General features: G+C 39.9%; 1 protein-coding gene and 1 long non-coding RNA gene across 51 annotated transcripts; both read right to left on the bottom strand.

Moving 5' to 3' along the window:
* Window positions 1-7,862: 7,862 nt before the first annotated feature.
* LOC141415062 (uncharacterized) lies at window positions 7,863-16,369 on the bottom strand. Its single transcript, XR_012440086.1, has 3 exons — window positions 15,844-16,369; window positions 15,213-15,746; window positions 7,863-10,277 (listed from the first exon to the last, which is right to left on the bottom strand). It is a non-coding gene; the product is annotated as an uncharacterized lncRNA (long non-coding RNA).
* Window positions 16,370-74,803: 58,434 nt separating this feature from the next.
* Window positions 74,804-253,868, bottom strand: Map4k4 (mitogen-activated protein kinase kinase kinase kinase 4). 50 transcript variants are annotated; one of them, XM_074050388.1, is made up of 32 exons: window positions 253,659-253,868; window positions 253,343-253,408; window positions 173,275-173,331; window positions 134,364-134,489; window positions 133,018-133,128; window positions 128,876-128,966; window positions 128,518-128,648; window positions 125,759-125,813; window positions 124,315-124,393; window positions 120,747-120,922; window positions 116,895-116,967; window positions 115,196-115,406; window positions 108,541-108,702; window positions 105,764-105,850; window positions 104,977-105,189; window positions 103,896-104,057; window positions 100,814-101,047; window positions 99,830-99,936; window positions 97,807-97,958; window positions 97,157-97,254; window positions 94,973-95,148; window positions 94,362-94,482; window positions 93,146-93,337; window positions 90,963-91,080; window positions 90,469-90,636; window positions 86,471-86,614; window positions 82,968-83,102; window positions 80,457-80,557; window positions 78,717-78,890; window positions 78,045-78,204; window positions 76,835-76,974; window positions 74,804-76,403 (listed from the first exon to the last, which is right to left on the bottom strand). In XM_074050388.1, exons 1-32 carry the CDS (start codon window positions 253,713-253,715, stop codon window positions 76,320-76,322), a joined length of 4,161 nt encoding a protein of 1,386 aa, XP_073906489.1. In that variant the 5' UTR covers window positions 253,716-253,868; the 3' UTR covers window positions 74,804-76,319. The 50 variants fall into 50 exon arrangements, with proteins under 50 accessions (XP_073906489.1, XP_073906487.1, XP_073906488.1 ...); XM_074050386.1 differs by having other exon boundaries at window positions 90,469-90,639; window positions 253,659-253,867; XM_074050387.1 differs by having other exon boundaries at window positions 90,469-90,639; window positions 97,807-97,955; window positions 253,659-253,867.
* Between the last annotated feature and the right edge of the window lie 33,133 nt (window positions 253,869-287,001).

The following is a 287,001-nucleotide window of genomic DNA, read 5'->3' as shown; positions in this document are numbered from 1 at the left end:
GGAGGATCCCAGGCAAATAGTTCACAAGACCCTATCTTAAAAAAAAAAAAAACCTTCAGGAGAAAGGGCTGGTGGAGTGACTCAAGGTGTAGGCCCTGAGTTCAAACCTCAGTACCACAAGAAAAAATAAGCAAACTGAGGTTCAGGCATTGAGGGGACCCCAAGTGGGTTGGCTGTGTTAATTTAATGGTATACATAGCTTCCTGAAGCATAGTGCTTTTAATGGAAGCTTTGAGTTTCCCAAAATGTAGCTTGTTGGGCAACGAGTCAATGTTACATTCATTCATGTTCATTCTTTTTCCAAGGACCATTGAGAGGGGAATATTTGTTTTTGTTCCATAATTTTGGCATGGTAAGTTTAAAGAGTGAGCTATTAATTTGGAGTCAATCAAAATAAGTTTCAAAGGTAGAAATTCATCCCAAATACCATTTCCCTAAATACCTTCATCCTCCCAGAATAAAGGATGTGGAAATTATCGAGTCTACTCTACTCTGTGAACTCAGTAATTCACAAATGCTTCACTCCCTGCTGACCCACCTTGTTTGGGAGCACATTCACTACATTACACAGGCAGCCCACAACTTCTTATAGCCCAAGAGGGGAAGCAAAATCTGCCGTTGGCCATGCTGAAGTGTAACTGTTGATCTTGTGATCTACAAAGAGGAATTTGCATACCCTCACTTTTTGTCTATGGGAAAACTTGATCACAGAGTTACAAGGATTGCTTGAACAGAATTAACACTCAAACCCAATAGTCACCCCAGAGTAAGTTCCCGTGCCTGCTGTAGGACCCATGGCTGCTTTTCCTGTGTCCCTCCATTCTCCATTCATGGCCTTACCATCCATCAACAGCATGTTTAGTTCAACTTCTCCCACAGCTGATGGGAAATTGACAAGGCACAGAATGTTCTACAGTATCTCGAAATTCTCTGAGGTTTGAGGTGAACGTCACCCAGGATGTTTATTGCAAGGATTGAAGCAATGATTCTTCATTTTTTAAACCTAAGGAGGCCTTTCTGAAGTTTATTCTAGCTCAGGTATGAGCGGCTCCCCTAAAAACCTGGAGCAAGACCCCACCCTCTCCCCTTTCTTGTGATGAGCAGGCCACAGAGAAGAGGAAAGTGAGAAGGAAGAGAGTGTTGTCACCACTACATCAGCAATTTGTCCCCAATTTTAGGATACAGCCTGAGTTCTAAATACTCTGACATAATGTCCTCAAAAATTCATTTATTCTTAGCAGATCAGAATTCCACAGTTTTAATGCAAAAAAAAATATGTGATCATGAAGTCCCTAGAATGAATTTCATAATAAGACCTCATAAAATTGAGAGTTCTAAGGCCTGCCCTGGACAATGACAGAGGGGGAAAACAACCTCTAGGTTTTATTCATAGAGAAACATAGAAAGCCACTCACAACCATTACCCACACACACACACACACACAAGTAATTTACAAATTAACAAACTGAAAATAAAGACATTGATTGCACTGGGCTACAGTCTCTCACCTGTGGAAACAGAAGGCAGAAGTAACCGAACTCTGGGCTGGTTTCCTGTTGTTGCATCAGTGTCTCACAGGTCGGAGGTCAGAGGCCTGATGTGGGTCTCCATGGCTAAAATCAAGTGGGCAGTTCTGGATTCCTGCTGCAGCCTCCAGGGAAGAGCCCCTTCCTTGCCTCTCCCAGCTCCTGGAGGTTTTTTCATACCTTGTCTGTGACCCCACATCTCACCAGCTTCTTCTACCTTCGACTTTCTTGTCTCCCTTTTATAAAGACCCTAATAATTACATCTGGGTTCTACCCAGATAATCTAGGATAATCTCCCCATCTGGAAATCCTTACTCACATCTGTGAAGTTCCTTATGCCAAATTAGGTAGCATGTGCCTGGTTTCCAGAGATTAGGATGTAGACATCTTTTGACTCCATTATTCTGCCTGCCACAAGCTCAAAAATTACACTTAACAATCCTAAACAGAGCCATTAAAAAGTGGTTCAGGCCAATGTGCTGGGGCACACCTATAATCCCAGCTACTAGGAGGCTGGGGTGAGAGGATTGCTTGAGCCCAGGAGTTTAGGTCAGCCTGGGCGTCATAACAATACCCCAACTCTTAAAAGCAATGGCTCCACGTGATTACTGATTGGAATGCCGGATTCCTTTCACACCCAAGGTCATGGTTGACTAGAAAATAGAGACAAAGTATGCACAGTTCTTGAGATTTACAGACTTTATTTTACTATTTAATTCAGGAAAAAATCCAGCATTCATTGAAGAAGGCGTTTTTGTTCCAGTCTTTGCTCTTGATTCCTTCTCTTTACCTTGAATTTCTGAGAGAGAGAGAAAGACGCTGGGGAAGGATAAGCATTCCAGCGAGACCAGACATAACACTAATGACCTCTGCCCCTGTCCCTCCAACCCTTCCTCCCACGGGACCCAGGGAAAGATGGCAGGGCATCTGGAACCTGGTCCCATCCAACGCCTACTGCCCTTCCCAAGGGCAGCCAGGTCTAATCCAGCACCCAAAAGCTGAGTGCTCTTGCATCTACTCAGCCAAGGCTTCCCTCCACACATGGCCCTCTGGAGGCTCCAAGGGGTCCCTACCGACGTGGTTCTGAGGCCCACAATTTTCTGCGCATGTGTCAAAAGCTAAATGATATACACAGAATATCCTCCCAAGCTAATGAATTTATTTGTGAATGGATATTACAACAGGAACACATTATAAATGATGTGCATATTCAAAGAAAGAGAGGCAAGGGAAAGTTTTCACAGGGAAAATGAGGAGGATTACATAAATTCTTTTGAACTAGTAATCCTTAACTATTCTAGAATACAGACAGGCCACTCACTGAGGTGGACCCACACTCCTTGCCCGGAGGAAAGATGAAAAATTTCCTTTTGCTTAGAACCAGAAATGGGGAAGATTTTCTTGTGATGGAAAGTTGATTTTCATTCTGTATGAGTGAGCAACACAATTATGGAACCTGCTATTATCTCTGCCACTGAGAACCAGTTCAAGTGCCGGTCCTACCCCCAACAAACTGATGGGCTTTTCTTGCTAATGGTCCCAGTGTCTTACTTTCTGATCTGGTCCAAACTGACAGAAATCCTGATGATCTTATAGATTCAATAGAGTCAGTCTTTCACTTAATGCCCTGTCAGGCACCTGTCGCTGAGAGAGAATGAAAGATGCCACATCTGTGAAAGCTGATAGTGTGCTGATTCCACCCCACATCAAAGCAAACTTTAGTCTGAGAGTCATAACTCCAGTGGGGTCTGCCATCCACAGGGCTCGACATTACAAAATCAGATATTCAATTTACTCCTACTGGGCTCAGCAGGAAGAGACGGTGAAAAAACCATTAGACAACTACTAGATCCCAACAAGTCCTTAATACCAGAACCAACACTTAGCTGCCCTCCTACCTTGCAGCAGTCACCCCAACTCATCCTCCATGTTACCCTTCTCTCCTTGCAGCACCCCCACTACCCATCAACCCCATCAGCTATTCTAATCAATACCCCATTGGCTCCTCTTGGCTTATGTTAGTAGTAAAAAATACTGATTAAATGAATTGACTTCAGACTCACACTGAAGTAGGTATAAAAAACTTTTAAATGGAGTCTCCACCCTAGAACCTCTAGATATTTGAAGGGAGTGCTTTTGTGTGCATGTATGTTGCATGTTTGGTTCTCTCTACATGAATTGTGACCCTTAAGAAGGGCTCCTACTTAACCAGTCATTACATCTTCCACCTACCCCTAGAAGGGACTCCAGCAGGTAAGAAGAAAGACTCCATCCATGCAATTTTGAAGCTCTCATTATATTAAAATTTTAAGACCCCTGACATAGCAGAGGAGAAGGCATCTGGCTCCATTTTTCTCTTTGTTTATGTGGGGTTTGGTTTTGATTGGTTTGGTTTGATTTGATTTGGTTAGGTTTGGTTTTGAGACAGGATCATCTGTCTCTATAACACGGACTGGATTGAAACTTCCTGTGTAGCCCAGGCTGGCCTCAAACTAGCAGTACTCCTGCCTCTACTTCCCAAGTGTTGAGATTACAGACATGCGCCACCACACCTAGCCAAGTTTCATTTTAAAAATCTACATTTAATAAGAGCTTTGGGACTCAATCGAACCTTATATGCAGAGATAAACCTCAAAGTCAGCATCCACAACCTTCTGTGACAGTAAGTCTTAAGTCACTGGTCATTCTGGTCACCCCTACTCACATCCCACATACCCCAACTACCCTCCTGATTAAACCCCCAGCTTAGGCTATATCAGCTTCCAGCTTCTAGGCCATTCTTTCAGAAATCATGAGACCTGCTCGGCTTCCTAGTCATCTTTCCACCACGCACAGCACACTTGGCTTTGTTCAGCTGGGGTCAGAGCTGCATGTGCCAGGAAAGCAGCTATGGAGCCTGCATCACTCTGGAAGGCCCAAGAGCTCCCAGTGTCTTCTCAACATGCATCATGTCATACAACCTTGCAGAAACCCAACCCATGCATTCCAACATACTGGCTGGCTGTGTCACCTGAAGGTTTTATGCAGGGCCCTGGTGTGGATTCCTCATCTTCAAAGCACTCATCTCCCTAAGGGCAGGCCGTCATGAGCAGGCTTGGTGCATTCACTCAGCAGGCTGTGGCAGCTGTAATTAAGTGGTCCACAAAGAGGAATTCAGGTTCCTCCAGCATCCTGGTTCACCATCTTTCACAGGAAATGACATTCAGTGACCACATCATCCCACTTCATACTATGCACCGATACTGCTGTATCTGCCCATGGATGCATGCTACTGCTGCTAGCCACACACTGTGACTCAGACTGCAGATAGTCAGTCCACAAACTGTGACAAAGGGACACTTCAGCGAGAAAAAGAAAGGTGATGGTATGGTTAGCTCCCCTCGTCCTGATATGAGAGAGCTCAGCTGAGCTTAGAGAAAAGGGGCAGTTACATGGATTTAAGAAGCATTCCAGTCTCCTTTGGGCTGAGGAAAGTAATTTTTAAAACTAACCAGGCACTGGTGGCTCATGCCTGAAATCTCAGCTACTTAGGAGGATCACGGTGCAAGGCAGCCCAGGCAAAAAGTACACAAGACCTCATCTCAGCAGAAATAAAAGCAGGGCATGGGGTGCACATCTGTCATTCCACCTACTGAGGGAAGCCTAAAATAGGAAGATCTCAGTCTAGGCTAGCCTGGGCAAAAAGTGAGATCTTATCTCCAAAATAACCTGAACAAAGATGGCCGAAGGCATGACTCAAGTGGTAGAACGCCTGTCTGGCACAAAGATCTGAGTTTAGAACCTCAATATCATGAAAACAAAACAAAACAAAACCTTTTTTCCACACCTGTCCTTAAAAACCCTGAGCTCAGCAAAGGGCAGACTAGACACTTTGTTAAGAGAAAGATTTAAAAATGGATCTGTAGGGTACACCCAGCTCAGAGCCCACAGTTCCCCATTTCTCTGAAGACTACCCTGTATTAACCATGTCTTTATGTTCTGTGTTCTGTTGCTTTGACATTGAGACCACAGAGCCTGGAGGGACTGCCCCTTCCAGGATTAGTGACTTCCTGTAGATAGAGTATAGATTGTTGAGAGATTGTTCAGTTCTCAAACCAACCAATCCAATGCCCATGTTCCCTCTTGGGCTGTCACACCCTGAGCGCTATCCACCTGCCCAAATCACCCCATAGCAGGTACCAGACAAGTAGGGACATCTGCTACACCCCAGAGCCCGCTGAAATTACCCTAATGGACAATCACAAGCCTGCCTACCCTGCCTTACCTAGTCATTCCAGAATAATCCACAATGCAGGCAGCTCCCACTCTCATTCTCCCTCTGCCTTGTGCCTAACCTCTGTGTGTCACCATATCGGTCCTCAAGGCATACCACTTCATGGTGGGAATAGTGACAACAGACTGTCTTTTCAGTGGCAGTCATGTCTGATCCCTTAGCCTTGCCACCTCTAAATATTCATAATACCTGTATTTATTACACCTTTCCCTGAGTCACTGGACTGTTTGTGCCCTGGAGGGCTGAACCTGAGATAGGCTTATATTCTTTTTCTTAGGGATTTGGAATTAGGCTTCAGAAAGAAGCAAATTAGCCTCTTTGGGAAGCTAGACATCTCATGTGCAAACTCAAGAGCCAAAGATCCACAAGTCCCACCAGTTCCTGGAGGAGCCATAAGGGTGACAATTCAGAGAGATAACTGCAAGGGAGACAGAGAGAGAAGTAGGGGTGAGCTCAACCTTTGTCCCACCAAGACTCACCGTGCTACAACCCTCCTCAGGTGGCAGCATTCCTGGCTCTGGTTCCCAGGTGTCCTCATTCCTTGGGACCACATTCTGTCATCTCTAAAGCCATATCTCAGGTCCAGACAGCCCGATACACTTCTACACTTTTAGTCTCCTATTTGGGCGGTCCATTTCCATGTCAGGTAGAATACCTTTTATACCATTTGCTCTGGTTTGAATGTGTACCCCAAGAGTTCCTATGTTGGAAACTTATTTGCCACAATCCCGTGTTGATGGTATTGGAATGTGATTAGGATTAGAGGAGACCATGACAGTTGGGTGGGGCCTCATGATGGTATTGGTATTTATAAAGAGAGGAAAAGACACTTGAGCTAGCACTCATGCTCAATCTACCCATGTGATACCCTCCACCATGCTATGATGCAGCACAAAGGCCCTTACCAGATCCCATTACCGTGCTCTTGACCTCCTCAGTCTCCAGAACCATGAACCAAATAAACCTCTATTCTTTATAAATTACCCAGTTTCAGGTGTTTTGTTATAACAACAGATAACAGACCAAGACAGCATTCTAATCACCTGTGAGCTGAGAAAAGTGTAGTTTTTTCTACACCCTGTCAAAATAGACCAGAGCTCAACAAAATGCAGAGCAGTGCAAAGAGAAAATCAGGTGCCCAAAGTAGAGAAAGGGAAGAACCAAGACAGTAAAGATAAGAAGCAGAAAGCACTCAGGTTAAGAAATTCTAGCGCCCCTATGGCATCAGTTCTCAAAGCATTGCCAAGACTGACACATATCTAAGGAACTGGCTGGAAATGCAGATTCTCAGGTACCACCCCAGGCGACTCAATCAGGAGCTGAGGATGAGATCCAGCACCTGTGGGTCAGAATCAGGCCATTCTGATGTTTGCAAGACTTCAAGAAGCTCTACTCCACCATTTCTAAACTCTGGCTGCATGGGAGGATCACACCAGGAAGCTCTTCTCAAATCCCAATTCCCCAACCCATCTGCACACCAAGGAAGGCATCAGGAGTAGGGCTGTACCAGTCAATGCTTTCCAGGTTCCCCAATGCTTCTAAAGTGTTGCCTCCCCTACTAAGAACACACTACTAACCTTCCCCTGTTTTGGCTTTGGCTCCTGAGGGAGAAAAAGCAAGCGAGGGAAAAAAACAAAAGAACAATAACAAAATTCCAGAGCTGAATCACATAGAACAGTTAGTAGGACAAAGGCAAAGCCAAAATTGCCAGGCTAGACCAGAACAGGCCTCAAAAAGCAGCTGTGCTTCTAATGTCTGGTCCTCAGTGTCTATCAGTGTAAAGGTGATGTCAGATTCCGATTCACACTAACCAAACTCACAGAAGGCCGAGGTCTGTGTTAGCATCCTCATTCATTCATTCATTTTACTAATATGGTCTTTTTGAGCACCCACTTCCAGCTCAGCATTGTTCTAGGCCCTATGCATTCACACTGAAGTGGAAGAAAACAACACAGTAAATGTCATTATAGCCAGTGAGAGGCATTCAGGAAGCCCTCTGCTCTGGAAAATTCCTTCCACAAGGTAGAGTCAATCAAATGTCAATTCTCACTGCATAGGTCAGTTGTCATTATCTGTTCTTACTTGCAGAGACTGCAGTACATCACCCTGGACTTTCCAAGCTTTGATCCGACTACACTAATCCAGTAAACAGAGGAGTGCTGATAATCTTGACATTTTTAGAATAGGACTACGTGATATTTATTCTGATTCCATCTATATGAAAAAGGGCTGCTAAACAAAATCTTAAACAAAATGATAGAAAGTACACATCACATACTAAAAAAAAAAGAGTCACATACCATGAAGTGATGACGCATTGATAACAAGTTATAACCATTTATTCCAGGTATCTCTAGTCAGAAAATTCTGTTGGCCTGGTTCCATTTCCAGAATTGCATGCTTTCCAATGCTTTTTTTAAAAACATGCCCATTCTGCACTGATTCAGGCTGATCTGCTTCTCAAAGCATGACTGAAAATCAAATAAGGCAGTGTCTTAGTTCCAGCTGCATGAAGCAAAGTACCTTAGACCAGGTGACTTGTAAACAACAGAAATTTAATACATATTTCTCAGTTTTGGAGGCCAGAAGTTGCCAGTATGGCCAGGTTTTGGTAGGGCCTTTGGTAGTGTGCACGTGGTCATCTTCTCACTGTGTCCTCTTGAGACAGAAAGAAGGTAAGAGGGTGTCTCTGACGTCCCTTTTAATTCTTTTAAATTGTTACTTTTGATTGGTACATAGTGATTGTGCTTACTTATGGGGTACAATGCACTGTTTCAACTCATGTTTATGCTGTACAATGATCAAAGTGGAGCAATTAAACTTTCGTTTTTCCTTATAGTGAGTCCATTCAAAATCCTCTTGTCTATTTTGAGATGTTCAGTGCATTATCGTTAAGCGTATTCATCCCACTGTGCAACAGAGCACCAAAACTTAATCCTCCTATCTAACTGTATATTGTATCGGGTCCCTTTTATTAGGACACTAATCTAATTAATCTCTTAATACCATCACATTGGAAGTTAGGAAGTCAATTTATGAATTGCTTTTCCAATGTATAAATTGGGGTGGGGTCAGGGCACAAGCATTCAGTCCATAACAGGCAGCTGAATCATAGGGAAGAGAGAGCCCCTACCTTAGTACTCCAAAGACCCACTCCCAACCCATTAGGGGGACCAATGACTAGACAGTCACCCTAGCCACTCTCCCAATAACCAAGGTCACAAAGAAGACAGGGTTAAGACTGCACATGAGAAGACATGTTCTCCTGACTTTCCCTCCTGGACCTAGCCCACAGAAGTCAGGAATTTCACTGTCAGTCTTTATTGCAGCCCTGGCTAAGAGGTGGAGAGGTAGTCTCTGGGCTCTCCAGGATTCATTTGGCTCCATCACTAATTCTCTGGGGAATCTGAGAACACATGGGGAGAGTCTGGGTCTCCCCCAGGCTCTTCTGTAGCTCCTCTGCACCCATAAAAGCAGAAGGAGCCAGCCAAGCCTACTCCAACAAGCCCTGAGGTGCTGCATGAGCACCTGATTCTGGTAAAACTAAGCAGAATAGAAGTTGGGGGTTGGAAGCACTTGGCCTGAGCAGTGTATGCTCTGTTATTGTACCTGTGGATTCATAGACCACACACTGCAGGAGGAAGGGCCTTTGGGCCACCCTGGGGCAAACACTCCATTTGAGGAAGGTGAGGAAGCTGACTGGTGGGATTTCACCCACGTGAAAGGTTAAGAGCTCAAGTCATCACTACTCCCCTGTGTATATTTGAGCTTGCTAACTTTGACAATTCTTTTAAAAAACAGATGGAAAAAGTCACTTTCCACACTAGACTCTCTGCCCTGTGAGTGCAGTTGGCTCTTCAGGGTCAGTTCATGGGGTCTGATGCTGAACTCAAAGCAGGCCTATGCCAGAGCTGTGTCTGGGTCCAGGCCAAATGAGGTTCCTAATCTATCTCTGAAACCTTTGTCGAGTGCCTTGATCAGCAACAGCCTGCTTTTCTGCAACTGGAATAAGAGGGTCATCGTAATAACTTAAGCTCTCAGTTACACAGGATTGACCAAGCGTGTGACTGTTGCAACCCCTTTATTCACACCTTAGCTTACTTAACCATCCCAACAACCCTGTGAGGTGAGTTTTATGCTGTCTTAGCAGCCCCATTCTGCAGGTAAAGAAACTGAGGCATGTAGCCATAAAGTAACTTGTTAAAGGTAGCACAGTGTTATGCGTCTTCCTGAGATAGAGATGTTGAAATCCTAACTCTCAATTCCTTGGAATATAATCTTATTTGGAAATAGAGTCTTTACAGTGATAATCAAGTGAAACCAAGGTCATCAGGGTGGGCTTCAGTCCACCATGATGAGTCCTTATGCAAAGGAGAAACACGAACACAAAAGACAGCCATGCAGAGGGAGGCGAACATGCAACTGAAGTCATGTAGCCACAAGCCAAGAACACCAAGGATGGCCAGGACACCAGGAGCTAGAAGAGACAAGGAGACAAGGAAGAGACAAGGCTAAGTTTCATCGTTGCTTATCCACATTCTCAAGAGATTAAAATAGAGAACAGGTGGCAAACGTCTCTAACAAGACTGAAGCCATCCCTGACTCCCCAGCATGTAACAACAGCATAGTTTGATCAAGAATGTCGCGTACCCTACAGAGATGGAATGGGCTGTGTAGCATGTTTATAAGCAATATTTCATGGGGTGGGGGGAGATTGACCCCAGTGAATTCCTCCAGGAAGTGAATGAGTTGACTACTCCTGCCAGGTGAAATGAGACTAGAGCCAAACGTTTTCCCAGGGGGCAGATAAGGGGACCTCCCTACGTTTGCTCCTCCAAGAGCCTGGGAAGAACTGAGGTCAGTCAGTCTCACCCCACCTTGGGGTGCTGAGGAGATGGATGCAAGTGTGCAGCCCCTCATCTTTCCCAGGAGGGGTATCTACATCGATCTTACACACTCACCCTGAAAACAGGCCTAGCAAGCACCAGTGGGTGCTAACAGCCCCACATAGGATGGGTTACCAACTCAGTCCAGCTTAAAAAATGTGAATTAAACACCAGCTTGGTTCATGGAGGCAAAGTGCAAAGGTGAATGTAACCCTGTGCTAGTGAGTGGCTGGGCACGTGGCTTAACCTCTCTGTGCCTCAGTTTTCTCTTCTGTGTAATGGAGACCATCACAGTATCTACCTAAGGTTATTTGAGGATTAAACTAGCATTTGAAAAGGCTAGGGACATGGGGCTGTGGCATAGCTCAGATGGCAGAGCACTTGCCTAGCTAGGAGGAAGCCCTGGGTTCAATCCCAGGAAAGAGAAAGGGAAGAAAAGAAGGAAGGAAGGAAGGAAGGAAGGAAAGAAGGAAGGAAGGAAGGAAGGAAGGAAGGGAGGAAGAGATGGAGGGAGGGAGGGAGGGAGGGAGGAAAGAAGGAAGGAAGGAAGGAAGAAAGGAAGGAAGGAAGGAAAGCCTGGGAACAAAGAAAAGCTTTCCGTACATGTCAGCAACTATTACAAAACCAACATGGACTAATTAGTGTGCAGAACATGAAGCCCTAGCCTGACCTATGGCTCTAAGGACCAAGAGACTACTAATGTGAGGAGAATTCTATCTAAACTCAGGCCCAGCCTTGTCCACATGAGTTTTTGGCCATCATCCATGTTCACAGACCCATCACTGGTTCTGGGGCCCAACCTACTTTAGGCATAGGGAACTTGGGGAGCCCCAGGGCACCTGGCTCAGGGTCATGTCAGCCTTGCCAGCTTCTGGCCTTGTTTCTTCCCAGCCTCACTCCCAAGTCAGTCCAGGGCCTGCACAAACAGCTCTCCTGGCTCTGCACAGACATCTCAGGCCAGGCACATAAAAGAAACCAGGGCAGAGGTCAGGACACACAGCCCCAGGTACTCTGATGGTAGTGATATCCATAGAGGGCAAGAGGTTTAATTGAGGTAGCAGTGGCAGGGAGAACCAGGGTGCAGCAGGAGCTGGTTAGGTGGATCCATTTCCCCTTCCAGAGATACCCCTGGTGGACTGGTCCTGTGCCTGGCTGGGCCTTGGAGGGAGCCCATGACTTCTTCCTCCTGCCCAGCTCTCCCAGTCACTGCGGTTCCCATGGAAGGGGAAGGCAGGGAACTGGTGTTCACCATGCTTGCTCTGTGCTTCACGCTCCTGGGGCTATGCACAACCTGTATCATTCTACAGGATGGCCCAGTCCTCCAGACAGTAAGTGACTGTCACTCACCTTGCCAAGGTGACTAGAAGTCCAAATCAGTCAGCATGGCTGTCAGCCACTGGTAAGGAACAAAGCAGGATTCCACCCTGCAGTGCCCTGGGGTCTCTCCTGCCAGCATCACCCTGTGGTGTCTGCTGCTTGACTCCTTGCTCTCCTCAGCCGGCCTGGCTTCTGCCTTCTGACACTCTCTAGGACCTTCCCCAATTGTCAGGGCTACAGGCCCATCTCTGAGTGACACTTCTTCCCTGCCTGTCCAGTTCTGTGGTCACCAGAGCCCCAATTCTCACAGCACTGAGTGGATGAAGCCAAGAGATCAGAGAGAGGAGTTCCTAAGAATTCCTGGGTTTCAGGGTGGCAGGTGGGAGACTGAGGGTGATCAGCATACCACACACATTTTCAAGACTGAGTCTCTGCTCTGTACGTGGTCAAGGGTTAAAAGCAGCCCCTTCTAAGCTGGTAATACTTTTTATCTTCCCAGATCTTGGCCATAAGAAGCCCCTGAATGTGACCAACTGCCTGGGCAGCATGAGCAGAATGAGACCAGAACTTGGTCCAGTCCAGCAGAGAGGAGTTCGTGGCGGGCTTCTGAGGCAACAAAATCAGGATTCTGCCTTGTGGGCTACAGGACACAGGCCTGGCCATCGGACAGCCACTCTCACCACCAGCCTGCTGGCTCTGGCCTTGCTGACCACCAACCACAGTCTCAGACCTTCACTGGAACCTCATTCATCCACAGATGTCCACTCCGCTCCCAGCTTCCATCCCCGTGCAGGCTTGTTCCTTTTGCTACCTGCCTGAGCAGCCCCTCCTGCCTTTTAGCCAAGGCCCCTCCAGGTGAACCGCTCTCAGCAGGCCTGCGCTCCCACCCATGTCACCTGGAGCACTGACCTTCGTCCCTGAAACATGAAGCCATAGACCTTTGGGCCAGAACTTTACAGGCAAACAGCCAGAACTTGAACTACAAGGCCTGATGTCCTTCTCTTCAGAGAAGAAGACGGATGTTATTGCATCTCCCCAAACCCTAGAACAGACAGAAAGTGCTATCTTAGTTGTCTTTTCCTGCAGAAAGCAGTAGGACGGGTTATATGGGACATTAGCTCCCTGCCTAGGGCCCTGAGGGGAGAACAGAGGGGTACCAGTGTCCTGAGTCAGCACAGCCCTACCTCAAGATAGTACCTCTGGGCAGGAAGAGGAGAAGGTATGCAACTGCACATGAGACAAAAGCTTACTCTTCAGAAGGGGGTATCCAGACATCCCTAAACATGGACCTGTCCCCTTGGCACCTTCTCCCCACAGTGGACAGGGAGCCACTATCGCAGCCTCTAAGGCAGGTGTGTGGGGACTGTGTTTGGCCACTACTGCAGGCTAAACAATCCCTGAATCTGCAATCAGGCCTTCTTTGTCAGAGCTGTCCTCCCTCCATTGTGTATGCCTGGACCCTTCCAAATTGCTGCCAGGAGAACCCCCAAAGGATGGGCAGAGCAGGCTGGTGGCATCCACACCACATCCAGCTCCTGGGGGACTGGCATCCACCCTTACAAGGACATTCAAGTCTCTTCCTGCCTGTTCTGTGGGTCCTCTCTCTGGGGTGGCAGGAGGGTGGCTCTCAGCTGTCACATCTCCTGTGGGAACAGGATTCCTCCTCCAGTGCCTCCAATGTGCCTATTCCTCACCTGGGGAGCTTTAAAAACTGCTGATGCCATGTGTGTCCCCTATGCCACTCCACCACCAACACCACAGTCCTTCTCATCCCCTAGCTCTGAAGTTGACCTGGCACTTAGATTTTTTTTCTGGCCACCCTGGAACTTGAACTCAGACCATCCTTGTGCTTGCCAGGCAGGTACTCTCCCATTTGAACCTTGCTTACAGCCCTTTCTTGCTCTTTAGTTATTTTTCAGGCAGGGTCTCATATTTTTGCAGGAGCTGGCCTCAGACTGCAAGCCTTGTACCTATAGCTTCCTGTGTAGCTGGGATGACAGATGCATGCCACCATGCCCAGCTTATTATTGAGATGGGGTCTTTGTAGCTTTTGCTGGTCTCAAACCACGATCCTCCTGAACTCTGTCTCCTGAGTAGCTAGGATTACAGTCATGCACTACTGCACCCGACCCTAGATTTTTTAAAAGATGCTTGAGGAAATCTAGCATTTAACTGAGTTAAAGAATCACATCTTTTTACCCTAGCAGGACTTAGCTTTTATTCAGATTGAGTATCCCTAATCCAAAAATCTGAAATCGAAATGCCCCAAAATCTGAAATTTTTGGGTGAGTGTTGACACAACACTACAAGTAGAAAACTCCACGCCATGAAACTTTGTTTCATACACAAAATTATTTAAAGTAGCAGTCTCTACTCCCATTTTCTACATGGAGGCACGAAAGGTTTCTCTCTTTATTTCTCATTTCTCCCCACTTTTAACCTGTTAATACTAAATTTCTTTCCTAATAAACTTTATTATTATTTTTACTACAAAAATTATTTAAAATATTACATAAATTGCTTTCAGGATATGTTGTTAGGTATATACAGAAAACAAATGAATTTCATGTTTAGACTTGCATCCACAAAATATTTCATTATGCAAATGCAAATATTCCAAAAACATTTTTAAAACTCCAAATCCAACACTCTTCTGGTCCCAAACATTCTGATAAGGGATATCCTCTTGTATTGCCGTCTATGGGCCCTATCTGTTAATGGAGAATGGCATAAGATATCCAACTTCCCTTGAACAGAGTATAATCAGGGCATAGTAGCAAATGCCTATAATTCCAGCTCCTCAGGAGACAAAGGCAAGATGATTGAAAGTTCAAGGCCAGCCTTGGCAAAGTTAGTGAGACCTTATCTCAAAATCAAAATAAAAGGAAGGAAGGAGGGAGGGAGAGAAAGAGGGAGGGAGGAAAGGAGGAAGGAAGGGAGGGAGAGAGATAGAGAAAGGAAGAAAGGAAAGAAAGAAAAAGGAAGAAAGAGAGAGAGAGAGAAAGAAAGAGGAAGAGAGAGAAAGAAAGAAATGGAGGAAGGAAGGAAGGAAGGACAGAAGAGGGGTACAGCTCAAGCGGTAGAGCACTTGCCTAGCAACCATGTTCAATCCCTGGCATCATGGAGGGAAAAGATTTCAGAGGAGGGCTCTTGAGATTTCTCAAATGTTCAGCAACGGTACTAAAGAGTTTTCCTCACCGCAAACTCACCAGATAGATAACATCAGCTCCCAAAAGCAGGCTGCAGGTGAGGCGGGCTGGCAACTTCCTGCTCGCCTGAGTCAGAACTCAGTTTGATGGTCAGATGGCTGCTGGTTGAACTGTAGATGACGGAAAGCTCCGGGCATGGGCCTCTTACTAGACCCCTCTAGTGGGCTTTCGTCACTGGGGAACTTGCAGCCCTTGGGGAGTAACTCGATGTCGGCACCACACAAGGTGTTCCGCGTAGATGCTGACATGACTTAAAGGAACTGTTACAGCGTGAACATGAGGTGTCCACCGAAAAGGCTCATGCGTTGCATGCTTGGTCTCCAGCTAGTGGCGCTTTTTTTGGAGGGCCTGGAAACTAGAAGGTGTGAACTCACTGGAGGAAGAAGGTCACTGGAGGCAGGCCCTGGGGGCATGTTTTCTTCTCCCTGTCTCCTTGCCTGCTGTCCACCCATGCGGGAACATCATCATGATACCTGCTTCTGCCGCCATGATGCTTTGCCTCATCACAGGCCCAGGATCAACAGAGCCAAATATCTGAAACCGTGAGCCAAAATAAATTCTTCCTTCCTTTACCTTGATTTGTCAGGTATTTTATCACAATGGTGAGAAAATAACTAATAGAGTCACTTACCTGACTCACTGAAAAGAGTTGAGCTGAGCCTCACCCTGTGGTGCTTGCCAAAGGTGCAAAGCTGGTCCAATTATGAGCAGATCAGACAGAAATGGAAGAACCTTCCAGAGAATACCCAAGCTCCTCTCTTCCAAAGTGTCCATATGAAAAAATGCAAAGAAAGGCTGTAAATGATGCCAGGTTAGAGGAGATCAAATGCACCGAGAGCTCTGGTATTCTCTTTTTCTATAAAGGGCATTATTGGGACAAAGAGGAAAATCTATAAAAGGTCAGTACATTAGATTATGTTATTGTACTCATTTCCTGGTTTGGACCATTGTGCTGTGATTACATGAGAATTTCTTGTATTCAGGAAATACACCTGAAAGTATTTAGGAGCAAAGGGGCAGGACTAGTCACATCTTGAAGTGACTCAGGGGAAAAAAAAATACAAATATATACCAAGAGTAGAAAAAAAGACACGGTAAATACAATAAGATGTTAACATTCAGGGAATCTGGGTGAATGATGCAGAAACTGCTCACTATTCTTGCAACTTTTCTCTAGTTCTATAATGATGTCTAAGTAAGTTTTAAGTTAAAAAAAAAAAAAAAGAAGTCCATCACCAGTCCCCTGTAGCTTTGAACACCTGGAAGTTTCTCCCATCTGCTCATGGTCTGGGTGCCCTCACAGTCCTGGCCCTTCTGCACATGACTAGGGCCATCAAGGGCCACACACAGGACTGCCTTCCAGGTCCCTGGATCCCTTGGGTCAGCATCCGGCTTCCAGAGTCCTCTTCCTTACAACTCCCTGGGAGTCTGAGCAGCACTCAGGACTGTGGCTCCTGTACAAATCCCTTCCTTCTCCTTGCCATCAGGGCCTAAGAAGGAGCCACTGAAATCCCCCCGAGCCTTATTGCCCCTTTTTGCCCTTTCTGCTCCCTCCTTCTCCTCCTCTCGACTCCAGGAGTTGAGGAGGCGTTTGGAGGAACACAGATTCACAGACTCCAAGCTGACCTGGCCCACTTAATTTTAGGGTTCTTCATGAAGAACCCTAAAATGCTTTAATGGAAATAAAATGAAGATGACCCAGAACCAACAAATGCTATTCAGAGCTTGCTGTAGGGGAGGACTCAGTAACTGTCATCTTCATTTTGACAGACACTCAAAGGCAGGCAGAGGGTGAGGAGCTTCATAGCAGGAACCAGAAGGCATCAGGTGAGCCCTGAATGGAGGTAGCTGGCATGGTAGCCGTGGTGGTTGACAACAAATGGACAGACTGTGTGATTGGCTACACCACGCTTGTTTTTCTTACCTTGGTTGTAAAGTGGAAGCTGGCGCAAAAATGAGAACAGCTGTCAATTGCCTTTAGAGGCCAACTGTTATTAGAGTTGTTGTTTGATTTCCTGTCTCGTTGCTAGAGAAGTCCTCTGGCCTTGACAAGACTGACATAGAGTGGGCTGGTCACAGTGGACAATGGGCGTGGTCCTGGGATGGCTGCTCACATCATGGCTCAGAGCTCTATTTTTATATGTTATGGCCATTGTCCAATATATATATTTAGCTTCTCACTTTCTAAGACCAAAGACCTTTAGCCAGTACCCAGAAACTCACATTCCAACCTTTAACCTGTGCCTGGGAGTTTCTAAGGAACTAGAACAACCTGTTCTCTTATACGTGCCCAAAGGTGTGTTTTAGCAGGTTTTAAGTCCCCAATCATCCAGCCAATCCTTGGAGGGTATATACCCTGTGAGCCTGTGGCATTTCATCAGTAATATCATTGCCCCAGCATCTCTGATGAGTCTTGCAGTCAAGGTTCTAGCCCTCCTCCTAAGAGTGACTTGTCATCCTCCTACTTTCACTATGTTTTGTGTCTTGCCTGAAATCTTCTCTCCCCAGATGCAAGAATCAAGAAAGCTGTGCTGACCCTTCTAGTAACATCCCCAAACTCCTTAAGTCTCTGGCTGTTTACTCTTTTCAGTTTTCTCTGGAGCCTGCATTCCCTGCCCATCAGGTTGACCTATGTGTGTCACAGAAGTTAGGAGCAGGATTGGGGCAAGGTCTTCCCACGTCCCCACTCTTAACATTACCCACTTTTTCCTGGAAGGATTTCTGGTTTGTAGAGATTGATTCAATTTTATTTTAGGAAGCTTTTGTGTTGCAATTGTTGCTGCTGTTTTTAGTTACTCTGAGTCAATAATAGGATCTTTAACAGTCACTATCCATGCTCTTCCCCTTCTAAGTAGTGTTTTGCACCCAAGCTCTCCAAAACCTGCCTTGCCTTCAAATCAACTGGAGTTGTGAGTCAGTAAAGACGCACATTACACAAATGGTCTCACAAGCACAGACCAGCCTCAAAAACCCAGCAGCCACACACAGCATTTGCTCTATAACTCTAAGGCAGGAAACATCACATTTCTTAATTTTTCTACATTAAATTAAATCTGGCCCTGAGCACTTACCAAACCCACAATCATAGACACATTTACCTTAGTCAGAGTTGGTGAGAAATTCAATCTCATTTTGCTCTTGGGAAGGCCTATCCTTCCCCAGGACCAAACAAGAATCCTTAATACTGTTTTGATTACTCTCTGCCCCAGAGCCATGTGGAAAACCCTCTTCTGACAAGCCCAGCCCCACAAGGCTTTCTAGGCCACCTGCTTTGTAGATGGTCTCCATGAGCACCCCTGCAGCCATCTGTCTTCCACTCCAGTGCTCCCTCCCACCCCCACAGAGACTCAGTGTTTTTGAAAAAAAATGACTTTCATACAAGACATGAAAATGAATATGCATCACAGATTTTACTTTCCTTATAATATAAGAGATGTTGTAACTGCATGAAAGAAGAAGTCAAAACGTCACAAATTACAATTTACATGGGTAAAGCAATGTTGGGATGAACTCCAAGTACAGACCAAACTGATTTTTCCAAGGAAGTGAAGAGAAGCCAATTAAATCACCCTGAGACAGGACACAATTTACTTATCTATCAATTGGCTATAACTAGCAGTTGCAGAATAGCTCCAAGATTATAAACAGGGCTGCACTCTGATAACCTAACCCAGAGGGCTACACAATGGTTGATATAGTTTTCCATGAAACACACTTTTTTTTTTCCTTCAGTGCAAATGTGGACAACATGCTTCCCTTCTTCATCTGGGTCATTCTATAATAGATACTCAGAAACTGCTTTTGCTAAAAAGCACTGACTCCTCACTTGGACCCACAAGTAACTAAAAGCAGATAAAAGCCTGGCCTCCTTTCCTTCACTTTGCATCTGTCTCCCTTACTTTGAGTCAGACTCTAGCTTAGCTCTGCACATAGGCATTGTTAATCAGTCCAGAAGTTTCTTTCTAAAACCAGTGATTCCTTGCCTATCTCATCCCCCTTTGAGTCTAAAGGCACAAGAAACAGTTTTCTGACCCTGTCAAGGTCTTCTATTCCAAGATTCCTATAGCACCCTCTACCAACAGAAAGTAGTTACTGAAGAAAATTATTTTCAACCTTTCAGGCCCACAGAAATGAAATGATGACTTGACAGAGGGCATGGGTCTCTGGCCACTCCACTTTGTCTTTCTCTGGCTCCATTTTTTCTCTTTAACATTTTCCTCCAGAGGTCTCTCTCTCTCTCTCTCTCTCTCTCTCTCTCTCTCTCTCTCTCTCTCTCTTTCTTCTGTCTCAACCTCACCAGGCCTGCCTTACTAATCCTGAGATAATGATCAATCAGACCATGCATGCTTCTTGCCCTTTCCCTCTATCACCTGGCAGTTCACGTCAGTACCCCAAAGACATACTTGGGGCCACTGAACCCTTTCTTCTGTTCTTCCTGATATGGCCATGACTGATTAAATTTAATTTCTCTGCCCTTCACCATTACTCAGCTCTTTAATTTGTGTATTGAAACAGGTGGCTGAGCCTAGTCTGTTGGGACTCTTGGAGCAGGGCCATTTACCCTAAAACTCTAGTAACAATTCCATACTAATTATCTACAATAAGCCCAAACCCCCAAGAGAGGAAAGGGGGTGAAACCCTGAATAAACAAAGATGTGGAAGCAATCAGCTCAGGGAATCAGAGAACTACCCCAAGAGGCCAAAATGGCCAGAGTGACAAGACAGCCTACAGAATGGGAGAAAATCTTTTCCTGCTCTTCATCCAACAGGGGATTAATATCCAGAATATATAAGGAACTCAAAACTTAAACACCAAAAGGAGGAAATAACTCAATTGATAAACAGGCAAATGAACTGAGCTGATACCTTTCAAATGAAACAGTTCAAATGGCCAAAAACTACACAAAAAAAGTTCAATCCCGTTAGCTATCAGGGAAATACAAATCAAAACTACATTGAGATTCCACCTTGCCCCAATCAGAACGGATGACTGAAGAAAACAAGCAACAACAAATGCTGGAGAGAATAGGGAGAGAAGGGAAGGAAGAATCTTTATGCACTGTTGGTGGGAATGTAAATTAGAGCAGCAGCTATGGAAATCAGTATGAAGTTTCCTTGAAAAACTGAAAATACACCTACCATGCGATCCTGTTATGCCAGTCTGGGGTAAATACCTGAAGGAATGTAAGTCTGCACACAATAGAAATACCTGTACACATGGTTAGCAGTGCTATTCACAACAGCCAAACTATGGAAACAACCTAGAATGAAATCATGTCATTTGCAGGAAAATGGGTAGAACTAGAGATCACCATATTGCATAAAATAAGCCAGACTCAGAACGACAAGTACTGCATGCTTTCTGTCATATAGAATCTAGGAGGAAAAAATCATGAAAGTAGAAGGGGGACTATTAGTAAAACTGGATTGTTGATCCTGAGTTTGTGTCCTGGTGAAGTCAATGATTGAAGATGATGGACCAGGAGTTACGAGTAAAGCAAGCACAGTTTATTGAAAGGATAACAAAGCTCCCTGATGGGAGGGACTTAGCGAAAAGAGCTAAGCTAAAGAATGGCTGAAGTCTAGGGGATATTATAGGGACTTTGTCTGACTTAGGTCCCTCCACCACCATTCTACCTTGAAACTACATTTGTGATTGGATTGCCATCTAGTTGACTTCTCACTGCAGCTGACCATTTGGTACCCCCATCCTTATCAAACTGGCCATTCCAGGAGGGTCTTAGTTCATCCTGGCCTCAGGCGTACCATTTACATTTTATACTTCTCACTCTCTTGATGAGCTCCACCACTTACATTTTATAACTACCTTTTGCTATCTTGGTGTGAAGTTTGCTGTGTTACTTTTCTTGAGGTGCTGTTTCTTATCTCTTTGGATGTTTGTTTTCAAATGCTTCCCTGTCTCCCTTATCTAGGAGAAAGACCTCTGCATTTCATTATCTTGGTACAGGCCAGCTCCTCACATGTTTGCTTTTAAGGATGCCTTCCTGTCTCCCTTATCTAAAACAAAGTTGCTTCTGCCATTTGCTCCCCTTACACCCCGCCACCCCACCATAGATAACCCTGACTTCTGTCAGGAAAAGGGGCTTCAGTCTCCTCTGACTGCTTCAAGCTGACAAGGGGTGATGTGGGGTCCCCAAACAGTTAGTCAGGGCTTCCTTTGAGGTGATGAGAGGGGCCATGGTACTAGGAGGGTGTCTCCAGTGTGTGTGGCTTTGCCTATTACCATCTGGATCTGGATTGGCTCCAACCTTGAAGAAACACACTTAAAAAGTAAATTAAGAATGCAAGGGCCGGAAATTAGTACGATAACTATTGCGACCAGGGGCCCAAGTAAAGGGAAGAACCAGGTTAGAGATGGCAGCCAAGACTTCGTTTCTCTCTCCACTTGTCCTGCACCCTGCATATTTATTGATTGTTCCTTTAACCATTTAGCCTTGTTGAGAACTATCTCTGTAGGAGTGTCTACTTATCCAGAAGTATTCTTGCACATACTGCAGGAGGTATTGGCTAGTGCACACAACCCTCTTTGTTGGACCAGTGTATAGTGCAGTCTATGGTCCAGGACCATTTGGACCAGAGAATTCAGGGGCCTTTGGAAGTCCTTAAAATTAAGGCCTGTTTCCTGGACAATTTCACCTGTCCAGGTGAAAATGGTGATGTTGGAGACCTGCAGTAAGCATCAATTACCCCATAAGCAAATCCAGAGAGTGCAGTTAGCAGAGCCACAACTTCTACCACAATTAAAATAACTGGTTCTCTTTTTTGTCTGGGTAATAGGTTTGTGCCAGAGGGGTTATGTGTGGAGTATACATTTTCTACCACTGTCTGGTTAAGAAAGAATATTCCCTTAAGGTTAGGAACTAGTTGTACTATTTCCCAGTATCCCTTAGTTTTTGAGGGATATAGCCAGTGAACACACCATGTTTGTTGGGTTTGGAGATTATGTCCTACAAAAAGCATTCCCTGGATAAGCATAGAAGTCACCTGTTACTCATGGTATGGTTAGGGTAAGGGTCAGAGGAGGTATTTAGGATGGTGAGAACATTATTGTTGATGGTCCTATCTTTAACGTTTAAAGTGTTCCTCAGGTGTTTGCTAGTAATCCCCTGTCATCTTTTATTGTATTGCCCTCACCTTGTTGGAACATCTTGGGTGCTTGCTTGCTGTTAAAAGTTGTGTAAGTGCTATTTTCAAAAATTGAGCTGCACCTCCATGAATTGAATTGAGAGCCTAGGATGTTTGTGTAACAAAAGATTCTGCCCATATCGACACACTTGGTCACCTGACCTTCTCAGGGGGAGTTATTTAGAGGAATCATGGGGTTGGAAAAGAACAAATTTTATCTAGTAACAGCGCAGATCCAATACAGAGCTGTACCCAGAACCACGTAGGTTCAGTGGCTGCTTCCAAAGAGTAGTAACACAACCAACAATTTGTGAGCGAACTGGCAGATGCCACTCATTAGACCAAAGCATTGTCTTATTCCATCTATTCTTTTCTCATGCTTCCTCTGATAAGAGGACTAACAAGAGCAGTAAAATCACAGCCATTCAATAAAAGATAGAGAATGCTCCCCAGGAAAGCTATGCAAATGGAAAGAAGTACTACAAGATCTTTTTTCCAATGCTCCAATTTGTTGGGGAGATAGCTTTCAAGGAGGCAGCAGTTCTCAAACCTACAACAAGAAATAAAATCAGTGTTTCTGTAACATTTTAAAAGTTGACTGGGATCATAAGAAATAGAAGCTAGTGAGAGGGAGGACAATACAGATGCAGAGAATGCTAATAGGACCTTTTCCCCGATGTCCCAATCCACCGAGGCCATGGCTGCCAAGCTCACACTGAGAAATACAGCAGGATTCCTAGAAGACTCTAGAATAAAGCTGAGGCCCCCAACATAACTTATTTGAAGGGTCTTTACTGAAAAGTAGCTTTAGATCTCCTACAGGCTTGCTGGAGTGTGTACACTTGGGAGAATCAGCCTCTGCAGGTGTTTTATACTCGGGAATCTATGGCTTGACTCAAGTGGTGGATCCAGGAGTACATGCTGTTGACTGTGACTGCAATGGGAGTGATGAGAGAACAGTGTTTGCCCACCCAACCCCCCCACCCCCACACACAAGGGTTCCATAGAGGGCCCTGTGGTAGGTAGGGCCTTAACAAGGATTAGATCATCTAGCTGAAAGATTGGGGCCCCTGAACCCCTGGGGTCTCCCCACACACACACTGGAAGGTGTTACAGGATCTGTTGGAACCTAGTCAGACTGGTGATTTCTTTTTATCAGTCCAGCCATTTGTTGGTCCATTATCAGATCATTGTTAAGAAAGGGCCGGCCATATAGTTTTTCAAATGGACTCAGTGCTAAGTTTCCAGAGGTATTTCTTATTCTTAGTAAAACAATGGGGAGAAGGGAAGTCCATGTGCCATGGATTTCTTGAATTAATTTCCTCAGGTGGCATTTAAGAATATCATTAGGCTTTCCACCTTCCCAGAGGACTGGGGTCTTCAGGCACAGTGTAAATGGTATTGGATGCCCAGGGCTCTAGGGACTCCCTGTCTTACTGCAGCCTTAAAAGACAGGTCCATTATCAGACTGGACAGTGCAGAACAGTTCAAACCTAGGTGTGAACCTAGGTGTGGTCCCATGAATTAAGGCCCCTACCACACCCTTGGCCTTTGCAGTCCTCATGGAATGGCTTTAATCCATCCTACATGTGTGTCAACCCATTCCAGGAGGTAGTGCAGTCCCGAACCTCAAGTGTGCAGGTGAAATCAATTTACCAATCCTCTCCAGGGTGAGTCCAGTGGTATTGGGCCCCAGGGGGTGCCAGCCTGTGGGGATTAGAATTGTTCCTCTGACATATTTCACAGCTCCTCAAAGTATGCTGTATGCATGTATGTAAAAATCATAACAAAGCTCATTACTTTGTAAAATTAATAAAATTACTTTGTAAAAACTAATTTAAGAAAAAAAAAGCATAATCTCTGGAACTGTCAGCCCAAACAGCCAGGGCTTGATGAATAACTTACAGCTGCTGTAATCATTGCTCTCACAACCCTCCTCACACCCGTGGGCTTCCAGTAACTCCAGAAGTTGAGTTTCCAACTTAGGACCAGTCAGAGAAATCCAAATACACACCCCAACCATCATATGGGAGGCCTCATTCTACCTAACCCCCTCTGACATCCCCATCCTACAGCCTCCAAACGGGAAGGCTTCTCTGTGCACACCATAAACTCTCCCTCTCCTCTGCCTGAGAGTGATGATGGCCAAAGCCATAGCAAGCTTTGAGTAAACAGCTTTTGCCTGTTTTCATTTGGGTGGTATAAGTGAATATGCCAGGAATTTGGTGTGGGCTGTGCACATCCTCTGAGCCCTGCCGGAGTTCCTGTAGCAGCTGTATTAGATGCTGACGCCCATTGCTGAACTTACGCTGTGATCAGACAGCCAGAGAGTTGGCAAGACAGGCTCTATTCTGAGAGATCTTCTTTCAAGGTGGTCCACACACACTGCATCTCAGACCTCAAAAGGGCCTTCGGTCCTTGTCCACATCAGGAGATCTCAAGAGAGTGAATTAATTACATTTTTACTTTTTTCACATGCATAAGTTACCATTTACTAAGGTACAGAGATGCTGTTTGCAGTCCACAAAATGAAGACAATTGGTGAATAAATTTTGGCTTTCTTTTGGAGAGGTGCTGGGGATTGAACCCAGAGGACTTGCTGAGCGCCCTCAGTGTCTCTGGATGATACTTGGGCTTCTCTGGAGCCATGATTCCATCCAGAAGTGTCTGAGGCCTGTCTGGACCTTGCTTTCTCTGAACAATGTGTATGTTTTTGGCAGCACTGGGGTTTGAACTCAGGGCCTCACATGTGCTAAGCAGGTACTCTTAACTGCTTGAGTCACTCCAGCAGCCCTGGATTTTCTTTATGCCTTAGAAGGCTTCATGCCTTCCTCTCTAACAGCGGTATCATAGATGATGGTCAACACAGCTCCAAAGTACACTCCCAACCTAAAATAGATTTCTAAAATGGAAATCTTTAAATCTTTCTGGTTCCTTCTAGTAAATTCCTCTCGAAATCATTCAGAAATTCTAATTCATAGAATTTAACATTTTATTCTCATTATAAATCACATCAGCCTAGGATTTTAGTGTGTTCACAGGTATTTTTATAGATTTGTGGAGAAATAATAAAAATAATGCTTCAATGAAAAATTAAAATGAAGTTACTGTTAAAGCACAGAATATGAATTTTTTTTTGTACATTGAGTTCCTCATTTGTACACCATTTGGAAACAGCTACAATTTAAACAAGAGAATTGAGGGATATACTTTTGCCTCTGATGATAAGTACATAAAAGCCCTGCCCTTGGCCTGGTGCCGTGGCTCACATCTATAATCCTAGTTACTCAGAAGGCAAACATCAGACCAGAGTGGCTAAATAGTTTGCCAGACCCTATCTCAAAAATACCCAGCACAAAAAAGGGCTGGTGGAGTGGTTCAAGTTGTAGAGTGCCTGCCTAACAAGTGTGAGGCGTTGAGTTCAAACCCTAGTACTGCCCCAAAAAACAAACAAACAAACAAAAACCTTGCCCTCTGTTGTAAATGAAAACAGTGTGAGAAGTTTCCAGAGAAATGGGAAGTGCCACCCAAAGCCTTAAGAAAGGGAAAATGAGCAGTGAGAGCAGGCTACTAATAATGACATCAGCCAACCAAATTCAGAGCCAGACCAAAGGGAAGAGCCAAGTTCCATTGTTGAGTGAATTTTAACCCTTTGGGAAAACTTCTCATTTGACATCAAGTCATATTTATGCAGACATTAAAATAAAGCTTAACTATCTGTGAATATAAAAATAAATAAATACAACCAAAGCCACATACATGTAGGACCTATTGCCTACAAAATGTCACCATCCTTCTTGCCAAAACAGTGGAGGGGCTTGGGAGTGAGGTCATAGCCACAGTAATGCATTTTGTAAGGAGCTGTTTATTAGTTGATGGGGTAAAAGACTCAGGGGAAGAAACTTGGATTGGAACTCAATCTCACCAGCTTCAGCTGTATGACTGTGAACATTGGATTTAGCTGCATGAAACACAGTTTCTGAATTAATCATCAATGGCATTTACATTATTAATGGTTGGGACGATTTAAGGAGATAATTCATAGATAATCCACTTAGCTTTAGTATCTGTTAGATTTTTGTGCTTGTGTGTTTTACCACCTAAAAAAAATACTCAAAACCCCATGACTGTAATCAAGTGGGAGCCTCAAGCTTTCTTGACTGATCTTTAGCTACTACTGGCTTCTGAACCTTTGCTAAGTAAGAGCTTAAAGTACTTTCTGTAAGGACATACAGTAAATTCTTAATAATGTATGGCGATGAGATGATGGGAGCAATGTAAATAATGTACAATATAAGTCTGATCAGAATTGTCACTGTGAATCACCCCCTGTATAATGAATATATCCTAATAACAAATTTATTTAAAAATAATAATGTATGGTGATGATGATGATTGAAAATCCATTTTTATCAGACCCTCACAGGATCACAGCTCAGAAAACTGGGTCACTAAAACCTCTTCAATTCAAATAGAATTTATGGAGTGTCAACATTGTGCCAAGCATTATATGGAAAAAAAAAAAAAAGAAGAGCCAACCCAGCTCGCTGCCCCCACACATCTGAAGTCCCTCCAGGACTTCAGCACATCTTTGAACACAGGTCCCGTGAGTGGTCTAGACATGTATTTTACTTCCACTTGTGATACAAACTGGCCCTTTGGACATTAAATGAGACCTCAGAGAAATGGGGACTGGAGAGTTGCCCTCAGGTCTAAGACCAGTTACCGCCCCTAGTGGACGGGGCAGTCACAGGGTTCCTCCAGGGGCTCTGTAGATGACGTCACTAGGCAGCACACAGATCAGAGCATGCGCAGAGCGCAGGCTCTCGCGCACTTTTGCTGAAGCTGGGTAGGTTGGTTGTGAAATTCCCTTGGGAATCTCCAGTGGCCTGTCTTTAAAAGCAAGATCAAGGGCTGGTGGGGGTGGCTCAAGTGATAGAGTGCTTGCTTAGCAAGTGTGAGGTCATGAGTTCAAACCCCAGTACCATAAAAAAAAAAAAAAGAAAAGCAAGATCAAGCAGTGGAACCACGGGGTTAGTTAAATGCTTTAGAGAGCTCAGGATTTTCCAAACAGGGTGCTGGAAGGCTCAAGAGATTCCAAAGTTCTGTACAATAGTACCATGCCACTTCTGTTGCTGCCCTGTGCAGTTTTAAGACTCTTCTTCTACAGCCCTCCCCAAGCCGTTGTGAGTGTTGTCTCCCTTGGGTGGTATAGCTGAGGTCGCTCACATTTAAGTGGCAGTCCTGCTGTTCTGATTCAGAGGGCAGTGCGCCCTCCAGAGACACTGGTACTGCACAGAGGAGGCTGGTGAGAAGGCAAAATCCTGCACCCACCCCACCCCAAAATCTTCCTGTCTAAAAACGCACAGGGCCCAAGAATCCGCATTGAAGACCTTCACACCCCATGTGAGGGAAAAATCTGTGACTGTGTCCTGGATCCCACAGAAAATCACTAGCTGGAGATGGCAACTATCTGCCTTGAAACTTGTACTGTACCTCAGTTACTGTTACTCATAAGGAGAAATACAAATGAAAAATAAAAGATCAGATTTTCCTTGTTGAAAATGAGAAAAGACTTCTTTCCCTTCTGTTTTCTTACAGCATTTCCTTTAGAAAACTTGTAAGATCTTTTCTCTGTCTCTTTGAAATGTATGTAAATACTTTTGGATTTAAATAAGCCTCCTGCCAGCCATATGGCCTTGGCTGTCTTTCTGAAGGAGCAATCTCTGGCATGGCTCAAGAAGTAGAATACGTAAGACTCTGATGTCAAACCCCAGTACTGACAAAAGAGGAAGAAAGGAAGGAAGGGACGGATGGAGGGAGGGAGGAAGGAAGGGAGGAAGATATAAGGAGATAATCCCCTAATCTCCCAATTTCTGTGGGGTGGAGGGGTGCTACCTGTTTAATAGCAGGTTCCTGTTTCCAAGTTGCAAAGCTACTTCCTATCATAAAGATAGGTGTTAGGTCCCAATAGTGTGGCCAGTGTGTGGGATGTGAAAGATTTCACAAACGCCAAAGCTAAAGCAGAGACAAAGTTCTTTCCAAGGAAGAAAAGGAGTCAAGACACTACAGGCAGTGTCAGCCCTGTGGAGTAATTAGTGTGAGGTCTTAAGGGCTTCTGTGCGGCAGGGTTGTAGGAACAGGGGTGGGGAGTGGAACGTGTGGTCATTGGTCTCTTTGACAGATGGTGGGGTGGGTATCCTGATTAGTACGGCCCACTGACCAGGGTGCAGTGTGGCCCAGAGGCATGTCTTTAGAGTCTCTGGCTACTTTGCTTTCTCAGACTAGAACAGAGAAGTTACTAGCTGGGTCTGCTCTGAAAAAGACAAGCAAGGGTAGGCAGGAGCCTGCACAAATGAAGTCTAGATACGAAATGGAGTCACTCAGCCTATTTGTTAACTTTACCATAGGAATTTATCTTCCTTCTGTATAAACTCAATTAACACAGATGGCGGCCCAATGGTCAGGTAAACTTGGGATGAACTGTCTAAAATATGGGGCTCTCCTGTCCTGGCATAAGTGGCTTGCTTATCTTGAGAACATGTATGTAATGGATTACATCTGCTTGGTCATATAAAAGGCTGAGATTTCTTTCTGTCTTTACAATCTCTTACAGGACTGTCTGTGATGTACATCTCATTCCGGTTTAGTGCTTATGAAATAATAAAATTGTTTTCTTTCTCATCTACTTTGGTGGAGAGATTTTCTAGGCTGAGAGAAGATTTTGTGTTTAATTTTATCTGTCCAGTAGGGTGAATCAGCCTCACCTCATCTTCTCTTAGAGGTGCGTGGTACTCCCAAACTCCACCCTGTGGAGCAAGTCTAGTTAGTTGCTATGGCTTGGATAAGTGTCCCTCAAAGCCCATGGCTTAAAGGTGGAACCTTTAGGAGGTGGGGCTTAGTGGAAGGATGATAGGTCATGAGGGTGTGTCCTTGAAGATGCTATGGGACACTGGCCCCTCCTTCCTTTTTCTTTCTGCTTTCTGAGTGCCATGAGGCACACAGACCTCCTCCACCTTGCACTCCTACCACAATGTACTATACCACCATAAGCCCAAAGTAACCTCTGAAACAATGAGCCAAAATAAACCTTTCCTCCTTTTAAGTTGATTTTCTCTGGTATTTTGTCACAGTGACAGAAAGCTGACTAACACACTAGCACTCCCTCACACCTTCATATCCTAGGAAGAGTTTGAAGTTGACAGCCTCAGGACCCCCGAGTTTCATTGCAGCCTTCCAACTTGATTGGCAGTCACCAGGCCTGAGGCCTGGGAGACTCAGGAGGACTAGCTTTGCTCTTACTCCCAGTGGTACTCAGCCCCATACATGCTGAATGCTTGGTCTCTAGGTCACATGTGAATCTACCCCAGGCCAATCAGCATGGGTCAGGGGACACCCAGAGAGCCAGGGCTGGGAGACTCACTGCCCACCTAGGGACAGTGCTGCATGGCCCCCGAGGGGCTTAGCAGTTTCCCTTCTGGGATCTTTCCTGTGTGATTCACCCAGAATCCTTTACTGCAGATTGAGATGTCCTAGCCCTTGAAGGGGACTCTCAGCTGCTTCATAACAGATCCCCAGGACTATGGCTCCTGCGTGTTGGGCCGCTCACTGCATCTGGAGAAACCCTGGGCAGAGGTGGGGCTGGGAGGGGAGGCGGCATGAAGCCACATGCTAAACACGCTTTGTCTTCCCAGAGCCAAAAGGATTGAACTGATCAATTAAAGTGTGATTTATAATTTTTTAAAAGTGGGAATTACACCGCGCAGGTGGAGACTTGGTCTCTCACTGACTTGTCCAGTAACACAGGAAAGGACAGACATGCTCATGCTAGGTACTTTGGGCTCTGTCCTGCCTTGTCCTCTCACTCACTCCCTGGTGGAAGCAGCTGAGCTGACAAGTCAGAGAAGTTCTGCTCATGTGCCAACAGAACCACCTGGAAGGCAGGCAGGGCAGGGTTGCCCTCCCAAGTTTTATAGATAAGTCACAGTGGCTGGAATTTTCCATCTCTCTCACACACACATGCACTTGTATGCATACTCAGGCACACACACGCACAGCACACTAACCAGGCAGGCTGACCCCTGTCTCTGCACTGCCTAGGCTCCCCCTTTAGCCATCAGGAGGCCCTTGAAGGAAGTTGGAAGGTGAGAGAGACAGGAGCGTGTTTCTCCACACAGGAAGCAGTCACAGATGTCCCCTCTTCCTTGCTCTGGTTCTCACTAGGCTCAAAAACACCCTGTGCTCTCCTTGCCTTCCCACAGGTGGAGTGGCTCCCACCTTTACTTCCCAAGGCCCCTGTGCTGTCCACCTTGGGAGGAGCCTCTCCTGCAGGAACACCTGGAAGACTCTGTTTCCTGCTCTGTTCCTGGCAGTCCCAGGGGTCTGACCAAGTCACATGCCTACCAATACACTTATCTCTGCTGTCCAGATCAGCTCTTGCACCTCACCCCCAGGCCTCTTACTAACTGCCCAGGCAAACACTGCATTCTAGATTGTTCACAGCTGGGTATGGGTATGCAGTGTGGAAAGTCCCACCTCCCAACATGGATCAACCTAGGCTGCCTCACAAGGGAGTCTGGTTTGTGTGATGGTCCCCAGGCCCCAGCCCAGCCCAGCACCTCCTGCCTCACCCTGCAGACGACCTTGGCTAATTCTGCTCTGCTATTGCTCAAGCCCCAGTGAGTTGCCCTCCTCAACCCCACAAGGGCCCCACAGGATGAGGAAACTGGAAACTCACTGGGTTGTTGTGAGGAAGTTGGAAAAAGAACAAGCTAACATGGAGTTTAGGTGCTTCACAAATATTATTTTAGCTTGTTGGCTAACATTTCTGACATGCATGCTTTGTGCCCCATTTGAAAGATGTGGAAACTGAGGCTTAGAGGGTGTAAGCTGATTTCAGCAAGGGCCCTGTCCCAGGAAGTGACATAGGCTGTCTGTTCTCTCCACACTGATGTTTCTCTGTACAAAATCAGGACGGTGTGCACTGACTAGATGCAGGCGGTGAGGCTCGGGGAGTCCTCTGGACAAAAGGTAGCACCCCCGGTTTGTGTTGGAAGCTGTGCTGTTTCAACACAGGGGTTGCCTAATAGTGATTTGCTTGTAAAGAAGAAGCCATGCCAGAACTTCTCCGCCTGGTTGAGAAACAGCAAGTGGTTGATTCTGTGCAAAACAGAAACACGTTGTGAAATGCAGCTAACCAGAGCCCAGGTGGCCACAATTAATTCCCAGCTCCAGGGGAGAGGTTGTGGCATTGCATGACAACTGGCCCAGAGGCCCCTAAATTCCTTAGACTCTGAGATAAGCCCCCAGGCCACCTGGATGCTAGACAGATCCTCTGGGTTCCAAAGAAAACACTGGCTCCTTTGGGGAGGCTGAGTGAGGAGGCTGAGGGAGAATCACATGACCAGGAAAAGAGGCAGCTGCTTCTTCCACTGTACGTCCACTCAGACTCTCTGGGTTCTCATGTCCTTGGCTACCAAAGGCCTACCCCCAAGAAACTAAAGCCCCAGGATCCTTAGGAGTGACCACGTGGGTCTGGGCAACCTCAATAACTCAAGGCACACGAAACCCCTGATCACAGCATCTGCCGTACACGTTGATTTTACAAAGAGTAAGTTTCTCTCCCTTATGTTTCAGCAACTAGAAGCGAGATGCTTTTCATCTTCGCATGGAGGGAGGAGGGCATGATGAGCCAGAAGCCCCGGATTTCTGTAGGCATAACTCATGGCCCCACATGCCTGTTTGTCCTGTCAAGTGAGAGGCATAATGAGATCACCTTCGAGATGACCTTGGGGTGGGGATGGGGACTCTGGTATCTGTTTAAGGCCTGGGTGGCTGCAGCTAGTCTGCTCACTTACCTGCCTTGCTCCGGCTCCATGCTTCCCCCTGGCCCTGCTCAGACTGACAGCAGAAAGCTCACTCTAAACAGCCTGGAGATCCTTCCCTGTCCTCTCCCCTGAGTCCCCTGGAGACCATCTCAGGACAGAACACCCCCTCCATGGGACCAGCCCTTCAAGCCCTTCTTGTCTTCAAGGTAGACAAGAGCGGAAAACCTCACCATGTAGCAAGGGGTCACAGGAGGAAGCCAACCCCAGCTCCCGCTTGGTTTGCCAAGACTCACCCTTCCCATTGATGCTTGGCCTTCCCAGGGAAGTTGAACAGTCAGGTGAGGGAAGGGGCTGCTCCAGGCAGCCTTGCATGTTGTTGGATGTTTGACATGAGCTTATTCATTCTCATGAACAAAGGCCCCAGGCTGCCTCCTGGTGCGTCCCCAGCATGTGCCGCCTTCCCACAGGCATGCCCAGAGTTGGTACCTGTGGTGGTTTGGAGATGGTTTGACTGTGTCCCCCAAAGGCTCAAGTGCTAAAAGCTTATTCCATACACTTGCAGTGCTGGTAGATGGCAGAAACTTTAAGAGGTGAGGTGCAGTGGAAGGTGTTCAGGTCATTTGGGGGTACCACCCTCAGGAGGAATTAATGTGTGTATCACAAGACCCCAGTTAGTTCCTGTGAGAGCAGGTTGTTATAAAAAGAGAGAATCTGGCCCCTAAATCTCTCTGGCTTCCTGTCTCACCATGTGAGCTCTCCCTTCCACTCCTGCCAGGATGCCATCCATCATGTTTTGATATGGCCAGAAGGCTCTCACTAAGAGCAGATGCCAGAACTAGGCTTTTCAATCTCCAGATCTGTGTGCTAAATAAAGTATCCAACCTTAGGTATGTTGTTATAGCAATAGAAAATTGACTAATACAGTACCCAGAACAGTTGATGCAAATTCTAGAGGCACCATCCTACTGTACCCAAGCAAAATTTCCAGAAAGGATGTTTTACTCTCTATGAACCCCAAAGGAAATTGACAGGGATAAGGTAGAAAGCTTTGGCACTCTGTTTAAGGATCAGACTAGATTAATTAATCATTAGTCCAGATGTTGTCACAAATCGTCACAAATATGTTTTATAAGATGTTTTATAAGATGAAGTGGGGATTGCAAAAAATACAGTTATATGAGGCCCAAGACTAATCACACTTTTTAAGATATGTGGGAGCTATGGTAAGTGGCATTTGCCCAGACCAGCCTTCCTGTAGTGTATCCAAAAACACTTGCTACTAGGACTCTAGATGCAAACCAGGTCACACTGATTCCATATATTTCCTCCTGCTTGGGAGAACAAAGAGCTTCTGCCATTGCCACTGGCAGGCATGCTTATCGGGATTCCAGGGACCTCTTGCCAGCTTTGTGGGTGTTGAGAGTTAATTACAGTGGGGATGATGGCAGCTTCCCAATTTCCAGATAAAGCAGCATAACAAGCCCATTACCTCAAGGGTTCCAGGGGTGGAACCACAGGACACGCCCCCCCGCCCCCCCCCGCCCCCGCCCCCCCCCGCCCCCGCCCCCCCCCCATGGACCAGGTATGAAGAATTTTCTTAGTCATTCCAGGAGGCCTTTCCTAGTGCCTGCTCCAGCTCTTCTAACAGCTTTGTCCATCAACACAAGGGGACTCATGTTCAAGAAGGGACACCCTAACCAACTGCCAAGCATCTCCATCTATGTCCAATTCAACAGTTCCCCACCATCCCTCAGGCCAATGGGTTCACATACATGGAGGGAGGGAGAGAGAGAGAGAAAAGAAGAAGAAGGAGAAGACAAAGAAGAAGAGGAGGAGGAGGAGGAGGGAGGGAGAAGAAGGAGGAGAAGAAGAAGGAGGAGGAGAAGAACTAGAACAAGAATAAGAACAAGGACAAGAACTTACAGACCCAGGAAGCAGACTGGGAGCCACATGACCCAGAAATTCAGGATCCAAGGTGTTCAGGGTATAGTCTGGAAGGAGCGACACAGGCTCCGTTGGTCTGGCAGACACACCTCCATCTGTGGGAAGGGAAGTACCCAGGAGAGGGCTTTAAGATGCATGGGCCTTGGTCAGGGTGCTCTCATGCCATAGCCCGAGGCTGGTTCCAGAGACTGTACAGGAGGTGTAGAAAGTGACCAGGCTGGAATCCCCAGGGGGAGGCCCTCAAAATAGCAAATGGATTATCTCACATAGTTATTTCACATGGTTTACTATCATTCATCTACAAATCAATAGACCTAAAATGGATCTTATACCAAAAGAAAGAAATATTAACAGTAAGCCCACAGAAATCTAAGCAAATGTATAACCATTATTAGCATCAGGAAAATCAAACATACACGAAATAAAACACCATAATGGTGAGATAATGTACTGTTTGGCTCACCATTGTTTCTGTTACATATTGCTGCGGCTTTGTGTGCTGGTAGAAACCATGGTGGTCTCCCACAATGTGCAGCCACGTTGGAGAGAAGAGAACAGGTTGGAAAGGAGGGACTCCTTGAGGAAGAGGAGAAAAACAAACATTCCATCACCCCAATAGGAAACCCATAGTCACTGGCCAGAGCTCCCCAGTCACCTCACACCCCAGGACTGGCAAGCACTAGTCTACTTGATCCTAAGACATTCTGGTTACAGAAATGAAGTGGAGGGAAGCAGACTGCACATTAAAGTAGGTTTTAAAAAATTACCTGCATATTAATGATGGCCTTTGAGAAGAGAAAGGGAGCAAACTATAGCAGCCAGACAGTAGGGAGGAAGGACGGTGATTCAGGAAGGAAAGAAGGCAACTGTGAAGGTAGCATGTAGCACCTGCTGCTCTGAAATCAGCCAGGCCACGTGGCTCAGCCAGAGCCCTTGGCCTGTGATAACAAACCAGGCTCAGCCATGTCAACCAGGCAGTGTGTCATTTAAATGCCCTCTGATAGAGCCTGCCAAGGCTCCCAAGATACCTAGCTAAGGTGGAGGTACAGTGATGGAAGCCATCACTAGGGTGATGTCTCCAGGGTGGCAGCCCTGCCAGCAGCTCACACCTCTCCTCCAGAAGAGTATCCCATGCCGGGGCCTGGGTCTTGCTACTGTCTGCTACTTCGGCCAGGTCTCTGAGAAGAAGCCTCCTGGCAACCACCATGGGAACCTATCTGGGCTCTGGCAGCTAGGAGAGCCTAGGGTGAGTTCTAGAACTGAATGTTAGTCCTTGTCATTGAGATGGAGTGGACCTTCCAAATCACCTAGTCACATATGCCTCCCCTCCCACCCTTAGGAGAAATAATGGCATGAGTGTCTAAGTGCTGGTGACTAAGGAGCCCCGACATAAACAGCTGATGTCACCCCTGGCATGAAAGCTGCCTGAGACTTGCAGTGTCACTGACACATGCGCTGAACGAGTGTGCAGGGCTCACAATACAGGGCCAGTATCAAGGCACTGCAGCAATGGTGCCAAATAGTTGAAGGGACAAAGAAGTTTTTTATTGGGGGGCAGGGTTCAGTACTAGGGTTTGAACTCACAACCTTGTACTTGCTAGGCAGTTGCTCTACCACTTGAGCCATGCTCCCAGGCCTTCTTAGTTTTATTTACTTTCCACTTTTTGCCCATGGCTGTCCTCAGATGGCAGTCTTCCTGTCTAAACCAACCATGTTGCTGGGATTACAGGAATATGCCACCCAGTTTGTTTGTTGAGATATGGCCTCACTTTTTTGCTGGGGCTGGCCTTGAGCCAAAATCCTCCTAATCTCTGCCTCCTGAGTAGCTAGGATTACAGGTGTGAATGACCACTCCTAGTTCAATGTCTATTTTTACAGTGAAAAATCATTATACATTATTCATTATTCTGAATGTTTCTGTGAGGATCTTCTTGGATATAAATGATATCCAAATCTGTAGAGCTGAGCAAAGCAACTCTATGAAGAGGTAGGCCTCATCCAGTTAGCTGAAGATCCAAGTAGAATAATACTGGCCTCCCCAAGCAGGAAAAAAATCCTCCGTCAGATTGCCTCAGACTTCCACTTCTGTGTCCCCACCAGTTGGCCCACATGGCAAATTTGGGCTCACCAGTCTCCATAACCACATGAACCTAGATTAAATCAAGGAGGAAGGCAAACATTCATCTACCAGTCCTTCATCACCACAGACCTCCTTAACTGGAAGAACCATACCCCTTCCTTCACAGAAAAGCCTCAGGCCCTGAAGGATCTAATGCAGTTAGATCCATTATCCAAACTCATAAACCCACCTGGACAGACGGCCAACAGCTTCTTCTGACCCTATTTAATACTGAGGAGCAACGCCAATAACCTTGACAGCTCTAAGGTGGCTGGAAGACCATACCCCTGTGGACACTCGAAATGCCCAAGCCTACACTCAAGGCCAGTTCCCCAAGGAAGACCCCCACTGGGACCCTAATGACACCAAGATTACCAACAGTTTGAGCAGTATCAGGCACCATTATTGGAGGCATGAAGAAGGGAGGAAAAAAAGGCCATGAAAGGTCAGACAACAGAAGTCCACCAAGGGCCAGATGAGAGCCCCAGTCAGTTTTACAAGCGACTATGTGAGGTCTTCCACCTGTTCACCCCTTTCGACCCAGAGGTGGCCAAAAACCAAAGGATGATTAATGCAGCCTTTGTCAGCCAGGCACATAAGGTGAAAGTTGCAAAAGCTGTATGAATGCCAGTCAGCTTCTGAAGGTGGCCACAAAAGTCTTTGTCAATTGAGATCAGGAGGCCAATAAAAAGATGAAAAGGAAGGCGGACCTCCTTGCTGCAGCTCTAGCCAGACAGATGGGTGGGCACCAGCGTGCAGGCCATGGCAGAGGTAGAGGCAATCCCCATGGATGGCGGTCACCACCCCCAGAATGGCCTCACCCTAGAGAGGAACTAAGGTGAGACCAGTGTGTCTACTGTCGTCTAGAAGGACATCGAAAAAATGAATGTCCCCAGTGGCCCAGGGACCCCCCCAGGAGACAACTCCCCTCAACCAGAGGCAGAGGCCAAGTTGTTGATGGAAAGTATTGGCCTGCTCAGGGGAGAAGCGGACCCTGGGAAGAAGACTTTGTTGGACTCACCACTTTTGAGGATTGTGAGGAGGACTAGAACAGATGAGGCTCCATTCTACTGGGTTCCCAGGAGCCTATGGACTGAATGAAGATAGGGGGCCATCCTGTTTGCCTAATGGTGGACATTGGCATGACCCATTTGGTTGTAACCCAACCCGTGGGCCCTCTCTCACAGAGACATGCAACCATTGTCAGGGCCAGAGGAGATCAGACTTGCTGCCCCTTCCTTGTATCCAGAAAATGCAATCTTTGAAAGCATGGAGTAAGGCAGGAGTTCCTTTACCTTCCTGATTGCCCTGTGGCCTTGATGGGCAGAGATTTGTTGTGCAAGCTAAGTGTACAGATAACCTCTGACTCTGATGGTATGGCAGCTTTAAAGCTGAGGGGACCTGAAGCCAAGATTCTGACCCTCATGGTTGCACAGGAGGAGGAATGCCTATTGTATGTGTCTAAAAAAAGAAATTCCTAAGATGCCTGAACTTCCCTTTAAGATTCCAGGAGTATGGACTGAGGATAACACCCCTGGACTGGCTCGGAACATACCTCTGGTGGGGGTGGAATTAAAGCTGGGAGCCATCCCTGCTAAACAGAGCCAATACTACATTCCTTGCAAGGCCCAGATTTGGATCCAGAAGTGTCTTGACAGACTCCCGAGTATGGACTCCTTTGGCCTTGTCAGTCTCTCTGGAACAGCCCCTACTGCCTGTCCAAAAACCAGGGACTGAAGACTTTAGGCCAGTTCATGACTCCATGCAGTCAATTCAGCAACTATTACCTTATACTCTGTAGTTCCAAACCACATTTTGTAGTCCCAGTACACATTTTGGGGCATTAGCCCAGCTGAGGCAAAAATTCTTTACCTGCCTGCCTGGATCTTAAGGATGCATTTTTCTGCATCCGCCTTGCCCCCCATTGCCTTCCAATGGGAGAATTCTAGCACTGGAGAAAAGGGAAAATTGACTTGGACTCAGTTGCCACAAGGCTTCAAAATTCTCCCACTATCTTTGGGACTTCCCTAGCATCCAACCTAAAGGCTTTCTCGGCTGACCAGCATGGCTGCACCCTCCTCCAGTATGTAGATGACCTTCTGTTGGCTAGACCAACTCAGGAGGATCGTTTGGAAGGAACTTGCCTCCTTCTCTCCCTTTTGTGGAAGGCAGGCTATAAGGTTTCCCTAAAGAAGGCTCAGATTTGCCAGGATACCATCAAATATCTCGGGTTTCACTTGTCACAAGGATAATGTAGACTGGGGCCTGAGGAAAAATAGACCATCTGCTCCATTCTGATGCCTAAGACCTTTCGACAGATTGGAGAATTTCTAGGGGCTGCAGGTTTCTGCCGGATCTGGATCCCCAATTACTCTCTCTTGGCAAACTCCCTTTATGAAATCACAAAGGGATGGTGGGGGGAGTGGGAACCCACAGTATGGGGAGAAGAGCAAGAAAATGCCTGTAAAGAAATTAAGAGGGCACCCACAAACACCCCTGCTCTGGGCTTGCCAGATGTGATGAAGCCCTTCTTCCCATGTACATGAGAGACTAGGGGCAGCTATGGTAGTCTTGACCCAGCGGGTAGGTTCCTGGCACTGCCCAGTGGCCTATTTATCAAAGCAACTTGATGCAGTTTCCCAAGGCTGGCCGCTCTACCTGTGCACCCTGGCAGCCACTGCTGTCTTAGTGGTTGAAACAGACAAACTTACTCTGGGACAAGAACTCACAGTATGAGTTCCCCACTCTGTTTTTGACTCTGTTTAGAATATAAAGGAAACGATTGGTTAACACACTCCCAAATGGTCAAATATCAAAGCCTGTTATGTGAAAACTCATGTGTCCGGCTAGAGGTTGTTAGGACTCTAAACACAGCCACCCTATTGCTGGCTGATTCAGACCTCCAGAGCATGACTGTTTAGAGGTTATGGATGAGGTGTTATCCAGCTGGCCAGACTTGGCTGACCAGCCCATTAGTCATCCGGACATTGAGTGCTTCACGGATGACAGCACTTTGTCCAGGACAGCACACGTTTTGCCGGATATCCAGTAGTGACTCTGGATGCTGTCACTGAAGCACATCCACTGCCAGTCAGGACCTCTGCACAAAAAGCTGAGTTTATTGCTCTCACATGGGTGTGCCAGCTCGCTGCAGGAGTGTGAGTAAATATCTGTACAGACTCTAAATATGCCTTCACTACTATTCATTCTATGGAGCCCTATATAAAGAAAGGGGGCTCATTAACTCAGGAGAAAAAAGTGTTAAATGTGAACAAGAAATTCTGGAATTACTAGAAGCTGTATGACCCCCTAAGTGAGTAGTTATCATGTACTGTGGAGGGCACCAGAAGGAGGAGACAACAGCTGTCCTGGGAAACCGAAAGGCTTCGGGGAAGCCAAGCAAGCAGCCCTCACAGGAGGACAAACCTCACCCCACTGACAGCTGCCCTGTTCCTGTGGCCCTTATCTGAATGGGACCCACGGTATACTTCACAAGAACAGGCTTGGTTTGAGACTGAAGGAGAAAATTTTCTACCAGACACATGGTGGAAGTTTACTGATGGCCGCATTGCCATACCTGAGTCACTGATTCCCACATATGTCAGGCAGTTCCATGAAGGAATTCACTCAGGGTGGACAGTTCTAAGACAACCTTGGCCCAGCATTTTTATGTCCCCCAGCTCTCCAACATAAGACAATATGTGAAATGTACCAGAAACAACCCCCGATATTTGCTGGTGTTTGTCTGCACCTTCTCAAGATGGACAAAAGCCTTCCCCAAGCAGACTGAAAAAGCCCAAGAAGTGGCCAGGTGCCTGTTAAAGAAAATCATCCCTCAATTCAGAATACCTGTGTCTTTTGGTTCAGACAATGAGCCCACCTTTATGGATGAGGTGGTACAGTTAGTGGCTAAGAGATTAAAAATAACTTAAAAACTACACACAGTCTACCACTGCAGAGTTCAGAAAAAAATAAAATGCATAAACAGGACTCTGAAATTACAATTAGAAAAACTATGCAAGGAGTACTGGGATTTTAACTCAGGGTCCCGCACTTCTAGGCAGGTGCTCTACTGCTTGAGCCATGCTCCCAGCCCTTTTTGCTATGGTTATTTTTGAGAGAGAGTCTCACTTTATGCCTGGGACAACCTGAATTGCAATCCTCCTATTTGTGCTTCCCTGTACAGCAGGGTTACAGGTGCACACCATTGCACCCAGCCATTGGTTGCGATGGGGCCTTGTGAACTTTTCCCCAGGCTGGTCTTAAACTGTGATCGTCCCCATCTCTGCTTCCTGAGTAGCTGGGATTACAGGCTTGAGTCACTGTGCCCAGCCTACTTTCTATAAGGAACATCAGTGGGATAATTTGATGTGCACTAAATACTACTACTATATCAGTGCCCATTTCCTGACTGCTGTTTATACAGTGATTATGTAGGAAAATGTCTTCATTTCTAAGAAAGGTATACAAAATACTTAGACAAAAAGAATCATGAAAAATCATCTCTCTTATTTGGGTCGAGGGATGCATGAAAAACAGCAAAATGTTAAGAAGTGGAGAATCCGAGTGAAGGGGAATATGGAAATTGTTTGCAGCACTTTTGTAACTTTCTACAAGTCTACAATTATTTCAAAATAAAACATTAGAAAGAAAACATCTCAGCAATCTTTCCTAGTCACTCTTTCGCATCTAACTTGCGCTCCCAATGGCCGTGCATGATTCCATTGCCTGGACAACTACTCGGTGTCCAGTTTTTGGCACAAAATTTATATGCCTAAATCCTTACTGCTTGGTCCTTTTATTTTCACAGGCTGAAGTGTCAGTAATAAGTTTGCTGAAATGAAAGGCTTGTTGTGTCAGAATTTTTAATTAATTAGTTGACAAATAAAGTTGCAAACATTAATCACATCCATGATGTGAAATGTTCACATCGTGGAATGGCTAAATTGAGCTGACATAGGCACTACTTCATCTTTTGTGATGAGGAAACATAATATGTACTCTCATCAGTTTTCAAGACTACAGTGCATGGTTGTTACTTATAGTCACCATTTACAAGAGATCTCTTGAACCTTTTTCTCTTAAGTGAATTTTATATCCTTCAACCAACATCTCTCCAAACCTATGCCCGGCCCACAGCCCCTGGTAGTCACCATTCTCTGCTTCTACAAGTTCACCTTCTTAGGTTGCACAGATTAGTGAGGTCATGTGGCACTTGTCTTCTGTAACTTCCTTATTTTGTTTAACAAAACATCCTCTGGGTTCATCCAGGTTGTCACGAATATATATAGACCACATTTGCTTTTCCATTCATCCACTGCTGGACACAGGTTGACCTTAGATCTTCACATTTTCTTTTTTAACACCCATTGCTGTATTGCTTTCCAAAAAGCCTGCACTATTCACTTTTCCAATAGCATATGAGACTTTCCTGGAATTCTTATCAATAATGGGTATCATAAATTTTATAAATTGCAATACTGTAACTGACATTTCCTTGGTTGCTAATGAAGTTCTACAACTTTTCATAACTTTCTCAGTCTTTTGAGTTGATTTCATGAATATGAAGTGCCTATTGATATAGTTTTCCCATTTCTCTTGTTTACTTGTTTTTCCTTAAATTTTAAAAGCTTTTTTTTTTTTTTGGAAATCTTTCAATATGCATTGAACCCATCTCTCTCCATTTTATTCTTATCCAGTTGACTTCTGCTATGGTTTATAAGAGCATCCAACAAAAGCCTGTGTGTTGAAGGCTTGGTCCCAGCCAGTGGAATTACTTGGAGGTAGTGGAAGCTTTAAGAGTTGGGGCCTAGTAGGAGGTCTTCCTGTCATGGAGGGTGGGCCCTTGAAGGGCTTATTGGGATACCATATCTATCCCCTTCCCCTTTCTTTCATTCTTGACCATGAGGTGAGCAGCTTCCTCTGCCACAGACTCCTGCTATGATGTTCTGACTCACCACAGGCCCACAAGCAATGGGGCCAACCAACAGTGGATGGAAACCTCCAAAAGTGTGATATAAAATAAATCTTTTTGCTTTTTAGGTTGATTATCTCAGAATTTTGTTGCATTAATGGAAGGCTGATTATATGACACACTTCCACTCATAGCATAGTTTGTTATTCAGACATTATGTATAATCAAATACATCTGTCTTTCCTAATATGCCTTCAAGATTTATTGGTGTGGCTTAAGAAGTCTCCCCTATTATAAAAGCAAAACATAAATGCTCAACTTTTATGACTTTTATTTAAATATTTTTACATTTAATTTATATGGATTTTCTTTTTGAATAAGGAGGAAGGAAGAAGTTGAACTTTTTTTCTTTTTGATGAATGGATAGTGGTGCTAGCAGCAAGTACTAGGTAAATCATAACCCAACATAAAGAGATGGAATGAATAGTGGTTAGAGGCCAAACTGCCTGATTTGGGATTCCAGCTGTGCCACTTGTGTGATCTTAGGTAAATCACTTAACTTCTCTGAAACTCACTTCTCTCGTTTGTAAAATGGGCTCATAATAGAATTGGTTCTCAAGGTTATGACAGCTAAGTGAGTCAACATAAGTACTCAGTACAGTTCCTAGACCATTGTTGGAGTGACATTTATTTATTATTGACTGTTTATTTATTTATGGATAGAATTGAGGACCTTCCACATGGTATGCAAGCACTCTACCACTGAGCTGCACCCCCAGTCCTGGGATGAGATTTAGTATTAGGACTTTTCAGCTGCAAAATCTCCTACTCGGCAGGTCTCAGTGACAGAGAAGTCCAGTCCTATGTAGCACTTAGGGACAAGGGAACTAATGGATCCTCCCCAGACTCTCGCTTAGTCATCACTCAAGGAGGCTCGGGACTCAGGAGCAAACTCTCTCCTTGCCCCAGGGCTCTTGGCATTGGTCCCCAGACTCTCTTGCCTGATGGAGCAAATTCCCTCAGGACCAAGGTCTGCTCCCCCCTCCTGTGCACCATAGAGCTCTGAATGGTTCTGGGAGGCTATTGTGAAGGGTTCGAGGTTAGGAATGAACTTACAAACATTGGTTTATTCATTAAAGTAAAACAGTAATGTTGGGTCAGGGTGATCACAGGTTCTTCTTTCTGACCTCTGATCTTATGTTCCCAAGTAGAGGATCTGGTCTACAAACAGCCCTACCACCACCCTTCCCCTCCACAGAGAAGAAGGGAGTAACTGAAGGGGGTGCCCATGGGTGCACAGCTCTTGAGAAAAGAGAACCAGAGAAATGCCTGCAATTGCTGGACCTCTAAGGTTTTATTTACCTTTTCACCCTTCAGTGCCTGAAGTTACCCTGGGTAACAGCACCCCTGAGTAATTAGGCCTGCAGATCCTCTAGATACCCAGAACAGAAGAGGAGCGCGGGATGGTGCGCTGAGCTGTGTGGACCGTACAGAGTTGGGAGGGGCAGGTAGATGAGCCACAAAAAGGAAGGCCTGTATATGTGTCCCTCCTCATCTGGTCCTCCCCCGACCCGGGAATCCTTGTGTTGATCACTGTCTGCTGACAACTAAGGATGGAGTTTCAATTGTTTGAAAGCTCTTTGTCCTGACTGACCCTGGAGTCTTCTCTTGTCCAGGGACACAAGAGAGAGATGGTAGAAAGGGTCACTTAGTCCCCAGCCAGTGCCTCGCAAGCTCAGAAGGAGCCTGGCTGTTCCTGACCCCGTCTGTTGGCACACTGGGTTCCACCTAATGGTGTTTCACACACAGGCAATGGCATTTGCATTAAAGCCTGGGAAGCCTGCTTTTCACAGCCCTGAGAAGTTTTGCAGAGGGTGGGCTTGCTGTTTGCTCTCCTCCAGGCACCGTTTCCCAGACACCAGAAGCTGCTTCCACACAGGGATCTCCCTCCAGGTGGGAGTGGCCCGCTGGTGGGGGAATTCTGAGAAACAGCAGAGTGCAGAATTTCTTGTCATAAAATGCCTCTTTGACTGTGATCTCATGTTTCTGAGAAGTTGCATGGTTAAGATTTGAGTTTCCCTTCCCGGGGTGAAAGTAGGAGACATATTTCACCCCATACTGTATTTCCTGGACACACAGAATACACGCTGCCCACTGGAGCATTGTTTTTAAGCTATTAGACTTCCTTTATGCAACGGTAGGGTTCCCTACTCCATGTCCACTTTGCTCCCTTGAAACCTTTCTCTGAAAGCTGCAAATGCAGCCTTGAGATAGACAGTGTCTTTGTGTCTAAGGGAGGCCCTGAGACGCCCCCATCACAGTATTACCTTGGGAATGATGGGATTTGATGTCACAGGTACCAAACCAGACACAGAGAGCAAAGCCAACATTAGTTAATGATGAAGGCACCATTTAATAAGATTGTACTTGTTTCCTGTTGCTGCTGTAACAAATGATCACAAACGCAACGGCATAAAATACAAATGTATTACCTGATAGTTTTGGAGGTCCAAATTTGAATTTTATTTTACCCGGTGGTGTTGGCAGGAGAGAGCTCCCTCCAGAGATTTGGTGAGAGTCATTTCCTGGCCTTTTCTGGCTTCTAGAGGTCACCCGTGCTCCTTGGTTCTGGTCTTCTCCTCCTTCAAAGCCATCAGCAAATCGTGTCCAAACCTTTTCCCTGCCTTCATCACCACATGGTCTTCTTCCTTTCTAGCCTTCCTGCCTCCCTCTAATGGGACCCTTGTCATTGCATTGGGTTACTCAGATAACTCAAGAGATTCTATCCATCTCAAGATCTTTGGTAACATCTGCATAGTCCCTTTCACTAGGTAGCAGTCCCACTTTCCAGGGATTAGGACAATAGGCATTTTTGGGGTACCATCATTCCACCCATCACAAAGATGACAGACTTTTATATGAACAAGCAGCCCTCCACACCTGATACTTTCCCACCTGCAACTTCACCCAACCTCAGATTGAAAATAACTTGAAACAGCAAGAATGGCTTAAGTGGTAGAGCACCTGCCTAGTCAGTGTGAGACCCTGAGTTCAAACCCCAGTACTACCAAAAAAATATACTTGAAAGAAATTGTATCCATTCTTTACTGGTAGGGACTTTTTTCTTGTTGCTATTCCCTAAACAATACAGCATAACAACTATTTACAAAGCATTGTCATTACATTAGATGTTGTAAGTATGAGAGCGAATTGAAAGTACACTGAAGAATGTGTGTGGGTTCTAGGCAAATACTATGCCAGCTGTTAGAAGGGACTTGAGCATCTGTGGTGTCACAGGGGGAGCCTAAGCCAATCCCCCTCCAGTACCAAGGAACAACTGCATATTCTTAACAACATGCTAGATAAATGTGTGAGGCAAAAAATATTAAAAGCATAGGACAGAAACAACCTAAATATCCATCAGCAACACAATGAAGAGAAATTCTATTGTACTCATGCCATGGATTGTTATACAGAAATAAGGATGAGCCAGGTCTAGACACCAGCCAGGAAGAATCTCACAGATAATTTTGAGCAAAAGAAAACAGGGAAATGATTATACATCATGTGATTACATTGGTGTGGAATTTGTGGCCAGGTTCCATGTGGCCATGGACTGCCATGTGCCCAGGGTCACTGACCTGAACCAAATCAGCCTAGTTTGGAAGAGGACAGGATAGGTGGCCAGAAACGACTCCTTAGAGCTATCAGACCATGGCCATTTTAATGGTTTTTCTATCTGTACTGTAAATTCTATGTATGTTGATAGAGAACAATGTGGAAAATATAGAAAAGCACCAAAAAGAAAACAAAAGTCTCACAACATAAAAAATAACTTCACAAATACTCTTGGTCTTATTTCTGCAGACTTTCTTCTATGAAATATATATATATGTATGTTTCATATGTATATATTTCACATATATATGCTTTATACATTTGTAATACTCTGTGCACACTGTTAGTAACTAGTGCACAAGGTTCCCCAAAATCTTAGTACCACTTTAAGCTTCAATAATTGCAGTAATGTAAATTCTACAAATGTACAAATTAGCATCTTTTGAAAAATGAATTATTTATACTTCTTTGGTATTTATTTGTTTTTAATTTGGAATAATTTTTTTGTTTCAATAATTCTAACTGGAGATGGCAAATATCTAAAAAAATCAAAAGACTAAAAACTTATTTTTGCAAATTCACAAGGACTTAAAACTACATTAAAACTATTGTTAAATATTTTTCTATAATTCATCCTTGGTTTTGTAGGGTTCTGCCTTCACCTACTTAACTATTATCATATTATCTGATTCTTAGGTTGGTTTTTCTTAACATGAAGTGTGATTTAATGTTGTCCTGGGGAAAGTGATTTAATTATAATTCAATAAAGCCTGTAAGGGAAAGGACTATGTATTTTTGTTACCAAGACTTCACCTGACTCCTCTCTTCCTCACTTTCCCCACCCCTATTAGTTGTGTCATAGTTACTTTAAAAAGGCCAACAGGAGACAAGCATGGTGGTGCACATCTGAAATCTCAGCTACTCAGGAGGCAATGGCAGAGGATTAATGAATTCCAGGAAAGTCCCAGAAAGGACAGTAAGACTCAATGTCAAAAACAAAATATAAAACAAAAGGACTGGCTGGGGTGTAGCTCCAGTGGTAGAGCACCTGCCTAGCATGCGTGCAGCTCTGGGTTCAATCCCCCGGAACAAAAATTAAAACAAATAAAACTACAAATAAAAGGTCAACTGGAGATATTTCCTACGAAATGCATGGAGTGTACATTGTGTGTGTGTGTGGTAACATGTTCAAAGGAAAGTCTGTGGAAACACCCAACCCCCACTATGCTGACAAATGTGTGTTTTGAGATAAAACATTTGAGATACAATCTCTCAGTTAAATGTAGACCCTATTCCCCATGAAATGAAAGAAAACTAAACATTCCCTGGAGGCCTAGGAGACTCTGATTCTGTTGCTGACTCTAAATGGTCATAGATGTGAACCATGGCAACATTAAATGTCATAGTTGGGCCAAGTTTCCTTAACCACATTTTCCTACTGAAACACTTAAACTGTGACGGCTCCTGAGATGTTTTTGAAATGGTTTACCAAAGAGTATAGTAGCAGAGGGTTAAATAAAATCAAAACAGCAAGAAATGGAAAGAGGAAGGAAGTCAATATGCTAATCACAGGGACTGATATCTTGCCTGTGATTATCCAGTTTGACTCAGAGTTTTCTTGAGCAAAAAGGGGAACGACTGGTTGCATGGCTGTCCTCTGCAGAAAGGGAAAAATCCCCTGGTTCTCAGCTAGCCTGCTGCACAAATTCTGAGACTCTCCTTGTGTGGAGTGTTTGGGACTTACCCTAAAAGATGATTTTTTTTTTCCCAACAGCATTGTGTAACAAATGGAGAAGTGTATTTCACACATGTGTGCTTCTGGTTTAAAAAAAAAAACAAACCCACACCTCAATAAAGATTCCAGAGTCAAACCCTGGGAGGAAGAGGCTGGTTTCAACCAGGTGGAAGAAGTTGGTTCCTCTAAGGCATTTCTTTGTGGACACTTAGATATGCAATTGTGCATTTGGATCTAGTATTACAGGACATCTTTCCCTGTGAGATCTATTGTCTTCTGACAGAAAGGGTGTTTCATAGAGCAGTAGTGAGAAAGATTGATTTACATTTCTTCTGTCGGGTTAGTTTTCCCACCTGGTCAAAGGTGCACTGCTGAGAGGCTGAGCTTGTTCTCTCTGAGGGAGGCCCAAAGTTCACTTATCCATGTGTCTGGTCCAAGGCAGAAGAGTTGACAGGAGAGCTGGTGATCTTCCCTGAAAACTCTAAAATGTAACCAGTCTTCTTGTCCGTAAGAGAATTGGGCTACAGAAGCACCAGGGAACAACAGCTGAGTTTTCCTTGAAGTAATCTTGAATCCACCTGACCACTGGGAAAAGTAGGTGGCTCTTCAGATTTCACACCCAACAATTCTTGGATACCACGATACCCAGTTGCAGTACCAAAAACATTTAAGATAACAAAAAAAAATTCTTCAGGTAATATCAACCTGGTTTTCTTGATAAAGGACATGAGAATTTTTATTCTCACCATGAGACTGGCCAAACTTCTCATAATCTCCTCACATCTCTATATAACCGTTTCTAAAGAAACTGTTATCAGCAATAAGAAAGCTGATAGGGCATGGCTATGGTTTGACTCTGGTTTGTCCCCACCAAAACTCATTGCTGGGGCTTAATTTCCCAATGCTACTGTGTTGAGAAGTGGTAATGAGGACATGGGGCTCTACCCCCATGAGGGATTATCTTAGTTTCATCAAGCGTAGATTGTTATTAAGCAAAGTTGCTTCTCTTCCATATACGCCCACTCAACTTCTGCTTTTCTACCATGAGGCCCTCACCAGAAACTGAGCAGATGGTGGCAACATGTTCTTGGGCCTCCATAACCATGAGCCAAAATGAACCTCTGTTCTTTATAAATTGTCCAGTCTCAACTATTCAGTTATAGCAACAGAACATGGACTAAGAAAGATTCTATAATTTTAGCAAATGCTAGGTCCATTTGTTGTGCAAAAGAAAGATAAGTTGAACGTTCCATTTGAAGAAGATAGACTAAAAACATCTGCTTTCTCTGCTTCTGAAACAAATGAATACAGGGAGTGGTCTTCATGGGTGCAAGATTTTAACATGCTTCTGGAGGGATAAATGGATGAGAATATGGTATAGAGAAGTTGGGGTGGGGGGAGGAAGTCAGAGATGATGCTACATGCAAGACAGGGCTACAGGAATGGGGAAGCAGGGATGAGGTCTCCCTGGAGAAACTCAGGGGCTACAGATTCAGATAGTGGGTTCTCAGAAGCTGGTAGTGCAGTGTTTATCACTAGGTAAGGAAACCGGAGAGCTAGCCTGTCAAGAAATGGGGCTTGTTTGGTGGGAGGTGTACTGGTAGTATGAGAATCTGGGCATTCCTGGCCAAAGGCCTTCCCTCTACCTATGTACCCTCATTTCCTCATTACTTTCCCTTTTTGAACTAATGAAGAAACAAGCCCACCTATACAACAGCAGAGGAAACCTACATTTATAACCCATCCAGTCCTGTGGAAACCTACAATCTTGAGACATAGGTAGGCACTAGGAATGTGAAAAAGTAAAGCAAAAAGTGAACCTGGAAAATCAAGAGACACATTAAAAGATTCTAATTATATCACCATATAGAAGATATTCCATACATAAAACAAGAAGACAATGCTATGAAAAAAGAATAAAACCCTAAAAGTTCAATAAAATAATATATAATGTTTTTGTTTTGTTTGTTTAAGAAATCCTTACCTGCCCCAAACTCAAAAGATATTATACTTTAGGCATGCTCTCACATGTAGAAAACACTGGTTTGGGGTAGCACGTGAGGTAGGGGTGAATATTTACACTCATATGCATGTACAAGTGACTCAGTTCTATTTACTTTTTCCTTACTGCCCTTGACCTTTGGCATCAAACCTACATGTCTGCATGTGTGTGACTTTACTTCTGAACTTTATTTTACTTCTTTGGTTTAATTGCCTATCCTTGCATCAATACCACACTTTCACTTTATAACAAATCTTGGTATTTCCAACTTTTCTTGTCATCATTATTTTAAAAATTCCCGTCATCTGCATCTCAACGTATACTTTAGAGTTAGCTTGTTACACCCCTCCTTTTCCCCACAAAATGCCTCCAGGAATTTTAATTGGGATTATATTAAACCTGATAGATCAATTTGGGGGTGAGTTGACATGTTTTAAAACCTTCCAGCAATAAACATAGAATATTCCTTTATTTTTTAGTTATTTTATAACAGGTACTTAGAAGTTGTTTTTGCTAAAAAGCACTGACCCTTTACTTGAATCCACAAATTAACTAAAAGCAGGAGAAAAGCTTGGTATCCCTGCCTCCATTTTCACCTGTCACCTTTACTCTGAGTCTCTCTCCTGCAATCACATTGGGTTCAGGGAGGACAGGACTGATCAATAACAGCTTTATGATGAGGGACTGAAACTAACCCCATGGAAAGGATCAGCAGAGCTTGTCGGGAAGCTACCCCTCAATTACCTGTGCCGATGAGGCTGCACCCTGGAACAGGAAAAATTATCTCATGGGAACCAGGCTGCTCCCCTCAAGAGACAGTGATCACAACTCCAGAACCACTGCAGAACCAGAATTGAGATAATGATCGACCAGGCCACACTGTGACTGGAGCTATTTAGCTAAGTGAACCTCTTACCTCCTGCTCCAATTCTTTCTCTATTTAAGCCTAAAGCTCTTGTCTGTACCTCCAAAATGGGCAGAGGTGCTTCCTGTGCCTTTTGCTGTGGCTGCCTGTGCCGTGTAATAAACCTCCTTTCTCTGCCCTTCACCACTACTTGTCTCTGTCATGTGGGCAAGTGGCCTGACCTGACACGTGGAACCCCTGAGTTTGGGCCTGTGTCCTAGAACTCCAGTTACAATTTTAATTCTTCAAGTTTTCTCTTGTAGAGGTTTTACACATTTTTCATTAGAATTATTATTAGGACTTTGATTTTTTAAAGCTACTAAAAATAATATAAACATTTTTAGTTTGGAATTTTTGAACAGAAACTCAATTTCTGCCAACTTTGTATTCTGGAATAACTTTAGAAATTACAATAGGGAACACTAACTCAAACTTACTAAATTATAAACAACATCAAAATTGGGAGACTGACATTGGTACAATCCATAGGATTCATTCAGATCTCATGGGTTTCTGTGCACTTTGTGTATGTGGGTGTGTGTCTGTTCTGTGAGTCTTATCCCATGTGTAGATTCATGCAACCACCATCACAGTCAGGAAACAAAAACTCTGCCACCACCATAAACACATCCCTTGAGTTCCTTTATGGAGGAACCCCCACATCGGTAAGCACCAGCAACCACTGCTCTTTTCCCCACCTCTAGAATTTTATTCTTCCAAAAATGTCACACACGTGCAAGCACAAGGTGAGCAGTCATTTGACGTTAGCTCCTTTTTCACTCTGTACAAAGCAGCGTTTCATGGGAGCCAGGCACCACAGTTCAACCGTACACCTGCTGAACCACATTTGGGTTGCTTCCTATTTCAGCTATCATAAATAAAGCTACTATGAGCATTTGTATACAAAGCTTGTTTTGTTTGTAGATATAAGTTTTGTGGGTATTTTTTATTTGTTTGTTTGTTTTGAGGCAGGGTCTCACTATGTACCCAAAGGTGACCATGAACTCTCAGTCCTTCTGCCTCAGCTTCCTGAGTGCTGGGATCATAAAGGTTTGCAACTACGCCCAACTTATAAATTTTTATTTCCCTGGAGCAAATGCCTATAAGTATAAGGTGTGGTTAAATGTATGTTTTGTTCTTTTTAAAAAAAAAGAACAAATCTATTTTCCAGAGAGGCTACAGTCTGTTACCATTCCCAGTAGTAACGCATGAGACCGAGTTTCTCTGCGTTCTCACTCTCCAGCATTTCGTATCATCATCACTTTGTGTGTTAGCTCTAATAAGAGTGTAGTGCTGTCTCATGGGGTCTTCGTTTGCTTCTACTAGGAGCTAAGGATGTTGAATATCATTTAATGGGTTTGCTATCTGTATACCTTCATGTCTTCTGCCTGCTGCTTTTACTATTGAATTGAAAGTCCTTTATGTATTCTAGACAATAATTATTTGCCAAATACATGATTTGCAATTATTATCTCCCACTTGTCTCATATTCACTTGTATATGAACTCAGAGCTTCATGCTTGCTAGGCAGGCGCTCTCCCACTTGAGCTGTGCCTCCAGCCCTTTTCTCATCTTCTTAAGAAAGTCCTCACAAAGAAAAGGTTTTCAATACTAGTAGAGTTAAATTTACCAATTATTTTCTCTTCTGGATCATAGTTTGCTGTTACTGTTCATTTAGCTCCAAGTGGCAAACATGTTCTCCTCTATTTTCTTCTAACAGTATTACTTTTTCTAAATGTTCACAATATATTTTGAACTAAATTTTATATGAGTGGTATAGCTGAATTTGTTTTCCTATGGATGTCCAATTTCCTCACAACCATTTGTTGAAAAGGCAGTTTTTTGTCTAGTATGTTCTTTTTTGCACATTTGTCAAAAATAAGTTGGGCTTCATTGTGAGTGGATTTCTAGATTGTCCATTCTGTAACACTGATTCACTCCTCTGTCTATTCACACTCTCGAGTACTTCATTACTGAGCTGCATAGACAGCCTTATACTCCAGTAGAGTGATTTTCTAGCTCCTTTGACAGAATATACACATTTTATAATAAGCTTATCTGTATCTACAAAAATATCTTCCTGGGATTTAATACAATTGCATTAAACCTATAAATCAAGTTGGGGAAGACCCACATCTTTCCTAAGTCATCATTCCTCCATGACATGAATATGGTACATCTGTCCATTTATTTAGATCTGAGTTTATATCTTAGCTTTGATTTCTTCCATCAGTACTTCATAGTGTCTGGCATATAAGTTGTCTAAAGGAATTGTTAGCTAAATATTCTGTTTTTGAGAGACTGTAGGTAGTGTTGTGTTTTTATTTTGGTTTCCACATGTTTATTGCTAGTCTTTAAAAATACATTTTATATTGGGCTGGTGGAGTGGCTCAAGTGGTAGAGTGTCTGTCTAGCAAGTGCAAGGCCCTGAGCTCACGGTACTACCAAAAAAACCCCCATTTTATTTCATTTTTGGGCATTAATCTTGTATCGTGTGACCTTACTGAACTTACTTATTTGTTCTAGGAATTTTAAAACTAAAAATCAAAATTTTAATCATTATCAGGCTATTTCCTATTGAGTGAGTTTTTAGTAATTTGTGCTGTACAAGCAATTGGTCCATTTTATGTAAAATGTTGATTTAATATGGTAGGGTTTTCTTCAGCATTTTTCTCTTGTTTTTACTGCTGGGTCTATAGTGATATTCCTTGCTGTTGTTGTTTTTCTGATATTGGCAGTTTGTGTTTTGTTTTCTTTTACCAGGCTTGAGATATATATATATATATATATATATATGTTATTGACCTTTTCAAAGAACTGGTTGTTTAACTTTTTTTCATTGATTTTCTCTATTGTTTTTGTCTTTAATTTCATTGTTTTTTGTCTTATTTCCTTTCTTCTGCATGCTTTGCATTTATTTTGCTCCTCTGTTTCTAGTTTTCTTTTTTCTTTGAGGTAGCAACTTTGATCATTGATTTGATTTTTTTAAGCATTTAGAGGTATAAATTTTCCTTCCAGAACTGCTTTAATAGTGTTCCACATGCTTTGATGCTTTGTATGTCATTTTTATTTTGTTCAATGACCCTGTCTTTGACCCCTGGGTTATTTAGAAGTATTTTAATTTACAAATGTTTTGAGATTTTCTTGTTATTTTGTTACTGATTTCTAATTTGATTTTTATCATGGTCAGAAAACAGACTGAATGATTTCAGTTCTTTTAAATTTGCTAAGGCTTGTCTTATGGTCCAGGTTATGACCTACTTTGGTGAATGCTGCCTGGGCATTTAATAAGATTGTGTATTCTGCTGTTATGGTTGAAGTGTTCTAGAAATAGTGATTAGATTTTATTCATTGATGCTTATTGTATATCCTTGATTTTCCACATATTAATCATATCAGCTCCTAAAGAGGGATGTTGAAATCTCCAATAATAACTGTAAGTATGTCTATTTTTCTGTTTTCTCATCTGTACCACTTTTGCTCCAAGTATTTTGAGGCTCTGCTTCTTTGGTGGATATACATTTAGGATGATTTGGTCTTACTGGTGGGTTGATGTCTAATCTTCATCCCTTTTAACTTTCTTTGTTCTGAAGCCTATTTTATCTGATAATAAGAAAGCCTCTTTGACTGCTTGCGTGTATATCTTTTCTTATTCTTTTACTCTCAACGTACCATTTTCACTGCATTTGAGTTTCTCGTTAACACCTATAGTTAAGTTATGGGTTTTAACTCTGCAAGTCCTTATACATTTATCTTCTCTTTCTGTGAGAAGAGTTTTTTGCACAGATTTTTAGAAAAGTGCTATCTTGACTTGTTTTGAGTGTACTGCTTGGATGTTTTTCTTAATTGTTGTTCTTGTTCATGGGGAAGTTTTTAAACCACAAATTCAATTTCTCCAGCAGATAATAGGATCAGTGATATTGTTATATATCTTCCTGAGCTTATAGCTTTTGCCTTTCAAAAAATTGACCCACTTCATCTAAGATGTCAAATTTATAGTCATGAAGTTTGCTACAGGACTTTTTATTATGTTTTGTTTTGTTGTGGTACTGGGGACCCAAAGCAGATCGTTACATGAGCTAGGCAAGTGCTCCCCCATCCAGCTACATCTCCAGCTGTGTTTTAAATTTTTATTTTGAGTCAGTGTCTTGCTAATTTTCCCAGCCTAGTCTTGAACTTGTGATCCTCCTGATCTCTGCCTCCCAAGCAACTCGAATTACAGGCATGTGTCACCATGCCCAGCCCCCTTCTTTTCTTAATACTAATCACTTGTTTCTCTTTTTCTCTTGGTCAGTGGGGCTAGAGGTCTATAAATTTTCTTTCTCAAGAAACTAGTTTTTTATTTCTATTATTTTTTCTATACTTTTTCATTTTACTGATTTCAGCTCCTATAACTTTCTGTTTGCTTGCTTTTGGTTTAATTTGCTCTAACACTTATAGTGTATCAGGGTGGAAAAACACTTAATTTTTTTCTAATATAAACATTAGTGCAATATATTTTTTCTCTAATCAGTGCTTTAGCAGTACTCATTCAAGATTTTTTAAAATTCTCTATAAGTTGGGAATAGAAGGAAATAAATTCAACTTGAAGAACATCCACAAAACAAACTACAGACAACATGATACTTAGTAGTGAAGGGATGAATGTTTTCCCTTAAGATTAGAGACAAGGCAAGGATTCCACTTACACCTCTGGCATTCAAAATAGCAGTACAATTCTAACCACTGCAATAAGGCTATAAAAAATAAATTAAAAGGATTTAAAGGGAAGACACAAAATGGTCCCCATTTGTAGATGACATAGTTGTCTAGGTATTTACACTAAAACTTCCCGGAAGGAGTGAGTTCAGAAAGGTTGCCAGCTACAACATAGGCACCCAAGCATCAAGAGCATTCCTATAACACAGAAGAACATATCCAATTAAAAACACAACATTATTAATGACAATGGGATGTATCAGAAAGGCAAAAACCCAAAACAATGACAAAATCAAATAGTGACGACGTGTGGAGCATCAGGGACCCTCACTTATCGTTGATGGGCACCCAAAGTGGTTCAGCCTCTGTGGGAGACAGTTTGCAGCTTTTTACAAAACTGACATATGCTTACTATACAATCTAGCAATCACATTCCTTGGTATTTATTACAGTGAGTTGAAAAACATTTCTACACAAAAACCTGCACACAAATGTCCATAGTAGGTTTATTCAGAATTGCCAAACATTGAAGTAACCCTAAATGTCCTTCAAGAGGTAAGTGATAAGCAAACTGTCCATTCATACAGTGGGATATTGTACATCAATGAAAAATGAGTTATCAAGCCACTCAAAGACATACAGGAACCTTAAATTGTTAAATGAATGAAGCCAGTCTGAAAAGGCTACACAATATATAATTCAACTCTGTGACATTCTGGAAAAGACAAAACCATAGCAAAACTAGTAAAAAAATAAGTGGGCACTGGTGCTGAGGGGATCAGGCAACTCAAACTTGTCACTGCTCTGTTCATGTCTGTGAATGATTGTGAAATACCACACATAAATTTTCAAGTTACAAATACATTTTAGCAAGAAGGCAGCTTCACAAACATAGAATCTGATAATAATGAGGGCTATAATTTATCTTTTTCTTTTGACTGCTTTTTGGATTTTTTAGTATCTGGTGTTCAACAATTTTATAATGTTGTGTCTTTGTGTATTTTTGTTCTCCTTCTTGCGTAAGAATAATAAAGGTTCTGAAACTTACCACTTACATCTTTCACCAACTAGAAAGTCATTGCCTGAAAGTTTAAGTACAGCTTTTACCCTATTTCCACTTTCCTCTTGTGGGATTCCAGTTTCCATAAATGTTGTGTATCCTACTCTCTTTTCTGAATTATCCTCTTTTTCTCTCTGTAACTCATTCTGGATATTTTCTATTGAACTCATCATCCTCTTCCAGCTCCCTCATCCTCTATTTTAATGTATCTGATCTTCGCTGTTAAATCCACTGGTGGCACTGGGCTTTTCATTTTTATTATGAATTAATTTTTAAGCGCACAAAACATAAAACTTACCATGTTAACCATTTTAACTATTCAATAGTGTTAAGTACACTCACATTGTTGTACAAAGTCCAGAATTCCTTTAGCACTGTGAACCTGAAAATGTGTTACTATTAAACAACTCCTTATTCTTTCTTCCTTCACTTTCTGGAAACCACCATTCTACTTTCTGCTTCTGTGAATGTAGTTTCCTTCTAAAAGTAAAATCATACAGCAATTGTCTTCTTGTGGCTGGCTTATTTAATTTGCCTAATGTCCTGGAAGATCAGGTGACAGAATTTCCTTCCCATTATTATATTTTGGTGGTACTGAACTCAGGACTCCATTCTTGCTAGGCAGGCACTCTAACACTTGAGCTACTCCACCAGCCTTTTGTGTGTGTGTGTGTGTGTTGGTTATTTTTCAGGATAGTGTTTTGCAAATTATTTGCCCGGGCTGGCTTTGAACCATGGTCCTCCTGATCTCTGCCTCCCAAATAGCTAGGATTACAGGTGTGAGCCAATGACATCCGATTCCTTCCTTTTTAAGACTGAATACAATTGCACTGTATGTACCTGCCACACTGTTCATCCACTCACCTGACAGTAGACACTTGGGTTGCTTCTACCTTTTGGCTGTTTTGAATGGTGTTGCTATGAATCTAAGTGTAAGGATATTTCTTTTTTGACTTGCTTCCAGGTCTCTGGGATATACACTCACAAAACTGCTGGATCATGTGGTGATTCTAAGTTTAGTACTTGGAACCAGCACATGCTTTCTATAGTGGTAAACTTCTTTACATTCCCACCAACAGTGCACAGGACCTCAGCTTCTGCCAGAATGCACTTTCTGCTTGTGTTTTCGTACTAGCCTAGCCACTTCCTAGTAAGATGTGGTGTCAGAAACATCTATTCGAGTCCTCTGCCCGTGTTTTAACAGGGTCGTTTTGTTGATTGTAAGCATTCTCCATATTAACCATCAGATACATGATTTGCAAATGTTTTCTCTCATTCTGTGGGTTGTCTTTTCATACCCAGAGAATTTTTAATAATAATTTCTGTTACAAGATTTCCATTTGACTCTATTTCATTGATCCTAATTCTCTTTTCTTTGCTCTTTTCTTCTTTCTTCTTTTTTTGTACTGCGGTTTTTGACCTCAGGACCTTGCTAGGTCCTAGCACTTGACCTCAAGACCAGCACTTGCTAGGCAAGTGCTCACACGTGAGCCACACCTTCAGCCCTCTTTTCATCTATTTTCTTGAACTTAATAATCAAATAACTCAAGGTAACTCCAGTATCTGTCTCACCTGCAGCTTTCTTTCTATAGTATCTTTTCTTTACTGTTTTTTTTTTTTTCTTTTGGGTACTGGGGCTTGAACTCAGGGCCTACACCTTGAGCCACTCCACCAGCCCTTTTTTTTGTGTGTTAGGTATTTTCAAGATAGGGTTTTGCAAACTATTTGTTCGGGCTGGCTTCGAACCGCAATCCTTCTGATCTCTGCCTCCTGAGTAGCTAAGATTACAGATGTGAGCCACCGGTGCCCATCTTTACTGGCTCATTTCAGCATGAGTTCCTCAGGGTGTCTGATTTTTTTAATGTATGCTAACATTAGGTATAGGAAATTTTCATACAAAATTTGAGATTTACTGAAGTTTATCTTCCTCCACATACTATCTTTTGCTTTCTGGCAAACAGCAGAGGGCAGGGCAGAGCAGACCACCCTGTCTGGTCTGGGTTGCGCTGATTTGAAGTCGTGTTAGTCTCTTTCAGGTTTGCCTCTAATCTTAGGTGCAGCCCTTCCATTGCAGTGGTATACCAGGCCCTCCTATTCAGGGGGCCACTAATTGAGAGGTTTGCCTCCCCAGAGTCCCACACCGCCAGAAGCTCAATTTCCCAGATTCTTAACTTCTTGAATTCATGCTGCTTGTCAATCAGCAGTTGTCTGAGGAGACAAGTGCAGCAAAATGTTGGTCCACCTCCATTTGCTTCTTCTCCTGGATCTTACATTTTCAAGACTTGGCTTCCTTGGTAGCCCTGACATTTTGTCTCCCCCATTACTACGAGACTGTCAAAAGCTTCTCTTAGCTCCCAGCCTATTCCCTTCTATTTTCTACTCTTGGCTCAAACACTCAAATGAGCAAACCTTCCAAGGGCAGAGGCACTAAAGCATGCTGGCTACACTGCCACCATATCCCTCCCTTCTCTCAGCATTGCGCCCCTAAGTATTGTCTTCACTAACAGCTTTCCAGTACTTTCAAACAGACTTATTCTCTAATTTTAAAGGACTTCTAATTGTTCTTGGCGGTCTGGAACATGCTATTCTGTTGTTACCTGATGCCTTTACCTGAGCTTAAAAAAAAAAAGTTTGACAAAATGCAAAAAAGGATCAGTAGACAGGTTAAAAATCAAAGTTAAGATTTTTTTTTCAGTACAGAAGAAAGACAGTGTCAAAACTCTACTCAAAAAGGCAGAGAACAATGAGATAGTCAATCACAAGGCAGAATATCCAACTAATATATCAGAGTTAGTGAAAGAAGAGGACAAAATAATAGACCATCAGATTTCAGATTGAAAGAGACTACTAATGTCAACTAGAATAATTAAAAATAAACCCAATCAATGAATCCAAAATGAAATGAAAGTATTCAAAACAAAGATAAAGTTCTAAATGCTTCCAGAGTATGAAATTTTCAAGTACTAAGGAATAAGAGTTAGACACAGTAACAATCAAGTGACTGAATACAATGGAACAATGTCTTCACAATTCTGAAGGAAATTTATGTATAGAATTTTATTCTTGAAACTATTCCAGGAATTGGAGATGCAAGGATAATGGACAATGATGGAGGAGGTGAATTCAACTGTGATATATTGTAAGAACTTTCGTAAATGTCACAATGTACCCCCAGTACAATAATTAAAAAAAAATATTCCCAGGAAAACTTACAATCGAGGGACTGAATGAATACAGATATTTGCAGAAAGATAGGCACTAAAGGTTTCCTCCCACACACCCTTTTTGAGGAAGTTACTCAAGGATGTGCTTCAAGAAAATAAGGAAGGAAAACCAAAAAAAGAGAAGGATGTGAAATCCAGAAAACATTTGAAATCTAACCCAGGTAAGGAGAGAGCAGTGCTCACAGAAGGGAAGTCTCAGAATTCAATCTGTCCAGCAGTCCTCGACAGCAACTGGTCCAGTCCCAAAAAGGATGTCATAGTGGTCTCCAACAGAAGGTGCTAAGAAGAATGGACTGTATTCTACAGGTGAAATCAGTGAAAGCCTGGGTGACTTGGAAGAGCAGAATATGATTATCTTTTTTAAAAAGGCTCTTCAGGATTTCAGGGGGAAAACATGCTATTTAGGAAAACCATGGTTAGAGCAACTGACAGAGTATAGGAAAAGATAAACCATCTCATCCAGATATTGGAAATAGTCCATTCAGTGGTAGAGATCACAGCATTAGACTGGATACTAGGCATTAGCATAGTATTTGGGGTTTGAATAATGTAATCACTATTTATCAACTGTCAACTTTCATATTCAACCTAGAAAAGGCATTTTCTGAAGGTGTTGAAGGTGTTCTAAAATTAGATTGTCATGAGGGTTGCATGGCTGTGTAAGTTACCAAAACTCATCAAATTGGACCTTTCAGATAAGAGTTTGTTGAGGGCTAATTAAGTTATACCTCAATAAAGCTGTTTTTTAAAAGGAATAGAAGAAGTATCTCCATATGTGGACATGGAGTGACCTCTGGGATATATTAGTAAAGCTGCCAAGTAAGGTGGGGATAAGTGAGGTTGGGAGAAGTGAATGCAAAAATACAAATGCATTTGTTTATGTTTTTTAAATGAAAAGATAAATCAAAAACTAACTTTAAAAGTTACTTACAAAGGTAAGGAGGACTCTAGTGGAAGAGGGATGGAAGATTGATTTTTGTTTTGTAGATTCAACTTTAGAGCAATATTTCATGCCATTATAAAACAAAGTTAAAATTTGATAGCAATCCCTAAAAATCTCAAGCAAAATGAAATACATACCAATCTGGTGGCATAACCACTCTAAGGACAAAAGTAAAAACTGAAACAAAGCTAAAGACCACTCCCTCACTCCCAAACAAGCTTTAAATCACTTTCACTAAGCAGATCACTGGTAATGGTTTTGATATTATTCTGAACCTGCTGTGTATGGTTTGTGACCAGTTACGTGAGGTTTGTATGGTAGTGTAGTTGGGAATTGGGGACCTTCTGGAAAGGAGAAAGTAGACATAGCCCATGAGTCCAGAGAAGTTAAAGAGGTATAATTCATTTATATTGAATTTCAGTATAAAGCCATGATGTAGTTGCTATCATTAAAAAAAAAACAAAAACTCTTTACACTGAAGAGTTAAAAAATGGCCAAATGTATAGCTGAGCAACACCAGCCTGGTTATAAAGTCCCATTTTCCCATGAAAAGAGTGGAGTTCTAGAGAAAAGGCTGGCTTCAGGGCCAGTGTTGGAAAGGAACAAAAAGAGCCTGGAACTTTTCATATCAAAAAGCAAGAAAATTAGGGCCAGTGTGGTGGCTCACACCTGTAATCCCAGCTTCTTGAAAGCTTCTTCTCAAGACTGTGACTTGAGGCCAGCCCAAGCAAAAAGTTAGCAAGATCTCCATCTCAAAAAATGAGCTAGGTGTGGTGGTTCATGCCTGCAATTCCAGCTATGTGAGAAGCGCAGGTAAAAGGATCAACGTTCAAGGTCGGCCCCATGCAAAACACAAGACCCTGTCTGAAAACCACCTCAAACAAAAAAGGGCTGGGGGCATGGCTCGAAACAAAAGCATAATGTCCTCAATGCCCAACAATTAACAGCAAGAGGCTCCCACGGGCCAAAGTTCGAGACCTTTTGAGCATCAATCCTGATTTCAAAAATAAAAAATAAAGAGTTATAATGTATCAACCAAATACAGTGTGCTTCATTTAATTAGATCTTGATTTAAACATAGTCTTTAAAAAAAAAAAACCTCATGAGTGAACCAAGGGCATTTGAATACTGAATTGATAAGGACATTTGGTTAGATTTTAGTGTGATAATGCTTAATGAGTTTGGAAATGGATACTGAAATCTTCATGGGTAAAATGGTCCATTGTCTGGGGACTGCTTCAAAATGCTGTAGAGGAAAGTGGGTGTGAGAGCAGACTTCAACAGATAGCCAGCCACAAGCTGGGGAAAACTGAAGCAGGGTGATGGAAACACAGGGGTCCATTCTTTTTACTCTTTTTTGCATATACTTAAAATTTTCCACAATAAAAGTTTTGAAAAGTGTTACGAGAGTAGCCTACTGCTTACATACTTTGTAGTAGATGTGAATTGGCTCACAGTCAGGTCAAGAAATGCACATTATCTAAGAAATCAGATCCAATCTCCCCAGCCTCCCCCAGTGGTTCAAAAATGGTGACGCACTGCACCTACATGGTGTTTGGGATATGGGTTCCTCTCTGCCCCTCTCTTGCACCTTTGGTACAATCACACTGAACTTAGGAGAGACGTCTGCAGTCTTTAGAACTCATTGCTCTCACGTGTGGGATTCTACCTTTTGTGGCTATTCATTTCCCATGATCCATCACCTCCTGTCACCTGGAGGGAGCGAGCCAAGTCTGCACTGGCAGATCCTCCTTCTAAACTCATCTTATTCACTAGCTTCAGGGTATACCACTGTTACTCTGCTCCGGCTGCTCTAGCCAAATACCACAGACTGGGTGGCTGAAACAATAGAAATTCATTATCTCACAGTTAAGCCTGGAGTCCAAGCTCAAGGTGTAGCTGCACTGATTTCAAGTCCTACTTCCCTTTCTGGAGTCTACCACCCACCTTCCTGCTGGGTCCTCCCTTGCTCTCCTCTGTGCATGACATCCCCGGTGTCTCTTCCTGTTCTTATAAGGACACCAACCCTATTGGATTATAGCCCATCCCATAGCCCCACTTAACCGTAGTTACTTCTTCAGAGATTTTAACTTGAAGTTCGGAGTTGGGGCTTCAATGAATGTTTAGAGGGGAGCACTTTCATTCCATAGCAGACCCCTATTCTGCCTCTCCCCACCAAACTTTCCAGAAGTCCTGTATTCTTAAGCAGAAGTCTTGACAGTGAAGTTGTATTCAGGTGCCTGCCAATTTGCTGTGGGTCTGAAATGAAAACCCATCAGTTTCCCTGAGAGAGGATGAGGGTGGCAGTGGTGCACTGCCTTGGGAGAGGAACCAGTTACAAGTCCTTCTAGAATCTCTCACAGCTTCAAAAGCAGAACACCTTATACCAGTAAATGCACATACACAAAATAAGTTCCAGGGTAGACAACAGATTTCGTGTCAGTCTTTGCTTCCTTCTAAGAAATTTTCTTGTGTGGCAAGGAAAATACAGACAAGTGACAGCAGTTTTTCCTGTCTGCCCTGAACTCGCTTTTCTAGGAGTTGTTTCAGTTTGATCTTGACCTTGCCTCACACTGTTGTGTTTATCTTCATGCATTGCCCAGTGCCTTCAACTTCCTGATTTTAAATAACAATTTCTATGAAACAGTGGTCTCCACGTGTTCTCCAGACAAGCAGCCTCAACACAGCCTGGAAACTTGTTAGAAAACGCAAATTCTCTGTCTGTACCTCAGATGTGGAGAACAAGATGCAGCTGGGGTGAAACCCAGCTGTTTTCACAAGCTTCTTGGGAATCCAATGCGTGCACATGGATGGAAGACCTATTTGTTGACACCAGAAAAGGCTTCTCACCTGTGCTCCCATGTGGCACCTTTCTGTGTTCCTCAGGAATCTCTCTCCACTGTCTTTTTCATTCCTTGATCTTCCTTTAACCTTAATTAGCACTTAAGATTCTTTGAAGTTCCTTTTAGAATCTGAACTAAAAGCTCATCGTCCTCTTTCCTCACTTTTTACAACAACCTCAGCATGTAGCACAATGGCTCATAAAAAGTATGATAGCTCAGAGGATTTATTGAATGACTAAAAAACTTAGCAGATAAAATCATGAAATACTTATTCTGATGCAGTTGCTTCATGTTCAGCTTTATGTCAGTGAGGAAAAAAAAAACCTTGATTAGTGCAGCTCGATTGTCTGAAGTTGGAAGAATGTTGTTTAAGATGAGGGTTTCATCCTACAAGATGAGAAGCCATCACTTCTGCAGATTCCAGGATGAGAGTCTCATGCGTTTCAGGATGATGACATCTACCCAGACCTCGGCAGAAACACCTGCCGCTAGCTCTCTAGAATGGTTTCAAAGTATTAAGAGTTAAGACAGAGGGGTTATGCTTCCACAGCAGCCAGGGAGACTCTGATCTGGACTCTTAGGAAATATTCTGAATTTTTAAAACAGAACACAGGGATTCACTCAGAATCTTATTAGTCAGTGTCTAGGTTATATATGAATGTGCCACAAGGGCACCAGGTTATCTAGTCACTACTACATTTTTCAATGTCTTCTACCATGGTCTTTATTCCATTCTTTCTTTTATGGACTACACAACAGCAGGAGCCAGTATCTGGATGGACACAGTTGGGGAAGAGGTTTTCCCCACAACTATAAGCAGTCTCAGAGAACTTCACTTCCGGACAGGATGGGCCCTCGCTCACTCGTTGATTCAGAGGCTCCTGATGAACCCCTTCCCCCACACAGGGCAAGTGTTCTAAAACATCACCTATGTGGAGAGAAAAGCAGTCACGTGGCTGCACAGATCCTACAACATGCGACTTATGGGGCACCTGAGTGGACACCCGCCTTTTGGAAATGAAGAATACCCCACACAGTGAGATGGTCCATAAAAAGGGGCCATGCGAGACTCACAGGGAAGAATGAGGTCTTCTTTCCTTTCACACACTGGCAAATTTGCCCCGTTGAGGTTTGCATGATATGTCTTCTGCCTACCTTTGGACTTTCTCACATTTCCATTTTCATAGAGGCAGAAAACAAAAGCTTCGTAGATAGGGGAGATCAGCTTTGTAAAACCCAAGTTTCTGGATAAATCTGAATGAATGAAATAGATCAGGATTCCACCCAATGCCTGGTCTGCATCTTAGGTAACATTTTAGTGGAGTCATGTCTCAGCTAGACACCAAGTCTGCAGGTCAAAAGTATAATCAAATACTGAGATATAGGATAACCAGCCTTTGGAGAGTGGCAGAACAAGTCCTAATTCCTGATCCTTCATTCATAAAATAAAAAATGATCCCTGGCAAGTTTTTTAACTTTGAGGAGCTCAGTAAGATGTAGGTAATAAATGCCACAAGACGAGGGGGAAATTAACCATGACAATGTCTACAAGAGACCTCTAACAAAGTGGTAGCCACTGGCCACAAGTGGCTATGGAGTACCTGGAATATGGCTACTGGAAACTGAAATGTGCTGTGTGACCAGCTGATATTGGTGTAGATCCTAGTATATCAAAGTGTTCCCTGCCCACATTGGGTTGTCATTTCTCACATAATTTCATATTAGCTTTTTTAGCAGCTCCATGCTATTGTAGCTTAAATGTGTAAGGTCTTGCAAATGCACTGTGACTAGAGACTCAGCTTTAACCTCTAGAATAGATTGTTCAAGTCACCTGCTAGTCCCCTCCTCTCTGTTTCCCCAGAGGAGCAATGTACCTTAAGACTGCTCAGCACACAGGGATTGCTCAACTTGTCTGACCAAAATGCCACCAAGTTCCCAGAAGTTTACTAGCTCCCACACTTACTCAATGATGTGCCTGCAAGGGAAGGCAGGGAACAATGAAGCCTTCAGGGGGAAATGCCAAGAAAACATCCTCTACCCCAGTAAAACACGCAAGGGACACAAGACAAGGCTCTGCTAAAACATGACTTTTATCTGCCTAGGATAAGAAAGGGATCATAGCCATCAAGCCAGAATTTTGTGTCCCTTCCTAGGCGTGAGCACACATATGTATGAGGGGACAATCTGAGTGTAATTTAAGCCTTGTACTCAAAGGAGAAAGCCCACGAGCCCGGCCTTGCTATGGCTAAAGTCTCCCACAGCCCAGGCCCAGGTTCGCAGACATGTTACTGGTGATTTCAGAGTGGCCCCCACTCCAAATCTTGACCCCTGGACTTTGCCTATGATGAGCCAAGGTGTTCAGTACCAAGATTATTTCAGAGAGAGTACCACTGCATTTTTAGGGACTCAAACTGATAATGTGCCTTAGAAAAATCTATTTCTGGGGTGGCTTTCAGGCTGTTTCCCCTGAGGGATAAAAGGCTAACTCTACAATTCATGCTTGAGAGTGAGGACTTCATGGGTTATGGGTGAGACATTCATCCCTAAAGCTGATGGCAGGAACCTGTAACATAGATGAAGAACCAAGGGTGCTAACAAAAAGAAATGAAATACCCACGCATACAACAACATGGACAAATAAAAAAACAGGCTTTGCCATGGTGACAGAAAGATGGGAGGTTGCCTAAAGTTTACACAGGTGGGGAGGCTGGGAGATAGAAGATAACGGCCAAAGGATGTGGGGCATCTTCCTTGAGTAATAAAAATGTTTAAAAATTGTGTTAATAATGGGTATACACCTCCAAAGATGACTGAACTCTATGCTTCAAGTGGATGATGAACTGTACTGTGTAGATTATTTATCAGTAAAGCTATTTTAAATTTTAAGGAAGTATTCAGCATCTATTGTAGGAAGTCATTTAATACTGGCTTCTGGAAGTTGTAGTTAGGTCCAACTTCTGTAAACTCAAGGAAGGGGCAGGATGACCTCGCTCTACATTCACCCACCTCCTTCCCGAGAGCCTCAGCTGGGCATCCTGCCAGGCTTTTCTATTTTAGAACAAAACAGAAATGAGGATCCCTTTTAAAAACAAGAACAAAAACCATGTCATGCTAGAACACAGAATTCAAATTCCTGAAACCATGCAAACTAGGAGACAGTGTTATCAGAGCAATACCACAGCCTGTGATGGACAGGTAGCCTACTGGTGCTCCACAGGCCTCCAGGTACCCGGCTAGAGCTGTGAACTTATGAGGCCCACACAGAAAAGATATGGTGGGGTTCACTGAGATTAACATCAGGGTTCCCCAAGATTAACATTAGTTTTTATTTCATACTCATTAAGAAAACTAGGGAATTAGAGTGCCTGCTTTTTGCAGCAAAACGTATGCAGTTCTCTGAGGAGAGGAGATTTCGAATTTAGTATATGGTTATTAAGTCTGAAAAACAACCTCAGATCACATGCATGCTCTGTATCCAGACAAGAACTAAATAGTGAACAAGGCAATACAGCATACAAAGACATCAGGGAATAGGGCAGGACATGCAGAGATGAGACACTAGGGCAGGCACAAAGATGGGAGGTTCAGGAAGATTTTGAAACACAGATAAAACATGACTAACCTTCAGATGAGGGGAGAAAAGACCAGGTATGAGAACCTAGTATTTGAGCACATGTTCCTTCTCCCTTAAGAAAATGTAGCAATGACTTTCCTCAACCTTCAATTACTTAACGTTTTCACCTTTTAAAGCATTTCATCCAAGTCTTTACTCCCATTTCCTGCTTGGGGAGCAGAAAATGCCCCCTCTCCCTTTTGTTTTCCATTTCTCCAAAGGCTACTTTTTTCTCTATACTAAATTCTTTTCCTAATAAACTTTACTATTACTTTTACTCTATTTTTGCATCTTGTTTGAATTCATCTCTTGCTGGACACATGAATCCAAGTACTTTTTCCAGTAACAAGGTGCCATGACTCAGATATCACACCTTGACTCAGATCCAGTATGTCAAATATGTCTGTTTCTCCAAAAGTAAGAACCCCCTCTCCGGGTTGAGGACCTGTTCTCTTGGGTAGGCCGCTTTTCTATTTGCATCCTGATTGCTTTCTCTTCCTTACCCAGTGTTATCTTAGGGCAGCTTAGGGTTTCTTCCAGGTGCTGCCTCTGCTATTCCTACCAGGTTACTAAGTGCCAGCTGCTTCCTTTTCCTACCAAGTGCTTACTTGAATTTCTAGCCTACTTTTAAGGAACTTCAGCCTTTATTTTCCCATTATGGATCCCATCCAATCTTTTGGACAGAGTAGGCTTCTCCCTTTTAGACCACCGCCTCAGAAAAAAGCTTATTCCAAGTAAGGTCTTCTACTGTTATTAAGGCATTTCCTTTGTTGAAGGTGCCTTCACCTGCTGGCTGAACTAGGTTTGAACATCATTCCCAGAATCCAGGAAGGCTGGCACAGGGTGGGCCAAGCACAGGTCAGTGAGGATACTTCTGCAGACGCGACCTTCCAAGGCATGGGTATAGAGTGGCTGCATACCCACCCATGGTTCACTCAGAGGCCAGGTGGCAGGAAAGGGACACCTTGTTTCTTCCTTGTCTATGTTCTGAAACCTGAATTGTCCTTAAAAAAAAAAAAAACAACAAAAAAACAACTGGGATTTGTTTGACCCCTAGACCTAAAAGCTGACTCTTCAGAGACACTCAACTTAACAATATACACAGACACTGGAAGGAAAAGAGGTGCCAATGGGAGGAAATTAAGAGGCACACTATACTAATTTCCTGGTTACTAGAAGGCCACTTCAAAAGTGACCACACAAGTTCACCTAGCACCTGGGCATACTCCTCCCACAACCCAGGCTCAAGGCTGACCGAAGGACAAGGCTGTTTTTCTAGGAGGGGATGTCCTGCCTATAGGATGACAATTGGCTCTCTTCCTTTCTTCCAGATGGAAAATGTCAGCTATTCCTACAGACTCACCTCTAGGTTGCATTCTTTGTAATGTGGCATGGCTGACTTACAGGCCACCAGATCAGTAAGTCTGGGCTCAAGACAACACCACTACTAGATCTTTTCTGCCATAATTCTTCTAAATGGTCCAAGATTCCCTATGTCGATAATCTTCAGATTCCTCTCAGGATCTGAACCTGCAGGAAGGAGGCCAGTTGTATCTGTCCTCTCCAAGACATTCTAGATGATCCCAGCACTCTGATGATACCTGATCCACTCTGCTGCCTACTTGACAGCCCCCTGGTCTTTCTCTCCCAACCCCTTCTAGCAATGTCCATGTGATGTGGTTTCTCCTGTCCACTGCTGCTGTACAGGACTAGTTTGACTGTTACTAGTCATAAAGTGGCTGTGATCTGTTTCTACGGAAATCACCTTCAGGTTTAAAGCTCGACAAAGGTCTAACAACTTTTCTCCTGACTGATACGCTGCCCAAGGAATTAAACCCCATTCCTTGACGTCTTGACTTTGCATTTGCTCTGTGTCAAGGAGAGATATTTGTTTCCTTTTTTTGTGCCCATTTGTTTGTTCTGTTTGATGTTCATTTCATATAGGTATGTTATTAAGTAACACGGTTTTATACTCCGCCTAAACATCCTTTAGGAAAACCCTGTGGTCGTGGAAAATGCCGCCATGATGGAGCCACAAGGCTCCTCCAGTGGCCCACCTCCAAAGAAGCCATCTTTGCCACAATGCTGGGATAGCAGACACGTGGCCTGCGCTATCTTGTTACCTCCAAGGGAGGATTATTATTAGCCTATGGATAAACTGTCCAAATGGATATAATTATATAAATGTGTACATTAGTCTTATCAAGCACTGGGGAGAAAGTTTTGCCTCTGGAATTCCAGAAAACAATTAATTAACTATGGCAGATTTTCAGGTTTCTTTTTTTTATGTGTGCATCAGTCTTGGAATGCTTAATTTACAACTTTGTGAGTGAGGGTATGTGCATGTGGTGTGTATGCATAGCCATCTATAGGATTAGTTCTTAAATTAATATTCTAAACCTAGTATGTAAAACCATTGCAACTCTAAATAAAATGACTCTCTTATCTCAATCAAGTTTAACTAAAGGACAATTAAGAATTAATTCAGGTTCAAACTAAAGATAAATATCATAAAAAGTTCATGTATGTGAATGATACAGCTATAATTTAAAGGATTAAAAGGCTATTTAAGGATTTTCCTAAAGTCAAAATATAATAAATTGTTGTAAAGCTAGCACCTAGTTCTCTGTCTTAAGAAATAGTCTGCTCTTAGTAATTGCTCAAAATTGGTTTATGAGAGAAATTTTGTTTTATCAAGGTAATTGCTTGTGTTCTAACTTTTTCAGCTTTTGATGATTTAGGAAACTGAGTCTTAACTAAATCAGTTTGAGTATGTCTTTTCAATGATTTTAATACATTTAACACTGTACTAAAAATGCATGGGCTATATGTCAAAACTTCATTTAAATACTATACAAATATTTATAGAGATTAAAATAATTTAGTACAGGTAAAATGATCAGCTGAAGTGATGCTCTCTTTTAAGATATATTGTATCTAAACCTTCTACATATAAAAATAGTCAATAGGACCTTTAGCATTTCTGATATTTAGGGTCACTGCCATCTAGATGGGAGACCTACCATTTGGGCAGCCTTGCTGTTTGGAACCTGAACCACATCTACTTGTCTTGGCTGGGTAAGCATTGCTTTATATGTACATATTATAATTAAATATTAAAAGGCAAGGGCTATTTGGGGTCATTGACAATGCTCCCCTAACTGGGGGAAATTTAGGATTCTGGTTTGGTTCATGCTATACTTCTATCTTCTCTAGCCAAAGATTCAAGGTTTTTCTCCAAGGGTAACAAATAAGTTAATATATGTGTATAATAGGCATAAAACTATGATGCTAATTGTTGCTGGCTCCTTTACATGTTAAATGTATTTATGTTCTCCAAGTAAGCCTTCTAAAATACAACATTAAAAAAATGCTATACCAAGCAGATGTCTCTCCAAGTTAAAATGGTTAATGATGGCAGACATTTACAGGTTTGTGTACAGGTGTTCCCAGTTGTAATAAGGAGACCTTAATGGTAATGGTGTAATGCTACCAATTATAGTTATTATCCTAAAATGCTATATACAATAAAAATAACTGAACTGTTGCAAATTGTTAAAGATTTAAAAATTCTAACAATGACTATTTTAAGTGTTCTTGTCATCTGCAGCTTGGCTCTTTCTCTAAGGCATTTATAACCAAAATCATGGACACATCTCTAGCAAGTACTTATTTTTCAAACATTTGTTTCTTTAAATATTTGCTCTAATTGGTTTTGTTTTATATTTTCCTTGTAAAACTTTAACTTTTGTCTACTGATGTTCTATTTACTATAGAGATGTACTCTGTAAATCTACAACTTCTATCCAACAAACTGAACTAAGGAGCATTTTTTAAAATGCCAGAACATAACCTTATGGCAGACAAAATTAAACTTAATGAACTTCAGATAAGCCCAGCCTAGTGGCCACTCCTTCTAAACCTCTTTGTTGCTTAAATTTGGCCCAAAAGGGTCTTAAATGGCACTAACTCCCACTGGATCCTGTCACTCCCTTATAATATGTGACCAAAACACACCAACTGGGACATCTTATCCTGGCAACTAGGAAAGACCTACTAGGAAAAAGTTATCCCAGTGACAAGGGACCTTTCAAAAAGTTTTAAAAGACTAAAACTGTTTAGACAAAAGGGGAAATATAAACTGTCAGATTCCAAATGGAGTCATTTGTGCCCTGCCATCCAAAGGCAATTAAACAATTAAAGCAAAGAGAGGTTGGGAAGGAGTGTTATGTATTATTGTTTTGTTTTCCAAAGTGGGGTTTGAACTCAGGGCCTCATGCTTGCCAGGCAGGTGCTCTACAGTTTGAGCCACTCCACCAGTCCAGGAAGGACTGATTCATAAACATGATCACCTGATGCCCATACCTGTCTACTTTCCAAATGGACAAAATCTCCCCTTGCCTTCCTGTCACTTGCTTTTTTCTATAGTTCCTTATTAAGCCTTATATAATGTTTTAAACAAGTTTGTTTCCTTTTGTCTCTGGGCTATGAAACTACAAATGATACAACTCAAGGGCTAACTCCACTAAACTCTGAGCATGGCTCCTCCTTAAACACAACTGCCACTGGTTATGATCTCCAAAGGATATGTCCCCTTCAACATGGGCCTCCTAGATCATCCATGACCTGGGATTCCAGCTGTCTCCATTGACAGATATCAAATACAAGAAACTCCTGACCTAGGCCTACAGCCAATATTAGCAGGAAATAGATAATGATTTCCAATTCCCTAAAAGATTTCAAGGTCTCTAGTCCTTGAGTGGGGAAATGTTAGGTATTAATTAGCCATGAGTGATGGATGAGGCAGGATAGATTAGAGACAGGAAAATTGTATTATTTTAATAAATATTTAGAGGGCCAGACTCAGACATTGGAAAAAGGAAGTAAGACCTAAAAAGCCAGGATAGCTATCCTATTCCCTCCCATCTCCTTTTAATTACAAGAACAGCGCTATCTGCATTCCAGGGCTATCTACTTTGTCTCTGTGAGATATTAACAAGTTCCTAGGCTCCTTGCATGGATGGAAAATATTATGTCTAGCAAAGGGAAGTTTTAAAGCACACCAATTGTCCCTGTGGTTTGGGTAGGCCTGTATGACACCTTGTTTTAGCAGCCATCTCAGCCACCAAGATCCATTACCTTTAACCAGCTTCACCCAGCTCTCTGAATATATAGATTAAGAGATAAGGGCCATTATTTTGAGTCTTTACTCCCATTTTCTGCTTGGGGAGGAAATATTTCTCCCTTTTGTCCCCCATTTCTCTCCACTTTTATACTATTATAGTAAATTCCTTTCCTAATAAACTTTACCATTACTTTTACTGTATAAGAAAAAAACCCATCTGTGTCTGATGAAGTGAAGCAGTGACAGTATTTCTTCTCAAAGTGGTGCAGGGTAGTTAAGGCTGCCATTGTATGTATCTTTAAACGTGACGTCAAAACATACAGCTGGTGTCAGAAACAGGTCTGACTTGACTCTGGTTAATTCCTTAAAATGAAATCTCAACCAAACGGATGGTGGGGGTGGACAGGAGGATTCCATGACAGTCCCAGGAAAACTCCACCAGCTCCAACAAGTATCAAGGAGGAAAAGAAAACCTTACTCATCTGGCAGCCTAGGTGAGTATTTATTTTATTTTCACCTTACAGAAATAACATTGTTTCTAGAATGAAGCACAAAGGAGTTAGTTTTATTATATGGCAATAGAGTTGTAGTGGAGGTGCTGACTCTGACAGCCAGGCCCTGACCTGTCTGAAGGGATGAGTGGTCCCCAGCACTCAGCCATAATGACCTCACCCTCTAGCAATCAGGCCCACGTATATATGTGCCAAATTGAAAAAAGGTTACTTTAATGTCCTATTTGACACAAATATATTTGTGATCCATTCAGATTTGCAAAAATTCAACCTCACTTCTTCCTTAAGGGCCAGTTTTACTCCTTTTTAGCTTCTGGAACATAGCAACAGAGAACTCCTTCCCTATTTCTGACATCTTTGTGCAATGCTTGCTACTTTCACAACCTATACTGGTAATGAATACTGCACAAGTTTCCTTTGCTGGAGACAGCATGATATGGGAGTCTACTCTGGCCCAGGTATGCAGGTCAGGGGAGGGAACATGCATAAAATAGGGATCTTGACATGAAGGAAACGTTTGAAGGGTCAGGACATATTTGAAACTCATGCCACATAAAAACAGGTATCACTTTTACTTTATTTAAGAAAAATGGCAGGGGAGGGACAGTAATTTTCATGATACACAGTAGATAAGTTAGCACTGCAAAAAAAAAAAAAAAAAAAAAAAGGCTGTGTACTTGCCACCAGTCTGCATTGCATGGTTAGTATATTTAAGGCAGCTTGTTATTCGTATTACTGTCTTGCAAATTTATAATTGGCAAAAATAGGGATTAGCAATCACCTTGTGTGCTACAACTAAGATAACCTAAATTATCCATAAAAATCATTTAAAAATAAAGCATAAATATGTAATGTCCATTAGTGTAACAAAAACATTTTGTAATCATCTATTCCAACACAAAATGTGCATGATAAAAAAGTAAAACAGTGCACTCAATACAGAAAGATAGTAATGCTCTAGCTAACCCTGGAAACATGCCTGGGCTTTATTTTGTGTTGGAGAGTATTTCTAAGACAGTTCAATAATCAGATGTAATGGTATCATCATAATACTACTTTCTTTTGCAATCTTGCCATATTGGCACTTCTGTTGAGAAATAAGTCCTACCCTAAAAGAATATGAAATCTCAACAGCTCACGATCTTCTATAGCAAAACCTCACAGGGCCCTTGAATTAGGATGTTGCAACTTGATGTCAACCTGTTTTACAAGGTGGTAAGGCCAAGAAGGGGAGAACAAAGCATTCAAGGCAAGTGAATGTCAAGAACCAGAAGGACAAACAGCTGATCTGCTCAGTAAATTAAGCTGACAATGGATTCTATTAAGGTCAACACTAGGAGAGTGACCACTGGGTGCCTGGGCTATGCACACAGGGGAGGTGCAGCTCTGACTTGAGCTCAGACCCCTTCTCACACTCTTGTAAGAGAAAATTCTAGATACTCATAATTCCAATGAGACAGCATTTGCTTATTTGTAACACACCACTTAACTGAGGAGACACAGGATGTGGTGTCATGGTCCATTATCCACAGACTGGAAGTTTGTTACTTCCTGCTTATCAGATTGATTCGTTTGTTGTTTCTTCAAAGACATCTGCCCATCTTTCACATCTCTCTAGAGTCAGGGAAAGGGCCACATCACCTGAGTAGTTTCTGACTTTTCTTGATACGTGCATTCACCACAGCACCTTTCATCTTATGAAAAGCCTAAACATGAATGTATTGCCAACAGTCATTTGATTCCAACTGAAGTCCTTTGGTGATGGAATCTGGTCCGTCTCAGCACCTTTCATAACTGGGATTAGGTCTTCTAGGTCAACCATAAAGTAGTACAGAAGAAACTGTTCTGCCCACTTTGGCCATTAGCACTACTCCAAAGTCATACCAAGGGAAAAAACGTTTTCATTTTCCTGACCCTCCAAAACAAAGTAAGGCTTTCTCAGCTTATCTTGTCCTTGTGGGTATCAAGCTATTTTTCTGCGTTTGTGAATGTATGTACTATGGTTCAAAGGAGAGCCTTTGGCAAAAATGACATACATGAAAGCTGCTAGAAGAGATGCCAACGTTGACAAGCTTGGGTAGAGGCTTGGCAAATATGTGCAGATGACTCTTACATTTTGGGGTGAAAAATAGGGAAAAGCCCCATTTTCATGCTACTTAAGAAAATCAACCACAAAGGAAGATCAAGACTACAAAACATAAAGCTTCTGTTTGAGGAATGAAGTGCACAGCAGTTGTTATACAATATTCCCACTCAGAACACAACAAGAGGAAAGCAAGATGGTGGAGCCGTGACTGGGCATTGCTCCTTCACTGACATCTAGCATCCTTAGAGGAATGGAGTGATAACCACAAAGCCGTGAAACAAATTATTACTCAAGACATTTATTACAAATGTCACGAACATATTCATAAAGTAAAATTAGTTTAAAAAACAGAGAACAAGAGAGCAAGTGAGAAAACAAAAGCCAGGGCTTTGAATGTTACACCTAAAACACAAGAAGATGTCATCTTTATGAATAAGTAGAATTAACTACATTCTTAAAATAGTTTAGTGCATTGCATTTTTAGAAAAGGGACAAACCCTCACCCCCAAGAAAAGGTTTCTGCAACACTGAACAGTTTTGTGTGACTACTCTAACATGACCACCTGTCTGCTACCAATCCCAATTGAGATTGCTATGTTGTAGGCAACAGTTGCCCATCAACCACTAACAGTGAGTCGGATGAAAATGCAGCATTCTGCTTTCTAAACTTTGAAAGCAAATTGCATTAGCCATAAGGCCATTTCCCACCATCATAGACAGTTTTTCTTGTGCCTGCTTAGACTTGTGACAAAATAACAGTCAAACTCCAATCAAATAGTTTTGGTATTAAATTAAACAATATTTTCATCCAAAAACAAACTAAATCACCTCTCAATGCATTAAAAACAATGAGGTAGGCAAAAAATAAACATGTAGGTTGAATTTTTTTTTCTTCTGCAAGTGCAGACTGTGGTAAAACTGTTGTTGCACTTCTAGGTTTAAACAAAAATTAAACCTTTAACTGAGGCAGTGCTAATACTGTCACACAACAAAGTTCTGGCCATTATACAAAATGCACATGTTTTCTTTTTCCTTCTTTTTTTCTTTTTCATTTTTTTTTAGAACCATCTGCACATGATGTAGGCAAAACTTGGTACACAGAAAAATGACTGATTTCCTGGCCAGGACAACCCTGCCCCCCAAAATAAAACTCAAAGAAACAAAATGGGACCCTTAGCCCACCCACCCCAAAACCCCACCCACAAAAAAGTTATCCTAGTAACTGTGTCTTTCACATTTTATAAATATTAACTTCTTAAACCTGCACCTTCTTCTTTCTCCACATATTGTCACATTACAAAAAAGAAATGTCAATTAAATACATTGTTAATGTTACTATATTAAATCTGCTCTCTGCTTTAGCAAACTGCTCCTTTCATCACCACTTTTTCACCTCCTTGTGCCCACCACCACAAAACCGGTGGCAAGTTCATCATCACCACCTCCAGACACCCACAGACAGAGTCATTCAGAGACAAGGAATTCTGGAGCTGCAGGAAGGTGTTCTTTCTGGTCTGATGCTCAACCCCAAACACTTCTAGCACCCATGGTAGAATCTGAACAGCACCAGCTGCGAGGCAGCCTTGATTTATTTTTGAGTAAGGAAAAGAAAAAGAATGGAAATAAACTGGCTAAAGAGTGGGAAGGAAAGGAGATAAAGAACTCAACACATGAGGCCTGGACACACAGCTGTCCTGGCTGCACCGGTGCAGCTCCAAGCTCCAGTTGCAAGGAATTCCAAGTTCTCAGGATCTTGAAGACTCTGAAGTTAGCAATCCCTAAATCACACTGCTTCTACCAGCTCAGTAGAGAAGTCCTGCCTAAGGTCATGAAATAAACCTGACTGCTGCCACCAGACCGAACTGAGGCAAAGAACACCTGCAAGAGAAGAGATGGTAATTAGCAGGACATCAGGCACCTTCTGGTACCCAATTTCCCTTAAGCATGATTAAAATGCCATGTGTAAAAGGTTTGTTAACTTGCTGGGCATCATGGCTCACACTCGTAATCCTAGCTACTGGACAGGCAGAGATCAGGAGGATCGCGGTTTGAAGCCAGCCCGGGCAAATAGTTTGTGAGACTCTATCTTGAAAATCCCCAACACAAAACAAGTCTGGTGGAGTGGCTCAAGTGTTAGAGCATCTGGCTAGCAAGTTAAGGTCCTGAGTTCAAACCCCAGTACTACCAAATAACTAAATAAAAAGTTCCTTATTTTGGAATCTATCAAGCTGCAAGGAAACACACCAAAGTAAAAATAAACCACTGCTAAAAAACAGTAGAAACCAAAAGAAAAGATAAGGAAACATTACCTTGTCATTGCGTTCACATAAGAATTTTAGTCTTTGAGCCCTTTTGTGCATAAACACACCATCCAAATGACCAGTTTCCACAGACCGGATCTCTATGGCCTTCTCTCCCCAGCCCATTGTCTGATTGGATCGAATATATGCTTTAGGGGAGGGAAAAGTACAAATCATTAAAGATAAGGAAATAATCTTGAAAGGATGTTTTTTATACACACACATCTACCTAAATAGCCAGCATGTGAGGATTTTTGCTTTTTGCTTTTAAGGAGCTCTGCCTTAGGGCTGGGGATATAGTTCAGTGAGAGCACTCTTGTCTAGCATATACAGGCCTGAATTTAAAAAAAAAAAAAGAGTTGTTCCTTTGTAACTGACTAGTCTACCTTGAGAAACAGTCATCTAAATCAGGGTTTGAATTAGTTTCCTAATTCAAACCTTTCATGCTTATCTCCAGAAATGGATGACTAAGTGAATGGTTTAGAGTGTCATAAGAAAAGGTGGGGGCAAGAACTGATGAGCAGAAAGAGATAGGGATTTAACTGTGATAAAACCATAACAGTTTGGGGATGTAAACACAAAGCCACGAAGACATCAAATGTCAGCCTCAGTTCCTGACAGGCTGTTTCTAGAGCAAATCATATCTGCTTCTTTGTCACTTTTTACTCCCCTCAAATTGGTCAGAAAATATCTGTCCTATTTTCTCTGGATGTCCTAAAAATTAAATTAGAGATAGTGATAAAAGAGTTTTTAAAAAGTATACAATTGATTTAAACAATCAGACCATGGATCTCATATATCTATGACAGTTTCATGGTCTATATTCTAACTTTCCATAATCTGTTGTTAACTCCTCTACTAAATGATCAGAAGGCTGAACAGCACACAAAATTACTATGACAGCTGAGCTTGGTGGTGCATACCTAAAAACCCAGCTACTTTGGGAGTCAGAGGCAGGAGGATCTCAAGTTTGAAGCAAGCCCAGGCAAAGTTAATGAGATACAATCTTAAAAACAAAATACAAACAGAAGGACTGGGGGTGCCGTTTAAGTAGTAGGGTGCGTGCCTAACACGCCCAAGGCCCTGAGTTCAATCCCTAGTATTCTAATAAGTAAACACAGATAAGATAGATAAAATTTTAAAGTTGCTATGACAAATAGAAGTGGACCTAGAGAAGGCTCTGCTTTCACAAATACTGCCTCTTCCTGGTGTTACATACCTACAGACGTTGGCATCTCTCCCCACTGCAGAACCACATCCTTCGTGATTCTTCCATATGTGTTCACATAAACCCCCTCATCTTCATAGCACACAAGAAGCTCCATCCCATCCGTGTTGGGAAGTATAATGATTGCATGGGGTTTGATGCTACATTGGATCTAGAAGAGAGGAGCCAAGTACAGGGAAGCATGTTTGTAGCTATTTCCAGCCATATGAAAGTGCTCAGCAAGACTTCCTAGTGAATGCACAGGTACTATATCCTTAGTGATGCATACAGCACATAGGTAATATTCTGGAAAAGCCACGTGATATACATCCCAGTCTCCCGTTTACAGGTCATTTACTCCACTGACTCACATTTCCAGAAGCCCTCAGAACATATGAATGGTGGACTCCATTTGAGATCCACTCCCAACCCGTTTTGGCTTGCCAGCAACTGCCCCAAATCCATCCCATGTTAGTCAAAGCAAGGGCTAAGAGGTCTATAGGAGGGCTTCACTGAACAGGGAAAGTAGATTTCCACTTGTCTCAGAGCATCGAACTACTGAAAATGGTATTTCATTTAAATACTCACCCCCACACCATGGGGAAATGAGGAAACCCTGCTTGTGTTAGTTCACTAAGCAGAGTAAAGGAAAAAGTCAAAACAAAGTGAAGCCAGTCAACCAACCATAGAGTGTGGGTTCTTTCTTACGTGTGTTGGTAGATAAATGTCATAGACTGATCCTGAATCCACATCAACAGCATGGAATCCAGCACAGGATCCATAGATCACTTTCAACCTCTGGCCTTCTTCAACAGTAAGATCCACCAGTAATGGCTTATGTACCAATTCTCCAAATGACTATAAAGAAGTAATCAAGACAGAAGCAGTAAGATAAAGTAGAACTTACTTCTAGCACATCAGTCTGGAGAAGCTAGACATACAAACTCAGTTACACAGTAACAAAATAGATTTTTATTATACTGTGTCAGCTAATTAGTACCTGAAGATGCTTCTTCCAGAAATTATACATTAAATTATAGCCCAAGAACTCTATGCTATTGTTGTCTCCATCAGAACAACATGGAAAGTCATATAATGAGTACTTTCTTCAGCATAGTATTTGACTATTCAAATTCAGTGGTGGAATGAAGAGAAATTACAGGAGTCACATTTTGAAAATCTGAATGGGGTTGTCATCCTAGTCACTATGTGAACTACAGAGAGTGTTGCTTTAATTTTCTGACCTGGCTGATAATGAGATGAAAGGATTTATTGTACTGGAATAGCCTGTCATGTACTGGATAGCTTCAGTTCTTAATAAATATCAATACTAACAGCTTAGTAACAGAACTAGAATGATGATAAAACAGAACAGATTTAAGATAATATATATAAAAGCAACTAGTACAGTTCCTCATACATAAAGGATATTAAGACCAGATTTTCTTGACCACCACTAAAATGGTCCAGGGACCATTCCTACTTTTATGTCTAATATTAGAAATAGTGTTACTAATTTATTTCTATCTAATGACAGAACAATATGAATTTTAACTAAGAAGTTCATAAACCTGTATTCAGTATAAAGTCTAAATTATAAGAAAAGAATTACTAAAAATACACGCAGAAAGTACTGACAATTTTCTACACTTTTTGGGGGGGCGGGGCACAGTGGAGAGCTGAAGTACAACTTTACTAAAATTTTTTTTTGCGCACACCTGTTTAGAAATCAAACCACCAGAAGTAGGTTTGCAACCAGTTATATGAGTATGTATGAACTCACAATCAGAAACAGTCCTAATTTTAGAACAAAGTGCTCATTCACGTTCCTAAAACTCTGCACATGAAACAGTCCTAATTTTAGAACAAAGTGCTCATTCACGTTCCTAAAACTCTGCACATGAAACATGACAAAGCCATCTTATTTTAAGTATGAGGTTGAATGTCCTATGTACAGTTTTTTTTAAATTTAAACAAAAATAGGACCATATTAACGTCCTTCTTCCACTTAATATATAACACGTTGCTTAGGTCATTAAGAAGTTCTGTAAATTCATTTTAATTTTTACCCTACTCAACAGACACACTTGGAATTGCCTCTTGTTGAACACTTTTCAAACCCATCTAGATCTTCACATACACTTATGTCTTTATGTGATGGTTTGCTTTTTAATGGAGGGCAAAAGTAGTGTTTTATCTTTTCCATTATCATATCAGCACCTTGATTGTATCAGAGCTTGGAAAACAATTAACCAAGCTTATTACATTATGTTAGAAAAGGCCTGTCTTATGACAAAGTTATACTCTGTATTAACAGATTTACATTGTTAATTTTAACTGTTCAGACTTTTAAAAATGATTCTCTGGCTCTTGGTTGTAGTTTGCTCAGCAGATGCTACTTTTAAATGCACTTGCTGTTGTTACCTTAAAGGCCATAAATTTGTGATATGGCTTAGGTGCCCACGCATAGACTTCCACAGAACTCTTCAAAGCAATTACCAGAAATTTGATTCTCTCATATTTTACTGAAAAACAGACAAACATAAAAAGCAAGAATGCATATGTCAGTATCAACATGGAACTCTAAATATTTTTAGTTGTCTTCTTCAAACTTTACAAATATTCCTTTTGTTGAGTCATGAAAAACAGCACATGGGAAAAATACAGACAGAGATCAAGCCACACCCTTTCCTTTTCCAATTCTTTAATGTATAATCCATGCTTTCCCATCTTTTTTGATGCTATACTGGGTTCAATTTCAATACTCTGGATACTACCAATGAATACTTTCAATAATGTTCCTAACTTTTTAGTTTCCAAGTATTTTATTATCAAGGATGATGTCAGACATACTACCATAAAGTATTGAGAGCTTAGAAGTCAAAAGGCTCCTGAATCACAAAGAAAAAGTGAGTCTTCTGTGTAGTTTTTCCAAAGTTCCTCATGTGGCTCACACTGAGGAATACAGAAGGTGATACACAACACTCTCAAGTCTGGAATTCTATCAGTAGATAAGATACATCTATGCAAAAGATCAAGTACCAAGTCTCCAATGACTAAAGAAGAAACCAAGACAGAAGCAGTAAGATAACTTACTCCTGGCAGGTCAGACTGGAGAAGCATATTATTTCCTGATTTACAGTAACAGTGATTTCTAGGATTCTACCTAGAATCCTCTTTTCAACTATGAAAAACAACTACCTCCTTTCTGTAGCCTCATATGTCCCTAATCATGCATGACTTACTGCCTGCTCTCCTGCACACAGGCTTGCTCATATCTCTATATAAACTAACATCGCAGTACTACTTGATTCTTTGTGAGAGAATAACTTGATACCTTTCCTTGTTAAACTCCACATATTGTCACTGTTCAAATAAGTCATTGACATTAACATTAAGACACCAAGGATTATAAGAGACTGGACAAACCAGCACTAATAGGATTTTCTGAAATGTTATAAGTGCTTTATATCTGCACTTTAATAAAACAACTTCTGAATACATGTGACTATTGAGCACTCAGAATATACAAAGGCCACTGAGGAATTAAATTTTAAGGTTTAACTTAAATCAATTTAAATAGCCTGCTGTTCCTGGTGGTAACAATAAGGATAATGAATGAATGATATTACTCATACTTATCTCCAGAAAATACCTGATGCACTTCTGTTAGAAAGATGAAAAGTCCAGTATAATCTGACACTCCTGCCTGTAGGATATAGCTCCCCCTGCAGGATTATCTATTCATGTTAGGAACTGTTTTGTTATTATGGCTATTAAATTTAGCCTTAGATGATTTTAGTTATATCTCAATAAATAAAAATACTTCACATAAACACAACACTGAAAAACCTAATCGCCAAATTCATATCAAAGAAAGAGTACTTCTTTTTCAGTATCACTTAGAATCATTCCAAATACTGTGATGACTCCTGTACTCATTATTAACAGTGAATGGGGGCTGCAGATAAGACTATAAAAATAAGAAGGATGTCAAGGAGTGTAATATCCTTGGGAGAAGAAGTGATTATTATATGTGCTTTAATAAACATAAACCAAGAAGTCAACAACCCATGTTTCCTTAATGTTAATCACCTTAAGTATATAAACAAACTTTCTATTTCAAATTCTATTCATTCCCATAAAACTTTAATTTGGCTATACTCCATTATTTCCCCTGTATGTCTAATATTATTATCAGTACTTTTTTTAATATGCAAAAAATTTTTTTTGATTTGGTTTTATTCCTGTGCAAGTTTATTTCACAATTACTACATGCATACTAGAGAAAAAAACAAAACAATGATTGGCCAGCGGCCTCATTTACTAGTCAAGAGCACATTAGCTTTGCACAGTGCACATATTTAAATACAACAAGCCATACTCTATAGGTCAAACTCAAGTGGTCTATCAGTGACTGCCAAGACTTGCTATTCTCTAAACAGAGAATAAACCTGGAATATAAAGGAAGAATCCAAACTAGTTGGCTTTATCTACTAGGACTTCCTTAAAGAAGTTACTTTGAGCCACATCTTAAAGAGGAGAAGGTGGACTATCAAAAAGAAGGGGTGGGGGACTAAGGATGTAGCTTCTTGGTAGAATGTCTAGGACTTGCAAGTTCCTGGGTTTAAACCCCAACACTGCAAGAAAATGAAAACAAAGGAGAAAAAAAAAAAAAGGATGAAAAAACTGTCACAAGATGCGAGAAGTGGGGGAGACTGAGGACACAGTGAGCACACAGAACAACTCTGTGGTACGGTTAGAGGTTCATAAGTACAGTAGGACAGTGTCTAGCTGAGACTTCAAGATTAGAAGATATGTTTAAAAACAAAGTACCAGAAAGGCACCACATGTTTCAGCAATAAGTTATTATAAGTTCCACAGAGCACATGAATCTTAAATTGAAACCTAATTAAACTGTGGAAAAACACTTACCAACTTTATAGTGTACACATCCTTCTAAATCTCCTACAGTTGTCCATCCTTGCTTTTTCTCAACTTCTGGATCATTGTGAAGGATTTTATTTCTTAACCAGGACAAATAGTAGACACGTAACTTATCCTTTTTGCCTGGCAAAATGAACATAAATATTTTACATTCATATTTACAAATAGGTATCATTAATGGCAATAGTATCCTAAAGAAGCTTTTATAAACAGTAAACACCATTTCCCCTAAGGGAATTATTTTGTAGCAGTTTTACTAGAGAACTCAATTTAAACTAGTAAAGGGGACTTTGGAAGCCCCTACAAAATTATCAGTGGGTACAGGAAAACTAGAAGATTCTGAAAGACTAATGAACTCACACTTACATAGGTGGATATTATCAATAAATACTATGAGATATATACAGTCCCTGTTTTTTGGCATACTCATACACTTTTGGGGGAGAGGTTTTTTTTTTTTTTTTTTTGTCTTTTCTTTTTTGGTGCTGGGATCGAACCCAGGGCCTCACGCATGCTAGGCAAGCGCTGTACCACCGAGCTACATCCCAGCCCCTCATACACTTTTGGAATCTTCAAAGTGATAAGTATCTTCTTACATGCTAATGACTGTCAGTCCCTAGGCAGCTCTAGGATGAGGGCTGGTCACTAGAAAGACCAAGCAGAATTAGAGGGTTGAACCTTTTAGCCCCAACCCCAGCCTCTAGGAAGGGAGAGGGACTGAAGCTTAAGTCTACCATCACTGACCAAATGTTTAGTCAATCATTCCTATGTAACGAAGCTTCCATAAAAGCTGAAGATGACAGAATTAAGATGGACTTCTAGACAGCTGAACACATGAAGGTTCATGGGAGATGGTCTACCTGGGAAGGGCATGGAAGCTTTGTGCCCCATCTCTCATACCTCACACTGTGCTTCCTTTTTATCTGTCTCCATTGGAATACCCTTTATTTGAAGAAAAAATGAACAAACAGGGATGGGGATGAAGTTCAGTGGTAGAGTGCTTGCCTAGAATGAATAAGGCCCTGGGTTTAATCCCCAGCACTGCAAAAAACACACAAAACAAAACAAAATAAAAACCAATAGACATAAATCTGAGTTCTGTGAGCTGCTCCAGCAAATTAATCAAACCAAAGAAGGGGCTTGTGGGAGCCCCGATATATAACCAGTCAGTCAGAAGTTCCCAAGGCCTGAATTTGATACTGGTGTTTAAAGGAGTTGTGTGTTGTGGGTCTCAGCCCTTAACCTGTAGTATCTGATGCCACTTCCAAGTAGGTAAATGTCACACTGAACTGAATCAGAGGACACCAGCTGCTGTCAGTTGCTACAGAATTGCTTGCTTGCTGTTGAGGAGAAATCCCCATACCCTTTGGGGTCACAGAAGTCTTCTGTGTTGATTGTTGTTGAGTGAAAAAGTATATGAGAAATTGAGTTTGATTTTTTTTCCTATATCCTCTTAACACAATAACGCAACTAACAGAACTTTAAGATGCTTTGACATGTATTATGTTATTTGACTCTTAAAACACTCTAGAGTAGCTGTTATCCCCCAATTGACAGATAAGCATAAGGGCTAAACCAATCGTCCAATACAGAGACTTTAATGGAGGGAAAGACAAGTGACGACTAGTAATGTGTAGCAATCAGCTCAGAAAGGATTAACATTTAGACTATGTAATTAACTCTTATAAATCAATAGAAAAACTAGACAAGCAACTAAAACAGGCATTTTACAAAAGAAGTTTATCTTATAGGTACATAGGAAGGTGCTGCTTTAATAGTGAGAGGGTTGGAGGAGTGGCTCAAGTGGTAAGTGCACCTGCCTAGTAAGCATGAAGTCCTGAGTTCAAATCCCAGTGGCACCAAAACAACAACAAAAAAACTCATAATGAGATAGGCACAGGTGACTCACACCTGTAATCTAGCTACTTGGGAAGCAGTTCAAGGCAGATAGTTCAAGAAACCCAATCTCCAAAATAACTAGAAAAAAATGGACTGAGGTATGGCTCAAGTGGTAGAACACCTGCTTTACAAGCACAGAGTCCTGAGTTTAAACCCTAGTTCCACCAAATAAATAAATAACCATAATGATATAGAATTTAATAAAGCTATCAGAATGTGAAGCGTTAAAAAGAATGATACGAAACTAAGGCAAAGTATGGAGCAATTAGAAACTTAATAGAATAGTGTTGAGCCATTTTAAAAAGTCTGGCATTATCTACCACAGGAAGATGTAGGCATATCCTATATATGATCCAGTATCTTCTCTCCTAATATAGGTTATGCGGTTTAGCCCCCAAATATGTAAGTAATGTTCATAATAGGCCCAAATGAGAAACAACACAAATGTTTCAATCAACAGCAGAATGAATAAATAAATCATAGTCTAGTCACATATAGGAACAAAGAGGAACCAACTATTGCTAAAAGCATCAAAAACTGATGTTCAACAAAAGTAGCCACACATTCCCATCAACAGGCTAAAACAGGAAAAAGCGTAATCACATTAAGACAAACCCAAACCACATTCATGTATCAGGAAAGCAGGAATACTGAGCAAACTGCATCAACTTGCTAAAGGATTTCTACACAACACTTACAGCTAACATCAGACTTAATGGTAAGAAACCAGATGCTTTCCCTCTAACATATGGAATAAGACAAGAATGTCCCCTTTTATCTCCCATTAAACTTCATACTGGGTGTCCTAGCCAATGCAATAAGAAAAGGAAAAATATATAAGGATTGAGAAAGAAGAAATAAAACTATCTTTGCTTCTAGAAGATAATTTTGTCTAGTTAGAAAGTATCAGAGTCAGAAAAATAAAAAAACAGCAAAACAAAAAACCTCCTGAAACTTAATAAGCAATTATGGTGATGTTTCAAAACATAAGCCTACTACATAAAAGTTCATTTCTTTCATGGCAAGTCACAAAAAGACATAATGGAAGCGTAAATATGTATTGTGTTAAAGGAAAGAAGCCAGGCTACCTACAAAAGTCTATATATTATATGATCTATATTTAATCACACAAGACTACACACTGTGTGATTCCAATTACATAACATTCTGGAATAGGAAAAAACAGTAAACAGTCTGTCAGTTGTTACCAAGGTCTCAGAAAAATGGATAAATAGGGATTTTTAGGGCATTGAAATTAGTCCAAATGATACAATGATGGCAGATACAAATCATTATAAATTTGTCAAAATCAAAGTGTTAACCCTAATATGAACTCTGTTCTTTAGTTAGTAATAATGTATTAAGAAATAATATGTGCCACAAATGCATCATACTAATACAAGATGTTAGTAAAGGGAGAAGTTGGTGTGTCATGCTATGAGTATCTTCCTTTCACAGTACTGCAAACTCACAATATAGCTGTACCTCATTTAGTTGGCATATCAGAGAATAAGTTTACTGATGTTTAGTTTGTAAAGTTATAGTATTTGTAAACAGTTTTACAGATTCTGCTTTACTAAACAAACACTTACCAGATATTGTCACCAAGACATTTAAGCCCTCAAGTACATCCATTTGCTGAAACCGTCTTCGGTTGATCAGAGGATATACCTTCCCTTGGCCACTTCTGTCCAACAGCATCAGACCACTCTCTGTGCCCACTAGCAAATTCACCCCTGTTTCAAGGACACAGAAAGGGCTAAGTTTTACACTGTACTTGGACAATAGCAGGTTGTAAGGAAAGGCTAACAGCCCCCTTCTTGTAAAAGAGGTCAGCTTCTGTACCTCACTCAGAAAAAGAAATGCTTAGAATAGTCAGAAGTTAAAGCAACAAAACCTGCAACAAATGATCAAGTAGGAATCACAATGACTATTTACTTAGCTATGAGAAAAGATGTAAGGGGAAGAGTGAAGAAACCTCATCCCAACCGCCATATGGTCCATCCTTTTCAGGGTATCTTCAGTTCCCCCAGGGTGCTGTGTGCTTACTATTTCTGTGGCTTTACAGATCCTACATCTACCTAGCCATACCAGACACTTCACCTGATGCCATGGTCCCTTCATGCTTCCTTTATACTCATTGGTCAACTTCTCGATTGAGTTTTATATATATATATATATATATATAAAACGCTTGCCCTCCCCTTCCTTCTGCTCCCTCCCTCAAATCCTTACCAGCTTATGAGTTGGCTTTTATCATTCAGTCTCCACCATCATCAAGAAAAAACTACACTCAGTTCTTTCACCCCTCCATCTCTTAGGGATATTAAAATACTGGGACTTCCTCATTGTGACCCATCCAAACTCTCTGACCATGTACTGGCCTGGTTTGCCTACTCTTCTACTGTGGTGGGCAGTGTCCTCTGTTTCCACACACCTTCTTTACTTACACAGAGAAGCTGCCATTGCTGTCTGGTTGATGACACACATCTTCACCTGCGCTCAAGCAGCATCTCAGAACCAGGAACTCCTAAACCCATACTGTGCCTCTCTGCTTTTCCACTCACTACAACTTTCTGCAGCAACCGACTTTCCTGCTTAGAAAAACTAGCTAAACTAGCCACCAAATCTAGGTAATGCCTACTGTTTTCTGTCCCTTCCCCTTTCCTCTGCTCTCACCCTAGTTCAGGTTTTGGCTACTTTATAACTGTTGGACACAGACCCTAATTCAGATTGATAAGACAATCTCTACTTCCTCATAACTATACATCATCACTCAATTTTATAATACTTACATTAAGGCGCCTTTGCAGTAATTTTTATAAATATACAATGTAACTTTTCAATTAATTAAATTTTATAATCAAATTTGTAATGCTCATATTAAGGCTCCCTTCCCAACCATTCTAATTGTTCACAGATTAGTTTATTAAGAATTACAATTGTGTTCACAAGAATCCTGTATAGGTTGACAATACATGATCTAAAATTTCATTCAGATTCAGTGATAAATTATAGTATTATAGGAAAAGTAACATAATAAGTGCAGAAAATTCACTATGAATATAATAATGGAAAACAATCATGCTCAAAGTGGTGTGCTATAAGTAAACCTAGCTCCAAATAGGGGAAAAATAACTTCATTAAAAATATAATAAAGCAGATATAGTGACATTTGCTTGTAGTTCCAGTTCCTCTGGAGGCTGAGGCAGAAAGATTGCTTGAGTTCCAGAGTTTGGGCAAAATAGTGAGATCCTCATCTCAAAAAATGAAAATGTGTGTTACACATATAATATTTAACAATTTACAAACAAAAGTCTCTTACAAAGATAAATACAAAAGAATACTTATTGCAAGCATTCTCTAGGTTAAACGAAATCCTAAATTTTGTTGTGGACTTTACTATTCCAAAATAAAGCTATCTCTAAAATTCTCAATTTTTCCCTCCTGTAAGGCTGTAGCTCTCATGGTAAATGTTTTAAATCTTTAAAAGGCTCATTTTTAACTTTTGAGATACTAAAAACCCACCTCTGATATGCCCCTTCTTCAGGAGCCTCTGAAAAACACTGACTTACAGAAATATTTTTCAATGTTAACTCCCTATCTGCTCTTTTAACATGAAAAAATGGCAAGTTCCACCACATTTTTAAAGACACACAACAATTTCCTTTTAAGTTTTGAAGAAGTGAATTAGGAAAAAAGAATATTTACAAGTCTTTTTAGGTAATGGGAAAATGTCAGTCGAGGGTACATAGAATGGGACCCAGAACGTTTTTGGAGCATTAGTGGAATATAAGAATGCTACGAAGCATGTCTACTCTGGATAAAATGATGCCACCTGCTAAACATGGATTACCAATTTCAAAAGAACTAGGCTGGGCATGATGACATACGCCTGTAATTCTAGTTACTCAAGAGGCAGAGATCAGGAAGATCATGGTTTGAGGCCACCCTGGGGGAAGTTCTTGTAACCTCATCTCAATCAGTAAAAGCTGAGCACAGTAGCATGAATCTGTCATCCCAGTTACATGGGAAGCATAAATACAAAGACTTCAGCCCAGGCATAAATGTGCATAAATGTGAGTCTCCATTAGAAAAATACCTAGAGCAAAAAGGGATGGTGGTGTGGCTCAAGTGGTACAGCACCTGCCTGGCAAGTGCAAGGCTCTGATTTCAAACCCCAGTACTAAAATAAATAAATAAGATAAATCAAAACAAAACAAAACCCTGACATGCTTAACACAATCTCTACACTAAATGTGATACAGCAATTTTTGAGGATAAAATAATCCCATTAAAATCCTTTGATATGAATAAAAATGATGAAACTCCATTCCCTAAAATTATGGCAACTGTTACTCACTGAGCAACAGCAGTGTAACAGTGATGCTGCTGCAATAAGTGCTGTCATGTGATGCCCATTACCCCCCAAAACACCAACTTTCTTACCTTGTGGTGAATAAATGCCTTACAACATGATCATGAGGGGATTTATAATACTCTTTCAATAGTGAGAAAGGCAGAAAAACAGATCCCATAGAATAAGAGAAAGTTGGTATGTCTGTGATGGATATGGACAACTCTTCTAACCACTTAGGGACTCTGAGGGGCTAAGCAGGGGCTTAGGAAAGGGCAAGAAAGAAGTCAAGGTTGAGCTAAAGTAAAGGAGATGGATGAAAAGGAAAAGCAGGAGGGTAAATTTTATTAAACCCTGGTCCAGTCCTCAAAAACAGGGACATTCTGAGGTTAAAAAGATTATAGAGTTGGGTCAGCTCACTATTTCTCCTATAAGCAGCAGGAAGGAGAGTGGCTGAGTATGAGGGGGATCAGGTGGGTGAGGAGAGGAGAGCTGATTCACCACTATGGGGAGTGGGGGGGCTATTGATATTCAAGGGATAAGACAGCTGGGAATATCCACTAAACTCAAAGGGATTTCCTGCATTTTACTCATTTATATGTACAACATCAAGAGAGTAAGAGATTGTTACAGCATTCAAGGTAGTGAAGAACAAAAACAATGTGTGGAACTGGAAGACAGAGTAAGCACAAGTATAGGACCAGCGCTGGCAGAAAGGCATGCTTCAGAATTTGAGAAGGCAGACATTCATATGCAGCAATCTCCTCATGAATGCCCCCTTGCAGTGTCTAAAGTTCTAAGGATGCTGTACAAACACAGGCAAGTCAGATAACAGACCCCTGGGCAGCTACGGATTGCTTTAAGAAGTCTCATATGAATGTTAGACCAAAATCACAAGGCAAGAAAAAAAATGGACATGCAATATTTAATGAAAAACATCTCAATGAACTTCTTCATTCTTCCTATAAATATGGACCAAGTGCTATCTCATCCTTTCCCTGCTCCTCTTTATATGAAGAAAGGGCCCTGGTCATTCTTTCTAATGCCCAACTGCTGAACTGACTACAGGCAACCCACACATGCATACTCAGCCACAGGACAAGAATCACAGAAGTCACTGACCCTTCGAAAAAAAATCTCAAACTACTCAAAGTAGTAATTCTCTTAAAACAAAACAAAACAAAACCTAGCCTGTTCTTCAGAATAAAACTGAGAGAACAGCAGTAGACCTACCCCATAAAGCAGCACACAGAATCTCCGAGTTAAATCTTTTCTTGTATTTTCGAATTTCAGGGGTGTCGCTCTGTGGCCTAGTATTGGTGGGATTCACATTAACCACTGAGCCCTTCCGGGTAGGATCTTGCCTTATGGCTTCTGGTCTCATTCCATCACAGGAAAATCCTACTAAAACATAGTACATTTGACATTATTTTCTGTACATACATACCACACCTGCCTCCCTCCTTCACTATATACCAAGTAAACATTCATATGCCATGACTGACACTTTATCAAAGAGAAGACATTTTGTAAGAAATGTATATGGAAAAAGGAAATCGACTATGCAGTTCATTGCAAATAAGGCAATGAAAGTGGAATGGGAAGTCTCTGTACTCGAGGTCTGTGCCTGTGAACAACACTCAAGCCATGCCTAAGCCACTTAAAAGAGTTACACAAAGGGACCAAGTCCTGTTTGTCAGCTGCTTTCTTGTTGCTGCTGTACTTACCCACAGAAGTTACTGTTGTCCCACTAGATGGAGAAATCTGTAGTAATCGGGGGTCTATAAAAGGTGTAAAGGAGGAGGAAGATTTGTGTTTCTGGAGTGTGCTACTAGCGGACTGAGTCTGCAATGTAAATTTCAATTTCATTAATACAAATGACATTTAAAAACTGAACATCAAAAAAAAAAAAAAAAAAACATTTCAACTCCCTTCTTTACTGTACTATTTTCCCAATCTGAACCCTAGTCTTCCTGCATCATTCCCCCAAAAACACTCTGCAGGAAGCCTCCATGTGGGTGCAGCACACCCCAGCAGGTTGTTTCGCCTGCAATCACTGGAGGAGCTACACCTATTGATGTGCATCTCTGACAGTGATGCTGCAAATTACCAGCAAAACCTGCATTACATGCTTCTACATTTTTTAAATTACATAAATAATTACAATGTAAACTCCTAAAGGAGGTCTAAGAAGTCTTGATTTCAAGTAATTACTTTCTAAATTTATTTTTCTGTTCAGAAAAGTCCAATTAATCTATGTTAGAGTTTGGCAAATCTTTATCTTATTTAAATTGAGCCTCTTGCCAAAAAGCTACAGAAGCTTTGGCTCTCATTGTTTAGGTACATCACCAATAGACCCATACTGAACAGGGGTTCATTAGTGAAAGGTGCAAACAACAAAACAAGGTACAGCTTCCTGATCTTTTAGGAGCACTAGTGTTTTGGTTAATAATGTAACTTAAGACTGGAAGAAAAAAAAAAAAAAAAGAACAAAACGAAAACAAAAAAACCAAAGCAAAACAAACAAAAAAAACCACAAAGAAAGTGAAACAAATTGTTAAGTGGAAATGTAATGATGATTAAAAATAAAACAAACAGAAAAATAAACTTGCCAGTTTAGTAAGTTAAGGGTTATAGTAAAATGGAGCAAAGTGTAAAATATAAACACAAGGAAGAATGGAGTGTAGGTTGGTTATCTATCTTGCGAGAAAAAAAGAACATATCTTTTGTCCTGTACCATTTCACTCCCTCTGTGGGCCCCTGAAAGTCACCACGTCTAATAGCTTTGGTTCCTCTAAGCTCCACAACTGACACACATGCCACCTCACAAGCATCTGTCCTGCCCCGTGAGTTTGGCCAACCCATTCAATGGTCAATCTTATGCTGAACCTGCCTGGAAGCAGTCGACTTTGCCTGCTCCTCAGGAAAGGATTTTTCTGATTCTGTCTAACAAGGGAACAAAGCAGGAGCAGCAGTCAGTTCAGTGTTCACATTAACAAGAATGGCTGAAGCTGCATGTCAGTTTTGACATCTCTTAACAGTTAGGTAAATGCATTTAAACCAAACCTCCTATGAAGTCAAATCACTTGTCTAACTGACAGAGAGCTCAAGGCAGGCTTCTGTCACTATACTTAGATATGACCCTGTTCAAAGAGCAAAGAATCACCCAGCTATCACGCAATGGAGCAGCACAGCCACACCACAAACACGCAGGACTTCCCGTATAAAATCTAAGTTAAAAGCACACTCAGACCTTTGTCCTTGGCTTAGCATCCTAATTTTCTAGATTTTCCCAGAAAACCTTTTGTCTTTTCTTAAACTGAGAGACTGAATTTCAAGGAAACAAATCCTTTTTAGGGGCTGGTGAAAACAAGTAAGAGTAACCAACCAATAGCCACCCTCCCCAAAATAAACAAAGACAAAACAAAACAAACTAAAACTAATCCAGGCCTGTTTGAAGAAGATTCCCATACAAGACAACAAGTTTGCTCTGGTAAACCGAAGTCTAAGCAACCAAATTTTCTTGTACTTTATTTACTGGATTAAAAGAATGTCAAAGGGAGATTCCACAAATAACTACAAGAATTTCATGCCAAATATATAATGGCTCTAAGAACACAGCAATCATTCTATTTAGATTTTTAAAAAACTGAATAAAGAAAGCCATGCAACTATACTTATCTATAGGAAGTACATGGTGAACTGGCAAGTTTGGAGGGAATCAACCTAGGGTTAAGGGGTTTGTATGCAGATCTGAAACATGTTACTTGGGGGTTGGGAGGAGGGTAGGTGACAGAAGAAAGCAGGTAGGGAAGGGGAGAGGGTGTTGGGAAGGGTTCCTTTGCAAACTAGCTCCTAGGCAGTGCTGGTCTAACCCCAGGAAAGCAGCCAGCTGTGGTGCGAGACATACCTCATTAGCAGTGAGCTTGTCCTGGGGTGTCTGTGGGGACATGGTGGGTGTCGGCTGGCTGGAGGATGGGGAGGAGGAGGTGGAGGAAGTGGAGGAGGAATGGCTTTGCTGTAAGAGATCTGGCAAGAGGTGAATGCGACCGGCAAAGCCATTGCTCTCATGATGGCTGGCACGCTTTTGGTCAACTGTACTCTGTAGAAAAAACAGGCACACTGGTCTCGCTCAAGTGCTGCTGACATTACCTACAACCCTACTGATAACTGCTTCATTTAAGGTGCTGTGTAATTTCTCAAACTCCACTAAATTACCAAGGAAAAACCAAGGATATTAGCCTGAATTGCTCACACTTCCTCACCAAATGCCTAAGTTGAACCAACAGAATTCAAAGTACCTCATCAGGGGGCCACAAAACAGGGAGGGCTGCATCTGGTTCATCTGTGGCACGAACTTCCTGCAGACTACTACCCCTTTTTTTCTTTACAGATTTTTCTTTCTAAGAGTCTAGAATATCCTGTAGCTTCTTTGAATCCTGGTCTTTTCCACATTTGTTATTCCTACTTTCCATCCATATGCACTGTGGTAGCATGCAACACTCTCAGGATAAAGTCCCGAAGATCAGCTAGGTGCCCTATCTATTTCAATGAGGAGCATATCACTTGGATAGATCTACAGTAAAATGTTGTAAAACTAATGACTAAAACTGAGCACATCTGGTGACACACATTTAATTCAACAAGTGGGAAAGCACAGAAGGGAGACCTCCCAACCCTGTGCCTTGGGGCTGTGACAAGGTTTGTCCAGCCTGCCTCATCTGCTCTTGCTGCAGCACCACAGACACTGAGGGCCAGGCACCCTTAGCAGACCCTCTATGGCTGCTCTTCCACAAGCTTTGGATCTGTGCCTTCACTCTTTGAGCCCGCATAGGACTCCCTGTGGCTTTTCAACTGCTCAGACACAGACTGTGAGACTCAGCGCAGAGCTTGGATGAGGGCTGCTGCAGGCATGCAGGGGAACAGCAATGTGGGGTGAGAGACTACTGGCTACCTTCGCGGCATGCAGCACGCACCTGCCTCCCTAGCCCCAGACACGCTACCCTCAGGAGCTTGTTAACATGAAAACAGAGGATGTAGAAACAGCATGAGTGAGTGAATGAGCAAGTGGGTTAATGACTACAGGAGAAGCTCAGCCTCTGACATCGGAGAGAAGACACAGGTACCTGGCGGACGATTAGGGTGCCCTCCTTGGATGGGGTCATGGCTGGTTCACTTTCAACATCATCATGAACAATCATGGTTTTCACAGATTCTGTTTCACCATTGCTCAAATTCAGAGATGACCTACGGAGACAAAATCCAGAAGTGAAGGGTCCTACTCCCAAAGCTCAAGGATATGTTATTGAGACTTTTCACCCTCTCAAAGTTGTAAGGTTAAGATGAGGTTGCAGGTATAATGTTTCCTCAAGGAAAGCAAAGGCTTAGTTTTGTCCCTTCGACAAAGGGTTCCCCTGAAGTTCAGTTTGTTTCTGAGCAAAAAGTTAGAATGAGTACTTATAGTCAATTAAAAGAGTTATACCAAACAAATTTCCTTTTCATAAGATCCTTATACAAAAGAAAAAAAGTAAAGTACACATTGGGGTGTCACAGAGGCACTGATAATGTGCACTCACAGAGAAGGGACACAAGGGAGACAAATACAAAAGCTGTTGCTGCTGAGTCCGTGAAAACTACGTATTAATGCTCAGGCTCATGTGACAGGTTTCGGGAAACTGCCTGGTTGCCAGTGTTAGTGGTAACACTCTTATCCTCCCTAAACACACTAAAGACTGACGCTGCTCTGGTGTCCTCTGGTCCTGAGGTGGATTCATCAGCCCCCTCTTGTTCCACGTCATCGTCTTCCTCATCTGTCGTCCCTGACTCCTCACTGGAGGAGGAGTAGTCTGTCACTTTGTGAGGTGGCCGCACATCTTCTACTGCTCGAAGCTCTTTGGCCAGTGCAGTCAAATCCTAATGCAAAGGACAGAAGAGTTAGGTGAAGGGAGAAGAAACCAAGAGATAAGAAGCTCTTACCATAATGCCAGTTTTATAAAACTGTTTTGTATGGTATTCACATCTTTAGTTTCACTTGAGGATGAGTTTTTATGGCTTTTGAAGGGTAAAGAGAAAAGTCAAAGGTGCCAGGCTGGAAGTGTGGCTCAAGCAGTAGAATGCCTGCAAGCGCAAAGGCTTGAGTTCAAACCCCAGTACACCAAAAAATAAATTTAAAAAGTCACAAATAATCCTAAGATAATTCAAATCTCACCACAACATAACAACTGCTTATGGTAAGCTAGAGCATTGTTTTTATAAAGTTCTAGACACACACACACACACAGAACCTTAGGTTTTGTTTTAAAGACATTTGCCTATATAACAAAATTTTCTTTTAAAGGGACTATGCAGAAAGCAAATTTCTAGTTAAACCAATCTGATTTCAAGTATTTTAGCCCTTTTTCTTCAAGCTTTTATTAAAAACCCCAGGCCTACAGCAAAGTGACAAAGTTAAATAAGAACCAGCATAATATTCACATTTCACTTTGCTATTACCAACTTGTCACATCTCTGAAGAAGACCCATGACATATAAAAGGAGATAGTGGTGAGCCTCATGTGCTGCTGCAAGAGGCCAAAGTGGGCTTTCCCATCTTCTAACCTTACCCACATTTCCCCATAACACTGTCAGTGAATGTGAACATTAGAAAGAAAAAAAAAAATATTAAAATTTATTCAAAAAGGGCTTTGTTTTCCTTTACTCTTTTAGATATTCCAAGTCTCATATCAATTCACCAAATACAATTTTCAAGAGTATAGCCCACATTTTCATATAAATCCAAATTTCATCTTTTTACTTGGGAATTTTACTTATAAGCACTATTTCTTATTTTCTTTTTTTAAAAAAAGCTGACTATAAAGTTATTTTCCTCTTTTTAAGTTATTCTTTTTTGCAGTCAGAAATTCATTTTGTCTTTGACCTTGAGTCTCTGAAATAAAAGCATTCAAGTATGGGGTCATGAATCTTGTTAATAATTTTGTATTTATAGTTGTAGCTTTAATAGTAATAATAAAAGCATGGAGAGTATTTTACACATTAGCAAGGCTAAAATCGTAAAAGCTTAAGGTTTTTAAAACCTAGAAAAGAGTTAAAGGCAAACTGATGAAGCCAGAGCAGTGCTGAAATGCAAGCTATGTTTAAGGGCAGTCAGAGCTGGGCTTACCACTTCGCCCTTCAGGATGCAGCAGTTTCACAGAGTCCGGAGGGGTAGCAGCAGAAAGAAGGGAAAGGGATAAGTGCAGAAATCAGTACAAGCAAGAAATCAAAACTCCAATAGGCTTAAAATTCTACAACAAATTGGCACATTTATATGACCAGTTAATATGAAAGGGAGTAAAGGGCAAGTATGAGAAGTAATCGTAGCTATCACCTCAGGGACCAACAGGCAGAACTCAAGCAACAGGTGAGTTGAAGATGTACTCTAAAAGTCAGTATTGTAAATGCCCCAATTCATGAAGAACAGGTAAAGGTTAATGACAAGCAGAACAGTAAAAAGGATCTTCTTTCTATTCTATTGTCAGCAAGTGTCTATTTTTCCTAGAAGAATACTTCATTAAGTAAGAATTATAGTTTGCTCTGTGTTTCTGAACACCAAGTGTATGCTGAAACATTAAAAGAAAGACCACATTATATTGAGGACTTCATGTAGGAAATGAGATGCCTCAGAGAGTTGGCATGAAAGTGTCCTGGATATAGGATGTTCCTTCTAATTCCTCATAGCTAGGAGTGGCCCAAATGAAAGAACTGCAGGCCTCTCAACTACCTCCTCCCAACCTTCCCATCCCTGGGTGCTGGGGACTATACGCTGTTCTCACTTGTTAAACACACTCTTATTACTGAGCTACAAACTCAGCCCCTGAACCGTATTTTCAATACAAAGATCTCATGTGTGAATTAAGAAAGACAGATTTTACATAATCCTTACAGCAGGCTTGAGAGGTCTAAACACTTCTTTTTTGTCTTCAGGTTTTTTTGCTGCATTTTCAAGGCGCTGAGATGGAGAGCCTTCAGACTTGGATGATGCTGTTAAGTTCAAGAGACAAGAAAAACAGACACATATAAATATATAGACATATGTCACAGAATTCTCCTAGCCTATCAACTCCACTGTTTCTCCCTGCTTGCTTTTGTTGGCCCCATTCACAGCAAGGTCTCCACATGTAGTCTGAAGTCCATGGCAAAAAGGGGGTTAAGGGGTTCTCTGGCAGACTTTCCTAGAATCCCTCATTAGCACACACCACTTAACATATAGTCTCAATTAATGCCTTATTATGAACACAGTTTTCACTACCTATTATAATGTTATCAGTAACCAATATTGATAACAGCATAGGCTGTGGAGCCCAAACTAGAAGAAATGGTTCAAATCCTGGCTCAGACATTTAGCTCATTACATTGGGCATTGCAAAGTGCTCACGGTGCAAGGCACATGTAAAGCTTTTGAAATTTAGCTTTATGATTAAATGCCTGTGTCATTAGCAATCTAATCTAAAGCACTATTTTGTGATATGTGGCTATATGCAAATCACAGGTCTTTTTTGTTCACAGGAAGAGAGCAAAGGAGCAGCAGCCTACATCTCACTCTGAAGCGTTCCCCGGAGCCACTCTGAGACCCAGGGTGGGACCCAGGCTGGGATCCTGAGTTGCTGGACCCCGAGGAGCTGCCACTGCCTGGCCTGGGCACCAGTTTTTCCACTCTCTCCCACAGGAGCCTCGGCTCAATACTGCTGTTAGAAAAGAAAAAGAGAGAACAGCTAATACATTATCCAAACAGAGTACCAAATTATAAGCATATGCATGACATGTGAACTGTAGGGATGAAAGGATAGCTTATAAACCTCATTTACACTAAATTCATCAAAAGTTATAATGACCTTATTCATGGATATTATCTTCAATATCCGAACAAACCAAAAATGCTAGATAATATCCATTAACAGATCAGAGTCCTTTTCAGGTATGAGGTAAAATGCAATTACTGTTCAGTCTAGAGGTATCACCACCATTTCTGTTGTAGTCACAAACTCACATCTTTTTTGAACTCGGGGCTTCATGCCTGCAAAGCAGGCACTCTATCTGTTTGAGCCACACCGCCAGTCCATTTTGCTCTGGTTATTTTGGAAGTGGGATCTTGCTAACTACTTGCCCAGGCTGGCCTTGAATCATGATCCTCCTGATCTCAGCTTCCTAAGTAGCTATGATTACAGGTGTGAGCAACTTTTGCCCAGCAAACTCAGTTCTTAATAGTATGAAAAATTCCACTTATTTTACATACAAGTTATCTTCAATATCTAGGTTGTTTTCACCCATCCATCACAATTCTCACATTCGAAGTGCATTCCTTTGTCTGAGCTGTGTGGTGAAAGCACAGGTGAGCTGGGATGGATTTCCTGCCATGGACATACTCACAGCACACACTTGCTGGGTGAAAATTCATGACATAGACGTAATCACAGGAGAACACCACAGTATTCCCTGGTCATTAGTGCTAAGAGACTCTTTATTGTTTCTGGGTTATCATCCATCTGACCACTTCAACTTACACCAATGTTGTGCATGTGCAGAAGGCCACCCAGAGAAGTTTGGGGGTGCTCAAGTTACAAAACATTCAACCTAAGAATCTCTTCTTCCCTAAGACAGTGCTGCCAAACAGAACTTTCTACAATGATGAAAAATGTTCTACTTCCAAGCTAATATTGTAGCTACTGGCTGTATGTGGCTATAGAATACTTGAAACATTGTGATGCAACTAAATAAAGTTAATCTTACTTCACTTTAAGTTAAATTCAAATTTAACAAGTCTCATGTGGCAACAGCTGCCACACTGGATGGCACTGTTTAGACCTTGAGAATGATATTAATTGGCCAATTCATAGTTTACTGCAACTGGTGTTCTTTAGTAATTTGTCTGTGACTTTATACTATTACAAAAGTCTTACAACTTCCTGTTTAGATAGAAAGCTCCCTGGGATTACAAGTCTCTCAGGTCCTCTCCCTTTTCCTTACCGGGTCCCAACCACTGACTCTTACAGAGACAGGTAGTTTTCATTTCCAAGTTACTATAATACACACCCAGATTCAAAACATCTTATTACTCCAGATCAACTTGATGTTATTCATATTACCTTTTTTGGTGGAACTGGGATTTGAATTCAGGGCCTTATGCTTGTCAGATAGGCAGTCTACCACATGAACCATGCTGTCATTCCTTTATGCATTCATTATTTTTTAAATAGGGTCTTACTTTTATGCCCAGACCAACCTATACTTTATCCTATTTGTGCTTCCCTGCATAGCTACGATGACAGGTGTGTGCCACTGTGCCCAGACACTGGTTGAGGTGGGGTCTTGAGAACTCTTTGCTTAGGGTGGTCTGGAACTACAAAACTCCCAATGTCTACCTCCTGAGTAGCTATGATTACAGGTGTGAGCTACCACACCTATTAATGGGTTTTTTGACCTTCTTATGTATATACATGTATGCATGTGCATGTATAGAAACTGAATCTCTTTGACTCAGCACTTCAGTGTGGGAGATAAGAGAAGACTCTAGGAGACTGCACAACACACCTATCCCTAACTTTCACTCTTCTTTTACCTGGTGGAATTTCTCTGTCCTGCTTGGCTATTTTGCTGTCCACTGCCTTGCAGTGGGGAATCCCGACGGGACAGAACAGGGGAACGAGATGTTGTTCTCACAGGTACCTTTAAGTAGAAAACACAGCAATTAAAATTATTGAAAATGTGAGGAGGACACAAAGATCTCCTTACCAAAGCATATTTCTAAAACAGTCATCTTAATATTGGTCTTCCTATCAACAACCCACCCCATCCCAATCCTTCCTTGATCCTCAAGTGATACAAAGATGGGGGGAGATTGGAATTTAGTCAAAGGCATTCAAAAAGTCTTTCTGTGCTCCCATAATATTTAAATGTTTGGACCAAAGCTGGTGGCAGGGGACATACAACAGCACTTTGCTGAGATAATGTGAGAGTCAGGAAAATAAGCTCAAAGAAGCCAAACAATGGTCTACAAATGGATTAGCAGGAAGCAAAAGACTAGCAGGAAGCAAGAAAATATTCAGAGGAAGCAAATTCCATGTGAAGGAAAAATACACTAAAATGTGTCCTTTTATTTTATTTTACCATTAGGTAAATACAAAAAAAATCAATTTTAAAAGAAATAAAATCATTTTCTTTGAAACTTTCAAGTTAAAATTTTCCTTATAAGAACTTTCTGAAATTTTTGATACTGGTTAAAGTTCTAAAATAATGTATAACTTCCATATTAACTTATGAATTATGATTCCATTGGTTTTAGATACATTCTTTATAGATTTTCCCTTAGATCATTTTGCTATCTTATGTTTAAGTGCAGAATTAACAACAGTAAAGAGCTAACTGACAACTGCCTTAATGTAACTGCCTAACTATGGAACTTTTTCCCCACTGTAAAAAGTTCCTTTGAAATTTCACTGCCCCTTTAACTCTGGTGATGTCACCATACCCATAATCAAAATAATTATTTTAAAAAATAACAAAAAAAGAAAAAGCAGCACACATCTGTCTTTCTGCTCCTTACCCTTGGAGGCACCTCGTCACTGTCTGATCTAGACCATGCCTTTTGGGTAGGGTCGGGTACCTCCGACTTAGAGTCAGAGCTCTGACTGAGCCCCTCACTGCGGGAAGGTGGACATGGGTCCTGAGAACGAAGATGATGGTGTGCAAATTTGGGAGGAGAAGGGTCACTGAAGGAATGGGATCGCGAGACAGGGGAAACATTGTTCTTGAGAGATGCCAGGTGGGACCACTGTACCTTACAAGAAAACAAAACACAAAACATTCAATGCGTTCTGCATAAAACTGGCTTTTCTGGTCAAATGCAAACCAGGGTGGTTCAGTATTAGGTAAGTGGAGCAGCAAATCAGTCACACTTTTGAGGAAAGTGATGGTTGAGGGAGCACAGCATGCAGAAAAGAGCAAATGTGCATTAGGAAAACTCCTAACATCCAGGCAAACATTGCATATAGCAGTAAATGTGATTTATAGACCTACTGAAAGGGGATGATATGCTACATGCACATCCAGGTGGAAGCTAAGAAAGATAGAAAAATCGTAAGATCTAAACACACTGCCAAACAGGCAAAACTACCACTCTCACATGACCTGCCAGTGTGAGCGCTCAGACCAAGCAACAGCAGGATACATTTAACATGCAAACACAAACCCTCACGTTTTGGCGAACTGTAATAGTATAACTTACAAACAGCCAACTTTGCAAAAATACTAACAATTCTTATTTCTTCCAAATCTCAAAATACTCAATCTAGCTGTATTTATACACCTTCATAATATTTATGAAAAAATAATTGTGATTTTTCCCTTTAAAATTACTATAGAATCTCTAAATTGAATGCTGCTAAAATATTCCTCTTATTTAACAGCTCAAGGACGTATGTCAATTTTTTTGTCTTCTTAGTTTATTTGGTTGCTTTTAAATTGGAAAAACAACCTCAGAGATAATCTATAAAATATTTTCATTTAACTGTATCTAACTATTTTAAAATACTTGTTCAACATTAAAATTTTCATCATTCTAGCTACATATCTATTGTATCAATGCATTTAATGAAATCTGAAAATAACAAGTAACAATTTGTTTCACCTGTCCAGATGTAAGATGTAGAATTAATCCCAGGTAACTGATTTCTATGATTTATAGGAGAGATTCAAATAATCTGAGCTATAAGTATAATCTATCATTAAGAGATAAGATTTTCAGAGTAAAATCATACAAAAGAAAATATTACCTGAAATGGGATTTAAAATAAAAGTCCCATGTGAGCAAAGTTTCTCCCAAAGAATGCTTCAAAGGCATATGTTTTAATTAAAAGCAACTTCAACATAGATGGGTAGACTATTTCCAGGAAATATATTAATTAATCATGAAATAAAAATAAGACTATAACTCCTATAATCTAGTATTAGTGACCAGATAAAGATTTTCCATTTGTGTTAAGTTTACCCTCCAGAACAAATGATTTTATCCTGTATTCTTCAAATATATTTGTACTGGAGACCTGGACAAAGATGTTAAAGAACAAGTATCATCTACCCTAATTACTCTGTTGGTCTCTACTCTGCTTTCCTTCTTCCTACTCTCTGTAGCTATTTTGCTGCTGGCAAGCCAGCTCCTATGGGGCCCACTAGCTGCTGATCCCAAGAAAATCCCCCTCATCCACACACCTTTCCTTTAGTCCTGCTCTTCCTTCCACTCTTTTTCCTCCTCCCACCTTTTTTTTTTGGGGGGGGGGGGTCAATACTGGGGTTTGAATTCAGGGCCCTGAATTCAATATGAGCTACAACCCCAGTCCATTTTCTTTAGTTATTTTTTAAATAGGGTCTCAAATTTATGCCTGGGCCTGCATAGATCAATATCCTTCTATTATGCTTCTGCCTAGCTGCAATGACAGGCTCATGCCTTCATGCCCAGTTTTTATTTGCTGAGGTAGTCTCTCTCAAACTTTTTACCCATGCTGGCCTTGAACAGAGATCCTCCCAATCTCTGCCTCCCAAGCAGCTAGGGTTACAAGCATGAGCCACTTCACACAGCAGTCCTTGGATTTTTGAGTCAGTGTCTTGCTGTTTATCGAAGACTGGCCTAGAACTAACAATCCTCCTGTCTCAGCCACCCAAATACTGGAATCACAGGTATGTGTCAGCACAACTGTCAAGTCTTGCTCTTCTTTCTTTTTTTTGTTGACTTCTCCTTGCTCCAGTTCCCCATCATCCAAAGGGATCAGTTACTGTAAAACACACTCGAATTCTCATGTGAATGTGTTTTTCAGAACACTGCTGCTACCTGTTTCAAGAACAGTAACTTTGTCCCCTACATACACCATCACCAGTGACAAGTACACCTAGGCTGGATTACATAGCAGCAAGGAAAAACTTGCTTAACTGTTTTTGGGGAGCGAGAACAAGAATCAGTGTTTGGGGTTCTCTGAGATCTCTGGCCTGGGAAGTCTTTGCTCTCTTTTCCAGGCAGCACAGCAGCTTCTATTTTATCCCACAGCACTCCCTCACTCAAATAAGGCTGAATGCCTGGACCCAAGGACAAGTCATGACCTTTGCCCTACCTCCTCCAGGGAAATCTATACCTAACCCACTACATTATCAACTGTTTTGCACATCTGATAAAAGGCCCTTTCCCAGAAAAAAAATATGCAAATTCATACATCAAAAAATTCTGAGCAAACTTTCAGGGGCATCTTTAGCTGTCTAAGGTCCACTCAAGGGACTGGCCAAGAACAGAGATCACAGGGAAAGCACTTACTGAAGGAAAGGCTCTGGCTCTCTTCTATGTGCTTATAGAATGAATCCTCTAAAAGTTAAGTGAAAACACATTTGTTTCACAAGAAGAAGGCACTTCACATCTCAATTAGGAAAGTCAAAAAGTTAGAAGAAACCACTGACTCTAGATAACTTTAGTGTGTTTAACCAAAACCCTTGTGTGAGAAAGATTCTTTCCCTACCAACTGTCCTCTTTTAGTCTAAAGCTACTCCTGCTTATCTCTTCTCTTTTTAATGTGATAACAAGCTAAATGTGGTCAGCAAGCCATACAGCAAGGCTTCTCCACTGCAGCAAAGCTGGCAGTCACTACCTGTGGCTCCGCTGGTCTCTGAAGGGCAGGATGCACAGACTCGGAGTTGCCATTGGAAAAAGACTCTGATCGGGAAGGCACTGGTGGCTCCAATACTCTGCCTGTCTGCTTAGACTGGGCTTCAGGGGAGCTGTGGTTAGTTTTCCTAAATCTATCTTCCACCTGCATCAGAGAATTAGAAGACATAACTCCATGTTAGTAGGGGAAAAGCAAACATGCCAAAGAAAGTCTGAAAGTAGGACTCTAAGGAGAAGTTTTCTATTTTCTTTAGCTATGAGAAAAATAGAGAAGCTGCTAGGGGGAAAAGAGACAGACAAAGCAGGTCTAGGATTTAGTCAGGAAAAATGAAATACTTATGAAGATAAAAACTGAGCAAGACAGTCTCTTAAGATCGCTATTCTTAGCATGTTAGGACTGTATGCAATAATAAACTAGAAAAAAAAATCTTTCACAGCCAACTAAACCTACAGATTAAAAGACTACCATCAGGAATCTAAAACACACACCATTCCTCCAAAAACAGTCTTTTCAGAACAAGCAGAATACTTGTTCTCAGAATCTGCTCCCTGTGCGGGCAGGCACAGTGGAAGGGTGCCACCTACAGGCCAGGACTCAACACTTCTAGGGTACATCGGCCCCACCTGCCCAGGTTACAGAACAGGAGGATACTTTGCCACATCCTGTTCTGAGGCTCTGGTTAGCCCAAATGCACCAAGTGATTCAGGAACAAATTGGGCTAAAGACACCCTTCATCCTCATGCTAGTTTTGGACCAGACCACCATTCCTCTCATTCACATTTTAGAGAACTACACTGCCTTACAACCTGTTTGTTTAGTTTAGCTTCCAATTCTTCTGAGATTTGTTAACTGAGGCACCCTGGTAGTTCATAGAAAAAACCACTACCTAGACAGGAGACCTTGGGCAAGTCCTCTACTCATGAGAAAACAAAGGTGAGCCACGAGCTAAACTCTAACCCACATCCTGGCATTAATATTGTACAGGTCTGTACAGTTACTAGATTACTTTCCAGAGCATAACCAACACAGGACCAATGTCAAAGTAATGAAGGAAAGAAGATACCTCACGAGCTCTGTCAGCTGGCTCATAATGGGGTTTGGGCTCCGGAGTGTGATAGCTGGGCTTGCTCCTTTCCTGCTGCAGTGGTGGCTGCTGCTGCGGGTGCGGCCTCCTGTGATCATGCTGTAGAGATAGGAGATATGCTTGTTCTTGTTGCAACTGCCTCTGGAGCCTTTCTGCCTGCCGGTGCTCCTCCATCTCCCGCCATCGGCACTCCTTGGAGAGGGAGAGGATAACACTAAATCTATGGGACACTGGAGAGCTCACCTCTTCTTTGGATTCATTATTGACTTTTTAAAAAAAAAAAAAAAGACACTTTTTTTTTCTCCTTCTTTGATAGCAAAGCAAAATGACTTGAATTTTAAATAGCATATTACCTGTGGGAAAATCTGACAGCTCTTGCTAACTTATAACATCTTGGACAAAGTAAAAGAGAATTTCATTGAATGTCAGATTCAGTGGTGCATATACTTGGTAAAAATCCTACAGCACAAGCTTTGAACCTATTGCCTGAGGCTTAGCACTCTAGTGTGTTCACTGAATGCCAAGTTCTGTTCAAAATCTTGCCTATCTACCAAATGAGAACAGTTATTTGCTATTGGGAAGTAAATTAATACATAAAAACAACCTTACACTATACCCAAACAGTGCGGTCATAGAGGATGTCTCCATTTCAGCCTGGCCGCCCACAGCAAAACTAACAAGGTCTAGTGATCACCAAAACTTGCAAACTTGAGGGAGGGACAAACAAGCCCTAATGCTAGGGAAGAGGACAGAGGCGGGGCGTTACCAGTAACATGGCCTGCTCCTGGAGCAGCTGCTGCTGAAGAATTTCCAAGTGCCGCTGCTCCTCTTCTAGTTGTCGCCTGATATACTCCTGTCACACACAGAAATTACCCAGCAATCAATTTATCCAAAAAGAAAGCACAAGAACAACCTGTGTGAAGCACCAAGAGTCACTGCTCCAATCACCTTTACCAAAAATTCACTTAGTGGTGAACACCTAATCTAAAATCAATATATTGCTAATGATTTTTCCAAGAACTTCAAACTGGCCAGTAAGACCCAGAATCCAATGCATTCTGATGATATACATGAAGGTGTCTGAATAAAGTATTTCTGTTAAGGCACTGCTGTCATAATCAATTCAGAATTTTAAAGGATGATACTGCCTCTTACAGATGAGACTGCAGAAAAATTAAGAGTTTAATTAGTACATATCTACTTATTAGTCATTATTTATAGCAAGCACACAGATCACCAATTTTTGAAACCTAAAACCAAAATCCGTATAAAACAAACACGATTTGTACTTTGATGATTCAGAAGGTACCTGGAATGTCTACATTCTAAAAGCCATGGTCTAGAAACAGCAGACTTGACCAACTCCCTGCAAATAAATAAGCCCAGAGTCTTCATGATAAGCGTGTGTGTGTGTGTGTGTGTGTGTGTGTGTACACACACAGGCACATATGCAGAGAGGAGGAGTGAGAATGAGGGTGGATTTTTTTCAAAGAGAAGAGAAACCTTCGTATCAATAAGAACACGTAAACACATCCAAAATGTTACACAAAGAAGTAAAGATCCTACCTTGAAGGTGCACGCATATTATTTAGACAGAGATAAGATCTTGAGCCCAGTTCCATCCAGGAGGAGCTTTCTGACCTATTATACACTTTCAACCTCCCATTTTCTGTCTCTTCATTTGAAAAATGAGCATCTGAACTCATAGGGTGTTTGTATGAGGCTCAAAAACATGAGATAGATATGAAATAACTTTGAAGAGTAACAAACATTTTACAAATAGAGTAAGTTTCCTTCCTTTTTCACAGGGAAAAAGCTAACTAGTTGCCCTAGAAGGAGTGCAAACTAAAGGACATATGGAGAAATTTTATCCCAAACTTCAGGTTATATTTTAACAGTGTGTGCTACTGACCATCCCCTTATTTCATGGCACACACCTTTAAAAAATTAGCCATAGAGATGAGCTGAACATAAATTTTAGTTAACCTATTATTCTGGGCAGGAGAACATTGGATAATGGAGAAATCATGCATATAAATGTCCTTGGAAATCTTATCTTACAAATAAAATTGAGTCAGGAAAGTCAATCTGGAGGGATGCTCACCCACAAGGTAATTTCATTTACACCTGACCCTCCATGATTATGCTATGCCAATTAACTGTGATACACGAGTAACCTTACCCAATTACTAAGAAAAAGAACCTGACTCCCAACTTACTTCTTCTTTGAACAAATCAGAATTAAATCCTAACTTCAAAGATTAAGCTAGTTTTCTCATTTGTTGTCTGCCTTTAATCCATGGGGACAACAGGAAAAAAAAATGACATCCTATCCAACCTCAAAGGTCCTGATATACAATGAACATACAGAATGATACATATATACAAATACATATACTTAAGCGGGAATCAAAAGTGTCCTACAGCATTAACACAGGGAATTATTTTGTGATAGAATAAGAAAAAGTGGCATAAAAATGATTTTAATCTTTTTAAAAGAGGTACAGAATACTTGCTATTCACAAAACTGTAATGACTGCCACTAGAACATGAAGTACTACTGACACAATCAAATCGTGAGAAGTACTGCTACGTGATTTCTTAAAGGCTAGTATTTTCTCTAATTTGCAGTCTCCCAGTATAAATGTGACTAGAATATTAAAAATAAATAAACTAAAAAGCAAGCACACTACAATTAGCTGGTCAATAATGTCAATAAAGTAAGAGATAAATTATACCACTGAAGTTCTAGGAAAACACTGGTGAGCATCAGATCCAAGTCTCAGAAAAACATGATTAGTATTATCAAGGAGAGTAGCCAAAGAGTCACATTTGGAAGTTAACATTTTAAATGTGAATTTAAGGTATTATTTAAGTTGGTCCCCATTTATACCATTTTCTTCTTTATTCAAAGCTCAAAACAAAGAGTAATCAACTTAAAAATAGGAAAATCTAAGACGCTGGGGATAGTTCATTTTATTTGCACAGGTGGTTCAGGAGACAAGGTAAATCTATCAATAAAACTATACCTGACATTAGTAAATGCAATAATTATTACTAAAATCTGATCTTTTTTGGCTGAACCATACAGCAATGTATTAGTTTCTTTAATGCTACAAATGTATGTATAGAATTATATGCAAATCTATTACAATGGCCACAATATACAATGTGAATGAATATTCACATTCATAAAATGGCCACTTCAAATTTAGCCATTTCCAACATTTCTCATTAGAAATTTCTTACAGTTGGCTTTTATTCTCTTTCCTAAAAAAAAAAAAAGTGGCAGGTATCATACTATTTGGAGACTATGTGGCTGGTTTCAAAGTTTATAAAATACAATGATCTACAGATTCCTTTTTTAAAACAAGAAACTCAAGTTATTAGTGTACTTCCAGTGTTTCACCTTTTATAAATGTCTAAATTTCTGAATGTGTATATGCATATGTACACATGCATATGTACTTTTTGCCCCAAATCCCTCAGCTTTATAATGAGACAAACTTCACAGATGAATGGTTGAACATTCTTTGAACTAACCTGTTCTCTTTCCACTCTCCTTTTTTCTTCTTCTGCCCGTCTCCTCTCTTCTTCTTCTTTACGCCTTCTCTCCAGTTCCTCTATACGCCGCTTTTCTTCTTGTTCTCTCCTTCGCTGTTCACGTTCTTGCTGCCTTCTAGCTTCACGCTCTCTTCTTTGTTGCTGCACAAGTAAAAAATCTGTAATTACGAAGGATCTTCCAGCTAGGGCTCTCATGATAGTTTGCCAACCAGTTATGGACAGATGCTAATGAAACAGATGCTCACGGACCCCATCTCTACTGACCAATTATTTCCATACCTTCCTTCAGCCCTGTATGCAACAGTTTCTACATAAATACTAGTCAATGGTGCAATGTTTCTTTAGTTAACAATCATTCACACTATTCATTATAACCACAGCAAACAGGGGACAGAAAATTCTTTATTTTGGGTTGTCATTAACAGCATTGAGGACTCTTAAGTCAGAATTAAAAAAAGACTTAAGAGAAAGAAAGAAAGAAAGAAAGAAGGAAGATAGAAATAGGCCAAAGAAAAGAAGGTAATGTACATTACTGAACAACAGACACACCAGCATTTTAATTAACGGCTTGTTTTGTATAGCCATAGGGCACTTGCCAGGAAAGCACTTACATAGTATGGAGTCTAAAATTGATCAATTTTCCCCATGAAGACTGGTGCTAAACTCTTGACCAGCACTGTCCAACTGAAGTCTTTGAGATGATGAGAATGTTCCAACAGTCACATGTTGCTACTGAGCTAGTATGAACAGAGAACTGAGTTTGCAGTTAAGTCAACTTTAAATTGCCACATGTGGCTAGTTGACTCCTGCACTGGATAGCAGCTGCTTTAGAGGATACAAAGCTATCAACTTTCTCACACACAGAAAACTGATATTACCACATTAGCTATAAAAAAAAAAAAAGAAAGAAAGGAAGAAAGGAAACAAACAAAACTACTTCCTCCTACTCCAGGACTCCACAAAGAGCCTAATACAGAAACTTGAGAATAGAAACTGATGGGTCACATCCAAATTGTGTTTCTGGTGCCTTTCACCTTCAAAGTATTTTATATTTTCTGGCTTTTAATTTTTCTATAAAGAAACAAAAAGAACTTACCAGGAAATCATTTACAATAAGCATACAGTAGCTAATAACGTAACCATTTTTTTCTAACTTTGGTAATAAAAATCATTATACTTTGCCAACTGGGAAACGTAAACTTCCTTGCTTTAATTATTCAATTCCATTAGATTCCTGGCTAGGCACACTTTCCAAGGAAACACATCTTTTGAACTTTTTGGTTGAATAAAATACATTACAAATAAACTAAAACCAAAAAGGCTTTTGGTAATGGCAAAGCTGAAATGCTAAGAATAATCTCTTGAGCACTCCATGGGGGCGGGGAAGCTGCCTGAGGAGTGAGCATTGCCCCTGCTCTCCTGCCTTGTGACTGAGGACTAGTCAATGCTTGCAGGCTCCTAAGGGAACTATAGGATATGTTGCTGGTCTAGCAATACCTGGCAAGCCGGGTAAGAGGTCCCCACCTTCGAATGAAACAAAAATCCCTCAAATCACAGCAAAGGTAGTCAGGGAGCCACCCAAATGGAAATGTAAACAATAAACAACTTCCTTGGCAGTAATATAAAAATAGGGGAGAGGCAACAAATGTTCAAGTGTCTGTAGCCTTACAATTTAAATGAGCATCAGAGAATTTAGGTTCCAAGTCAACCAGATTTAAGTGATCAGGTCAGAAGATGCAAAGAGTCTATATTATAGACAAACCATTTTCAAACATACTGAATTTTATAGTGTTAATATACATAAAGTAGTTAGGGTAGGTTAAAAGGGTTCTTTGGAAGCATTTATATGCACGGTGAATCCTAGGAGGAGCACTGAAGCTGAGTCCAGGAATAAGGTCAGATCCTCGTTGTGCTTTGCTGGCACAAGACACTCCCCCTCTGTGAGTATGTTGAGGAGGATGCGTGCTGTGCTAGAAACCATCATGACATGGGGGGTGCAAGACATAATCTTTGGAAGAAGTCAACAGTTGATGTTTAAGGTGGGAACATTTTAAAAACGTTTTCTCCTAAGGGTGGTCAAAGAATCACTCCCTTTAAAAAGATATGGGATTTACCCTTCCTTGCTTACCACCCCATGCAGTTAGATAAAAAGAGCAACAAGGAGGTGGTGAAGAGTGAGATGGTCTGTCTCTACATTATTAGTAGTCTCTAAAAGGGACCAAGACAATCCACTAGAGTATAGGAACAAAACTAAGATTTTTTAGCTCATTCTTTTATAATTGCTATTTTCATGTGCCATATGTTCAACAGTTCATAAGGAGATACATCTCTGTCAGATATACATGCTCCATTTTTTTGTTTTACCAATAAGACTATATGATCCAAGACCCTTCAAAGAAAGGCTTGATGTCACAAACAAGCGGTTTCATTCCCCTTTTGCTTCTTACCTCCAACGGATGAGCATTTTCAAGGCTTTTAATTTTTCACACAGTATTTCTATTCTTCTTTCTAAATAATATGCTTATGGAACTATTTTTAAATCACTTTGTATCTTGGATACCATCTATTGACGTCTCACAAAGAATATCCACTGCGTTATACTATACCATCTTGCATGTTCCCAATCTAGTAGTAACAATTTCTGGCTAAATGAAAACATCTGCATGACTAAATTATGTATGAGTAACTTTCTTTTAAGTTTTTCAAAGGTTTATAAATTATTTCTTTTTTGATTTATTTGACTGGCCTTCTTGAGACTATAACAAAATTATACAGTGTCTTGTACTACTATGAACCTCCTTTCAATAGGGCTAAATAAATCAGTTATTCTTTCTTTATTCGTGAAGATCAATACTCTTAATAAGTCAATCTAACTCACATTCTCCAATAATTATATATTTCTGTCCATCAACTTCCTCAGAATCCTTTTGGACACTCCTGGCTAGATTCCCATTTCCTGGAACCCTTGAGATTTTCTTTCTTAATTTGCTGGAACATATCCTCCAGCAGCTTCATGGGGAAGAATGCAAAAGAAGTAAAATGCTTTGGAAATTTTGCATGCTTCAAAATCTTTATTTTCATGCTACACAGACAATTTGGACTAATGAATAATATTACCCCCCCAGAGTTGCAGAGATACTGTGTCACCTTTTAGTTTCTGATACTTCCTGCCTGGACCATCTGAGACCATTCTGATTCTTGATACTTAGTACAGGACCCATTCTATACTCATCTCCTTACTTCCCTCCCCACTGCAGCTTTTAGGATTCTCTCTTCATCCTCCATATACTAAAATTTCAAGATGGAATTTTATGTGCCTTCAGGTGAATATTTCTTCATTTGTGTGTTCTGCATTCAATCAATCTTTCAACTCAGAAACTTGTATTTATTCGTCTTGAATTATTTCCTGTACTTTCTCCCTATCATATTCAACTTCCCAGAACATCTAAATGGAAGTTGGGCCTCTTGGATTTATGTTTTTGTTTGTTTGTTCTATTACCCATCAATTTATCTTTTCCCTCTCCACACCCTGAGAGTTTTTAGTTTAAAAAAATTTTAAGAATTCTACCTTATTTTTTAATAATCTTTACTCCATGAATATATCTTCTCTCTTTTCTTTCTAAGGATATTTTGTGTGAGTGCATGTGTTGTGTGTGAGATGTTTCTCTGTTCCCTACATTGTCTCTGTTTCCTTCAAGTTCCTTTTCTTTTATGATGCTGGAGATTAGACCCAGGTCCTTACACATGCTATGCAAGCACTCTACCACTAAGCTCTCTGAAATCCCCTTTTTATTTGCTTTGAAATCTTTTTTTAAATTTAATTTTTTTATTGTTTTACTAGGGGTACATTGTGGCATTTACAGAAGTCCATCATTCTCCTTCATCCCTCCCTACCCCCATTTCTGGAATAGTTTCAACAGATCTCATTTTTTCATTTTCATACTTGAGCACATGTATTTCTACTACATTCAGCCTCCTTCACACTTTGAAATCTTTTGTGTTAAAGACATTACTAAGGCTGGGAGCCTGGCTTAAGCAGTAGAGCACCTAGCTAGCAAGAGTGAAGCTCTGAGTTCAAACCCCAGTATCACCAAAACAAAACAAAAAGACATTCCTCAGTGTCTATAATCTTTGTTGTGCACTTTCACTTAAAACACACAATAAAGCAGTTGTACAGGCTCTATAGACTCACAAATACCTGGAAACTACGATCATTTCACTGGAGCCTTATTTCCTTTCCACTGTTCAGTTATGTTGTAAGTGGAATATTCGCAATATTCTGGGAATCCACCCAATAGTCTATCAGTGTTGAGACAAGGGTATAAGAAAAAGAGGTGACATTTGCAAAACATGGTTGCCTGGGGAGCTGAGTGAGGTGAGCATGCTTGTAGTCACATCAAGTAGTATCTCTGCTTTCATTAAATGCATTTGTTTACTGTACATCTCTATGCATACTCAGTTGTGCCTAATTTCTCCGTGTGAATGGTGTCTCTGTTGTTCGTGTTCCCGGGTAGAATACATCTGCTCCTGCTGAGGAGGAACAGTAACTACATGCATACAGCAGGCAAGTCTAACTGTTCTCTCTCACCCCTGCACTCTCTTCTTGTGTTTAGCCCATCTACTACCTTGCAGTTCTGACTCTCCAGGATACACAGTAAGAATTAACCTCTGTTATGTGCATTATCTAATGTCCACAAGTTGGTCTCCTTTCTTCTTGCTGTCCCTGGTGTTTATCTAATTTTTTCAATCATTTCAGCTGGATTTCTCAGTTTACATTTTTGTACAATTGCTTTTCAGAGTAAATATAATTATACAATTCACCTAATTAATTTTAATAATTAAAATTCATTGCAAGTTTAATGTGAAATATACTATCGAAAAGCAGGAAAAGCAAGCAAACAACATCTTAAAAACAGGCTACATTTTTAAACATCTCGGTTATCAACTAAAAGGTTCTGAAAGACTTTTTCTTCTTAGTTTCATGTGAAACTTTTAAAGACTTTAAGTTCCTTGAAGGTAAGATGGTATCATACCTATCTTTTTCTCTCTGCACTAAATTACCTTTATAAGAGGAATGCATTACCTTTTTTAGGGGTAACTGGGGACTAAATCCAGTACCTCACACATGCTAAGTGCATATTCTTCCACTGAGTTACACCCTCAGCCTGTGTATTATTTTTAAATTAAATCTAACCTCACACCAAGCACATGACATCCAAGACAAACTCTTGCAATTGTAACCATCATTTAAAGTAATGAAAGACTCAAGAATTCATTCAAAGATGAAATACAATCAAATCCTAAAGCACAAGGTCTAACTGATACGGTCCTTAGTACTTCAAGTTATAGACTACCAAATAACTTGTGCCACTTGCTTATGGAAAGCCTAGCCCAAGATCAGAAAGGACAGTGGAGAAACCAAAAAACAAACTAGAAATAGCCAGAGCCTCATGATCTATCATGAATACAAATAGTCAATATGGAACCTCCAACAAATCCCTAAATCCATACAGAGTTTCTATTCTGCTCAAAGAACACCAAGAACAGTCTTATCAAATATATTATAGATTTATATATAAACTTAAAAAAAAAAGCCACATAAGCACCAAATTGCCACTACTACAAGGGAAGGTACTTCCTAAGTTTTCTTCTAAAACCCCTGTCTAAATCATTCCGGGCTCCCTTATTTAGACACACATTGTTTTTCTAAGCACTGGACAAATTATAAAGGGTCTTCAGAATCCAGTCTACAAATACACAGAATGAAACAAAAACTCCTTGTCAAAATGTACTCTTAAATAACTTGGGTAACAGCATGTGTTATTATTAAACTGAATTCTACTGAGAAATATCAATATAGGGCTTTCCTGTTATTGTTGGTGGTTCTTCTAGAAGAGAAAGGTAAAGGTAAAACTGTGAGATGTTTGAATTAAATGGAAACAGAAATGATTATGAATGAGAAATTTGGTGCTGTGAAATATACAACAAAAGGCAGTCAAGAGAGAAAAATCAAAAGACTCTTTCAACCCCCCCAAGGGAAATAACATATTTCCATAAATTAAAAATGAAAAAGCTGTTAACCACATTACCAATATCGACAATATTAATATGCTAAATGAGCAGATGGTACAAAATGTACTTCCCACACACAGGGCATAACTACTGCTTTCTATGTCCCTTCCTCTTAAATATGCCTAAATATACATACTAATAATAGGCATTTAGAGAAATATGTTTTTCATATGAAAAACTCTGAAGTTTCAGAAGAATATGTCCATATAAACTGGGACCAGAGGCCAAGAGTAGAAAAGAAATCAGGTCAAGTCTGCGCAAGACAACTTGACCACAATGGACCCACACAACTGGTCCTTGGGCCACTGGAGCTGTGCATCTCATAATATGCCAATGAGTTGGGCAGGTCCTCAATACTATTACAAGGAAGAAAAGGATTTCTAGGGCCTCAAAGCATGTGAAGGCCAGAGAGTCCAAAGCACAAGCTTTCTGTCAAAAGTTCTTTTAACACCCACACCAGGGGATATTACCTCAATGGGCTATAGACAATATTCCTTGGGGCATCTGTCTACCAAGTGAGTAAGAATGAGAAAATGTCAAACTAGACCTTTTCCTTTTTTACCTCTTCTAGTCGCCGCCTCTGTTCTTTCTGCTGCTCAATCCGTTTCTGCCTCTCTGCCAGCAGTTGTCTCTTGTACTCTTCCTGCTCCCGGAGCTGTTGCTCCTGCAGTAGCTGCTGTCTCCGCAGAGCCTCAGAACGTTCCTTGTTTTCCTGCTGCAGTCTCAGGAAATCCCGACGCAGAGTAGACTCACCAGGCACATTGACGATGGAACTGCAAGAGGAAGAATACCTTTCAGGGTTATGTGTACATATCTCCATGATTTGTGAGGAAGGTAGCAGTGCCAGCATCCTATTTCCCCTTCAACTTTCGTTCTTTTTATGGGGTCCCTTACTGAATCCACAAGTCCAAACAACATATCCACCAGAGGTACTATGTCTACAATTCAGTGGCCCCCTATCTTCCTTTATCGTTTATTAACATTTTAAAATTCTTTTATAGATGCTGCTTGACAAGGCATTTCTACTTGAGATTCTCACACCAATTCAAACTATGTTAAATGAAAGGCTAAAATCACCTCTTTTTACTTCACTGGTCCCTTTTTAGCCCCCTTTTTTTGCATCACAGCACAGAAATATCAGAGCACTCTTCAGTACTTGCCATTCCTTCATCTCCATCTGGTCAACAACCAAGTCCTGCCATGTATTCCCTTCCACTTTCATTAAAGTCAGGGTTATCAGCTGATCCCAAGTAGGTCTCATGAATTAGCCACTGCACAGGTAGATTAGCCAGCATCATTCCTGGCTTCCCCACTTCTATATGACCCAAAATAGACTGACAAACATATCCCTTTAAATTGTCTCTATCATTACAACATTCCCTTATCCAAAAGCAATTACACTGCTTGTGAAAAAAGTTCAAAGTACTCTAAAATTTTATTTAAGATTAACTTAAATCTTCTCCTTTATTAGAAGAAAAACTCATTTGGGATTTCTTCAATGAATTCTCTTCTCTCCCTTCAAACTCCCATTCTCCAGCACATGACCCCCACAGGTCTTTTAACCTGCCCCTCTATCCTTCTTTTGTTCCATTACTTAGTCATTGGTAACAGCAAGATGAATGACTGTCAGGTAAACCCATTACTAAAATCTAATAATCTTTTACTCTCTGATTAATATTATCAGGAGGCTCTTCCCTCTTAATTTCAACTCCTCAATCTCTGCTTCACTGCACCTTGGAAGTCAAAGAAAAACCAAACTGCAGCCCATAAAATATATCAATAGAGAACACAAACCAACAAAGGAAATCAAATGCTAGTAAACACATTTATGGGAAGAGCAAAAACAGAAAAAAATAAAATAAATGCTTTGGGAAAGACTACAGAGTTTTTCAATGGAGGCTCTGGTGGCCCACAAGCAGGAGAATTCTTTGTGGTCAGGACTTTACCTTCTAGTACAAGACCTTTAGCATTCATGCCTTCTGGTGCTATGATTGCCAGAGGCAACACCCTCTGGCCAGCCCCACAGAGTCCCACACATGCAATTTTGGTTTTAAAAACAAAAATAAAAACAAAAGATAAGAGGAAGGGGGTAAGGAGCTGTTTACAGAAATCTGGCATAGAAAAGAGAAGAATGGGAGATAGTAAGGCACTTTCAAAATTTAGATTCCTTTCTACTACCCAGGAGACTTAGAAATCCTGAGATCAGCATGAAGGTTAATCTCTTCACAAAGCAGGATAATGAACAGTGTCATAGTCATTACCTTGGCTCTCCTTCCTGTTCAGGCACTTCCTCCTCCTCTTCTTCACTCCCACTGTACTCATACTCAGTTTCATCTACAAAGACAAGGACAAGATCAATGAACAGTTTAAAAATCTTGATATGTCTCTGTATAGGCAAGGATTTCCAGGGCATTACAGCAGAAAACAACATGGTTATTTGTAAAAATAGCAACTTGTATGGAGGACTTGGGGAGGAGGTAAAATAAGTTACCAAATCCCCTTATCAAATAGTGACATTTCCCAAACCTAGCCATGTTCTGCATGGTAGAGCCAAATCTGCTGCATTCATAAAATTCTTATGGGAGATTTTGTGAGAGGTTCCAAAGCAGCATACAAATAAAGTAGCTGAAGAGTGCCAGCAAATTCATGAAAGCCTATTTAATGAGAGAAAAGTTTAACTGCTAAAACTAACCAAGACAACCAAGAGAATCTATTTGAGGGATACACTGAGGGCTCAGCAGATAGAAAGGTCTGCTGGATGAACAAAACCTGAAGCACTAAGTAGGTACTCACAGCAAGAAAAAAAAATTAGATATTCCCACAAATAATAAAGGCAAAAAAAAAACAAAAAAACACCAGAAGAATGGGACAGAAATTGCTCCAATTGGAGCAGAATTCAAATAAAAGTTCTAACATGGATAACACATTTTCACTTTTATCCTATTTTCCCAAAATTGGTCCATGAATATTTGTATTATGATGCAGTAATGGGAAAATGATCCTATATAGAAATAATACTTTCTAAAAATTGGGCTACTAGCCAAGAGAAGAAGATTTATTTTTACTTTCAACCTTTAACTCACTTTGTTATAATCATATAACTTAATATACAAAGTTTAATTATTTTGTGACTGAATCCATCAGAGGGAAAAAAATGAGCTCCAATGATGACTTAACTATGAAAAGTCAAACATGCAAAAAGCCTTCAAGATGACTTTAAAGTCAGTCTGTCTTTGTCTCTGTCTCTCTCTCAGCAGGAGGCAGAGGTCAAACTCAAGGCTTAACACATAAAGACAAGTTATCTGCCACTGAGCTACAACCCCAGTCCCTTGACCAATACTCTTATTGCCTTGGATTTGCTCTTTTTCAGTTTCTTCTTTGGCCTTGAAATTTGAATGTCAACATAAATTCATGAATGGGATGAGTGATCCAAATGCTATTATGTGAAGTTATATATCAGTGTAGGCCAGCAGCCTCAGAAGATAAGACTGGTGAAGATGGTAATTAAGAATTAAATACAAATTGCTGGACAGAAAAAAACAGGAAAAACTCCAGGCAGATGGGCACAGTATATGTAAAGATATAAAACAAAGATACCAGGACAGAAAAGCCATCTCAGTAACTCTGACGTTATATTTGTGTTATACAGTAATAAGAGATAAGCAGTCTGTGCATATGTGTGGCCCATGCCTAAGCACAATACCTATAGCAGAGTGAACCAACAAGAAACCCTGGGTTTCTGAGACAAGCAACACAGAACACACTCATAATGTTGTTCAAAAAGCCCTGAGTGAAGTGAACCAGAAAAACATCCAAAGTAAGTAAAATAAATAGCGCCAAAGATGTGCTCCCAAAACAGAGAAGGAAACCATCCCACCAATGCTGACCCACCACAATGCCTGTCAAATGTATTCAGTTTGGGACATACCACACAGCTCTAGCAGAACAAACTCTAGGCCCAATCAATGAACTGCATGGCAGAGACAAATTATCTGAGCACTAGCCAACTGAACACAAACAATCTCATGGTTGGAGAAGGAATGACCTATTCTGGCTAGCAAGAGCCTAGAAAGAAAGATTTTAAGAAGGTGAAAATACTACAATGAAAACTGTAAAACAGTGAAGAAAGAAACTGATGATGGAAAGATCTCTCATGTTCCTGAACTGGCGGAATCAATATTGTGAAAATAGCCACGCTGTGCAATCCTCATAAAAATTCCACTATCATTCTTCACAGATATAATTTTTTTAAAGATCAATCCTAAAATTCATATGGAAGCACAAAAGATACCAAAGGATGGCCAAAGCCGTTCTGAGAAAAACAGTGATGCTGAAGGTATCACAATACCTGGCTTCAAATTATACTAGAGCCATAGTAACAAAAACAGCATGATACTGGCACAAAAACAGACATGTAGATCAATGGAATAGAACAGAAGATCCAGAAATAACCCCACACAGCTCCAGCCATCTTCACTTTGACAAAGGTGCCAAAACCTTATGTTGGAGAAAAGTCAGCTTCTTCAACAAATGGTGTTGTGAAAACTGAATATCCACAGGTAGAAGACTAAAACTAGACGCCCCTATCTCTCACCCTGCACAAAAAATCAATTCCAAATGGAGAAACTTTGAAACTACGGGAGGAAAATGTAGGAGAAACACTTGAAGATACAGAAATAGGAAATACTTTCAGAACAGAACTCCAATTGCTCAGAAAATAAGAATAATTGAAAAATGAGATTATATCAAATTAAAAAGCTTCTGCACAGCAAAGGGAACAGTAATCTATGAAATGGGAGAAAAAGCTTTTTCAGTTATTATTGAGAATATAAAGAGCTCCAAAAAAACACCCAAAGAATAAATAATGCAATTAATAAATGGGCAATTGGATTGAAGAGTTTTCAATAGAAGTACAAATGGTCAATAAACACATGGAGAAATGCTCAACATCCTTGGCCATAAAGGAAATGAAAATCAAAACGACACTGAATTCATTTTGGTAGGAATGTGAATTAGTTTAGCCACTATGAAAATCAGTATGGAGAATCCTTAAAAAATAAAAATAGAAGTAATATATGATCCTACTATACCATCCCTGGGAATATATCAAAAGAAATGTAAGTCAACTGACTAATGAATAAAGAAAATGTGGCAATTATATACTCAATGGACTATTACTCATCCATAAAGAATGAAATTGTATGGTTTGCAGGAAAATGAATGGAACCAGAGATCACATTAAGTGAAATAAGCCAGACTATTCTCTCTCATATGTGAAGTGTAGTTCTTAAAAAAGAATGACAGAAATGTAAAAAAGGTTCTGTTTGGTGATGGGTGCTAGCAGGAGAGTAGAGGATGAAAGCAGAGTATGGAGGAGACAAACCTGGTCAAAATACTGTGTATATGTATTTTTCTATTTTCATATATATATGAAACTTGTTGAAATTGTTTTAAGAAGGAGGACAAAGGAGAGTGAAAGAGAGGTGGTGAATTTAGTCAGGTTATATTGCATGCAGATATGGAAAATGGCTTAAACACCTTTGTATGACTAATCTAATTTTAAAAAGCATCTTTTAAAAAAAAAAAGCATTATGCACTTTTAAAAAATTACAAAACTACATCTCTATAGAAAAAGAGAAAAAAGACAAAAAGAAAACCTAACAAATCACTAAAAGAAAAACTTTTAACTGAAACAAAGCAATATTGTCCCTCTATCATATAGTCAAAATTATTTTAAAAGAAAACACAAGTATGAGAAAATAATCACTTGTTAATGATTGCTTTAAAAAGTTGACAAAAACCATTTTGTTTGAGAATGGGACTATAATTTGACAATGTGCATTAAGAGCTTTTTTAAAAACAAAAAAAGTTCATACCTTTGACATAGCAGTAGAATTTTGTCCTAAGGAAATAGAGGTATGCAACAGAATTATGTATGAAGATATAAATGCCAAAATAAGATAAAATAAGATATGATAAAGCTATTTGTTCAAATAGGAAACAAAGTCCAGGTTTTAGGAGAACAGATTGAAGAACTGTTTCTGATACTAAGTGAATAAAATATATAAAAAATAGTAAACAAAAAAAGATGAAAATAAATACACACTTAATACCTTTCTCCCCTCTCTTCTTTCTGGTCCGGTCTATATGATCCTTAAGCTGGATTCTAACTTGCCTTTCATTAGGCTGATCCCTTATAAAAGGATGTTTCAAAAGCTGCTCTGTGGAGGGCCGCTGCATGTAATTCTTCACCAGACATCCTTCTATAAAACTAAAAAATTTCTTTGACCTGTAAGAGGAAGTGGAAAATATCATCAAATTTCTACCACAAAGTACAAAGCTCCAAAATATCAGTAACTTACAAGCCTGAAAACAAAGAGCTTCAGAAGTCACTGTGAATATCTGCAAATGCACAGGAACAATGTAAGATCATAAATAGGAAACTCAGGATCTTTGGAAATCAGAAACATTAACTTATACCATTGACATAGCACAGAGAGCTATGAAGGAAGACAGGTTGAAATCAATTGGGATTAAATGTAATGTTGCTCACTAGTCACTACATCATGGGGATCAAAGAGGCAAGAGCATAGAAGGAGGTCTTCACTAACAGGGAGCCAGACAAAGAACAGATGCCTGGCACCTAGAAGATGAGAACGGAAATTTCAAAAACCTGCTTCTTGAGTCTGCTTATTTGACACTTCACCCAGAGTTCAATGCTGGCTAGCTGATTGGTCCTCAATGCTTACTGTGACAGGAGTGGACAGCTCTGATGGGAATGACTCTGTCACTCACATTTGCACTACCAGCCACTTTTAGCTTTGCCTGTTTGTCCACACCCAGCTCAGGAGGACCCATGCACAAGTCTACCCTTGGCCAAGACACTTTCACCTATCATATCTTTAGAGACAAAGCTCTGGGATTGTTTCTTTTGCCAACATCCCACCCTACATTTTCCTAGTTAGGAACATTATTGGCATTTAACAAACTGTGTACTTTATGTTTCTGTCTCCCTTAGTGGTTTGAAAGGGCACAGATTAAGAATGATTCTTATTTTTCAATTTGTTGACAATGCTCACCACTATTAAGCATGGCACACCACAAAAATAATTTATTAAGTTTTTGTCAACTGAATGAGTTATTCAGTTTTAGTACTGGGTCTTAGAAAATTGCCTCACTGCTTTCAAGAATCACTTCTACTATCTTGTATTTCCATTCAAATTCACTATTTTTCAATTAAAAATATTTATGTACGAATTTGTTCATGTCTGTTAGGTTCAATAAGAAAGATACATAGGAAATAAAGAAGAGGAAACTTAGGTATACACAATAGCAGGTACATAATCAAACTTACAGAGGAGAAGAAATAAAACTGCTTCAGTGGGTTGAACATCAGTTAAAGGTACGATATCTGATGTTCCAAAGATGGGAGAGAGAAGACAGCATCCCAGAATGTAGAGTGCAGAAACAACATGAACAAAGGGACAACAGTGTCAGAGAATCATGACTCATTTTCTGAGGCTAGTATGAAAAGTAAAAGAGAATGGAAAAAATAGGTCAGGATCAGCTCACAGAGTCTCTCTCAATGTCACTCAAAGTAGCTGTACCATAGTTAATGAGGAGCATGGGAGAATCTACACCATACTGTCTACTGGAACACGCTAACATAGAGATCCCTAAAACCTAAGCCCACAGGGATCATTTCAGAGAGTTTACTAAAAACAGTCTCTGAGTCACTCCCTAGACCAGAAACTTAAGAGAGATTGGAGCCATGAACTTTATTTTATGCACTAGGTCCACAAACTACGATTTAGGAATCAATCACCTACAATTTTTTTTTTTAAATCAATGACTGAATTCTGCTGGAAGAGGGGCCACTAACCATCATTTGACAGGCATTTCTCCAATAACAGTAGCAGAAGTTTACATCTGGTGGACAGGAAGAGAGTAGTCAGAAAAGAATTTTATCTATGGAATCACCTCACAGTGACATAAACGGATGAATGTGGCATCTTACCAAGTTTAGAGAAAGTCTGGGAGAAGAAAAGAATTTAGAAGCACTCTTTTTTTGCCAGTGTATATTGTAGACACAGTGGTAACCCAAGTAATGGACAGAGTTGGAGATATCCTGAAGATAGAGCATTCATAGTAATCACTACTATAGTAATCTATAGTATAGATTACTATACTGGGAGTCCCAGTATAGACCCCCTTCAATAAAATCTTGTAAAGAGAGGAAAACAGTATCACTTCACTTAGCATGAACTAAAGAGTAATCTGGGTCCATAGCATACTTCCAGAAGATGTCTACTATACACATTTGGTGACCTTAGGGTTGGTTACCCAAGATGCCTAGAGTTATGTCTTAATCCAAGGAATCAATCGAGGTTAACACCTTTGCGGCCTTTAACAACCCCCTACAAACTGGTAAATAGAATTAGATGAATTCAATCTTCTAGAATCAAATGTAGCTAAAGATAACATTCAAAAAATAAGAAAAATCCTGTTGGCAAAAGAAAGATAAACAGTGGAATGTGTTGAGGGTCAGAATAGTGAGAAAAGGGAAAGAGTATGAAGAAAACTGGGATGAAAATGTGAGTGCCTCTATATGCAAAAGGAGAAAGAAAACTGTAAAACATCAGAAATGAGCAGACAATTAACAACTGAAAAGATCAAGTCCAGAATGGAAAGCACACGTGAGACCTGTTGTATATTTCAGGAGGAACAAGATCCTAACAGAGCCAACATTAAGTAAGAATAGTTTGAAAGAGAAGAAAACAAAACAAAAGAAAAACCCATAGTAGGTAGGTATGAGTGAAATAGATAAGCCCATGAAAACAGAGGGAAACAAGAAGGAGGGAGGGCCCACATGCATGAGGAGCTTGAGTGCAGACAAGAACTGACGGGAAAGGACTCAGGAAAAAGTTCAGGAGGGGACAAAAGGGCAAAATCCAGGCAAAAGAACAAGACATTGCTCTCTGTCCTAAAGATCTTTAAATTAGTCCAAAATATGTCCCCACGATGTTGAAATTTCCTCAGAGAAAGTTGTAATCACCAGTATTTTAGTTGACAAATGAAGGAGAACAGAAAGAGAAGATGGACATCCAAGGAGACAGGACCATGTTGTTAATATGCACATCTTGAATTTAAAGGAGTATGCTTAATTTGTTTAAAAAATTACAGTAACACCCCCCCATTAATTCTATATTTTAAATTAATTTTTTTCTCAAAATGAGTTGTTGCTATGCTGCCAAAGCTGGCCACAAACTCCTGGGCTCAAACAATCCTCCTGTCTCAGCCTCACACATAGCTGTGGCTATAAATGTCTACTATCCTATTTCATCAGAGGAACTTAAAAATCAACAAAGCTTTGCCTTTTTAATGGGAAAATGTTTAGCAACATATTACACTAAGTATTAAAATAGAGCTTTTTTTATTTAACTATGTTATGGTGTTTCACATGATCACTTGCCATTATTTTGTAATTCAAAGAGAATTTGCCAAGGCAAAAACTCAAAAATGAATGCAATTTTAATTGGTGTTTTAGAGTATTGGCCTTTGTACTCACTAAAATTAGAATAGCCAGAATTTTATCCCGGAAGAAACCACAAAGAACAATTAAATTAAGAGAAGGAGGAAAGAAGGCAAAGGAAAAGAACAAAAAATACATACATAGCTTACCATTTTTTTGACTTCAGCCGGGGAGGAGGGTTTCTGGGAATGAGAAACAGTGCTCTCATTGGATGCATGTCACAGAGAGCTGGGAGAAAGGAGACAGTAGTGTCAGTATGCACTTACTTTTTTACTCATTCTTGATTTCTAGTGCTCTTTCACAGATAATACCAAATGCATTGTCCAACTGATACGATTCATGGCAAGCAATTTAACCTTTCATTTCCCACTTAAAAATAACAAAATATAGAAAGGAGACAAGCAAAAAGAGTAATATCCAATGGCAAGCAGACATTGGAAAGCTTTCATAAATCAAGTATAAATATTAATAAAGCCTTAAAGAAGGTAACACTTAAGTTTTAAAGCCATCTCTAAGATTACAATTGAAAGTGATTATACTTTCATAGGGTTGTTTTAAAGATTAAAGAACATACAGTTTATGAAGTCCTTCACACAATGCCTTGAACAGAACAAGCACATTAACTGCTCCAGAAATGTTACTGTTTATTATTATAGCTAGTGTTACTATAGTAAAGCAAAAATAAAAATGGACTTGCTTAATTCTGTGCCACTATTGTATTTCTGTCACTCTCTCTAATGGAGGTAGTCACACCACACATGTACACATTAATATGTCATGGGCAATGTATATTTTCATATGTTTATTTATCTTCAAAAGATTCTTACAAGCAGCTGGGAATCAGTGCTGAAGAAGCAGACAAAAGTATTCCAGTTATGAAAGAAAACTGAGACAAATGATCAATCAATGCTTTCCTGCCTCAATTTCTTAGTAGGAAACTCAGGAATCCTATTGTGTTCAAAGTGGGCTTCCATTTCTGTAATGCAAATTAATTTATGCTGTCAGTTTTTTCCTTCATTCAACAAATATTTATTTGGTCGTTAGGTATCTGACAGTTGGACATAAAATATATACCTTTTTCTAGGGGTACCAGCAAAAAATGCTGGGTTTTTTCTCTATAATTCCATCCTGTCCCTGATGAAAGACTGATTTTATAAAGTCCTCATTTATGTAATCCAAGGAAGAGTAAACACTCTTACAAATTTTCATCAGTAATACAAAAAAATCCATAAATAAAAAGTAATGTTTCTATTTATAAAGCCAAAACTTGGGTAATACTTAAAATTTCATGTGTTAGGATCAATTTCACAGAAAATTAAGCTTAAAATGTAAAACAAAAAGACATCACTAATTCTTTGATATTTGCATCATCTCAGATCACACTCTTAAATAAAAGAAAACACAGCATACAGACCTCCTATATATAGATCTCCAAAACAGTGGTTGCCAAGAATTCCTTCTACACCTAAAACCGTGTTTATGGCTCCTTTATCTAACTGCTCCACCAGTAATGGCTTTATTCATAGAGATGTTCTTCGAACTTTTGGGGACCACATGCAACAAATGGGCTTAAAAGGAAAAAAAGTCACTTACGGGGAGCACCTTCTGCCATCTCAATGGCAGTAATGCCACAAGACCAAAGGTCACTCTGCGAAAAGAAAATGGTAAGTTATAAATACCGTATTAGCTACAAAGCCATTGACTCATTTATATTTTTGGCCATCACACAAATGAATTGAAAGCTGTCTTTCGGGGGAGGAGATGGTACTGGGAAGTTGAACACAGGGCCTCACGCTTGCTAGGCAGGTCCTCTACCACTGAATCAACTCCACTAGCCCTTCTGGCATTGGTTATTTTTGAGACATCATCTCAATTTATGCCTGGGCCTGGACCATAATCATCCTAGTTAAGGTTCCCTGTGTTCTATTTGTTACCCACATATCCCATTTGTGCTTCCCCATGTATGGGGAGCTGGAATGACAGGTGTGCACCATATGCCCAGACATTGATTGAGATGGGGTCTAACAAACAAACTTTTTTGCCCGGGATGGCCTTGAACTTTGATCCTCCAGATCTCTGCCTCCTGAGTAGCTAGGATTTTACAGGACTGAGCCACCACGCTTGGCTTAAGGTTTTCTTTAGGTGAACAAAATGAAAAGAAGCTTGTCAGGAAATTTAAAACTCATTTGTAGGAAGACTTTACAAGCGAGTGAATGAATGAATGATAAATAACATAAAGAGAATATTGGTTTAATTAAAACCACTCATTATCTACAAATGAACTGGAGTGGTTCACTTAAAATCTTTTCCCTACCTAACTGTCCAGTAAGTCTCCTCTTTAGTATGTTCCTTCATTTCCTTACAAGTATAGTAAGTTTAAACTTACTCCTGGCCCAGATATACATTTGTTTTTCTGTTTTCTGTTTGTGAACACCTCAAACTTAATTGAGATCTTAAAGTTTAAAGACTAGAAAACAGTCTTTATAAAGTGTGCACAAGAGAACTCATACAGCCATACTTCCCTAATTCAAATCATGCTCTTGAGCAATCTACACTCAGCCCCAAACCAGATGAGAGAAGAGTTGCAGGCAGACGGTCTTTTTGTGCATGAAGTCTTGTCCTCCTGACTCTCTTGAAATGTTAACTTCAAAATTCAAATTAAACTTTATTCCCTACAGAAATACAGGGGCTATGAAGACAAGCATCTTTGTCCATTTTAATTACTCAATAAACACTGACTGTTGGAAAGTATCAGCCAAAATTTCTTACAATCCAAAACCTAGTTTAAAAAGCAGATAATATATAGTTATTGTCATTAACATGCTTTTAGTTATATTCTACCCTAACCAAACAATCAATTACTCAGTTTAAGAGTTTTCAAAGGCACCTGTAATTATGTTACAAAGTTCAGACCTATATGTTTAGCTATAGGAATAAGGATAGGCCTACAAATTTCACCCACATTTTTATGGTGTTTTCTATACAACAGAGATACAAGGGGGCTCTTATCCCAGAAAACCACTCTTGGCAGCATCAGTGGTGGGATAATTAGGGATACTGATCCCTAGGTGTGAAGTAACATAAAGCACTCCTACCTCCTGTGAGGTCATCTTGGTAAGGTCTTTCTTTATACTAATTGAGCCTTTCCAATTGACAGGAAATAAGCTAAGGACATCACAACAAAGTCAGAAGACAAATCTAGAGAACAGAACACTTTGTAATAGGCCCAGCCTCTTCGGCAAGTCAGCTTTATGAAAGGGGGGGTGGAGACCCACAGGGAGAGATAATCTAGATTAACAGAGTCTCAATGGCCAAACCAAATATACTGTCTGGTCCTACACTGGATATTAGTTTGGAAAAGTCGGCTATAAATCAACTAGACTTTGCACTAAAGAAATGTTTTTACATACTTAGGTATGTATTTTATTTTGGGAATGCTGGGTAGCATTTTCAAATTTTAGAAGTATATACTAGAATGGAAAGTCATGAAATCTGTAATCTATTTTTAAATTAAAATATAAAAATTCCTCTGCAGCACTGACTTAAATTCAACCTCATTAATTGGGTACTTGGTTTTGGTTTTTTTTGTGTGTGGCAGGGAGGGAGGTATTTGTAATAAATACTGAAATGCATTGGGGATTGTTAAGACATGAATTCAATTTTGAATATCACTGATAGGTACATTAGCCACTCTAGCTCATTTAATTAAGGCAAGGTTTTTTTTTTTAAAGAAAAAAAAAGTCTTGGTAAATATAGTCAATTTGAGTTTGATTGTCAAATACAGATTTATACCCGGATCAAGAAGGTGCATTATTGATTCATGTCCCTAGAGGTCACTCAATAGCTGCTGGAGTGGCTCAAGTGGTAGAGCACCTGCCTAGCAAGCATTAAGGGGGGTCGGGGTGGGGGGCAGGGCAGGGGAAGCAAGACTAGAGGTTACTCTAATACTTGCACAGATTTATTTACTTAATCAAAGCTGTAAAGCTCTTTAAACAAGAATAGTCTAATATTTCATAGATATTACAATATTCTGACAATAGTTTAAATAATAATGTACTTTTCAAGTTAAGAATGGCAGCAAACTAGATGAAGTATTTAACTGACTCATGAGGAAAAGTTTCATGCCCAACACAGTAACCCAGGCTGCCTGGAACCACAGCATTCCTTAGTGAGAACACAGGTGAAGCGAATGGGGAAAAAAGACAGCATCTAAGCATCATCCTGGAAAACATACACCTAAAACAGGGTCCAAGCCTTCTCATTAATATAGGATATGCAACTCATAAGCAAGTTCCGCAATCCTCAGCAACATCAATGACCTAGTGAGGCCCAGAAGGATAGATGCCTCTTACTCTGTAGTCATAGGTGGCGTCCGGGTTCTCATCACAGGCGATGACCTCAGGAGCCATCCAATAAGGGGTGCCTATGAATGTGTTTCTCCGTCCAACTGTCCTGTCCAGCTGAGCACTAACACCAAAATCAACTATGAGAGAAAGAGAAAGGAAGAAAAAGTAGAACAAAATTAACAAACAATATACAAAGAAAGAAAAATATAAGGAGAAGGTGTCTTCACAGTACAAATTCTTAAGAAGAACAGAAACAGAAAACATGAATAGAATGAACTGTAGCGAAATGTAAAAGAGGCAGAGGGAGTGTTGCCAGTTTGCATCAGAGGCAAGTATTAGATCATGGTATACATCGGCCACGTACCAAGTTTCACCTCTGCATTCTCAGTCAGCAATACATTCTGGCCCTTGATATCCCGATGAATCACATGATGAATGTGAAGATGTGCTAGTCCCTGAATAAGAAAGACGGATGTGGATTTTAGTTCTTTGTCCCTGTAAATAAACAGCCAGGAACATACTTTTTATAATAAAGTGCATATGTGGGCCAAAGGTTTTGTGAATCCACATTTAGAACCTAAAATTTACTCTTAGCTCATTCCCAGGAAGATTTCACCAATACAGAAAGACTGCCCGCCCACTCTCCCTTCCAATGGGCTAGGTTCCCTCATATGAGAGCAACATGGCCACTTTCTAGTTATGCCATTGAGACACACACTAGATTACCATCTGCAGTTTCTCTGCTATAATTTGTGCTATTTGTGTGTAAGGCGGTTCCTTTCCCATGCCAAACTTCTATCTTTCAGTGGGTGGGTGACCCCCTGTGAACTAGACATATCCCAGGGGGTAAGCAAAGGGTTCAATTCAAGAAGGGTTTAAAATATGGCTCTGGAATTCTGGCTAGTCCTCCCAGTGCACAGCAACAAATGGCTAAGTGCTGATCAAATGCACCTTCGCCTTAGTGTAAAATGATTCTCCTGACAGAAGAGCCTTGAGTGAAAATAAAAACCATTTCTTTCCCAAGAAAATACCCTACTGGCATATAGTACTTTTTGATGACCCTGTATCTGGAATGAGGTCCAAGAGTATGTTTCTTATGAGAGGTGGTAGATGAACAAAAATACATGTTATATCCAATATGGTCTGAAAAACAGAAATGCTCCATTCTCACAATTCATTTATTCCTTCTGTCCTGAGCTAGAGAAGTCTCTCTATGGTTTGTCTCCTAAAAACACAAGCAATCTATATTAACCTAGTTACTATGATATATCTCAATCCAAAAAGCGCCAGTTACAGGTAAAGGTTTGATTTCCCAGAAAAAAAAAAAAAATTGGAGACAGGGTCTCACTATGTAGCCTAGGTTGGCTTTAACTCACAATCCTCCTGCCTCATCCTCCCAAGTGCTGAGATTACAGGCATGAAGCACCACCAGCTTCCTGTTAATATTTTGGAGGAGGCCACAGTTGTTATTATTACTTATAGGACATGAATTAAATATAGCAGCTTCTATAAAAGACAAATTTTTCTAACATCGGGTGTTCTAAATGTATTTACTAATCTGTCTGTGAAATAAAATAGAGCTTATTTAATGGTGGTTTATTCTTCATAACACAGGATATGCAGTGCTATACCACAAAGCACTGACTCGGGAAAGAGCCTTAAGTTAGGAAGAAAGTACCTCTTCCTTCAGAATAGTGTAACATCAAACACCAAAAGGAGAAAAGTAAAGACTCCCTAATTCTTATACCTACTTCTTCAGTTCATTTTTGGTGATTTGCAGAAAATTTCTGCTTACACTTTGACAATTTATCTTAGCAATAAACATAAGTGTCTTCTCAAATAGATGTGGCCTGCAAGCAATTTTATTAGCTGCCAGCAGTAAACACATGATACCATGCCTAGTTCCTTGTCCACATTACGTAAGGATCACTGTTTCTGCTGGGTAACCTGTGTAAGGTGTGTCTAACTGCTCTGTTTAATTCTAATTTAAGTTATGATTATTTGGAACAATAAGTACATTTTTTCTGTATGGAACAACTGGAAGAGTGTATGTCACTGACTACTCCCCCCATGTCAGAATTGGGTCACAATTATTCCTCCTTAGCAAAGATACTAAGTCTGAATATTTAGTAAATAGTCTATTCTAGAGCAAAAACTAGGAGATGTCTTTCCTGTAACTGTATCTTAATTTAGAACTTAGGACAAATGAACAGTCAAGGGCTGCCCCTCAGCATTGACTATGGAAGCTCTACACTCTCACCCTAGGTATGAAATACTGCTTTCTACCAAATACGAAAATTGCTGCATAGAGTGGGAATGTGGGAGTGAGCTGGCAGGAACACACTGGCTTTGCTGGTGCAGATGGTTTCAGTTGGCTAGCCCAAGACAGCATTTCTGATATCTAAAACTTACAAACCTATGACCCTCATCCTTCAGAAGATCCCAACATGGTATTTTTATCTACTACATACTAAAAAATGAGGAAAAGTTTTGCCACTACAAAAATTAGCTACCCCCAGCCACATCTGTGAGAACCCAGGTTATCTTCCTCCATGTGGAAAGCCTTCCTTTTACATGAGACTTCATACTGCTTTCTCTACCAAATCAACTCTTAGTGACTCCTACAACAAACACACACTAGGGTACAATTCACATAGGACCTCACTAGGAGTATTTGTTTGCTTTCAGTTAATGTAAACTTATCATAGGAAAAATTCCCATTCTGGATGACAAGTAGGTAAAGATGGCTCTTGGTTCAGATGCCCATAGAGGTGGAAAGGAGGTGTAGCATTTCAAAACTATGTCTATTTACCTACCACACTCAAGCTGACTAGGAGCCACAAATAACTGAGGCTTCTTTTTCTTCTCATTGCTTCCTGAGGTTGGTGATGGTAAAATGGTTAAATAGATATATACTACAGGTAACAGGTAAACAATGCTTCCTGGATATATAAAACCATGTAAATTGTCTTTAAAGGCTTGCCAGAGTAATTCTCTGCTTAAATCTCATACTTGTGGCACCTCCCTGCAATCCCAGCACTCAGCAGGCAGAAGCAGGAGGACCTCAAGTTCAAGGCCAGCCTGAACTACACAGTGAGACCCTGTATCCAAAAAAAAGGAGGCAGAGAAAGAAAAAAGAAATCTCAAATTGGAATTATACACAAGAAAGGTAAGTGTATGTTTAAGCAGGTAATAATAACTAAAACAGTACTAGCTATGTACACACAACGCATTGATTCACATACATTAACTCGTTTAATTCTACTAACAACAGTAATTTTATAGAGTTGATATTCACAATGTACAGGTGAGGAAAATGAGTTCTGAAAGCTGACTGTGTGCAGTAAGTAGATGAATAGCAAAGGCAGGACTCAAACTCAAGTCTGACTAACTCTCACCCACTTTTTCATCCTGCCTATCATTTTACTGAATTCCTTAACAGTACTCTAGAACAGGATACTTAGTTTCTCATTTTTAGGCATAAAAAATAAAGAGTCTGACATTAATAATCACATATGTTTGTCATTATGAAAAGAAGAGTCTCCCGCCACCATACTGCCCACCCTCACACTAGTCTTATTCATGGAATTCTTGTCTTCAAGGGCTTTATAAAATATTTAAATAAAAAGAAATTAAATATTTCTCTAGGAGTCCTAAATGGCAGCTTTTAAACTACAGTTTTCTATGAATCTTAAATATAAAAAGTGGATAGTTTTACATATAAATGAAAAATAAAATAACTAGCCAGTTACAAGACTTAGAATGGGATTTCAGTTTAACTCTGCAGTTTGTATTTTTAAAATACGGTAGGTAAATGAAATATAATCAAGGAATTTAAGTAGATGTAATTTATGGGTAATGTAGAAAGAAAAACTGTGATGGCTGGAGGAGAGAGAGAGACCCACTAATAACTCAGATGTGGCTTTCAAACATGAAATCCTTAAAACCATTTGCTTATGCAATCAGGCTGACTATACTTCTAAGAGAAATCACTTATAGCTCTAAAACAACAATTCAGAAACTTACTCTTGAGCTCATTAGCTAGCTTTGCAATTGGCTATACATAACATTAGAACTTCATAAATATTGCAACAGGTTCTAACAGATAATGCCAAGGTCCACAAGATGATTTTGAAAACCAGCACTCAGTACCATAAGTATTGGTTTATATCACAAGACTCCTAATAAGAACAACAGTTCAAGATAATTTCTTCTCCCATTCACTCTGATTTCCTTTTTTAACTCCAAAGGAAAGCTGCCATTAGGTACGTCATGATAACCTAGAAGAAAAATACAGAGAAATACAAAAATACTACAGCTGTCCCTAGGTATCTGAAGGGGATTGGTTCCAGAATATCCCCAGCCCACTTCACATGCCAAAATCTAAAGATGCTCAAGTCCCTTATATAAAATTCAACGGTGTTTGTTTACAACCTATACACATCCTCCAACATGGAAGCAAGCACTAGGATCACAGATTGGGGCACTAGCACCTATTTTCCTTACCCTCAGGATTTCTCTGGAAATATAAGCGATCCAGTCTTCTTTGAGTGTGTTTCCTTTGGTGTTCTTCACAAGGTCTGTAATGGACCCAGCTCCACAGAACTCCATAACAAGCTAGAGGGCAGACAAGACACACTGTGACTAGCACATCCCAGGTTTCGGTACACATCCAAGGAGGTTAGAAAATGGAGTCCCACTGTATTGCCCCCTTTCCTGACACGTGACATGTTATGTGATCACTTTGGAGCATCCATATAAATGAGAGTTCATTTCACAGGACAGTGTATTCACTGTGTACACGTGTCCAGGAAACTGAGAATGCGTGATGTTCTACAGCATATGGTAGCATGGCGGTTTTGAAAGGCCCTCCTCTCTCCTAGCACATGGCATAAGACAACCATTTGTTCTTTCAACACTGCCAAATTACCAGAAATCGGATTCAAATACTCCCTAGCATTTTTCTCATTTTGCCCCAAAGATGCTCTACTTTTTACACATTAGTCTTCAAACTATTTAATATAAACTGGGTTTAATTCAAAAAGTAAAATGCTATTTTATTAATTTTTTAAAATGCAATGTTTATAATATTGAAGTGTCTGAACAACATGATCACAACTTTATGTGTAAAGTACCCAGAAAATGAACTCAATTAAAGTAAAATTTTAACTATGATTAGATTTAGGGTAATTTTTTCCATTCTATTTTCATAATTTTTCAAACATTTTCTGCATTGGGCTTTTAAAAGTCATTGACACAAGTATCAATCTATCTTCCTGCTTAACAAGTACAATATTCTCAGCACAAATAATATGATAACCATATATCTGATAGTCTCTCAGGGTCATAATCTTGAATATTAATGTGTTCAAAAGGAACACGTTTATTAGTATATTATTATTATAAGGCCAAATGTATCAATTCCAAAAATTTCCTCAGAATTACTGCTTTAAAATAACTATTTTCATTAATATTATTATTTAGTGACTGAAAAAACTCTCCTTTCTTGAGATCTGCCTCTCACTATGAGCTGGCTTTTTAAAAAAAGAAATTTACTAAGCTTTCATAGTAATTGGTTCCTATGAAGGAAAGCTTGCAATTTCCTTGCTATTTCATCACATTCCTTCCAGAAAATTTCATTTCTGTAACTAACTTTCTCCCATGCAATATGAAGTGAACATCAAAAAAAAAAAAAAAAAAGCTATATTTCAACAACAGATATAGGCCAAAAAGCCTTTAGAGTCTCTCTACCAGCTACTGTCCCTTCTTTGTTTTTCTTGCCTGCAAAGTCCTTACTGTCCTTATACTACAATCACAGAGGAAAGCCCATAAACACTCAAACATCCACATACCCAGAGTTGGTCATCATGTCCTGGAGGGCTCTTTTTAATGAAAGCACCATAGTATGTTGCAATATTTCTATGATGAGAATACTTTTTCAGCATATTTATCTCCAGTTTGATTTCTTCTTCTTCATCCTTAAGGAAAAATAAGAATATGTTACTTTTGAATGATGTGAGAGGCTTCATTTTCCCCACACATATGTAATAATGAGTGAGTCAGGAGCCAGTGGCTCATGATTGTAATCCTAGCTGCTTGGTAGGCTGAGATTGGGAAGACTGCAGTTCAAGGCTGGTCTGGGCAGACAGTTCTTGAGACCCCCATCTCCAAAATAACCAGAGCAAAATGAACTGGAGGTATGGCTCAGTGATAAAGCACCTACTTTGCAAGCATGAAGCCCTGGCTTCAAACCCCAGACCAAGTAATAAAGAAAGACAAGAAAGAGGAGGGGAGGGACAGGGACAGGGACAGGGACAGGGAAGGAAGACTATGAAGGGAGACAGGGAGGGAGGGAGAGAAAGAGAGAAAGTTCCTCATCCCTCCAGTATCAAGGGATGTATATATTTGCTTCATCCTCATAGCTCACCCACTGGACTGCAATCATAGCTGTGCAAGAATAAAAGAAGTGTGAAAGGTAAAGAAAATTATGGGAAACAGCAGGATGGACAGTGGGGAAAGCAGCCAGATCCTCCACTAGCTATGACCTCAGGCCATTCACCCCACTTCTCTGCATTCCAGTTTACTCAAAAAAGTAAGTGACTAATACTATTTCGACCTGTTATTTGGAAAGGCTGTTTCCTTCTTAGAAAATATTTGTGAATACATATCATCTAGCCCATTTAAGGCCTGCAAAGGTTTGCAAAGCAGTGGGCAGACAACTGAACACATGACTTTAGAGGCAGCACAGACTGTGGTAGCATGCTCAATAAGAATTCCTAACCCAGTAAAGGGCTCAGTTCAGGGAAGACCCTAGGTCCCAGGAACAGAATCTCACTCAGCAGGTCATTTCAGACTTGGCTTTTCCCCTAACCTCTTGTTTTATTAAAATAAGATGAGCAGAGGAAGAAAATAGAGTTTGTGTGAGAAGGTAGGTGGTGAGAGGATGAAGGGAACAGATGGGGATATGAGTATGGAAAATAAAACAAAGATGGCCTTGTGAATGATGAGGGCTGAGAAGTCTGCAGGCTCTGTCTCCTTTCTCACCCATAGACTGGGGCAAGAAACTGCACCAGTGAACGTGGGCATTCTGTTCCCTGTTGCATAAATATGACAAACTTCCTGCAAAGAGGTAGGTTCAGGAAGATGTGTGGGTAGCATGTGAATGAGGGGAAACCAGAGAAAGAAGAGCAAATGTTCAACAAAAGAGAAAATCATTCCCAGGTAGGAATACAGTACAGTGTAAAATCTCTGGAATAAATCTGATGACCATATCACTGGAACTCCTTATTGCTGCACATACTTCCACAAGGAAACTTCCTTTTATTTCTATACTGACAGACTCATTCCACATAGACTTAGGTTCTTCCCTCTCCAGCAAAGACTTGGGGTTTGTCAATAGTCTAGGTGTGCATATCCAATAAAGAGCAAGAGAGAAAACTCACACATGTGCACACATGCACAATTTGAAGGTGCAACTGATTTAGTTTAGTATCTCTAGAACCATTCATAAAGCCTTATAGATACAAGGAAGACTGGTTTAATCTAGGCACAGTAGCTTATTCCTATAATCTTAGCTACTCCAAAGGTGGAGATCAGGAGGATTATGGATGGAGGCCAGTCTGGGCAAAAGAATTAGTGGGATTCCATTTTGACCAACAAGCAGGACATGGTGCTACATGACTGTCATTCCAGCTACACAGGAGGCATAGGTAGAAGGATGGATCATGGTCCATGCTGACTGGAGACCTAAACAAAAAAAAAAGAAAGAAAGAAAGCAAAAAGGGCTAGGGCTGACTCAAGTGGTAGAGCACCTGCCTAGCAAGCACAAGGCTGAGTTCAAATTCTAGTACCATGAAAGGGCTAAAAAGGACAAATTTCAGTTGAACATTACTGCTTTACTGCTTTAGAAACCAAATGCATAACAACACATGTAGTCATCCTAAAACAGTGATTCTCAAGTTGATAGCATTCCTGCTTGGTATAATTACCACATTTTAATTTATATTAGAGATGTAAATATTAGAGATACAGATGTCTTGTTACTTTGATGGATGATGGCTACAAACACAGCAACCGAGCCACACAGCCAAGTACAGTCTACATAATGATTTTCATCCTGTATACAGGAACATCACACTAAGTGTGATATACCATTTTCATCTGTGTTTCAAACATGATCATGTCAAAAATAGCAGTGAAAAATGAGATACTACATATAACTAAGGAGACTATCTTAATTCTAAACAAAATTAGAGTTCAGCCTGGATAGTTCAGAAAAACATACTTCTGTTTGAGACTTTCCTTCAATGGAATTTTATGCTAAAATAGAAAGGGGTGACATTTTTATTAATATAAAGCACCAAGAAGCACACCCCAAACAAAACTAGAAAACCCAATTCACCAAAAAAAAGCTTTGTGTCTTTCCTTATTCTCATATCTATATGTACAAAATGACACACATAGGGTGAGAGTGGGCTTACTGGCAGGGGGAATATGAAGCCTGTTGGCAAAGGTACATGGTATTCCTCCTGGGCAAGGTCCTCTCTTAAACATGTGCTTCAAATAACCAATCATGCTACTTTACTTACATTCACTGTAGCCAGGTGATCACAAAGTGAACTAAATCTTTGACTTCCTCTTTTGTTCCACAATCAGTAAATATACAGAGATATAAAGAGTACACAAAAACGAAAGGAACACCATTGAACTTTGATGGGGAAAGTAAAAATATCAATTTTAATTTCATTTTTATAGGAAATTCAGTATATGAATTTTACTGGATTACAGAGACTTATTTTATCCATCCATCCATCCATTATCCCTTCCTTCATTCATTCTTCATAGTGGGTAAATTATTCAGGATCATTGTTCCCATCATTATCTGCCAGTAGGTTTCACTTCTTGACAAAAAATAAATGCTACCTAAGATTCTCCAATGAGAAGCTTTCTGAATAATAATTAAGGATCATGACATATTTTGACTAGAATAAGTGTAATTTTTTTCTTTTAGTAACATAAATCAATGTTTTCTAGGCTCTAACCTGCTTATCACTTTAGAAGTCAAGAGCTTTTATAGGCACTTGATGTTTTCAGAGCTGGCTGAGTTAAAAATCAAGCACACATTTTGCTTAAAGGCTTACGTGCAGTACTATCCCCCGGTGTGAAAAACACTGAATGGGCATTTTGGTAAATATGCATGGCAGATTATCATGGCACACTTTTTGCTGAATTTAAATGCTTTTAAACACACACAATTACTTTATGTAATGAAATCACAATGCACCATCAACTACAAGACTTACATTTTAACATCTTCAAAACTAAACTACAACTTAAAATTGTTGAAATACAAGAATAAAATACAATCAAATGTGACAATAGTTTATCTAATATGACTAAAATATCAGCTAGAAATACAGTCATCAGATTAATGATACTTGCCAAATTATTTTCCAGGTCTCAAGCTACAAAAAATACTGAGGGGAAAAAAATAACTATTTTAGGATGAGGCACACAGATGCTTTGAACATTTTCTCTCTCTTGCTTTTTATGATTCTAAAAAATTCCTATTAGACATCTTACTTAAAAAATAAAGGCATTTAGCACCACCAATTGTCATTTACTGTCTAATTAAGAGTGGGAAAAAAAGCTATCAGACATACAGAATTTGCCAATGGCTTTGGGCCAACAACAACTAGATCCTAATTATGACTAAAGCTTGTTAGATAGTATTTTATGCTGTCTTTAAAGTAAAGTAATACTAAGTTCCAATCTCCCTTTAGTCACTAGTTAAGTTTGGTGGTCTTATCCCAACATTTAAAATATATATACACATACATACGTGCCACCACTACCACCAAAACAAACATCTTACTGAGCCAGAGAAGATATGGCAGTAAACAAATTTGGGGGTGGATAAAACTGAAATGTTAAAGCACTACCACCAATAAATCCCACACATGAAAAAAAAGTTGAATTGGCAAAAGTACTTAGAGAAGTTTACAGGCTCCATATATCTACTCAGAGTCCACATCACTGTGCCCTTCACACCCTTTCTTTAGGGGCTGCAATCATATATAAGCAAGGGAAACAAACGAAACAAGAATAACTGGAAAAGAAAGGCCCCCTCCTGGTTTTCTGCACTGGTAAGGCAGCTGCTAGTCTCACTTAGTGATTTAATGCAGCTGATTCCAATTAGTACTTTAGACTCTGCCCGGGGGAACAAAATCTCATGGAGAAGGCTTTGTCTCAAGATGACTAGTGGATGAGTCTCAGTTGCCTCCCTAAACTGTCAGAAGATGGGGGAGGGAAGAACATCTGCACAGTGGTAATGTTCACAAGTACCTATGGGTTTGTAAAAGAGTCATATGGCAAACCCTGCCCACTACATCATCTGATTGTTTGTGCTTAAATGTCCCCTTAACGGGGGGGGGGGGGGGGGGGAGACAAGGGGACAGTGCTGGAGATGGAACCCACAGCCTTGACCATAAGCAAGCATTCTACCACTGAGCTACATCCCCAATCTTTAATGCCCCCTTAAAATCTTACTCAAACCCTTATCTGGGGCCAGGCACTGTGGTACACAACTATAATCCCAATGACTCAGGAGGCAGAGATCGGAAGGATTGTGGTTTGAGGTCAGTCCAGGGAAAATTAGTGAGACTATCTCAAATAACAAGCCATAACAGTGCCTGCCTGTGATCCCAGCTATGTGGCAGGTGTACACAGGAGGATTGCTGGCCCTAATAAAACCATGAGACTCTAACTGAAAATTAACTAAAGTAAAAAGGGCTAGGGGTATGACTTAAGTGGTAGAGTGCCTACCTAGCAAGTTTGTGGCCCTGAGTTCAAGCCCCAGTACCACAAACAAAAAACAAGCCAACAAAAAATTCACTACCTAAAGTTCTAATTCCACTGATAAAATAAATGTGAAGAGAGACAGGCAAACTTCAGATAAGCGAGCAAGGAGACTATTATCTTCCCACCTACCTTGCCTTCCATACAGAATTAAGTATCACACTCAGTGGACAGCTGAACAAAAAGCAAAGGGGCAACTGATGCTCACTCACTCAGTCTTTGTGAGATGGAGAGAAGGCTGATAAAATGAGATATATAAATATTTCTGGAAGACTTCTGCACCAAAATATACAACCGAATACATACTTAAAATGAAAATATCCATTTCTTAAAACCAGTTTTCACGTCTATTTTATTCAATTACTGTTGAATCTTTCTTTGTATGACTGCAAACTAGAAGCAATACAAGATCATCTTTTGCCTTGCAAGTCAAGTACGTCTGAGTGTATAATTCAGCACAACCAAGCTGAAAGCAGCAAAGAACTCATCAAATTTAGTATTTTTAGATTCAAACCAATGAAAAAGTGATATAACTTAAATTCACTATTCATAAACATAAATGAAGAGAACTATACAGATTCTAGAACAAGATTAAGATTAACATTCTAGGACAAAATTAAGGCTACAGGATCTGATTAAAAGGAAGGAATGAACTGGGTATAGTGGTGAATTCCTGTAATCCCAGATAAAGCAGGAGTATGGTGAGTTTGAGGCCAGCAGTTAGTAAGACACTATCTTAAAAACAAAATACAAACAGAAGGGCTAGGGGGAGTGTGGCTCAAGTGGTAGAGTGTTTGCCTAGCATGAGTGAGGCCCTTGATTCAATCCCAATTCTGCCAAAAAGTTACTTCCCCTCATCATTCAGTCCCAGAATAAAAGCCTCAAAAGAAAATTACAAAATTAACATAACCAAAATGAAAATCATAAATGCACGACAGCTTGCTTGCTCAAGAAAACAAAACACTATTTTGAACACATTTCAAACTAAAAAGACAAGTTCTAGTTTTTGTTACTAAATCAATGAATTTCTTCTGGTAAGTATGATAGCCCTGAAGTCTCAAATTTCTATCTTCTCTCATGGAATGATGCAAACATCCTCTAGACACAACAAAGTCCTCTGCATCTCCCCTGTCTTCTACAAAATTTGCCCCTTGCTTAATATTTTAATGAGATTGTATTGTTAAACTGGTATCTAAAAATAACGCAGCTCTATGATAGCCTCCTATCACAAAGCACAACATGGCAAACAATGGACACTGTGATCATAAAACAATGCTAAATAAAACAAATCACTGCTTTCCCTAGGCACTGAAAGATGCTATTAGATCTTACCAAACTTCATATCAATACTCAGATAACATGTCAAGCCACACAACCTGAAATTGTCCTTATTACTATCAAAATAAAATCCTATACAAAAGAATTTGATTGTACTCGAACTTTTTGCAACCAAAACTTTTTTATTATTAAAGAGACCAAACAGGGATGCAACATCTAAAATGCTCGTATGATAACAAAACAGCATGACATTGACATCAACATTTTGCTATCTAACAATGCAAGTGTGCATGTCTGTTTAGATTAACTACACAGATGTTTTAATGAATGCATATGGGGGAAAAAGAAATGTCAGCAAAATTATATCTGGGTTATAGATATTTTCTTCTTTAACTTTCTAATTTTCTACAATTGGTATTACTGTTTTACTAATTTGGAAAAAAAAAAGTTTAGAACAGTAATTAGTCCCATAAGATTTCAAAAGGAGCTTATTTCTTTCAGCTCACTGTTCTTGAGAGTTCTCTCCCATCCTTGCTACTGTAGTGTCACTGCTAATCCTGGAGCTACTCCACCAATGGTCAGTGGTAGAGAGAAGCCCATGAGCGCCAAAAGAACTACAGTCTTGCTGGCTGTCTTCTATTGGGCCAGTGGCACCGCAAGGCTTCATGGTCATTTCTTCCCATTTGCTGTGATGTATCAATTCAGACCCAAGACTACTCAAGATCAGCTCTTTCAAACAGAAAGAGCTTTCCTTCAACAGAAGAATGTAGGATTTCCAAGATGGCAGATAGAGGGAGGAAGCAGAAAGCGAGCCTCCTATAGTGAAATCTTGGAGAGACACCGGAGACACACTTTGCAGGCATAATCACTGAGAAGAGGCATAACTTTGACCCCTCCACACCTCCAGCCAGCAGAGAATCTCCACTTCACATTAAATGGAGAAACCAGAAGGGCCCCTGGGCCACCAGTCAACCGCGCCCAGACAGCTTGGGAAGACGTGGACCAGGTGAACTTCACGGTACCCGCGGTACTCCCACAGACAAGCCTGAGCCAGAGCAGCATAGACCCATGGACAGACTGACCTCCACCCGGGGGAAAAAAGAGAAACTGAGTAATAAGCAATAAGAACAATAAAGACACACAGGAAAGAGGGTGGGGGCTCACTGAGCGCCGAAGACTGGGGGAAGGGAACCCTTCCCGGGACTGTAAATAAACAAGCCAGCCTGGCCGGAGAGCCTCTGGCGGGAGCAGGGGCGGGGCGCATGCCCTGCAACCAGGAGTGGGAAAGCTGGTGAGAGTAGTGGAAGAAGGAAAACTCCACAGGAGAGGAGGGAAGACCCACTTCCCACGTGAACTGTAAACAAACATGGCGGCCAGCAGGAGCAGGAGCAGCAGCACCGCCCAGTAATCAGGAGCAGGAAAGCTTGTGAAAGTAGAGGTGGGAGGAAAACTCCACAGGGGAGGGGGGAAGACCCACCTCCCACATGAACTGTAAATAAACACGCAGGCCTCACAAAGAGGGTGCAGTGTCACCTTTCCCAGTGCTTGGAAAGGGGAAAGGCTGTAGCAAAGGCTCCCCCACAGGAGAACTCTGAACAAACAAAGCCTGCGGGGGCCAGGTGAGTGCTAAGCTCACCCCAGAGATCTGCATAAACAACGCCTCCAGCAACAGCAGGCTGACAGCAGCGGGCAGGCAAGACACAGCCGCAGATGCCATTCTCATAACTGTCTCCAGACTCTTTTTTTTTTTTCTTTTTCTCCCTACCTTTGATTAGAGTACAACCGAATTACACCTGCATGCTGAAAAACTTACTGAAACTGTATTGAATTTGAACTTGGGACAATTGGGGGTGGGTGTGTGGGTGTGTGTGGGTGTGTGTGTGTGTGTAGTTCTACTTTATGCGTCTCCCTTTGATAAGACAACTACAGAACAACATCTGAGGCACCATCTCCAGGATCGGAGACTGAGACGGACACCCAAATTATTAAGACTGAAACTTCATTGCATTTGAACTTGGAGGTTTTTTGGGTTTTTTTTTAAAGTTTCTATTTTCCATTTTATTTTAATTCATATTTATATATAGATATTTCTTTCATTTACTTATTTTTATTTGTTATTATCTTTATTCTTTTTTATTTTTGATTTTCAATCCTCTGTCTCTCTAATGTCTGTTCAGCTTACTGTCAATTAGTACACTAATGCTCCCTGTTTATACCTTTGAAACTTTCTTGTCTGAAACCTTGTTCTGCTTTCTCCCTCTTGTCTGTGTATTTGTTTTCCCTTTTTCTTTAACTTCTTGCTTTTCATCTCAGCTCACCTTTCCATTCTAAATATTACCATTGTTATTATTATAATCTAGAAAATACTTAATTGCACACAGTACAGGGACAGTAACAGCACCAAAGACAATGACGGGAAGACAGAAAAAACAGGGAAACCAGTTTCCCCACAGTAAAAAATTAGTACCGGAACCAGAGGGGAATGAAGAAAACAGAAACTCAGATCCAGACTCCAACAAAACGAAGATAAACTATGCCAAAGGACCCAATGAAGCCCACAAGAATAATTTAAAAGAAGACATACTACAGGTACTCCATGAGAATTTTATAGAGATGATACTGGATAGGGTCAACCAAAATGTACAGGAGACACTCAAGAAATTCCAAGACAACAAAAATAGAGAATTTGAAAAAGCAAAAGAAGAAATAAAGGAAACCACAGAAGCACTGCATAAACACCAAAGTGAAACAGAGAACACGATGAATAAACGGATAAATGAACTCAGGACAAAAATAGACAACATTAAAAAGGAAACCACCCAGGATATGGAAAAACCTCAGAAAAAAGAACGAAACAGAACTGCAAAACAAAACGGGAGGCCAATCCAGCAGAATAGAACAAACAGAAGACAGAATCTCAGAACTTGAAGATGAAATGGTAATTAAAGGAAAAACCAAAGAACTATTAATTAAACAACTCAAAACCTGTGAAAAGAAAATGCAAGAACTCACCGACTCCAACAAAAGACCAAACTTGAGAATCATGGGCATGGAGAAGGAGAAGAGGGTGCAAGCGAAGGGAATGCGTAATCTATTCAAGAAAATAATAACAGAAAATTTCCCAAATCTAGAGAAAGATATTCCCATACAGATGCAAGAGGCCTCCAGGACACCAAACAGACCAGATCAAAATACAACTACCCCACGACATATCATCATTAAAACAACAAGTTCAGAAACTAGGGAAAGAATATTGAAGGCTGTAAGAGAGAAAAAACAAGTAACATACAAAGGTAAACCCATCAAAATCACAGCAGACTTCTCAACAGAAACATTAAAAGCAAGAAGAGTGTGGGGTGAGATCTTCCGGGCACTGAATGAAAATAACTTCAATCCCAGGATACTCTACGCAGCAAAACTATCATTCAAAATAGATGGAGCAATAAAAGTCTTCCATGATAAGCAGAAACTAAAACAATATGTGTCCACAAAGCCACCACTGCAAAAGATTCTGCATACAGAAAGTGAAACCCAACTTAACCATGAAAAGACAGGCAGCACCAAAACACAGGAAAAGAAAAAGCAAGACAGTAGAGAGTAACCTCAACTTAGGTACACACAATCAACCCTTCAAACAACTAAGACAACTAAATGACAGGAATCACAATATACCTATCAATACTAATGCTTAATGTTAACAGACTTAATTCACCCATCAAAAGGCACCACTTGATGAAATGGATTAAAAAGGAAGATCCAACAATTTGTTGCTTACAGGAGACCCATCTCACTGACAGAAATAAGCATAGGCTAAGGAAGAAAGGCTGGAAGAAGATTTACCAAGCCAAAGGCCCCTGAAAACAAGCAGGAGTAGCAATACTTATCTCTGACAAAGTAGACTTCAAACCTACATTGATCAAACGCGATAAAAAAGGACATTCCATACTAATAAAAGGGAAAATAGACCAAAAGGAAATAATAATCATCAATCTGTACGCACCCAATGTCAATGGACCCAATTTCATCAAATATATCCTGAAAGACCTAAAAGCATATATAAACGCCAACACAGTGGTTGTGGGAGACTTTAACACCCCATTATCATCAATAGATAGGTCATCCAAACAAAAAATCAATAAAGAAATCCAAGATCTAAAATATACAATAGATCAAATGGACCTAGTAGATGTCTACAGAACATTTCATCCAACCTCTACACAATATATACTCTTCTCAGCAGCCCATGGAACCTTCTCCAAAATAGATCATATCCTAGGGCACAAAGCAAATCTCAGCAAATATAAGAAAACAGAAATTATACCGTGCATACTATCTGATCACAATGCAGTAAAAGTAGAACTGAACAACAAAAGTAAAGACAAAAAAACATGCAAACAGCTGGAAACTAAATAACTCATTACTTAATGAAGAATGGATCATTGATGAAATAAAAGAGGAAATCAAAAAGTTCCCGGAAGTCAATGAAAATGAAAACACAACCTACCGGAACCTATGAGACACAGCAAAGGCAGTCCTGAGAGGAAAGTTTATAGCCATGAGTGCATATATTAAAAAGACTGAAAAATCCCAAATCAATGACCTAATGATACATCTCAAACTCCTAGAAAAACAAGAACAAGCAAATCCCAAAACAAATAGAAGGAGAGAAATATTGAAAATAAGAGCTGAAATCAACAAAATAGAAACCAAAAAAACCATACAAAGAATTAATGAAACAAAAAGTTGGTTCTTTGAAAAAATAAACAAGATCGATAGACCCCTGGCAAACCTGACTAAAATGAGGAGAGAAAAAACCCAAATTAGTAGAATCAGGAATGCAAAAGGGGAGATAACAACAAACAACATGTAAGTCCAGGAAATCATCAGAGACTACTTTGAGAACCTATATTCAAATAAATTTGAAAATCTAAAAGAAATGGACAGATTTCTAGATACATATGATCATCCAAAACTGAACCAAGAGGAAATTAATCACCTGAATAGACCTATAACACAAAATGAAATTGAAGCAGCAATCAAGAGTCTCCCCAAAAAGAAAAGTCCAGGACCTGATGGATTCTCTGCTGAATTCTATCAGACCTTTAAAGAAGAACTGATACCAACCCTCCTTAAACTGTTCCACGAAATACAAAGGGAAGGAAAACGGCCAAACACATTTTATGAAGCCAGTATTACACTTATCCCAAAACCAGGCAAAGACACCTCCAAAAAGGAGAACTACAGGCCAATCTCCTTAATGACCATTGACGCAAAAATCCTCAACAAAATAATGGCAAACCGAATTCAACAACACATCAAAAAGATTATTCACCATGACCAAGTAGGCTTCATCCCAGGGATGCAGGGGTGGTTCAACATACGAAAATCAATAAATGTAATAAACCACATTAACAGAAGCAAAGACAAAAACCACTTGATTATCTCAAGAGATGGATAAAAAGCCTTTGATAAGACCCAACACCATTTCATGATAAAAGCTCTAAGAAAACTAGGAATAGAAGGAAAGTACCTCAACATTATAAAAGCTATATATGACAAACCAACAGCCAGCATTATACTTAACGGAGAAAAACTGAAACCATTCCCTCTAAAATCAGGAACCAGACAAGGATGCCCACTATCTCCACTCCTATTCAACATAGTACTGGAATTCCTAGCCAGAGCAATTAGGCAAGAAGAAGGAATAAAAGGAATACAAATAGGTAAAGAAACTGTCAAAATATCCCTATTTGCAGATGACATGATCCTATACCTTAAAGACCCAAAAAACTCTACTCAGAAGCTTCTAGACATCATCAATAGCGATAGCAAGGAACCAGGATATAAAATCAACATAGAAAAATCATTAGCATTTCTATACACTAACAATGAGCAAACTGAAAAAGAATGTATGAAAACATTTCCATTTACAATAGCCTCAGAAAAAATCAAATACCTAGGTGTAAACCTAACAAAAGATGTGAAAGACCTCTACAAGGAAAACTATACACTTCTGAAGAAAGAGATTGAGGAAGACTATAGAAAGTGGAGAGATCTCCCATGCTTGTGGATTGGTAGAATCAACATAGTAAAAATGTCTATACTCCCAAAAGTAATCTACATGTTTAATGCAATTCCCATCAAAATTCCAATGACATTCATTAAAGAGATTGAAAAATCTACTGTTAAAATTTATATGGAAACACAAGAGGCCATGAATAGCCAAGTCAATACTCAGTCAAAAGAACAATGCAGGAGGTATCACAATACCTGACTTCAAACTATATTACAACGCAATAACAATAAAAACAGCATGGTACTGGCACAAAAACAAACATGAAGACCAGTGGAACAGAATAGAGGACCCAGATATGAAGCCACACAACTATAACCAACTTGTCTTTGACAAAGGAGCTAAAAATATACGATGGAGAAATAGCAGCCTCTTCAACAAAAACTGCTGGGAAAACTGGTTAGCAGTCTGCAAAAAACTGACACTAGATCCATGTATATCACTCTATACCAAGATTAACTCAAAATGGATCAAGGATCTTAATATCAGACCACAAACTCCAAAGTTGATACAGGAAAGAGTAGGAAATACTCTGGAGTTAGTAGGTATAGGTAAGAACTTTCTCAATGAAACCCCCAGCAGCACAGCAACTAAGAGATAGCATAGATAAATGGGACCTCATAAAGCTAAAAAGCTTCTGTTCATCAAAAGAAATGGTCTGTAAACTGAAGAGAACACCCACAGAATGGGAGAAAATATTTGCCAACTACACATCAGACAAAGGACTGATAACCAGAATATATAGGGAACTTAAAAAACTAAATTCTCCCAAAACTAATGAACCAATAAAGAAATGGGCAAGTGAACTAAACAGAACTTTCTCAAAAGAAGAAATTCAAATGGCCAAAAAACACATGAAAAAATGCTCACCATTAATGCTAGCAATAAAGGAAATGCAAATTAAAACTTCAATAAGATTCCACCTCACCCCCTGTTAGAATAGCCATCATTAGCAACACCACCACCAACAGGTGTTGGCAAGGATGCAGGGAAAAAAGGAACCCTCTTACACTGTTGGTGGGAATGTAAACTAGTAAAACCACTCTGGAAAAAACTTTGGAGGCTACTTAAAAAGCTAAACATTGATCTACCATTTGATCCAGCAATACCACTCTTGGAGATATACCCAAAAGACTGTGACACAGGTTACTCCAGAGGCACCTCCACACCCATGTTTATTGCGGCACTATTCACAATAGCCAAGTTATGGAAACAGCCAAGATGCCCCACCACTGACAAATGGATTAAGAAAATGTGGTATCTATACACAATGGAATTTTATGCAGCCATGAAGAAGAATGAAATGTTATCATTCGCTGGTAAATAGATGGAATTAGAGAACATCATTCTGAGTGAGGTTAGCCTGGCCCAAAAGACCAAAAATCGTATGTTCTCCCTCATATGTGGACATTAGATCAAGGGCAAACACAACAATGGGATTGGACTTTGAGCACATGATAAAAGCGAGAGCACACAAGGGAGGGGTGAGGATAGGTAAGACACCTAAAAAATTAGCTAGCATTTGTTGCCCTTAACGCAGAGAAACTAAAGCAGATACCTTAAAAGCAACTGAGGCCAATAGGAAAAGGGGACCAGGAGCTAGAGAAAAGGTTAGATCAAAAAGAATTAACCTAGAAGGTAACACACACGCACAGGAAATCAATGTGTGTCAATGCCCTGTATTGCTATCCTTATCTCAACCAGCAAAAACCCTTGTTCCTTCCTATTATTGCTTATACTCTCTCTACAACAAAATTAGAAATAAGGACAAAATAGTTTCTGCTGGGTATTGGGGGGGGTGGAGTGGGTGGTAAGGGAGGGGGTGGGGGCAGGGGGGAGAAATGACCCAAGCCTTGTATGCACATATGAATAATAAAAGAAAAAAAAAAGAAGAATGTAAGTGGAACAATCATCATTCTGTCTTCACTTTCCTGACCTGCTAGAGAAAGAGTCCCTTAAAGAACATATTGCCTCAGTCCATTCTGACCCTTGTCTAAGCCAGTCTGCTAACTCCATGAAGTTTCTCGTAGTATAAATAGAATACTACAGAGACCGAATAAATTGTTGCTAAAAACCCTAAAGATATGTCCAAGTAGGAATAGCAACAGGGGCACATTTCTGAGGAAGGGTATGAGGAATAATACCTGTTTCTGCATTTCACACTGGTTGCGTCCTGTGCACTGCCATGCATCAGATCTTCTGCTTACATATGACACAGTAAGTCAGATAAAGGTTATACTCTGAAAAGTGTCTTCTATTAAAAAAAGAAAGAAAGAAAAAGAAAAAAGAACGAAGGGAACTTCTGCTCCTGGCCAAGATAAAGTATCAAGGGGAAGATGATCTACCCTTCTACCTCAACAACTAAAATTCAGAAAACTTATTCAAGAGTTTAGGACACTGCATAATGGAGGACAGTGAACCCTGAGAGACTTCCCCAGCTTATTGGCTTGGAAGCGATCCCAGTCTGTGGTCAAGGGAGAGGAAACCTAAATGGAACCCAAAAGAGCTATGCGCTAAGGAGGTAGAGGTCACAGTGACTACAGGTACAGGGCAGTATTCCAGAAAGGAAAGAGATGCAGACAGTGAGTGAGCCACAGAGATCTGGACCCAGCTCAACAGTTCAGTAGAGCACCATTATGTCTCCCTGTGAGGAAACTACCTGAAGGAAGGGAAAGAATTTAATCCTTGCCACAAACAGTAACCAATGCTCACAGGCTAAGGAACAGTGTTTACTGCCATCAACCGGCTAGAAAAACTTACCATTTCAAAGGACCTTGAGTAGAGCACTCTACCCAAGTCCTGGTCTCAATAATGGGGCAAAACTAGCTCAAGATTAAATGCTGATCTGGTCCCAAGAAATAAATTTTAAGAGGACCAAACTATTCCCAAGTAACTACAACTCAAAACAAATGTCAAGAATATTACAAAAAATGTAAAATATCATGCATCTAATGAGGTAAAATTCATGATGCCTGGCATCTAATTGAAAACTGCTAGGCCAAGAAGCAGGAACATGTATCATGGGGGAGGAGGGGTCAACCAAAACTAAGCCAGAAGACAGAGTTAGCAGACAAGTACATCAAGCAAACTATAACCTGTGCCTCTGCTGATAGTAACTATAAGCTTTTCTGGAACTTACTCATGAGCAAACTTGAGAGCCAATTTTTGTTCTATATGATCCACTGAATTAGTAGTACCCAGGACCTTTAGAAAGCAACAGCTTAGATTTACAAATGTTCAATTCCTCAGCAAGGGTGACAAAAATCTCACACATCACATAGGTCATTTGTTCCCACTTTCCTTCCAATAAAAGAGTATAAGTCTTTTTTAAAAAATTACATCACATGTAGAAAAAAAACCTCAACAAAATTAATGTGCAAAGTCATATCACTTTTTTAATTTAACAAAAAGTTTAATATGAAAATATACATAACAGAATTTTTACTTCATAGTAAAACAGGCCCTTTGAAGAATGGACATGGATTTCTCTGCTGAACAGCATTTAAACGCATTCCAAGGCTTTTTACATGATACTATTCCCTCATATTACCACCATTCCAATATTGTTGGGTTGTCTGTAGTTGCCATCTCTACACATTCATCTATCACTAGATTCATAAAGGGATCAAATTCCCACAATATTCCTTGGACATATCTGCCACCATTTAATTTCAATGATAACTTCTCCATCATTTTTTAGTTCGAGGGGAAGCTTTGCTCATGGTATCTATCAGCAGGATCAGAGATACTTTTCAAAGTTGCATCACTTCTGATCAGATCATTAAAATAACTTCTGTTCACTCTCAATTGCTTTAAAAAGTTAGTAATTTATATCTGAAAAAAAACTATAGACATTGTCAAAACTACTCCATAACCTATACTTGAAGAGGTGTGGGCTTACCAGCATTTATATAACACAGTGATTTTTCTAATTCCTACCTTAAAAATATTAGTGGCCCAGTCAAAGTTTCTTGATGTCTTGTGGTTTTACCTCAATCTTTCCCTTACTCTTCTGGTCTCCATTTCTAACCTTCTTAGTTAAGCTACCCAAACTCCTGCTTATATAATTATTCAGTATGCTTCATGATATAGTACAGTGGGTGAATGAGAAAAGGAAAAAGAAGAAATAAACAAAGATCATCTGAAGAAAACTAATAAAATCTACCCTTGGAAAACAATCTTTCAAATGTCATGATGTCAACCCAAAACCATTGCTCTTGGTGCTCCCAGGAAAACAAAAATATGCTATATCGTGTCAATCATAGCAATAAGGAAACAAGCCTTTAATGTATGCATCTCTCATTTTGTTACTTTCAAATATTTCTCTTCTTAAATAATTTGCATGTCTGGAAAGAGCACCCCTCTTTCCTCTAAAAGCGAAGCTTCCATTCAAATACAATTGAGGGGTATCTGACTACTATTTCACATGCATGGAGAAGTTTCTGGAAGATCCTTCAAAGAACCATTACATATGAAAAAAAATCTTTATCCCTGAAATTCAAAGAAGTGACTCAAGAAGACTACCAAGGGTTGGGACAAACACAAAACGAAATCAGAATATTCTCATTGCCGACAGACATTCTTCCTTTAGGAAATTCCAGGTCACCAAATTCAGATATGAGCGTACACTTGGCAATATCACACTGCATCTGCTCACATCGTCTAGGGAAGGTGTGAACATGTATGCAGAGTTCACTCCAAAACCTCACAGCTTCTTAAATCTATGTGAATCATTTCTTACTATTGTGGCATGTAGGAAAACTAGAAGATGGCACCAGTAATGTTGACTTCGATAATTCAACCTCACCTTCCTACTTTTCCATCTCAACTAGAAAAGTAACTTAAAATGTCTCATACTCCCAATTTCCTCTACTTAGAAAGAGATCAAATCATCTGAAGGATGGCAATCAGAGAAAGACAGAATCAGAAGCTTCAAACTCCCAATAGAAAAATTTCTCCATTTCACCTGTCCATGAAGGATCTACTTCTATAGGGCCATCATCTGCACTGGACTCTCATGCAAACTAATCTAACAAAAGCCCAAGGGGGAATCTTTGCTGTGAACCAGACCAGTAAGTTCAATTGTAACCCACAGTGTAAGTGGACCTCCTTGAGAAAGTCTAGCTGGATGCACAGAAATTCACAACAATCTATCCTTTTTCTTCCCCTAGAAAGCCTCACTCCAACTGCACCACCACCATGCCAACTACAAGTCTTAAGCCCCAGAAGAAACTAGAAAGGAAATGAGAAAGTGTAGAACTTAAAAACCGTATGTGTTCTGGAGTTCAGACAGATAGCTGCCTTCCATAGCACTGTCCCCAGTCCCTCCTCCCCACCCCCAAATTCTTAGTTTACAATACGAAGGGGGGTAGGAGGGGAGGGGAGGAGAGGGGAGGGGAGGGAAGGGAAGGGAAGGGAAGGGAAGGGAGGAAGGAAGGTAGGTCTAGAGAGAAAGAGACTAGATCTTGTTCATCTCAGTATCCCTGACAGTACCCGCCACACACTAAACTTGTTCTACTGCACACACCAGGATGCTGGTGTATTTACTTTAAAAACAACATGAGAGAATCTCTGAAGCTCCATTTCCTTACATGCAGTATGAAGATAATAAATTCCTGATAGAACCCTTCTTACCAGGTAAGGCATGACCTACAGTGGGTGAATGATAAAATTAGGTATCATCCAAAGACTTTCACAGAGCCTAGCACATAGTATATACACATAATGATGTTTGATAACTGAAATGTAATTATATTTGGCTTTATAAACTGAGAAACTAATGTAATCCTGAACAGAGGTTAAAGAAGCCTGCACAAGAGCCAGCCCTGGTGAACTTGAACAACATGAATCCCTAGCACCACCTTCTTGCTAGCAGCAGTGGGTAGAAAGGCAGTCAATACAATAGTGGGCACTTAGTCAGTCTTATCAACTAGCTGCTGTGATGGGCTAAGCGTCCCAGCGAGAATGTCAGATGCCAAAATGGTCAATACCAGCTAGTTAGATTAGATCTACTGCTATAAATTAATAACAGTGCAAGTTTTACATACACACATCTTTATTCATAGAAGGACATACTGATAAACTGCAGATGCTCCTCCTAGAAAAATGTGAAAAGATATAAACTTAAAAAAAAAATCCACAAATAACTGATGAGGCAAGATAACCTACTGTGTTCAACATGTGACTGAATTAGGAGTAAGACACCACTCGTCAACCGCACTGCGTCGGGGGTACATTACCACCATGGGCTCCGTGCCACAGCCCTTGAGTATACTCTGGGACATATTCTCAACATATGACAAACCACTGCTGACTACGGATATCAGAAAACAGTTTTTATTTTGAATGCGATTTTAAAAGATACGCAGATTATCTAAAACGTGAATTTTGTTGCTTATGGAAACAAGGAGTGTTCTCCAGAAAACAAACCTCTAATTTTTTATCAAAGTCAGTAATACAGGATTAATGTGTTTCAATTGAAATAGGCAAACAAAAATAAAACATCCACAAATTTTGAAGATGTAAGTTGGTGCTGTCCTATCTTCAACCTGCTGCTTTCTCTTTAACCACTCGAGTCCCCTAGCATCCCCCACCCCCACCCAACACCTCCAGCAAATGGCACGCCGATTATTTAAAGCAAAGATGGAGAGTTCGCTAGATGATGAGAGAGAGAAACGACTAGCGCCTGTTTGGCTATTAATCACAAAACCTTGAAAAAGTCATTTTGGTCTAAAAACAACTCATTAACTTGAGATTATGTTCCTTGATCCATTCTTTCCACTCAGTCAGGCACACTATGAGGAGATGTGGGAGTCTGCAGGAGGGAGATCTGGAAGGAGGGTCTTAGACACTACAGCTGCTTTCTGTCTGCTAGCAGTCAAGCGATGCCACTCCCTGGTGAGCAACACAACCTTCCTTCCCTTTCCCAGATCCTCATCTTCTGCCACCATAAGTAACTATGAAGCAAAACACATGGTGAGAGTTTCCCCGGGGTCTCCTGAGGCTGGCCAAGTCAGAACAATTGTTTTAAAGCTAGAACTCTCACAGAGGGCAAGGAAAAGAACATAGTTGTCAAAAGAAAGAGGACCACCAACTACCACATGCCTATCTTCAAAGTGATGGGGAGGGGGAGCTGGATTTCTGTATCCAAAAAAAAAAAAAAAAATGATACCCATCACCACCATAAAAACACACAAAAAAGTAAGTCTTTTAAATGGCATCTCCTCCTGGAAATGTACATATTGATTTATAGAGGTCAAATTTTAAACCAGATAGTTACATTCTTAAATAAATGTCTCCCATTAACACCCTGAAATGTCATTTACCAGCTCAAATTCATAAACACAAAGGCATTATCCTATTTGAATCTCTCCAGCTCATCTACCTCCAACCAGCAATGTAAACTGTCACATTCACCATCTCCCATTATTCAAAACGTCTGGACAGAGGTTTTGGAGCCTGTTCATTTGCCCACCTACTGGTGCAAGTAGATTCAACTCACATGTACATGTTGAGGGCTCATTTCACAACAGACACTGTGCACTAGAGCACGAGAGCAGACACAGGACTGGGAGATGGACACTTGTGAAAGAAATAGATGGGCCAGAGACTTTGGAGCACAGGGATGAAGAAACAGAGGCAAGTGCAACTATATGCTGAGGAAGATAAGAAAAACCATCCAAGGTATGCTCAAGAAGAAAGAATCTGGGAATAGTCAGCATCAAAAAACTCCAGAAAAGGAATCATATTACATACAGAATGAATTAGTAGAAAACTAATAGGCCAGCAAAATTACATTCGGATTCTCAACCCCAGATCAACTAAGCTGTCAATAAAACAAAACAACAACAACAAAAAACTGTAAGAGATATTAAAACAATATCCTCTTGTCCTCCCAGGCTCTGTATGAACTGGCAGCATCACCTCCGAATCTACCAGCAAGCAATATGTCAGACAAGCTGGTGCTATCCTATCTTAAACCTGCCGCTTTAAACTGCATAGAACAACCCATCCAGCACTGCCAGCAAGCTAAACACCAATTATTTAAAGCAAGGAAAGATGTAAGTTTCTTCACTAGAAAGATAAATGATTAGCACATTGTTTGGCTATTAATAATCATTATTCAGAACTTTAGGGTAGTCTCACAAAACTGTGACAGGTTGCTCTGGCCTACAAATAACCCACTAACTTGAGGTGATGTTCCTTACTCCATTCTTCCCCCTCTCTTGTGCAAAGATGTGTACACACTTGTCTACATTCAATATCTGATCTTTCTATTGAATACTACACTTTATGCTTTGAGCTAAAAACTCATGCACAAAAGTACTATAACTTCTGTTTGTAGAATTAATTGGCTTTATCTGTTCTGCTAACTAAAACCAGACACAGAATAGGGGAAAGAAAGGAGTATAAAACTAAAAATATACTTCAAGTTTACTTATTCAAGTCCAGAGTAAAAAAGAGTTAATGTGGGGCTTACTATTCAGAACTAAGATCCCTCACTGAAGAATGACATCCTTAATTACTTGGGGGAAGGGGATATCATAAAATCTTAGGGATATAATAAAGAACAAACTCTAAAGACCCTTCTGCTTTGAAATGCTATTTTGAGCTTTTTCAGGTATTATAAAAGTAATTGCTAATCAGGGAGAAGATGTCCCACCAAGTTCAACACAATAGCTAATAAAGTTAATTATTTATCTATTAATTATATTTATAACTTAATTTTATACTCATAAGAATACAAATACATAAATTCACATTTTATAAGTCTAACTAAATTAATACATACACATTAATTTTCTCACAGTACTACAGAAATCTTTCCTAAACATCTCTTCAAAAAAATGTATAACAGCTGCTTAAGAAATGTACCTTAGACACACACAGTAATCCTCATGAGATTTACTTCAAAACAAATTTACCCTCATGGTTTAATTGATCTTTGATTTGCTTTTGTTACCTATTATTCCAAACCAACATTTCTTTGGAGTAAAGGAAATTAGCATATCATGGCCAAAATGATATAGGTACATACCCAAGAAGAAAATGATACTTTTACTTTGCTGAAATCTTCAGGTCTGCACAAAAAAATCAAAATCACTTTGGGCTTTTGAATCATTTGTGTCTTCTATGTCAACTAAGTATGCTTGTCATGAGTCTACTGTATACCAAATAATTTTCATACAGTTCCAGGAAAAGAGAGCTATGTTCCAAGACCAGATGTTTTTAGTGCTGGTGCTGCCAACCAAATGTAGAAACCTCATTGTTGTGTCTACTGGTCACAGACACAACATCACAGTCTAAGCTAGGCAATCAGCTGTCTTCCTTCCATGCAAATGAAGTAACAGATGATATGTGATTAAGTACTGGTGCTGAATCACCCTAACCAAGATTTTAAATATCACAGAAAATACAAAGAATCTATCATGAAGTTTCAAACAGTCATCAGGCTATTGATAAATCATATACTGCCTCTTTTCCCTAACCAGTTTTATTTATATTCAGATGTGTTAAAATAATTTTAAAAAATGACAAATGGCTGACCACTGAAGGAGTAACTGTTTAGGAAACAAACCACATAAGGACCTAGTTTTCAAGATCTTGTAAGCCCAACTAGGAAAACAGCTAAAATTTAAAAATATTTCAGTTCAGACAGCATTATGAAGTTACTTTAAACTGACCAGTGGTGGCTAACACCTGTAATTCTCACTACTGGGAGACTGAGATCTGGAAGATCATAGTTCAAGGCCAGCCTGGGCAATCAAAGGACCCCCTCTCCAAAATAACCAGAGCAAAACAGACCATAGTGTGGTTCAGCAGTAGAACACCCAGTTTACAAGCATGAAGCCCTGAGTTCAAACTACAGTACCACACCTCTCTCACCCCAACAAAAATGTGACCTGTTCTTTAGTAATTTACAACTGTCCAAGCATGTGGACAGAAGTAACTCTATATGAATGTAGACTATGTACACACGATTTACGAGCCCCAAAGTAGAAGTACACTGTGAAGTGCTACCTAAAATATGTTACATGAAATGTGTGTGTGAATATATATATTTGAGACTACACAAAGTTAATGAATTATATGAGAAATCTTCATAGAAAAAAATGCAAACTAATTTTTAAATTAAATGCAAGCCAACTGGGGCTTCCTTAAGTGATTTTCAACAAGAAGAGCTACCAGAGGCTGGGTGCCAGTGGCTCACGCCTGTAAACCTAGCACTTGGGAGGCTGAAATTAAGAGGGCTGTGGTTCAAGACCAGCCTGGACAAAAAGTTAATGAGACTCCCATCTCTGAAATAACCAGAGCAAAATGGACTGGAGGTGTAGCTCAAGTGGTAGAATGCATGCTTTGCAAGCACAGAGCCCTGAGTACAAATCCCAGTCCCACAAAAAAAAAAAAAAAAAAAAAATGCAGAGACACACAAAATCAACCAACAGTTACTCTTGAAGGACATAATACAAAGGGAATTTTTTTTTCCATTTTTCAATTCTGTAGGTGAGTACATTACTTTGAATGTTAAGACTTTGACATTTAAAAAATACTTTTATATATATGCACATATATCTCAATATGAAACTAGAAGAATGTATATTAATATGTTAAACTAGTTAAACCAAGATGATGAATTATGAGGTCTTTTTTCAATTTTCTTACTTCCTGTATTTTCTCCCTAGAATATGAGAATTTCATAGAGATAAAAAAAACATACTCCAGAAGTTGCTTAAACTTTTTGTTCCAATAGCTTTATTGATCTATAAGTTATACATCATAAGTAACATTGTAACGATATTAAATTTGTTTTTTGGGAGGGATGAGATGTGATAAATTTCTATTTTCTTACCATCCAGATGAACAGAGTAAAATTTAAAGGCCCAAAGACCTTGAATTGTTAAGCCAGCATGAGAGCAGAGAGCAAAGCATTCACCATGAGCTCACCTCACCTGGAGGAACAGGGCATCTATGAATTCTGCCGGATTAGAGACAGAAGTGAGCCCCTGCCATTGGCTCATGAATGAAAAGAAGATACAGGAAACTCTCAGGTCACAAACCCATCCATGCAGAGCCACACTATGCAGGCCTCATCTTCAGTTACCCTGACCCTAGCAGTAAAGTAAGAACCAATGGATTATTCTTCTTCCCATGCTCCTAGAGGAGACATAAAAATATATTGTAGAAAATAAACAGAACTGATAGTGTCATATAAAGGTAGTGGGCTTATTTAGGTAACTTGAAAATAACTTACTTTGTTGAACTTCACTATGAAGAATAATAATTAGTCTACATTTTACTTGCATCTTACCCCTTCTGACTTAAACAGAAACGGTAGCTACCTAACATGCCCCACATATACACTACCCATGACTCCACATCATTATAAAGCACATGCACTAACACAGCAAGATGTGATGTTCCTCATCATTCAAGCCATCACTGAGGAGGGCCATGTTGAGCTGAAAGATGAAGGCCACTGAAGCCATGTAAACACCACCACTCCATATGTATGGCACCACATAGCCTGATCAGATCACTGCACAAAGACCAAGGAGAAGCCGCTACTTCATTCTGCAGTTTCAGATGTTAAATCTATCCCAATCACCTGCTCTTCTTCTCCTCTTTGAACAAAAACATCTGTGCAGCCACTTATTCAAATGTGTTCTTCTTTCTAAACACTTAAGAAGGAATAAATAACAATCCTCCTTAGTTCTAGCATCAGGAAAATTGGTATCCAGAATCTTCAGTAAATGAGTAAGAGCGAGGGGACTCAATATCAGGTTCACAGAGGGCTGTCATAAGGAAAATAGAAGGCATCCACTTTTTCTCGTATAAACATCTTCCCTTGCTCATCCACCAAAGAAACAGTCACCAAGGGATCTCATGGGAAGATGATTCATTACCAGGAAAAACCACATAACTACCTATCTCTTCAACCTACCAGCTACTCTGTTATTGCTACTCTTTAAGGTATGACAAAATGTCACACCAAACACTTTGTTTTGAAAACATCGACACAGGAACAAGGATTAGCAGAACCTCAGCAATTTCCTTCTTTAGGATCTGTACTGGACAGATGGGGAAGGGAACAGGCGCAGTGAACTGAGTAGGGTGGGGCACAAACTCAAACTTGCTTGGAATTTTATTTGTTTGGTTCCATCTCCCTATCTTTAGTCCACCTCAACCTCCACCACAAGAGAGGAAGAGGGAATATGCTGCAGGTGCCGAAGGTCCAAACAAAAGCTAACCAGTCTCACAAACAGGATAAGGAGGAAACAGCAGTGTGGGAAGGGGCCAAACAAGAATCCCAAAGAGCATAGTTGAAATTCTTTGCTAAAAACCTGAAACCATGGAAAAGATTCTGTACATCAATATTATAACTCTTTCTCAGGACTCTTTCAAATAAGCTAGTAAAATTAAATTTTAAAAGTGGTTAGTCATATATAAAATGAGAATTAAAGAAGTAAAGTTTTCCTTAATAACCTGTACCTCAGCATCTCTTAACCCATCAAAAGAGAAGTTCCTACCCTAGGTTAAACCTTTCCATCTCTGCAACAATTCAATTAACACCTACTATATGGCCAGGTCTATACCAAGAGCAGAGATAGTCACACGGAAGCTAGTGGGACAGCACATAATACTAAATGCAATTAAAAAAAAAAAAAAGAACTATTCCTACATGAAGCTATATATATATATATAAAACAACCCTCATGAACATAATTCTAAGTGAAATAAGCCAGACAAAAAGAACACCACATGGTTTCATTTATATCAAGTATAAACACTGGCAAAAATGTTCTGTCATGACAGAAGTCAGCATACTGGTCATCCCTATGGGGAGGAGTACCAGGTCTGAGGATGCTGGAAATATCCTGTCTTTCTTATCTAGTTATTGATTCATGGGAGGGAAATATTCACTTTTTGGAAATTTAATGTGTTTATCATTTTGTACATTTTTCAGCATGTATCTTATGCCTCAATTAAAAAAAAAGCCAAAAGTATAAAAACACAAGAGCTGTAGTGATTTTATTTATATATATATATATATATATATATATATATATATATATATATATATATATATATGAAGGCAATTATCCTAAATTCAGCTCACATGCAGACAAAGCTAGCCCTGAGAAGTGAATTCTTCCAGACTTGTCAGCTATACTGCCACAGCACAGATATATAATGGAGAGAAAAGTATAAGAGAATGCCTAGCTAGTAAAAGAAACAAGGGTAAAGGAGAGCTAGAGTACAAAATTCCTGGGCTCAGAGAAAAGTCCCCTGAACACCTTGGGGGCTTTAAAGCCTCAGAACACCATGATAGCCATCAGATAACAGATGGACAGTAGTCTGGATTTGTAGGCAGGTGTCCATCTAGTCAGGATTTGCATTTGCATAAAACTTAGAGACCAATTAGTACTGGTGACTAGTAGGAACAGGAGCCAGGAAATTTCTTTCACCCCACCATGTTTTTAAGTTAAATACAGTAGTCCCTTGTTATCCATGGTTCTACAATTCCAAGGAAACCACCACTGAGGAAAAATCCCAATGTTCAGAAAGCAGAGTTTGATAGTATGCTGCAGATGCTTGACTGGTTTTTCCCATAATTCCACCCAACTTCCATTAAAGAAATGCCACCCTTCAACAAATCTGTTTTTCACTTTATCACCTAAATTAAGCACATTCACTTTTACCTTGCTTTTGGAGTACCATTTGCTTTAGGGGAGACATATTTTTACAAAATTAAGAACAGGGAAACACTCAGCAGACAGCACAATGATTTAAACACAAAATACAGTAGCACAGGATTGAGAGCTTCTCCACATGAACTGAGCAGCATAACGTGCACATGGGAACTTACAGTTTTTATTTTTGAATTTCTTGTTTGTTGTTTTAGGCTGCTGGGATTTTGAACTCAGGGCCTTGTGCTTGCTAGGCACCCAGAGTCATACCTCCAGCCCTTTTGCTTTGGTTATTTTTGAGATAGGACCTTGGGGGAGAGGGTGTTACTGTTTTTATTTTTTAATTTGCCAGGGGCAACCTAGACCACAGTCTTCCTATTTTATACTACCCAACACAGATGGATGACAGGCACACAACACCACACTCAATTATTGGTTAAGAAGAAGTCTTGCAGACTTTTTGCCCAGTCTGGTCTCAAACCACAATAATCTCGATCTCAGCCTCCCGAGCAGTAGGAAGTCACCTTGCCTAGTTTGAATTTCTCTTGTTTTTTTAATTTATTGGGGTTTCTTTGATTTTTTTGTTTTGTTTTGTTTAAGATAGGCTGACTGTAATTGTAATGATTCTAACAATGATTTAAAACCTCTAACACAAATTTACCTATATATAATGTCTAAGGCTCAGAGGGACAATTGTGAACTTATACAAAGAAAACAATTAAAAAATGAAAGTTTGACCACAGAATCACAGCCATAATATAATTTGGGTTTAATATGGCAAACTAATGTTTAAAATTAAGCAAAGTCTGACCTGGTCAACCAAAAATGCAGAATGCTCAACTACAAGCTTTCTCCTAGGGGTCTCGTGCCCTTGGAGTGGAGGGAGCCTACATAGTGTGCATTGCTTATAGACCAATTTGTGGATTAACAGCACACCCACAATACTGCACATGTGGAAGTAAAACCTCAGCCAATCAACCAGCTGGCTCCCTAATCCTGTTTTAGACCCATCCCACTGCAGTCATCCCTCTTATCTATAGAAGTAGTATAAAAGTCAGAATAATTAGAAAATAATGACTTCTCACTGGAGATTTTTTTACTTTTTTTGTCTCAGGCATGATGCTAGCAGGAAGGGAGAGGGGTTCAGTTTCTCTAAACAAGTAAAGTTTTTATTCTAAAAATGATTTATTGTCACATAAACTTTTTAAGACTGTGTGTGTTCCTACCATACATTTTTCACAAGACATTAACAGCTTAATAAAACAAGCAATTCTAGGAATTGCTCATTTATCACATGGACAGTTTAGTTTATGAGTTTATACTCAAGTCCTATGAAGATAATTTAAACTGGAAAGCAGTTATTGGAATTCTATTCAGGAGGGAAAACAGGCAAGGGTACAAAGAGGTCCCGTTAAGAGGCCTTTCCACTCTAAAAGTGGAAGTGCTTCAACTGAATAGACAAAAGCTATGTAAACCTTTCTTCCAACTGTACTGCTTCACCACATCTCAAAGGGTATCTCATCATATGCAATTAAAACTTATCCAAAAGTTTAATTTTCTAGTAGTTTCATGAGCACACACACACACACACACACACACACACACACACACTCTCACACACCCCAACCACTGGTAACTTCCCTGGCTTTGGGTTCTTTACATGTAAGGAGGAAGGGGACACTCTGTATTTCTAATATGCCTTCCAGCATGTACCCTAAATCAATCACTCAATCAATGCTCATGAGATGGTTAGTATGCACCAGGCATTGAAGTGGTACTTGGAAAGATACATCAGTGAAGAAAACAAAGATTATTGTTATCATAAAACATATATTCTTGGGGAATAAGGAGTTGGTGGGGTGGTAGTAGAGGCAGGTGATAAACATAAGTATATAAATAAGCCAGGTATACTATGTGGTAAGAACAAGGTACACAAAACATGGTAAGGAAATCAGGAGTAGAAAAATGTTATTCACTATTTCAAGGCAAAAAGAGGTAAGGAAGCAATCAATGTAGTCAGGAGAAAATGGCATTTCAGACGCAGAGAATAAGCAGCAAGTGACAGATATTCAGGTGGGAGCAAGTTAGCAGGCAGGAGGAAGAATGAACAGATCTGAGAGGGGAAGGGAGAGGCAATCACACTGGACAGGTCAGCTACTATAAGAACCTATCTAGGATTTACTAAAACTAAGTAAGCTGTCAATGGAAGGCTATGATTTGACTTTGTCTTGTAAGGGTCACCTGGCTGCTGAATGGAGAGGCAGTTAGTATATAAACATGGAAACAAGAAGATGTGCTATTGAATGCTGCAGAAACTCAAAATGACAGTGGCATCTGAAACGAGGGTGTAAGACATTGTGGGAAGCAGTAAGATTTATGTGTGTCTCTTTCTTACAGATTCATTAACTACAATGAGAATATCAATTTTACAACTTTGCATGACTAAAGTGGAGAAAACAGTGTAACAGTCTCTCTTGTACCTATAACCGAGATTCAGCAGTTATTACTTGTGGCCAATCTACCCCCACTTACTATTAAGCACTTGCCAAGATTATTTTAACACACGCTGGATACTTTTTGAAAGCTGTATCAACAGAATTTCCTGACAGATGAGCTAAGTGGTAAATGATAAAAGTGAGTAGACACACAGGACTTCCAAGGCTTTTGTGGCTTCAGTAATTAGAAGGATGGAGCTGCCACTAATTGATAAACACCAAGGTCGCAGGCAGAACAGGCTATTGAGGGTAAACTAGGTGTTGGCTCTGGGTGGGCGGTCAGACATCCAACTAGAAATGCTGAAGATGCAGGTCACAGGCAAATGCAGTGGTCAGAAGGGCTGTCTGGCCCTGAGGCTTGAAACTATCCCAGAATAACCTATTTGCAAGGATGGTCCTTTGCTGGCATCTGGGACACCGATTTTGGTTTTTTGGGGGGGAGGGAGCGGGGTCTCCACTACTCCTAGAAACAGTGCAAGTGGCTCACCACTATGCCTGGATTGTTCATATAAATAATGCAATTTACACTGAATAGCTACTTTTCTCTTGGAAATACAAGCAGAGAGTACTCACAGAATCAGACCCAAATAAAAATTCTGAGCCTAAGTCTCTAGTGAGCTTTCCTGATAGATAATAATTCACATGTGTTTCTGGAGGAAATTGAGCAGTCCTGTGTGCCTCCTGGGAAATGTGTGCCTGGACTTCTAGAGACTGCATCGTATGTACCTGCTCCGTGTGCTAATTCTGCTTTGTGTCTTCTCATTGTACTATAAAAGGATTATATGGAGGAGGAATGGGATAAATGGCAATTTTGCTTATACAATATTTGTTGGGTGGGTTTTTCCCAACTATTTATTTTACTTAGAAAAAATACCTCTGATTCATAAAGTGATGGAATTTAAGAAAGTGTGGCTGCTAGGTCTGCATGAAGAGTGCTCACTATAAAATCCTTTCACAGCAAGTTTTACTTAATTAAGAGATCAACGAGCTCCTGCAAAGGCATAATTAATCTTTCTTATTCTCATAGATCTGAGAATAGCATGTCTTAAGAGAACTAAGTTTTCAGTAATTGTTTACATGAGTGAGTTAGTGCAACTTCATGAACAGCATTAAAAACAAAACCTCTACAAATCGTGGTCTACAAAATAGGCCATTTCCACTTGCAATGTATTAAAACTGCTTCTGACCAAAGCAAGGGGTTACTGCCATATTTTAGTAAGAATAAATGACAATATTTTTCTTGATTCCTTTTTTAGTATTTAAAACTATCCCACAAGGTAAGAGAAAAAAATGTTGTGATTAAGTAATGTAATTAAAAATATGGTAGCATGTACATATTAAAGTAAAGACTGTATCAAGTCTCTAAAAAGGGACTCTACATATAATTTTTGCCAATGCTCAAAACACTTTCAGAAATTCTCTTTGAAAACTGTCGAGGCATTCTGTAAAAAGAGAAACTCTAGGCTGGATACCATGCATATAAATGAAGGGCTCTGTCCTAAGACAAGAAGGGCTATGAGAATCTGAAACAGTTAGCTACCCACAAAGAGTTCATAGTCCAGTACAGAAGAGCAGAGGCACAGAATGGACATGTGGAAGCTGCTCTCTATTAACAATTAAAATATCAGTAGAGGACAACTCATAGGGCAGGACAAAGGTAGTTGCCACCAGACTACACAATGATGGTTGTAACCACAGAAAGGACAAACAAGCCACCTGTTGTGTTGGGGGGATGGGGAGGGAGGGAGAGATCAAGAAAAAAAAAGTATTTTAAAATATCTTCAGCAAAAGTTTTATTTTAATATCTTTAAATAGAAGAAGGGACCAAGGAAACCCATGTTTACCATGTAGAACTTAAATTCTACACAAGCCTTAGAATTATTCACACAAGGTAGAATTATCATTCCATTTTACAAACAAAGAAACTGAAGTTTTATAATGTTTATTTCTAGGCCCTAGTCTAACAAAGGATGTAAGACAGTTTTAGGGTAAAAGCCAGGGCATAACTATTAAATAATGAGGGAAACTTTCTATACAACTCATAAACTATAAATTTACCTTATAAAGTATTATGAGCCTGAAATTTATGTTAATAGAGGAAATGGTTAAAATGTTTTTCTTAGTTCAGTGACAATTCTGAAAACAAAACCCAGAAATGCATTCATTCTTTACAAGCATTAATAATTATCTTTCCTAGAGATGAAATTTAAATGTGAAAGTAAGAGCACACTTGCTATATTTATTATTAATGTCAGTATTTCTAATTAATTTTGATATCTGATTAGAAAAATGAGAATGATACAAAAACTGATCATAATTCCTGAGTCTTCTATGCAACTGTTACATTAATTATAATATTCTTTGACAAAGAAACCAGTATTCTGTATCTATTATATGTTTTCTCCAAGTGCCAAAAATTAATACCACCACCAAAAATGGAACAGCCTATTTAATTCAAAGATATGATACCTAAGTGGTTTTTTGAGGTAAAGAAAAAACTTAATATTTTTATGTACAAACCAAAAAGAAACATGTAGAACATTAACAGGCATATACAGATATACGATATATCTGTACTAAAATTTCACAGATCATTAGGTGAAAAGAAGCTTCATAAGGAAGTGGTAATAAAAAAAAAGATGAGAATATTTTATAATGATATAGTGGAAATATTACTTCTCAAAATTGTATTTTTAACTTAATTAAAATTTTAGTTGATTCTACTAGATTAAGAGTTTTTCTTCAACAAATACTTTTATAACAATATTCAAAAAAAAACAAACAAAAACAAAAAACTGATGATCTTTTCTCTGTCTGCAGAAAGACCTAGTAAGGAAAATAATCCAAACCGAGTAGTTAAATCATGATCATTTAAGTTTAGAGTTAAGGAAGGTTAAAAAAAGAAAAAAGAAAAAAAATGGAAATTTAGTAACCCACAAATGTTCCTCACTTAGTAGCTAAGAAAAAGAAGGAAGTTTATTTGAAAAGTGAAAGATAAGCCAGGCACAGTGGTGCATAGCTGCAATCCCAGCTATTAGGGAGGCTGAATCAGGAAGATCCCAAGTTCAAAGCAATAATTACAGCATGACCCTGTCTCAAAGGGAGAAAGGGGGAGCCCTAAAAAAAGTAGAAGATAAAGGACAGAGAATATGTGGAGAATGGTACATTGCTATCCCCAAAAAACAAACAAACAAAAAAAGACAGTTGAACGTGGTCTACCTGATTATAACTCATTCTCAGAATCCTGAATGATCCTATTGTAAGTACTATGGTAAGACCCATAGAAGGAGGGGAAGAAAGTGTTACTAGTTGCCTTGAAATTGAAGAAGCTAGTATCAAGCTATGAGGCCTGAAGCATTTAACTGGCTTTTGAGGAACAAAAGGTCTCACAACCCACAGAGAATGTTCCTTCTCTTCCTTTTGTTCTAATTCTCAGAATAGACAAGACAGCACCTTCATTATATCGTGCTCCTCTCTTGCACAGTAGTAAAACTGTTAAGCTTCTAGGACCTTGCTTCCTCACTGGAGTGTGCTGGGTTTGCTCTCTTTTACCAGGGCCTGAGCTCCCTGTGAGTCCAGCTGTCTGTGACTCTACCTCAGTAAGTGTTCAAATACCTGTCTATCCAAAGTGATGTATACCACTTTGCTTCTTGTGTGGCTTTTCCAAGATGATGATAGGCAAAGGTTGGGTTTTTATCTGTCTGTTTTATACAACCAGGATTTTATACAGACTTTAGTCCCACATCTCCATCCAGCACAATGTTAGGAATATGGAAGACAGTCCATTAAAGCTGCCACCTGGTCCCATGTGTCCCAGTAGGCATCATGACCAACATTTTCCTCTCAAAGAATATTCCAGATTACCAATCACAATTCTATTTTAAGACTAAAAGAAGTCTGATCTCACTGATCCACTATAAACTAACTTCAGAAAGGCAAAAAATAGTCCATATCAAATCAGCTTACTCAGCAGGTCTCCTTACAACCTAATGTTTAAATAATTAATATTCTCACATGTACAGTAAGTTAGAAATCAAAGATCTGGGGTCTAATCCTTATAGCCACTAACTAATGATGTATTCCTGAGCAGGAAGTATCAATGCCTCTGATCCGGAATGCTTCACTCACAGGTAGGTGAATAGAGATTGTCTCTTCCTAAGGTTCCATTAAGGAAAGGGTTTTCAACCTTGAGGGTATATCCAAATCCCCTGGAGGACTCTACCCACAGTTTCTGAGGCAGGAGTCTGAAATGGAACCTGAGACACTATATTTCTAGCACTTGCTGTCACTGCTAGTGTAACAACCAACCTTTCAGAATTCACTGCTGTAACACAGTCCTATGCCAGAGTGACTAAGCGGGAAAGACCACTGGGTTGACCAGGAGACTAGACTGGACACAGCTTTCCCTTTCAGGAGTGATGAACAGCTGTGAAACATCACTTATAGAGCACAATATTTCATCTCCACATTGCCTTTAAACAAACACACAGTTTTGCCTCTGTTCTTCCTGCATTAGCGCACTGCTTTACCTAAACACAAATATGGGCACTGAAACTATGACAATAATTTGGGTATCAGGTGGTCCAACACCCAGATAATCTAACCCAACCTTTTTAAAACTATCTTTCAAAATGCCTGTCTTTTTGTAGAGTTTTGATTTCCAAACTATGTAAATAGTTTATGCATTCAAAAGTACATTTTTTGGGGGGAGGTGCTAGTGGCGTGGCTCGAGTACTACAAAAAAAACTCTACATTTTAATCTCCATAAAAAATTAATAAACCATAAAAGAGAAATTATCTTAAGTAACATCTGTACAGGTCTCTGTAAATCTCCTTAACAGATATATTCTAAGGGCAAAGAGAACTTCAGAGAACTCTTAAACTTAACTCCAGGCACATTTGAAGTAGTTAACATGGTTAATGTAAAAGCAAATAAGCAAATGCATTGTTTTATGAGGAATTAAGACTTTTCAGTCTAGGGAAAAAAAGACAAAGAAATATGAGATAAACAAGGAAGAAGAAACTAAAGGAAAACTGGTTTTTTGAAAATGCTAATTCCTAGCTGTTATCTATATATACAGCCTACCTACATAACATCTCAGTATCAATAAATACATTTAGTATCCAGATAATGGTACCTAACTACATCTCCCACTAAGTGGAATTAAGATTCCTCAGAGGTGGGAATTCTACAATCTAGCAGGTGAACTTAAAACAAGCTAGTACAGCCAGCACTCTGGAGGCAGGGGCGAGCAAGTTTGAGGTCAGCCTGCAGTTTCAGGCCGGTCTGGGCTATATAGTGAAACCCTGTCTCAAAAACAAAACAAAACACAACACAAAACAATCAAACAAGCAAACAAAAAAACCCCCTTGTACTCAGAAATTAATGAGATCAAGTTAAAAGGTTACAGACTCCATTAGACTCTCCTAATGGCCATGTCAAAGGTTCTCATTGATAAATTTTGTCAATCTGATTACATAATAGCTACAACAATTATAACTGAAGGAAACACTGAATAAATACAACTGCCCATATCTATGGCAATGTCTAAAGAAAGGGGGAAGGCAGAGAAAGGGTAGAAACAGGTACAAAGAAAACTCTTTGTCTAGACTTAGGATGACTAATAAACAGAAGGAAAGGCAGAAAAATCATCATTTTGCAGTGACAACTTACCCAGGCAAGGATCATCATATGAATGCTAAAAACATTAGTTAAAAGGCTGGTGCCAGGTATGGCACACCTGTAATCTCAGCACTTGGAAGAGTGAAGCAGGAGTATGGTGAGCTCAAGGCCAGCCTTGGCTCCATAACAACTCAAGGTCTCAAAAAACAAACAAGCAAAAAAAAGGTATTGATGAACAGAGTGTTAACCTGGAGATCTATTTGTGAAGTGAGAAATAAGCGATGCATCTTTATGAGAGAAGATTTGGCTGAACTAATAGTGTGATGTAATATAAAACACCTACCATCAACCCTTGAGGAGCATTTGCCGAATGATATGCCATCTGTGTTAATCAAACCTCTCAACATAACTTCCAATTTATAGTAAATATAGGAGAAAGAGAAGCAAAGTATAACATGAGAAAACTCAGATAAAACTAGGATGTAGAGAACTTTACAGAGCAATTAGTTGGACTCTTCCAAAAATTTAATTTCTTTAAAAAGGGTAGTAGGTGGTACAGAGAAACTCTATTAGCTTAAAAATGGATTAAGAAATAAGATAGACAAGTGCAATGTACAAACCTAATCAGACTATGATTCAAACACTCAGTTACAAAACCATTTTTAGCACAATCGAGAATATCTGAATGTAGAATGAGCATTAGGTGAAATTCTGAAATTATTAGTGTGTAACTATAATTGCTAACGACTGCATTTTAAGAGAAGCAAGCACAAGTATTTACAGGTTAAGTGACAGGGTGGCACAAGGATTTATTTACACCAACAGCATCACAAAATTTTAACCATTATTGAATCTAAGTGAATGGTACAGTGTTTTTGATTTTGGGGCTATACTGGGGTTTGAACTCAGGGCCTCATGATTTCGAGGCAGGAACGCTACCATTTGAGCCACACCTCCAATCCTTTTTTTCTGTGGTTATTTTTGAGATAGGATCTCACTTTTTGCCCAGGCTGGCCTGGACCACAATCCCCCTATTTTACATTTTGTGTAGCTACTGGTTGAGGTGGTAGTGTTTTGTCAACTTTTTGCCCAGGCTTGCCTTAAGCCGTGACCCTCCTGATCTCAGTCTCCAAAATGCAGCCTAATCAGCTAGAATTCAACACTGAAGTACAGACGAACTCCTTAGCTTATAAAGAAATCACCTGCCTTGCTTGTCTTCTGCATGTGCTTCAGTTTTGACTATACTATACTATAGTTATACAAGATGCTAGCACTGGGGAAAACAGTGGTTCCCACACATATTTTACAAATTCCTGTGAATCTACAATTATTTTTAAATATAACAAAAAAATTATAGACCTGCTGCCATCATCCAGTCTGAACACATCCTTAGCATGCTCCTAAACCTCTCACAAAACCAATAAGACAAGACCTGCTCTGCTTTCCTTCAAAAACAAGCCCTTCAAAACTCTGAGAATAGTCAATTCTTAGTCCCATGTCACATCACCCCAAAGCAGAAGCTGAATCTTCAGCTAGTTCTGTTTCCAGGTTCTTCTCATAATCAAGTGAAGCAAATTAAAGTGGGCCCACACTTCTGCATTTATTGCAGCTAGTTCCAGGGCTCAATTCATTCAGATTGCCAACAGAAAACAGCTAAAGGGAGAAGACAGACATATCATTCAACTTCCCACACTGCTTCTTGCCTTCTGAGCCTGAGGGAAAACAGTAGCCTGCAAACTGCCTCTCAGTTTCACCTAAGGAGTCAGGACAAGTAAGAATTTATACCTTTTTGTTACTGAGATGAAATTCAGTGGAAGTCTGAAACCATACAGGATCCTGCTCTCATCAAGAGAACCCTCTCCAACAGCCCCCCCTGCTAGAATTGAAACCAGAAGCATCAGCTTCCAAATCTCTCAGCCTGCTCCTTCCTGCCCCAGGTCCCTACCAGGTCAAACCCTACAACTGCATTAGAGTTCAAAGGCCTTTCAGGTACCGGGTAGACAAGAGTAGGTTGTCTAGGCTGCCAGCTGCACATGGTCCTCTAACCATAATCAACACTTTTTCTGGGTCCTTACTGAGACCCACACTACAGCAGAGGTCACTGCATGAAAACAGCACAAAAGAAACATTACTGAGAGACCAATATATCAAATGGTTGACTGGGTTGTTTAAAAGCCTCACTATCTGGTTTTCATTTTACCTGAATACATGGGTTTTCATTATTTTTAAAGAAGTCCTGATGATACTTCTATCATGCATTTGTCCAACATTTTCCTATTGGGGCAGGGGGGGGAAGGAAATATCTTTTGTGAAATACAGGACTGGGTATGTAGCTCAGTGGTAGAGTATTTGCAACCTAGAAGGCAGAAGGCCTGGGTTTGATGGGGCGGGGGAGGGGTGAGGAACAAGAGGAAAAATACAGAAGCTATCACACAGAAAAATGTGTGTACTTTAGAGCCATGCTCATAGAGACACAGCTGAAAGAAAATACACTGGAGCATCAATAATGACTATTATAAGATGGTTAAATTATAAGGACCTAATTTTTTCTTTATATTCCCTATGTTTTATACTTTCTTTTTCCAGTGTATTGCACATTTATAGTCAGGGCCAGGTTTAGGTTAAGAGAGGCCAATTCCATTTGGAGTCCATTTGAGACATGAAAGAGCACACACGTTAGCTGGCCACAGCAGCTGTGTCACGCAGAAAAAAACAAACTCTCTGATAATAAAACTCCAAAGTTTAGATTTAAAGTGGCACCCACAGGTTTGCCAGTAAAGCAGTCAAAAAGTGTTAATAAGCTAGGTGTGGTGGTGCAAGACTGTAATCCCAACTACTCAGGAGGCGGAAATGAGGAGGAAAATGGTCCAAGGCCAGTTCTGGCAAAAAGTGAGCACCTCAACCAGTAGGCTACGTGTGGTGGTTCACACCAGTCTCCCAGCTATGTCAGAGGCCATAAATAGTAGGATCAATGTCCTAGGCTGATCCTGAGCAAAAAAGGAGACACTACTTGAAAACTAACTAAAGCAAAAAGGTCTGGGAATGGCTCAAATGGTAGAGTGCTTGCTTAGCAACCACAAGGCCCTGAGCTCAAACCCCTAATTAAAAAAAAAAAAAAAGTGTGTTAATAAATATGCAAAAAGTGTCAACTACAGTGACAACATATCCCAACCCAACAAAAGCATAATGCAGTGGCACTGATCATTTTAGTCACATAGAAAGTACTCCCTAAATAACTACTTTATTTACATAACAGTAAGTTAGAATTTGCTGCTCCCTCTCTGCTCTTTAACATTTACGTGAAAAGCACTAATTTTCCATTGCGTTTTGTACCAAGACAGAATCCTATAATGCAACACAATAGACTGTATCGCAATTTATGATGTGACTCTTTGAGTCATTCAACCAAGCAACAGTAGTTTTTCATTTTAAAAGTCTCTAGTATCCTCTTTGGGAAAAAAGAACAGTCACCATATAAAATGTCACATCTTCAAATATTTTTAGAAGTCTCAACAGTTGACCTATGGTCCAAAGACAATGTTTTCTAATTCTTACTGACAAATATGCACAGAGGAGGGGCTGTGCTGAGAGACCAGCGGAGAGCAGGACAGAGGGAATCTTGCCAGATTACTGGATGGCACACCTGAGACCCAGATTGAGGAAATTAGCTTGATTAAAAGATATTCCAAATATGAATGAAAGAAATTTTAAAAATATAGAGAGAGCACTCATTCACATTTAAATTTCAGACAAACAATGAATTTTATTTTAGTATAAGTATGTATAAAATATTGTATGGAATATATTTACATTAAAATTACAACTTTCTTGAAGAAAAAAAAAAAAAAAAGATACTCCAAATATATAGGGTTGCTGGTTAGCTCCTTTTGCAATCTGTGAAATACAATGTTCAATCCCATCAGAAGCAATTTTGAGAGCAAGAAGTAAAATTTCAGATAAAAAAAATTTCAAGTAGGACTGGATTCAAATCTTTATAATCTATGGCTATTTTTTATTTAAATCTGTACTCACAAATTCACACAGGTGTGCAGGCACATAAGACACACACCCACAGACTTTTTGTCTGGGCTAAGTTCTCTTTCCCATCTAAAGCTGCACAGTAAATCTTCATGCATCTATTTCAAAAACTATTTTTTGCTACTAAATTTTGCCAACAATCTGCTCAGCATTCTAGCAGATGTTTCTGTTTTCCAACCTCTGGGAACTTTGGGTAGATCTGTTTTCTTCCCCCCTGTTAAAAATAAAAGAAATGACACAAATGTGGCCTAATACCCTAGAGAAGCTTTTCCTCATCCCACACTCCTCAATCTCCCTATTCACGTGACTTCCATGATCCCTTCTCCTTTTCTTTTCCATTAAAGATGTTTCCAATTACAGTCCATTTAGTTGCCAAAGATGACATCACTCAAATGTAGTGGGGTTTTTTTGTTGTTTCTTTTTTTGGTTTTTTTTTTTTTTTTTAAAGCAAAGTGCTACTGACTTAGTTACTTGGGGACCATCTGTAACCATTTCATGCAACTGGTCTGCTGCTGGACCTATGACCCCACAATGTCACATTAGAGCAACTTGTTCAAGTGATCAGATTGTCCAAACAGAACACCAACCTTGCACAGAAAAGCATTTTCTACTCTGACCCAGATGAGGAGCATGGGTTTAGACACTGTGTGTACCTTGTGCTTTTATGTAACTGATTTTTTTTTTTTTAAGACATGTGTGACCCAACCTTACCTCAGTAACATCCATAACTTTGATGGCCGCCAGCTGACCTGTTTTAACATGCCGACCCTGAAAAAAAACAGACAAAAAGATCATCAGTACTAACATTTTGCACAATTAGAACAGAATGGCTAAAGTTCCCAACAAATCATCTCTCGTCTATTTTTCTCTTATTAACCAAAAGTGATGATGAAATACTCTTGTGCTCTTCAATAGAACACAGCCTGTAATATAAATAAACCAAACTTTTAAAAGAAGGTAACTAGTAGAACAAATTTAATTTTGGTAAAGTATCAATTCCTTCTTCTTTCACATATTTAGCCTAACATTTTCTCCAAGCAACTTAAATAATGTGGTTCTTTTATACATCACATTGACCATAATTCTTGTTCTTAGCATTCCACATTTTTTTTAAAAAGGACCCAAAACACTCTAGGTGTTTATTTTTACACCAAAAATGTGTAACTACAATTTTTCCCTGGTGGACTCCCAAAGATCATTACTTGATCTCACAAGAGTTATACTGAGTCTTCTTTGAAATTTTTCTGCATCCCGATGTAGGTATTTTGAAGAATGATACAGAATAAAGAAAGCACACAAGAAGACTGGGAGAGCAGCAAGATAGCCTTCTTTATCTTTGCTTTCTTTTCTGGTGGTACTGGGTACTGAGGTTTGAACGAACTCAAGGCCTTGCCCTGGCTGGGCAAGTGTTCCACCACCTGAGCCAGCTTCCAGTCTTTTGTGCTGGGGTGATTGGCTTGGATTGTAATCCTCCTACCTATGCCTCCTGCATAGCTGGGACTGCAGGCATGCAACACCATGCTAGACTTATTTGTTGACATGGGATCTTGATAACTTTTACCCCTACTAGCTTCAAAACCCTGATTATGGGTATGTGAGCCACTGCGCCTAGTCCTCCAAGATAACTTTCTATCTTCTTTTATCTATTTTCTTTTATCACAGCTATGTGATTTGTGATCTAGGACTTAAAACTGTGTAACCCATTTATATCACTCAGTATTTCAAACTTGATATTGTTCTGTGTTCACCCAGACGGGCAGTGTTAGTTTAGTTATCAGACTTGCTCCTCTCTATACACTTTTTGTAATGCTCTGCTGGTCATTTCTCATGATAGGAACTAAGAGCCCACTCAGGTATCATGACCATGACCTACTGAAGAACTCAGTAGAAATAGTCCTTCTGTAACAAATGCAAAATCTGTTTTCCAAGATCTTATCTCTCTTGTGGTCTCATGATAGAGCATAGTGAACTTCAAACATGAGGACAACTCTCCATATATTCTGGAGAGGTTATGCAGGAACTCAAGTCACAATATGGACAAAGAAACCCCATGAAAATGGCACCACATGCCAAATAGAATACTCAGTTGCTATGATCTGACAAGTCTCAGACTGGTGTGCCTTGGGCTACCTGTAATAATGGTGGCTGCCTCATAGGATTTGTGCACAATAATCAAGGTGCAAAGAATGCTGTACGGTACTAGCATTACCCTGAAATAAAATGTGGCTGGACCTGGTTCCCCTCAATCAATGATATTATCAAGCAGCTCCCAGGCCTATGGCTGACAACACAATCATGAAGCCAAATTATGACTTCCTTGAATCCAAAAAGGAAGAGTAAAACTTAAAGAGAATATGGTATTAAGGTATCAGCTGATACCTTCCATGTAAGGGATACAGAGGACTCCTAAATACCCAATCAGCCCTCAAACTCTTAGTCATCTTGTAGTAGATTTATTTCCAAATCACAAAGCAAATTTTTCACTGACATAAACCAAATGATGGGAGAAAATATCACACAAGGTGCTCTGGTTTTCCTTGTTTTTAGGACAATAGGTAGGTTGTGCTGGGACTTTGCTAGTGAAAATGGGGGAGGGAGTGTTTTCTGAGTACTGGACACGGTAACAATGAAGATCCCTACAAATCAAGAAAATTCATGGGTCTGTGAAAATCCTCTCCAGATGTTTATTTTGTGATCTTTTTCTAAAACAAGTTAACATAAAGCCATAAGAAGCAACCAGAAAGTATGTGCTTCCCTCTATGACTGAACTCAAGATAGCGAGTGTGTATTCTCAAGACATAGCAGTTTGACAGTGGCACAATAGCTGAGCTTTGTGAATTTACTCAGTATTTGCTTGATATAGAACATGAGTTTCCCCTACTAAGGAATTATAAATCAGGACCTGATAGTGAATCAATTATTTCTGTGAGAGAGGTGAGACCATGCAAAGGTTTTAATCTTCATTAATGCATACTACGTCTCCAAGCTAATCAATTTTAAATTTAAACCAGAAAATCTTCTACAACTTCTGCTTCCCCCTTTCTAAGAAACAAGAAAAAGTACAGAGAAAATGAGAATGAATGCAGGCAACTTTGGCCACCATTTCTCCTCTACCCATCACCGTACTTCCTTGGGGAAAGTGCTTAACTTTTATAAGCTTCCTGAGACTGCGACAGGACCCAAATGTGTTCAGATGACTGGCACCCAGTCAAGTTATAGATAAAGCACAGAGTATGGAAGGCCCTGACCACCATGACCTTTCTGCCTGACGCACAAGGGACTCCCAGTGGAGTCTTCTTCATCCATCCCACCAGGGGGCCATGCCTTTTCTCCCTAATTCAGATTTCAACTACCTTGAACTTAGACAATTAGAACCATTTCTGATTTATGAAAGGCAAGGCAAATTTCAGAGGAGGCTGGTAGAGTGCTGGAGTAATAGGTTCTGTGTTTTGTTTTTTGTTTTTGTTTTGTTTTTTTTAAAGAAATCTAACCTCTAAATTTGAAACAAATAATAGTTTATCTGCTGAGATAAGCCATCTTTGTGTGAAGGAACCAAAATGGTCAGCCAAACTGTCTAGGGGAAAAAATAACGAAAGCTGAAACTGAATTACTGGATGTTAGTATGCATGTGAGTTTATTAAAGGACAGAAATTTGTCTGTGATTTACTGAACACTAACCCAAAGCGAACATATTGATTTCCTCTAAGTCCAGGAAAGGCTACAAGCTTAAGTCTGCACAATCTGGGTAACCCATGAAAGAGGTCCTACCCATGGCTCTCCTGGGATCCCTATAACTGTTAACACATGGATGGCCCTCCTCTTCACAGTCTAAAGAAGATTCAAAGAAAAACTGCACATAATTATAAATGGAATTAATTTGATAGGGACTTAAAAGATACAGAAAAGGTATTATTCACTGAAGTCTGGGGCTATACATCTATTATATTACCCATTTTAACCTCCATGTTGTCACTCTCTACCAATGTAACCATACTTTTTCACCTGACTCCAAACCTGGCATGCTATGTAACTGAAACATCTAACTTGTGCGTGGAGAGATCTCTGAACTTATAAAGTTCCCCTGAACTTCCCTTGAATCAACCATCCTAAAATACAACAGAAAATGGTTGTCGGCGTTAAACACACATACCTGGCATCTACTTATGCATGCCTTTCTTTTATACTATTATATAAAGACAAGCTGCCCCATCCAGGGTTATAAAATGCCAGGTGGTAGGGATTAAAAGTTCATGGCATGCTTTATTTATGCAGCACCATGTAAACATTAATGCATTTATGAGACATTTAACAATGAAAAGTTCCGAAATACTATTCACATGTATTTCTAAATAGATCCTGAGAAATCCTAGGAGGGCAACAAAGCAGGTCACTAAGCTGCTCCACACATGAGAGACTTTAAATTTTATCATTAAGTCCCATGCCTGAGGTACAAGGGGCAGACCTGCTACAATGCTTATGTAAAATGCAAGAGATGGACTCCTGCTGTTTCTACCAACTTGTCAAATTCCCACTACCAAAATGTTTTGTTTTTAAAGAAACAGCTTAAATAATTTCCATTCCATGCTTGCAACAGGAAAGATAACAAGATCTAGAATTAAAAACTGTATCGGTATCATTTCAAAAAAGTCTAACTCAGAAGAACCACCTTCATGACTTTGTACTCATGTTTAGTTTTTAAATTTTAGGAAAATGAATTTTTTTTAAAAGAAGAAAACTATTTTTGGCAGAGGTCCAAGCTAAAGAAAATGGTCTATTTTTTTTTCAACTTTCAGTGTTTCTAACAGTGCAAATTGCTACCTTGCACTTGCAACTATACAATACATTTATAACACATGTTCCAAGAAAAATCATGCCATATGGTTTTAAAATGCAGGGTACTATGGCAGCCTTTCTGGCTGCCTCTAATGAAGTTTGTCCCTAGCCTACAGAGAGGCCCAGGGAATAGCATTCAAGAGAAGCTTTTAAATCCCCAGAGAAAAAAGATGGCAATGTTCCTATTTTCATAAATCTTCTTCTGTAACTACATACTAGCTAACTCATTCATGGCTTGTTAAAATATACCTGATGATTTAACTATGCCCACTGATAGGCAAATTCTGAAGGTTTCATTTACATTAAGAGGAAACTTGGAGGAGATACAAATGAATTCAAGCAATGAAAGACAGAACTCTTATCTCAGGGCTCCAATTCTAAGACATGGTCCTGCCACTTCCCTAACTCCTCTATCAAGAAGTTTTATCACTCACCCTCCAACCTTCTCTCACAAGTCCCTGCTAGTAACTGGTGCAACTACCTCACACCTTAACAGGGAAGTAGACTGCAGCTTAGCAAGTTTTCTGCTCATAATGCTTGTTACCTAGATCTCACCGTTCTTCACAGAAGCACAAAGCTTTTGCATTAGTCATAATCATTCTGTCTGAGAGAGAACGGATAGAATATTATAGAAGGAAATTCTATTAAATTTATGAAACTATGTAAGTAAACACATAACTTAGCATGTTTTCTTCTCCCAGCAGACTAGAGAGCTGCCTGCTTATAGCCTCAACTCCAGCAAACATGGCCTTGTGACACAGAAAGCATTACAGTCTTGGATGAATAAGACACAGACATCAGAAGGGCTCCATTCTTGGGACATCAGTGAACAAACATGTTCTATGCAGAATCCTTTACTCCTCACACAACTCAGCACAAGTATCATTATCCTCATTTCATTAAGATGGAGAAACTAAAGCTTAAAGAGGGTTAAGCTAAGCAGCTCAAGATTCACACCCAAAATTGTTCCCTATGCCAGACTGTACCAGTTTAAGATAGAAATGACCACAAATATACTGTTTAATTAACTTACATAGGAGCTGCCAAATACACTAGTCCACAAATAAATATTTAATTACAATCAAACAACGGCAATACAGTAGAAGCCAACAATAAAAATCCCCGGCCTGAACCTCCTATGATAAATAAAGACTATCCTGCAAAATTCTTTAGGGAACATAAAGGCATACTTGAGTGCATTCAGAGCCACTCATCCGTGGCTTTCTAAAACTGATACTGAGAGCTTATCTCATTATTAATTTTCCTTCAGTAAATATCAAAAATCAAAAGTCTCCTTTTTTCTGAATTTAATCTGAAACAAAAACTCCAGAGACTGTCAGAAATTGATGCTGTACTTGCTTAACAGCAAAGCTTATTAGTCAGTAAGCTTATAAGACACTACATTTCACCAATCTCTCTCTCTCTCTCTCTCTCTCTCACACACACACACACACACACACACACACACTCACTCACTCACTCACTCACTCACTCACTCACTCACTCACAGCATTACATGGAAAAACATTACAGCAGAAACACCTAAAAAACTTGAAAGTGTGAAACCAACTGTTCTGCTTTTGCTTGAGGTGGGGAAGGGCATGTTATTAGGGAGACACTGCTTGAAGATCATCAAAGGACAGGACATAGATACTTAAAGCAATCCTTTCCAAATCTTGAAGGGGACAGGTATGCTGGTAGCAGACTTGGAAAAAATGGAAGAACACAACGATGCATCCAGGACTAGAAGCTGTGTCACAAAACCACATCGCCTCACTGCAGACAAGCAAGGACAAGAGAAGACTGTCATTTACTGCACCCCAACAAGAAAAAACTAGTACCCTTACAAAGCTGGAAAAAGAAGGTCCATCTTGGTATGATATGCGCCTGCTACAAAAGACCTGGAGGCTTCTCATTCCTCCTACCAACCTGCAAGCTTTGTTTCTTGATTCTTTGGTGGTGTTCTGTTGGTCTGGGAGTGTTAAAACATTGGACTTAAGAAATTTACTATGGGGGTAGGGGGTAATAAGTTTTTCTAATAAACAAGTCATTTGATAACAAAAACCACTTTTACCCACAATATGCAGATTTCCAACCCAGACCCAATGTAAGAACTGTGTCTAGTGGTTTGTCATGTACTCTGAGGTTTGAGAAGTCATTCCTTTAAGATTATATGAAAAGGTCAAACTCAAGTTCTCTTATCCTTTTCAGTGTCAATTATAATGATATATGTGATTTACTGTCTTAGCTGAAGAGTTTTGGTGTATGTAAAAGTTAGATTCGCAACAAGTAAATTCTAACAAACATCAATTATGTGTTCCAGAAAACATGTTACTTATGTCCTGAAGTTATAGGAGTCCAGGAGCACAAAGGACAGGCAAGCCTAGTTCAATAAAGTAGGTGATTTTACAGGTGAGAAAGTAAACCAAGAGCTAGAACAACACATATCTGATAGCTAAGCCAAGCCTAGTTTATCAATTCTCTCCCCAGAATGTCTCATCCATATAACTCATGGTTCAACTTGAAAATCCCAGTTCTCTCCCCTTTCTGAGTTTCCTTACTTTAAAAGCAAGTATGTCATGAATGGCTAAGTTCAACACTGGGCAAACCATGACCACTCTTTCCAGCTACCCCAAAGGCAAAGACTAGCTCAACTCGTTCTGCACCGTAAACCCCAAAACCACAAACCTCACTCATTAGTGTTCTTTTCCAGGAAGTATCCAGGGAAAATCCAAAATTACCAAGACAGCACTCCATGAGCCATCTAAGATAAGGAAGCATGTCATTAATTTAGGAGAGAGACAGCTCAGAGCACTTGAGGAAATAGTTTGGTCTTCTAAATATCTTCCTACAAAAGAGGAGGAACAAGGCAACATGAGTGCATTGAACCATTTGCTGCCAATTTTGAAATGAGAGCATACTTTTGCCTATTTCATCCTTCTAACTAGTATTTCTTACTAAAATCAACATCTATATATCCATTTCTCCCTCCTATGATCAGGGATGTGGATGAGCAGGTAGACAAAAAAAGCACAGGAGGTTAGTCAGGACTCATGATTTAATAAGAAGACAGAGTTTCTATTCTGTCAGGAGTTCTGAATCAAAAGCCTCAATACAGAATTATGCCTTCTTCTTTAGGTAGGAGCTATCTTATCTAGAACAACACTCCCTTTAAAGAAAATTATGTCTCCATCATAGGGAACTGTGGACTAATGCTAAGAAAAGAAAAATAAGACACTCCCCAATCAGTGAATCATCATTTTGCATAGCTGAGTTAATGGAGAATTAAAACAAATTATGTACCACATCTTTTTTTCTTTAAAGAGCTAATCTTGATGGAAATCTTTCTAAATCTTGAATTCTTGGGTACATTAAAGATGCTTTTCTTAATGGCTCAAGGAAATCATTAAGAGCATCAATTGCTATCCCTTCCTTGCAATTAAGTGACAGCCTCGGGGACTATTACATCAGGCAGTACAAAGAAAGGTCCGTCATCTGTGCTCTGCATGTTTGTTCTGCCATTTAGAGTTATGTTCTAGAAGAGATGGGGGAGGGGCAAGCAGCCAGCAAGATTCTGGTTAGATGAGCTACCGCTAAACCAAACATCACGTCTATCTTAGAGAAATGTAGACAGTTTGGACAAACACATATGAGAGGATGTAAGAGAAAAATTCTGCCAGGACAATTTATGAGTAATTTCTGCAAAGGGGGGAAGGGCGAATTTGGCTAGGCAGTGGGTAAGGTGGGAAGAAATGGCAGCTACTTTTAAAGATACCTGGTGGGACAGCATCAAAAAGCACAGTGCCCTCTCCAAGGGTGCCAACAGCCCTGCAGTCTGGACTACAACATGAAGTCTGAGAAATTTGTTTGAGGCGAGAGAGAAAGAGAGACAGACAGACACTGGCGACAATGGCAAATTTAAAAACACCAATGTCTATTAGTAATCCCAGCACTCAGGAATCTAAGGCAGAAGGATCACAAGTTCCAGGTCATAGCAAGCCCTTGTCTCAAAAATAAATACAAACAAACAAATTAATACCAAGATAGACAGATAGAAAAATCGACAGACCAACCAACAAAAAGATCAATAGTAGAGTCCCAAAAACACAAGGAAGACCAAAGGTATTAATTCAACTGTTTATTCATCAATAGTAAAAGGTAATGGCAAGTTTTCATATCAAGGCATCCAAAACAATGGAAACTTCAACTATTCTGCAGGTAGCTATCACTAACATTTATTACATACATGCAGCTGCCTCACTTAGAAAAGGCTGAATGACTTTAGATTTGGCAATTTTGTTAGAACATTTAGTAGTATGAAACACTCTCCATTCTTTTATTATAGGCCAACTCATGTGCAAAATATTTTTTGTATTCTAGCCATTAAGAAATAGCAAAAGACAAAGACAATCAATGGCTAAGTAGTCAATCTGGTCATGCTAAACTTCAAATCCAGTCATATAAGTCTCTCATAATACATTAAGAATAAACATTCTACTCTTGAAGGTAACCTTATTCAACACCAAATAAAAGATTAATTGACCAGTGGATAGCAGTTAGCTACTAGACTGGGCCTCCTTACTGACCATTTATGAAACCCCAGATGCAACATAAAAATAAGACATGGCTATACCAAACCAACTACCATGAAGCAGAACAAACATCGCACTAGAACCTATCAGTACATATGACACCAGAATGCCTCAAACACAGAAAAAAATAGTTTAGTGAGTTTTCATTCGGTTTATTACAATGGTAATCATTTATCCAGAACAAAAAACAAAAGAAAATTCTATGGAGCAACCCTCCCAAGAGTTTCTCTACATTTCTCCTCTGTGACTTCACAGTATACTTGATTTTTAGAATTATATCCACATTCTAATTCCAATAGTGAAATATCACTTCAAGCATCACTAAAGCACTTAAAGTGAGCTCTTCTCATTGGCTTAGAGGAAAAAAAGTTTAACGTTTCAAACATAAATCAAAAGGCAAGAGACTGAGTGATGATAGGATCTTGATTCCATTCTGGGCTACTGATCCACCCGTGGGCCCTTCCTACTTGTCATCAACCCAACCTTCAATTAAGGTTTTCAAACTGTTCCTTCTTTCTCAGCACATCAAAAAGCCTACTCTAAAACAGCACTGTCCTTGAACCTGGATATATTTACACTATTCATATATAGTCAATCTAAGCAGGCATGTCTTTCCCTAAAGTGTTTCTAAATTCAATTATAATCTAGTTTCTGAGCCTAAACTGCTTCTGTTGCATTAAAGGTGCTAGCCCATTTTGGAAGACATAACCATTCCCTGCACATGTGGCCTCTGCACATGGTACTTGTTTTCTTCTGATATTCAAAATCTGTATACAACTTTTTATTTGCCTGTGTTGAATACTCAAATGATAGAATATTTCACTCATTACCCATCTTTTTATTATTCCTCTTTTTTAAAAAAGTGAAAGAGGAAACCCAAATTTAGAGTTTTTCTTCGAGGTCCCATTATAATATTTTTTTACCAGAAATACCCCATCAGCTAGTTTTTAAAATCAGAGCACCCTCATGCACTAATGCCCTGTCCATCTGAACTTTAACTTCACCAAACTGAACCCCCAAAAACCTGATGTCTGAAGAGGTATTTCCATAGAAATTTGGGAGATAAAGCTTTCAGAAAAAACAGAAAGTTTCTCCTCAAAGCATCTTTTGTTAAAAATCATTATGTACTATGAGGAATCATAAAAGCACATGAGTATTCCTCAGTGTTATGCAACTATTTCTTCTGGGTTGAACACACCATTACTACTTTCTCAGAATAAGATTCACAATGACAGACTTTGTGAGTAAGTAAATAAAAGGGCAGTCTCTCAGGTTGCTTAGACTGCAGGTGCTGATAAAGCAGAAGTGTAGCCATCCTCCCCGTAGTATGCTGAGGACCAGCAGCAAACCCGTTGCAGGACTGAAAGCACAGGCAAGGGAAGGCTCTGCAACATGCACACTTTCTTTGCTTCTCGGTTCTCTCTTCACTTCCTCAACATCAAAACCCCCTCCCATCCTGCAAAGGAAGGTGAGATAAGGAAGCACTCAGTGTGTTTCTTCTTTCAAATGTTTTGGTAAGTAGGTATTTACTTCATGTGCTTAACACATAAAACTATATAGATTCTTTAATATATAATACAAGAAGTCCTTACATCTTTACAAAGAAGAAAAACATCTCTACAGAAAAGTGGAGATTCCCTGAGATTAGAAAACTAGCCCTAGGTCACACAGCTAGTAAGAGGACAAGATGGATTCTGACTCAAGAATGCCTGACTTCAAAGGTTTAGGTACTGATCAGTGATTTGGAACAGCACTTTTCCTTACAGGCCCCTAATGATCTAAGCCTAAAAGTCTACACCAGAACCTGCTCCCACTGCACTCCCTAACTGACAGCAGCCTGAAGGCGTAAGTCAGGGATTGGTGTGCCCCTTCTTACAACTCTACCTGTCTTTCTCTGTGTGCTGCTCAGGCAGAGGGAAGCTGCCAGCAGGATGTTTTCTGAAGGCCCTCTCACTTCAACTTATCTTCACCCTACCACCACTTTTCAGCCAGCTACTGACTCAGTCCCTGTCCTCAGGTGTAGCACCCAAGGCACCTTGGGAAACCTGCTAGCTGCCAAGGAATTGCCCCAAAGCACTGCTCATTATCCCATGCTACTCACAAAACCCCCCCTTAACACTGCTTTCTATCCACCTTGCAGAAGTTCAAAGAGCATTATTTATATTGAAGCAAAGCCAGGACTAGTAGTGTAAAGGGAACAAGTCCAAAAAAGACGCAAAGGAGAAAGAACTAAGACTTCACAACTGCCTAGGGGTCAGAAGGGTACACCATATTGTGCAGGCTATATAAATCAGAGGTAAGTTAAAGTGAGTACTCACAAACCTCACTCTCTATGTTGGGACAGTGGGAGAAAGACCCAGAACAGCCCCTTTCTTCCCTGTGGTGCAGCCCAAATCTACCTAGTCCCTTCATTAACTCCTTGAAGAGATAGTCTGTCTTGCTGCTCTAGAAAAACCACCTTCTCACAGCCACATGCATAAAAAATTACACTAAAGAACTCTGGGTAGTTTCACTGAAATGAAGCTCTTTCAGTCACAAGAACACCAAAATAAAGTAAAAGGAATTCTGAGCATCTGAGTCAATTGCTCTTGTCACTGAAAATGACCTTGAAAAGATGTCTCAAATTTTCAGAAGCATGGCCATGGCTCTACACAATATCCATGGTTCTAGGGTCTGTTTCCCAGGCAAACATGTTGAATTATCAGGCACTGGTCTAGACACTAGGGATACAACCATGAATAAAGCAGGTGAAATCTATATTCTCCTTCTTGGAGGGGGACTCAGGCAATAAGCAAGTTGGGCTGGAGATGTGAACCAAGCAGTAGAGTGCCTGCTTTGCAAGTGGGAAGCTCTGATTTCAAACCCCAGTCCCACCAAAAAAAAAAAAGCAATAAGCAAATAAAGATGGTCTTACAATCATACATTCTGATGGCTAAAAGAAAGGGGGGGGGAGGGGAGAGAAGTTACAGTCAAAAACTGGCAGAGCAAAGAGGAGAGGGAATGCCAGGGATGGGAGGTTGCTGTTTATACTATGTGGTCAGGAAGGCCTCTATGATACCCTGTCATTTGGGCAGAGAGCAAATGGAGGTGATGATGACTTGCCCTGCCACTCACCCTGTAGGACCCTGTGAGCCAGAATTAATCTACACAAAAAGACTCACAGGCACCAAAGGGTGAGCCACATTAACTCCAAACTCTGTTGCTGTAAGGTAATGCAGTAATCCTGTTGAAGCTTCAGTAATAATGACATAGCTTCTACTCCTCTGGTCAACTAAGTAGAAAAGGCTAAACAGAGGCAGACTAGACCTTAGGGAAAGCTCAGGACTTATAAAAATTATTCAGCCTGATTCAGAACACCTTGCTCACTCCGCCCTTACCCATTCCCTCTGAGCCCAGAAAGCTCCATTTCAATTGCAAATCCCTTAAATTAGAGTAGAAATTTCCTCCCACATAGACTTACAGAGTACCTGAGAATTATCATAGATGTATACATGAATCCACCCAAATCCTCCCCCTGGCCAAAGGCCATTGGAGACAGAGTGTGCCGCAGACCTTCTCCCCAACTCCAACTTAAGGATGATATAAAAACGACCTAAAGTGCAATTTCTTCCCTTTTTTTTCCGGTACACAGCGCCCCCATTCCACCTGTAATTTCCTTCCCCCTTTCCTATAATAAAACTCTATTTGTCTTACTATATCCACATGTTCTGCTTGATTCTTCCTCTTCAGAGCACAAGATCCAAAATTCTCTGATCTCAGTCTACAACAAAAGGAGATTTCCACTGCTATGTGCCACTGTGCAAACAGACACTGCCCACCACTGCCGAAAGCCAGGGACCCCTCTGAGCCTGTCCAGCCAAGACTAGCAACTTCCTCTCTCACAAAATTCAAGTTTGGGTTATAGAGAAAGGGTTACAAGAGGCAAAACCAGGGGCTCTGGCCAAAAAAGATCCCAGATTCCTCCGCTCACTGACTGTCTACATGTATACTCTTCAGTTGTCACCTTTCAAGCAAAACTCAAACTACTCAAAGTTAAAATCTGCATTGATATTAACAGAGCCCGGCTATGATTTCTAACTATGCACAGAAAGCAATCGCTCTTTTCTTTCTGTAAAAACAACAGTCACAGAAAAAAAGGGGGAAGAAACTCATACTTTTAACTTAAAAATAAAATCCTAAATGTACAGTGAACAACACTGCATATTATTATTAGTATGTGGTTCTTTGGCTATAAGGGTACAAGGTTCAATTGCTGAATAATATTAACAAAGGCTGATTGACAGATCAGTATTAAAAATAGCCTCTGTGTGTCAGCTTTTTCTGGTTGCACTTCTCCCATTTCAAATTATCCTGGCATCTTACTAAGGCACTTACTGTGAGTTCTACAGCCAAAAATCACTCTCTAGATACTAATAGCAGGTTTCTTCTCCCTGGCAATTCATTGACAAAATTGGATATCACATTTTCACATTTTCCACAAGCGCTTTTTTTTTTAAATAGGAGGTAATTTGCATTTTGACTTTTTTAAATTGAATATTCTAAAAATCAGGAAATTGCACATATAAAACCCAGATTTCTAGTTTCTCTTTAAAAATGGATTTGTTAAAGCTAAGGTCTCTAGGCTAGGCCTAAGAAGATAATGTCTAAAGCTGAGCTGGTGAGCCACCCACTTAAGTGCTGCTCTCAGCATCCTCACAGCCAGCTCTTACAAGGCATAGGCCCAGCATTCTTGCTTATAGAACAGCAGTTTTTCAAGCACACCTGAGTCACTGAAGAGATTTTTTTGTTGTTGTTACTGGGTGACTTTTGTTTTTGAATCAAACATGCGTGGGTTCCACACAAAATCTATGGGATCAAAACTGCTTAGGAGGGGGCCTGAGCATCTAAATCTCCCCCCTGAATAATTCAGAATAGCTATATGGCTCCATGGGGACTACTGTCAGAAAGACTTCAGTATGTACCACCAAAACTCACATTCTCAAAAAAAATTAAAAGCCCCTCAAAATTCTACAGTGGATCACACATTACAATAGTTGAGCATCACACTGCAGCTAAATAAATGCATAGTTATCTCCTGAACACGTGAAAACAAACAAGTGTGGCCCTGAGACTGTGGGAAAAGTCTAAGCAGTAGATGCCCTGGAACAATCCAAGAAAAACACCAACTGGTAGACAACCAAACAAGCACCCCTCCTCCTCTGAGGTGACTATATTAATATATCATGAAAGTAGTACACTTGACAAGAGAATGGAGTACTAATCCAGTATATGCCAGAACAGCAGGTGTGAACCAAGACTGCCTTGGGCAAACAGAAGGTGTGGTCACCCTCCCTTCACCAGGCTACAAGATTTTTTTTAAGTTGGGGGGAGGAGAGACAGATGGCAAACCACTAGTTATTAGGTTTCTAAGTTCTCACCCCAGCACTAGCCCAAGCCTGTGCATAGCAGGCAACTGGCAAATGGCTTTTCAATGAATAATCAAGAGGCCTATAGGTGTTTGTGTGTGAAACTATCCAGTAATTTATAAACAAAGACCTTTGCAAACTATCTCAACTAAGAGGTTCAACCTACAAACCTTTCAAGTGGCTTTTCCTTCTAAGAGGCTTGCAGGCAAATCCACTAAGCAGTTCTTCTACTTCAAAAGACATCTAGGGGAAAACTCACTGAAATACAAACTCTTCACAGGAATTACAAATGGAGGCAGCCAAATCTATGACCCAAAAAGCTGACTCATCTACCTTTGGGATGGATAGAATGTCTCATCTGTAGAGCCAGACACCTTTTATTCAGTTGTCCCCAGGAATTCATTCTCATACAGTGTACAGTAGGCCCTGAAAAGCCACTCAACAATACACAGAAAGCTTGAGGGGTTAGTACTGATGGGGGAAGCCCTGAAATACTGCTACAAAACCTATGAATGCCTATAATCATAGAAGACAGAGAGGAAGAGAAAGAAAGGAAGGGACAGAGGGAGGGAGAGAAGAGAGAGAGGGAACCCTAGTGCTCCATTAGATGATATGCAAAATACAAAACAAGCAAGGACACCTAGTTGGAGAGGAGTGAACCCCAGGCCCCTAGAGAAGTCCTAGAGTTGTCCATATTCCACAGCTTTTCCGGGGGTCCTCAAAGAACTCTACCTAGTAGGAGCACAAGTCTCCCCAATACTCAGGCATTCCTTCAAAACCAGAAATCAAAGAAACTGCACAAGGAGGGATTAGAGGTGACGGGATGTTCAATATTCTGATTATGGTTCCACCAAGCAATAGTTAAAACTCTATACAGACTTGTACATCAAAAGAAAACTAGACTCAATCTTACTTTATGATATTTAAAAAAAAATAAAATAACTGGAGGGAAGCAGCCATGATTCAAAACCCAGAAGGTACCTGGGCCCTTAGTCCTCTTTTCCTGTTTGCTCAGTGAGGGGCCCCTGAGACAGACAGACACGTTCGCTCAAGGATTGTGCACTGTTGGCATTATAAAGGTTCCTTGTCTGCCCCTTGCTGCCCTCCCTTTTCCCATACTTATCACATCATCATTCAAGAAACTTGTATAGTGATACAGGGTCCTCAGATGGGAAAATATCAAAGCCAAGATAAATATAATTCCTCCTAGAATCAAGACGGAAATGCTGGATCACAGAGGGTCCAACAGAGCACAGAGAAGCACAGAGAAGGTCTTGGTGTCAGTGGCATTTGCAAGCCCCCAGAAGGAGGTGTACTCCACTCCACTTTCTGAAAAATCCAACACCTACACAAATCAAAGCTGAACGTTCACATAAAAATGGTGAGCAGCCTGGGCTCTGGTGAGCAGTACAGCTAACTTCCTCCTTCATGATGCCTGCACCTCAGAGTGAAGATGAGGACAGATGCCTAGTACTTGTAGTCTTGCAGTACCTTGACTGCAGAAGGAATTGCTCACATCTTCTGAAACTGAAGAGTCTGCAACAGGATTTGGCAAAGAAGACCTCATTAAGTTTTGTTTTGATGCTACTTTTCCCATCTAGTGCTGAAAGTGAAGCACACTATCACAGCAAGTGGAGAACAGAAAAAACTCAGAAACTTTTCTTTTTTTCATCCTTTCTTCAGTAGAAACCAAAAATAATCTCACCTGAGTCTTCAAAAAGGAAGCCAGAACAATCTGCAATTTAAAAAGGGCAAAATTTGTGTGGAAACAAGTATCTCAATAGCTATGTCTCTTTTTAATCAGCAAGTGTGTTCCTGAGCCAATTATTTAAAAAGGAATTTTTACAAAATTCTCAAGTTCACCAAGTTTAAAGAAATGTTATTGTACATCCTTTTTCAGGTGTGTGAACTACAATTTCAGATACAGGGTTTGTTTTAAAAGGGTGACCCCTGACTATAAGCCCAGGGAGACAATGTTTTCTTCCAGGGAATAAAACACAAGGTAGCTTTTCTGAATGGTTTTCAGATGGTTGAGATACAAATCTGTGAGCTTCCAGTCCTCTCCATCAGGGGTCATGTCCAAATAGAGGTCAAGGACAACAACATTTATTTGAGCAATCTCCTTTTTCTCCTTTTAATGCACCCTGAGCCAACTGACTTTTGAACCCTAACAGGGCAATCTCAGAGCACAGAAGGGCCTGCCAGTTGCCTGGCACTGACAAACCATGCTGAGAGAGATTTAAGAGGCCAACCAAGAAACCCTGCTGATGTACCACAGACCACTAGAACCATCAGGACCACTAGCAGACTGATTTCAACTATCAATTACAAGTCATCAAGCTACTGTGCTTCACTCTTGGTATGGTGGAAAATCATGAAGGGATTTGGGTTATACTGAAAGGACAGAGTAGGGTGGATTGGTATTATTTTCACTATGTAGCTTTCACTTCTTAAAATGATGTGTCTATCCAGAGCACTATGTATCTCTACTTATCATCTGAATGAGGGAACAGCAGTGGAGGGTCTAGCCTCACCACTAGCACTAACTATTGCTTGCCCTGTACAACTCAACTACTTGTCTGCCATCCTGTATGAACTCTGAAAAGTTAAAAATATAACGAAGTATCAAAACTCAACAGGGAAGTTAGCTCAGCGGAAGACAAGAAAGGAGTAGATGTAAATGGGAGGTGCTAGTATAAAGAACCAACCCTAGCCAGATATGGTGGCTCAAACCTATAATCTAAGCTACTTGGAAGGCAGGGAGGCAGAGACTGGAAAGATCCAGGTTGGAGGCCAACCCAAGCCAAAAGTTCACAAGACCCCATCTCAACAATAAAAGGCTGAGCTTGGTAGTGCATGCCTGTCATCCCAGCTACACATACACACAGTGTAAACAGGAGGATCCCAATCCAGGCTACCCTGCGCCTACCTGTGAAACCATGTCTGAAAACCAACAAAAGCAAAAAGGGCTAGGGGTGTGGCTCAAGTGGCACAGCACCTGCCTGGCAAGTGCAAGGCCCTGAGTTTGAACCAAAAAGTACCACCAAAAAGCAGGGGAGGTGGGGGGAGGAAGAGGGAGGGAGAGGAGGGAAGAACAAGCTCGGGTCTGTGTGTAAGCACCAAGAAGCTAGGGCCTTGACCATGCTAACTTCACAACTCTAGAACCAACTAGTACTTAGTATTTGTTGAAAGGAGCTGAAACTCAGCCTACCTACCTTTTTGTTTGGATGATACCACTAGAACAAATGAGACTTTACAATAATCAAGCAGGTAGCTTTCCTATTTAAGAAAGAAAAAAAAAGTACTATCACTTTACACTCTAAGATTCAGTGAACTTTGCCTATAATCTCAGCACTCAGGAGGCCTTAGCCCAGGCTCCATAGCAAGACACAGTCTCAAAAAACCCTAAAGATTCAATGAACTATAGTTATTTCCAAGAAGAAGCCACAATGAATATTGTAAGGCAAAGATTTTCTCATCTAAAAAAAATAGTAACAAAATTAACACATAAATCCCAGACCATCACAGAATCTTCTCTTTCTAGCTCTATAACAAAATAACATTATGATTATAAATTAGAAAAGTCTGAATAGGCTTATACCTGCTGTGGCCATTAATATCCTGTGCTGATTAAGAATGGAACTTTTTCTCCTCAGAGCAAATAAAAGCACTTGTTCCTTCTGCTGAAAAGAAGCAACCATAAAAGAAAGAAGAGACTGTTTCCATCAGACACTTAACTGAGTAGGTCCTAAAACCCTTAAACTGAAAAGTACCAGCAATCAGTGATGCTGGCTGGAAGCAGCCTTTGCTGGAGATCAAATCTATGTGTTCACCTAACTCCACCCTCACCTGTCACAAGAGGGGAAAAAAACACCTTGCCCTATACTATTATTTGCAGGCCTGGTGCAAATGAGAAAAGTGTTCCTGCATTATCTTAAAGTCTGCATGGAAAAAAAAAGAATGGATTATATGGTTTGTACTAAAGTTAATGTTAAGGAAAAACATGCAAAATTAAAATATCAGGAATATAACCCAAAGCACACAAACCTAAGCAGAAGCCTTAACACTGAGGACAGCAGTATGCATCTTATAACTGCAGGAGACTCTTGCTCTTACAGGGCTAACTTTGTCTTTTCTAATCCAATATACTCTCAGTAAAAGCATCTGTAGTGATGTTCGGGTATCTCCCAATCCCACTGGAGTCAAACAGAAAGGAACAGCTCAAACTCTTACTGAAAGGAACAAGACATATGCCCCCTAAATGGATACGGAAATAGAGTCACTTTAGTGTCCCTGACTTGATATTAAGATATTACTATGAATAGATAATCTTATAGAGAAGCAGCTTAAGTCATTGTAGTAATAAGCCACAGTAAGAAATATACAAATAAGTAACAAAAATTAAGAAAATCTGTTTCAATTATCTACTCCAAGAAAACTCTGAAACCCATTCTTATACTGAACAACTATACCAATTTATACTAAGCCACCAAATCCAAAAGATGGTTTTATTGTGGGAAGGGGGGTGGGGGGAACAGGTTTAAATACAATCAACAGTATATTAAGCTCATTCTAACCCAGTTATTAGCAAGCCAAGCTGTCACAGCAATTATTCAAGCAAATTTCCTGCCTAATTAAAGGTTAAGACAGCCTGCCATACACTCCACTCAGTGCCAGGTGGAGAGGAGCATCTCTGTCTGAGAGGAGGCCAGCCCGGAGCCACCAGTGTGAGAGCTCTCTACCCTCCAAGGGCTCTGTGTGGCTTAAAAATAAGAGGCAGGTGCACTGCCAAAGGTAAGACATTAGTTCACAGCAAAAAATTAGCAAAGGTGTACTTTCTGAGGTTTGAGAGTTAAAAGGCAAGGCCATTTTGGGGATAACAGATCAAAAGTCAAGAACACCAAAGCAATCTTGCTCTATCTGGAATTGAACTGCCAAACCTTAAGAGCTTGGGGAAAACCATACTTATGAGGGAAGTGATAAACTCTTCATAATTTTGAACTAATGAAAAAAAATCTAATAAAAACCAGGTTAGAATACAGGGCCTCTCCACTCAACTTCCAGTGAGACAATATGTTTGCAAAGTATGTCTAATTCTTCATTAATTACCCTTCTTAATTAAAAGAGAATTCCAAGTAAGTCATTGCAGTTTGTTCTCACTAGACTGGACGGTTTGTCCACTGTTCCCCTTTTTACTGTCAACACATCTCTCAAGCGAAAAGCTGCCTCAATCCATGCAAGCAGAGTTTGAAAGAATTATTTCCTAGTACAGGAAACAAAGGGAAGTAAGCATAGAGATGCCAAAGCCAGAAGCAAATTAGGAAAACAATAAAGCTGAAAAAGGCAAAATATCAATAGGGTAAATAAGTGTCTTTAGAGGAACTCATGTAGGTCTTACTGTAGAGTAATTGACTCCGACGTGGAAACACTATTTTTTCTATTTTTGATTATGAAATTTCAAAAGCCACAGAAAATAAAAGCAATGGTCCTAGACATAATGAGTACCTGATTACCCAATGCCTAGATTCAACATTTGTTAATAACACTATGACATTATTTATATATTTCTCCTAGTAAAACAGATTACCCCCACTGAGCCATTTCAAAAAGTGCATATATCAAAATATCTTTCTAAATATAAAGTATTACCTAGCCATTATCATGTAACAACCAAGAAAAATAACAATCCCCACATTGTACAATATCGAGTCTACAATCACACATTCATTTTTTTTAGCTTGTTTCTACAATCTCTTCCAGAACTCCTTTGACTTTTTGAAGAAAGCAGGCCAATTGTTTTACAAAAAGTCTCAAAATTAAGTTTGCCTAATTATTCCCTTGTGTAATTTGTATTTATTTGTTCCTCTTAGGCATGTGTTTACCTTGGATTTTGACTAAAGTTTTTGGGAACAATTCATGGATAATGGTACATGCTTCCAAAACACTGCAACACATTGTGTAATGTCAGACTGCCCAACTATGTACTAGTAACCCTAAGTTTGGTTAATGAAGTAGAGAAATAAATACTTTAATTGATGATTATTTCACTTAAAAGCATTTAGAATTTCTAGAGAAGTTTATATATAAAAGAGAATACAGGAGAAAGAAAAAGAAACTATTAATAAAAATAAGGGAAGCAGAAGAGACACAATGTCTATGTCAGGGTCTTGGTTACACTGCCTAGGTTAAGAGTGACAAATGTAACCAGAAAGTGAGGAGTTTGTAGTAATTCAGGTACATTCTGCTTTAGAAAAATCTAAGGAGTTTAACAGATAAAACTGTTAGGTGATTAATAACACCAGAAAGCTATCCTTACAGCTAATTCCTTGGGCACCATTAAAATATACTTAAAAATACACTACAAATGGTTTACCATCTTCTAAGTCATAATATACTTTTAAAACATCTTTTCATGTCTATATATTTTTTTCCACACACAAATCATAACAACAACCCCTGGGAGGGAGGCAAGACAAGAATGTTCTTATCCTCATTTTACCAATGGGAATTTGAGGTCAAAGGCAAAATTTCAGCCAAGATCATAGGGAAAAACCAAGGCTAAATTTCTAATCACTAGACACTCAGTATAATGAACTTTTTAAAAAAGTAGTTATGCATTTAGCATCATGGCTCAATTTGCATACAATTCTTCAGAAACACTTCATGTGTGATATTACAGTACAAAGCTGTATGTGCACAAAATTCGTATTTTATCAATGTAAGGCAGTTTTATGCACATTACATATTTACATGTGCACTATATAATTTTTTAAAATCTTAATGTCCTCTTATTTGAGTAAATAACATTTGTAAGTGTGCTAAATAAACCCTCCTTAAGGAACATGAAACCTACACAGACTTGCCACACACACTGTAGCTCTAAGATGCAACAACCAATAAAAGATGTGACAGAACCGCCAAAATCAATTCCTAGCTGCTCAGGCAAAAAACAACATTTTTGGCTAACAGCACACTCAGAAGCATGCAGCCTGCTCTCTCCGTGTCCTAACTTCCCCTGTCTCTATCCACACACTGGATTTTTGCTGTTATTTGTTTGGTTTTCCTCCTTAAAGTCAGATTATATTTTAGATACCTCAAGAGAATTCTTTTTTAGATTAAAGTAGATTTCTAAAATTAAAAAGTAACGCTATTTTACAGAAGCATTCGCATCAGAATTTGACAAATTCCTTTCCTTTGTTTATCTCAGAAACTGACATAACATTTTTCACAGTTAGTAATATTTATCTTACTGAGCTGCTGTATAGTCTGTAATCCTGTGCATGCTCAGGCTTTCTATGCCAACACTACTGCTAGGTTTAAAATCTTTTCAAAAATCTTACTTTACTCACATTTTTTTTTTTGCTAGAAAATACAGAAAAGTAATTGTGCACATTCTGGTAACTCTAGTTATTCTCCAATCATGTGAAAATGTATTCTATATTCTCACCAACATGCTACCAAAACCCTAGGGAAAAAAATCACAATCATCAAGATAAAGCACAAAAGAAAACGATACAAGAGTATCTATAAATATTCAAAGTCACCCAACAGGGGGTCTACTAAGCTTGGATAAGTGACTATTCCTTGAACCAACATGGGGTTTGGCTCTACAGTGGCCCTGAGAGCTGAGCCTTTATTCACTGGCCTGAGGGGAGGTAAGTGCTAAGGAAGTTCTGTTTCCTGTGTCCCTGTGAGACTCCTTTCTGTAGCTCTGTGCCACAGGTAAAGTAGATTTATGCTTCCTATGCTACCCAGGTGTCTCGCCCCAGATCTAGACACTCAGCCTCTATGCTGTTCTGGCCTCACAGTACTCACAGCTAGCTAGCTATCAACTGAAGATCAGATGCCAACTTTCCATAAACAGTGACCACTCAAATTCACTACTGCACACACAACCGCCCAAGCCCCAATCCACCCAAACAACTGCTGAAAACTAGCAAAGGGTAGATTATTGCTTTCCACAATCCTTTTCTCTCCTTGTCCCAATTACACACCGCCCCCCCTCAGGCAAGCACTGAGGAGCCCAGGAAGAGAGGGGTTTATCAAGTCAGAGAGCCTCACAGCCCTCAGCTAGCCCCAGTGAGACAACAAGTACAGCTTTGTGCAACACATGCTTGGGGGAAAAAGGGGATCTTTACAGTAATATAGAATGAGGAAATTGCAGTTATTGCCAGACTTTTGTTAAAGGGCTCCCATTTAGATGGCCATGCCCTAATAATCTCCCCCTGTGCCACTTTAGCTGTTTTACCTCCACAATTGCTAACAACTCAGCAGATGGTATCAAAAGTACTTCTGTACTCAGGGTTGAATGAGAGTATGAGGGACAGACAGAGGTTCTATTCAGAAGTGCCTCCTTTGAAAACTTCTTGGCATTCTAAATCCCAGGAATTCAAGTCACTGCAAGGGAAAATCTTCACTGCCCAGAGGGGGTGGGACAGGGGGAGGGGACACTACCATCTGTGCTACCTGTGCCAGCCATGGATTCCTTGCCAAGGTGAAGCCATGGTAGATTAAGCGTCATATCAATGCATGGCAATTTGCCAGATTCCATATTCTTTGTGAAGATTTCTTTTAGACATTCAAAATGAGGCATCTCTAAATGTAGGATACACAATTCCTAATAGCAAAGGTTTTCACCAGGATCATAACAACACCACTTACAGAATGCTGAACTAAAAAACAATTCACTTTCCATCATATACTTTCTAATCCTGAAAACAACCCTGCTTGGCAGGGTCTGGGTTCTATTTTTCCAGATAAGGAACTAGACTGAGAAAGGTTAGCTAAATTGCCCAAACTTATAAGGTGTTACCCAGAGCAACCACCAAGGTCTAGCAATCTCAAGTGTAGCCCATTGCTCTCAAGCCAGGGCTGCCCTGACCTGGTACTGGGGCTGGATGAACTCAGTAGAGATGCTAAACAGAGACTAAAATAAAGTACTGTTTTTTTCCTGAGAGTGCCTGTTCTCATTACAACTTAATTACCTATCTGCAAATTCAGAAGGTCCTAAGAGCAAGGATTGATTCATTTCTATATCTCATGATGAACCATCCATCATGATGGACGGCATGATGCCATCCATACAAAACACCAGATTGATGGCTGCTAGATGACTGGGCTCAAGCAAAATCTTACACCCATCACTGGAAAAAGGTCAAGCCACCACTGTCCACACAATTTACACAATCATGAAAGAAAAAAATCATAAGAGAAAAAAAATCTAGTAATAGCAAACCCTAAAGCATTAATTTATGGAATTTTAAATATGAAGTTTATTTTTAGCAAAACCAAAAGAGAACTACATTGCCCCAACAGTAACTTTATCTTCTATATTAAGTTCATAAAACACAAGGGCTTTACTTTAAAACTCTAGCTATTTTTACCTAAACATTTTGTTCCCAGAAGACTTACAATGCCAAAGAGAAATGGTTGTTCTCTGGATTGAACCTAGTATTTTTGTATCTAACTGATAACATGTTAAACACTCAGTTTTGGGTTTAAAAAAAATTATATTATTCTAACAAATAGTATTTTACTTCTATTTCTCTACCACTTTATTTTTAAGTGTCATATCTCGTTCATATACTGATTTGGGGATCCAGTTCAAAATCCTAAATAGTATGAGAACATGGAAATTCTTTAAAGATGTTATGTGAAATAGTCTAAATCTCAAAAGGGAGAGGGAGAGTTAAAGAAAAAGCTCAGTTAATTTTCTCATATTACAGCTCCCCTTCACAAACAACCCTCTTCCCCTCAGTTGGGAAATTCACAAACTCAGAGGAAATGCCAAGGGGATGGTGTCATGCAAGACTCCTTTCAAGAAAAGGAAAATAGATAAGAGCTCTCTAGGAGAAAAATGCCCAAAGAAACCAAAGGAAGCAAAGTTTGTTCACACAGAGAAACCTGAACCTAACTTAATGAGTCTTTACAATCCAATGAAAACTAAAACAAGAACCCTAAAATAAAATGGCAACGCTTCTTCATAGGCTCAAGTACCCGAGAAAAAAATCAATTTCTGTTTAACTCTGAGAGTTCATGCCACATGAGCAGTGTGTGGTTATTTCTAATGCCTATTCCTAACCTCTGCCAAATCTCTCAAGTGTTTTTCTTTACTTTCTTCAAACCAGGTGCTTCCTCCTAAGAGGAAAAGCATCTAAAACAAGGGATCATCAGGTTAAGGTTATCAATGAAGAGCTGCTGGCAAGCCTACACCCTAGAAAAGTTTTAGTATGCTTTACTGACGTTGGTCAATACGAACATAAAAATGCAGAGTAAGATGTCATTGACAATGTGTCTTTAAATCCCTCTGTGTTATCCCTTTTCATATAAAGGACAGAAGATAGCATTATAAACACAACTCTGACACAGATAGCTTTGACTTATGATCTTCTAAAAATAGAGGGCTCCATGACTATATCCAATACATAAGATAGATCATTTTTTAAAGTTTTGTTATCCCATAGAGACAGTGTTAAATGATAAGTAACTACTACTGTATGTCTGGTTTACTGAACAGAAATTCTGGATTGAGTCAAGTCTTTGATTTTTTTACCATTTGCCAACTACAGATTACTTTTCCATAGATCTCATCTACTCACTGTAGTATTTACTTATTTGCTGGGAAGGTGTTCTCAATTTTTACAGAGACAGACATAGAAACACATATTATATACATTATTTTTGAAATCTGTATCAAATATTCTAGGGTTTCCAAAAGAGGATGATCTAAAAGAATAAAGTTAATGTATAATTATTCGAAAACATACTCATCAGATTGCAATTATTTCAACTATTTTCTAATGGTACTGTAATTGTATGAAACAAAGTTCCAGAGACTCTTTATACCCTAAGCTCTCCACAGGAAAGCTGCTCTTCCCTTACCCCAAAGTTACACATATGCTTTTGAAGAGATCTCAAGAGTTGACAGAGACCATACCACTGTACTCTACATGAAATAATATGTAAAAATCACTAACAATGGTAATATTAATACAACTCCTGTAAATACTTAGGTAAAGCATTTAGCAGAATAAGGTAATTCATTACTAAGTGATGAAGGACATTCTGATAGTAAGATACTCTCATGGTGAAGATGACCTGGGACCCAGAAGACACAGGTTAGGTGCAAGTCCTATCACTAACAATCTGTGTATACCTCTGACCTGCAACAATATTTCAATGGTATTTTTGCGTTGGTTTTCCCAGTTGTAAATGGAAATAGGTTGGACTAGATTTTCTCTTAAGCTTAAATCTTTATCAATGCTCACACTAAAATCTTGGAGGGTCAGAGAAGCAGCATTTGGATCCTATGATTTCCGGATGTCTTCATGACTTCCTGAAAAGCAGGTTACTCAGAAATGGGGTGATATCCATTATTCTACTTATAATCTGAAAGACAGCATACCTCTCTTCTCAAAATTGTTCACTTCACTGAGCTTACCTGAGGCCTCACCAACACAATGAAACCGCCTCTCCTCATCCCATACCCACCAGAAACAAAACAAAACTTCTACGACCAGGAAGGTCCAGGACATTACTTTATGTGCCCAGAAAGCCTAGGCACATAACCCACATGAGCACAGTGACAGAAGTCCAATCCTCATCCACCAATCCACAATGTGTAATTTTAGCACTGATCCTGAGAAGGTATACTACTAAACTCCATTTCACAGTGAAGCTAGGAAAAACACAACAGTATTTGGATTTGCTTCATGCCTACTTCATTCAACTAAGGAAAAGTGCCAAGAATTTTTATTTCATGTATGGACTTATGGTTCAGGGCTTCAATGTGCTCATAATGCAAATATTTTGCTTCCCAACAAAAATGCTGAGATGTACTTTAATGTGTCTTTCCCACTGTAGAAAAGGGATGTAAACTCCAAATGTGCCACAGTCAAATCCTCAGTGACAATGAGTCAATCCTTTGACTTCTGATAAAACAGAGATTTACTGCCTAATTTAAGGTATATGATTCAGTTTAAGTCTTTTCTATTATTCTCATGGTTCTTTAAAAAAAACTTCCTCAAAAATACAAGCTGGTTTATAAGTATTTATATTAGAAATAAACACTTCATTTAAAATTGCTTAGAAAAAAAAAAGAAGAGTGATGCAGAATAGTTGTGTCTGGAAAACTAAGCTAGAGCAACTGATTTTGCTAGTATACAACTTTCAGAAGAGTGGCTAATAAAGACAGGAAACTAACTCAGAAACTTGTAAATGAAGAGTTCAAGCTATGAATAATTTCCTTCCATGCACAAAAATACGGCAAATGCTAATTAATGAAAGCAAACACAGGCAGTAAACCTAAGTGCCTATTTGTACAAACTGCCCTGTCCAGGAACCCCAAGTGTACTAACAGAGCAGGGTCGGTCTAAATCAGCTGTTGATTCCAAGGACAGAACAGTCTACTCTGTACAACAGAAAGGAAGATGGGGAGGAGAGAGAGATAGAACTACAGGAGAGATCAGAAACTTAAATCAGTCAGAGACGATACTCCAGCTATCATTTTCTGAGTTTCTGTCCCTTCAAGGGTGTCTCAAGCCAAACACTAATTTGTAAAAACATTTCTTCCAGTGGAGTTCTTCTTGAGTCAGGGACAATGAGAAAGGTTGCTTGGGAGTGGGAAACAGACTCTAAGACTTGATAGAGGAGATGGGCCAGCCCTTCCCTTTGCTGCATTTAAGCAGTTATTTACTCCCCAGCATCAGTCATGTGACTTCAGGTCTGGATAGCAGACAACAGACCTTTACCAGAAGTCCACAAGGAAACCCTTAAGACTTTTAGCCCAATTACAAGAAATCTTTTTTTTTTAAGGCAACAAAACAGAAAGTTAACTTTTTAGAAAGCATTTGATAAACCTTGTAGTTCTCTTCTTAGTCATTCATAATTCCCAAATCCAGCACAAGGTCAATTCCTTGTCAAGTTTTCCTAGCTCATATAATGTAAAGGGAGTAGCTGCCATACTCATAATTATTTCATTACCTCACCAGGTTACTGTGGATAGTAAGTATTCACCTTAAATTCTTCCCAGAACAAGACACAAATAAATAGACACAAGTATAATAACCACATCCTGTTATTCACCCATGGGAGACAGCACACAACCTAGAGCATTGCCCATGCTCCAGGCCCCTTCCCTCTCACCCTCACACTCCCTTTTCCCCTTCTACACTTTTCCCTCTTGAAAACTCATAAAACAAAAAAGCTTTCCTTTTCCAACTAAGACACTGTTGCTGCTTTTAGTACCACCTAATGGACCAGGTACATTTTCCCAGAGCATTTCCCTAGGGCTTTGTTTTAATTCACTCTGTTTAATGCAAATTTACAAGAACAATGTTAGCCTGGTATATACTGTAAAAAGAACAGGACATAATCCAAACCTTGAAAGAGATTTCCTATAGAACAGACCAGAAACATGAAGACATAAAAATGAATTCACTGTTTAAAAAAAAAAAAACCTACGTATACCCTCTTTCCCCCTTGAAAGATTTCACATTCACATAAGGTGAAGACAGTGGAGATAAACATCTAACAATGGATGGGGGAAAAAAAGCAGTATCATTCTTTGAGTCTTTGAAAACCAAGTACCAAGTGCTAGGTTGAGCTGGCCAGTCATCCCAGGACCCTGCTTCACTTTACCAGAAATAACCACTAATAATACTCCAGGCCCCAAGAGCTGGCTGTCCATCTTCTGGAAATGGACAATGGTGAGGGCTATGCTTTAGTGGCTCCTGCAAAGCCCAAGGATAAAACCCAAAGCAGCAGATGCAAAGCTGGTACCTGAAAGAGCCATTCACAAGATGGTTTAACTCTTTAAGCCACAGAAGACTAAGGTAACTTTTTAAGAAGAGCATAACTGGTTAAATCTAAGCAAAGGGTTAAATCTAAGCGAAGGGCAAAATCCCTCAAGGTACTGACAATTTCTATAGTGAATATTGCTTGAAATAGATTACTTCTAGACAAGAGCTTGGAAATGGTTTTACTGGCTTAAACAAAACTCAGTGAACTCTTTACTCAAAAGTGCTAAACACAGCTCATGCACTTGCTGAAATCCATATCACATGTCATAATTTAGAGCGGGATGAGGCCTTTGGATGCCATGGACTTCATTTCTCACACCCCAAGACATCAACAAAAAAGATGGCTGTCCACCCTGTTTTGCTAAATCCTCTGAGGAGTACATATCCACAGCCTCCTCAAAGCAGCACAATGAGAATGTTTGTGTGCAAAATGCCAAAGGCACATTTCAAAAGCTTTTAAACAAAGATTTTCTTTGAAAAAGGGTGTTATGAGGAGGGAAAGTAGAGGATGGGTGCGGGTGAAGGGTGTGCCAAAGTGATTTAACCATTTCAATCAAAGGCAAATTTGGGAAAGCAGTTAAACTGAGCAAGAAGTCAAGTCACAGCTTTGCCACTGACTATACAATCTCAAGCAAACTGGAAAATCACATCTAAGCCTATTTCATCATCTCAAAAAAAAAAAAAAAAAAAAAGGACAAAACATTGCCTGTTTCAATTGTCTTAATTTGAAGAATTAAATAAGAGTGTATGTACAAGTATGCTCTGGAACTTCTGTTATGCACAAAACACACAATAAATGCTGACTATTGTTATTATCATCACTTAGTCTCAACAAAAACAGAACTGGCATTGTAACATGGTCTGCTTCTGCCCTTGAATGCCATGACTCCATCTATATAAGACTGCCAATGCTCCCTGCAGTCGGAGCCTGGCACCAGGAGAAACAAGGACAGGCCTGAGACTAACTACCACAGTTTGTTTCATAAGCAGACATGAGATGGAGCTGACAGTAATAATGATATAGAATGTGGATATTGCTGGTAAAATTCTCAGTACAGTTTAGAGAAAGGAGCTTGCATCCCAACCCAACACCTTCAAGCTATATGAACATAGACAGGTAACTTAACCTTGCTAAGTCTCCAGTGTTCTCTTCCAATCAATGGGCATATGACACTATCTCAAACTAATTCTTGCTTGCAAAAGTACTCCCACAGTGCCTGGCTCCACACACTCTGCAGGTCATCTTGTTTATTTCCCTTCTCCTTTATTTTGGGACTTCCTAATGCCAGTGACTTCTGGTGTAGGGGTGAGCTTGTCAGTTTTGATCATCAGAAAATGGGCAAAGTGTTAAGTGAATAGGAACAGGTTCCTATGGGAGTAGTATTCTCTCCTCAGCCAAGAATTAACCAATGCAAAGTTGGACTAATGGGGTAATGCCACCTTTCAGATAAGAACCTGAATCACTGGGAGGTAAACTCTTCAATAAGAAACAAGTTGGCATACTACAAACAAAACCTGAAAATTTTAAAACTGCATGGCCGTGTGATTCCTAAGGTATTTCACTGACTTTCAAGAAATCGTTCATTTATGGACCAAGTTTTCAATACCTTGGGATGACTTTATTTGTCCTTGCACATGGCACAAACTTTTGATTTCAATATAAATTGGTTTTAACCCACTTTTCAACCCATCCTGCAGATATCAATGTCACCTGTCCTAAGAAAATGAAACTATTCTGAACTAAAATATAAAACACTGATAATGAAGCAGTGGAATGGCAACTGACACACCGCCCTGGGAGGTGCTGACTCCTTTGGGACCAAACTGAGGCAAAATACAGTATGAAAGAAAAGCATCTTGAGTATAAGTAAACTTGATACACACTGTCTCCACAATAATCAAGACTTATCCAGAGAAGGTAGTAAAGGTGCAAAGAACTCAATGTATGAAATGAAGTTTAAAGGGATCTTTCTAATTATAAAATGACCTCCCCTCCCCCTTTACTCCTCTCCCCTTGTCTCTTCGTCTCTTTCCTCCCTCCTCTACTCCTGCATTCTCCTAGTTTCACTCAACTCCTTCCTAACCAACCAGCTATTTTAGGCAATTCAGGCAATACCTTCATTTGACAATTCCTTCCTTACATAGAAGATTCAGATGATGCAAACCCAGGGCATCCAACTAGGATAGTACACACACAGCCAACATATCCAGATTCTATTCTTTATGGATTCTACCTACAAGTATCTGTAGTCAGGCTCCTAACAACTCATCTATTGTCAAATGAAAGCCCACTTTCAATTTCAACACTTCCTCACAGTTCCGTATCTGACATGTCATGTAATCACTGGCTGAGGAGTTGCCTGTTTTCCACCACTTTTCCCCATCATACTATCTGCTGTAGCATGTGAGGCAGAGGCCACTTGTTTCCTTGAATTTAGATACCTAGAAACAGCACAGTGCCTAGCACTCAGTAAGTGCCCAGTAAACAACTGCTGAATGAATAAAGAGACCTTACAGAATCATTTACTTATCAGAGCCCTATCCTGCACATGAGACACTTCAGAGTCTGGGACTAAGACACTTGCTTTCAGGATCTCAAACTGGGGCTGGGAAACAGGAGAAGATCAGTTTCTTACTTGAGTACGGTAGACCTGTGTGTGCATCTGTGGTTCCAAGCGGTGAATGCCATTGAAGAAAACCCCCAAATGCTCATGATGCATAGGGTTCAGGTACTGTGCTGCAGATGCTTGACTCATTTTTCCCATAAGGTCACCCCAGGTCCTGTCTGCTAAAGACATACCATCTTTTTAAAAAATGTATCAATTTTTCACTTTATCACTTCAATTAAACACATTACATGTCCTTTTTGGCTTGCGAGGATTGCCATTAACTTTTACCTTTCTTTGGGATATCATTTTCTTTGGAGGCATATTTTCACAAAATTAAAGGTAAGGGAATAGTCAGCAGATTACACAATGATGATCACACAACTGAGGATAATGCAGACTGACTGAGCTTCTCTGAATCCACTGAGCTGCATAATGCATGTGTGGGGATTTTTCAAAGTTCCACTTTTAAAATTTCTTTTAATTATTTTTTACTGCACTTGGTCAAAACTGCATGTAATAAATCCATGATTAAGGCAGAATTACTATATATACTCTGCCTCTCTGCTGTGTAAACACATCAAGAGAGGAAGAAGAGCATTCCTATTTAACATATGCCACTGAAAGTTAATCCATCTCTTCAGTCTGTTTCTTAGTTGATTTCATGTTCTTTCACCTGACAATAATGTGTATAAATCAAACTAAGGAGCACTGACTTCTTACAAAAATGCTAATTTATTATCTGGAACACTGTTATTAAAACCTTGTCATACTTTCCAACACACCAACAGGGAGATGGAAGTGGTACACACACACACCACAGACCGGGAAAGGCTACCTTGTCCCCTGCAGCAACAGGCACAGTGCTACTCCCAAACTGTGTGGCCTGGAGACATCCCAAAATTCAAAACAAACACAAGTGAAATGAAAAGATAAAAGTGTGGATGGCTTAGAGCAGAAGATAACAATATCTGAATGCACAATTCTGACAACCTCCCTCCTCTGTGAGATTATCCTGCTGAACGTAGACATGTTTGTTCATTTTTTATTTCTGAAAGCAGACAATAGCCTTGTATTCAAGTTCAGAGTCAAGAAACAGTAAACAGAAATTACACAGATGAATAGTTCTTCAATCAGTACATCACCTGACAGAAAACAATTCAGATTTCAATCCCAAAGCAAAAGAGTGGAAGCTGTTTTTACTTCTGTTTTGCTTGTTTTTCAAAGACAAACACAAGAGATATATTACTTTTGTATACACACACACACACACAATTTTTAAGGTATACAAATGGAAAACTATTTAGAGTGCTTACCTGATCTGAATAGCTTCACTTGGTGAACTTTAAACTATTCTTCAGAAGCCAAAAGCAAGGTATAGCATTTACATACAAAGTACAACAACTAAAACCCATAAGACACTAAAACACTGTTTTACATCAAAGCCTCAGGTTGTAGCAGGTCCTTTGAACAATATGCTACAGCAAATACACTACAATATGTCCAACATATTAATTGCTAAGAATATTAAAAGCATCTCTGCTTCTCTGAGAGAACCAGCACTATCAAATGCTCTTAATTCATCAAATACCTCCAAAACATTCTTTCACTAGAATCATGTAAGAGTTGCCACAAACAAGCACTTTACCTCCTTAGTATATCCAACCATTTTCAAAGACTGCTACAAAGATTAACAAAACCTACTTCTTATAGCAAACCATGCAGAATTGGCACTGAAATGTTATTTGGGAACTTTTTCATTGGCAGGTTAATTTATTCCTCACACTTCTACAATCCCTATGTGAACATTAGAAGGAGAAAAAAAAATCCCTTGAAAAAAAGAAATGAAGAACTGAGCTGTCTTAATTTGCAGTCAGTAGCAGTGCAGACCTTCTCTAATTAGAAACTGAAAAATATCTACTCCTTTAAAGAAGTCTTTAATTATTCTGATCTTGAAATGCCTCACCCTACTTTGAGGACCAGATTCTCACTCTCTCAAATCCAAAGAAATACATATCATTTTTGAACAAAGATATGTATACAAAAGTAGCCCTAAGCCAAGTTCTGAAATTTCTAACCTGGGCCTATCCTAAACTCTTATAGTCAATGCTCCCTTGGGTTGTCAACCTCAAACTGTGTCTGAGGGAAAAGGGTGAGGACACAAAAAGAAAACATTTTGCTTACCTGAGGTAGTTGTTAATATACTTTTAGTAAAAAATGGACTTCTCAGTGTTCTCTATTTTATCAACAATACATCCTAAACTAGAAACCTCAGATTTCTATAAAGAATTTGTATCTTCAAATCAGTTAGGAGACAGGCAAAATTAAAGCCCATCTGGTCAAGGCTCTAGCAGAGAAGTGCCTAGCACCATTCACTCTTCATGCACTGCCAAGTCACAGAAAAGACAGACCAGCTCAGACCGCCCATGTCTCCAAAACACAAGGAACATCAGATCCCTTGGTGCTGATCAAAAGGCAGGCTCTGCAAATCTAACATCTGGAACTAAGAAGAAAGGAAGTCAGTGGGGGGCTGGGGGGGAGGAGAAATTTTATTAAGTAATAAAGGTATCAAATTCTCTAAATCTGCTCTGTCTATATGTGGCCATTTGGCACTTAAGGGTGGCAAGTCCCAAGTGAAATGTGCTATAATGTACACTATGCACTGGGTTTCCAAAAATAATGCAAAATGCCTAATTAATACTTATATTTGTTAAATGATGTGGAAGTAATGACAGTAATAATAGTTTGGCTATTATGAGTTAAACAAAACCGATTAAAATTAATTTCACCTGTTTATTTTCACTTTTCTATATACACACTAGCTCCACCATTGTTCTAGCAAAGTGCTGCTCTTAAGAGTCACTGAAGACTCTACAGTCTTCAAGACTTCTGCATCATTCTGTTTTACCATACTAAGACAAATTTCACTGATAAACCTTATACTCTACTTCTTCATAGCCAAATTTCTCACAGTTCCTGGCAGAGTAGCAAAGTACCAAAAACAACTTAAGAAAAAAAATGTCCTACCTTCAATACATTCCTCTTCTTTCAAGTATTAACTGCTTTCAATAGTTTTAAATGTGGGGTGATTTTCCCTTTGGTAAAAATGGTTTCATGAGCCAGGCACTGGTGGCTCATGTCTGTAATCCTAGCTACTTGAAAAGCTGAGATCTGGAGGATCATGGTTCAAGGTCAACCCAGGCAAACAGTTTGAGGGACTCCATCTCCAAAATAACCAGAGCAAAATGAGCTAGGTGTGGCTCAAGCAGTAGAGCACCTACTTTGCAAGCTCAAAGCCCTAGGATCAAACCCCAGTCCCACCAAAAAAAGAAGAAAAAAAAAAATTAGAAGAAAAGATTATCATGTCTGAGGTGGAAAAGACAGAGTCAACAAAATTCAAGTCCCCATAAAGAGCTCAACCTGGCCATGTCACCTGACAGGGAACAGACAACACATTTATGAAAAAGAATTACTATTGAGAATCAGGTCCTTAATAAACACTTAACCAAAAAAATGAATGACCAAATCAATGAAACAAGGGTGACAGTTCCTTTAGCTCTGTTATGTTTTTACTTTCACCAAGTTAGTAATATTGCTTTCTGACAAATAAACTCTTCAAATTAAAAAAATCTTTTAAAGTGGGCTAAAGGCATGGGCCAAGCAGTAGAGTGCCTGCCTAACAAGCTACAGGCTCTGAGTTTAAACCCTGTACCACCAAAAAAACAAAAAGAGCCACTAAATAGGGAGAGGGGTCACATCAATCAACATCAATCTGCGCAGATCAGTATGAACATTGTATATTATTAAAAAAAAAAAAAAAGCCCGACCTTACAACCGTAAAAACTATGGCAGCTTCTTTTCCAACCCTCAAAATATGCTAACATGAGGTTTCACAGCTCACACACTCTGAACATTCTACTACTTTCAAAAAGACTGAGTTGAACTTGCTCTAGTCTCACTAGCCCCTTAAGCAGAAAACTTGAGGTTATAAGTCAGAACTGAATGTACACAGGTATTTCTACGTTTAGTAATCTATTTAAAGAAAATAAAACTTCTTTTAAAAGTAGGGGGTGGGGCCTGTGCCTGATGAAAGGCCTCTTGTTTTGCTTCAGAATTTAAAATTTGAAAAGAAATGAGTTTGTTCTTTCAGACTTCTAAATTATAACTGACATATTTGGGGGCAAGAGGGAAGCTGATTTTCACCACCCCATTCATGGTGATAGAAATGATTCATTACTCTCCCTTCTCCTGCTTCACACAATTAGCTTCACCTTTTTTGGGGGGTGGTATTGGGGTTTGAACTCAGGGCCTCACACTTGCTAGGCAGACACTCTACCACCTGAGCCACTCCACCAGCCCCTGATTCACACAATTAGGAGTGATTTGTCTGTGTCTAAAGCAGTGGTAAGTGTTTCCTTCCCCTTAACCTGCTAGACCCCTTCATGTGAGCACTGCAGGAAGGAGGCTAATGAGCAAGGGCCCAGCACACTGAGCTCCACCTCCTGGGCTTTTTCCATAGAAAGCAGGCAGTGCCAGAGGAAGTGGGAAAGGAGTGCTAACTAGCTTTAATTCTCTCTCAATTCATTCAGGTCAAAGCTAGCACCAAATTAAAGGGGCTTCAAACTCTTTGACACACTTATTTATTATAAGCCTCATAAAGTGAGAAGACAAAAAGAGGCAAACACAGAGGATAAAATAAAGGAAGAGGTGAGCAGGGAGAGGAAGTGGGCAGGCAGTGTGGCCTGAGGAAGCTGAGGAGGGGGGAAAACAATTTACTTTCAAAAGCTTAAAGAAAATAATGCCAGTCCAAAGAGGTCACTGACAAGAAGAGACACTCCCTAGGTTACCCATCAGCTTTCAGTTCACCGTCTGGTTGCCTTGGGCTGCTACCTCCTCAGCCTGCCTAAACTAATCAAGGTCAGAACCTGCTGGCCTGGGAGGCCTCCCAGAGAATTCCTAGGTTATGAGAGGCTGAAGTTCAAATTCACTTTCAGACAACACTAGTCCTCTACAGACAGGCTAAGCCCCACCCAACAATGAAGGACTTTGAAGAGGCCTTTATAAGTCTCCCTCCAGCCCACATGGCAAGTCCCACTGAAGCATGTGAGGCTCTGGAGCCAGTCACACAATTCTGTCTATGCCTTTGGTGACAATCTCTCCCAAGCAAAGATCAATCCAAACAGTATATCCCTCACTATACCCTCTACCCTAGTAGAGACATGAGAGCCCTTCACATCCTCTAGAAATATGCATTTTTATTCATCTGTTGACATGTATGTCTGCCTCAAAATGACTTAATTTTCTGAAGACCGGCATACCAATATGCATCTTTGCATCCCCACTGCCAAGCACAGTAGCAATAACATTTACAGTGTACAGTCCTGAGACAAATACCTGACGTAATATTTTATTAATCCTCACAACCTTATTAGTTACTAATATTGGCTCCATTTTTCAAGTATGGACACTGAGAATCAGAAAAATAAATTTCATAAGGGTCCACAGCTAATGCTAGAATGGAGACTCAAACCCAGGGCCTGTCAACCCTAAAAGTTCTCAAACTTTTTAGTCCCAGAACCTTTTTACACTCATAAAACTTGGAAAAATCTTTAGAATATATCAAATTCTACAACATTAGAGAGCTGGGAGCATGGCTCAAATGGTAGAGCACCTGCCTAACAAGTGCAAGGCCCTGAGTTCGAACCACAATGCTGCCAAAAAAAAAAACCACATTTAAAAAGTAAAACTGAGTAATTGGGGAAGGGGCATAAAGGGCAAGGAATCCCTCATTAACATGGAGTCTATGATATCCTTAAGTGAGAAAATCATCTATTACAAGGTCAAAATTACAAAGTTTATAATCAGTACTATTAACAGTATCACAAAGTTGGATTTGATTCTTAGGTCCACTTTTCATTTTAACTCTTTATGGCCTTAGGTAAGATAAATAACCTCTAGAAGCCTCAATCTTATCATACATAGTAATGAGAACAACAACTAATGGGGGAAGTACTTTAAGGGTAGAACACACAGTACAAGAGCCGGCCCATACTTAAATGTTTACTGTTATCCCTGTTGTTATTTTGAGCTATAGAAAAAAAGTGAGAAAGAGAATTTGCCACTTCCACAAAACTTAGCAAGGTTTTCTAAACAGACTTATTTCCTTGCCTTATGCTAAGGGAAGGACATGCTGACAGCACAAACTGAGAAGACTAAAACCTATCTTCGAATATTTTTTTTCCCATTTGAATGTCAACATTCTTATCTGTCTTCTCAGCAAGCTTGAAAACAACAGTAACTACACACAACTAGGTCAAAAAAGGCTTGCTTCAAGTTTTCATTCTACTAGAGATAGTAAATGACCTTATTTGTAGAGGGTTCCAGGTTTACATAATAAATTAAGAGGCATAATACAGTAATCTGGGCTTTAAATTAGGATGGCTGGGGGAAAAAAATAGCAAGATGATAGCCATCACCTTGAGGCCATAAAAAGCAGATATTCTGCTAAAAGCTCACCAGCACTTTCTATCCTCCCAGGATACTCAACATCTGTATTCCTATAGGCCCCAAACCTTCACTCTTCTTCTCCCTCCTTCCCTCCCTCTAATGTAGAATAATGGATGGGCCTCCCCACAGCATAGGAAGAGACAGAGTTGCAGACACAAGGAGGGAGGTCTACCCTACTAGCAAAAGGTTTACAGTTCTTCATTTACAGGTTAACAGCCAGGACCCAGTCTGACGTCCCAAAGGGCGGCGCCTCCCCTCCCCCCATGCTTCTAGGGCTGTTTTCTCAAGTAAAGATTTCTCAAGTAAAGAAAGTAATTGTCTTTAACCTGAATAAATTCTGAATGAATTTCTGGGGCTTAAAGAATGACAGGAAATTCTATTTACCAGTTGTAAAAGGAATTTTCAGAGTAGAGCTTCTTTTCTCATTTTTAAACCTTCTTTAAGTCTATACAATTAGTTCTAGTCTATAAGAAACTGAATGTTCAGACTGAGAAACTGGCAACCACCAGGAAACTCTCATTAAAACCACTAAGAAACCAGACCATAACATACTACTACAGAAATAACGTTCTGCTGGTTGTGGTAGCCCACGTCTGTAATCTCAGCACTGGGGACTCTAGGACAGGCGGATCATGAGTTCAAGGTCAGCCTGGGACACACAGTGAGACCCGTCTAAAAACCACACAATGTTCTGCATCACATTTCATAAACTTTACTGGATTATCATAAAAGTAAATTTTTCAAAACTAAGTATTTTCAAGACTTCTACATGAACATACATGCTTCCATTAATATGCTGTATAAAATGTCTTCTAAGTACTTTTACTTTGGCTCATTCATACTGTAACCTGAAGGCAACAGAAACAGCACCTTTAGGAACTTCATTTAATGCGTTTGTTTTACTTACTGAAATTCAGCTGGGGTAAGGGAAAGTAATGGAAAGGGTTGAACAGACCAAAGTAAACCACACCCACAGTAGGCATACACTGGGACACTCCTTTGAACATCAACTTAAATATTAATAACGAAAACCAAGTCTGTAAAATAGTTATGGGGGGGTAATTAGTGGGTGAGGGGAGGGTGAAGGTAGGAGATTAAGGTGACAGTATATGATAGGTAGATTTCATATATCTATATGAAACAGAACTAAGAAACCTCGTGCAATTGCTTTAAGTGGGATGGGGAAGGGCCTGAGGAGGAGAGACGATGGAGGCAATGTAAATAATGTACAATATAAGTCTAATCGGAATTGTCACTATGAATCACTCCCTGTATAATGAATATATCCTAACAAAAAATTTATTTTAAAAAAAAAAAAGAAAGAATTCAGCTGTATGAGGAAGGAAAGAACGGAGTTGACTACAGCTTTATTTGAGGAGCCCATAGCAAAGATATTCATGGGCTCTATCAGTCATGTGACTAGCAGCAGCCTCACCTCCTAACCTGTTTACTATGTACTATGTTTTACAGAAATTACAGTTAAGACTAGACAACTGTGTTAGGAAGAACAATAAAACAAATGCCCTACCAAAGTTACTGAGGAATGAGCCATTGGCAACCATTTATTCCTCCACTCATGTGTCACTTTATGAGCACAATCTCATCTAATTCTCACACCTACCTCATGAAGTAGGCACTATTGTAATCAGCCCTAATTTGCAGCTGAAAAATAATGGACTCTTACAAGTTCAGTGTCTTTCCCAAGATCACCACCAATGTGGTGGCAAAAGCCTGGGAAGGAGAGCAAAGGGGGCAAGAAAAGGTGACCAGCAGCACTAGAGCACACCAAAGCACAGGAAGAGGAAAAGAAAAAAAAAGCCAACAAGCCAAAAACTTTTCTGTAGATCATTATCCTATTTCTTTCATTCTTCAAATCTCAAAGTTCTAAATCACCTTCCCAGAGATAACTAATATCAATTTTATTCAACCCACACTGATTTCAATTGCCCCACCAAAAAAAGACATCTCACTGCTTTCTTTCTAATCTGCATATCAGTTACCTAGGGCAGTATAATTCCTCAAGTTGGGTCAGTAATAATCAAGAATTCAAGTCCGTTTCTAATCAGAAACTCCTTTTCTAATTTCATTTATGGATTAAGAGAGAATCCAGATTTATGTAGACTCTCAAAGTTTGAAATATCCCAGTCTCTACCTAGGGATGAATTTTAGAAAAAGTAAAAGTGGCTTCCTCTTTTGGGGGGCAGGGCGGGTTGGAGTGGGGGGGGGTGCTGTCGCAACTACTGTTGGCTTTAAGAAAATCTCCTCTAGTTCAATCACAGTACTGCCCCTGTGAGCATGATACTGACCTCTGAGGTAACCTCTCTGAACCTCAAAATAACACCTATAGACCTGTCACAGAGCAGGGGGTCAATAAATATTAACTCACAGCATTCTTTTCCCCCTCCACCCTAGCATATAAGACCATGCAGTAAGGAAGATAAAGGAGACAAGAGTTCACATGCGGGAGAAAGAAGAGAGAAGTGAGCACAGTGGGGAAAAAAAAAGTATAATTTGGCCTCTGAATGATAATGAGTAACCAGAAAATGACAGCTTTTTTCCTTTTCAAACTTGCCTTCGTCTGAGTCACCTGTTCCGGACATAGGATCCTGGCCTTGAGCAATTCAAAGGAGTGGCAGAGAGAGGAAAAGAAACACACATTACCATGGTGTATGTTCACCAGCATGCTCAATGAAATACTACACTGCCCTACTTACAGACTATGATAGACCTGTTTCTTCTCCAGATATCACTACTTAGTATTTCCCAGTGTTACACTGTGGCCCATCAAATAAGACAACAATTAGTGGAGGGAGGGAGGGAAGGAGGAAGAGGAAGGTAGGGAGGCTCACATTAGGTCAGTTCTAACTAACTTGAGTAATTTACAGCAATAATATGCATTCATAAGTTCATTAGAACCCTGCATCCAACACAATTTAATTAAAAAGCAGGTGCCCGTCCTCACTGTAGAAGTAAGGGTGACAGGTTGTTCCTGCTTTGGTAAACCAACATCCTTGGCCCCAGCAGACACACATACCCTCTCCTGAAAGATTCAAGTGTCAGGATAGCAGCTCTTCCAGGGGCAACAAATAATTTCACAAGATTAAATTTTATTAGCATCTTTATCACCTGTGTTTCACAAATTTGTCATAATGACTAACCTTTCACAATCAAAACTCCAAATTTCCCAATAGTCTCTTCCCTGTGTGTGGACAGCTCATAATAGTACAATAAGCATATAATACTATGATAGTAAAATTAAGTTGTCAAAAGAAAGGGAAATGAGGAAGAGGAAAAGAAAGAAGGAAGGAGACTAATCAACCTTTTGCTGTGAAGGTTTTAATTGCTTTTAATTTAATACCTTTCTAAATGTCCTTTCACTCAACAAACCTTTATTAAGCACCCACCTGGTGCCAAGAACTATTAGGTGTCAGGAGCATTAACTGCCTCCCTAGAAATTACTTTCCAGCAGGAAAGATCAACAAATTACACTGACATGTGAGGAGTGTTACAAAGTCAGAACAGGGCACTAGAGGGTACACTGCAAAGGGACTTACTCATGTACGACAATCAGAAAAAGACATACTGAATAAAACTCTTTTGAATGGCCAAGAATTAGCAACAGGATAAGTTATTACAATGGGCTAAGTTGAATTCAGCTATGTGCCAGACACCAATAAATGAAGAGACAGGGTAGCAAGCCCTCTCTAACACTAATCAGAGATTGCAAAAATGCCATTGTGCCAAGTGTTATGATGAGAGACAAAGCTCAAACTGCCTATATTCACAACCAGAAGCAGGCTGGGATATCAGAGAAGGGTTTACAGAAGTCTTAAGTGCCTGTTGGGCAGAGTTATGCAGTAAGCAGGGCCTGTCAGAAGACTGGGGAGGCAGCAGAAAGAAGGAAAGGACCACATGCTAGGTAGGCCTGGACCAAACCAGGGCTGGCCAGACAGAGCCTAGAGGAAGCGTTTGGTCTTTGTCCTGTGAGTACTGAATAAATGCTGAAGGAAGTGACATATGATCAGCTCCTTGTTTTGAACAGATCCCCATAGGTGACGGTAGGGAGCAGTTCAGAGATGGAGGCCAGGCAGGATAAAAAGTACTATAACGGACTGTGTGAAAACAAGCGCCAAGAAATTGTGACCACAGCAGCGGTGGCAGCAGCTCTTCCATTTTAGCTTTCAAAATATTTGATACCAGCTTGCTGTTGTATTGGTGGGATAAAATGGGTGCTAATAGATTTCTGCAAAGTGCAACAAGGAAAACATCCCAAGTCTGAAGAAGTAAACTTCTCCCCCATGGATAAGGCATCATTCCCAGCATCTGCCCTAAAAGTGCTGTCAACAAGGCATTCAAAGCCATTCTAAGAGTTCTGTTTAAAATCACAATGTCACCTGTCAGCTAGACCTTACCCATAATACTTCATTCACCGCTCATGTTTATACTCTTATGTTTATCACCATGTCTATTGCTACTTCTGGCTTCTATTCCAGAAGCGTCCAAACTAGTCTCTTTGCCTCCAATGACAATTCCATTCCATCCACCCCACTACACTGGACAGGTCTTTCAAAGCACCAATCTATCTCCTTCCTCTCCTGCAAACCCTTCACCCGCAGCTTCAAAATAAAGCCTGAATTTCTTGGCTTAAACAGAGGGCCTCTGGTCCCAGCCAGCCTTTTGATCCTGCCTATCACAACAAAAACTGAGAAACATAATTTAGGGTGTTCTGAAAAGTGTTTACTCTAAAACCCACAGATTTTTTTTTCATTTGATCAACAGGAAACTCTAGTACAAAAATATAACAGGTGGTACCTACTTGGTGTGCTGGCTTGTCTGTTCAAGAAACCTTCTGCTCAGATGCCATCGTTGCCCTCTAACAACTTCTACCTGTTTAGTACAGAGATGAAGAAAAACAGGGCTAGCCTTGGCAAAGAGGACAAGTCCAGAAGCTTGCTGTTCGTTAACATTATTTGCACCTTTAAGACTGCACTCTCTATTCTTTCTGCTCTAGAGTAAGAATCTTCCTTTCTTCATTACAGGAAATCTTCCTTTCCTCGTTTACATCAACTGAAGTTCAGTCGCTACACTGTACATTATCATGTAAAGTCTTTCACCAAGGAAAAATAAAGAGCTCTGGTGCTGGACAAAGAAATTTTGAGAGGGCAAGAGGTACAGTTTTTGCTTAATGCTTTTTGTTTGTCTCTGGTCAACACTTTGCCCACAAACAAATCCAAACATTAGCTAAACTGGGCTTTTCTGATTCCAAGCTTCTGGATTCCACATAAACTGAAATTCTCTCATGTAATTCTCTATTCCAACAGTCTTTCCTGGGAAGCCTTCTCTTCTCCACATCCTCCCAAGATTAAAGTTTCAGACATATTCCAACATGGGGATCACGCTGCTCCCAGGAAGGTCCCAAAATTTCTATTGTCTCAACCTCTCTCCCTACAAAGAAGGAACAGGGAAGAAGGGTTTGCTGCCCAGAGACAAGGCAACCAGCCCATAGCCAGAAAACATGAGCAAGAGGGAGCATGGGGTGCATAGGCCAATTTTCAGAGAGCAGCACCCAGGAGAATGAGGTCCCCAGGGTGCACATGGGTGAATGGGTAACAACCAAGCACTGTCTGTCCTCAATCTAACGATGGCTGAACTGGTTGTCTGTCACTGCAGATACAAGGGAAAAGAAATGAAAAATAAGTGTATTAAAACATTGGCTTGCTGTATAATAAAACTGTCAAAGATTTAAGTAAACTCATTCTCATACTAAATAACGTTCAGCACAAGTCATAATGTAGATAATAATGTGCCTCAGATTTATCTGTGCAGTTTTTCTTCTATAATTTTTTTTTAACTACAACAGCAAACTTTGTAGCAGCTGGTTGTTACCTACATAATGTAAAAGAAAAAAATGAAGGAATTCCCCTGCAACATTTTACCAGGTCACTATTTTTTTTACATTCTGTTTAATAGTTGACTTCGTACAGATTTTCAACTAAAAGTAATCTCAAAACTTCAAACTTTCCTATTATTACAGAAACTACAGTATGGTAGTACAGTATGATGGACAATTAATCAACTCACTCTTGGATTTCTTTTCTAACAAGAGTCTGAGCCAGGCGCTGATGGCTAATTCCTGTAATCCTAACTACTCAGGAAGCAGAGATCAGAAGGATCACAGTTCCACATCAACCCAGGCAAATAATCCAAGGGACACGATCTCAAAAAAACTCAACACAAAAAAACAGGGCTGGCAGAGTGGCTCTAGTGGTAGAGCGGCTGCCTAGCAAGCATGAGGCCCTGAGCGCAAACCCCAGAACCCTCTCCCCAAAATAAAAGAATCTAAATAATAATGGGAGGAAAGAAGACAAGGACCTCTAACCAGATACTTCATCAAATTTATAAAATACCCACTGAGTGTCACACACCATGCTTGTTGCATGTGTTAAGGCTTTCACATGAAATCAGGATTGCTGTGTCCAAGCTGTGATTCAGGCAGCAAGAGCTCCAGGAGCTAACATGACGTTTTCAGGGTCATACAGCCAGATCATGAAAGTAGAACTGGTTCAGAAACTCAGTCTCCTACTCTGTGCTCTTCTTCTAACAGCACCATCCCTCCTCCAAAAGAGCAGCTGCCCTGGAGCTGGAGAGCCATAAAGAAGGAACCCACAGGTTTGCACAATTAAGAACACCTACCTGCATACCAGCAGTTTATCTTCAAGTACAGTGGAGAGGGGTTCAACCAGCTCCAAAACCCCTATTTCTCCCACTATCCAATGCACACTCCATACACTTTGCTCTCTGGCCTGATAAGAGCCTCAGGAGATAACAAGCTGTCTCCTTACCTCCTCCAACTTCTCTTTCAACATCAAGCACCACACATAATACCCTCTGCTCATCTTCCACTCTATCAGCTTTCAAAGAGACCCAAGTTCTCATTCTAGACTCAATACCAACTTGCTATCTACACTCATGAAAGAACTTTACCCTTTCTGGGCCACAAGAAGGGTAATGGAGCTAATGGTAAAGATCCTAATGGAGCATCTGGGCCTTGCACAACACTTTTACTTGGTGATTTGCTGACATCTTTTTCCTTCCATCATTCCCCTGAAGAGTCAGGTCTTCCTCAACATCTCTGCACCCTCATCAACCACAGCCTTATTTCCTTCCTCAGCCACAGAGATCAGGTACACCCTGCAGATCTGGGTTCAGCTGCTTTCCTGTTCCTACAGACACAGTCACCCCAAGCCAAGCTTCAGCAATCTGACAGGAGAGCCTGCAAGGCACACAGGTTGCCTTTTAAATGGCCATCCCTCATGAGACATTTCAAAGCAGAGGTCAAAACACCTGAACAACTTCTCAGGTTGTTGTAATACTGGCACAGAGGTCAAGTTCCACAGGGTTCAGGCTAAGAGGGCAGCTGTTAACCCTAAAACATATGAAGGACAATGGCTCTTAAAGACTACACTTCTGTCTTTACAAGTCCACCACCACATAAAATTTGGTTGGGAGCAGACAAAACCCAGAATGAAGCAGCAGCTTTCCTTTCTCTCGGCACAGCAGAAAAGGGGAGATGTGATTGCATAAGGGTGGGGAGAGATGAGCAAGGAAAGGAAAAAGCTCTCCTGAATTTACAACACCTGATTTTTCTGAGCAGCTACACTTTAAACATTACTAACCTCAAGATGGTAAAACTACTTTCTCTGAGATGGTCACCTGCCATATTCCCTTTAGCCTACCACATACAAACGAGACTACACTGACAAGACAATCAACTCTCTGCTGGGCATGGTAGTACATACCTATAATCCCAGGAGGATCACAAGTTTGAGGCCAGCCTGGGCTACATGGTCTCAAAAGAACAAAATAATTAAGTTCTAAAAGTTTATGAAGGAAGGATATGTGGGCTACTTCAGCCCTACAGCCAGGGTAAACTATACACTAGCTACTTTAGTGGGCTTTCTCAGGCCATTTTATCTCTCACTAGTTTAAAAATAATAAATTGTATTAAAATCTACTCCTACTCATTCAGTGCTGGTTTTGCACATGTTGTCACAGAAATGTGCAGAACCAGCTTCCACCCCTAGTTCTGAAAAACAATTTGAAATTAAAGAAGTCTTCACTATAATGGTAGATCCACATAAAATCATGGGACTTTAAGTCACTTTCCAAGTTTTTTCTTGGGAGGGGGGGAAGGGATGGAGGGAAGAAACATAAAATCCACTATCAGGAACCAAAACTTTTTCATTTAAAGGAATCTCAAGTGAATTAAAAATAAGTACAAGGTGCAGTGTTGAGTTTTATTTCCCTTCACCCTATACTCCCCATCTTTTTTTTTTTCTTTGCCAGTACTGGGGTTTGAACTCAGAGCTTTGCCCTTGTTAGGCAGGTGCTCTACCACTTGGGTCACACCCCCAGCCCTTTTTTGCTCTGCTTAGTTTTTTTTAACATGTAGTTTTAATTTAAGACAGAAAGCAGCATCTACATTTATCATGAAGTACACAATGGGGCAACTCATTAGCAATACTTCCAAATCACAACTAATGGACATATAAATCTTGCCTTAATATCGTGGCTTTACTCTGCACATGTGTTGAAAATGTTCAAAAGTAAACTGGCAAGGAGTTTCTGCCAAAGTTCACGGAAGTGAGGGAGAGCCAGAGGGGGAGCCGGAGAGGCAGAGGAGTAGGGAGGTTATGAATGTTTATGTGCGTAATTTAGAAGTTTTCATTTGAGAAAGTTGATGGCACTAACATTACGAGGCAAGGAGAATATTGTAAAGATTGTTGGGAACAAGGGAACCCTCCATACCTGAAATCACTTTCTCTTCCAAGGTGAGCTGAAGACCTGAATGTATTATTAAAGACTCAGGAGGAGGACTGAGTTCTGGTACAAGAGCACCAGGTTAGACCACAAGGAAAGAGAAAACCCTGGGTTGGACCTGAATAAATGGGGAGAATTCCAAAAGGTGAAGTTAAAAGAACAGAGGACATTCCAAAAGGAAATAAAGACCAGAAGGTAGAGATACACTAAGGAAACAAAAGTAATTCACCACACATAAAACACAGTATGTGACAGGCAAAGGTGTAAAATACCTTAGGAGGATGTAGATACAGGTACCCTTTATTGTACATATATTGTAGATAAAAGAAATTGAAGTCCAAAGAATTTAAATGATTTGGCCAACAACAAACAAGAGGCAAAGCTGGAACTAAAACCAAGGTTTTATATTCCCCATTATGTGCTCTTTCCACTATACCACTCCGATAGGCTGAGGACTTGGATAAGCTACCTTTTAAAAAGTAGCGGGAGGTGGAGACATTGGGCAAACTGTTTTAAGATCACATGGCCATATGAAAACTTACAGGGATGCTGATAAAGAGCCCAGGTCCCTGGGAAAGTTTGTCTAGGGCTGGTCCATGGGGCTAGACTAGGGCTAACATGAACACTATCCTTTTCCCAGAAGTATGGCTTATAGTCCTGTACTTTTTAGGATCCATCCTAAGAAAGGTTAACAAACCACAGGAATTATTACAGATGTAAATGGAGTTTGTTTTGTTTTGTTTTTTCTTGCTCTATATTTGCCTGTCCAGCTTCAGAAGAACTAAGCCAATTAACATTGAGGGTCAAATAATAACAGTTTAAAAGAGGGAAACTAGAAATATGTTGTAAGGAACAGAGAATTAGAGTTACATGAAATGAATTATAGTAATAGTTCTGCCACTAACAGTGGTGGCTTTTGACAAACTACTTAACACATAAAATGAGGAAACAGCTAGATGAGGTCCTAAGGAACTCTGGTTATTTTTGAGATAGGGCCTTGCCTTTTGCCTGGGCCAACCTAGACTGCAACCCTATTTTATACTTCCCACCATACATGAGATAACAGGCACATGCCATCATGCCTGGCTATTGGTTGAGATGGGGTCTTTGGAACTATCTGCCAGGGCTGGTCTTGAACCATGATCCTCCTGATCGCAGCCTCCCAAATACCTAGAATTACAGGCATGGGCCACTGCACCCAGCTTCATGTCATTTTTGAAAGAGATTTTCTGTTCTTTGCTTTCTAATCTTATAAAACTTACTGTCCAATTCAATCTACTGTTCTGATCAATATATTTCTGAGTAGAAGTGAACCAATAGAAATTAAGTTAAAAATTTTATCATAGCCTCAAGAAAAAAAAAATCAAAAAAGTATCAGTAGCCCTACTAAAATCATTTCAATGTGTTCTGGTGTACTGGAATGGCCACAACCTATTGTAGTCTAGTACTCCCATACATTTGCCTGCCAGAATTATGGCACTGGACCATGAAAGGTGAGTGGGTAGGACCAACCTCTTCCCCACCTACCCTTCTTAATCATGGCATCTCTGCGGTTGTACTATCCAATCATAAATTCAGCCTCTGTCTTCTTTTGCTGCAGCCAACACATAATCTGGCAAACTATTCCACATCACCATCTTTAAAATGGAGGGCAGTAAGGAAAAGAATGGCTAGCTAGCCCTTCAGGCTTCAGTCATGCAGAACTGGCCTACCACTACGCTTTGAATGTCCTCTCCAAAAATAATGCTAAAATGTAATTGCCAGTGTAACAGTGTTAAGAACTGGGAACTTTTCCCACCTTGTATTAGTCCATTTTCCATTGATATAATGAAATAACCAAGGCTGGATAATTTGCAAATAAAAAAATATTTATTTGACTCACAGTTTGGGAGTTCAAGAGCATGGAGTTGACATCTACTCAGCTCTAGCAAAGGCCCCCTACTATATCACATCATGGAAGACAGTATCAAGATGTGAACATGTGTGAAAGGGGAAAATCACATGGGAAGACAGGAAACCAGTGAGCAGGAAGAGGTCAGTCTTGCTTTTTTATAATAATCTTCTCACAAGAACTAACCAGGGTCCCAAGAGAATACAAATTAAAGCCCTCCCAAGGGCAAAGCCCTCAATGACCCAACCAACTTCCCACTAGGCCCCATTTCTTTAATGGTTCCACCACCTCTCAACATTACCACACTGGGGACCAAGCTCCCAATACATGAACCCTTGGGAAAGAAATCGCATCTGAACAGCAGCAGCCCCATTCTCTGTCTCTTATGCTTGCTTGGAGCATTATCACAAAGGCCCTCACCAGATGCCAGCATATGCTCTTGGACTTCCCAGCCTCCAGAACTGTGAACCAACTAAATTTCTATTCTTTACAAGTTTTCCAGTCCCAGGCATTCAGTTACAATGGCAGAAAACAAACTAAGACAACTACCATTCAATGTAACACCACCTCAACCCAGACTCACAATTAAAATCTCACAAAATCTCTCACAAAGGAGAAAAATAGGAAAAGTAGTTCTAAGCCATGAAGACAATAATCCCCAAATAAACCATCTATCAAACTGTTCTAGAAATCAGCACATCATGTAGCCATTCCAAAAGATAAAACAACTAAGAAGAAACATGAATAAAAGGTTTCAGATATATGAATAAAGAGAATCCAAACTTTAGAGTAGGCATTCCTTTTCCTCTGTCCTATGTTCACAGTCACATCTTACAGAGTAGGTCCCCTGTACCCAGTTCAGCTGCCAGCCCATGTCTTCCTAGAGAAGACATTATATCTCACACCAGGACACTTACAGAGGCCCTACGGAACTACTGAAGGAGAAAAAAGGACAAGTTCTAGCCATCCTCAGTCCATCAGACTTCTGCAAGCCATCCTATCTGATTCTGCGATTGCTAGGTGACACCAAGAACTAAAGCAGTCAACAAAGCTAGTTCCTCAAGACAGGAACTACCCTGAACTCCAATACAGAAGTCAGATGGGAGAAGACAGGAGATATTAGGCAAGGCTAGGCAAGAGGAATTACCTCAAGAATAGTCATGGTGAGTCGCTAGAAAGCCCAATTAGAACACAACAAAAGGACAACACTGCAGATAACCAGGGGCAGTAAGGCCAGGTTTCACGTCAAAAGAAGTATCTATTCAATAGCTTTACATTACCTTGACTACAATCTAAATACATTTAAAACCACTACCCAATACACGTAACATTTTTAGCCAAAATTAAGGTTTCACATAACACCCTTAGTACATGTGTACAAATTTGTCTTCTATTCAATTAAAAGATGCTAATACTTTGATTATCTGCTCATGGAACACATGCCACAACTAGAGAAATGCTTTGTCTTTTTATGAAAAGAATGTCTTCTATAATATCAAGCAGATTTTAAGGAAGATTGAGAAGGAAAAAACAAGTATAGGGAAGGGAGCGGTTCTGACAGAGGGACATACACACTCAACTATAACTCAAGGTGCTTCTGTTTTCATTTGTTGTTTCATTTTTAGCATCTTTACATTTTAAAAGCTGAACATATGTGAAGCATTCACAAGCTTTTCTTTATTTTACAGATTGATATACTTCTTAATATTGCCAGGTTTCCAAATACAAACCAATTTCTTTCACATACTGTAGGATATACAAGAATTTAGAACAATGTTCTCCAAACATGGCTGCACATTATAATTAACTGAGGATTTGTTTTTAAAACACTATGCTTGTATCTCAGCCCAGATTAATCAATGAGGACCTATACTCAGATTAAGATTTTAAAAGTTTTCAGATGTAATGTTGATGTTCTATATAGGGGCTCTGATGTAAATTGTCAAAACTCATTAGATTTATGCATTTAGTTACATGTACATTTTCCCTAAAAGAAAAAAAATCTGCATATAAATACTGTAGTCTGTTTAATACTACTTAAGCTGAAATGTTCCAGGGCAAAAAGATACTAGTTTCTGTAACTTATTTTGAAATGGCTTAAAAAACAGGATGAGCTGGACACTGACGGCTCACACCCATAATCCTAGCTACTAAGGAGGCAGAGATCAGGAGGATCATGGTGCAAAAGCCAGCCCAGGAAACTAGTGAGACCCCATCTCGAAAAACTCCTTCATAAAAAAGGGCTGGTGGAGTGGCTCAAGGTGTAGGCCCTGAGTTCAAGCCCCAGTACCGCGCAAAAAAAAAAAAAGGATAAACTGATGGATAGGTAGGTTACTATATGTCAGGTGTTCTAATCTTTCTGTAGGCTTGAATTTTTATTAAAAATGTTGGGAGGAAAGCTCCCTGGTGACTGAAATGTACAAAGCCATTATCTCTAAGTATATATCCCAGACCAGCAGAGTCAGCAGTATATAACTTTTTAGAAATGCAGTCTCAGTCCCATCTCAAACCTACTGAACCAGACCTGGAGTGGGACCCACAATCTGTGTCTAAGAAGCCCTTCAGGAGAAAAGACTGATCAAGAAGGTGCTGCAAAGTAGCATGCTACGACAATCTGAATCTCCAGATTCAAACTCCAACAATGTTCCAGACAAGAAAATCAGATTACCTGGGATGCAATCTTAATGTCACCAACTTTGGCTGTTCCCTCAGTCATTTACAGAGGACAATTACACCTTGACAACCTTCCAGGTCTATGGTTCTACACATTTCCTACCTACAGTCCTAAATGTGCTCCTAATCTAGTTTTATCACCATCTTTCTGGGTTTGTTGTTGCTGTTTTCATGTGTGGTATGTATGTTTCTTCTACAATTTTTAACACAAGAGCTAAGTGCCAAATCAAGAGTCAATGTCTCTTGTTTCTCTTTCATTCTACATGAATCTATATGTGCTTGGGAAAAATCTGTAGAGTTTTCCACAACACAGATTCATACAAGCCATTTGTTTGCTAAGCTAAAATTTTATTTTAGAAAATAATCTAAAATTTTATTTCAGATTTATCTTTAAGGAGTTCTCCAATTAAAACCAAAAGACAAATCTACTGATTCTTTATATGTATTTTTTAAAACCTATTGTTCTTTATGCCTCTGGATATTTTGAGGTAATAGCCTACATTGGGCAAAAAAAAATTTATAAGTACATTCCAGTGAGTTTTACAGAACTCCATTTGATTTTATTTTTTTGGCTACTACATTAGTAAATACTAAATGCTTTAACTGTGTTTCCACAGATCTGTAGACTATCCTAACATTCATCACTAGAGAGTTATGGATACTTTTGTATCTCAAGAAATTCAGTCAGACTGAATTTCTTTCTGTCTCACATAAGACTATCAGGCCAAATCAGTCAAAAAAAATCATCTTGCCCTTTTCTTTGTAGTTAAAGGAACATATTCCATAATCCTCTCTACTAAGGCTCTTTAACTCCAAGCAAAGTTATTTATGTCCTAAGTAAAATCTGAGGCCTTGTTGAAGGTATAGAAAGTATCAGCTATTGTAGGCCAGCTGTAGCAACAGAAAACAGAAAACCTCTTGCTAACAACCCGGAAGGCCTACAATGAGCTCCAAGAGATTAGCTATTATCAGCTGCTATTTAACTACCGTTATCAGATTTTGGTTAACAGATTTTTTAGTCAAGAAAGTCAAAATGGAAAGAATGAAGAGAAGAGGCTCATAAATGTGCTGATTACTGGCAGTTCTCTGTAGCACAGTGTCCATATCCACCTACCTATTCTCAATAGACAACATAACCTATGGCAATAAAGTGATGTTTGCACCCATTTTTAAATCCCACTCTAATTCAAAAGCAGTCATCATGGTAATTCCTCCAAAGTCCTGAATCACTAAAAATAAACACAAACTCAAAAGATCCTTTCCAATTCTGAATATTCAGCTGGGCACAATGCTCATAGCTACCCAGAAAGAGGAGATTAGGAGTATAGCAGTTAGAGACCAGGACAGACAAAAAGTCCCAGAAATATTATCTCAGCCAATAAAAGAGCTGGGTGTGTTGACATTCACCTGTCATGCTGGCTAGGCAGAAAGCATAAACAGGAGGACTGCAGTCCAGGCAGGCCAAGGCAAAAATGTGAGACACTATCTCAAAAATAACCAAATCAAAAAGGTTTGGCATTGTGGCTCAAGTGGTAGAGCACCTGCCTAGCAAGTACAAGATCCTGAAACAAACCCCAGTATCACCAAAAAATAATGATAATAATTCTGAATCCCTACTCAAGAGTTACAGCACCATTTCAAAACTTGTATTTTGCAACTTTAACATATAAGTCAATCTAACTGGCTTATCTTCACAGTAAACAGTAGGAAATCAAATAGCTAAATGAGGTATCCCAAGCCAGAATCCAACTGAGGAAGTGCTGAAACTTAAAAAAAAAAATTTTTTAAATACCTGCCAAGGACCCCACACACAGGTTACCAGACATTCAGTGGACTCATTAAAACACTAGCTTTTATCCAAACTTCCACCAGAAGAAATACAATGAGGCCACAAAGAAATAAGTTATACAGAAAAAAATAAGAACAAAAGAGATGGAATCCAAAACTACAGTTAGGTTCTGAAGTATGTTAAATGCCATATGTGAACACCACTTGCCATATGCATCTGGGCTCCTCCCAAAAGCAGCACCCACAAACACCACCCACCAGAGGTTTTCTTTCAAAGTCCAACCATGTTGAGATGCTGACTTTGGCACAGGGCACTGAGAAAAAGAATGTCTCTTTTCATATTATCTTATAGACTAAAACCAAAATGGTGATGACCATCACCACACCTAACATACCAAAAGCAAGCACAGGTTGAGGAACCAGCTTAATCATCCAAGTGATCTGATTCAAGTTTATTTTAAATGAGATGAGCATGGTACATACCTTTACCATTTACCTTTTGTGACTACAGAATTTTCAAAGCTGGATATGATCCAGCACTCAGGAGGCTGAGGTAGGAGCATCTCAAGTTTGAGGCTATCCTGGGCTACATAGTAAGACCCTGACTTTCAAAACAAAAAATAGTAATAAAAAGCCAGTTGCAGTGGTTCATGCCTGTAATCCTACCTACTCAGGAGACAAAGATCAGGAGGATCAAGGTTTAAGGCCAGCCCAGGCAAAAGGTTCACAATACTCCATCTGAACCAAAAGCTGGTACATGCATTTCATCCCAGATAGGCAGAAACCAAGCTAGCTCGGACATAAGCAAGAGATGCTATTCCAAAACTAACAAAAGCAAAAAGATCTGGGGACATGGCTCAGGGTTAAGAGTGCTTGCTTAGCAAGTACAAGGCCCTGAATTCAAACCCCAGTACAGCCAAAATAAAAATAAATAAACAAGTAAGAGTAATGGGTTTCAAAATGACACCTTATTTTTCTACTAAGCTTACATTTCAATCTGGAAAACCTGAAACACATCACAAAGATGGAGAAAGTAGTAGAAGGAGGCCCTATGTACCCATCGATAGCTGGAGTAATTATAAATGAGTGGTTAGTCCTGTTTCATCTTTCCTTCTACTCAACTTCCAATTTCTACTAAGCTATTTTGAAGTGAATCCCAAATATACATCATGTTATATGCAAATACTTAGCATATATATGTAAGAATTAAACATGTTTGAATTGAAACTAGTACTTCCAAATCTGGCTATGTAGTCATTTGTAGAGGTTTAAAGGAGGGGAAAAACAGATTTCTGGGTTTCATCTACCAGGCCTTGAGAGGGTTTTGGGATTCAGTTTGTTTTATAATCTCTCAAAGCAAATTCACAGCTGGGAAGGAACTATTCCTTAGGTCTTAGCCCCAAAAACTGATTGTTTCATTCTCCCCAAGGAGAGAATCTTCTGAATGAGGACAATGTGTGGAAATACCAAAACCAAGAGACCAAGGCCTAAAACATTATCTCAGGTTAGCCTGTGAACTGAACCAGGTGCCCTATAAATTACCTTCTAATGAAACTCTATACTAGATGGATCAAAAACAGCTGTCTTTTGAATATACAACACTTGCAAGATGAATAGGACCATACTGACCCACCCCTTCCTTCTATAGAGAAGGAAACTAAGGGCCAAAAAGATGACATGAACAGCTCAAGATAACTGATCTATCAGTGTACCACCAAGGGAAACCCCTCCAGGCCCTTGAAGCTCTATCACTCACTAACCTCTTGGCTTTGCCTGCTATCTGTCTTCTGGGACTGTTCCAATGTCTGGAACCTGGCAAGCAAGGGTACAGGACATCACTGGATGAATAGCTGAGACACAGATCCGTCATTAAACACCATGGGTTTTAAATAGGTCATTATCAAACTGGAGCACATGATACACGTGATACAAACTGTATCACGCAAGGCACAGAAAGAAATGTGTCAAACATAAAGGACTCAGTTTAAAGTTAAGAAACCTTCAGGGAAACATGACTGAGGTCTTCATTATCTGGCTAATCATCATCACTAGAACATTAAGTTACAGCGAAGAAAATGTCACCTAATACTGCTGTGAGTGATATACATAATGGTGATCATGATCTCTTACCCTTAGGAGTTTAAAAAGGACAAGGGCTGACCAGAGATGCTGTGGGAGGTTTTCCTGAGCCTAGGCACAAGGTTAGACTAGAATAACCTACAAGCTCATTCTCCAGTTCCAGGAAGGAGAGCTCACTTAATTCCACCAGGCCAATTTATGGTTTCTTCTCAATCTTAAGAACAAAGCAAGGCTGTCAGCAGTGTATTTTGTTTAGTTGCTTGTTTTGTCTTATTTTTTGGTGGGACTGGAGTTTGAACTCAGGACTTCCCACGTGCAAAGCAGCCGTTCTACCATTTGAGCCACATGCCCAGTCCATTTTGTTCTGGTTTTTTAGAGATGGGAATCTCACAAACTATTTGTCCAGGCTGGCCTCAAAACCACAATCATTCCAGTCTTAGCCTTCCAAGTAGCTAGGATTACAGGTGTGAGCCTACTGTTTTAAATGAGTAATTAATGCTTCCAACTTTTGACAGATCATTTCTAAATTTCTTAAGGTAAAATTTCTAGTTTTCCTCATCCTTATTGAGAACTTACCTAGGTTCTGGCCAAGGGCTCAGCCTTTCAAAGCATACAAGTGACAGGCTTTCCTAAGCCAAACCCAACAGAACACAGTGACTCCAGAGAAAAGCAAATTATAACCTACTTTATCCAGCTTCAGTACTTATACAGTCTCTTTTACTTACCCTATGCAACAATTCTCTCCTATACTTACTACGGTTCAAATATGTACAAGAAAAATATATTAGTTTATATAAGATGTTTGCATTATATGCAAAAAAGAACATCCTCAAACAAGATGTTGTACACTACAACTATAATGTCAATGTTTGATGTATGCAAGATCAACTCAATTATGTTTGATTCTGTAGAACACAGAGAACATGAATAAGAAACAGATTCTGAAACCCTTTTAGTTCTTACTCTCAATAGCCTGTTCCTCCATAAACAATACAGATATCCTCTAGGAAACGTCCTGTAGTAAAATTACATATAAATTTGTATCTGTGAAGTCTTTATGAAGTGTGAAAATTAACATTATCAAAGGAAAAGCCTCCAATATAATTGAAGACTTTAAGCAAGTCAGAAAATCAATGCTGATTCATACCTTTTCATACTGGGAGGGCTGGCAGAATGGCTCAAGCAGTAGAAGCACCTGCCTAGCAAGCATGAGGCAGAGTTCAAACCCCAGTGCTTGAATGCACTGTAATCTAGGAGTTTTTAAAAATCTCAATGCCCAGGTAACACTTCAGAACAATAAGGCTGATTTCCTGTGGTTGCAGCACAGATCATTTTTTTCTTACCTCCCAGGTAACTACAATGTACAAGCAAGATTGGGACCTGGTGCTTAGAGTGGGCTTTACAGCTCCCCAAGATGACTTCCATACCATAGTTTTTCCTTCAGATTTCTTACTACTACTGTCTCCCTCACTATGAACCATAGTTGGCAGACTCCAAGCCACAGGAAGATGGCAGAAGGCACTCTGCTTAGCAGCAGATACAACAAGAATTAGGGGCTACAAGTAGCCTGAGAAGTTGTTATCAGACCTATTGTCTGGCTGACTTTTATTCATTTTTAGGGAGTTTTATGAAGTAATGAAGGGCTGTGCTCTAAATATCTACATTTGCCCTATAGGACAATTTCTGGAATTCAGTATCCATTTCCACATCCTCTCACTAGCGGTCAAAAGGCTTTAATAAAAACAAAAGACAGTGTAGTACCCTTAATACTACTCAGAAATATTCTGAAGACAGATTATTTTCTCCAGAGTCTTCTTTCCCTGCCCAGTCAGCCAACCCAGCCAACCCTAGTTCACAAAGTCTGGCAATCTCCTCTTTGCAAATGGTTTTTACACAGGCTTAAACGGAGAAAAATGCACTTCTCCAAAGCCATTCAGGCTGCTTGATACTTCAAGGTCTTCCATGAAGTATTGACAATTTCCAGCATTGGTCAAATTTTTACCCTCCCATAAACTTCAGAGTCTACTGACATGATTTACAATGGAAAATAACTTTGAAAGAATTATTTGTAATATGAGAATGCTAGTATCTGAATTAACTGGGAGATCTGAATTAATGGTAGTTTAAAATCCTACCAGTAGTGCCTAATGCAATTCAGCTACAGTATGGTGCTGTAAAAAGGTCAAACTATAAAATGTGGGTTTTTTTAATGTGAATCACATGAAAATGGAATATTAACAATGCTATTCTCAGTGGGCAAAGGTATGGCCCTCCATGTTGCAAAATAAAGCCCTGAAGCTCATTTTAAATTATAATATACATACACACACACTTCTTTAAAAGACTGGCCTGGTGCAACAAACTGCAAAGTCTGATATCAACTCTGCTGAAATTCAGCAATAAATACTGTGACTTGTTTTTCCAAATTAAATTAAGGCCTACAACAGATAAATTTAGTAATCACTCTCCTATCAAAAAAAAAAAACAATATAACAGGGCTGGAGGCATGGCTCAAGTGGTAGAGTACTTGCCAGCAAGTATAAAACCCTGAGTTCAACCCCCAGCGCCACCCCCCAAAAACAAAGAAAGAAAACACTAACTGAAGATTTCTTCTTTGGGGGGGTGGGGGAGGGGAGAATGGGGAGGGAAGTAATTGAGACAGTGTCTCACTATGTAGCCCAGGCTCATCTCAAGTCACAATACTCCTGCCCCAGGCTCCAGAGTGCTGGGATTACAGATCTACACCATCACATCTGGCTCAAACGAATTTTGGGGGGGCATAACTGGGTTTTGAATTCAGGGTTCTGTACTTGCTAGGCAGGAGATCTACCACTTGAACCACACCTCTAGCCCTTTTTTACTTTAGTTACTTTTTAAATAGTCTCATGTATTTTGCCTCAGCTAGCCTGGGACCTGACTCCTTGTACTTATACCTCCACAGTAGCTGGAATCACAGGCAAGCATCACCACATCCTGATTTTATTGGTTGAGATAAGACTCCCAGGAACTTTCTGCTCAAGTCACCGCCTCCCAAGTAGCTGGGATTACAGGTGAGAGCTAACACACCTGACCTCAGAAGACTTCTAATTAACTGAGTACCTGAATTTTCAGAAAGCACAATGTAAAAAAATAAGGAAATGATAAAAAAAAAACAATTTTTATTATAGTGCCTGCACATAAAAGACACTGAGTTAAGCTGTACTTTTAAAAAATGAATGAGGAGAACATCATTCTGAGCGAGGTCAGCCAGGCTCAGAAGACCAAAAATCCTATGTTCTCCCTCATATGCAGACTTTAGATCTAGGGCAAATGCAGCAATGTGGTTGGACTTGGATCACAAGAAAAGGGGAGAGCACATATGGGAGGTATAGGAATAGGTAGAAAACCCAAAACATGAAATTCGTTCCAGAGGAATGAATACAGAAACCTTAAAATGATAGGTTATCATGAGCAGGGGATCAGGAACCAAGGTAAAGATCAGTTAGAGTTGAATCAACATGGGTACATGAAAGCAATAGTAGGAATCTCTCTGTATAGCTATCCTTAACTCAACTAGCAAAAATGCTTTGTCTTCCTTATTATGCATATGTCCTTTTTTCAACAAAATCAGTGGTAAGGGCAGAACGGACCTGCCTGAAACTGAGGAGGGGAGGAGGGGATGGGTGGGGGAGCAGGGTAGAGAAATGACCCAAACAATGTATGCACATGTGAATAAATAAACAAAACAAATAAATTAAAATTAAAATTAAAAATTAAAAATGAATGAGAAGTTGGAAATGGTGGTATATGCCCATAATCCTAGCATCCAGGAAGCTGATACAGGAGATCCCCAATTTGAGGCCAGCTGGGCTACTTAGCAAGTCAGACCGTTTGAGAGAGAGGAAGGGAGAGAAAGAAGAGGAAGGAAGAGAGGGAAGGGAAGGGAGATAGACTGTAGCTAAGAAGAACACGCAGGACAGAAGCCAATATGCTGAAAATGGCAGGGTAGAAGGCCAGCAAACCCTGAGTCCTCCTGGAGTCGTCATGCCAGTGCACGACTGCCTTTGGGAATGACTTGGATTAACCACGTTTTTTATTACTTGTAGCCAAAACCATTCTAACCAACCTAACAGTGAATGTGAATTAAGCAATACATAAAGTAATCTTGGTAAGATAACTAAAGTGATTGCAGATAATTTTAAATCAGTCTACAATTCTTTGTGTTTGAAAAAGAATGTCTTCAAATAGCTTAATAGTTGTTTTTTTTTTTTTTTAAGTTTCAAATTTCACTCCTTTGGGGAAAAAACACAGTAGCAGTATGAAGACAAAAGATAATAAAATCACTCATAAAGTCATCAAGTCATTTGAGGCAAAAATGTGAAAGTCCATTAAGCACTCTACCATAGAGCTGTAATTATCCTCAGTCAGTCCCTCCACCTCACTGGGTCTTTGGGAGTTTTTCTAGACAAAATAAGGGATGAAAAAAAGGCTCTCTGAAGTTCCTTCCAGAACTATCCTGTACAGTTTCAGCAATGCAACATAAAAACTACTGGCTTTACCCTACTATCCTCCAAGACACATTTAAGTCCCACTGTGTCATGCAGATTTCTGCCAAGACTGATTTTTTTTTTTATTTTATTATTCATATGTGCATACAAGGCTTGGGTCATTTCTCCCCCCTGCCCCCACCCCCTCCCTCTCCCCCCCCACCCCCTCAATACCCAGCAGAAACTATTTTGCCCTTATTTCTAATTTTGTTGTAGAGGGAGTATAAGCAATAATAGGAAAGAACAAGGGTTTTTGCTGGTTGAAATAAGGATAGCTATACAGGGCATTGACTCACATTGATTTCCCGTGCGTGTGTGTTACCTTCTAGGTTAATTCTTTTTGATCTAACCTTTTCTCTAGTTCCTAGTCCCCTTTTCCTATTGGCCTCAGTTGCTTTTAAGGTATCTGCTTTAGTTTCTCTGCATTAAGGGCAACAAATGCTAGCTAATTTTTTAGGTGTCTTACCTATCCTCACCCCTCCCTTGTGTGCTAAAGCTTTTATCATGTGCTCAAAGTCCAATCCCATTGTTGTGTTTGCCCTTGATCTAATGTCCACATGTGAGGGAGAACATACGATTTTTGGTCTTTTGGGCCAGGCTAACCTCACTCAGAATGATGTTCTCCAATTCCATCCATTTACCAGCGAATGATAACATTTCATTCTTCATGGCTGCATAAAATTCCACTGTGTATAGATATCACATTTTCTTAATCCATTCGTCAGTGGTGGGGCATCTTGGCTGTTTCCATAACTTGGCTATTGTGAATAGTGCTGCAATAAACATGGGTGTGCAGGTGCCTCTGGAGTAACCTGTGTGCCAAGACTGATTTTTAACTTGCTTCTCTCTCAACTCTATTTCAAATTTACAAGGGCTTCCTGCTTTCCACCCATTGCTCTCCTTTTTAGAACTCCCAGGTTCTTATAATCTGGTTTTCAATTCTCTATTCCAACAATGACACTTTTTACTGCCTATTTTCCTAGATGCAAGTGAAAACATATAATCAAGAACCAAAAAGCATGCCTAAGAATCTTTCCCATGTTACTTACTCACTTGACTATACTTACACCTGCCCACTTTTCCCCTCTTCAGACTCAAAACACAAAAACACAGCTGATTGTCAAAGCCTTTGGCTCAGTGGGTCTGCAGCCTTCTCCACAACACCACAAACAGCTTCATCTGTTTTCACTATAAACTTACTGCCATGGCTTGGAGGTCACTCCAGCATCTGACCTACTCTGTGACCAGGCCTTTTATTCATTTACTCTCTCAAACACTGCTGCTTTTATGCCCGATGCACACTATAAACCAAAACAGAAAATAAGAATCATTGGTTTATGATGTCATGTCACCAAATTCCCAAACTGCTTAACAAGGTGGTAGCACTTCACTTCACTGGGTTCCAATGCAAACAGACAAAGAACAGAGGGAGAAGCATGTAAGAGTGAGAGCTAAGGGACACCTAGATCTACGTCCTGACAGGCCAAAAAGTCCTTCTCTCCTCATCTGTACACTCAAGGGTTGGGGTATGCTATCTCTTACACTGTGTTGTACATGAACACCCTATGGTTCCCAGAAGGACTAGAGTTCTAACTACAAGTTACAATCTGCTCACAAAATCATCAATATGATTATACAGATAACACAAGACACTTCATACCACACAGTTAAAACAATAAGCCTAGTCCAAATAAGCCTCTCCAATAGGTGTTTTCCAATGAAACTCCCAAGTCAGCTGCCAACCTCTAACACTCCTGCTCTAACTTCTTAACTTCCTGTGTCCTTGGTATTGTAAGTGGGGAAGTACCTTAGCCATCACCCAGAAGCATATTAGAAATGCAGAATCCAGGCCTTACCACAGACCTGCTCATTCAGAATCTGTACTTTAACGAGCTTCCCAGCTGATTCAAGTGCACATTAAAGTTTCAGAAGCTGTGAAGTAGGTACAGAAAACTAGAAAAAAAGAAAAGCTTCAGGCTGTTAACTGTGTTCCTCCCCCCATCATCTCCTCTGCCTCTCAGCCCCATCCTTACTCCCATCTGTTCTCATCCCACTGTCAACTTGGGCCCCAGACTCTCCTAGCCTCTCCAGGTCTATTTAAATCTTGTCTATCAACTCAAGCAGTCAATCAATACCTTGGGAAAAGACAAGCAAAATGGTTAAATACAAAACAGTATTTGGTTGTTCCACTTACATACTAGCTGTATGATTTTAGACAAATTACCTAACCTCTCTATGCACATGTAAAATAAGAATAAAAGTGAGGAAATGCATATAAAAGGTTTTTTAAAAAAACAAAAACACACTGTCACAGTCTGAGTCTCTCTTTCTCACTTTACTAATTCGATTAAAGCATATTGATTCCAAAATTCACACAAACCAGTCTGGCCTCCAATGTCAGCATTTTTTTTTTCCCTGTTCTCCTGAGTCTTCACCTCTCCATCTCTGTTTGTTCAGCTAATCACATTATCAAAGGCTACTGAGTCCTCACTGATCTTAGCATGTCTGGACTTCTTTTCGAAACCCATCAAATCATTGCTTGATGAATACCATAAAGTCTTGTACACCACAGTCAGCATACCGGACGCTCCCCACATGCCCACCCCACGGACTGACAAATCACCTACAGTGGAATCCATGCCAACTTCTCCTCCAATGACAGAAAACTATGCCATTTAAAAAATAACTGGTTGATTCAAACCAAGAGTTTGCAATTTCCCCTGCACTTAAAGAAACAAGTTATTCCATAAGAGCCTTAGCCTGAGGACTTAAACCTCTAATCCCACCACCTATTTTACTCATACAAAGAAATGAAACTAATCTTCAAACTTCACCTGTAGCTATAGCTCATGTCCCCTTTGCAATCAACATTTTTGGGAAGGAGACAAACTTTTATTCTCCTAGACAACCAATGAGAAGCCCACACACTGAAAACTGGGTATGTATGACTTCCTCCTGCCCAGACCTACCCTCATTTCCTGTTCAGCTAAGAAAAGCAGGTCTAGCACTGCAAAGTTTATGACACATTTACCATTCTGCTATTATCACCCAATCCAAAGTAATGGATGAAAAATACTAACTCCTAGTCCTATAATAGAACACGTGGAAATACTGTAATTAATGGTGATTAGACCCTTTAGTAAGCTAAAGATAGTTTAAAAGGTCAGCACTGTATTTCCATGCTCAAAAGTGGAATCTTCCACAATATTCAAACTCTTTCTAACTCTACTTAAATAAAGACCAAAAAGGAAGAGAAAACTGAGATAGGACAGAAAAAGTCAGGGAGCTTAAAAAGTTTGCTAGCCCCTGTTTTATACCACACAGCCTCCAGTGAACTGCCAAGTGAAGTCAGCTGTCTCAGTGGCCCTGTGAGAAACCAGCAGAACCACCACAGAGAGTAGGGCCCAAATCTAATTGTTGAATCACGAGCAAACAAAATGATGCTGGTATTAAGCCAGTAAGTTTGGAGGGTATTTTGTTACCCAGCAAAGGCTAAGTGAAACAGGTAGTTACTACCCTATGACACATTTATTTTCTGTCATCTTAAACTCCATGAAAGCATGGGTGTTGGGGGCAGGGAGGGGGGTTGTTTTGTTTTGCCAATTCTGTTATCTACATCATCTAGAATAGTGTATAACATTTCTGTGTAACAGCCTTGTATTTTTTATTTTTTAAAAATAAAACTACAAATTTATAAGCTAATAAAACATTAGTGCTCAAAAAGCATTCTATATTGTTATGGGCAGAACTGAGTCCTCTTCAAAACTCATGTATGAAAACTTTAACCCACATACACACACACCTCTCCACCCTCGTACCTCAGAACATGACTGTTCTTAACTTAAGAGACAGGGCTCTTAAAAAGGCAACTGAATGAATTCAATCCAACTGGTGTCCTGTAAAAGGAGAAAATGTGAACACCCAGAGAGATACCGAGATACGCAGAAACACAGCAAGAAGATGGCCCCTCCACAATCTTGAGAGGGCCACAATCTTGGACCTTCCTCCCTCTACAACTGTAAGAAACCGAATTCCTGCTGAAGTGGCCCCACAGAATAATATAGGTAAGAAGCTCACCTACATTTGTTCTTACAGTTCTTGAGGTCTCATATTTTTACCACATTCTCTAAACAGTGAAAACTTATTGAGGAATTCATAGAAATCCTGGGTGGCAAGTATGTTTTTAATTTACTTTTTAACTAGAAGGCTGTAAGTTTTGGTCTTATTTCTGTGACTGATGAGCTCAATGTTCAGAAAGAATGTAGCCTGTAAAATAAATCTCTTTTACCATACCACAGCTTGAACTACATACTCTGAGCCTTCTCTTAGCCCTAACAGTTACAGAGTTTACACAGAAATGATTATCAAAACGGTCAAATGAAGTCTGTACAACAATTTAGAAAGGAATTTTAACTTCCATTTTTATTCATCAGCACTGAGCTTACTAAGAAGTTTCCTCAGAGCTTTGGACAAGGGGAAAACAGAGTTCTTAGGATTAGTTATGTAAGATTATTTTAAAACATAGTTCTCATTTTCTTTGTAGGGGTAAGTTTTCTTATTTTCTTCAAAGAACCTCTTTAGCAATGTAAGGTAGTTATTTTTTTTTAAGTTACGTTTATATACTGCATAGAGATGGCACAAGTGTCTCAGTTAAAATTCATTTCTCAACAGAGGTTTCTTCACAAAGACAGGAAATACATTTTAGCAAAAATTTCCTTCTCTACAATGTTGTCTGAACAGGTTACTTGGGTGAAATCTGTGTTCTGGGTAGTTCCTCATTTGCTAATATTTATAAATTAGCAGCTGGACAAATTAAATAAATGAGAACTGTTTTTGAGAGAATAAGAACAGTAAATATTAAATTAAACCTGAAACAGTTTGTTTAGCATTTATGGAGCACTATCAACATCCAAAGTGCCTTAAAGCCACTGTTTCTTAAAGCAATGCTCATGACTGGATTTGAAGCATATCTGTATTTTATGAGTGAGATTCTACAATAAAGATATTAAACAGCTTGTTCTTTGTAAGGTGAGCTGAGATTCAGGACTCTAACTGAAATGGAAAGCTCCTTGGCATGTTATTTTGGTAGAAAATGAGAAATTAAGAACTTTCTTCGTTTATTACTGCTAAACTGGAACATGAGTACCAAAGCACATCTTTCTTCTTAGATGAAACATTTTAAGCAAAATAAAGATTCTGGTTTAACAAAAATTTTTGGTTAATCAACTCTTGAGATTCAAGACTTACTTCAGTCTTTGATCTTCCTTAAATCTCATTATATTTTTGTAATGACAGGTATGTTTTTCAGGTGTATAATTTATAGATATTCTTTAGGTTTTCTTTTACAGTGCAATTTTTGTAAGAAATCAAAATAACTTAGGTATAGTTGTTTACATCTAGACATCTTAGTTAGATATTGCTAGATTTTCTTCTTCCATACTTAATTTCTAAGCTTCTAAAAGCATCACTGACATTACCTTATTATTTATTCACAAATTTGCAGGAGAAAGAGGATTTGGAAGCATCTCTACATGGTCTCTTACAAATATCATGGGGGCCTACTGTATTTGTGACATGTACATATGTCACAAAACAGACAAAATAGACATTAATCTGCAAAACATTAGATTTTTATTATGAAAGGAATAATGAATCATAAAGCTTGTGGCAACTGCGAAAAATGCTCCTTAAAAGTATAGGTCAAAGTAAATTTGTCAGCTATTAGTAAAAAGATTAGCAAAGTCAGGTTCTTTGTGAAACAAAGTTGGAAGACTCACACTTCCTAATTTCAAAACTTACTACAAAGGAAAAGTAAATCAAGACCATGTGATACTGGCATAGGATAGACATACAGATCAGTGGAATAGAACTAAGAATCCAGAAATTAAAAAAAAAAAGAAGAGTCCAGAAACTCACATATTTAAGGTCAATTGGTTTTTGACAAGTATACTGGAACAATTCAATGAGAAAAAATAGTCTTTACTGGCAGGGGCGTGTTGGATTGTGACTGATCCCAGCTACTTGGGAAGTGAGGATCAAGAGGATCAGGTTCAAGGTCAGCCTGGGCAAAAAGAGAGCGGTGGCCTGAATCTGTGATCCCAGATACATGGGGGAATAGATCATGGTCCGAAGGCTGATCCTGGGGCAAAAGCACAAGACCCTATCTGAAAAGTAACTAAAGAAAAAAGGGGGGATGGTTCAAGTGGTAGAGGACTTGCCTAGCAAGTATGAGACCCTGAGTCCAAACCTCAGTACTGCCAAAAAAATTTTTTTAAGAAATGGTACAGGAATAACTGGATATCTACATGCAAATGGGTTAATTTGCACCCCAACTATACACCATATACATATTTAAAATGCAGGTGTGAGTAGTGGTACACACCTATAATCCCAGCACTCAAGATGCTAAGACAGGAGGATCTCTACAGTAATTTCCAGGCCGGCCTAGCTACAGTGAGACCCTGCCTCAAAAAAATCCTGGTTATAATAATAATAACAACAAAGGATCAAATGATCAAATAACTACATTTAAAAGATTAAACTTAAGAAGAAAATATAGGAGTAAATCTTTACAATCTTAGATTAGGAAGTGGTTTCTTAGATATGACACCAAAAATATAAGCAAAAGAAAGAAATAAGTTGGATTTCATCAAAATTAAAAGCTTGTACTTGAAAGTATACCATCAAAAAGTAAAAAGCCAGCTAACAGAAGGGGAGAGAAATGCTACAAATCATACCTGGCAAGTGACTATGTTGAACACATAAAATTCAAAAATTATCTACCACCCAATTTAAATAATGAATAGAAGATTTAAACTTTTTCCAAATAAAATATTAAAATAACCAACAGAGAGATGAAAAGATGCTCAACATCAGTCAGAAGAACAAATCAAAGCCACTTCATGCCCACTACAAAGACTGTAATGAAAATGACAGAGAATTAAAATATTGGCAAGAATGTGAAGAAAATGAAAATTTCACATACTGCTTGGGGTAATGGAAAAGGTACAGCCACTGGGGAAAAAGTCTAGCAAGCCGTTCCTTAAAAGGTTAGACATAGCTACCATACAACCTAGCAATTCCACTCCTAGATATATTCCCAACATTGTCTACACAAACACCTGTGCATTCATGTGCATAGCAGCATTATTCCCAATAGGCCCAAAGTAGAAATAACCCACATGTCCATCAGCTAATGAATCAATGTAATATGGTATCTAAACAGTGAAAGTATTCAGCAACAAAAAAGAAATTAAGCATTGATACATATTTTGCATGAATCTTGAAAACATGTTGAGTGACACCAGTCACAAACACATATTGTTTGGTTCCACTTACATGACATGTCTATGATAGATCAATATACACAGACAGAAAGCAGATTAATGGTAGACTATGGCTGGGTGGGGGAGGAGGGAAAGAGATAGTGATAGAAGGATTGGGACCTAGTATTTATTTGGAGGATAATGAAATGTAAAATTAACTGTAGTTACAATTGCACAAATGTGAACTTACTAAAAACCACTGAATTGTATGTTTTTAATGTGTGTATAGTGTGTCATGTGAATTATATCTCAATAAAACTGTTTTCTACTTTAAAAGTCTCCCACACTCCAGTACTACCATCAAAAACGGGGACGGGGCTGTTTCACCGCTGGTTGTGTTGCTGACATCTCATAGTGAATTATAAGTAAACAAGCAGACTGGAAATGGTATTGGACTTTGACTTGTAGCCAAGATGGAACTGGATTTACTTTTCCACTTAAAACACCAAAACAAACCCACACAAAAATTTGTGAAAGAATGGTTGGTGTTCAAAAACCTGGACATAGGGCCAGGTGTGGTGGCGAATTTCTGTAATGGTAGTACTCAGGAGGCTGAGGCAGGAAGATCACAGGCCCAAGGCCAGCCTGGGTATCAAGGGCTTACTATGTAGCAGAGCCCAAGAGACTACTCTCGCAAAAGAGAAGCAGCCAAGAGAGTCTAAGTAAATCAAGGCAGCTAGAATTCCAAGTGACAACACAGAGACAAGAGCTGCAGCATATGCACATAAAGAAACCACCCAAGGCTGAAGGACTGCCAAAGAACAGAGCCAGTGTTCACACAGGGATAGGAACAGTGCCTATTCCCATCACACTGGCCATAAAACCTCATAAACCACAGGAAATCAAGTACTCAGAAAGGTGTTGCCTAAGCAGTGGGGAATAATTAGTGCTAAATCCACCATTGCTCTAGCCCTCCTTAACAAAAATCCTAAAAGTGAGACCCAAAAAGATCAAATTATTTCTTTGTAACCTAACAGCAACTTAGAACATACCTTAAGAATACTGACAGGAATACAAAAACACCCAGCACCAATCAAGGTAAAATTCATTATTTCTTGCATCCACTAAAAGATTACCATACAAGCAAAGCATAACCATCAATGAGAATAACTGAAAACAATGCAAGACCAATAGAGATGTTAGAATAATAGACAAGGTCATTAAAACAAATATTATAACTGTATTCCATATGTTTAAAAAACTAAATAAAGAAAACATAAAGCTGGAAAACATATTTACAAGACCCAAACCAAACTTTCAGAGATAAAAAATACAATGTCCAATATGAAAACTACATTGCATGGGATTAGTGACAAAGTCAACAATGAAGATGAAAAGATGAGAGAACATGAAGCCTAAGCAATGGAAACTATCCAAATTGAACTCCAAAAAGAATCTGGGGGCAGGGAGGGGGGTACCCAACCCTAGGAAGGGGAAGTAAAAAAAAAAAATTGTTTTAATGAAACCAGTAAACCCAACTAGAAGAAACTCAGAAATCACAAACACAAAAAACACACAGAAAAAAAGCACAAGACACAGCATAATCAAATTGTCAAGAGCAGCCAGAAAAGAATGATGTGTACGCACAAAGAAACAAAGGATTAGCAGGAGATTTCTCAGAAGCAATTAAGTGAAGACAATGGAAATAAAATAATGAAGGGGAAAAAGTCAACCTATAATTCCACACCCAATGTCTTTCAAAAAATAGAAGTGGGAAAAAAAATGTTTCAGACATACAAAGTCTAAAACAACTCATCACCATAAGGCCTGTGCTTCAAAAGAAAGTGTTAGGGAGGCCTTTAGACAGAAGCAAAATGATATGAAAAAGAAATATAGACCTACATAAAAATGACAAACACCAGAAATGGGCATCACATGAGTACATTTATTAGCTTCTATTTACTACTTAAACGTTTTTTAAAAAGTTGACTACTGACACAAATGTGTTTCGGGATTTGTACCATATAAAAATAAACTATTGTAAGATCAGATGAGCAGAAACAGAAAGATACTACCACAATGTGAAGGCAGACTGTAACAGGTTAAAAAGATGTACACTACCAACCCTAAAGCAACCTATAAAATAACGTAAGAACTTACAGCTAATAAGCCAGCAAAGATAAAACTGAATCATAGGAAAAAAAAAACTGAATCCCCAAGAAGACAGAAAAAGAAGTATCAACAAAATGACAAACACCAAGTTACCATAGAGACCCCCCCAAAAAAAAAAAGATTTAAAAAAACCCCATGTAAAATTTATTATTAAATTTTTTATGGAACAATAAGAACAAAAGGAATTTCATTCTTAGAAGGCTAACATTAGAAATTTAAAAGTCCTAATTTCCAGTGAGATTAGAGAAACTTTACAAATATTTCACTCTATGTATTTATTTTTTTTTTCAAAAGGTCCACAAAACCATTTTGCTCAGTAGGTTCAGAAAAATACTTTTATTCACATCATCAAAAAGCAAAGGCAGTCACTGCTACCTAACAACCAACCGTATACATAATAGTGTTCTATAAGATGTATCCCAATCTATAAGATCTATAAGATGTATCTCAACTGACTTAGTTTGTATGAGCACACTCTATGATGTTCTTACAATTGGCAAAATCATCTAAGGATGCATTTCTCATAAGATACCCCATCATTAAGTGATCCATAATAGTACACAGTAACTTTAAAAATAAATAAATAAACTTTCATTTTTCGATCACTTTCTTCCACAACTTGAACCACAGAAACTTAGTTCTAAATAAAACTATCACAAAATGAAAACCAATGTTCTCATTGTTTCAGAGATGCCTTCTAGTACTAAGGTCACAGGAACTAGCGCTGAGCAAAGCAATCTCCTGTATGTGTGTAGGGGAGAATAGATGTGGCCTACTTTGGACCATCCACTCACTAGATATTATTCCAGACATTACTCAAAGGACATTCTGAGGCCTAATGAGGGCTCCTCTGTACATTACCTGAAATGGAGATGGTCAGAGTCCTAAATAAATAAGCCAGTAACTCTGAACTGAGTCAGGAGATTCAAAACAACAATGAACACCACACAGCAGCAGATGCTAGAGGCTTCAACTGGCTCAAAGCAAACTGAATGGAGATAGTTAATTACCATAATCAATGGAACACACCCCTCCTATTATGTTTATTCAACCCATCCTATCTAGTATTACCAAATGAGTCACAGGCTCAATGACTAGTTTTTAAATCAAAGAAACTGTTTTTTCTCCTCACCCAACTAGCTTCATGCAAAGGATCTGTGTATATCACATCACCTGTTTTATCAGCTCTAACACAGCGAAGGTGCCATGCACTCTCACCTATCCCTTCTCCTCCCCATCTGCAATACCATTTTCTTAAAACTGTGTTCATTTCCTGCCTTCCACATTAGGCTGTATACTACACAAGGGCACAAGCTGACTGCCTTTCTTGTTGTCACCAGTGAGAAAGCCTCACATGGCGCCTGGCGCACATTATACACACATCACAGTAAGAAATAAATGGGAGAAATCTTGCCTTGCAGAATAGGCCCAAAATATATGTGGACAGTGAATCAAAACACACATAGTAAGCCCTTAAATCACTGATGAGTAAAGAACCGAGTTTTTTTCAGAGAGTCAAGGGAGGGAGCAACAAGAATGGATGAGAAAACGTGCAGAGAGCTGAGATGCTCTAACATGCCAAGTTCAAACTGGAAAGGCCTTAGAATTTGAGTCATGTGCTAACAAGTGAACAACCACACCCAATGAATCCTACTTTGCTTCACTTGAAGGCACATCCTCAACCTCAGGCAATCTAAGCATCTTACTTGGAATCCCCTAGAAATTGTTTGTCCCTTGATGCACAGCCTCAACTCAGATAATAATCAGTCTTTAGCCTGAGTTCTCAAAATTGATAGTCATAAATGACACAGCAATTACACAAAGGAAGTCCCAGAAAAACTAAAAAGGGAAAGGAGCTGATAGTCAACGGTATTCTTTCACTGTCACAGCAGGTTAAGAATGCAGTCAAATTCAAGAATTTTCAAAAAGTAGATAATTATTAAATTTAATAAGGTTTACTCTAAATACATTAAGTCTCAAATAAAAGATAGCATTAAAAAAAAACTTTAAGCCAGGTGTGGTGGGCGTAATGGTGCTCACCTGTAATCCCTGCACTTGGGAGGCAAAGGCAGGAGGATCTCAAGATCAAGGTCTGCCTAGGCTAATGAAGCAAATTAAGATGAATAAACTTAATTCTCTCATATAACAAATCATTTACTTAACTTGAGATATGTTCTTCTGATCAAACATGGATTTTGTTTTCTTTTTTAAAAGCCTGGTGAGTCACTAGCTTCCACTTGGAATAAAGAATTCTAGATCACATGTCCAAGAGTCATCATTACACAATAGGATACCCAAAAAAAAAAAAAAAAAACCAGTGAGAAGGAAAAACTAGTTTGGTCCAGTTCTGACACTAGTGACCTCACTGGCAATAAATAGTTTCTCTTTATACTGGTAAGAAAGAAACTGAGGACAGTGTGGTGGTTCCCAGCTACTCCAGAAGCAAATATTAGGAGGATCCTAGTCTAGGCCAGCCCTGGGCAAAGATGCAAGACCAGAGCAAAAAAGGGCAAAAGGCTTGGCTCAGCTGGTCGAGTACCTGCCTAGCAAGCATGATGCCCTAAGTTCAAACCCCAGGGCCACTAAAGAAAGAAACTGTTCATGTTTAAAGAAATGACTGAAGTTCACAATAGTGACTCATAGTGAGAGCAGAGAAGGTAAAGATTTTAGGGAAGCAGAACTTTCAAACTACTTTTCTTCCATATAGATAGTCACAAGGGGTCACCAGAATCAGCTGTTCTGTTAGACTAAGGAAAACTGGGAAGACCCTAATCAATATTCTTGCTCTTTTCTCCCTGTTTGCCAACAGACAGTTCCATCAGGCAGCAATTCTAAGCAAGACTGTGATGCCAGACAAAAACACCTTCTGAATGCACTATTTGAAAAAGCCAAAAATTAGAAATGACTTCAATGTCTCTAAACTGGGAAACATATAGACAAATGCATAGTACATCCATACACTGGAATATTATTCACTAATAAAAGAAACCAATACACTACTACATGTGACATGAAAGAAACCACCTGCAAAGACTACACATTTTATGATCCCCATTAAATAAATGTTCAAAAAAAGCAACTTTACATAAACAGAACATTAGTGGATCTCATTAGGATGATGAAAGTCCTAAAACTGCTTTGAGTGATGGTTTCACTACTCAGTAAATTTACTAAAAATCACTGAACTGTAAGTTTGAACTGGGTAAATTTCATGGTATATTTTTTTAAATACCTCAATAAAGATTCTAAAAATAATCTGCCAAACAAACTCCTCTAAAGGCTTGTTCAGTGCTGCAGTCAGCATGGCAATATGTAACACAACCTTGGTTTGCATCTTGCCTCACACTTGCATCTTTCCATTTTCCTCTTCCTCATCTACCTGGTCTTGTACCTCCCAAATTAAGTTTGGGCACAAAGTCATGCATTAAGTTTTCATTTTCATTGTTAATGTTGTTTCTGTTTTTGTTGCTCTGGATGGAAAGAAACAAAAGTCTAGCAAAAGCCTAAGTCTAAAGTCAAAGACAGAGAACTGGAGGTGTGGCTCAGACAGTAGAGCACCTACTTTGCAAGCACAAGCCCTAAGTTCAAGCCCTGCTCCCAAATAAATAAATAAATAAAAGCAAAGACACAATCTGTAATTTAAAATGATGGATTGACCACAAGAGTCATAGAACTTAAGTCCTACGAAAATGGTACGGTAAACAAAAGGATAAAGAGATGCAGGGGAAGAGACTAGAGCACAGGTCATTTCTACCAGGTTTTGACAGTTAAAAAGTGGACAGAGCAGTAACTGACTTAGGAAGGAGGAAAAAGTAAACCTAGGTGCCTACTGAGGACACAGAAAGGAAGTAAGGCAGTTTGCCCCCACAGGGATCCTGAGAAAATCATCATTTAGAAACTGATACCAAGGAGGCCCAAGGCTAAAATCAGAATTGGTAAAATTCCGCACCTCTTTCTCTGTCCTACAACGGTGTCTATCCATATTACTCCACATCCATGGGAAAACAGAGGTTTAGTCTGTGAAGGAGATGATGATCCAGATGAGAGGACACAGGGTAAGTGGTGAACACCAGGTTGAAAACACAGGAATTTTTGATCATGAAAGGACTTAAAACTTTCACAACCTACGTTCTCCTTCTTGTAAAACTGTGTTTCAATAAAATAAGGTAGTAAACCAAAAACAAAAGACTGTGGAATGTGACAAATAAGGAATGTTCCTTGAAAACAGCAATAAGCTAGATCAGAGGCAGTCAGACCTGCCCAGCAGCAAGATGAGTGAAAAAGGTGGAATCAAGAGGTTATCTGAAATAATAAATTATCTGATGTTTTCAGCATTTGACAGATGCTGAACTTTGCTAGGCATTTAACTTATGATTGAGGGCATCTGAGAGGAAGAATGACAGTTTCATAGAAAACTAAGCAAATACAAAAGTGAAACAACAGAGGAGAAGGGATCTTGTTTGCAAATGGAAATATACTCAGGTTCACCTGGTTGGCTCACAGATAAATGGCACTCAACCCATCATGAAATTATAAGTAACTACCATTTTAACCCAAAATTATGGCATACTCACTTAAGGGAGAAGGTAAATATAAGAGCCAAATACTCAACCACTAACAATGACTACTGTTACAGGAAGTCAATAAATGTATAAAATGATAAACTGAGAGCCAATTAGATATATAATTCAGAAATGCAGCAGTAAACACCAAATGTAGCAGCTAAAAACGTAGAAAATTAATGCCTAGAGGAGCAGGATAACTCCCAAGATCTTAAATAAACATGTTTAGTATCATTTGATTTAACTCTGTGTATTCCCTGCTTATCAAATAACTAAATAACTAAAAGTAGAGCTTTTTCTTTCGATTTTTTTTTTTTTTTTTGGTGGGACTGGTGTTTGAACTCAGGGCTTACACACTTGCAAAGCAGCTGCTATACTGCTTGAGTCACACCTCCAGTACATTTTGCTCTGGCTATTTTTGGAGATGGGGGTCTCAAGAACTATTTGCCCAATCTAAGCCTTCCAAGTAGCTAGGATTACGGGCAATTACAGGCGGGAGGCACCTACATCTGGCTCAATTACTTAAATGTAATAAGATAACTTCTCCATATTCAGTCATATTTCAGACAGTTACAATGCCCAAAGGTCAAAGATATATGACAAGCACAAAGCTGTAAGTACAGGTGCTCAGGTTTCCCACTTCTCAGTGGCAGGAAAATCAGCTTCTTGGCACCAAAGACAGCCCTCAATTCTCCAGTTGGCAAAAGCACTATCCAACCACATCTTACTAAAAGCCCTGCTCCAAATCAGTCTTGCCAGTTCAGTGCCCCAAAAGGTGCAGTCTACTGACGGGTATACAACAAGATTACTTCAGAAATTAAGAATACGTGCATAAAAGTCTTTACAGCAAACTGACAGGATAACACTGTCTTTTGATTGTAATAAGAAAAAAACTTAAGCTGGTACTCCTTTGTTTTTAACTGTGTTCTGCCATACAGAGAAGCCCTGCTGAGACTGAGTCACTCAGACTTTAAATGAACACATTGCAGCCAGGTGTGGTAGAGCACACCTATAGTCCCAGCTACTCTGAACCATGAGCTCTAGGCCAGCCTGGGCAAAACAGTGAGACTCTGCCCCAAAAAAGAAAAAAAAAAAACACATCGCGGTGTGCTGGTCCCATGTGCTGGTGCATTCGCTGTGTCTAAATGCAAGTGTGCTGGGGGGAGGACGTGGGAGATGTAAACATGGGGTTTACAGCTGATACTCTATTTGGCACTCATGCCCATCCCTGTCTTTCCTGAGTTCCATGAGGGAACAGATATCACTTGCTTCCTTCACCAGTATATAATGCTCATAACAGACCCAGTGCAGGTAACAGGCACTTGTTGAATGAACCACCAGTATAAAAACCTCCTGTTTTTTACTATGTCTCCCCAGTTTAGTTCTAGATTCCTCATAAGGCTGCCTAGATATCAAAGTTTCTATATACAAGGGAAATCTAAATCATTGTTCCAAATCTTCCTTTGAAATTCTCACAGGAAAGGTATCTCCCAACATATCACTCTGTTACTTCACCAAAATGCAGCTTTTCTTCTGAATAATGCCAGCAGTCCTTACTACTGTGCCAGCCGCATCAGAAATGATCATATTCTGTTTGTTAGGAAGTGATGTAACATTATATAGCCCAATAACACAATGCTGCCATACCGGTCATGGGTCATAAATATAACATATCCCTGTTGTCTCCCTAGTCATTCTCCCATACACACAAAAAACTTTCCCTTTCTCCATTCTTATATTATCGTATTATTAGAACAAGTCAATTGCCAACCTAGTAATAAATAAGTACTTTTGGATCTCCAACATGATAATCAAGTAGCTGCCCCCAAACTAAATATTTTAGATGTTAAAATATTTTAATACTGATCATTCAGACAAGAAACCAAACTGAATTAGTGAAATATCTTCTTACAATAAATTTTCAAAGTACTTACTTGTAAATACTCTGTATAATGAACCATAATACATTATATATCTATCTACTTGTGACAGAACAAAGTTTTAATTACACTGACTCTAAAGCTAAAATTGTTTCAATGCTTAAAATTATCACATACTCTAAATGAGTAGTAGGATTTTGAGAATTCACTGTGGAGTTTAGTCCTTGATTCTAATACAGTACCTAGACAAGGAGTCTGCACTTTTCTACATTTTACTTCAAAGCCCATAATATACCTTTAACCAAGCCAGGGAATGAATCTGCCAGGTAGCCACATGGGCTCACCTTTCACCATAGTTTTGCCTCATTAACTTGACCACCTCTTCTGAAAACAGAATTTGTGCAATTATTTAAACAGCCCATTACTATCTGGCAATTTTTTAAATGATTAGGAAAATGAAAGCACTGATACTAATGATAGGAAATAAGCACTATAAACTTAATAAACACAGAGAGATGGAAAACATCTGATGCTCCAAGAGTGGGAAATCTCTAGCTCATGCAGCTACTCACACCAGGTAGGCAAGTATTATGAAATTCTTGTTAAAGCATCTACCTGTAAGGTAAAATGTACCTGATTTACAATATTTACTCCACAGATGATTATTTGTTAGCTTACTTAGCACTCTTTGCATTATTTCAAAAGTAGAACACATTATTTTTAAAATGTCTCTTTGTGGAGTGGTGGTGAACACCTGTAATCTCAGCACTTGGGAGGCTAGAGCAATAGGATTGCATTTTTTAAGCCAGTCTGAGCTGTCTTTAAAAAAAAAAAAAAGTCTTCAAGCTCAATCTATGAACACATACACTGCATCAAGTGATGAAGTGTCTGGATTATATTTTCAGGCTATGTTAATATGTAAAAATATACATATATTCAATATTGGTTAAGAAGAGACAAAATACAAGTTTGTAGCTATGCCAATGAATACATATTTATTACAAAGTCTCAAGCAATAAGGAATTATGGGATGATTAGATTTTCTGTAAGGCTTTTCATGCTCTTGATTTAGGCAAACAGCTTTCTGAAGCTTGGAGCTGATATTCTCTAAGAGAGCTTACACACCAATACCAGTTCAACAGGCTGGCTTCCTCCCACCTTACCCAAGTCCAGGATCCTTCCGGCATGAAAGAACAAGTCTGAACATGCCACTCAGTTGCAGATCAGGGGACAGACACAACCCTCCTCCCAGTGGAAAGAGTTAGTTCTACCAATTCACATTACCACACTGGCTGGATGTCTTTACCTCCAACTAAAAACAAAAGATGCAACACTTAAAAGACAACATTTACAGAATCCTCACAAAGGTTTAAATGCCTGTTCCAAAATGTCACACTAATGATTTTTAAAAGCCAGACAATTTATATGGCACTTTATCACTGAGTAATCAAAAGTAATTGTAGCTTTCACCCTACTAATCTAAAGAACGGCTCCCCTAATCTAGTGGGCAATGTATCCATTTAAAGGGACATACCAAAGCCTGCAAAGAATAAGCGAACTCAGCGAGTTAAACATAGCAAAGAGAAATTCCCAAGTATCTGCCCCAACCTCAACCCCTCTCTGCCTCTATCACCACTTCCCTGCCTCCATCTTCACCTCTTCTCTCTAGAACAATACCCTAAGCCACCTTTCCCAGGAATCCCCAGGACCAAAAAACTTCCAGCAGCTCCTCAATGCTTAAAGAATGGTGTGTCGTAACCCCCCCCCCAACTCCAGTCCAAATACTGCCTCCCTGATATTCCCACCACCCCCTAAACCACCTGTCATTCCCAAAGCTCACTCTTGTGTGCCACCCACAGTCCCCTCCCTGCTTTCTTAAAGTAACTGAGGGAACAGAGGTTAGCACAGTGCCTAAAAGGGAGAAGGGCAAGCTCTCAGTGTTAGCTTCCCTCACCATAGAGGTCTTTGGGCCTAGAGAACTCTCCTGGCTCAACCTCCAATGTCCTCCAGACAGTCAAAGTGAAACATGCTCTGCCCTCCAGAGAGGCTATCCTTCCTTTCAGACATTCCATCTGCTAGATTCTAAATTCCCTGACAATTACTGTTACTAGATTCCCATCTAACTCACTACAATCTTTTCCAGATACAATTTTCTTTCTCAGGTTGGCAGTATGCTCACAAAATACAAAATAGTCATTACCCCAAGAAAGTGGTCAAATAACCAAAAGGACAATAAAATCCAAAATAACATAGAAATAAGCTTAATTTATTTCTGGTTTTATTGTTTCACTATCACTGTACCCACTGATGAAAATAACTGAAATTCACCATATTTCTTCAACCTAGGGAATCAATAAACAGACAGACCACTGTACTCCAGATACTTTTTTATAAATATATGGTATTAAATATGGTTTTCTGAATTTAACTCTATGAACAAAATGTTATAAAAGGGGAGGGGAGGAGTGGGTTGCTGAGGATACAACTGAGGGCCTAGCACAAGCTAGGCAAGCACTCTACCACTGAGCTGCATCCCAAGTCCCACAAAAAGTGATTTTTTTAAGCTTTCATTTTTGAGTATCCTTCTGCACAATCTCTCAAAAACATAAAGCTAGAAATCAATCTTGTTGAACATAATATACTGTTTTTCAACTCCTTTTTTAAAGATAGTTATACAGTGTTCAACTATACCAGACCACTTACCATGCTTGTTAGAGATACTAAAAAATTAAAGCTATCCCCCCAAAAGCCAGTTTCATGGAAAACTCTCCTTCATTCACATTCACTTCACCTAAATATAGTCTCCTCAAAATAAGCAATTACTGTCACTAAAAACTAAGAAGTTCTGAGGCTCGCAGAGTGGCTCAAGTAAACTCAAGCAAGCGCAAGGCCCTGAATTCAAACCCCAGTACCACTTACAGAGCTTATCTGAAAATGCTTTTCTTAAACATTTTCTTTATAAATAATAAACTGCAATAAACTTAATAATCTAATCCCTAAACCACCATATACAAATCAGTCAATAAAAATCCTAAATAAACCCATAGACACAATCATAAATGGTTCTGGAAACTATACATTTAAAAGAAAGAGACATGCTACTGCTAAAGATAGTACACTGAAGACTGAAGTTCTAGTATCAGTCAGTTCATAAACACTGAAGAATTTCTGATACAAACAGGTACTGACACATGTATGAGACAATGGAGAAAGTGTTAACATTGGATATTCAATGTGAATGACATTGTGTTTGTGTTTTTAAAAAGACACTGCAATTCTATGGGTGCAATGGTATCTAGAGTTTACCTTAAGATAAAGGAGGGGAAGAATACAGAAGGAACAAGACTACTCATGGCCTGTAGCTGTTAAATGACTTACCAACTTTGTGTGTTTGAAAACTTCCCTAAAGATAAAAAATAAATAAATAAATAGCAACTGCTTGTGAGCAAAATCTCAAGCACTGCTTTGTTCTCTGGGTTATATACAACTTTTGCACAAATTTCTTAATTCCTTCCATTTGCGCAGAGAATTTTCCCTCAACTGTACAAACCAGCCAAAGAGCTATGTCATTGCCAGTATCCTCAATACTTCCCAAATGAGCACTAGCTCAGCCCATCTACTTCAAAAGCTTGGGGGTAAGGGAGATGGCACCAAGAGGAAATGAGGAAGGCAAACAACAATGAACCCACCCAAACTGTTACCACAAAGAGTGCCCACCTCTTAAAACCAATTAATCCATGCTGGCATTTCAAAAAGGACTACTGTCTTCTAGCTTACTTCACTACACTAAACATCCATACTGACCCAGGAGATACAAACAACCCAACTACTGTATAACCAGGTCAAAAACAAGCCCTGGCTAACTCACTTCGAAGAGTATACTCACCACTTAGATTTGGCCAGAAAAACTAGGTTAGAAAAAATCGGCCTGGTGCTTAAACAAACACTGGGGTTAGACAGCTGTCTTTAAGCCAGTTACCAGCCACTCAGCGAGTTGCAACACTATCTTTCCCAAAATTTTCCAAAGCCTTCCAAATTCAGTTGAGCCCAGCAGACTGAGTTTAACAGGGCTCTCTTTCAAATTCAAAAAACTGGCCCTGGCCCCAACAGTTAACCAACAAAACACATGCTAATTCACTTGAGATTGTCTAAGAAGACCAACTCAAGTTCAGACCACAGGCCAATCGGTACACTGCCCAGTCCAAGGGAAGCTGGGGCTGGGGAGAAGCATTCAAACCCTATTCATACAGCACAAAAGGGACAATAGGATCCACACTTAATTTGGCCTAAGAACACATCTACAGCCAGTGTTCAACCCCCACCCCCAATTTTTAATGAAACAACGACAGTTCTTCATGGTGAGCCACAAAGCCCTGCTTCACAGTTTTTTCCTAGCCCAACCTCGTACCCTCTTTTAACAGCCAGAAAACTGCCCCAGTACAGATAACTTTCGGAAAACATTCAGCAATAAGAAATCAAGACAGAAAGAATTTAACATTTTCTTGAATTCTCGAGACCTAAACCTCCATAACCTACAGCTTTTTCCTAATGTCTGGAGTGCACTGAACAAAATGAACACCACACTGTTAGTCACATCAGGTGTCAGTCAGCACTCAGCACAGACTCAGTCTCCAGATTTCTTAGTTTCATTTGCAGCTTGGGGGTGGGGGAGGAGTAAAATTTAAAGAAAGACAGACCTGGGGTGGGTGTGAAACCAGGGCATCCTCTCTACAGCTCTCTCCCTCATCTCTGTTTCAATTACACAGCTGTCAAACAGGTTATTCCTGGAATTCAGATGTTTTAATCCCCACACTGTAATTCTTCCTGCTGCTGTTGTCCAAACACACACACACACTCCTGCCTGCTTTCCCAAAAATCTGTACCCATCAGGACAGGGCAAGGATGGCCAGGGCTAGAAAGCAGTCCGGGCAACACCAAACTCCCCACCTGGAGCACTTGGCAAGCAGCAAGATGACCATTTCCAAGACGGCCAAGGCAGTGGTGGAGGGTCATCACAGGCAAAGCCGCCCCTCCTGAATTCTAATTCACAAACTCAGGTGGCCAGATTTGGAGAAAAAGAAGAAAAACAAAACAAGAAAAACCTAAAGGTGTCTTAGAGACTAAAAAAAACCCTTTTGCATTTTCCTGCAGAAAAGTGCATGCCTAACAGTGGAGCCTATTTCCTTATCTCAAAGCCAGGAAATGAGGTCTTTTCAGGCCGGTCTGAATATAAACTCGGTGTTTGAACAGCGATGCGAACCCCCCCCAACTTAGGCCAAGCGGCGTGGCCTCCCGTCAGCAGCGTTTGTCACCCCGTCCCTCGTCCCCCAGCCAGAAGTTTCAACACGCCACGGGAAACAAAGAAGGCGCCCCACACCGACCTTATAGACTTGTCCATAGGTGCCATTTCCAACCACTTCCACCAGCTCGAAAATCCCAGCAGGGTCCTGGAGAGGAAGGAGGGGAGGGAGGGGTCAGCATTTGCAAGGAGACCCCCAAAATGCACACGGAGGCCGGGCAGCTGGAGAGAAAGGGAGGCGACAAAAGGGGTGGCCTCGCCCCGCTGGGCCACCCCCACCCCCGGAGGACCGCGCGGGGCCCCGCACTTGGCGACCCCGCAGACAAAGGGGCCGCCGCGCCCGCGGCTCTGCCCACCGCGGCGCCCACAGCGCCGGCCAGGGCGCGGCCCCCACTCACCCGCAGCGAGGAGAGGTCGATGTCCACCAGACTTTTTGCAGGGGAGTCGTTCGCCATCTTCGCTTTTTACCACCCCGAAACAAATACTAGCGATCAATCCGCCCGTGGCTCGGTGGGTGCTTGCTGCACACCAGGCCGCCGTCGGCGCGGCTCGCGCGGCAGCAGGGCCGGGCCAGCCCGGGACTCTCTCCTCGGGGCCGGCGGTGGCGGCGGCCGCTCGCGGCTCTCGGCCGCCCGGGGGGCCGCGCGGAGGGCGGGCGGGCAGAGCGTGCGCGGGCGGCGGCGCTCACACCATGGCGCGGCCCGGCCCGGCCATCAGGCCCCTGGGCGTCGCCCGCCGCCTCAGGCCCCGGCGCCCGCGCCCCGCGCCGCGCGCCTCGAGGACGGGCCCGGAGCGTGGGGCCGCGGCGCCGCCGAGAGTTGAGCGAGCGAGCGAGCGAGCGGGCGAGCGCGAGGCAGCGAGACAAAGATAACCCGGGAGGCGGAGGCGGAGGCGGAGGCGGAGGCGGGCAGGGAGGCCGGGAGGCAGGGAGGCGGGGAGGGAGGGGGGCGGCGGCGGCGCTGGAGGAGGAGAAACGGGACACCAAAAATATATTCTGCGGAGGGAGAGAGAAAACAGCTCCCCCTTTCCTTCTCGAGCAGGAAAAACGGGCGGAAACGCGCTCACACCCCGAAGCCCCGGCGGGGAGGCGCGCGGCGAGGCGCCCGCGCGGCGTGAATATTCATCAGGGGTGGGGCCCGAACAATGGCCGGGCGGCGGGCAGTGGTGGCGATGCGCGGCCGGCGCCCTGGGTGGGGCCTCGCGCCCGACCCGCACGGCGCTCCCGGGAGCGGGGACGCGGCGGGCTCGGGTTTCCCGCGGGGGAGGTGCCCGGGACCCGGAAACGCCCTTGCCTCGCACCAACAGTCACTGCGAGGACATTGACTTGGACCCCAAAACCCAGAGGCCGGCGGACCCTCGCAGCGCCCGGGGAAAGGGTGTGTCAGCTCTGCCCGGCTCTGAAGGGGCTGGAGCGGGGTCCAGATGGCGGCCTCCCCGTTCACCCACCTCTCTCCATCCGCCACCCCTGCCCCCCGCGTAGAGCACCCTGGAGACCCCCGTTTCCGGTTTCCCTACACGAATTTCTTTCTTTTCCAGGCTGAATTTGTGGCCCGGGTTAGTTGGGGAATTTGCTGAGCATCACTTGGCTGCCCGGCCAAACCCAGAGGAGTTCCTGGCACTGCCTGCTGCAGCGTTCCCGATCGCGCGCAGTGGGCAAGCCCTGTTTGGGACCCACTGCTTTATACCTGGACGTCACTAAAGGTCAACACACTTCTTTCTGCCTGCAACCTTGGATGTGTAAGTGGTCAGGAGTTGGGCAGTTCAATTCTGTCTCATCAACAGACACCTATGTCATATCCCTGCACCAGTCATTGCTCCCTATTTCCCTACAGCAGGTGTTCTCAAAAGTGAGTACCTCAGGATCACCAGGAGAGACTGTAAAAGCCCTGACTGTAGGGCTCACCTCCAGAGTTTCAGGTCTAGGACAGCTGGAGTGGGCTTGAGAATATGCATTTCCGGCAAGTTCTCAGATGAACCTAAGGTTGCTGTCACAAAAATCACAGGCCTCCTGAACAGAGGACCCCACCACCACCACCAAGGCCTTTGATAACTGAGCTTCACAAACAAGGCATTCTCCTTATCTTTATTATCTCACAAGTCTGATGCACCTACTTTCCACTTGCACGTGCATTGTGCTGGATGCTTTACATACAATATCCAATTTACTGCCCTGGGGTAAGGAAACCAAAGTATTGAAAGACAAGGAATGAGCTGGTGCCCTAAACAGCCTATTCTACAAAGGGAGCAGTGATTCTCTCCAGGTCCTCCTCTTCCCTAAGTTGAAGTCTCTGCTTCAGCCAAATTCCTCAGCCCTACCAATATGTGTAGTACTCCTCTGCTTCCCAGCAATTTGGTTGACATGAAACACTTGTAAGGTTAAGATATATTCAGGCAGTCCTGATATTCACCAGTGAGGAAACTCAAAGTAACCAAAGTATTTCTAGGAATTTATTAGTGCTTTTAATTTTGGTTTTTATCAATCAACAGCAGTGGTGTGTCTAGGAGTAAAAATTAAATTACTTATTCAGAGAACTAGATCGGTCCACATCTGAACTTTCCTACCATATTATTAGTAATAGGATTTTAATAGTGTTTACTATTAGTAATAGATAACACATATTGGGCTCAATGTGCTGAGTACTTTACATGTGTTATCTCATTATTCACACTAACATCAAATGGTAATCTTATTTTCCCACTTACACATGAAGAAACCAAATCTAAACAAGTTAAGTAACTTGCCCAGTGTGCACAACTGGTCCTGATACAGAAATGTCATGGACCCCCAAGGCAGCTCCTTCCACAGATTCTATTCTAAACCCAGTGAGACTCACATCAGACTACCTCTTCCTCTCTGCCTCTCCAAACTTCCTCCATCACCTCAAGCCCAGCTCAGAACCATCTCTTCCTACCACAGGCTTTCTCTAAATCCCCCTCCCTCCTGGGCTGCTATTCCATTATCACCATCGGGACAGTTATTTCCCACTTCCAAGTCAGTACCTATTCCTGAAGGGGCCTCCCAGTGCAAGGCACTAGCTTAGCTGTTGCCCAGGGGATCAGGAAGAGCAGCGCTGCCCTCAGAGAGCTCACAGTACAGTGGGCATAAGACAATCTCATAAGTAACCATAACACAAGCAGAACATGGCAATTTCCAGCAAGATGGAAAGAGCACTAAACAGGTTACTATTAGCTATGCTGGATTTGAGACAAAATCCAGCTTAAACCTTAGTACTATTACTTATCAGTTGTGTAAGATTGCTCATGTTGCTTAACTTCTGAGCCTGTTTCCTCATCTATATACTAGGTAAAGACTGGTGATAAGAAGAACCAATAGAAAGTAAGATGAAGTCCAGGGTGGTTCGGCCTGGTGGCAGGGCTATAAAAGGTCTAAGACCTGGCATCTGATGAGATGCCAGAAGGCAGCATAGACAAGGAGGTAAAGATTTGCTTGTGTTCAGAGGCTTGTTCATACTCTCAAAGATGTTGCCATGAGCAGGTGGGAGCTGCTGGATAGTAGTGACAAAAGAAGGTTTGCTTTTGAACTCAACACCAAAGTTAATGAACTTTTCATGCAGGAGCAGTATACATCTATCTGTAGATGTAAACTCCACTCCAGCTCCCAGGCTATGGCCTGTGATTTCAATGCCCAGGCTGCCACAGTAAAATAACCATATACTTGGAGGCTTAAGTACAATAGTCCCCCCCTTATTTATGGTTTTACTTTCTGAGGTCCCAGTACCTGAGGCCAACTACAATCTGATAATATTAAATGGAAAATTCCAGAAATAAATTTCATAAGTTTTAAATAAACTTGTTCTACTTTATTATTGTTCTTAATCTCACTGTATCTGACTTCTATGTTAAACTGTATCATAGGTATGTATTGTAAAAGAACAGAATAGATAGACACACACACACACACACACACACACACGTGGTTCCACACCATCCAAAATTTTAAACATCCACTGAGGGTCTTAGAATGTATCCCTCACAGATAAGGGTGGGGGGGGCCTACTAGAACAAAAAATTACTATCTTATAATTCTGCAGACTAGAATTCCAAGGCCAAAGTTCTAGGCTATTCTCCTCTTATAAGGGCACAAATCCTGTCCATCTGGGTTTCACCCTTATGACCTAGATTGACCTTAATTACTTCCTTAAGGCCCTATCTCCAAATATAGTCACATGGTGGGGCAGGTCTAGGTCTTCAATATATGAATGAGGGGGAGCACAGATAATCCATCTGTAAGAAGCCTTAGGAAGTACATGATACCAAAAAGTAGATTTGTCATGGTCCTTATCCTTAAGAATCTATTTGATGACACAAACCAATCCAAGAAGATGATACATTGGAAAATAAAAGCCAATTTGGCATTTTAGATCAGAGGAGAAAATCGCTTGCTTGGACAAAGAATGAGAAGTTGAAAGAATGAGAAGAATGGCCAGGCAGATAACTCAGTTCAGGGAGCCCTAAGAGAGTCTGTTAATCAGCTTTCCATTACTGAAATAAGTACCTGATATACTCCACTTGTAAAGGGAAAAGGTTTTTCAATCCATGATAGGTTGGCTATACTACTTTTGGAACTAAGGTAAGACAACATGACAGAGCAGCCATTCACCTGATGATGGCTAGAACTAAAGAAGGAGAAAGGGGTAGGGTCTCATTGTGCTCTTCTTGGGTCAGTGACCCAAGACCTCCCACTAGGCCCCACCTCTTAAAGTTTCCACCACCTCTTAATAGCACCACTCTTGGGACTAAGTCTTTAACACATGGCCTTTGAGAGACACTTAAGAGCTAAACCATATTATAGAGTAAGACAGGTTAGGTGTAACTAAAAGACAAAACTGAAGCAGGGACACAATGTGGAGGTTGAAAACTAACCTCAGACTATCAGTCAAGTGGGCAGCAGCCTGACTTTGGCTCTCCAAGCTTGGACAGCAGGTATCTTCGTTCATTTTGTGCTTCTGTTACAGAATGCTGAAACTGGGACAGTTGCAGAGAACGGAAACTTTATTTTTTTGGAGGCAATGGGTTTTGAACCCAGCCTCACGCTTGCTAGGCAGGCATTCTACCAATTGAGCCACTCTGCCTGCTCTATTTTGTGGTTTTTGTTTGTTTTTTTTTTTTCAGATGGGGTCTCAAAACCTAGGCTGGCTTTGAACCTCAATCCTCCTTATCTCTGCCTCCTGAATAGCCACCTTCACCTGACTAACTTATTTCTTATAATTCCAAAGATTTAGAAGTCCAAAGTCAAAGAGTCCACATCTGGCAAGTGCCTTCTTGCTGCATCATGTGATGGCAAAAGGATGTGTGTGTGTGTGTGTGTGTGTGTGTGTGTGTGTACCCATGAGTATGTGGCAGAAAGACACAGAAACAGAGGAAGGGGGCAGAATTCATCCGTTTGTCAGGAGCCTACTTCCACAATAACTAACCCACTCTTGTGATAACAGCACTGATCCCTTCTTAAGGCAGAGCTCTCATTACCTAATCATCTCTTGAAGGTCCTACCTCTTAACACCATTGTATTGAGGATTGTTTCCAATCCATGCACTTTGAAGAACATGTTTAAAACACAAGTGAGCTGCTCTTGCAAAGCAGGTGCTCACCACACCTCCAATCCATTTTGCTCTGGCTGTTTTTGGAGAAGGGATCTCACAAACTATTTGCCCTGGCTGGCCTCCATCCTCCTGATCTGAGCCTCCCAAGTAGCTAGGACTATAGGTATGAGCACCGGCACCCTGCCACCCAGCTGGTTGAGCTGCCTTTGAGCTCAGCAGGCTATGGGACAGGAATACTCATCTTCCTAAGGTGCCAAGAGCTGGCGGTCATCTAGCACCTAAGCACAGAAGTCCTAGGAGGAGCTTAGTCATGCAAAAATGATAGGTTTACAATGACAACCCTTGTTTATCATTTTACTTATTTCCTGGTTTTTCTTTGTGGCAAAAAATATTTGGGGAAATGGATTTTCAATACCAGAGTACAGCAAGATAAAGACAGCAGAGAACTATATGGCTATAACTTGAGGCTTCAAGGTCTCTGAAGACTTAAGTCAACTGGAAATAGATGATTATAGTATTAATGAACGAGGACAATTTAGTTAAACAAGGGAAAATATGGTGAGGTATGTTCAGAAAAGTTTCAGAGAAGAGAAGCAAAGGCTTAGGAATAAAGAGATCTTAGATCTTATTCTCAGATGGGCAGATTTTCTACTGTGAGAAATGATCAAAGGTCCTCCTAGAGACTTGAAGACTTGATTTATATCACTCTGGCCTCAGCCCTGTAATCACCTGTACTGCTCAGCCAGCGTGGCATGCTCAGTGGAGACAATAATGACACATGGGGAATACTATAGATTTGGCAGCAAGGTTCCACCCTTTAAATAAAAACCATTTTTGATGGGCTGGAGGTATAACTCAGTAGTAGAGCACTTGCCTAGCATGTGCAAGGCCCAGGGTTCAATCCCCAGCACTGTTTAAAAAAAAAAAGTTTGCTTTAGGTATGGCAGCACAGGACTCAAGATGTTGGTACAGGTGGATTGCAAGTTGCTACATAGAACACAACTCAAAAAATAAACAAAAAGGTCATCTTTGAGCATTGGCAGACAGCAACAAAATCTTTTTAACCAGTGTATTGGTTGAATTAAAAGGAAGCAACTACTCTAGTGCCCAACAGGGTAGAAGGTGTGGAATACAGAAGGCATAACAAAGGGCAGCAGAAGTGGCCTGTGGACAGGACCAGTATCCAATGCTTGCTCTCAGTGCTATGGGTATTGGCATGTTGGTAATGAGGAAGTTGTCTTAGCTTGGGTCTCCCAAAGGCAGGTTGTAAGACAAGGACTTGTATATAGGCAGTTTATATGTGAGATCATTCCAGGAAGCACAAGTGAAAACTAGAATGGAGATGAGCTAATGAGGAATCTTCATGAGTTGTTATGTGGGTAGCTGGGTTAGATGTGCCTCACTTGCTAGAAAGTGGGAGGGAGTATAATTTTACTTTATAGGTTCACTTTATGCAAACCTGTTGTTTTATTTTGTTTTCTGTTATTTTAATAAAATAACCTGAGACTGGGTAAAGAACAGAGATTTAGGGATGGGGTGTGGCTCAAGTGTTATAGCACTTGCCTAACAGAGGTACCATGAAGAAAAAGGAAAAGGAGAAGAAAAGGAAGAAGAAAAAAGAACAGAGATTTATTGGCTTACAGTTCTGGAGGCTGGGAAATCCAAAAGCATGGCACAAGCAAGGGCCTCATGCTACTATGACAGAAAGCAGAAACTATTTGCCCTGGCTGGCCTCCATCCAAGCAGGTGTGTACAAAAGAAACAAAAAACATGAGAAGCAGCCTTGTTATATAACAATCCACAGTCTTGGTTACTAAACCAACCTGAAATGAGTGAACCCTAGAAAGAACGAAAAGCATGACTTCCCCTTAACAAGATCCTACCCCTCACACGAGAGCCACAATGGCAATCAAACTTCAACATTGTTCATAGAACACCTTCATTCATAGAAAAGAGTTTTGTAAACAATTTTTTAAAGTAATAGAATAAGCTGGGTGTGGTGGTGCACACCTATAATCCTAGATACTCAGGCTGATTCATAACTTTGAGTTCAAGGCCAACCTTGTCAACATTGTGAGACACCCTCATCTTAAAACTGAACAAAACGGAATAGTGTTTTAAGTGCAGAACAACTTGTTATGTATAGAAGAACTATTTAAAACATTTTAGGAAATTACTGCCCCTTAACTTATCCTTTTTTAATACATTTATATATCAAGTTAAATCATGAAAAGTGCTTTGTCTGCAAAGTCCATAAAGGTTCAGAGATAATCCTAGCTTTAGAAATCAAGATGGGAGCCACAGGAAGTGGCTGAGAGAAGTTGGATGGAGATCTTAACAGCTGTTAGATATGGATCAAGAATACTACCAACAACAAATGTTGGCGAAGATTTACGGGAAAAAAGGAACCCTCATACACTGCTGGTGGGAATGTAAACTAGTACAACCACTATGGAAAACAGCATGAAGTTCCTTTAAAAACTAGAAATAGATCTGCCATATGATCCACACCCAGCACAACAGTAAAAAAAAAAAGCAGTTGTCAGGTATTGGTAGATGGTTGGGTGAAGGGAATCAGGAGCTCAGTCAAAGAAAGCCCAAGCTAACCTGCTAGGTGAAGAGATAATAGTCTTATTTTCATCAGATGTTTGCATCCTCAGCCTGTGCAGCTACATCCCAAGAAGTGGCCAGAGGGTCTTTCTCCTGCCCAGCCATTTAATATGTCACTACTAAAGTAGAACAATGATTTAGAATATGATCCATCAGACCCTGAACAATATGCATCAACGTCCTCACTGATGAGGAGGTTCGATCATAATCAAGTTTATCCTTTAAAAATGAGTGGACCACAAGGCTCCACTAGTGAGAATGCAAGTTGACCAGAGCTATTGATTTGCAGTTCTTGGTCAAACAGAATGAGTTCAGTCTCAAAGCCTTCTAAAATATGTCCTAAAATATAAGATTAAGTGGTGACATACCAATAATAAACTATGAACTTTAAATGCTGTAGTTATGAAATACAGAATTCCTGTTCTTTTGAATAATCAGTTATCATTTTCATCTTCTTTTCAATTTCTATATCCTGTAATCTGTGACCACCTAATTTAGAAAAGGTAGTTAAAAGCAGGTCATGAGGTCAACCATGACTGATGTGGATTACTTGGGCTTGTCCCAATTCTTGACTATTGACAGCTCCTGGAGGGTATTTGGGAGTTGTTGAGGGGGAGTGTTGGGGGTAAGGGAAAAGCTTAACAAGGAAGTGTAACTGGTGGCACAAAGTCTTTTGGCTCTGGAAATGCAACTCGGAGTCACAAAAAAGAAAGGGTACTGATTCTCACCAAATTGCATCTTTTATTTCAGTAGAACTTATCACTGTTAGCTGCCTGGCTTGTAAAAAAATTATTCAGATTTGTAATGGTACTTGTAGAGAAGTTCTACACAAGCATGAGTCTTAGAATCACAGCTTAGCTCTTTAGTTCTGTAGAGAGAGAAAAATGCAAAGAAGTGGGATGCCAGCTGACAGCATGAGGAATTAAAAATTAAAAATCTGGATATGGAGTCAACATATGCCACTTGTAAATGTCACCACCCATTTTGAAATTTCCAGGAACTGGGAGCAAGGCAGGCTCTCAAGAGAACTGGGAAAAAGTTAAAAGCTGTTTTCATTCCCTTTCTGCTCTGCCATTCTATGCAGAGTGGATGAAAACTAGAATATGTGTTCTGTTTTTCAAACTGTGTTGCTCAGATCCATTAGATTCCCTCAAGATGGGTCACAGCTTCACAGATTTTCCAAGGGATTTCTGAGGAGTTAATAATAGGACTGATGAAGACTGCTCACTGCCTGGCCCACCTCTTTCCATCATACAAGTTCTGCTTTTATATGCTATATAAATTGAGAATGTGAGTAATATTTTTAAGATGAAATTTCCACTGCTAAGAAAAGTTGGAAAATCCTGAGTTAATGTATACTTGAAACCAGGATTTCCATAATCACCTGCCCGAGATCACTATATATTAAACATATTCCTTAGTTCAAAACCAGTCAATACATGATTCATTGGAATTATTACCATGATGAGTAGAGATATAGAAATGATGCAGGGGTAGGAATCAGGAAACCTGGGCTCCAGATTCAGACTCTACACTGTCACAATGACTACATTTCACCCAGCCTATGTTCATGGGATCAAGAATTTGTTCGTTATCTCATGCTTTGCTCTCATACTAATACATGAAGGCCTGAAGGTGAACTGTGACCCTGGTCCAGTCCATTTAAGCATGACCTCAGTCTTGAGGGTGCTGTGGTATGGATGTGGTTTGTCCCCACCAAAACTCATGTTGAAATTTCATTGCCAATGTAACAGTATTGAGGGGCAATAGGGCCTTAAGGAGTAACTGGGTCATGGGGAAATCTACCCTCATGAAAGGATGAGTAGTCTCAAGAGATTGGGTTAGTTATGGTCGGAGTGTGTTGTTACAAAGCACCTGCCCCCTTTGTCTTCTCTTTTCTTTCCCCATCCCATTTGCCCTTTGGCTTTCCTCCATGAGCACAATGCCCTCATCAGAAACAAACCAGGTTCTGCTGCCTGATCTTGGATTTCCAGCCTCCAGAACTGTGAATTTAAAAAGCTTCAATCCTTTATAAATTACCCTGATCCAAGTGTTCTGTTATAGCAACAGAAGTTAGATTAAGTAGTAGAATCTATGTAGTAGCCTGTTTTGTTTTTTGTTTTTTGTAAAATAAAATAGCCTACCTCCTGTTTCTCACAGAGCACATTTTTTTTTTTTTTGTTTTGTTCTGGCAATACTGGTGTTTGAACTCAAGGCTTTGTGCTTGCTAGGTAGACACTCTACTGCTTGAGCCACACCTCCAGCCCTTAGAGCACATTTTTTTTTTTTAATTTTCATTTTTCTTTTATTATTCATATGTGCATACAAGGCTTGGTTCATTTCTCCCCCCCCTACCCCCACCCCCTCCCTTACCACCCATTCCACCCCCTCCCACTCCCCCCCTCAATACCCAGCAGAAACTATTTTGCCCTTATCTCTAATTTTGTTGTAGAGAGAGTATAAGCAATAATAGGAAGGAACAAGGGGTTTTGCTGGTTGAGATAAGGATAGCTATACAGGGCATTGACTCACATTGATTTCCTGTGCGTGGGTGTTACCTTCTAGGTTAATTCTTTTTGATCTCACCTTTTCTCTAGTTCCTGGTCCCCTTTTCCTATTGGCCTCAGTTGCTTTAAGGTATCTACTTTAGTTTCTCTGCATTAAGGGCAATGAATACCCCCTCTGCTGGGTATTGAGGGGGGGAGCGGGAGGGGGTGGAGTGGGTGGTAAGGGAGGGGGTGGGGGCAGGGGGGAGAAATGAACCAAGCCTTGTATGCACATATGAATAATAAAAGAAAAATGAAAAAAAAAAAAAAAAAAGCAAACAACAGAAAAAAAAAAAAAAATAAGGGCAATGAATGCTAGCTAGTTTTTTAGGTGTCTTACCTACTTAGAGCACATTTTAGAGAATTCATAAAACATGCAAAAGGATTTTAAATTTCTCAGATATCAGATCCAAGAGACGTCTATAATAATAAAATATAATTATAAAATAAAATTTCCAACATTAATTGGAGCCACAGTGATTACATTGAAAAGTTAGGATTGTGCTTATTAAAAGTTTGTAATAACATAGAAAATGTATGTTGTGATGTTAATCCAAAATATCACTGTATAATATTTATTTGAGATTAGGATTATAATTATGCAAGACTTAAAAATTACTCATAGGAAAATGATGGCAAGAAATACATCAAATTTTAATAGTTTTTGGTTAATAAAACTGAGTGGTTTTTTTTTTCCTCCTTCAAGTCATGGTTCTGCGAATTTTCTCCATGAACTTGTCTTATGATATCAAAGAATACATTTTAAAATAGAATGAAACAAAGTGATTGCATTAATTTCCTAGGGGCTACTCTAATTTCTGTTGGTTTAAACCAATAGAAATTTGTTACCCCACAGCCCTGTAGGCAGGAAGTTTGATGTCAATGTGTGGGTAGGGCCAAGCTCCCTTGAAGCCAGTAGGGGAGCTTCTTCCAGCTTCTGGTCATTGCTAACAGTTTTCCCTGTTCTGTGACTTTTACTCCAGTCTCTGTCTTTGTCATCACCTGACATCGGTCCTATGCGTCTGTGTCTTCAAGTGGCTGTCTTTGTATAACTCCAATTATACTGGATTAAGGACCCACCCTTCTCCAATATGATCTCATCTTAACTAATTACATTGCAAGTACCCTATTTCCAAATAAAGATATATTCGGAGATGCTAGGAGTCAGACGTCTCTTTTTTGATGGGGTAAGAAAGACACTATTCAATCCACAAGAGTAATTTAACACTTTAATGTTTGTTACAGAAGTTGAAGACCAGGATTCTTTCTTACCCTAATGCACTGGTTTCCAACACTTTAGCACATGAGTGGTTTAGAAAAGTGATGGTGTAGGTAGTTTTTGCTTTGACCCACCTCATCTTCTCCTTGCCACGCTCCTCATGATCTAACATGTATTTCTTAAGCATATACTGTAAGCATACTACTGCATTCATCTATTAACATTAAAAATTTCACAAAAGTCTCTTCTAACCATGATCTGCAGGCTTTGATTTACTCTATAATTTTCAAATAGACTGACTTTTTAACAAGTAACTACATTTTTCAAATTACCATAAAAAGTATCTTTAAAATTAAATTATAAAAAATTCTTAGACTTTTAAAAATAAACTTATGACAACAAAGAGGCCAATAAGGGGAAGGAAGGAAGAAAAACTAAGTGTAAATAGCTCTAAATGGAAAGACTATTTTTTCAACATTGAGTAATCTCTAGTTTGGTTAGGATATTTGTGAATTAGCTAATGATTTAAAACAATATCTTACTGGCTTTGAACTATTTTTTGTGACTTTTTATCACAGCAGAGCTACAAATATGTTTATTTTTTATATTGAGATTTAAGTATGTATTTAATTTTTTAGAAGAATGATATCTTTTGTTGTTTGACAGAAATTACTTGACATAAAAATATAAGTAAGGAATTATGATGTGACATGAATAAAGCAAGCATGACTTTCCTTTTTATTCCTGAATATGATTATATTGCTGCCGCATGCCTTTGCAAATGAAAATATTTATTTCTCCTGCTACATACATGCATTTGTTTTAATGAGAATGTCAGTGGCATCTTCAGATCAGCATGTGTTTCCATTGTTCAGTCATTCCCTTCATTTCCATTTTCTTGTTGGAACTCTTTGTGTCAAAAAGCTAAGGAAATTAAATGGAAAAATAGCTAATGCAATGAAACTTCACTGCATACAAGTCAGGAAATTAGAATTTGTTGTTCACACAGAAGCTGGTATTTGGCTACTCTGAACATTATATATCAGGAAAGTTAGAGTGGGATATTTTCTCCTTACAGAAATTTTGTTGGGATACAAAAGTATCTCTTCTCCCCTACTCAGTACACACTGGGCAAGGCCAACCTACCCAGAAGGAGAGAGGGTCCTCTGCCTCTCCTCCTCCCAATTTCTCACGTCTGCCCTTCAAAAAGGCCAGAAATTACAGTCAGCCCTTCATATCTGTCGGTTCCTCATCTGTGGATTCAGCCAACTGTAGACTGAAAATAGTTGAAAAACGCTGCATCTGCACTGAACATGTGTAGACCTTTTCCTTGTCACTGTTTTCGAAAGGATACAGTGTAACATGTATTCACAGAGCATTGACATTGCATCAGGTTTTATAAGTAATCTAGGGATGGTTGAAAGTGTATGGGAGTATGTGTGCAGCTTCAATGCAAATACTACACCATTTTATATAAGGGACTTAAGCATCCAGGTATTTGGTATTGTAGGGTGGGGGGTTTTCCTGGAACCAGTCCAAGGATGACTGTACGCTAACAGACACCTGCACTGCTATGGAAGAGTTAGTCAGCAGCAGAACATGGTGCTGTCGCAATCTACTGGGTGCTTACCATACTCTGCACTTTATTTGCATTATTTCATTTGATCCTCACACATTGTGTGTAACAAAGCACTTCTGTTACCCCTATTTCCTAAGACTTAGAGACATTAAGTAATTTGGCCTTTTAGAAGGTAGCAAATCCAGGATTAAAGAACAGATCCATCTTTTTGTTTTACGTAGTTATTTAGTTATATAGAGTCTTGCCAAGTAGCCCAAGCTGGGCTTGAACTCACAATCTTCCTAAATTAACTTTCTAAGTGCTAGAATTGCAGTCATGCCCCCACCACACCCATCTCCAACTCATGCCTATGACCATTAAGTTTCAGGTAACGTGCATTTTAACCAAGCCTCAATAAAGCATCCAATTTCTTACCATGAAGAAAGGACGTAAAAATTCTTCTAACTATAAAAATAATATATTTTTTAGCCTGGCCCTGAGTCCAGATCTCAGTACCCTAAATAACAATAACAGCACTAATAATATATTTATTTCTTAAATAAAATATGGAAAAGTATAAAACTCATCTGAAATCCTTACCAATTTAGTATATTTCCACTTTCCTTAAGCATGTTTATGTATATGTATAGGTATGTATGCATGTATGTATTTGTTTCTTTATTTGTAAATACAGTCATCATTATACTGTTTGGTGACCTATTGCTTTGCAATTCATGTATTGTTAACATTCTCACCTCATTAAATCACCCTGTTACAACCTAAATATTACTGCCTTGATTGACTGTGTTTTTTCAATCCTGTGGTTCTTTCTAATCAGTTACAGCTCTAAGCACAATGTACTCTAGGAGACAGTCTCCCCTTACTTCACTTTCTGTGGTTATTGACCAGGAAGTAACAATAATCTGAAAATGTTAAATGGAAATTCTAGAAGTAAAAAACAGGTACATTTTAAATTGCATGCAATGCGGAGTTGCATAGTAAAATCTTACATAATCCCACTCTCTCCCTCCTGGACATGAATCATCTGTTTGTCCAGTATATCATACTCCATACACTGCCCCTACTCAGTCATTTAGGGTAAGAAAAGACATAGAAAGTAGAGGAATTAGTTCTGCCATCTCAGGCATCCACTGAGGGTCTGTCTTGGAATGTATTCCATACAATTGGAGGGGACTACTGTAATTTCCTAAGATAAATCTTGAAGTACAATTGTGATTCAAAGACTATGAAGGTTCTTGGCTATATTTTGTCAAACTCCTCTGAGTTTATAAGAGAAGAAGATTTAAAGGTGGGCACTTTCCATTCTTGTGCAGGCTCTTGAAGGAGATATGCCGAACATCTGTCACTTCCCAAGATACGACCTTTGAGGTAGCTACTTGCTGTCTCCTTGTGGGATCCAGGAATGACCCTGCCTGCCAGAGAAGGCCTGGAGCAGAGGACACCACATCAGGCTCTGAACTGCCTGCCTAGCTCTCAGCTGCGGGCAGTTGTCCTGAGAAGCTTGGAAACAAAAGCAGCAGAAATGCCAGGAGACGGTAGATGTCCTCTGTTTCCTCTGCAACTCAGCACAGCCTTGGAATGATGCAGCTTTGCAACCATCAGCATTTGCAGAGGTGGGTGACTTACTCAAGACCCATCTCCCTGTGCAGAGAAGCCCGGGCCAAGTTCCATTCTTTCATCAGGCTGTCTCCTGAAGAGAAGAACCGCTGTGTCAGAGATCCTTCCCCACAAGTGGAAATACTCGGCATTATAGTAAGGAACCCTGCACTTGCTCAACAAGTCATTATCATTATTTTTCAACATTTGCTGAATTCCAACCACATAACTGATGCTACCCTAGACCAAATGGTCCCAAGCCTTTGGGCTTTCAGTCTTGAGAAGCCGACATGCCTGGCAAATGTGAGAAATGAGGGGGAATGCACTTAGTTGAAACAGAGTCTGGAAAAGGGCATTCTTGGTAATTACATGTCTGGTTACACATTCTTGACAACTATTTAGAGCTCTGACTGGCTGTGCAAAGACAATGCTCAGTTTGTTGGTTTGAACAAAGGCAAACAAGGCCTAACCCCAGGCGAGGCTCTGTGTGCCATTTTGTAGTGTTGAAACAAGAAAGGCACGGATTGCACTGTGTGAGGTGCACTGACGTCACTAAACGCGGAGAAAACAAAGCCTGAGAGGGTAGTTCCACATTTGCCTGATCATTTCACATAGACTTACTATATTACACACACATGAGGCTTAAATCTTACCAAATACCTACTTCTCTTACATAATATTAAAGCACGGCAGAAGAAAGAAGCATGAGACAATTTGTAAAAGATGGGTTTGATAGCCATAGTCTCTTTGGACATGGCTGCTATTTGGGATTTGGTGCTTTCTGCATCTGAAGTGACCATGGTCAGTGCCCAGGAGAGAACTGCCTGTCAGACCCTGAAACTGACTCTGACTGGGGGATGAGATAAAGTATGACAAACACAGGGGCTTTTAATTTTGTACATAACAAAGCATGTTTGGTTAGCATTAAAATACATTTTGTCATGGTATTACTACATAGATGGCTCCAGAAATAGATCCCAGGAGAGTAATATTATAGCAAAGTTGTTATCCTGACTTTTCTGATTCTGAGCTGGGGTGGAACTCTGCAACTTACTTTCATCACATGACAGTGATGTGCTCACTCATTTAAATTTAGCAATAGTGTAACCATTAGGTTAGCTAGTCACTGCTAGCATAACTTTGTCTGGCTGATGGGTTGCACAGTTGTATACAAATGTAAAAACTCATCTTAGTGAATGCTGAAGAGTATGACCATGATACCCTTCAATAAAACAAACACTGCTAAGTGTTTGCTAAGAGTCAATATGATAGGGCTGGTGATAGCTTAGTGGTAGAGCATTTTCCCAGCAGTGAAAAAAAAAAATCAGTATGATAAAATCAAAAGAATCTCAAAGTGGGGTGAAGATCAGTGATAAAAGTGCATGAATAGAATGCCTGAGGCTCTGGGTCTGATCCCCAGCACCACAAAAAAAAAAAAAAAAGGAATTGCTCACCAAACTAATTACGTAAAAACAGACATTAAACCTAGAACCAAAAGCACACTATGGTGCATCTGTTCCAAGCCTTTCTCTTCACAAGGGAAAATTAGCTTTGATGAGGTAAAGTCAATTGTGCAAATGTTAGAATAAGGCTTGTTTTCTTTAAAATTATTTTGTTTCTGTTTTTTGGTTCTTTTCTGTTTTTTGAGGCAAGGTCTCATTACGTAGCTGGCCTCAAACGTGTCTTCTTCCTGCCTTAGCCTGCCAAGTGCTGAGATGGTGGTATGTGTGCTACCGGCTCTAAATTCAGACTTTTTGACTCAAAACCAAAAGTCACTACACAAGCCTGCTTCCGAATTCCTGTTTGGGCCTTGGTTTCTTAGCCAATGAAAGGAGAAGACTGAAGTCTCCTGGCCAGAAACACTTACTATGAATCAATCAAGCATTGTCAAGATTGAACCTCCAGTTTATAAGAAATATGGAAGACAGAAGAACAAGTTAAATGAGTGCATGAGGAAATAATCCAACAAATCCAGAATATAGGATATTCTGTAATGGACTGGGCTCTCCAGAGAACTTATTAGAAGAAAAAAAAAACAGTTGTGTGAGGAACATTCTAGATAAGTGAGACTAAAGAGAGATAACCAAGTACAATTTTAAATTTTTGATTGATCCTGTTTGGAATATTACAGTCATCAAAGCAACTGTTGGAGATCAGTAGGACGTAAGAATATGGAAATGATATAATGGAGCTTCTGTTCACTGTCCTCAGTGAGATAGCAGAACACTGGTTGTATAGGTTATGTGTGTCTTGTCCAAAATGCTTGGGAGCAAAAGCGTTTTGGATTATTTTTGGATTTTAGAATATTTGCATGTAAAAAAATGAGATATTTTGGGGCTGGGACCCAAGTGTAAACATGAAATTCATTTGTGTTTCATGTACACATTATATACATAGGATGATGATAATTTTATACATAAAATAAAGTCTCCTGGCATGGAATTTTGCACTTACCATCATGTCAGTCCTCAAAAGTTTCAAATTCTATAGTATTTCAGATTTTGGATTTTGGATTGGGGATGTACAACCTGTATAGGAAAATGTCCTTATTTTTAAGAAATGAACTTAAGGTATTTAAAGTAAGGAATCGTGTTTACAACATTCAATGACTCAGCCAAAATAATATATATATATGAAGACAGAGATAAAGCAAATTATATGAGCAGCTACATGCATTATTCTTTCAAATTTTCTATATGTCTAACATTTTTCCTAATGGAATATTGGGAAAACATAGAGGAGATTAGATATAGTTTTATTTAATAAAATAACATCATTCTTATATTACTGTTAATTTTTGAGACCTCTTCCAACTCTGTTGTTGATATAAATAAATATTAATAGCAACCCATCATGACAAAGGCCTAGCAGAAGCATGATCAGAATCTATATTGGGAGATAAGTGAGGAGACACATGGTCTCCTGCAGTGGCTAGTTATTGTGACAAGAGATGAGGGTAGAAGTGAGGAAAAAGGTTGAACTGAAGCAGGATTTCTCAAGTAGGGAGCAAAGAGATGCTGGTGAGCTCAGAAATATCTGTAAATGGAGGCTGGTCCCAGTCCACTTTTTTTTCACAATGAAATGGGTGGATATTTCATTCAACATTCTCACATTTAATATCTTTTTGCTTCACTCAGACCATTTTTCTTTGACAAATATTTAACAAGATTAAATTTATCAAATAAGTTGTCTATATTTATGCTACTTTTGAATGTTTCAACAAATTTGGATGCTAGAAAATCATAGGCCTTCTCAATGTTATTCTGTGCTAGGTGATAGAACATATGTGTAACATGTGGGAGGCCCGGAGTTCAATGCCTGGCATGCTAGCACCAAACTAAATGAACGAATAAGTAAATATTATTCCATGCAGAATTCTTCCCCAACATTAGTGTCATAGCACAAAGAATTGCAGTTCAGTTAATCTAACTATACACATATAAGAATATTTCTATATTTTGAAATAGAGGTAGCCAATTCTGTACTATGCCACAACTTCTTTTCTATTGGTACAATATTATAACCTTTCTATACATTTTTGCTTCAAGCAATCAGAATATTATTTTTAAATAAAAAAATATCACCACAAATATTTTTTGCAGTACTGGGGTTTGAACTCAGGACCTTGTACTTGCAAGGCAGGTGTTCTACCACTTGAGCTACATCTCCAGCCCTGAAAGGTTAAAGTTTTAATCTGAACATTTACAGTGGCACTAACAATGTTAAAATTTGTCACTTTTGACATAATAAACTTCCACTTTGTAAGCATGTATTTTGATTTCATGAATTGGTTAGTGGAAAACAATCATAGTTAGAATTATCTGCAATTCTATTTCATCAAGCCTCATTTGCAAATATAAATGAGAATCATTTAAAAATCTTTGCAGATTTCTTTTATTAATGGATCTAATGTATTAACAATTATCTTTTTACTCAAAATAAGTTTAGAACAAACATTTGCTCTAAGTGAAAACTCACGTTTTACAGGGTAATGTGTAAAAACAACTTCTGCATTGTCAGACTAAAATGTTGCTTGGAGGCAATAATCTTAAAATAGCTACTCAATTTTAAGTAGGTGTGTCTTTTGGTTGTCATTTGATTAGTGAAACCACTAAGGTCCCTACTATGTTTGGTAAATGTCAACAGATATTTTGCAAAAAGTTGTAGGCCCATCAACATTCCAAAAAATGGAAATCTGGTATTTAATTTTTCATTATATATATATATACTTTTCTTTTTTTACCCTCATTGCTCCAAAATATAATACAAATGATTGTTTCATTTCTCAAAATAAATCATTGTAGATTTATGGATATATTTATGGAGATACATTTCTCTATATATACTTATATATATTTATATTTATACAATAAATCACAAGTCCACTGTAGCAAGAGTGTTCAAACTGTTTTCTAAACCTTCTCTGGAGGACTGTTCAACCTCTAGCTTCTGTACGTATTTTGTATGCATCTCTCCTGTAATTTATCATTGACCCTGACAATTGCATCTCAGAAATCATTGTGGGCCACAATACAACTGGCTGGTTTGTACAGTGACTAGCCAGGGCAAGAACATTAGATATATCTCCCACTATCCCCAAGGCCAGAAGACATTAGCTGTTCCCAGCCATTTTTTCCCTATACACTTTGTTTTGTCAGGAAGTGTGCCTGCAAACTGTCCTTGAAAGGCACTATTAAATGCATCAGGAAAGCAAGGTCATCGACCAGATTTAAGCATGTGTGCTGGTGCAAACTCCACTCACTGCATTGGATTCACATCTTTCAGCAGAATCTGAAAGTACAAGGTAGAGTCATATCAAATCCATCCTAGCTTAATAACAATATTTAGTTCAAAATGAGAAGCCCATACCAAAGCTAAGCCAGATTTGATGTCAGGACAACTGCTATCCATTGAGACTGTCTTGAGCAAATAGGGAACATTTCCACCCTAGGCCTGGGAAGATAAGGAAAGCTGTAACTGGAGTTGAAGAAAGACTTTTCAAAATGGACAGCATAGGTTTAAATATTGAAGTGAGTTCTTAAAAACCCAAAAGTGGCAGCAAAGGTATGGAGCTGGACAAGATGTTAAGGTACTTACCACCCAATGTAAGAGAGATCCAATAATTGGGGGAATTATCTGACGTAATTAACCAGTGTCAGGTGCATGCCCCAGAGAATTGACCATTTCTGCACTGATGAATCCTCCCAGTCACAGGTATACAGAGTGGGGTTTTCTCCTTCCCAGAAACCAAGCAAGTTCCCAGTGGCAGGTCAGGAGTAGTATGTATGGAATTAAAGTTGTCTTTGTGCCATTTCTGGACAATGTCTGCAGTGTAAGTGAAATCTTTCTTTTGTATACTCACCGACCAAGGTCTCCATCCTCCCAAAGGTACCCACCCCTGGCAAATCTCCAGGAGTCTGTCTTTATGAATAGATGGAGTGGCAATGAGCTGCAATTTAACACTGAAGACTGCTCCCTCTAAAACAGCCAAAATGGCACCATTACTGATGGACTCCTCAGAGAGAGCATGGCTTTCCTGCATTTGTCATCTTCCAGAGCTTACAGTACTTCCCCCTGTTCCCCAATTTTGCTTTCCCCAATTTTAACTCTGGAAACTGTGGTCAATTATGATGAGAAAATACTAATAATTATCTTCCAAGAGAAACTATATTCTCACAACATTTGCTACAGGACATTGTTACAATTGTTCTATTTTATTATTAGTTACTGTTCTTAATCTCTGATGGTGCCTAATTTATAAATTGAAATTTATCATAGGTACATATGTATAGAAAAATCATAGCATACATAGAGTTTGTTACTATGTAGGACTTCAGGCATCTATTGGGAGTCTTAGAATGTAGCCTATGGGTAATGGGCACACCCCATATTACTGGTAGGGAAAATATATTAAATTCCTAATATCTTAATGCAAATTAATTTCGTAGATGATTTTCTATATAGGAGAAAGTATACTATTTGACAAGTCTGGACATTTCAGTGAAGGAAAAGGTGGATTAGGGGAGGAAGGGAAGTATGAGACTAAAATGGAGAATGTACCAAGAAGTCAGAAAAAGGAGTTTACCTGTTCAGCCAGGCATCTTGGTCTCCACTGGAAGTGGACTGTGAGGCTGATGATAAAGTTCTCTCAGAAGTAGCTGTGGGGAAGCAATTTACCCACAAATATACCCTCTTTTACTTTCCCAGCTTTGTTTTAGAGATAATGTATTTCAAAAATGAAGCAGAGAGGCTGGTGAGTGTCTCAAGTGGTAGAGTACCTGCCTAGCAAGTGTGAGGTCCTGAGTTCAAACTCCAGTACAGCCAAAGGGGAAAAAAAAAACACAAAAAAATGAAGTAGAAAGAACTCAATCAAGTTGGCTAACTGAAGAACTGAAGATATGATTTATCCCACTTCCCATTGAAGAAATAAAAGCAACAAGACAAATACTCAGGAAAGAAATTTCCATGGTCCAGAAATTTGAGGACTTCCTAGAATACAGAAAGTGGGCAGGACTGTGTTGGAAAAACAAGAGCCAAAAAAAAAAAAAAAAAAATCCTGTTTAAAGCTCAGTGCCACAAAACCACTTCTAAATTTTCTCTATTCTCAGCTTATCTGATAATGAAGACTAGACCTGGGTTTTTAGGCAACTGTTGGGGCAGTTAGTTAAGCAACTATATTTGTAGCATCCAGTGGTGACAGCAGCATGTGTCCTAGGTTAAAACCTTTAGATTTGCTTTCAAAAGATAAATTTACTCTATTGGGGTTAAAAAAAAAAAAAAGATACAGATGGATTCTGAAGAACCTCTAGATCTTCACAGGGACATTGGAGGACAGAAGAACAGGATGAAAGAGAACTCAGTATCTGCCTCCAAAGAGAAAGAATGCTTCTCTTGAGTGGAGAATATGACCTTGGAGACCCACAGAATGGGCACTGGTCAGGGCTCAGGTAACTACCTACAGAAGGGAGAGAGATTTAGGAGATGAGCTAACCACAGCATCCTAATCCCAAATCTTGATTCTTTATTCAGGAAGAGGTAGATCATTCTTATCAAAACATTTAATGACAAGTAAAGAAAGAATTTCAAAAATGAATGCAGATAAGATTAACCTAATTTTTGTGGCAAAACAACAAAACCATCAAACAACTGGGTAATGGTTTGCCTATAATCCTAGCTAAACAGGAGGCAGAAATCAGGAGGATTGCAGCTCAAGGCCAGCCTAGGCAAATAGTTCATGAGACCTTAACTCAAAACTACACAAAAAAGGGCTAGTGGAGTGGCTCAAGTGGTAAAGCATCTGCTAAATAAGCATGAGACTCTGCATTCAAGCTCCAGTGCCACAAAAAACAAAAACAAAAACAACAACAAAAAAACCCCAAAACTATCTGAGCAAATAGACTTGAGGAGGGAAAAAATATCTTTAAATATAAATGATAACCTCACAGGAATTCAAAAGGTTTTCATATCCTTAAAGCAAGGTGATAGGTGTACATTCATATACATGAAGTATTCTGTAAATGTAGGTGGGTTAAAATACCTCTATTAAAGTAAAAAGACTCTAACTGGATTGGAAAAAAAACTCTTGACCATATACTAGCTGTGTAGTGTTTCATAGCAAAGGTTCTGAATTGGAATGCTGGTTTCAACACCTATTAAAAATTGATGAGATAAAAATTTAAATAATTAAGCTGAATAGAAAGATGGATTTAGCGGGAAGTGTAAGAGCAACCCAAAAAATTCTCCATAAATGTAATGCTAAAAGGTAAAGTAATGACAATTCCAAGACATGGAAAGTAGGGAACCAATCATTTTCCTCTAGGAATTCTAAAGATAATAAAGAAAAAAGAAGGGAAGAATTAAATAATCAATTGAAAATTTACCAGAAATAGTAGAAAATATGTATTAAGCAAGAGAAAAAGAAAAATAATTCTGAAATGTCAGCTTAAATTTTTAAAGCTCCAAGGATAACAAGAAATTCTTAAAATGCACAGAAGATAAAAACAGGTTGTTTATAAATGAATCATATAAATCATATCAGCATTAAATATAATAGATATGAGAAAGAAAAAGAGCGAAAGTAACATCAAACTTGTGAGTGAAAATTAATTCAGACCTCAAATTTCATACCTAGCCAAACTAACATTCAAGTGTGAGGTAGGTAAAAATACATTGTTAGGCAGTCAAAGATTTAAAAAGTTTATGTGCAAAAAAAAAATAAATAAAAAAATAAAAAGTTTATGTGCTATAAAATTTCTTACAAATACAATATACAAGAATGTACTTCAGCAAAAATAATTATAAAAAATAGAAGATGGGCTATAAGAGAAAAAGATGAACTTTAAAAAGGTTAGAAGAAGCAAAAATTTAAATAATTGTTGATAGATAATGGAAAATAATCTTCATAATCTGGGGTGAAATCTCATCTAATTTCAGCATAGGGCATAGGAGTGGTAAATATGGGAAGAATTTGCCTTGTCTTTTTCAAGATATGGAACCTGAATTAACCTACTTTCCAAAGAAGATTTAAACTTAAATCGTTAACAATAATAATTTTTAATAATTTGAGTATAATTTACCTGAAAGATGAAAATAGAATTCCTACCTTCCAAATCAAAGAAGAAAGTAAAGAAAATCCAATAAAGGAAATGTCATTACTTCAATAAGGGAAAAACAATGCTATACTGAAGATATAAGATGAGATGGTATGTTACCAAAACTTCTTTAAGTATCAAAATTTCAAACTCTCAATAAGTAGCTTCTGACTGTAAACATTTATTTGTAGCTCATATTACTTGATAGTCAAGGGGTGGCTCCGGCTCTGCTTCAGCCTGTGGGTCTCTTCCATATACTTTCTCATTCTGGAAGTCAGCTGATGGAGTGCCTGTACCTGAGAGATGGCAGATCGAGAAAGGAATTTCATGGCAGAAAGGAAAGGAGAGAGAGGCACCCACGTTCTATTGGCTAAAATGAAGCATATGTTCAAGCTCAGCATCAGAAAGACACTGAAGCAGAACTCTGTCTTAGGTGGGGAAGAGAAGAGAATGTTTGCTGGTAATAATGCAATTTACCACCGAGAGTAAGAATACATTCTCACATATCACCAATCTCAATAAATGCGATAGGTTGAAATTCCTCTAATAAAGGACAAAGACACTAACAGATTAAAGAAAAATCTAGGCTTGCCATGGTGGTACATTCTCAGCATTAAATAGGCAGAGACAGGAGGATCTTGAGTCTGGGGCCAGCCTGGCTACATAGCAAAACCCTGCCTCAAAACACCAAGGGCTGGGGGTATAGTTCAGGGGTAGAATGCTTAGCTAGCAAGTGCAAGGTCTTGGGTTTGATCCCCAGTGATGATTGTTGCAGTAATACAAGCTCTAGATTTCTGTCCTGGGTTCACTACCTCCTAGATTTGTAAAGTGAACATATGAATAGTATCTACTACCTGCTTAATAGTGTTGAGGAGTAATAAATTAGATGATATATGTAGTCCTGTACTCCAACAACATATGGTGTTAGACATGAATACATGCCAAGTGCCTGGCAAATAGTGCTTAATATTAACTCTTACTATTACTATAAAAGATACCTGAAACAAAATGACGTATCTAACATTTGAAAATACTGAAACAAGTAAACAGAGGCAAATCCTAATGAAACAGAACAGGGAGCACTGAGGCAAACACAATGCCTTAACAACGTTCCCACTCCCACCTGACCCAACAGCAATACAGTAAGGGGAATGTTTTATATGCCTAAAGTCCTAAGAACAAACAACTGTCAAAACATCTTAGAAAAGGAAAACAGTTAGGCATCTAATTGCTAAATGATGAAATGTCTACTAAAGGCAAATGCCTGTTTGGCCATAGAGGGACCCTAGGCAAGTTTGTTCACAAACCAACAGAAAGGCTCTGGAATGGGTACAGTCTGAATATGGAGAATGGGGTGGATGTGTGACTAAAAATGAGAGTATTGCTGGAAAGTCCATATATGACACAATTGGAGCTGTAATTATACTTCTACACAAGACTAGGGAACAAATGAACTAGAGGAGCACTGGGCTCAGAACTCAGGAGAGGAATGAAGGACCATACTGAGCAGATCAGAGTCAAGGAAGTGATATATATATTATGAAGTGTGAGACCCTTGTGCCCTTCCTGCACTTGACTCCAAGGATGCTGGTAGTTTGCACTATTTCTCCCAGACAATGGAGATTGTCTTTTCTCAGCTATCTGACTAGCCTCAGAGAAAAGACCTTCACATGCTAATGGCTGGGGTTCCCCAACTACTTTGCCCAGACAGATGTGCTTATAGTAAATTCACTGGGAAACACACCTCACCTATCCACAGAGAGCCTCCAGTAAGGGTTTTTCCCTCCAATTTGCTTAAGTGACTCACTTTTAATCATGAAAGGTCATCTCAGGATTGACAGGTAAGGGAAGCTTCCACAGAAAAGCAGAAATCAAAACAAAAAAACCAACAAAGAGAAACTGAAATTTGAGACAGGAACAATGAAGACATATAAAAAAACTTCCAAAGAAAATCAAAACGGTATTTTTCAAAGAGGTAAAAGAAGATAATTGTAATCTGGGTAAGGATCAGAACACGATAAAAGAAAGGAACATCCGAAAATTGCCTTGGGGCTTGGGGATGTAGCTCACTGGTAGAGCACATGTCTACAATGTGTTAGGCCCTGTGTTTTTGATCCCCATTGGCCAAAAAAAAAAAAAAAAAAAAAAAAAGTTGCCTTGGAAATTGAAAATGTATGGTAGCACAAGTGAAAGTTTAATGAAAAATTTCAATGAGATAAGAAACTTTTAAAAACAAAACAAAAATCAGTGAAGATAAATTTGAGAAAATTTCCCAAAAAGTGGAAGTGGAAGAAATAAAAAACATGAGAGAAGATGAAAATGGACTAGAAATAATAGAGGATGGATGCATTTGTTTAGCAGTTCCTGGAGTTTCAGAAAGAACAAGGAAACAAGAATAAGACATTACCCAGTCAACAAATGAAGGGATTTCTCAGACAAAAAAGACCCCAGTTTCTATATGAAAAGGACCAACAACGCCCAGCACAAGGCATGAAAAGAAATCCTTACCTACACTACTTATTGTGAAACTTCAGAGAACTCAGGAAGAAGATCCTGAAAGCCCCAGAAAATCAAAACAGGCCACAGACAAAGGAGCACAATTCAGGTGCACACACAGGCCTCAAGAGCAAGACTGGAACTGGACATGGCTTCAAAATCCTGAGGGAAAACACAGAAGTCTACAGGTTCTTCCAATCTATCACTCTACTGGAAGAGGAGATATTTTCAGACAGGCTTGTCCTGAGAAGTTTGACAAATTTGCTCTCCTGGTGGACAGTCGGGGATGAATTAGTGGTAAGTATGTTAGAAACCAAGCAAAGAGAGAAAGTGATTAACTGCCACTATAACAGAAAGTTACATTGAAAAGGATATATAATTATAGTATGTTAAGCAGCTTAGCTCTGAATCTTATTTTCACATGTATTGAATACTGATATAAATACAAATTATAACTATTTTGAGAGGATGTGGGGAATGGAATTGAGAATGTGGCAGGATCATGTCAGAGAGCTAAACAATAATGTTCTACAACAGGAAACAAATGAAATCGAAATTGAAAATCATGAGATGGCAGTGGGAAGATTATTATTTAGAAAAGTGGAAGCAAGTATCAGAACAATGTGCTAAGTGGCAGCAGAAGTCAAGGTGGAAGGGGTGAGGTAAGGAGTTTTTGTTGTAAGTCTAATAAAATTATTTGATTTTTAAGATCATTACTCATAAATTAAAATTTATACAGATTAAAAATTCAAAGTCACAGGGGGAGAGGGGATAAAGGAGAATGATGGAAGAGATGAATTCAAGAATGATATATAATGATATATAAGACCTTTTCTAAATGCCACAATGTACCCCAGCACAACAACAACAACAACAAAAAAATTCAGTCAGTTAAGTATGGCAATATTAGGTAAAATAAGATTTAAGCAAAAAGTATTAGCTAGAATAAGAAAAGGCATTTCTTAATGGTGAAAAGTACCATTGGCCAAGAAAACATAATGTCATAACCTTTGTTCTCTTAATTACATAGCCTTAATATATATTCAAATATGCAAAAAAATTGACAGCAAAAAAAATCTTACTGGAAGACTTTACCCGAACTTTTCCCAAAAATTGATACATTAAACGGGCAAAAAATTTTAATTCTGTATGTATAGAGAAAATTTGAATGTTTAATTCATTACTAGAATATATATTTATACATATGTATATAAGCATTTACATATACTTATATATTCCTGTACATTCTTTTCAGTTTACCTCAGAATACTAATAGAAGACACAATTAGGCCAATAGAAAATTTCAAAATAGTGCAAAAAGTAGAGATCATACATATATAACTGTACACTCCCTGGTCCTAAGGTAGTAAAACTAGAAAAGAGAAATCTGTAATCCTAGCAATCAGGACACTGAGACAGGAGGATTTGCAGTTTCAGGCTAGCCTGGGCTACATATCAACATCCTGTCTCAAAGAAACAAAAAGAAAAAGAAAAAGAAAGGAAGGGAAGAAGAAAGGAAGGAAGGGAGAAAAGGAAGGAGGGAGGGAAGGAGGAAGGAAGGAAGCAAGGGAAGACAGCAAAAGGGCAGCCAAAACAAATCAATTAGCTTGCAAAATTTTTTAACTGTTTAATCTCTAGAATAAAAAAAAAAGTTTAACTAGTCATTAACTCTTGAAATGTAGAGAAGCTAACATGACAAAAACAGGAAGTTTAAGAAGACAATAAAATAATTCTTGAAAAAGGACTTTATAAAGTTAGTGGGCAGAATTAATTAAAAGGAAAAAAATCGGCATACTTATCTATTTTTTAATTTGTGGTTCAAACTCTGCCTTCACGCTTGCTAGGCAGGCACTCTACCACTTGAGGCATTCCATCCATCCTTTTGCTTTGATTATTTTCAAGATAAGGTCTCAAATTTTTGCCTGGTTGGTCTGTACTGCCCTAACTATGCCTCTCTCATAGATGGGATGACAACTTATTGGTTGAGATGGGGGTCTCGTTAACTTTTTGCCCAGGCTGTCCTCAGACTGTAATCCTTTTGTTCTTCAACCTCCAAATAGCTGGGATTCTATAGATGTGAGCCATAGTACCTGGTCTAAAATCAGCATATTTAATCAATAAAGCCAAAAGTTATTTTTTGGGGTGAAGAGGGGGATAGCAGATAAGCTTTTGGCAAGCCTGAACAACTAAAAAGGAAAAATTTACAAATACATGAAATTAAGAGACGGGACTAAACTATGAATCCATAGCAATAATTTTAAATATATAGATGCACTAGAAGATATTCTAGGAAAATATAAATTACCCAAAGTGATATTCTTAAAAACAAAAACAAAGATTACTTTGTGAAGACTTAAAAATGCTTTGTTGTGATAAAATATATAAAATGTGCCATCTTAATCACTTTAAGCGTACAATTCAGGGACATAGCCTATGTTCACATTGTTGTGCAACCATCACCACTCTTTTCCCAATCTTGTCCATCATCCCAAACAGAAATCCTGTCACCATTAAGCAATAACCCCCCCACCCATGCCTATCCTCCAGCCCCCAGTGACCTCTGATCTACTTTCTGTCTACCAAGTTGCCTATTCTAGATATTTCACACATGTAGACTCTTCACTGTCTTTTTGTGCCTGGCTCATTTCAGTTGGTGTGTCCTCAATTTATGACGCATGTCATAGCATGCGTCAGAATTTCATTCCTCTCATTGTGTGCATAGACCATATTTTGTGTATTCCTCTGATGATGGATGTGCGTGTTGTTTCTATCTTTTGGCTATTGTGAATAATGTCGCTATGAACATTGGAAACAAAAGTGACTTCTAAAGAGGTAGGAAAACAGAATAGAACAGTTACTACAGAGTAAATTAAAGGTAGTGAACAATCTATTCTTGAAAAGTTTTTTGTCTTAAAAAGTTACAGGAAAGTTCTCCTAGACCCATAGGATTTATAAAGGTTCCAGATTCCTAGAAAAAGATGCAATTTTCCCAAATCATTCTAGATGTTTAGACAAAACTATTTATAAAAGTAAATAGACTAAAAAGAAAACTATAAAAAAATCACTTAAAAACAGTTGCAAAAATCCTAAAATGAGAGTTCAAATAAAATACTGGCTGAGTTTAGATGTGTATTTAAAGACTAATTGTTTAAATAGCTCATGCCTGTAATCCTAGCTAGTTGGGAGGCTGAGGATTGAGGTTTGAGGCCAGCTTAGGCAAAATGTTAGCAAGACCCCATCTCCAAAAATAACCACAGTGAAATGGACTGGAGGTGTGGCCCAAGCGTTAAACCACCTGCCTTGCAAGTGTAGAGCTTTGAGTTCAAACACAAGTCCCACCAAAAGAAAAAAAAAAAAAAAGAGTAATTCACATGTGATGATCAAGCAGGAATCTAAACTAGTTCAACATTAAGAAATTTCTATATATAATTCAACATTTCTAATTTAAAGAAAAAACAATACAAGCATCTCAAATGTAAAACAGTACTTTGAATAAATTTCATCCTATTTTCCTCAGAAAATTAGAAAAAGAAATTTTCTACAGTAGATACAGGACTACTTGAAACCGTCATTATTCCTTAACATGGTATTGGATGTTCCTGTGAGTCAAACCAAGAAAAGAAGCCAGAGAAAGATACCAACAACAAAAGAGGAAAAAATTCCCTGGCTTGTAAATGGTATGGTAATCTATCTGGAAAAATTCCAGAGAAATGAGAGACAAAAATTAAAATAGTAAGGCAGAAACACACAAAATTAGTAGTTTTCCTATGCACTAGCATTAAGCCAGTAACAATCAATGGGGGCAGCAACAAATGCCTTAGAATCAACGTACAATGAAACAAAGAGAGTATACAACCTTAAAGAAGCTTAAGAATAAGCATCAAAAGAGTTGGACAGCAAATCTTGTTCTAAATCAAGACACCCATTGTTTTACAAATGTCAGTTATCACATTTGACTGTAAATTCCAATGCAAATTTCTGAATATTTAGGGAAATTTTGGAACTTGATTACAAAGTGCATCAGGAAGAGGAAATGCACAAGAACAGACCAAATACTGAAAAATAAGAATACTGAGAGGGGAATTGCCCTGCTAGATTAAAAAACCAACTGCAAGGCTATAGCAATTAAAGTGGGGTGTTAGTCACACAGGGAGAGGTAAACAGAAAAATGATCCATTTATAGGGGGGAATTTATTACATTGCTCAAACAGCATTTCAGTTTAGTGGGGAAGGGGAAATGATAGTATATTTGCTATCGACTGGGGAAAAGAAACTTAGATCACTACCTCACACCACATACAGCAACACATCTCAAATGAATTAAAGAAAGTTTTCAAATAAGAACTTCTGAATCTGAGAGAAAACAGTGAAGAATGTTTGCATCACCTTACTTTGAGCACAGACTTCCCATGCTAGACCCACTCTGAGGGGACAGGCAGCAGTCCATGGCAGGGCCAAGGCCAAGCCCTGGGGGCTATCTGAGAACTTGCTCTGCCTTGGTTTAAGACCCTGCAGGGATAGTGAGCATTCCAGGATGCACAACTGCTGACAAGTGCTCACAACAGTCACTTCTAAGCCTAAACTAAACTAAAACATTCAGTTCCTCTGACCTGTCCTTGGTCAACCTGGAGACCCTCCAAGGCACTCCCATATACTTTTACAGCACACAGGAGAGCTACAAGGAAGAACAGATCTTTCCAGGGTTTTTAAATACCACTCCTAAGTTAACACTAACAGCAGGACCTCAAAACATCACCACAGACTGCCTCATTAGAGTGAGCACACACAAAACACTTCTTAGTTAAATTCTATATGATTCTTCACTTGCCCTGTACCAGTGACTCACGCCTGTAACCCTAGCTAGCTACTTGGGAGGCTGAGATCAGAATGATGCGGGTTTGAGGCCTGACCCCTTGCAAATAGTTCATGGGAATCTCCAAATTAACCAGAGAAAAATGGACTGAAGGGGTAGCTCAAGTGATAGAGTGCCTGCTATGCAAGTGGGAAGCCTTGAGCTCAAACTTCAGTCCCACAAAAAAGAAAAAGAAACATACTTGACTCCCGTTGGAGACTTCATTTGAGTCATTTAAATGGGTTCAGTGGCTGATTCAAACAAGTGGTGCCAGCATTTCATTCACTAACACTGAAAATAATGGTTAATGTAACAGAGGAACTGAATGTTTTACTTTAAGTTAAATTTAAATTAAGTAGTCACGTGTAACTACTAGTGTATGCAGTAGTGCAGGTTTTAATGTTTATCAGTCTCAGCCTCAAAGCTTGGTAGAACGTCATGGTGAGCCCCAGAGCATATGAATCAGGATTATTGGGTCTGAGATGAGGAAAAGTCTGCAACCAGGGTATGTTAGCTCCTGTTGATGATGGAATGAGTTATAAATGTAATAGCTTAAAATAATACAAATGAATTATATTTCTCATGGTCAGGAGGCCAGAGTAGTCTTAGTAGGTAAGCTAAAGTTAAGATGTTCCCAGGGCAGATTCCTTTGGTGTCTCTAGGGAAGAATCCATTCTTTGCCTTTTTCAGCTTCTAGAGATTGCCCATGATCTCTGGCTGTGGTCTTCCTTCCCCTCCAAAGCCAGCAGTTTAGCTTCTCCAAAATCTCTTCCTCTCTGACCTCTACTTCTCTTCATAGTACCTTCTCTGACTCTGACCCTCTTGCCTCACTCTTATCTGGACCCTTGTGATTCCTTTGGGGCCCATCTCAAGATCCTTGACTCAATCGCGGTCTCTTGCCATGTAAGACAACATATTCACAGGTTCTAGGGATTAAGACATCTTCGTGGTGAAGGGGAACATTTTTCAGCCTGTCTCCAAGGTTGGCAGGTTCCAATTATGTAAAATACAGTCTCATGGTATCACCCCTGAAAACTGACCTGGATATGGGCTTAACCCAGAAAACTGTGTGCTGGCACAATTCTCACCTTCATGCTGGATGTGGCCAAAACCTTGGGAAGAAGGCTATTAGACTCCACAGAGAAAGCCTAGGCTCTAGTTTCTGGGGATGAGAGCCTGGCTGCAGCCTGGGAGGTGGGGGACTCACACCAGGGGAAGAGGGTGAGCAAGTGGGGATGTCAGTGAGTAGAAGCCTGCAGAGTGTCTTCTAGACACTGGAGAGGCATTGACTGTTCTTTTGAGCTGCAAAGTTATATAAACAGAGCAATATTTAGAGAAGATTAAGCTGGCAGTTGTGCACAAGTTGGGCAGGGTGGGAGTGTGGGAAATTGGTGGATAAAGACAGGCATGGAACAATTAGTTTAGAGGGAGCAGTAGGAATGGGGGGAGGAGAGAATACGTGCCAAAAACATCCTGTCAAACAAAAAAATGCACTAAAAATACCACTGCTGAGCTACATCAAAAATGGCAGCAACATCTTAAATCATTTTAGGAAAAAAATCATTTTTCGATTTTATTGGCTTATATGCTCAAGGAAATTGTGTAACTGTAGTCTGTTAAACGGTTTTTATTAATGTCTACTGTGTTGTCATTACACAATATATACTTAACAGGGACACAATGAAACCTCGCCACACTCACCAAGCGGTTTTTTTTTCTTTGAAAGAGCATACTGGTAGAGGGATTTAAATCAGCATGAGAAAAATGTGAGGCTCAGGATTGTCCCTACAAGGATGGCAATATAGATATATTTTTACCATAGGAAGTTTTGACAGTCACTACCTTTCACCTTAAAAAAAAAAAAAAGGTCCTGCATTTGCTACCCGATGGTCCCCTTCTATGGCTTGAGGTCCATCTGGAATTTGTCTTGATAAATCCAAACATTAGTGCTATGTTATCTTCCCAGCTAAATATAACATGTAGTTAATTAGCATGGCGACCTCTGCGTCTCTTTCACATACTAAACAAGACAGTACTGTAGCTATGGCAGTGTGCATTCTAGTCACAGGGGATAAACCACCAAAGAGAAATCAATCTGCCTTTATTACTGACTTCCAGAGCAGTTTCGAAGGAGGGCTGAGAGGCAGGCTAGAGTCCCTGAAAGGGCTTCACACCAGCCTGGGGACTTGTGGGTGGCTCCATCTGTGGGATAGATGGTTTGGATATGTGTCAGATCCTGCACTGTTACTCAATTCACTTGTCTCCAGACACCTAAAGATGGTCAGAAGCCCTGTCTCTTTTCTTTAGAAAAGTTTAATTTTTAGAATTGCACACATATATACAATGTGAGATCATTTTCCAAGCTTGTAACAAAAACAACAACCCTGTGTCAGCCTTTCTACTCCTGATTCCCATGAGGTCAGCTGTTTCTTTATGTTTATTTTTTTTTTGCCTCCATATTTTTTTAAGAACTTGCTATTTTCTTCATTTTTCACTTTAATGTTATCATTCATCTTCCTCCTTTAGAAAAAAAGAATTCGCTGTCATACATAACAATTTTCCTCCCAATGCAAGCCTAAGCTACTTTTGGGCAACAGTAGCCAGTGTTTCTATGACTATGGAAGTGTTAGTCAACATTTAGCCACGTGATGTATTGTAATTAATTACATGCTCTCACTTGTTCAACTTTTT

Source organism: Castor canadensis, chromosome 12 (genome assembly GCF_047511655.1).
Source record: "Castor canadensis chromosome 12, mCasCan1.hap1v2, whole genome shotgun sequence".
In the NCBI taxonomy this organism is placed as follows: Eukaryota; Metazoa; Chordata; class Mammalia; order Rodentia; family Castoridae; genus Castor; species Castor canadensis.
The sequence above is the reverse complement of the archived record's forward strand: the minus strand, read 5'-3'. Positions and strand labels throughout refer to the sequence as shown.

Coding starts and splice junctions, on each gene's coding strand:
- Map4k4 (XM_074050386.1), bottom strand. CDS start 253,715: ATGGCGAACGACTCCCCTGCAAAAAGTCTGGTGGACATCGACCTCTCC. Junction 253,409..253,658: donor TCGACCTCTCCTCGCTGCGG/GTGAGTGGGGGC, acceptor CTTCCTCTCCAG/GACCCTGCTGGGATTTTCGA. Junction 125,814..128,517: donor ACGCCACCTATGACTACAGA/GTAAGAGGCATC, acceptor TTCTTTTCGCAG/AGTGACCTTTGGTCTTGTGG.